Source organism: Hypanus sabinus, chromosome 12 (assembly GCF_030144855.1).
Source record: "Hypanus sabinus isolate sHypSab1 chromosome 12, sHypSab1.hap1, whole genome shotgun sequence".
Taxonomy (NCBI): domain Eukaryota; kingdom Metazoa; phylum Chordata; class Chondrichthyes; order Myliobatiformes; family Dasyatidae; genus Hypanus; species Hypanus sabinus.
In genome coordinates, this window is record NC_082717.1 from 72,074,773 (window position 1) to 72,363,130 (window position 288,358).

Below are 288,358 nucleotides of genomic sequence, written 5' to 3' on the forward strand. Positions count from 1 at the left end.
TGCTTTTACTTTGGCTCTGACTTCACTTGTCAGCCACGGTAGTGTCCTTCTTCCATTCAAAAATGTCTTCTTATTTGGAATATATCTGTCTTGCATTTCCCTCATTTTTCACAGAGACTCCAGCCATTGCTGCTCTGCTATCTTTCCTGCAAATATCCCTTTCCAATCAACTTCAGCCAGTTCCCCTCTCATGCCATTGTAATTTCTTTTATTTCACTGAAATACTGACACATTGGGTTTTATTTTTTCCTTCTCAGATTTCAATGTGAACTCGATCATATTGTGATCACTGTTTCCTTAGGGTTCCTTAACCTTAAGCTCTCTTATCACCTCCGGTTCATTGCACAACACCCAATCTAGCACAGCCGATCCCCTAGTGGGCTCAACAACAGGCTGTTCTAAAAAGCCATCCCTTAGACATTCTACAAATTCTCTCTCTTGAGGTCCAGTGCTGGCCTGGTTTTCCCAATCCATTTTCATGTTAAAATCCCCAACGATTATCATGACATTGCCTTTCTGACACGCTTTCCAGGCCTCACCTTTTTAAGTGCCTTTTAAATATAGTAATTGTATTGGATTCCACCTCCTACATTGATACCATTTTCCAGATATAAAACATATTTAGTATATTAAAAAAATTTAAATGTCACATCCACTTTAGAGCTCCTTTCTCTCAATCAACTCAGTGTCCTGTTTTTGATGCCCTGTACCATGGGGGAAAGATTTTGCCTATCTATGCTTCTCATAATCTAACATTCTTCTGTCACTGAGTTGCCCCTGAGTCTCCTTTGCTCCAGGGAAAACAAGTCTAGCCTATCTAATCTCTCTCCAAAATTGAAGTCCTCCAAGCTAACTATTGTCTTGTTGAATCTTCTCTGCACTCTCTCTTGTGCAACCATATCCTTCCTAACGTGATGACCAAAATTGGACAGAATACCTTAAATGCAGCCTAACCAGTATGTTGTCCCCATTCTTATTTTCCACAGTACACCATGACCCATGAAGGCAACCAAGGCCAAATGCCTTCAGCACTATCTTACAACTTTCAAGGAACTGTTGTCTTAGACTCACAGGTCTCTCTGTACAGCAGCATTCCTTAATGCCCTATTCGTTAATGTATAAGTCAACCCCCCACCCCAACTTGACTTCCCAAAGTAGGCCTTGAAGACATAACCTCTGACCTTGAGGGAGGAATGCTACCCATGGAACTAGGCTGACAGATTCATGCTGGCAGGTGAACAAATACAGAAACATTTAGATGTTTCTGGACAGATGGATGGCAACTCAATCCAAAGAAACTTTTAAGTTGAAAACCCACTATCTGACCAGGTTGATTTACCCAGTCTTGTTTACAGCACTATTACTTGGACTTGGCTAGTCACAGGAAACTAATTTGCTTAGTGCTCATGTGGTTCAGTAACTGTATTACCTTTTGACTGTATATTCCATTTAAATATTCATAAAGACCAATATAATAATCACCTGGGTTTAACACCAGAAGGATATTGTCTGGAAATGGGATCGCCAGTGCTCCAGGAATACATTTCTGGGAACTGCTACAAAATGCACGTGGGAGAAAAAATTCATTGTGCCATCGGGGAAAAGAAAATTACTTAAATTTTTTGTCTAGAAATACCATTATTTATTAGTTATAAAACCATCATTTACGTGGAAAAAATGTTTAACCGATTTGTCAAGCATGCTCTGTCAAAGAATGGAATTATTTTTCATTTTTTAATTGCCAATGGAATATAATGAGGATGGGTGTGTCAGGTGATCAGTTGCAAGGGTTGTGGGGATGTCGTAGTTTCGGAAGGGAGGTCATACGATTAAATCTGGAGTACATCCAACTTTCACTGGCAGCACTAACTGACTGGGATAACAAGCTGGTAATTTATAGTTGGCCTCATTATTCTTTTCACTCTTACCTTGGTAAGTTAATCATTTATTAGAATATTGTTAACCTGACATTGTGTGTCGTCCAAATGACCTGATATAAAATCAAACCAAAGGGAGTCTTAAATCTCAATAATCTTTTTAAGAATGGAACTGGTTATTTATTTGTGATTGAATAGCTTCATTTAATAAATTTCTATTTGCCTTGATTTAAAAAGTTTTGAATATTTGTCAATATTTAAAATGCTATGGGATAATCAGAGTCTATGGAAGTGTTTTAAAAGCAGAATATTAACCCACAAACTCCGAGCTTGACTGCTGCACAAGGCTACAAGCAACTCTAGATTTAAAAAAAACCTTACTCACCAGCTGGTCCCATACATCCTTCCTCCTCGCCATGAGGAAACATTCAGGCAAGAGATCAGCTAGTCTGTTTTTGCATGATGATTAATCACTGTCCAGACTGGTGGTATAGCAACAATGTAGTTGAAGGGCTGATTGGCAAACTCCTGTTCCCATTGCCTGATGGTCATTAGGACAAGATAGGGATTCCTCCTGAAAGTGGTGAAATGGACAGTATCGATTCATGGTCCTGCTAAAAGGAGCATTTGATGTTTAACTCACTGACAGCTATTTTCATTAATTTCCTTATGCCATGACTCTGTCGTCTGCCAAATTTTCCCTGCAACCTATTTGTCCTCAAACTCCCATCAACTTCCCCAAGACTTTACCATCTACATCCACACAAGGGGCAATTTATAGTGGCTAATTATCTACCAACACTTAGCAGGAAACTCCAGAACCCTGGGAGAAGTCCATGTGGTCACAAGGAGAAGAAACTCCACAGAGAGAGCACCTGAGGTCAGGATTGAACCAGGGTCACTGGAGTTGTGAGACAGCAGCTTTAGTCTTTATTCCCTATGGTGTGACTAAAACAGTTCAACGACATGAGCTTCACCAGCACAGAGAGATAAAAACCTTAAATTATCATTAAATTCAGAGCATCAAGTTAATCAACTCTGAAACAGTACTTCTGGTTTCATGCAACACACACAAAATGCTGGTGGAACGCTGAAGGCTATAGGGTCTCAGCCCGAAACATCAACAGTGCTTCTTCCTATAGATGCTGCTTGGCCTGCTGCATTCCACCAGCATTTTGTGTGTGTTGCTTGCATTTCAAGCATCTGCAGATTTCCTCGTGTTTGTGTTTTTAACTTCTGGTTTCATGGCTGAGCTCATCAGGATCATTAAAACCCTACAGACAGATGGATCCACAGCTAATTTGCAGAGCAATCTTTTGCATTCATATAGCACATTTAAAGTATCAAAACATCTAAACAAGAGCAATATTAATCAAAAGAGTTTTCAGATTGACTGACAGGAGAGCACAGGGAAATGGCCAAGTGCTCGGTCAGTTTTACAGGGCCCCTTGAAAGAGAGAAGGACAGAGAGCTTAGGGAGGTAATTCTAGAGGTTATGGCATAAGAAGCCAAAAATAGAGTCATATTAGTACAACAATTGAGCCAAGCAATACACAAGATAGACAAGAGTTATGTTGCAATAAAACATTGTTTAGGTATAATTCTAGATTTTGGACAGATCATGTTTAGTGATTACTTAAATCCTGGGCTCAGCATTGTCTTAAAATGATGCTCAGTTACACTGATGAAATGATTCAGAGCCTGATCTCTCCTCCATGTTTTGCTAAAGGGGCAGAAAGCTCAGGGAAGGATTGGAGGGTATGGCCAAGTGCAATAGGAATTGATGTGAAAGCTGAGGGGAGTAATGGATTGAAGGTATTATATATGAATGCACGAAATAAAGTGGATGAGCTGGTTGCTCAGTTGGAATTGGCAAGTATGATGTTGTAGGAGTAACAGAGACATGGCTGTAAGAGGACCAGCGCTGGGAAATGAATATTCAAGGATATACATCCTATCGCAAAGACAGACAGGTGGGCAGAGGAAGTGGGGTGGCTCTGTTGGTGAGGAATGAAATTCAGTTCCTTGTGAGGGGTGACATAGAATCAGGAGATGTAGAGTCAGTGTGGATAGAACTGAGAAATTGTAAGGACAAAAAGACCTTAATGGGAGTTATCTACAGACCCCCAAATAGAAGCCTGGATAGAGGGTGCAAGTTGAATCAAGAGTTAAAATTGGCATGTCATAAAGGTAATACTACAGTTGTAACGGGGGATTTCAACATGCAGGTAGACTGGGAAAATCATCTTGGTACTGGACACCAAGAAAGGGAGTTTGTGGAGTGCCTCTGAGATGGATTCTTAGAGCAGCTTGTACTGGAGCCTAGCAGGGAGAAGGCAATTCTGGATCTAGTGTTGCGTAATGAACCGGATTTGATAAGGGAACTCGAGGTAAAGGAGCCATTAGGAGGTAGTGACCATAATATGATAAGTTTTAATCTACAATTTGAGAGGGAGAAGGGAAAATTGGAAGTGTCAGTATTACAGTTGAACAAAGGGAGCTATGGAGCTATGAGGGAGGAACTAGCCAAAGTTGACTGGAAGGATACCCTAGCAGGGATGACAGCAGAACAACAATGGCAGGTATTTCTGGGAATAATACAGAAGGTGCAGGATCAGTTCATTCCAAAGAGGAATAAAGATTCTAAGGCGAGTAGGGTGCGACTGTGGCTGACAAGGGAAGTCAAGGACAGTATAAAAATAAAAGATAAGTATAACATAGCAAAGATTAGCAGGAAGCCAGAGGATTGGGAAACTTTTAAAGAGCAACAGAAGATTACTAAAAAGGCAAAACATGGAGAATAGATAAGGTACGAAGGTAAGCTAGCCAAGAATATAAAGGAGGATAGTAAAAGCTTCTTTAGGTATGTGAAAAGGAAAAAATTAGTTAAGACTAAAGTTGGGCCCTTGAAGACAGAAGTGGGTGAATTTATTATGGGGAACATAAATGGCAGAGAAGTTGAACAGGTACTTTGGATTTATCTTCACTAGGGAAGACACAGACAATCCCCCAGATGTAATAGTGGCCAGAGGACCTAGGGTAACGGAGGAACTGAAGGAAACTCACATTAGGCAGAAAATGGTGTTGGGTAGACTGATGGGACTGAAGGCTGATAAATCCCTAGGGCCTGATGGTCTGCATTCCAGGGTACTTAAGGAGATGGCTCTAGAAATTGTGAATGCATTGGTAATCATTTTCCAATGTTCTATAGATTTAGGATCAGTTCCTGAGAATTGGAGGGTAGCTAGTGCTATCCCACCTTTAAGAAAGGAGGGAGAGAGAAAACAGGGAACTATAGACCAGTTAGCCTGAAATCAGTAATGGGAAGATGCTGGAGTCAATTATAAAAGATGAAATAGCAGCACATTTGGATAGCAGTAACAGGATCGGTCCAAGTCAGCATGGATTTATGAAGGGGAAATCATCATTGACTAATCTTCTGGAATTTTTTCAGGATGTAACTATGAAAATGGACAAGGGAGAGCTAGTGGATGTAGTGTACCTGGACTTTCAGAAAGCTTTTGATAAGGTCCCACATAGGAGATTAGTGGGCAAAATTAGAGCACTTGGTATTGGGGGTAGGGTACAGACATGAATAAAAAATTGGTTGGCAGACAGGAAACAAAGAGTAGGGATTAACAGGTCCTTTTCAGAATGGCAGGCAGTGACTAGTGGGGTACCGCAAGGCTCGGTGCTGGGACCACAGCTATTTACAATATACATTAATGATTTAGATGAAGGGATTATAAGTAACGTTACAAATTTGCAGATGACATAAAGCTGGGTGGCAGTGTGAAATATGAGGAGGATGTTAGGAGAATGCAGAGTGACTTGGACAGGTCGGGTGAGTGAGCAGTTGCAGTTTAATGTGGATAAATGTGAGGTTATCCACCTTGGTGGCAAGAACAGAAAGGCAGACTACTATCTGAATGTTGTCAAGTTAGGGAAGGGGGAAGTACAAGAAGATTGAGGTGTCCTCATTCATCAGTCACTGAAAGTAAGCATGCAGGTACAGCAGGCAGTGAAGAATGGCGTGTTTGCCTTCATGACAAGGGGAATTGAATATAGGAGCAAAAAGGTCCTTCTGCAGCTGTACAGGGCCCTGGTGAGACTCCACCTGGAGTATTGTGTGCAGTTTTGGAATCCAAATTTGAGGAAGGACATTCTTGCTATTGAGGGAGTGCAGCGTAGGTTCACGAGGTTAATTCCTGGGATGGTGGGACTGTCATATGTTGAAAGATTGGAGTGACTGGGTTTGTACACACTGGAATTTAGAAGGATGAGAGGGGATCTGATTGAAACATAGAAGACTATTAAGGGATTGGACACACTGGAGGCAGGAATTATGTTCCTGATGTTGGGGGAGTCCAGAACCAGAGGCCACAGTTTAAGAATAAGGGGTAGGCCACTTAGAATGGAGTTGAGGAAAAACTTTTTCACCCAGAGAGTTGTGGATCTATGGAATGCTCTGCCTCAGAAGGCAGTGGAGGCCAATTCTCTAGATGCTTTCTAGAAAGGGTTAGATAGAGCTCTTAAAGATAGCAGAGTTTAATGTGGGTAATAGAGATATGGGGAGAAGGCAGGAACGGGGTACTGATTGTTGATGATCAGCCATGATCACAGTGAATGGTGGTGCTGACTCAAAGGGCTGAATGGCCTACTCCTGAACCTATTGTCTATTGTCTTCAGGGTGAACTAGGCAATGAGAATGTGATAACTTAGCTACTGACCCAACAATGGCAGCTTCTTTTGGGAAATTGGGGTTTACAAGTGAAATTCAACAGCCAGCATTGTGGATACCACTTGTTATCTAGTAACTTACGCTTGAAAGTACAGTGTGCCCATATTAGTAAAGGACATGATTGTGTCTTGTGATGGCCGCATGATTGAAAACCCTGCCACTGCTGTCTAGACCCACACACGCCAAGTCACTTAGGGAGGAGAAAGGCAAAGGGAGAAAGCCGAGAACAATAGCAAGACTAACACTACTTGTCAATGCCTCGAAATATGATTCTAAGTAAAAACACATACAGGAAAAGGAGTAGTTAGCTTCTCAAGCTATTTACTAGGTCATGGCTGATAAATACATCAACTCGATTATGTGCATTTCTTCCATATCCCTTACCTAACTGCTGACCCCACAATCACAACTTCTTATAGGAATCAAATCCAGGTTTCCACCACCATTTATGCTTCCTAATTCATCGCTGAATGGCTCAAGTTCCAATTTCACCATCACATCATCTTGTCCTGATTCTCTCTTTAGAGGAAATTGTTTCTTGGCATCCACTCTATTAAATCCCCCAAATTAATTTAAAGATTTTATATAGATCATCTCTGAAACATCTAAATTCAAATAAATTTGTTTATTTTAAGCATTTAAGAGCTGGTACCTTTCCGGGGAATCTACAACCCTTTTCTTTCCAAGACCATTGTATTTTTCCCTAAGGCGCAAGGCCTAAAATTGAACAAGCACAACCAGATGACAAGCATTTCCTTTGGACTTCTGTATTTCCAATCCCTTTGAAATAAATGTAATCTTTTCACATTGCTTTCTTTACACCTGCACACATGAACAGGGAAGTCTTCCTACAGAGAATTCTTGTTACTTCTTGGATTCAGACTGGACCTTCTTATGCTTCTTCACATCTGAACACGTTCCTTCCAATTCACTACCCTACCTACACCGTCTGCATTGCCTCTGAAAACTTGGAGATACCTGTTATTTCTCATGTACCTCAATGTACATGCTGACAAGCTAACATTCTCTAATGAACTTTAGGGGACCATATCCTGTTAGTCACACAATACACTTTTTTTTTCTCTCTCCTACCTTGCAACCCTTTATGACATTACCACTAGATCTACGCATCTTAATCTTTGCTGATAATCCTTCTGCAGAAAACAATTTCAAATGCCGTAATTTCATAGATAACACACACAAGGTTAGGTGAGTTTGTCTAACTATTCAGTTAAACAGATCCAATTGTCTGTCACAGATCTATGCCAGCTCCCTTTAGTTAGATGGTATTCACCTTTGTTCAATCTTCAATGATAGATTCAAGTAACATAACTGACATTATATTGGCACCCCTGCAATTATGTGATTTATCTCCCCACCCCTTATCAAGTATCTAGAATGGTTCTAGAAGAGTGACTTCAGCTATAAGTTGTGACTGGAGCTGGGGTTATTCCCTTTGGAGGACAGGAGATTGAAGCTTTTGATGACAGATTTAGATGGGTAAACAGAGACCCATTAGTAATTGGCTCAATGATGGAATGTCACAGATATAAAGTTTTGAAGATAAATTACAAAGGGAACATGAGCATAAAACTTATTTAAAGCAGGCACAAGAGACTACAGATGCTGGGATTGGTAGCAACAAATAATCTGTTGGAGGAACTCAGTGGAACAGGCATATCTTTGGAAGGAAAGGAATTGCCAATGTTTCGGGTCCTGATGCAGCACTTCAACACATTGATTATTTTCTTTCTTCCCGCATATGCTGCCCAGCATACTCAGTTCCTCCAGCAGATTAGTTAAAGCAGAAATTCACTGCTTGAAAGGTTTGGTGGAGGCAAAGTCAATAGGGTCTTTCAAAGGGGATTTGAAGGCTGCTTGAATGATAATAATTGCAGAGTTTACAGAAAACGAGCAGGGAAATAGGTCTGACAAGATTGTGCCATAAAGTGCTGGCAACAGGCTCCATCTGCCTCCTATGCCAAAACAATTCTATGATTCTAGACAAGACTGGAAAATTTCCAATCCAAAAGGCACAATTCATGAATCTGCAGAGTTTTGGAAAAATATGACTAATGCTTCAGTGATTTCCACATCAATTTATCTTAATAGCCTGGGATGGGGACCATCAGGTCCTGGAGAAGTATTTACTACATACAGAATATGATCATGTGTTCTTTAAACTTCTTTTAATATTTGTTTATTATCTAGTTAAACTACAGAACAAGAGGTTTTTTTCCCATAAACACAAGAAAAGGCAGAATCGCAGCTGGATTGAGATCCAGTTAGTTTTCACTCTGCAATTAAATGGAGCAGAAGAAGTCAACCTTACATCGTGATTATTTTAATTGGACCCATTAAGAAAAAAAAGAAGAGTCTAAACATACCAGTTAATAGCAGTAATTTTACGGAGACTGTTAAGAGAATTCATAGACAAGAGGCCAGTTAAGGGAATGCCAAGGGTTTTATTTGTTCCATACATTTGATATGACACATGCCAATCCTCATTTTATGTATTTATACACATATAAATTCTGACCTCGCAAAAGGGAAAACATTTTTGTACATTATGTATATTTTAAAACACAGTCGGCATTCATATATATACTATGCATTTATAATATATATACAAATCTTTAATCATAGCACTTCAAGGTACATGAAGGTATACATAAATCGGATTTACAAACCACTCTGCACCAGTCACTGTTAACAACCCACAGAGCCATCAACATTCTGAATCCATGCAGGGTTACTTTTGAGAGCTCTTAAAGTGCTGTTTCCTATATGTCAGTGCATGCAGATGAACAGAGATTGTTGTTTATCAGAAGGAGTAATCAGTTGTCATTTACGCTGAACATGTAATTGCAAGGCAAATCTTCGGTGTACGTGATGTAAATTCTTGCTGTGTAATCCTGAGTGGATTGAACATCAGAATTTACCCTCTCAGGAATCCCATCTTTCCCAATCATCCCACTTCAACTGAAAGCTGGAAGCAATTAGATGCCCACATATTGCTTTATAATCCTGACCTTTAAGGATAGATTCACAAAATAATTCAGTAGGAAAACTCTTCCTTGAAGAAGTATAGTTGGATTAAGTTTTTTTCAAAGGTACAAGCAATCCCTTCAAAACAGCACCGAGATGCCCTGGAAATGCAGGCTAATTCTGCAAAATAGTATTAATCCCAAATGGCTAATGAATCGTGAAGCGTGGAAGAGCTTGGCACAGCCAAGGAAGCCCTGTCATTGGAGCTGGTTAGAAATTACAAGTTAAAAGTGCATGCAGAAGTGCTTAGGGCAATCTTACCAGTCCTCATCATGTACAAACGTATTACCAATAAACCTAGTATATAATAACAGTAGAACAAACAGCTAATTGTCAAAATCCATGCCGGAAACTAGGGATGCAAATTACCTGACCCGTGAACAGAAGTTTTAAGTTAGCAACAAGCATTCAGGCAGATTCAGACTTTAGGCTTGGATTCTTAGAGAATTCAAGATGTGTGCCAAACCGTTGGTATATGTCACATTCATTCTTGTGATATCCTCTAGGATTGACTCAACAACACCACTTAAAAACCCACCTTCTTGAAATAGAAGCTGGAGGCAATCAGATGAATACAAGGCACTGAATATTAGCGTTGCACCATGCAGTTACAAACTCTCCCACAATAAGTTGGGACATATTTCTTCAAATCCTTAAAGTTTTATCCCTGCTCTTTGGCAGGAAGAGTCGCCATTGATGGATGCAGGGAACTTTGGATAATCAAGCTCTCAGACTATGCTGCCTTTAGGTAGACTGAAGCTGTTGTGATACCATAGTTTAGGTTAATATGCCTCCAGCTCATTGAACACCTTGGGCAGGCAGAATATAATCCTTTCTCTCAGTGCCCTTCCCAAGAACACCAATTCAATGTCCCAATTAGAATATGAAGGATAAAACTACAAAATTAAAAGTAACTGCAGAGACTGCACTCTTTGGACTTCAACTATGGAGAACTCTGCTTCGTCAGGAGAATAATGAGACGAGTGAGCATGCCAAGCAAGCATACATGGTCAAAACATACCACCTTGCTCACAATGCCACACAGCGAGAGGCACATTCAAAGTAAAAACTGGCTCTAAATTCAACTCAACAATTCCTTGGCTTTGTGAAAACAAAGGCATTCAAAAAAACTTCTTTTCCCTGTGAACTTATCCATGATAATTTCACGCCTGCAGGAGGAAATGACGTCTTTAAAAAGGGGATTTATAGTGTTTTATTATGGTTTAGCAACCTTAAAGAGAATATTTTCAGCAAACATTTTTTCCACACAAGAGAGTACTCCTTTGAGATCTGAAAATCCAATTTCTAAGCCCGCTCTTGTTTCATGTTACATCTATTAAATGAAGTTGCAGCTATTTCCCACCAACCTATGCATATCAACCCTCAATCTACAGTTTAAAATCCTGGACATTGCTCAGCTCCAGTCTAATTCAGTGATTAAGAGGAGAATAAATGAGATCAGATGTGCAGATATTAAGATATTAAATTAAAGTTGTAAGTATTGAATTATTTCAGCAAACTGAGCAGGGTAAGTAATGTTTATTTCTTGGAAAATATGCAGTGACTGGGATTATTAACATATGTCCTCCCATCTCCAAAGACACAGTTCTTTAAAGTACAGGTAGGCTGAGAAACAAGGGCTCATCAAAATGGGAAGTAGAGCAAAATCATCATGAAGCTCAAAGTCAGTCAATTGCACGACGAAGCCCTGCCTTTCAAATGACCAGAATACTGGCCTCAATTTGCTTGAAAAAAAAGTTCAGTCCTTTTCTTAATCCAATTGGTCAACTTGGTTCATGACCATTAGGAATTGGGAAGGGTATTATGAGGGTATATGAGGGTATTTTGTTTTAAATCTTATATTGTAGCAAATGTAGTACCTGGAAATTCCACAAGAAATTCAATGTTTTAAGGTACCAGCTCCCCACACTATCAACTCAAGGGCATTAGGGATGACCAATGAAATGCTGGTCTTGCCAGCAATAGCCATGTCTGATGTACAAATAATGGGGATTATATAAAACACATTAGATCTATTCCAAAGCTTTCAACAATGCATTATAACTTTGGCTACACAGACATTCTACAGATACAGGCATACTTTGACCCTGAGTTGCTAAAACATACTTGTTTTTGTCAGAACAATAGGCAAGGAAGATTCTTTTCTCCCTTGGGTGTCAGGATGTAATGCGTGATTGGAAGAAACCACCACACTTCTCTCAATGTTGCCACACACATACCTCAGTTCCCTAAGTGCTCCATATGTATTCACTGAGTTCTTTATGACGTAACAAATTCATGCACACTGAGTGTAATTATGGGCACACCATGCACGTGTTTCCTATTTTCCCCTGAATTCTGAGAAGCCCAACCTGCATTTACACACCGTCGTTCAAAACCTCAGGAAGCCTCAAAATACTTCCAGAAATGTCAGTTGTAATTTCAGAAGCACAACATTCAGTGTGTGGATGGGACACTCCCACAAAAGACAATGCAGTAATGACTTCATAATTTGTATTTTTGATCAATATGGCTTAGAGATGTACCTTGAAATACAGACGTAGGATCTTTTGTGCCCACCTGTGAGGGCAGATCATTTCAATTCGAGAGTTTATTCAGAAATCAGTCCCTTTGAGAATGCAGTGCCTCCTCAGGAATACAACAGAGTGTCAATTCGGTTATTTGCACTCCAGTCTTGGGGGGTGGGATTCAAACTTGGGATCTTTTGACTCAGAGGTGAAAGGGCCCCCCACCAAGTCACAGCTGACACTATAGGTAAGCTGCTTTAACATTTAAATGTCCATTTGGGAGAATGGTTTGTTCCTAGCCTGTGATGTAAAAGGACTGTTAAACAACAACCACTTAACATAATTTGCACTTCCAGGTGCTGATCAGTGGGAGTCACACCATTCAAACCCTGGGCTTTTTGTACCTGGAGAGCAATTTTTCCACTTGTTCAGCAAAAAATAAACAGTGAAAAGCAAAGAGTCAAGTCAGAGGTGACACAAGACTTCAGTATAAATACTACCAGTCTTCTTGGTTTGATAGGAAGGGTCCGTTAATTCTTATATGTCACTATAGTTAACAGGGCCATATGGTGCAGAAGCATGGTGTTAAAACATGTTCCTTAGAGATTTTAAAAGAATAGCAAATAATTGTTAATGAATCTGCAATTTCAATCATGCCTCTCCTAATTTAACACAAGCTTTTTAAAGTGCAATTGAAAAAGAGTGCAAGTTGGAGTCACTGTCACAGTGCAAGGTGACGTTGGCATTGATACTGGTGACAAAATACATTAGAGTTGAGGCTTTGCCATGAGAACAGATTCCATACTCTTTAAGACAATCAAATGGGCAATAATTAGGGCCACTCATTCAGTTAGTGTATTAGAGACACTGAGTCTTCTTTACAATGGAGTTAAGGCCTTTGACTATAGTTGAATTCAGTAAGGTCTTCTATATCTTTGTAAAAACGCAGCTACAAACCTTGATTTGAAAATTGGTGCTAGGAACTGAGCTACTATCTGGGGTTTAATAGTGAATTAAATTGATCATTTAAAAACAAAAAATAAGCAAACACTAGTTAAAAAAAGACAAACTGTAAATCTGCAGTAAAGAAAATGTACTTCACTTTAAAAAACCTCTCTGTCGTTATTGAACTCCTTCATTGCCGGCTGTATAGTGGTTGGTGCGTGTGTAGGGCCTAGTTGTTGTTGTGATACCTGGGCAACCCTGTGTTCTGGGTAATCCTGGAAATCAGAGGGGAATGCAATCATATTGCCACAATCATATTCCTGCTGGCTGGGTTTTTGAATCAGTGTCTGGACTAAAAGCACCGACTTTGGTTTTCCCTGAGAAGACAGGAGGGTCCTAAGTTCTTTGTCCAGCAAGGCCTTACCCGTAAAACGCTTCAGGTGGAAACAGTAGTCAGGAGGACAGCTAGGACCAGGGTGCAGTGTCCTCACCCCAACAGCTGGAAATGGACTGTGAAGGCATTGGAAATGTAGCAGGCACAAACCAAGATGGTAGTATTACAAAACTGTGACAATGAAGTTATTAAAATTAAAATGTCATAACCTTGAGTAGATAGCTGCAGCATTTATCCCTCTTTCTGCTCCCCTCAAAACATTTTTCATTATAAATATTAACAATCCTGTTGGCAGAAAGAATTTCACATTTTTAAAAATTACATAAACCACACTTTTGGAACACTAACATACCAAATAAGCACCTAAACATTCAAGGACAATATCTTAAAGGAGTCTCAAAAGCAGCTCCAGAAAAGGTTTACAAAAATTATAATTTCTGTATTTACATATATAATTTTCTTCATTAACATTTCAACAAAATTTTATATGATTAGATAATTCATCTTTGGCAACAACTCCCCCATCAACCTTGTCCCCACTCTACAGACTGAACTCGGATCAGCCTAAAGATCCTAGTGCATATGATTTGAAATCCAACATAAACCCCACCTGATATTGTCTTGAGTATAACATTTGGCTAACTTACGAATGAATATTTATTGCAATAATCACAGACAAAGATATACATTTTAAATGCTTGCTTGGAGTAACAGCAACTGTATATTTTTTTTTAATATATTTAAAAAAAACTCCAGAAAGGCAAAAAGGGTGATTGAAACGAAAACATCCGCAGAAAGAACAGCTGCAGGACGTCAAACGAGATTTTCAGAGATCTCACCAATGTGGTTGCCTGAACTCCTCCCCACCTTACCCGACCACCCAGGCCCTCTCCCCTCTTCCCCACGATCCCAACACCTTATACAAGAGGATAGTCCAATGTTTCACCATGCCCTTGCTTGGTACGCTCGAAAAGTTTATGATGCCAATGCTGACTCCTCATCTTCCCTTTTCTGCCCTCTAATCCGTGCTTGTTAAAGGGGAGATGTGCATGTTGTATCCCTTAGTGGGAACAAAGAGCTGTGTATCTGCAATTCACCACATAGCTCTCACTCTGTGCTCTGGAGTGGGGGCTTAGTCTTCCAGCTCAAAGTTGGACTCGTCATAGAGTTCAGGTCGAATGGAAGGTGTCCGTCTGGAGTATTTGAATTGCAGGTAGTTACCCATTTCATCAAGGACATCCAACACCTACAATACAGTGGAATTCATTTGTGATAATCATTCTGTTTTTAAGTAGCCTTTAAATAGTTAGCCCAGTAGCTGGCCATTAATAGTATACCTGTTAACAGCTGAACTTAATGAACAGTGAAACAACAGGTATGTAATAAACATTTCCTCCTGTAGAGTGGCTTGAAAGGTAACAGCACATTGAAAGGCCATTCAGCCCAACAGATCTATGCTGGTATTTACATGCCACACAAATTTCCTCCTCACCCTGTCAAGAGTACTTGTTTGTTTCTTTCTTGGTTTGTTCAGCTTTCTCTTCAAAGCAGCTCCTAATTTAAAAAAAACTCCTGCTGTGAAGTTTAACTTTCAGGATGAGAACTACAGCTGTAATCATCCCAGCAAGAGGTCCACTTCTATCTGTCAGCAAATCAGGTATCAAGGGGGTGCAGAGACCAGGTGACCAGGTCTACAATTAACTTTCACTCTTGTACCCAGGGAACATTATCCAGTTTAGCCTAGTGCACTGCAACAAGTGCTGTGCCCACAATTCCATCTACTACAGATAAACTGGATCAAAAGTCAAAGGTGAGATCCTCAGTAAAATGTGAAGCTCATCAAGTCTGGAAATTAGTCTTCACTAAAATCTAAGCATAATTTTAATAGTTTTACAACTGGATCTCATAATTAACCTTTACACTGTGCTCATAACACTGTAAAATGACCCAAGAAGCTTCACGGGATTATCATCAAACACAATTTGACAGCTACCCAGCCATGAGCACAGTCATACAGTGCATTAATAGACAATAGATAGTAGGTGCAGGAGTAGGCCATTCGGCCCTTCTAGCCAGCACCACCATTCACTGTGATCATGGTTGATCATACACAATCAGTACCCTGTACCTGCACTCTCCCCATATCCCTTGACCCCACTATCTATAAAAGCTCTATCTAACTCTCTCTTGAATGCATCCAGAGACTTGGCCTCCACTGCCTTCTGGGGCACAGCATTCCACATATCCACCACTCTCTGGGTGAAAAAGTTTTTCCGCATCTCTGTTCTAAATGGCCTACCCCTTATTCTTAGACTGTGGCCTCTAGTTCTGGACTCACCCATCAGCAGGAACATGCTTCCTGCCTCCAGTGTGTCCAATCCCTTAATAATCTTATATGTTTCAATCAGATCCCCCCTCATCCTTCTAAATTCCAGTGTATACAAGCCCAGTTGCTCCAATCTTTCAACATATGACAGTCCCGCCATTCCGGGAATTCCTATGCTGCACTTCCTCAATAGCAAGAATGTCCTTCCTCAAATTTGGAGGCCAAAACTGCTCATAATACTCCAGGTGGGGTCTCACCAGGGCCCTGTACAGCTGCAGAAGGACCTTACTCCTATACTCAATTCCTCTTGTTATAAAGGCCAGTATGCCATTAGCTTTCTTCACTCCTGCTGTACCTGTATGCTTGCTTTCATTGATGTACAAGAACACCTAGATCTCGTTGTACTTCCCCTTTTCCTGACTTGACTCCATTTAGATAGTAATCTGCCTTCCTGTTCTTGCCACCAAAGTGGATAACCTCACATTTATCCACATTAAACTGCATTTGCCATATATTTGCCCACTCACCCAACCTGTCCAAGTCACCCTGCATTCTCATAACATCCTCCTGACATTTCACACTGCCACTCAGCTTTGTGTCATCAGCAAATTTGCTAATGTTACTTTTAATCCCTTCATCTAAATCATTAATGTATATTGTAAACAGCTGCAGTCCCAGCACCGAACCTTGCGGTACCCCACTGGTCACAGCCTGCCATTCCGAAAAGGACCCGTTAATCGCTACCCATTGTTTCCTGTCAGCCAGCCAATTTTCAATCCATGTCAGTACTTTGCCCCCAATACCATGTGCCCTAATTTTGCCCACTAATCTCCTATGTGGGACTTTATCAAAAGCTTTCTGGAAGTCCAGGTACACTACATCCACTGGATCTCCCTCGTCCATTTTCATAGTTACATCCTTAAAAAACTCCAGAAGATTAGTCAAGCATGATTTTCCCTTCATAAATCCATGCTGACTCGGACTGATCCTTCTACTGCTATCCAAATGTGTCATAATTTCCTCTTTTATAATTGACTCCAGCATCTTTCTTGGACCTAACTGACGTTAGGCTAACTGATCTATAATTCCCTGTTTTCTCTCTCCCTCCTTTCTTGAAAAATGCAACAACATTAGCCACCCTCCAATCAGCAGGAACTGTTCCTGAATCTATAGAACATTGGAAAATGATTACTAATGTGTCCACGATTTCTAGTGCCATCTCTTTAAGTACCCTGGGATGTAGATCATCAGGTCCCGGGGACTTATCAGCTTTCAGACTCAACAGTCTATCCAACACCATTTCTTACCTAATATAAATTTCCTTCAGTTCATCCTTAACCCTAGTTCCTTTGGCCACTAATACATCTGGGAGATTGTTTGTGTCTTCCCTAGTGAACACAGATCCAAAGTACCTGTTCAACTCCTCTGCCATTTCCTTGTTCCCCATAATAAATTCACCCGTTTCTGTCTTCAATGCCCAATTTTGGTCTTAACTATTTGCTATTCACATACCTAAAGAAGCTTTTACTATCCTCCTTTATATTCTTGGCTAGCTTACCTTCATACCTCATTTTTTCTTGGCGTATTGCCTTTTTTGTTATCTTCTGTTGCTCTTTAAAAGCTTCCCAGTCCTCTGGTTTCCCACTCATCTTTGCTATGTTATACTTCTCTTTTATTTTTATACTGCCCTTTACTTCCCTCATCAGCCAAGGCTGCCCCTTACTCCCCTTAGGATCTTTCTTCCTCTTTGGAATGAACCGATCCTGCACCTTCTGCATTATTTCCAGAAATACCTGCCATTGTTGTTCCACTGTCTTCTCTGCTAGGGTATTGTTCCATTGAATTTTGGCCAGCTCCTCCCTCATAGCTCCACAGTTCCCTTTGTTCAACTGTAATACTGACACATCCGATTTTCCCTTCTCCTTCTCAAATTGTAGGTTAAAACATATCATATTATGGTCACTACCTCTTAATGGTTCCTTTACCTCCAGGTCCCTGATCAAATCCGGTTCATTGCACAACACTAAATCTAGAATTGCCTTCTCCCTGCTAGGCTCCAGTACAAGCTGTTCTAAGAATCCATCTCGGAGGCACTCCACAAACTCTCTTTCTTGGGGTCCAGTACCATTCTGATTCTCCCAGTCTACCTGCATATTGAAATCCCCCATGACAACTGTATCATTACCTTTGTGACATGCCAATTTTAACTCTTCATTCAACTTACACCCTACATCCAGATTGCTGTTTGGGGGTCTGTAGATAACTCCCGTTAGGGTCTTTCTACCCTTAGAATTTCTCAGTTCTATCCATACTGACTCTACATCCCCTGATTCTATGTTCCCCCTTGCAAGGGACTGAATCAATGGAATAGAAAGCTCAAGAAGAGATCATACAGAATGGCCAAGTGAAATAGGAATTGATATGAAAGGAGAGGGGCATAACGAATTAAAAGTATTATATATGAATGCAACACCCCACCCCCTCCTCCAGTCAGTCTGTCTTTTCGATAAGATGTATATCCTTGAATATTCATTTCCCAGGCAATGTCCACTTGAAGCCATGTCTCTGTTATTCCCACAACATCGTACTTGCCAATTTCCAACTGAGTCTCAAGCTCATCTACTTTATTCCTTATACTTCATGCATTCATATATAATACTTTTAATTCGTTACGCCCCTCTCCTTTCATATCAATTCCTATTTCACTTGGCCATTCTGTATGATCTCTTCTTGAGCTTTCTATTCCATTGATTCTGTTGTCCTTTTTAACTTTTCTTATTTTCACTTTTCCTTTAACTCCATCCTTATATTTCCAGTTCATCCCCTCCCCCCCATTACTTAGTTTAAACACATCCATGCTGCAGTGGCAAACCTGTCTGCCAGAATGCTGGTCCCCCGTCTATTAAGGTGCAACCCGTTCCTTTTGTACAATTCATCGCTACCCCAAAACAGATCCCAGTGGTCCAAGAATGTAAATCCTTGCTTCCTGCACCAGTTCCTCAGCCACACATTCAGATCCATTATCTCCCTGTTCCTGCCCTCTCCAGCACAAGGAACTAGAAGCAAACCAGAGATAACCACCCTGGAAGTCCTGCTTTTCAGCCTTCTTCTGAGTTCTTTGAAGTCCCGCTGCAGAATGTCCTTCCTCTTCTTCCCGATCTCATTTGTGTCAACATGCACTACCACTTCCGGCTGTTCACCTTCACCCTTGAGGATTCCCTGCAATCGGTCCATGATGTCCTGGATCCTAGCACCAGGGAGGCAACACACCATCCTTAAATCTCGCCTGTTGCCACAGAAATCCCTTTCCGTACCTCTTACTATGGAGTCCCCTACTACCACGGCTCTGCCTGATGTCTGACTCCTTGGCTCTGCTTCTGCACCAATTTTCGGCTCGCAGACCTGTCTGCCTCTCAGACTGGCAGTATCTTCTGTCCTGACAGCTTCCAAGAGGGTGAACCTGTTTACGAGAGGTACATCCCCTGGGGTCTCCTGTACTTCCAGCATCCTTTCCTTCCTCATCGTCACCCCCTTTCTCTCTTCCAGCATCCTCGGTGTAACGACCTCACTGTAGGTCCTGTCCAGGAAACTCTCGTTTTCGCGGATAAACCTGAGGTCATCCAGTTCTTTCTTCAGCGCTGCAACATGCTCCTTCAGAAGCTGAACCTGGACACACTTTCCACAGCTGTAGCAGCCAGGGGCACCATCAGTGTCCCTGACCTCCCGCATCATGCACGTAGCACACTGAATAAGCTTAGCAGTTATGTCTTCACCCTCTCCAATTGTGCCTGGTGTAGTCTCTTCCCTCAGCATCCTCGCCGAAGACGAGCTAAAGACTAGCACTTTTCACACCAGGCACTTCCCTCAACCAGGCCACTTCCTGTCAGGCCCTTCAGCCCATCGAGTCTGTACCGACCTTCAAACGTCCACTCACAGCTCACTATCCCATTTCTTCCCACATTCCCCCTCCAGATTTGATCTTTCTGCTGGGCTAATCGGCTGCAATTCACGTTAGTGGGAGAGAATCGGAGCTCCTCTGGTAAACCCCTGCAGCTACAGAGAGAATGTGCGACTGTCACACGAGCAGCACCTGAGATCAGGAACAAACCTGGATTGCTGAAGCTGTGAGGCCTCATTACTCAACACTGCTCCCCCTTGTGGCAGCCAATCACAAGGTTTGAGCAGCATCTTCAATGGGCAAAAAAACCATGAATCCCTGAGGTGGGGATGTATTGTCAGCCCAACTTTTAATGGAGCAAATAAATTTGGATATGATCAAGAAGCCATAATTGGAGAAACCCAGGGATATAACTGTGTGAAATACAACAGAAGACATGGTTATAATTTGCGTTTTGGCATTGTTTACAGGACAAACTAGGTATTTATAAAGGGATTGTAGATATGGCAGAATAGAGCAGATTATGTCACACAACATGTTCACTGCCATCGTCTCCCTTGGATGCGGATAGAAACGAGGAAAAATTGCGGATTTACACATACATACTAAATAATCCATAATATTTCAATTCCCTTCATTGAATTTCCCCTTGCTTCTATAAAAGCTGGTCATGAAATATTTAGATGTCATGCAGCATCTATGGAAATGAACAAACAGTCGACATTTCAGGTCAAAACCCCTCTTCAGGAATGGAGAAGAGGAGGGAAGATGCCAGAATAAAAAGGTGGGGGAGGGGAAGAAGAGTAGCTGGAAGGTGATAAGTGAAGCCAGGTGGGTGGGAAAGGTAAAGGGCAGGAGCAGAAATCTGACAGGAGAGGAGAGTGGACCATGGGAGAAAGGGAAGGAGGAGGGGCACCAGACGGAGGTGATAGGTGAGAAGAAGTGAGAGGCCAAAGTGGGGAATAGAAGAAGAGGGAAGTGGGAGGGAATTTTTTTTTTAACCAGGAGAAATCAATATTAGGCTAATTGGGGCAGCCGTTTAATTGGTCCAAAATGTACTAGTCCTGATGTGTCCCAATTAACTGGAATTCACTGTATTTTGAACGTATGTGTATGTGTGCATGTATAACTGAGGTCAAGTTGACAAAATGTGAGTGCCAGGGACAGAGAGCAGAGGTCTTGCATAACCTGCCCCATAATAGCATTATGTCTCTGCAGAACCTCTACCACCGGGTAGCACAGCAGTTAGTGTAATGCTATTACAGGGCTAGAGACACAGGGTTCAATTTCTGCTACTGCCTGTAAGGACTTTATATGTTCATCTCTGAGCAGTCCGGTTCCCCCAAAATCCCAAAGACGATCATTGTAGGTTAATTAGTCAAATGGGAGCAATTAGGCCTTGTAGGCTCACTGGGCCTGTTACCATGCTGTACCTCTAAATAAAAAGAAATAATTAACCAATAATAAGAATTATAGAAGAGTATACTACAGGCCCTTTGTCCCATGATGAGAGGAGGAAATGCAAAATACAAAAAGTTTCTGGAAATAAAGGTTTTCTTGGAAGGGAAAGAGTGTGAGAGAGTCGGGGAGATACTCACCGTGTCCAGCATCTCACGTGTGTGGGCAGCGGATAAACAAAAGCGAGCACGGGATTCGACGATGGGAGTGGCAGGGAACCCAACCACCACCACCCCAATGTTCTTCTGCAGCATTCTTCTGGCAAATGCACTGCAAATAAAGTTCCCCGTTACAACAAGTTATTTGATAAACCAGCAACAACAACAATATCAACTTGCATTTACACAGCACTTTTACACAAGGCATTGTACAGGAACCACGGGTGAATAAAGATTGCCACTGGTCCAAACTGGATTTACATTGTGCATTAAAATGGAGGGAGCAAAGATGTTCCCAGTGCAGGAAGCCCAAGGGAGGAATGAATGATCCTACCCTACTTTGCCAGGCATGTACAAGAGCAGGGGTACAACGGGGGAGTCATCGTTGCCATAGATGATGAAACCCAGCTCACGCAGGCGCTGCCTGAAGTATCGGGTGTTCACACCCAGCTGCCGCACTCGCTCGATACCTGTAGGAAAGGAAAAGTAGACGAGGGTGTCAAGATCTGTCAGTGACATGTACACCCTCACATTCTGTACGGTCAGACTGCCCTGCATTCATTTAAAGCACTGATGGAACATCCCACAACAATTGGTTGCACTGTAACACAGTATCACAGTGCACAGTGTGTACAACTGCACACAGTAAGTTCTTATAAACAGCAAAGGAGTAATGGTCAGATAATCTACTTTAGTGATGGGGGCTGAAGGGCAACTATTAGGCCCAGATTCAGGAGGTGACAACATGGCTTTTTCACATCCATTTTAGAGGACATAAAGACGGCAGCTCCTAAGGTGCAAGCCTCATGCAATGCTGCACAATAGCATCACCAAATCTCGCGTCTAAAACGTGAGATTTGAACTCTCAGCCTCCTGACTCAGGGTTGTGAGCGCCACCAGCTGACACACCTCAGGCACTGCAGTGGCTGAAGTTCCACTGGACACAAATGATGATCAAGAAAGAACAAGCCATGGCTGTAGATAGCACCAGAAAATGCCATTGGTTAAGGGAGGAAAGTAAGTGGGTATATTAATGTTGTACCATAATCTGAGGGGTTCACAACTGCCATGACTTGGCTCTTGGGATTTTGTTTTTTTTTAATTATCAAGGAACAGAATCTAACAAGTGTAAATAATGTTGAGAATAAACAGGGCCAGATATTTCTCAATGCTGATCTTGCAGGTAGTAGGAGCAAGCAAGAACTGCCCTTAAATACTGTGGCTACAAACGCAGGCCGGGAGCAGTGACTCAACTCCTGAGATCCCAGTCCCTTCATACCATCTATAACAACAGAAATACTCTCCACTAGTCTGGATGAGTGTCACTCCATGAACACCCAAGGAGAAGCAGCCAGATCTAGACTAAAGCAGCCTGCTGAACTGGCCCCATCTACCACCCTAATCATTCATTCCTCTCATCACTATATATCACTTCATTTATTGTCAAAGAACATGCATGTCAACATATACAACCATGAGATTCGCTTTCTTGCGAGCATTCACAGAAAAGTACAAGAAACACAATAGAATCAATGAAAGACAACTGATGCGCAAAAGACAACAAACTGCGCAAATACAAAACAAAATCAGTATGGCGAGAGAACACGAGATAAAGAAACCTTGAAAGTGAAGAGTGTCACACTTTTGCAAAGTGTGCTATCTATAAATTGGACTGGGACAACTTGTCCAGTCCAGATCATATAACATAGGAACAGAATTAGGCCATTCAGCCCATCAAGTCTGCTTCTTCATTCCATCATGGCTGATCCTGGATCCTACTCAACCCCATACACCTGCCTTTTTGCCACATCCTTTGATGCCCTGACTGATCAGGAAACCAACTTCTGCCTTAAATATACCGGCAATGTACTTTGACTGTAGTGCTTCTATGGCATCTTTGCCTTTAGCACTGCAGAAATAATGGAGTAGATTGGAAAGGTAATTTTGTTGTGTGGTATGAAACAAGAGAACCTGTACAGCACCACCCTGCAAACAGCCACGGCTAATCTAATTTTCTTACAATGCTGGTGGAGGGATCAATGCGTAGTGATTGATTTGTACTGATTTCTAATACACTTCTCTTCGCTGAAACAGTGACATGGGATGTAGAGTGTCCACCTGAAAGCAGAATGGGCCTCATTTTAATGTCCCATCTGAGTGACTTTCCTCTTTAGTGTCGTACCAGATCATCAGCCCAGACTTCAGTGCTGAAGTTCCTGGATATGGACTAGAACTTACAATCTTCTGGAAGTCCAAGTAACTGGACCACATCTGGTCACCATGGAGATACTGGGAGCAGAAGATACACCTTGAAGTTCTGAGAATTCTGTTTGCTCGTTAGCCGTTCAGACAAACAACTCTGATAAAAGTGCCTGAGCTGTGGAAGGAAAGTCCTGTAAAATTCGTGTGTGAGTAAACTTTAAAATAACATCGATTGCATCAGAGCCTTACCTATTGTGGATCCATCAAGTCCCATGAGACACCTTAGTGATCTGATAATTTGTTCTGCTATTGGAGGAGGCATTGAGGTAGCATAGACAGCACTGTGCGAGTACCCTCGCAAATAATCCACAAGTTCCTGCAAGAGAACCAAAGACTTTGCAGAAAGGTTTTGGTAAGTTTTGGTGGTTTTGGCTACCATTTGTTAACCAATCCTAACTGACCCAGAACTGAGGGGCAGATAGGGCTGTGCACATTACTGTGTAATGGGAGTTAAACAAAGGCTACGCTGACCGAAAATAACAATGCTTCCTTCCTTAAAGGACATTAGCAAACAATGTGAGTCTTTCATCACTAACTGCACTTTCACTGTCACTATAACTTGTTTTGTTCGCTTGTATCTACGTATGTTAAACCTGATTCGATTTGATTCCGTGTTACTTAATCAATTAGATTGATTTTTTTTTCCAGTTGGAATTTGAGTCTTTCTGGATCACTGGCCCAGGCCTCTAACATAGCCAATGTGTTATTCTCCCTCAGGTGTTAATTACTTAAATATTAACATTTCAGCGTCTTTAACCATCTTGACAGTGCTACAAAAATGAACACTTTCTATGTTATTCTCAAGTCAAACTTTCCTCCTTCAGCCAGTTGCTATTGCGAAATATTTTACTCATTCAAGGGCCTGTGCTGCGCCATGAACACCTCTGCTGAAGTGCACTGTGGCATCACAACAGTTCGATTGTACATACACCCTCACTAGGATAACTATTTGAAGAGAAAAACGCTTGCAGGACTGTAGTAAGAGGAGTTTTATTTGGATAATTCTTCTGAAGAATGGGTAGAGACAAGTTTGGCCAATTAGCCTTGTACATGGCTAATATGTTTTGGCATTTGACCAAGTGAATTTCCATGTCACCTCAGTTGGTCAGTAGAAGTTTGATATCAGGTAACTAAGTTTGAGTATCAAGTTAGTAAAATCTGTCTCATGTGCTCATGTACTTGCAATTTACCCATTCCATACAATCTCATAGCCAAAGTAATAGAAATTAGGAACTCAGAGCAATAAAAAATAACAATCTACCCCATGAACAATTTCAGCCTTTCCTCTCAAATTACAGAATAAAGATCAAAATATTTGTCAATTCTCAAATAACTCGCAATACACAGAGCAGTGGAGAAATTCAGCAGGCCAGGCAGCATCCATGGAAAAGAGTATACAGTCGACATTTTGGGCCGAGACCCTGCATTAGTCCTGATGAAGGGTTTCAGCCTGAAACACCTGAAACTCTTTTCCATAGATGCTGCCTGGCCTGCTGAGTTCCTCCAGCATTTTGTGTGTGTTGCTTGGATTTCCAGAATCTGCAGATTTTCTCTTGTTTGTGAGAGGAACTCAGCAGGTCAGGCAGCATCTATGGAGGGAAATGGACGTCAATTTTTCAGGTCGAGACATTTCCTCAGGACTGGAAGGAAAGAAGGAAGTTAGCCAGCATAAAAAAGGTGGGAAAATGGGTGGAGCAAGAGCTAGTGGGTGGATGCACAAAGCTCTGGAGGAACTCAATAACTGTTTATTTTTGCCCATCTTTCTTGCCTACAAGTATTGACGCCTAAAGAAGCTGAATGGTTAACTCCTGCTCCAAATTCCTATGGTCCTATTTCTTGTGAGTGTGGAAAAACTGACTGTCACAAGAGGGCAGTCAGATCCAGGATAAGAACAGAATAGTTATCCAGGATCTCGCTGGCTCCTTGACGACTGCCTGTTGTCATTCCTAATGGGTCCTACTCTTTTCCCAGTTATTCATTTTTCCAAATATACTTACGAAACACCTTCTAATTTACCTTAATCATATCTGTCAGATATTTTGTGACCCCTCTTTGCCTTCCTGATTTCTAAACATCTCTCTATATTCTTTATATTCTATGGGCCTTTCCTATCTTAAGTTTCCTACATGTGCCATATGATTCCTTTCTTCTCTCTAACCAATCCTCATCATTTAGGGTTTCCTACGCCTGTTAACCTTGGCTTTTGTCCTTCCAGGAACACATTGGCTCAAGATTATTTCTCTTTTGTACACTTCCCACTGTACAGATGTAGACTTTGCTGAAAGTAGATGATTCCTGTTTACCTTTGCCTTACTTTAAGGAAACTGGCTTTCCTCAATTTAAAACATTTATTCTTGGTCTATCCTTCTCTTTTTCCAAATATAAAGGTTATGTCTACTATCTCCATAACATTCCACTGCAGACACACTTTCCACTTGACTACCTTCCCTGAAGCATGTTCCTATAACGCTCCTTCTCTTTCTATGACTCTACAGCATGTAAATAGGTCCTTTGGCGCAACTGCTCCATGCCAACCAAGATGCCCCATCCAAGCTATAATTCCATTTACTAGTGTTGGGCCCGTAACCTTCTAAACCTTTCCAATCCATGCAGCTGTCCTAATGTTTTTTTTAATTGTTACACCAGCCTCAATTGTTTGTTCTGCAGCTTAAACCACAAACATTCCAACTTCTGTGTAGAAAAAATTGTCCCTCAAGTTCCTCTTAAATGTTACCCCTCTCACAAATCTGTAGCCTCTTGTTCTTGATTGCCATACCCTGGGAAAAAGACAAAGTTCATTCACCCTATCAATGCCCTTGTGATTTTATACAACTAAAAGATCACTTCTCAGTCACCTACACTTCAAGGAATAAAATCACAGCCCGTCTTACCTCTCCCTATAAATAAATCCATCAAATATTGCTAGAAATCGTTTCTGGTTTAATGACAGAAAACAGGCCATTATTGGTAATTCAACAGATATACAAAAACTCTCCTGGACTCTGATCAGATTATACGACCCCCTTGCCACTTGCAGTAACTTACAGTGGCCAGTTAACCTATCAATCCACATGTCTGTGGCAAGTAACTGGAGAATCTGGAGGAACCGCACCTTGCCTCAGAGAAAATGTGCAGACTGCCTACAGACAACACCCAAGGTCAGGATTGAACCCGTTTCTCTGGTGCTGAAAGCTGCTGGCTTTGCCAGCTGCGCTACAGTGCTGTTTAAAACATTCATGCCTGTGTGTTAAAGTTTTGCTGCAGACTGTTTAATTCTGTCACTGTGTTCAGTAAACAAGTACACTGTCAGACTTACAGATGAAAATGTTCTCCTGGCTCAGTGCCGATGGCTCTCAGCATCAAAGGCTGAGCTGGAAATCTTAGTGAGACTAGGCCAAGGGAATAGCTGAATTAGTACCAAAAGAGGAGGCCTTTCACTGGACCTTTCCCCAATGTCTGAATTAACTTGATCTTTTGACCTTTCCCTGAAAACTTAAGCTGATAGCTTAGGTAGGAGAACCTAAGACTAAGGGCAAAGTATCATGACAAGACTTAAAGTCTGAGATGAGGAGAATTCTCCCTTTCAGAGACATAAGAAACGTTGACTGTTTATTCTTCTCCAAAGATGTGCTGCCTGACTGCCTGAGTTCTTCCAGCACTTTGTGTGCGTACCTCTCTTTCATTGAGATTTGTAAGTCTGGAATTCTGTGTCCCAGAAGACAGGGGATATCAAGCCATGAAGAATGTCACATTTGGACACAAAAGAGATCAGAGGAAATGTGTCCCCTTCAATACTGATTTACTCGAAGAGCTAATCAATTAGCCCCTCTCCTCTACCACTCCCTCACTGTGCTCCCCACCACCCTCATTATGGCAATGTCTTCTTCCCCCTCAGGAGTATTACTGAACCTTGATCCACCACTCCTGAGAGGCATTCCAAATTCTCACCGTTTGTGACATTGCATCCCTCAAACTCCCTCTGGTTCAGTTAGAAGTCACCTTACATCCCTATCCTCACCATCAATGTTTCAGGAACTGTAACCGTTCTATGGTTTATCTTATTATTTTGAACTCCTACATACATCTTCTCTATAAATGTAAGTTAGTTATTAACAAAGGCAAAGGGATAATTCTGAAGAAATCTCTGAGAGTGATGAAAATGGGAAACTTGCTACAAGGAATAAATAGTAGGGGGCAATAATCAGGATCTAAGACCGTAAAATCATAAGACATAGGGTCAAGATTAGGCCACTTGGCCGCAAGTTTGCTCTACCATTCCATCATGGCTGATCTATTATCCCTCTCAAGTCCATTCTCCTGCCTTCTCCACATAACCTTTTACGCCCTGACAAATCAAGAACCCATCAACCTCTGCTTTAAAAATACCCAATGACTCGGCATCAAAAGCCACCTGTGTCAATGAGTTTCACAGAAAGCTGGATAAAGCACAAGGGAGGAAAAAATAAAAAAGGATTAGTTCCTCTGTGTGCATCTGGGACCTTGCTAACAACAGCTGCAGAAGAGATTTAACAGAGCAGTGTCATGGATGTGGGGCATCACTGACGTAAAGATACTGAACATGTTGTTTGGGCAGAGATGTGGAGAGTTAACTGACATGTTCAAAATAGTGAGGGGCTTGTGATATTGCAAACATGAATAAATTATTTCCATTGGCAGAATGGTTAGTACTGTACACAGTCAACACAGGTTTAAAGTGGCAGACAATGAACAGGACATATGAGGAAATATTTGATTTTGAAACAGAGAGAGCTGTGATTTGAAATGCACTGTAGATTTAAAATAAATATTCACAAGGGAATTAGATGAATAAACTGTTCTACCTAAAGGCATTCAGGAGCATTATCCCATGAACTGTGTTTTCCTACAATGTTGCAAGGAAGGTGTGCTGTTGCCAATTTGTGAACAACAGGATCCTAAAAATGAGAATACAATAATAACCAGCTAATAATTTACTGGAGTGATTTTGGTTTTGGAGATAAGTTTCAGCCAGGGCTAGCGTATGACTCCAATGATGGAGAGTATATTTTGGGAAGGTGCAATCGTGTTCTGTAATCATTCTCTAGCCAGCTTCTCCACCAACTCCACAATCCTCTTAAAAGGTTCAATGAGGTGCTTCTTAGTCAATGATTAATTCAAGCAACACTTCTACAATTGATGAGCAAATGTCAGATATTACTCCTGAGGACAAGGAAGAATAAGAGAGACCGAGAGAGAAACAGAGATGGGGAGATGAACACATAAACTGGACTTTAAGACCTTACCTTCTTGCCAGCAATGTATCCACCAGATGCACCAAAGCTTTTGGTAAAGGTGCCCATCAGTACATCAATATCTCTGGGATCAACTCCAAAGTACTCAACCACACCACGGCCTGTGGGTCCCACTGCTCCTATACTGTGCGCCTCGTCCAAGTACAAGTAGGCTTTATATTTTTTCTTCAAGGCTACAACCTCTGGCAAACGCACCATCGAACCCTCCATGCTGGAATAACAAGAATAACATGCGCCAAGTCAAGGAAGTACATTGTAATTGATTATTGAAATGTTCCCTGCTGCAACGTGAAGGAGAACACACTCAGAATATGGATCTTAGGCCTGATACATCTGAATGCAGTTTTCATAATGGGTTGTTTTAAGGCTACAACTGAGTGAACATGGAGGAGGAGGAATGGGCCATTCAGACCCTCAGAGCTGCCAGGTTATTCAATATCATTGGTTGATTTTCATCAGTGTCACTTTCATGTACTAATCTCAAATTGCTTAATATCAAAAAGATCTATCAATTTCTATCTTGCCTATTATTCAGTGCCTGAGGCTTCACAGTCCTCAAATTATGAACAGTTACGGTAAAAACTGAAAATGAAGGAACACTCAGATTAGGCGGCATCTGTGGAAGGGGAAGAGCATTAATATTCCATGTTAGACGTATTTTGTCGGAGCAACAGACTCTACTGTTGGTAGTGACTTGTTTGAGGTCATGGGGTGGGTGAAAAAATATGTACAAGTAGTAGTACTCCCAGCAACAAAAAAAAAACTTGCATTTCCAAGGAGCTTTACACTATCACCAAACATCCAAGAGATAAACCCGGTCTAACTCCCGCTGTGAGGTTCGAGGGTTTGTAGCCAATTATGTTCAAGAGGATCCCACAAAATCTGCACCAACATGTTTCAATCTGCCTCAGGTTCTTTGCTTAAAAGCTTAATTCTCAGCCAGGATATCAGGGTGAACTACCACCCACTTCTTTGTAGTAAGTCATGGGATATTTTTCTCCATTCGTGATATTTCATTGAAGTGCTTGGATCATGTCCTTGTTTCTCCAACGAGGGTCTCAAACTCACAACATTCGAACTGTAAACACGGTGCTCTGCTAACATATGCCATTACCTAGGTCACACTTGTCCCTCCTCCTGACCTGAGGGTCACTGTACAGCTCAGGTCATCAGTCCACAGAAAGAGTTTTAAAAAAATACTTAGGAGATCTGGTAATTTTAAATAAATCAATGGACTTCTACTTCATATTACCAGCATTTTCTGTTTATCCTTCAGAGAAAGTTGAGAGCTTAAATGCACTTTCAAAGATATGAACAGATAGAAACTGACAGAATGAATGGAGAGAGAAAAAAAAGGTAGGTAACAGAAAAATGAATGGGGAAATGGCTGTATTCATTCAGTTATTTTAATTAAAGATGAGGTGTCCTTTTTAAATATATTGCAGCCATAATAGTGATCACAACAGGATTAGAAACCCAAAGGCTTGATCTGAAAGGCATCTGTTAGTCAGCTGTTCAAAGGAGGAAAGAGAGAGATGGACGGAGGGTAAGAAGGAGTTTAGTACGCAGGTATGCTGATAGCATGGCAGCTAAAATCAGGGGTGCACAAGAGGTGAGACATGGACCAATGAGTATGTTTTGTAGTAATTCAAGACTGCAGGTTATGGAGAGCAAAGAGACTAATTGAAAACAAGTCCCATGCCCTACCTGTAAATTCCTTCCACTAGAATTAGGATTTTCTTCCAGGGCCTCCGCGTTCGGGGCTGCCCACTGATCACTGCATCTCGTAGCAGCTTCTCCAGGCTCTGCATATCTGTGGAACACACACACAAACTCAAAAAATGCCATGCATAAGTAGTTCTGGTGAGTTTCCAACTATATAAAAAAGGAAAAATTGCATCCAAAGGAAAAAATGCATTTTCATTACACTTTATTGTAGAATAACAAACAGGAATTGGAATTTGATATTAGTTTCCATATGGAGATTGGTTGATATACTTAGCGTATTACTATTTTCCCTCCAGTCTAATCCTGACACATACATGGGGACAACCAAAACAGAGGACTAGAAAGGAGATGTTAAGGAGGAGGACAGAGAACTTGAGAGGCAGAGCAGTTTAGGAAGAAATTTACCAGAGTTTAGAGTCTTAGCAACAGAAGTCACAGCACAAGTTACATTTGGGAACAATCACAAGGTCAAAATGGGAAGGGTGCAGGAATCTTATAGAGATGTATGGTGTGGAAAGATTACACACCATTTTAAAATGAATTTAAATTTTAGATTTTAAATTGAAGATTGTAATTTTAAAACTAGGAGGTCCCTAAACCAAGGAGTGAGGTTGAATCATAGAGTGGATGGTAAGAGCTGGGTCAAGGGTAGTGGAGTTTTGGAAGAGAGGGGAATCATGGATGGAGATCAGGGTTCTAGCAGTAATGAGCTGAGGTGGGGGCTGAACCTGATCATATTCCAGAGGTGGGAGTTAAGTTGTTTACCTCATCTGTGCTTAGTTCACTTGCCAAAGAGAGAGAGAAGGGAGATGGTGCTAATGGCCAAATTCATGTGCAAGTATTGACAAGAGGGTCAGTGCCCAAAATGCTCAGGTCTATATTAAATCATGATGACAGAGCTTCAGAAATTGATTAAAACAATTGAAGCTGGGCTTTGGGAAATTTGAGAAAAAGCACTTCTAGTATGTCACTTCCTCAGTACTGTACTGCAGTGCCAGCCTAGATTATGTACCCATTTGTCAGGATGCATCTTGAACACAAATTTCTAACTTAGAAACAAGTTCAGTACTTTGAACGCACACTACTAATCTTGCTGCTCACATACAAGCTATGCTGTAGAAACTACATACAAACTCGACTTGCTAAGCAAACTTGAAAACTGCCTTATAAAATAAAGATTATACATCTTAATTACTTACATCTCTATCAACTGAAATTTTAACCAGTTTTAAAAGGTAAGGAAATCTACATTGTGATATTAGCTCAAAATTGGAAGCAGTCATCTCATGTATATTCAAGATAAATCACGAGTGTTGGGGGTGGGGGAAGAGTCTTCATCCTCTGAGAAACCTGGGACCCACCAACTCATCTCTACTTGATTCAGGGAGCATGGTTGCATCATACTCCTAACCCTAGAGACACAGATACTCCCTGCCTATAGAGTGCCAACACCCAACAAGGTCAAGGACCATCATCCAAAAACAAACCCATTACCCCACATGATCTCACTTACTTCCAGCAACAGCAAGAAGGACCCTTCACAACACTAGAGAAGGGAAGAAGCCAGAGCTTTTCACCTAGTAGTAAGATTGGTGGCTGGGTTTGGTGGGGGTAGGGGGGACATAGCCAAAGATAAATGTTTCATTATTTCTAGCAAAGTCATGCACCCAACCTCAGCCACAGGGAAAGAAAAAGAGATGATCTATGACAGAGTGGAAGGCAGTCAATGACAAAAGCAGTGATGATACAAGGGAAAGTCATGTCAATGGAACATGTGAATAAATAAGGATGGGATAGAGGAGGTTTAACTGGGAATACCGATATCATTACACACAGCCAACATCCAAGAAAATGAGGGCTGTGTTTTGTAATAAGCCATCTTGGACAATAAAGTGATGTTCAAATTGTTACTTTACACCCTTCCAATGTAGGTCAAGGACCCAGATTTCATACTGGGAAGGGATGGAGAATCAAGCACTCAAGTAATGTACCAGTTTGTAGAGTCTGTGAATGTTGAGACACTGAGCTGGAAATCAAAGTTCAAACTAAATTTATTATCAAAGTGCATATATGTCACCATATATTTCCATACACGTCACCTGAGATTCATTTTCTTGTGGGCATACTCAATAAATCCATAATAGTAACCATAATAGAATCAATGAAAGAATGCACCAACTTGGGTGTTAACCAGTGTACAAAAGACAACAAACTGAAAATACAAAAATTAAGAAATGATGATAATAGTAATAATAATAAATAAATAAATAAATAAATAAATAGGTAATTGATAAATATCAAGTCTTTGAAAGAGAGTTCACAGATTGTTTAAACATTTCAGTGATGGGACAAGTGAAGTTATCCCCTTTGGTTCAAGAGTCTGATGGTTTAGAGGTAATAATTTTTCCTGAAGCGAATGGAGTGAGTCCTGAGGCTTCTGTACCCTCTTCCTGACGGCAGTAGTGAGAACAGAGCATAGGTGGTGGGCGTCCCTTATGATTAATGCTGCTTTCCTGCAACAATGCTCTGTGGATATGTGCTCAACGTGGGGAGGGCTTTACCCGTGATGGCAATATCCACTTCTCTTTCTCAAACCCCAATTTCCATTAATATTTATATTTTACTCGACCTGTTGCTGGTTCGATTCTTGAGCTGGAAACTTCTCTGAAGCAACTCCAGAGCCAGTCCTGGTGCAGTTGTTCCATTTGGCCTATACCATGTTCCAGGTTCCCAATTATATTACCGTAATCATCTTTCTCAGCGAAGTCTTAAGGGCAGAGTCTTAAGGAACAATGTAAATAAGGTGCTCCCTGGGGTTGATGGAGTGTAGTCTGACAATCTCCTGTTGGAAGGTGCGTGACACAGGGAAGCCATGCAAGTAACTGATATCCAAGCATCACACACAAAAAATGCTGGAGGAACTCAGCAGGCTGGGCAGCATCTATGGAAAAGAGTAAACAGTCAACGTTTTGGGCTGAGACCCTTCCTCAGGACTGGACTTGTGGCACTGCTTTGAATGCAGGCACAGAAGGAACAGGATTAAGAATCTTACAGGGCAGCAAGAAGGCATTCGGCCTTCGTGACTCCTGGCACCGTCTTCTTTATGATGGGATTTATCCAAAATCAGCTAATTAAGCCAAACTGAAATTATAAAAGTATCTGGGAAAAATAGCAGTAACCATAATGTTCTGCATGGTTGCAAACCCTTATTTTAAAAGATTAAGCAATTTTTTTCTTTGCAGTGGGCCATCAGACTTCCTCACATGGTGGTGAAAGCGTAACTGAATATTTTCAAGTTGAGTTAGAAAGTTTTGCGATAAGATTTCTGTGGGCAGACTGGAATGCGGTGTTGAATGTAAATCGGGTTACAACCCGTTTTACAAAATGGAAGGACAGCTCTAAGGAGCGTAAAGAGTTGTAGAATCAGAGCACTACAGCACAACAGGCCCATCTGGCCTGTGCTGAACTGCTATTCTGCCTAGTTCCATTGACCCACACCTGGACCATATCCCTCCACATCCCTCACATACATGTACTTATCCAAATTTCTGCTAAATGTTGGAAATTGAACCCTCATCCACCAATTCTGCTGGCAGCCTGTTCCACACTCCCTTCGGGTCCCCATTAAATATTTCACCTCTCACCCTTAAACTTTCACCTCTAGCTTTAGCCTTTTCCAACCTCGGTGGAAAAAAAAGCCTACTTGCATGAACCCTGTGCTCCAGGGAATAAAACCCTAACCTATCCAAACTTTCCCGACAACTCAGGTCTTCATACTTGACCACGTCTTTGTAAATTTTCTTTGTACCCTTTCATTTTTATGGAAAACTTTCCTGTAGGTCGGTGACCAGAACCTGGTGACAATAATTCAGGATGCCATGAACTTGTGAAAGGAATTTAACCATACTAGTGAAAACTGAGGGGTTTTGTTTTCCCTCTCTCGGAACGAGCAAACAAAGTCTTTCACAACAGTACTTTGGAAAAATAGGACGGGGGAAAATTCAATAGTAAACAGGACGGCTGGAAATTGTAATCTCAATAGGCACTCTGGGTAGTAGTGCAATAAATTCAATGTTACAATTAATGACCTTTCATCTGAACCAGAAATTGTTAGAGATGTAACAAATTGTGATCAAGTACAGAGGGGAGGGAACAGGTGGGGACTGAAAAGGAGCCGTGGTTGAGTGGGAGGGTAAGCACAAAAGACCATAAGACATTGGAACAGAATTAATCAATTCGGCTTATTGAGTCTGCTCTGCCATGTGATCATAGCTGATCAATTATCCCCCTCAAACCCCATCCACCTGCCCCCTCTCCGTAACCTTTAACCTCCTTAGTAATGAAGAAACTGTCAAGCTCTGCTTTAAATATACCCAGTGACTTGGCCCCCCAGCCATCGGTGGCAATGAATTCTGTAGATTGGAAACTCCTCCCTGTCTCTGTTCCAAAGCGAATGCTTTTGATCAGGTTGAAGTTGAGATCGGCTAAATGCGAGGAAGGTGGAAGAACCGCATGTCGAAAACAGGGTACCTTCGAGATAAGTAAACTAAACGAGCTGGAAATGGATGCCGGAGGACCAGAATCTGCTCCTGAAAATGAACAGGAGCCACGTCCTCAGTGTGAAACCGCTGGAACCTGATGGTGGGTCTGAAAGGATCTCTGGCTGCAGCCACTTGTCAGCAGGAGGCAGACTCTGCCTTCTCTTCACACTGAAATCTCTTCAGTTAGACATAGACATGACTAAACACATTTGCACTTAGTCCACATTTGAAGAAAATCTGATTCGACTGTTTTCTCCCCCCCCCCCCCCAAAGAAGGACTGGAAGAGTGGATTATATACACCAGCTTTCTTCCCCTCCACCACACAGTCAGAAAACAGATCCTCACCCTGTGTGACTTAAGGATTCCTATGCTCCGTGAGCCAGTATGGCTCAGCTGGTAACACTCTTGTCCCTTTGCTCCTCATTTAGGTTACACTTTTAGCATCTCCAAAATCCACAACCTCTGCCAAGTTGCAGAAGGGAAACAGGCACAAGAGACCAGCACTGGCAGGTTCCTCTCAGAAATGCACTGCTGACTTGCAGGCAAGACAGTGATACTTAATTGCTCCTGGGCTCACACCCTAGAACACGCAGCCCAACAGTACTGTGGGAATAGCTTTACCAAAAGGACTGACATAGTTCACAATAATGGCTCACCACCATCTTCCTAGGATCTTCACCAGAAGGACTGAAGTAATTAGGTAATTATTACCCTGTAGCCATCAGACTCCTTAGGATGCTCTTCATTAACTACAGCTCTGCATTCCCTCAATGAGTACCAAGACCTAGGCATCAACAGCTTCTTGTGTAACTGGATCCTTGCTTTCCTCACTTGCAGGCCCTGGTCAGTTTGGATTGGCAGCATCATTTCCTCCACAGTCACCATCAGCACAGTTGCACCACAAGGCTATGTGCTTAGCCCCCAGCCCCGCTCTACTCGCTTTATTCTTATGACTGTGAGGCTAAACATAGCTTCCACTGTCACTGGCCAAATCAATGATGGTGACAAATGAGCATACAGGAGGGAGACCGAAAATTGGGCTGAGTGGTGTCACAACAACAGCCTCTCACTCAATGCCAGCAAAACCAAAGAGCCGATTGTTGACCTCAGGATGAGGAAACAGAAGTCCACGAGACAATTCTCATCGGGGGATCACAGGTGAAGAAAGTTAGCAACTTTAAATTCCTTGGTGCTATCTACTGTGATTGCCCATCAGAAAATTAATCTCAGGATTGTGTATGGTGACATATATGTACTTCGATAATAAGAACATAAGAAATAGGAACAGGAGTAGGCTACCTGGTCTGTCGAGCCTGCTCTACCATCAATAAGATCATGGCTGATCTAACCATGGTTCATCTCCACCTACTTGCCTTCTCCACACAACCCTTTGGCCTTCACAAGAGTAACTGGGGATATGCAATAGATGCTGACCTAGCTAGTGGCATACAAATCTCAGAAATGAATAAGAATCCTTCTCTCACTTTCTACTTCGTACATTTATCTCTGGTTTCCAGTTAGATCGATAGCATCTAACTGCTTCTGCAGAAAGGGCTGTATTTGTAATCTACATAATTTCCAAGGACCACTCGCAAGACAGAAGCATTTTACTAACTGCACAGAATCAAATATTAATATTCTGAGCCATGTTTTACTGGCACCCTTGCAGTTCCACTAACAGTCTTCTTGTTGCTTTGCTCTCCAAGCTATGGATCTCCTTTCCACCTTCATCTCCACACTTGTTTCTGAATCTGCATACAGACTTGGATTGGGGCTCAGGCCCTTAAAATCAGACTGGCCCGGTATGATTCCTGACCAAAAGCCCAGGGTAAAGAAATATATCCAAAATTCTCCAAAGGACTTATTAAAGTCTAAAGTTCATGGCAAGGCTCAGCATGGATGAAGAAATGCCGTTTCCTTCTTAATCCAGAAAACAGCTTTTCACTTTGGGTATATTTGAGGCTACAATCTTTTGGAACTAAGGAAATAAGGCATTCTGGGATAAGGTTAGAAAAGTGGAATTGTGCTAGTTCATCTATCGTCTTATTGTACAGTCGAGCTGTCTCAACAGGCCCCAACCCCTTTTCTGCTCCTTTCATATCACCAAGCCTGGAAGAGCAGGATGAGCCTAGATTCAGACACCTCTTCTGTGTTGTTCTTCAACACAGCAGGTGGTGTCCTTGGTTGCAGAAAGGGACTCGTTCCACACCCACAGATTACTGCCAGGTCAACAAAACACTCCTTTTCTCCTCTAGGGTATCTGAATTCCAAATACAGTGAGATCTATAAATGTCTCACCCTATTCATTAAATAGCTTACTGTTGCAATCACCTAACCATCCCACTTACAACTAGTTCTGCTGCATTCCTATTTGCTATAATGACTGAACTTGGCAACCTTTCTTGGCCATGTGATATTTTGCATACTATTGCTCACAATTTCAAAGGGAATCTCAGAATTTGTATATGGTGACATGTACGTACTTTGATAATAAATTTACTTTGAACTTTGAAAGCAAGAGTTCTTCCAGTTGTGGGGTTGGGCAAGATTGTACATTAGGAAGGACAGTGTCACTAGATATTAAGCTAGTATAGATTGCAAGTTTGAGAGTGGTGCACGAATAGGACCTGGTCTGAGAAAGAACATAAGAATTTCTGTTTTAGAGAAGTTGAAAGAGAGAGAAAGACAGAGCACTGGAATAACAGAACTTAGAATTTCAAAGAGCCTGTTATTGGAAAAAGTACTGTACAATGAGGTGGAAACCTTGTACTTAGCCACACAGTTATAAGTATACAGTGAGTAAAGCAGGGGTTTAAGCACCTGTGCTAATGAAGATGTTGTTGTCGATCCGAATGGACTGGGGCCTGCAAGTGAGAAAACTGATGATCCAATTGCTTGGGGCCAAGGTCTTGAAGCTTATTGATTAGTTTTGAGGGGATGATGGTATTGTATACTGAGCTATAGTTGATAAAGAGCATCCTGATGTATGCATCTTTGCTGTCCAGATGTTCCAGGGTTGAGTAAAGAGCCAATGAGATGGCATCTGCTGTGGACCTGTTGCTCGAGTAGGAGCGGATCCAAGTCGCTTTCAGGCAGGAGTTGATATGTTTCATCACCGGTGTCTCAAAATATTTCATCGCCGTGGATGTTAGTGCCAACTGGATGATAGTCATTGAGGCAGGTTATCACACTCTTCTTAGGCACTGGTATAATTGAAGCCTGTTTGAAGCAGGTGGGTACCTCAGACTGCCGAGCAGAGAGGTTAAAGATCTCAGTGAACTCTTCAGCCAGATGATTAGCACAGGATTTTAGTACTTCGCCAGTTACCCTGTACCGGCTGGATGCTTTTCATGATTTCCTCCAATTCGGGCATTTATCGAGCACATTCTTTCATGTGTTTCAATGAAGGACTTCACAATGACTCACAGATGTGTTTCTGAACTTGCACGTATTCAGGCCCTGACAGAGTAACAACAATTTGTCAACTGAAGTTGGGGTGATCTTGGCTCTGGACATGAACATTGAATGGTTTACTGTAGACTAACTACACACCAACAGGGAGCCAGTTGGGAAATGGTGTGCAGTACCAACTTCCCCTCCATGGACTCTGTCTACAACTCACACTGCCTCAGTAAAGTAGCATAATCAAAGATTCCACCCACCTAGGACATTCTCTCGTCTCCATCCATTGGGCAGACGATAAATGTCTGAAAGTATATACTCACTGATTCAAGGACAACTTGTATTCTGCTATTATAAGACTACTGAATGATTCCCTGGTATGCTCAGATGGACTCTTGACCTCACAATTTACAATGTTGTGACCTTGCGCTTTATTGTCTACCACACTGCACTTTCTCTGTGGCCGTTACACTTTATTCTGCATTCTGTTACTGTTTTACTTTGTACTACCTTATGGCATGGTTACGGTGTGCAGACAGAATGGAAGACAAGCTTTTCACTGGCAATAATAAACAAAATCCAATTTTAATGAATGTGAAGAGGATTGGTTTGATGGCATATTCTGGCTTGGTTCTAGTCCTCACTGCAACTGGACCGACCACCACTTCTGTGTGCAAGTGTTGATTGTTACACAAGTAAAACATGGTGTATAAAGATTACAGATGCAGCATTACTGCGTGGCACAGAAATTGTACTGTGGTGGAGAGGAGGGCTCTACAACAGGTAGTTAAAGCTGCCCAACGTACCACTGACTCCAGCCTACCTACCCTCAAGGACGTATGTACAGAAAGGTGTTGGAAAAGTGCCAGCAATATCACGAAGGATCCTACCTACCCTGCTCATGGGCTGTTTGTCCCATCAGAAAGGAGGCTATGCAGCATCCACACTATTGGACCACCAGACTCAAAAATAGTTATTACCCCAAAACTGTCCAACTGATCAACACCTCCACCCATTACCCCACCCCACATTTCATATGCCCCGGTTCTACACATAAGAGTTTCTGTTGCCAAGAGTCACTTTGTCAATTTATCAGTCACCTTTTGTTCAGATCCTCCTGCACTGAGAAACTTTATACAGACTATGTGCAGCATATAAACTAATCTAAAGTATATGTGGCCATACTCAACAGTAACTTGTACATTGTGCGCACACACACACACACACAAAAGGTTCAAAGGTACAATTTAATCTCAGAGAAATGTATACAATATACATCCTGAAATGTGAAAAGTCACAAATTAAAAAAACCAATGGTGGTCACACAGGCCACTAGGTTTTTACACTGACACGAGGAGCAACAAGAAACTACATGTGTGTTTTCAGACCGGTCCTAGCTTAGAGGATTTCAGGTATTCTGGATAATCAGTAGATAAGAAAATACAACACGAAAGCTGCGAAAATTAATAAAATAATTCCCAAAATTCCTGAAATAATAATCTAACAAAGTTCATGTAATTTATCAATGTAATTCGAGAGAAATAAATAAAATGTTTTAAAATATATTAAAATGACAATAAAGGGAGGATGAGGCAACCTTGGGTGACAAGGGAAGTCAGAGAAGCATAAAAGCAAAAATGAGGACGTATAATATAAATTAGTGGGAAGTAGAGGATTGGGGAGCTTTTAAAAACCAATGAGAGGCAACTGAAACAAAAACGAGAGTAAAGATAAAATATGAAGGTAAGCTAGCCAAAACTATCAAAGAGAATACCAAATGTTTTTTTCAGATGTACAGTATAAAGAGTAGAAGAGAGACAAGAGTGCATATTAGACCACTGGTAAATGGCGTCGAAGAGTTAGTCATGGCGGACAAAGAAATGGCAGGCAAACTTAAGAAGTAATTGTGTCAGTCTTCACTGTGAAGACACTAGTAGTAAGCTAGAAATTCCAGTGTGTCAGGCGACAGAAGTGAATGCAGTTGCTACGACTGAGAAAGGTGCTCATGAAGTTGAAAGGTCTGAAGGTAGATAGATCACCTGGACCAGGACTACACCTCAGGCTTCTGGAAAAAGGTATCTGAAGAAATTGTGAAGGCATTAGTAATGATATTTCAATAACTACTAAATTCTGGAATGGTTCCAAAGGACTGGAAAATTGCAAATGCCACTCCACTCTTTAAGATGGGAGAGAGGCAGACTAAAGGAAATTATAGGCTAGTTAGCCTGACATCGGAAGACATTGGAGTTCATTGTTAAACATGAAGTTTCAGGGTAAATGAAGGTGCATGATAAAGTAGGCCAAAAGCGCATGGCTGTAGTGACAGAAGGAATAAAGGTGTAGACCAGGGGTTGGCAACCTTTTTGCCTCTGTGAGCCGGATCGCTTATTAATGAGAAGATGGTGGGCAAGATAAATGCCATAAAAAACTTGAAATATGGGAATTATCCATTTAAATACTGTTCACCTAGTTATGTACTGCCTCACATTAATGAATAACGCATGCTAGAAAATCATTTGTGCTTAAGGTTGCATACCCCTGGTGTAGACCATTTTCTAAATGGGGAAAAAAATTCAAAAATCAGAGGTGCAAAGGACCTGGGAGTCCTTGTGCATGTTGGAAGGCAAATGCAATGTTCGCATTCATTTCAAGAGGACTAGAATGTAAGAACAAAGATGTGATGCTGATACTTTATCAGTTCAAAGTACATTAAACAATCTTGAGATTCATTTCTTAACAGGTAGTCACGAAACAAAGAAACCTAAAATCAACCCCCATATATATGAATAAAGACAGTCTAAAACCCAATGTACAGAGAATAAAATAACCTATAAACAAGACCATCCAACACCCAATGTGCAATGAAAAAAACATCATGCAAACCCTAACCGTAAGCAAATAGTGTTTCTGAACTGAAGTATGTAAGAGTGCCATAGTTCAGCGTAGAGCCAAGCAAACATTGTGGAGCAGCAATCTTAATTGCCCCATAGCTCGCCTCAGGCCTGACACCTAGACCTTTCTGACACCTTTAACTTTTTGATCTGGCCCGAAGCTTAATTCTCCATCTGAACATTAGATGTTGCTGATTCAAGTAGCGATCTGAATAGACCTATACGTCGCCTCAGGCCTCAACAGCCTGACCTTTTCAATCTGGCCCAGTGCTTAAATCTCCAACTGAACAAAAGGTTCTGCCGCTTGGACACACTGAACTTTGCTGCTTTGATTTGGCCTGAAAATCTCCATTCGCATGTTGTGCTTAGTCGCATCTGGGGCCTGTACCTCGCGGCTTCTGTTCGGCCTGCGCCCACTGACAGGCCTGCCACTTCGCCTTGCCTTGGTTCTGCAACATTGAATTGCCTCCAAGTCCAAAGAGAAGTTACAAACTAATACTTGCAATGATCGCTTGCCAGAAAAAGTGTGGTTAACAAAGCATTTAGATGCTTTTTTTGTTTCATTATCCACTAGTGAGAAGTTGCAGTGGTTCACCTGCACCATTTTTAACCAGCAGTTTAAGGCATTAGTCAGATCACCCTTGGGGTATTGTGAGCAGTTTTGGGCCCCTTATCTAAGAAAAGATGTGCTGGCACTAGACAGCATCCAGAGATTCATGAGATTGATTCTGGTAATGAAAGGGTTAACATACGTGGAGCATTTGATGGCTTTGGCCTTTACTCACTGGAGTTTAGAAAAAGGAGGGAGGGATCTCATTGAAGCATTTCAAATATTGAAAGGTCTAGATAGAGTGGATTTGGAGAGGATGTTTTCTATAGTGGGCGAGTCTAGGACCAGAGGGCACAGCCTCAGAATGGAAAGATGTCCATTTGGAATGGAGATAAGAAGGAATTTCTTTAGCCAGGGGGTGGTGAATCTGTGGAATTCATGGCTGTGGACTGCTGTAAAGGCTAAGTCCCTGAATGTATTTGAAGCAGAGCTTGATAGATTCTTGGTCAGGACTTCAAAGGTTATAGGGAGAAGGCAGAAGAATGGGGTTGAGAGGGGCAATAAATCAGCCATGAGCAGAGTCGATGGTCTGAGTGACCTAATTCTGCTCCTATGTCTTCTGGACAATGCATCTAATATGTAGTTCAAGCAAGTCATACGGCCTAATTACAAAATAATCCCCTGATAATCCAGAGAATTTGCTGCTGGGCAGATAGCTTAATACCCCAATACACATTTAATTCACTCTTTTTAATATTTATTATGTAGCATTATAATCAGCGTTCCAGTGAAGTAGGTAAGTTCAGAGAGAGTGCAGAAACCTGGACCCCTGTAAATGGAAAAGGGAGTGGGAATCTGGGCCTCAGTGAGCTATATGCCAAACCATTTGGACTTCAGAATAGTTGTGATCACCGGAGTTTGACTGTATTCTGTTCTGTTCACTCTGTACTCTGCTATGTTAATTTTCCACCTGATTCCCTGTTTCCATCTTATTCACATCAGCTTTTCAGCATTGTTCCATTTTCCTTTGCACACTCACCTCACTTCTTTACTAAAGCATCTACACTCGTGTGTTTCACACTACTTCTTACAGATACCAGTTCTACAATATAGACAGTTTCTGTGTAAATACATATTTCATTTCTGGGGCTATTCTTTGTTATCTTGTAGTTTTGACTGCTGGTTTCTGAAGGCAAAAGCACTCTCTATAGATTTATTCTGTCTAACCCATTCTAAAATTGCAGCCAGTTGCATTCCTTCTCTGCATTGCCTTCTTCTAGCAAAGAACTAGAATTTCTAAAGCGACTTAAGCGAAGTTCTTAAGCGACTAGAAATGCTTTGTTGATTACTAGGTTCAACACTTAACATGAACCAGTGTATTAGCTGAAGTGGCCCTTGTAAGCACACACAAGGGAAGTTCCTGGTTCAATCCCATTTCTGTGCCAAGTCAGTTATCATTAGCCAAGATACTAACAGGAATATCCATTGGATACCAATTGTCCAGAGATCCATGTTACATCTTTCTCTAATTTCGCAGCACCCTCCCCTTCTGCCCTCCCCAGGCTCATCAATAAAACAAAAATCAATTAATGTACGATCAGTGAATGGACAGCTGATGGTCAAGAATAGGCTGAAGAGCCTGTTTCTGATCTCTCTCTCTCTCTCACTCATACAATATATATTATTTTACCTTATTCCACCCACCTCCTGCTGCATTAATCCTATTCACACTAAACTGCTGGCTATTCAATCTTCACAAGACAGCAACATTTTTAAAGTACTGTTGCCTCTCCTTCATAAATTATTTTCTTCAGCCACCTGAACCAGTCTCTTTGTCTGTGGCGTAACACCAATTTTTGCTCCATAGCACTCCTGTGAAATGACTTGAAACTTTCCACTGCATTAAAAGCATGCTATCAATTCCAGTTATTGTTGTTCTTGATTGATGGCAGAGTTACTGAGCCCGATCATCACACCTGAGTAACTTACTGCTGCTCCTAAACAGAGTTCATGACATTGTATATACAGTACTAGTGTAACTACATGGCAACGTTTCAGAGTTACGTATGGGTGAGGACATTCAACCCACTGCTCAAACATTTCCAACACAAGTATAATGGCTGCAACTTGCCATCCCTGGTCCAACACCTGACATATCCTGACAGCCCCCCCAGCTAGCAATTCCCTGACTGAGCATCGACAGTTACATGACGAGCTCTCACAAGCAATGATAAATCCAGTACTGTATGAAAACTTCATCAAAAAATGAGTTTTTCAACTATTCAGGCAACACTTGCTTCCTCAATTTGCTTTATTATTAAGGAATGAGAAAATGAGAAGACCCACAGGGTTAAACAAACAAGTTTAGTTTAATTGATTGGTTCTAGGAAACTGAACATCTAACGGCATTGCCAAACAGATTTGGGAATTTGAACTTTATTTTAGTTGTCAAAAGTTAACTACACACAACCTTCAAAACTGTCTAAGTGTCTGATCTACATGTATTGCCAATATGAAACTAACCCTCTCTTTGTCTCGTGTTATGAAGGAAAGAGGAATGCAGTAGAAGCCTCCTGTTCTGTTTTCTTCAAAAAACAAGGATGTGACTATTTTTAAGTTGCCTATCATGTAAACTAAGGACTTGTAGTTTGAATTTTCCACTGCCTTTCCTCCAGAGTTGGAGATCCTGACAGGGTCAGATCCTCAGGTTTGCCTTCTGTCACTCATTGGGTCAAGTGCACCAAAAACATTGCACAGCCTGGAGTGCGAGAGTGGAGATTCCAGCTCCCAGCACTGCAGTGCAGCACCTTTTAGAACTGAGAGGGTGATTGGCAATCTTGGTGTTTAACCTAGATCTCTGCTTAGCTGCCTATCTCCTGAAACAGACATGGAACACAGACTGGCACGGAACAGTTGGCTTCTTCCCATGTTCCTACTCCCAAACAACTCCGTAAGTTTGGAATAGGCACAGTTCAAGTTTCCTCAATGGAATATGGAAATAAACAAAAAAGTTGAGTTTTTAATTTTCAAGCTCCAACATACAATAGAAACAGGTCTTTTCTGGATGTGCACTGGGGGAAGAGTAAGGCATGAAAGAAGCAACAAACTGGGTTTGACGATAAGTGGAAAGTTCTGAAGAAGTATCATTGCTATGAAATTTTAATTGTGCTTCTCAGTTCGCAGATTTTGTTTGATCTATTGAATATTTCCAGCGTTTTTTGTTTATACTTTGAGGAAATAAATTGTAAAGTGGTGATATACTGTCTATCAACAATATTCTGTTCATAAGTTTTATCTATAAGTTACATGAAGTGACTAAGGATATAATGACCAAAATCTGTTACAAATCTATTTCCAGGCTTGACAAATAAGAGAAAAAAAATCAATTGTTTTGAAAACAATCTATTCTGCTGAAAACAAGATGGGAGGAGTCAGTTTGTGGAGATATAATTAAATAAAATCTTTGAGCAACATGTCCACATTTGGTTAATGTGGAGCTGTGGACACACCAGGTCATTTTAAAATGCACACATTGTGAAAGTTTATGTAACCTCTGTTAATGACAATGGAAGCAAACAAGACCTCCCAGAGTGCATATCTTCAATAATATTGATTGGCACCTCCTCAGTGCAAAAGGTTTAGATGGTACAGAACGTGCTGTCGGGGTGCTGGAAATGGCAGATAAATCAGGGACATTTAAGAGACTCTTAGATAGACACATGTTGAAAGAAAAATGGAGGGCTATGTGGGATGATCGTGCAGTAGATTAAAGGCTCAGCACAAACATCGTGGCCCAAAGGGCCTGTACTGCGTTGCACTGCTGTATGTTTTATAAAATGGAAGGATATGGACATAGTGTAGGTTGAAGGGGTTAGTTTAGCTGGACATCTGATTACTAATATAGTTAATTCAGTACAACATTGGATGACCATGGCTTAACTTCCAATTAGCTGATCTCTGCCCACTGGAATTTGCTGGATAGTTATATAACCAAGGAAGCATCCATTGGCATGCAGTTCACAAAACTTCAGAAGTAAATTTATTGTCAAAGTACATATATGTCACCACATACAACCGGGAAATTCATTTTCTTGTGGGCATACTCAATAAATCTTCAGGCAGATGGGGCTCAGAAGCTCAGCTAGCAGAAGGAAAGCTCGTTGTGGCTATACCCACTCATGGGGAAGGCTTTGGGAGTAAACCCTGAGGGAAATATCTGGAGCTGGAGTCCCTAAGGCAGACTTACGTTGAGTTCAATGTTGATCTGAGATTCAAAATTAATTTATTTTCAAAAAATGTATAAATTATACAAGCTTGAGATTTGATTGCTCACAGGTAGCCACAAAGCAAGAAACCAAAATAACCCAATTAAAGAGAAAAAGCAATAAAAATAAAAGTAAAAAACCAGCACTCGATGAGCAAGAGAAAGAAAAAAAATGCAGATAATTGAAGCAAACAACAACAGCATTTCAAACCATGATTGAGTCTTCAGATCTGAACCCTGTAGCAGCCCAGAGTAGGCCCAGAGCCTCGCTTGTGGACACGGAGCACAGCAGCTGGGACAGTCTTCATAGCCTCAGCACAATGGAGATGACCATTCCGGGGAACAAGCAAAATCAGCTCTCGTCCTGACCAACATCCCGTCTTTTTAGTCTATCTGGCCTGGAGTTCAAATTGACCAAACAACAGACCAGTGAAAGGCTCCAGTGCCCTGAAGAGAGGAGTGAAGATCATGGACAGTGAGCAAAATTGGCTCTTGCCTCCAGTTTGGGCCAGTGTTTAAACTGTCTAAACAGTGTATCGTACCTCACACTAGGACCTGGGCACCACTGTGGCAAAAGGCTCCTCACACTATGACCAAGGCACCACTGCTGTGAAAGGCTCTAGGCCTAGACCATGCCATTTAGTAACTTGCTCCTGGCCTAAATTTTGCCACCCAGCCTGAAGCTGCTCTCAAGCTCTTCAGATCATCTCGGCGCCAGAGTGCTCCAATACCTGGGTCAGTTGAATGAGCACTGCATCGTCTCTGCTTGGGCCCCAGCATCTCCTTTCAATGCACAGAGTGATTCAACCTTGTTCCCAAGCCAGCTGTACTCAGAACTCCAACTGAAACAATTCTGCAACACACCATCCTGGCTCACCCCTAAACTCACCTCGCCATTGCTCAACTCTTGACTCTTTGCAGTGATAATTGAACACAATTTACCACAGAAAAGGTATTTTTAGTGATGTTTTAGTCGGATTTCTTATTTTCTTGATTACCAGAAACCGTTGCACGTGTGGTAGCACCACTTTAACTGGAAGTTCTTGGGAACATTGGATGGCAACTCCTGCAATGCTGCTAGTGCCAAACTGTATAGGTCTCTGCCATTCCTTTCAGTTTATCAGATGTGTGGAGAAAGGGAGCTTGCTACATAGGCAACAGCTTGCTCTCCATACAAGCTTGCCCAGGCTTGCATACCTTGACAGCTAGGACACAACATCTATTTTCGACCCTGACTGACAGAGGTCTCATCATCTCATCACTCAATAAATCTACAGAATAATAACCATAACAGAATCAATGAAAGACTGCCTAAATAGGGTGTTCAACCAGACTGCTGAAGACAACAAACTGTGCAAGAGCAAAAAGGAGAAATAATAATAAATAAATAAATGATAAATATCAAGAAAATGAGATGAAAAGTCTTTGAAAGTGAGTCCAATGGATGTGGGAACATTTCAGTGATGGGGTGAGTGAAACTGAGTGAAATTATCCTCTTTGACTCGGGGTAGTAACTGTTCCTGAAGCTGGTGGTGCAAGTCCTGAGGCATCTGTACCTTTTTCCTGATGGCAGCAGCAAGAGAGCAAATCCTTGGTAGTGGGGACCCCTGATGATGGATTCTGCTTTCCTTCGTTAGTGTTTCATGTAGATGTGCTCAATGGTTGTGTGGGCTTTACCCATGATGGACTGGGTCACATACAGTACTTTTTGTTGGATTTTCTGTTCAAGAGCGTTGGTATTTCCATAACAGGCTGTGATACAGCCAGTCAATATACTCCCCATTACACATCTATAGAAGTTTGTCAAAGTTTTAGACGTCATGCTGAATCTCTGCAAATTCTTAAGGAAGTAGAGGTGCTGCCGTGCTTCTTTGTAATTGCACTTGTGTGCTGGGCCTAGGACACCAAGGAATTAAAGATTGCTAACCCACTCCACCTTTGAGCCTCCGATGATGACCACCATAAATCCTTTTGGGGGTCAAACAATGTGAAAAGCTGTTATGTCATCAGAAATCTCATGGGCAGCAACTCGTGACAGACAGTGGTCTGAACTGGCTGACAATTCAGGCTGTGTGAGTTACCTTCTTGATGAAGCAAGTAACTGCACCTGCCCTGACTTGTCCTTCTGGTTAAAGAATGCCAAGCTTCTTGGGAAGCTTAAAGTCTGTGGTTTCATCACTTGGCTCAGTCACCAGGTTGTGTGTGCAAACAGCCAAGAGGAGTGGCATTTAAGGTTTTGGGTTTCCTAAGCATGTCTACCTTTAGGGAAGCATACGGGTAAGGCAACAATGCATTATGAGAACTCACTCAGTTACAACTGCTGTTACAGCAAAGCAGTCACACAATAAACCGTATGCCGTGGACTCAGTCAGACTGGATTAGACAGAGGAGATTGACTGGTGAAGAGGAGGTGTACAGGAATGGTACAGTGGACAAAGACAGAGTTATATGGAGAGCCTTGCAGCAGAGAAGAAATAAGACAGGTATACTCAAGTTATAAGTTTTGATAAAATTGAACACAACTTTAAAGTGGTAGAAGGCAAAGTAACCACAACACAGAGTTCTAAGGGAAGTAACATACTGGGTTTTTCAATGCAGTGTTATGTTATGCAACTGGGAACAGGTAGACAAACAATTTTTATAAGTGCTTGATCTATACAACAGTAGTCTAAAAGTAACTGTACCCTTAAGTGTGATTTCTTCTCACACATAATACTCAAAGTAACTAAAGCTCTAAAAAAATCAAATGTAGTTAGCCCATCAATTCTGACTTGGGAGTAGTGTGCATAATGACTTTATGACTTTAAGATGCAAGAGACTGAGCAGCAGAATTACTCACTGTTGTGTTTGAATACTCGGATAGTGGACCCTGACAAACGAGCGCCAAGAATCAATGAAGTATGGTTTAGCTCATCGCTTAGAATAAGGCAACCCTGTAAAAGAAAGATATTAAATATGAGGAAATTACACTTGACACACCATCCCACTAAACCATGCCAAGAGCAAATTTTAAAAAAAGCATCAATTTAGAATTTGAAAGAGATCCACTCCCTGGAACTTTTCTTATTATGCATGCTTTTGCAGAATTAGTAATGTATACTAATTCTTTGAATGCTTCTGAACGACAAATTCAAAACAGAGTTGACCTTTGAAGCTAAATAAACTTAATTCCCCTTGGTTTCTCTGCATGTAATCTGTGAAATTTTGTAAACTTGGATCTCTTGGGACTTAATGCAGCTGATATGAGAGCCAATATGCTGCCTTTGAGTGTCAATTCTAATGTGGTTCAGGCGGAAAGGATGTAAGTCTCCTTTCTTTGTATTAGATAAATACATGCAAGCACACAATGAGACAAAGTTAATGGTCAGTTTTAGAACAAATGAATTAAGGCATGCTTAGTGATATCCCTTGAGAGAGATAGGATATGGCCTGTAACCGTTCCACTGAATTATGGTACAGAGTAAGGCTATTCATCCCACTCTGCTTGTGTTGGCTCTATGTCATAATTAATCATTCAGTTCCAGGACATCAGAAGACAAGTTTTACTCCAGCAATCTGAGCTGACTGAAATGCAGATTCACTTGGCGACAAACCCATCAATTCTGTCATTCAAATCATTGACATATAACTGGAAATATAATGTTGGAAAATGCATGGTCACACACTTGGGTAGTAGAAATAAATGTGCAGACTATTTTCTAAACGGGAGGACTTGAGAGTCCTTGTGCAGAACACCCTCAAGTTAACTTGCAGGTTGAGTCGGTGGTGAGGAAGGCAAATGCCATGTTATCATTCATTTCAAGGGGTCTAGAATACAAGAGCAAGGATGTGATGCTGAGGCTTTATAAGGCACTGGTGAGGCCTCACCTTGAGTATCGTGAAAAGTCTTGGGCCCCTCATCTTAGAAAAGATGTGCTAGCATTGGAGAGGGTCCAGAGGAGGTTCACAAGGATGATTCCAGGAATGAAAGGTTTATCATACGATCAATGTTTGAAGGCTCTGGCTCTGTACTCACTGGAATTCAGAAGGATGAGGGGGATCTCATTGAAACCTTTCAAATGTTGAAAGGCCTAGATAGAGTAAATGTGGAAAGGATGTTCCCCATGGTGGGTGACTCGACGTCAAGAGGGCACAGCCTCAGAATAGAGGGGGCACCCTTTCAAAACAGATGTGAAGAAATTTATTTTGCCAAAGGGCGGCGAATTTGTGGAATTTGTTGCCTCATGCAGCTGTGGAGGCCAGGTTGTTGGGTGTATTTAAGGCAGAGATTGATAGGTTCTTGATTGGACATGGCATCAAAGGTTACAGGGAGAAGGCTCGGATCTGGGGTTTAGGAGGAGATAAAAAAAAAGGAGCAGCCATGATTGAGTGGCAGAGCAGACTTGACTGGCCAGATGGTCTAATTCTGTTCCTATGTTTTACGGTCTTATGGAAAAGAAATGGTCCAAACACTGAATGCTGTGGAACACTACTAGTGGCAGCCAACTAGAATCTATTCACACTCTTTGCCTCCTGCAGTATGCCAATCTTCTACCCATGCTAGTATCTTTCCTGTAATGCCATGGGCTCTTATCTTGTTAAGCAGCCTCATCTGCGGTACCTTGTCAGTGGCCTTCTGAAAATCCACAACATCCACCAGGCAAAGCTAGAGGATTAAAATGGGTTCAATAGTCATGCCCCACAGAGTTTGATGAAATTTTGAGCTCAATAATTTCAGTCATTTGCAAGACCGAACCCATACAGAAGATAATCTGAATCTGTTGGATTAGTTTTCCACTGTCCATCTGGGAGCTCATATTACGGAATTTTACATTGTTTTTCTACTTGCTGTAGATTGGAAGTGAATCTCTCTCATACCTCTAATAACGTACAGGTGTCCCCTGCTTTACGCCACTTCCCTTTTACAAAAGACCTACATTAGTAACCTGTTTTCGCATTATAAAGAGGGTTTTCGCTTTTACGAAAATTTTTCCCATATAAATTAATGGTTCTTCGCTTTATGCCATTTCGGCTTAATAAAGGTTTCATAGGGACGCTCAGCTTTTGTAAAGGGGTGGACACCTGAATCTGTGATCTAGCATTTCATTTGCACAAATGGATTTGCCCCATCCTGCAGCTGATTAAAGAAGCAGTTTAATGACCATCTGGCAGATGTAGTATCTTTACATTCCTGCCCTTCACTGCCAGAGCAAATAACCCATGTTAATACAGAAAAGGAGTAATATACATAATATATACATTATATACACTCAGGGGCCACTTTATTGGGTACATCTGCTCATTAATGCAAATATCTAATCAGCCAATCATGCAGCAGCAACTCAAAGCATAAAAGCAGGCAAATATGGTCAAGAGCTGTCGTTCAGATCACACTTCAAAATAAGGATGAAATGTGATGTAAGTGACTTTGATCGTGGAATGATAGGTGGTTTGAGCATGGCAGAAAATGCTGAGATTTTTTAAGCACAACAATCTTTAGAGCTTACAGAAAATGGTGCAAAAAGCAAAAAAAAAATCCAGTGAGCAGCAGTTCTGTGGGCAGAAACACCTTGTTAATGAGAGGTCAGAGGAGAATGGCCAGACTGGTTCAAGCTGACAGGACGGTGACAGTAACTCCAATAACTATACATTACAACAGTGGTGTGCAGAAAAGCATCTCTGAATGCACAACCTGTTGAACCTTTGAAGTGGATGAGCTACAGGTGTAGAAAACTTTGAACATACACTCAGTGCCATGTTATTAAGTATAGGAAGTACCCTATACAGTGGCCACTGAGTGTATGTAATAATAAAAAGCACACAAACCAACTGGTAAATGTAACTGTGGATTAGCTGAAAGAACTCAAACTCGAGTCAGGATCTTGTGGTATGAACTTTTGAAAGACATGAGCACTAAAATTTTGGCTGATAGTTCAGTGCTGTACCGAAATGTGATACTGTCCCTATCTCTTTGGTGAGATACTTTATCATAGCTCTCTAAGATTGGTGTAAAAGATCACAGGGTGCTACCCAATGCCAATGTTTATTCTTCCCACAATACCATTAAAATAAAAATTTTTGGTTATCGTCACAGTCAATTGTGCAAGCTTGCTGTGTGCCAGCTAGCTACTGCATTTCCTGTAAATAACTTCCCTACAATTGTGGTTAAATTGGCTGTAAAGCATTTTGGGCTGTATCTAAGTTGGTATAAAACCAGCAGGTGTCACTTTCATATCTTTTGAATGAGAATGTGTTTTGCATTTCTGGAGTCAGTTTGTTAGCAAAAGTGTTGACATAGGTGTTGTTTCAGTGTGTGGACTTAAAATCCTCATAGATACAACTTCCACATTAGACTTATAGTTTTACTGAAAGGTAGTTGATCCATTATATGTACCAAAACTCACCTTGCCAACCAGGGCTGGAATATTCATTGAATTAGTGGCAAACCCCATCCCGAAGGTCATCACTGCCTCTACTCCCAAAAACTGAGTGACTAGTTCCTCAAGCTGAACATGCTTGTCAAGGTTACCTGAAAAACCAAACCACAGAGAACCAATTAAAAAATGATATATACATCATAACGTACCTCATTCTGCTGGCCTGGTGCCTCTCTGCCCAGTATTATAGGCCCTCCCTTCATCCATTGGACTCAGCCTGCCCCCATGACTGGCTGGAGTGAACACGGACATCTGACTTTATTGCTCTTTGCAAGAGTCCAGTGGCATGTTCTGGAGGCTGCCTCAGCTTCAGGGTGCACTGTAGCCATCCCAGCTCTCAAAGTGAACCTAACAGCAGACATGATGTTCCCTCTGATTGTAAGTGTTTACACATTGCTGGTAAATAGGAACCTGAATGAACTATTTTAAAAAGTCAAAAGCATTTACAAGGTAAAATATAACAGCTGAAAGCACAAAATTGCTTAAAGTAACATTAAACTAAATACATTTCGAAAAACTAGGTTATATTAAAAAAAAAGTTGAACAGTATTGAATAGCAGTGTAAACTTAACTAGTTAAATTGCCAAATTCTTCTCTTATATTTTATGGTATTATCTTCCCCTTTAGCTCCTACAGTGTTGCCTTGTGATTCCGATTGGAGTCAGTGAGATCTCAGATAGTGCAGGAGATTCTGACCTACTGGAGCACAATCTGGGCAGCAATTCCTCGGTGCAGGTCTGGGACATCTCCATAGGACTAAGCCCAAACTCTGGACTCCATGGAGACACAGTTTTCCACATTTCAACACATATGATCCAGGTGTTTTGATGTGGGAACAAACCAAGATTAAACGTCTGGCCCATTTTTCCGAGGTTAGCAGACTTGCATGGAGGTAAACCTGTGCAGGAAGGAGGCCTAATTGCAGAAATCAAGATTCCAATACAAGTAGAATTTAAACTACTTGTGGATAATGAATAAATTCTTCTTGGGCTTCCAGCCAGGTACGGGTATCAATTATAACTGACATTTTGGTGACAAACTCTGCCACCTTCTTCCTATGGCTATTGTGAATGCAGTGTTCTGCTACCACTGATTTCTCTGGGTAACCCAAATGGATACACCTTCTGTGCTCCTTGACTTAGGTTTCCATTGTGTGTCCCTTCTGGTCAATACATGCTGCTCCGCATTCACAGGGAATCCTGTTACCGACAGCCCATCTGAGTCCCATAAGCTGTGACCCGCTTAAACTGTGATTTGAGCTTCCCTTCTGTAGCCATTCTGTAGCCACATCATGTGTAATCGTCTTATTTCCTCAGGGAGACTTTCCGAGTCCAAAACAGTTTTCACACAGTTAATCAAAGTTGAAAGAACCGCTCTACAATGGGAGGTGTGATGGTTGTCGTTATTGTTGAGGTATATGTCTCTACGAGTTTCCGATAGATGCCATGCCCAAGGCTACTGTCTGGTTACCATCATACTAGAATGTCCAAGAACGCGAGGCATCTCCATCATAAATTGAATGTTTGGATATAAACTGTTCAGACGGTCTTGGAACTGTTGGGAGTGCCTGGAGTTCATGAGGCCACAGTAAGGTGTTATCTATGTAAAGTATCTGAAGAAGTATTTGGGGCAAAAGGCCAAACTAGTTTCATGAAGGAACACCACGAGGAAATACAACAAACTATCCGAACAAAATGCAGGACCCAGAAAAGACTGTCATCAATTAAATTGGGCAAAGTATCGACGATGCGACTAGTTCGGTCCTCACGAAGGATCTCCAGAGCTATACCTTATCGGGACTACACTGGTGGAGTAGAGCAAGCAATTCAAAAACTACCACCGGATACCGCAGAGGAGATAAGGATAGAGGTCTGCATGGCCCTCAAAAGGGCCATTTTGCTGAAACTGAACATCACAAAAGGAGAGCAACTGGCTCTCCAGCCACTAAAGCGAAACCCAGTCATCATGAGTTTCCCAGCAGACAAAGGAAATGCAATGGTCCTGATGTCCTTGGAGGAATACCTTAGGAAAGTCCAGATCCCACCTGGAGTTCTACAGCAGAGTTCCATGGATTCGACTGCAAGGAAGATCTCCACTTTACCAAAGAAATCCGGACCACCAGCAGACATACACAAGGCACTTCTGCCTCAGGCGCAGAAACACCAAGACTTTATGGGCTCCCTCAAATACACAAGAAGGGTGTGCCCCCTGAGGCCTATCTTCAGCAGGATAGATTCTCTGACTTACTACCACACTAAGCATTTAATGATCATGTTGTTTCTGTTTATTGGGAGCTGTGAGCATCGCATCATGAATTTGATCGACTTTGTTAAAATGATCACCACCAACATCCAGCTGAACCCAGAGGAGGTAACAGTCAGTTTCGATGTGATGTGCCTGTTCACGAGGGTTCCTGTTAAGGACAGATTGGTCCTTCTGCAGTCAAGGTTTGATAAGGGCTCCATTGATCTTTTTGAACATACTCTATGAGGGAGCTACCATGAACAAATGGATGGAGAGACCATGGGATTGCCCTTGTCACCAGCTATTGCTAATCTCTATGTGGAGGACTGTTGAGGAGGGGGCACGGTGTTCATTACCTTACACCCCAAATGCTTCTCCAGGTATGTCGATGATAACTTTCGTAGTGTGGAATTATGGACTCCAGGCACTCCAACAGTTTCACAACTTCGACAGCACAAAACTACTGTGCTTTAACAAAGGTGAAGGTCTTGCTCTAAGTAAGAACTGGAATTCGATTATAAACAAGGCGGGAGAGTGGAAGCTTGATTGTTTGAGGACTAACCAATCAGGAGGGACGGACTGCAGGGGTATAAACACGACTGGACTAGACATGCACAGGCATCATCCCTGATGAAGAGGGCAGAGTTTGTCATAGAAACGTCGGTTATAAACAATATCTGCACCTGTCTGGAAGCCTGAGAAGAGTTTTTTTTTTGTCATTTACACCTGGAAAACACTAGATCCTTTCTACCTGAGGATAATTAAGAGTAGGGAGATATGAGCATTTTTTGATATGAGCAATTCTGAACTTATTACAATAAGAATGAATTATTTTTCCAATGACAAAATTAGTTTTTGAAGTGTTCTCACATTGGATATAAAACTGGAAAATGATGCCGAAAAGGCTGATGGAAGCAGATTAACTTTCAAAATTCACTTGCTAAGGATTTTACAGGATATTGGAAAAAGAACAGCGACTCTGGAATTAATTGAGTGGCAAATTCTGAGAGACACCTCAGGACCAATGAGTCAAATAACTTCTTTCTGAACTATATCATTTCAAAAAGGATCCAATATCATTTGAAATTAGAGACGATAATCAGGAAAAGGATGGCAAAGTGAATGTGTGTGAAGTTTCAGGTGTCAGATGCAGCAGCCTCGTACCCAGTGCTGAGTATCGCGTACAGAGGTAATGGTGATTATTCAGCTCTTGAACATTTAGATCATGGCAAGTCAATACTTTAACCCCATCCACGCAACTTTTCTATATTCATAAAACCTGGACAAAACAAAATTGATTTTAGATCTGAAACTTTCAAATCATACACAATGGTAGATTTTGGGGGAGAATTCCAGATTTTCTCATTGCTTACTCAATGTAATGAAGGGCTTCCTGATAGAAGCCAAATTCAGAATCAGATTTATTATCACAGGCAAATGACATGTAACACTGCAAGGGATTACCGCAGCTGCTCCCTTGACTGGACGGCTAGCTATTTCCCATGATTGCTAGCAGACAGGCCTGAAGAGAATTCTGTCAGCACCTTTGTGAGGGTGACCAATCAGGGCACACTAATTTTCATCTCAGATGTTCATAAGGTCCTGCAGACTCATTGAAAGCATTAGTTGATCAAGTACCCTGATATTGGAGCTGACATTACTTTTGGTCAGATATTTATTGGTGTCTACATCACGATCCAGCATCCCAGTCTAGATCTTCTGATCTGCAAAAGCAAAGTGTATTTGTGTCCATACAGCCTTTTCTTCCCACCCCGCCGTTCTTAACTCAACCTCTTATGACCATGTTGTTGTATGCCCCTATCTTCTCCAGTTAGAATGGGAAAGGTAAAACCACCATCTTTAGCCAATCTCATCTTGCGCAAACTCCACTCCCCACCATCTGCCCCACAGGCTGTCTTGAACTATTTGTAACCACAAGATCTTCTATGACTCTACAGCTTTGCCCAGTCCTCCTCCTCAAACACTCAGCGTGATTCCTATACTTCAGGACCATCTGAAGGCTGCATTTCATCTCAACAAGAGCTACTCATATTTCATTTTAGCTTTTAATGTCCTGAGTATGCTTTAGTTCAGCAGCCCCTCCTCAGAAGTTTTTCATCTAGCTTTGAAATTCGTCCAGTCTTGACATTTTCCTCATTGTCACCTCTTCCAGCCTTTCAACCCTCTAAAATATGTCCCTTGGATAACAAACTCCTATCTTTACCTGATTCAAATTTGCCCACAGCTGTTGTCTTCAGCTGCCAAGGCCTCAACCTTAGATTTCTCTTCTACACCTCTTAAAATGCTGCAGAAAATTTATTTCTTCAACTAAATTTTTGGTCACATCTCTGAATAACTTTGTTACACTGACCAATCTTTAAAATGTTCATGAACCACTTTGTATTATTTTATTGTATAAATGCAAACAGTTGTTTATGTGACATTATACAGACCTCTGCAAGTCCCCTGTAGAATAAAGGCATTGGAATGTCAGGTGCAGCTCAGGTGAGTCTGTTTTAATTGTACAGCTGTCATGTTCAGACTTGTTAAAGATTTTAAAAAAGAATACAGACCATTTCTATTTAATGTCCCAAAGTTTATTTTTATAACCCACTAAATAAGTTCAAAATGTGGTTGCCATTGCAAAGGAAAAGTTTTGAATGCAATTGAGTATGCAATCTTTTTCTCAATTGGTATGTTAAAATTGTTTAATGCTGTGACACCATTCATCACAACATTGGGTAGTGAGCCAAGATCTGTGGGAACTAAGATTCATTGTATCCAAAATGCATTGAAAGCAAGACAATTTTGAGCTCATTTTCACTGCATTCCACCTGGAAAGAGTTAAGTTTGAATTTACTGCCTTATACTGTTGATATCCTCAATGGGCAGAGACAAAGAGTAACTTGATCAGCATTTGATATCACAAGGTTCAAGAACAAACAGGCCATTCATATCAGAGATCTGTCATATATTTCTATCAGTCTAACCTCAATTTCCTCTCTCTGTAAGCATCAAATGTCCTTTCATTTAAAAAAAAAGAATGATCTATTTCCTTCGCTCTTGCAACCTTTGCATTGATAACAACAGTATCGTGTTCTGCTACGGAGAAATATCACAAAGATTGCTCAAAGTATTTTAGAACTGGCTAACATCCTACCAGGAAATGGGTCAATCCATTGAATTTAAAGTACAAGTAGTCTGTGTTTTTTTTCTTCAAGTGCACGCCTGATTAGAGGTTCAATCAGAGTTTCGAACAATGCTCTTTTATTTTCCTTTGTTTATGATCTATTGCCAAGAGATTCCAAAAATATATCTTGGATACAGTGTTGCAAGTCAGCAGTCATTTTAAACTCGGGGGAGATGAACACAAATCAAAGTTCAAAGTAAATTTATTATCAAAATACACATTTATCACCATATCCAACCCTGAGATTCATCTACTGCAGGCACTCAAAGTAAATACAAGAAAATGACATCTCAGGGCAGAATAATTCTATCCACACCGTCTATAAACCAGTATTTCATTCACTCCTTTTTGAAACAAAAATGGAAAAAAAAAAGCTGGAATTCTAGGACTTATATCGTTGATAAAAGATTGAGAGGAGGCAAGAGGAGCCAACTTGCGAGTAGTCATGGTCTGGAACTGTAATAAAAAAAAAGAGCTGCAGAGATGGTCTAGGATCAGGGATTTTACCTTTTGCCAACAACTCTGTATGAATGTGGGACAGAAGAGCTAGCATGTACACAATGTCCTGAATGGCCTCATATTGTGCTGGGAGTTACTATAATTTATCTAGTCACTTGGTGTCCAAAACTTCATAGAATTGTTATACCAAGTATATCACCTACCTCACTGGGCATATGCTTTGTTGAGAAATTCACCTCACCCTTTCTCGAGCTTCCTTCTGAGTCTAGAAAATTATTCTCACACATGAAATTTGCTATGTTTGCACTTGCAAGTCATTTCTAAAGTGATCAGCTCAATAGCCATCTATGAAGACCAGATCCCTTGTGCTTTCCTAACAGTAATCCAATGTGTTCCATCATTTGTAAAGGTTTATATATGTGTACCAAGTTTCTTCACAGCCTTTAGAACTGTGACAATTGCCTCCCCTAGCTCCTTACCCCAGTGCATACATGCACACTTCTTTATTAAATGTCATCCGCTGCCTGTTTGCCCAACATAATCTTGAAGTATACTCCTTACTGTTAGCCACACCCAAAGTATGCAAATTTTGAAACTTTATCCATATCTAGACTATTAATATCCAGCAAAGATGCAACAGCTCAGGGCATGGATCAGCAAATGGAATCATGATATTGTAGCCAGTAATAAGTCTTTGTTGCAGGAGGGCTGGGACTGGCAGCGTTACTAGCCAGGGAAAATATCACGACAGAGCTCAGTCAGGTTAGACTGGAGAACTCGTCTAGTGAGGCTTTATGGGTGGAACTGAGTAATAAGAAAGGCATAACCACGCTAATGAGATTATATTAAGAAACATAACGTAGTTACAGTATGTGACTAACTCTTCACTTACTGACTGGTACTCACATTCTGTAAGGGGACTAGTTGAGATAAGAGTTGGTCATACCTGTTCATGGAAATTTCTTTAATTAGTACATAGAAGTCCCAATGAGAGAATGTGATACTTGATCTCTAACTAGGGAATGAGACAGGGCAGGTGACAGTAGTTTGTATAGGGGAACACTTAGAATCTAGTGATCATAATACCGTTAGTTTCATGCAAAAAGGCAAATCTGGTCCTTAGGTTGAGATTCTAACTTTGAGGAAGTCCAATTCAGGCAAGTGTGCATTGGAACAGGCTGTTTTCTGGCAAAGGTGCACTTAGTAGGTGGGAGGCCTTCAAAAGTAAAATTTTGAGTGCACAAAGCCTCTATGTGTCCGTCAGAATAAAAGGCAAGGATAACAGGTTTAGGGAATCTTGGTTTTCAAGAGATATTGATGCTCTGGTTAAGGAAAAAAGTGCGTAGGAGGTAAGAACAAATAAAGTATTTTTGAGGTGTATAAGAAATGCAAGAAAACACTTAAGAAAGAAATCAGGAAGGCTAAAAGAGGCATAACATTGTTTTTGTAGACAAGGTGAAGGAGAATACCAAGGGCTTCTACGGATACGTTCAGAGCAAAATGATTGCAAGGGACAAAATTGGTTCTCTGGAAGATCAGAATGGTAATCTATGTTTGGAGCCAAAAGGTGGGGAAAATCATAAATGGACTCCTTAGCATGTGCTTACTCAGGTTACAGACGCAAAGCTTATAGAAGTGAGGCAAAGCAGCAGTGAGGTCAGGGATCCTACACAGATTATAGACATGATGTTTGCTGTTTTGAGGTAAATTAGGGTGGATAAATCCCCAGGGCCTGACATGTGTTTCCTTTGACCCTGGGGGAGATAACTGCAGAAATTGCAGAGGTTTGAGCAAAGATATTTAAATCATCCTTAGTGACAGGTAGTTAGTAAGGTACCAGAAGACTGCAGCATAGCTAATGTTGTCCTGCTGATTAAGAAAAGCTTTAAGAATAAACCAGGAAAAGATAGGCTGGTGAGCCTGAGATCAGTAGTGGGAAAGTTATTGGAAGGTATTCAAAGGATGTATAAAATTCTAAAGGGATTGGACAGGCTAGATGCAGGAAGATTGTTTCCAATGCTGGGGAAGTCCAGAACTCCTGCACCTATTTTCTATGTTTCTAAGGGGCCAGATATATGAATGAATGAATGAATTAATGAAATTAATTTATTTTGGTCAGTACAAACATAACAAAAACATATCTCAGTACTTAGATAGACAGGGACTGATTAGGCTTTGTCTGACCAATCTTGCAGAGTTTTTCGAGGAAGATACAAGGAAAGTTGAAGGGAAGGGAGTGAACGTTGTCTACGTGGACTTCAGCAAAGCATTTGACAAGGTCCCGCATGGGAGGTTGGTTGCTTGGCATTCAGGATGAGGCAGTAAATTGGATTAGACATTGGCTTTGTGGGAGAAGCCAGAGAGTTATAGATGGTTGCCTCTCTGATTGGAAGCCTGTTTCTAGTGAAGTGCTGCAGGAATCGATGTTGGGTCTGTTGTTGTTTATCATCTATCTCAACAATCTGGATAATATTGTGGTTATCTGGATCAGCAAATCTGTGGACGACACCAAGATTGGGGTGGGGGTTGTAGTATACAGCAAGGAAGACCATCAAAGCTTGCAGTGGGATATGGACCAGCTGGAAAAATGGGCTGAAAAATGGCAGATAGAATTTAATGCAGACAAGTGTAAGGTGCTGCACTGTGGGGTCTTACACAGTGAGTGGTAGGGTGCTGAGGAGAGTGGTAGAGCAGAGGGATCTGTGAATGCAGGTACATAATTCATTGAAAGCGGCATCACAGGTTGATAGGGTTGTAAAGAGAGGTTCTGGCACATTTACCTTCATAGATCAAAGTATGGAGTAGAGGAGTTCGGATGTTATGTTGAAATTGCGTAAGATGTTGGAGAGGCCTGACTTAGAGTACGGTGGGCAGTCTTGGTCACCTATCTACGGGAACGATGTAAATAGGATTAAAAGAGGACAGAGAAAATTTACAATGATGTTGCTGGTACTGGAGAACCTGAGTTATAAGGAAAAACTGAACAGATTAAAACTTCTTCCCCTAGAATGTAGAAGACTGAGGGGTGATTTGATAGTGGTATACAACATTATGAGGGGTGTAGATGCGGTAAATCCAAGCAGGTTTTCTTCCACTGAGTTTGGATAAAACGACAACTAGAGCTCATAGTTTAAGATGAAACGTTTAAGGGGAACATGAGGCGATGCTTCTTCACTCAGAGGGTGGAGAGAATGTGGAACAAGCTGCCAATCCAAGAGGTGGATGAGATTTTAATTTCAATGTTTAAGAGAAGTTTGGATAGATACATGGATGGGTGGGCTATGGAGGGCTGTAGTCCAGGTTCAGGTTAATGGGACAAGACAGTTTAAATGGTTCAACAGACTAGATGGGCTGAAGGATCTGTTTCTACGACTAATTCCAGCTTTGACCTCCAGCCTGAAAAACGAGATTTCTACAACTCCACTTTTCGGTATTTGGTGTAACTTGATGTAGTGGTTTAGCCTTTAGAAATTGAGGGGAACTAATGGCAGCACTTAGGACATCATGAGATTGCAGAAAATACATTGCATTATCTGAAAAACACTCACTACCACAGATCAGTCAGGCTGTGGTTTGCATGAACGGTCATGAGAGCCCTGTAGGGAAGGAATGAGAGTGGTGAGAAACGTCCACACTGCTATATCTTTCAAAACGTGATAGTCATGTTGGCCACACCACACACTACACTCCTGATGTTCAAAGGTTTATTTATTGTCAAAGTGTAAAACCCTGTGGTTCTTCTTCTTCTCCAGAAACCAAGAAAAAAAAGAATGGCAAGACGATCGCCAACCCCCAAAAGTCCTCCCCCAAAACGAAATGCAACAAGAACTTCGGTCCCCAGATCCCCCTCTCCCTGCACGAAAAGCTATAAGAATATTAACTATATGACTGAAAAAGTCCATTGTCCATAGTCATATCCAAAACACAGAAAAATCTTGCAACATCCTCCAGGAACAGCGACAGGCCACACAGGCTCCCCTCTTCATCAGCAGAGTGATCCCACCAGCGATCAGAAGGCAGGCAGCCAAACGCTAACCTCCACATTCACTTCGACTTTTCAATCTCTCTCGTTGCTTTAATGGAGTCGAACATTAGCTGGCGCATGATGCCTTCTGGAATCCTCTCAGAGGCAGCAAAGCACCGGATTACCCAAATGATCTCCAAACCGCAAATCACAGGCTCCAACAATTCCAGAAACACATTCAAAATGGACAAAAAAAGACATAAAAGACATACAAGAACTGATCGTGGTTTATCCAGAAGATGTCTACCATGGGAACCTTGTACGCTGGCACCTTCTTGACCAGAATAGATGGATTGAGATTGCAGAGTATCCCTTTAGTAAATACGCCTTTGCCAAGAAGGGATTTGATGGAGACATTAATTGAGATTCATCATAATCAATACATAAGAGAACTCCGTTCACTTGGCCCATTCCTTGTGACAAAAAAAATGAGGTGAATATAAATCGTGGTGCAAACAGCAGGCCAGGCAGCATCTATAGGAGAAGCACTGTTGACGTTTCGGGCCGAGACCCTTCATCAGGACTTTGAGCTTCTCCTATAGATGTTGCCCGGCCTGCTGTGTTCCACCAGCATTTTGTGTGTGTTGTTTGAATTTCCAGCATCTGCAGATTTCCTCGTGTTTGCTGAATATAAATCGTGGCTGGCAGACCTTCAATCCAGTGGAAAATGGTCTCGGGAGCAAGTTGTTACCCATGACCAAGTGAAGCTCACATTTGAGTTGGGATATCATGTTGCAATGTAGAAACTCACATTTTCAAGGTCCAGGACTACGTGCTAAGGGATGTGCTGAAGCTGTGCGCAGCGTCTCAATGGGAATAAATAATATCTGCCAAAACACTCATTTTAAATAACGAGAAATAACATGAAGTTACAAAGCACTTGATTGAAGCATTCTGCAGTTGATTCCTTTATGAGTAAAGCATATTTTAACACATTTCCAAAGTATAAGTTGAAGGCTACAGACAGTCAAACCTCCCAGTTTCAATTCTCTGAATAAGATGACAGTATCTAACTGTTTATTTGAAACAAATGAATGTATTGCACAGAGTGCTTTATGGTACTGGATTAGCCCAGACTTGCAGGAAATGTACAGCATGTCTCTGGCTGGCAGCATGTCAGAATCATTGCAGAAGGCCACCTTCATCCTCATTTATAAGAGGAGGAAGTGGGAGAAATCAGAAATTATCGGCTCATCTCACTGCTTCATGTTGATGACAAAATTCTGTGATTCTCACAGGCCCGGTCTGGCAAAATAGTCTCTGACAGCTTCGCAGTACTCAGGGATACAGTTGCCTAAATATAGCTCAGTGCAGTGGACTCTAGTGGAGTTAGCTTTGACCAGTCCAACAGAAGACCTTTAACAAACTATGAAGCAGATAAACAATGGACATACCATCCAAAGTGGGGTTTGGAATGCGATACAGCAACTGGATATCACTGCCCTATCCCAAACATCAATAGCAAAGTCTTAACTATTAGATAGGAAATGAAGAATTTTCTGATCAAATTTTGAAGTCAGGTGAGGTTGCCTTCTCTCCCAGTGTGCTGATAGAATTGTACATCACAGAAACAGGCTGTATCAGCCCACGTCATCCATGCCTATCCACCTGCCCTTATTTTCTTACATTAAGCCTGTGTCCCTCTGCTCCTTCCCTAAGTACTTATCCAAAGAGCTTTTAAATATTGTAATAATTTCTGCTTCCATTACTTCGTCTGGCAGCTCATTCCAAATAGTCATCACCCTCTGTATAGAAATTCTTACTCCTCATAACCTTAAAAATTCTCCCCTATCTTTAAACCTGTGCCCTCTAGTTTTAGACTTCCCTGTCCTGGGCAAAAGAATCTGACTATTGATCCTATGAATGCTCCTCATAACTTTGTAAACCTCTTTCAGTATCCCTCAGTTTGTCTTCTTCCAGTGAAAATTAACCCAGCCTACCCAACTTCTCTGAAAGTGGTGACACAGGTGGATAGGATATTGTGAGGTATGCCTGCCTTCCTAGGTCAAAGCATCGAGTATAAGAGTTGTGATATCATGTTGCAATGTAGAAAACACTATATCACACATATATCGTGCATATTTCTGGTCACCTAACTACAGAAAGGATGAAGTAGCAATAGAGTACAGAAGAAATAAATCAGGATGTTCAGATTTATTTATCACATGTACATCAAAACATACAGTAAAATCCAGCCTTTGTGTTAACAACCAAAACACCCCAGGATGTGCTGGGGGCAGCTGGCAAATGGCGCCTCTCATTCCAGTGCAATGAACATAGCATGGCCACAACGTTCAACAACACAGGCAGCGACAACAACAGAACAGGAGCAGCAAAACAAGCTTCTTTCCCACCCTCCCACACACAGGCCTCCAACCCCAGGATAGGCCTCTTCAGGGCCTCCAATACTTGGCCTCAGACGCTCTGTGGTTGAAATCAATAGTTCAAGGTGCTTGTGTCAGTGCATGGAGGCAGGAAACCACACTGTCAACTTACAGTCAAGGCACGTATGTGAAAAATACATAAATTTCTACAGACGTACTACAAACACAAGTAAATGGAACGATACTTGCATTGTGGATGATGACAAAGGAACATACTGTGGCGACCCATTTCCTGGCACATCCGAACCGGCTCACAATTAGCCAGCGTTCCGGCTAAGGGAGATAGCCTACGGGGGTTTGTGAGTACGTGTCTTTTGGAGCATCTGCGCCCACGGGGGGCAGGTTGAGGGAGGCTTAAAAGCAAGGCTGTGTAGTTCGAATAAAGTTATCTTTGACTGCAGTTTACCGACTCCGTGTTGTTATTTTAGCGCTGCGTGTAGCACACCGCTACAATACAATGGATTCTGGTTAATTGGGCTATTGGTTAATCGGACAGCCACTTATTTGGGACAACCCGTAAAGAACAAAAACGACTTGAGAAAATAGCTGGGATGCCCTTAATTTATTTGGGACACTATGTTGCTTAATTGGGGCAAAGTTTCTTACTGGTGTCAGTCACATGCACTTGTATGATCGTTAGACACTAACACCATGCTTAGAGCAAACAGTTTTTAAATAGCGTTAGTTACATGTTCAAAAAGCAGTGATTTTTGTCACTGATAGTTGGCGAGAAATAAGCAGTAAGACAATTCAGAACTGTCTTGCTCACTGCAGTTTCAAGCATTCAGACTTGAAGATGTCAGAAGCAACCGAGAGTAAAAATGAAGTGATTTCACTACTTCAACAAGTTTGGAAGTTGAAAGCATCAACAATCACATTGAATGTTGCAATGAAAATGAAGATTTGGAAGATGCACTTGTTGAAAGCATTGTATGAAGACAGTCCATCATCTGCACTAGGTGCCTGTGCTGATTTTGTTCATTTAGTCATTCAAAAAAAACATGGCAACATGCACTGGATTAATTCCTCCATTGATAACTATTACAAATACAGTTTTATAGTACTATATTAGTAGAGTCCTAATTTGTTCTGTATTGATTTAAATAAATAATTTGTTATTCAGTTAAATGGTAGTTTGCTTTTTTAACGATAAGTTGAGTACCCATTATCCAAAATTCCGAAGTCTGAAAACCTCCAAAATCAAAATTGATTTTTGCATGCTGACCTGATGCCACAAATGGAAAATTCCACAAGGTGCTGGGAAGGTTCCTAGGCAGTTTACAGATATGTATACTCTACAGACAGTTCTGAGAAATGACCTCACATGTAATGAACAGAAGTTAATGAAAAATAGAAAAAAACACTGCATAAAGTGAAAAATAACAACATCAATTGTGTATTGAGAATGGATTCATCAGCGGAGTGCCACATATGCCACTTGACAGTCTGCTGATCATGAAACAAGCAAAGATCTATCAGGAAGAACTGAAAATTGAAGATAATTGTTTCATGCACAAAACTATTAAAAAGATGATATAAAACTACACCCCTCCCATCGTAGTTGCTGTGGAATGGGCAGTTGTTTGAAATCAACGGTGGATACAAATCCAATAGCAACACTGGAACCCGATAATAGATGCAGTCGGGGGCGGCCATTTAACTCCGACTCTGTGGAGGACCCAGCTCCATCAGGTCAGACTGTGCTCTGACTGCGGACTGTTCATTTTGTGAGCTACACACCAGCTGTACTTAAGCTGTATAAGTAAATAGATACTGTGTTTAGACTTGGGTCCTATCCCCAAGGTAACTTATTATATACATGCAAATATTCCAAAATCTGAAAAAATCCAAAATCCTTCTGGCCCCCAAGTGTCTTGGATAAGGTATGCTCAATCTGTATTCCCATCTGTATTCTATTGACCATGATTGTTCTTGACAAATTTTTCTTCAGAAGCAGTTTGTCATTGCCTTCTTCTGGGCAGTGTCTTTACAAGACAGGTGACCCCAGCCATTATCAATGCTCAGGAATTGTCCGTCTTGCACCAGTGGTCAGATAACCAGGACATGATATGCATCAGCAGCTCATAAAACCGTCCACCACCAGCTCCCATGGTTTCATGTGATTCTGATCAGTGGGGGCTAAGCAGGTGCGCTACATCTTACCCAAAAGTGACCTGTAGGTTAGCAGAGGGAAGGGGCGCCTTACGCCTCCTTTGGTAAAGATGTATCCCCACCCCGCCAACCAACAAGTTTGTATATAGTGTACATAATTTGATAATAAATTGACTTTGAACTTAGTAAATGAGGTAATCACAGCATATTTGCACACAGTCAAGCAATGATGACCAGATTAGCTGTTCAAGTGAAGAGAATGCAAAAAAATAAAACTGCAGATGCTAGAACCTGGTACATCCCATACATGGTGGGAAAGTAAGAAGTGAAAAAGGACAAGTTGTCTTATCTCCTTTGGTTACAAAGGAAGGTTGCCATGAGTGTGTGTTGGGGGAGATGACAGAGTAGACCAGAATGTTATAGGGAGTACAGAGTATTGGGAAAATATTTTTGGCATAGATGTTACATTGACGGTGACAGAAATTACAAACCAGAATCCGAATATGGTATGGTGGAAAGCATGTAAAAAGTGAGTCTCAATTGCCTTATTTTTCTCCACCCTAACACAAAAATTCCTATTGCTTTCCCCATTCCTTTTCTGTAATTAAAGTTGTTGCTTCGATGAAGCTCAATATAAACTTGAGTAACAGCATCTAATTTGGCACTATATAGTCCTCAAGAGTTAATATTTCTCAGTTTGGACTCTTGTCAGTAACAGGGATTTTTTTTTCTACTTTTGTTTAAAAGATATTCCAAGTGCACATTTATTATCCAGCCCTGATTACCCTTTGATAAGAAGCAGATTCAGGTTTAATATCACTGGTATATGTCGCAAAATTTGTTGTCTTTGCAGCAGCAGTACAATTCAATACATAATAGAGAAAGAAAACTGAATTACAGTAAATATATTTAACATGTATACACCAAATATCTCTATATACTATATATACATATAAATACTTAAATTAAATTAGTGCAAAAATAAATATAAAAAAACAAGTAATGAGGTTGTGTTCACGGGTTCAATGTCCATTCAGAAATCAGATGACAGAGTGGAAGAAGCTGTTCCTGAATCATTGAGTGTGTGCCTTCAGGCTTCTGTACCTCCTTCCTGATAGTAGCAATGATAAATAGGGCATGCCCAGGATAATGGGAATCTGCCTTTTTGAGGCATTGCTCCTTGAAGGTGTCCTAGATACTACAAAGGATAGTGCTCATGATGGAGCAGACAACTCTCTGTAGCTATTTTCGATCTTCTGCAGTGTTCCCCCCCCCCCAGTGATGGTGATGCAGTGAGACAGTGATGCAGCTAGTTAGAATGTTCTCCGTGGTACACCTGTAGGAATTTAGAAGTGTCTTTGGTGACATACCAAATCTCCTCAAACTCTGAATGAAATAAGAGTGACACGCAAAATTTGGGCATCCCTGGCCAAAATCTCTATTACTGTGAATAGTTAAGTGAGTAGAAGATAATAGACAATAGACAATAAGTGCAGGAGTAGGCCATTTGACCCTTCGAGCCAGAACCGCCATTCAATGTGATCATGGCTGATCATCCAAAGTCAGTACCCTGTTCCTGCCTTCTCCCCATATCTCTTGACTCCGCAATCTTTAAGAGCTCTATTTAACCCTTTCTTGAAAGCATCCAGAGAATTGGCCTCCACTGCCTTCTGAGGCAGAGCATTCCATAGATCCACAACTCTCTGGGGGAAAAAGTTTTTCCTCAACTCTGTTCTAAATGGTCTACCCCTTATTCTTAAACTGTGGCCTCTGGTTCTGGATTCCCCCAACATTGGGAACATGTTTCCTGCCTCTAGCATGTCCAATCCCTTAATAATCTTATATGTTTCAATCAGATCTTCTCTCATCCTTCTAAATTCCAGTGTATACAAGCCCAGTCGCTCCAATCATTCAACATATGACAGTCCTGCCATCCCGGGAATCAACCTCGTGAACCTACACTGTACTTCCTCAATAGCAAGAACGTCCTACCTGAAATTTGGAGACCAAAACTGAACACAATACTCCAGGTGTGGTCTCACCAGGGCCCTGTACAACTGCAGAAGAACCTCTTTGCTTCTATACTCAATTCCCCTTATTATGAAGGCCAACATGCCATCAGCTTTCTTCACTGCCTGCTGTACCTGCATGCTTACTTTCAGTGACTGATGAACAAGGACACCTAGATCTCGTTTTACTTCCCCATTTCCTAACTTGACACCATTCAGATAGTAATCTGCATTCCTGTTCTTGCCACCAAAGTGAATAACCTCACATTTATCCACATTAAACTGCATCTGCCATGCATCTGCCCACTCACCCAACCTGTCCAAGTCACCCTGCATTCTCCTAACATCCTTCTCATATTTCACACTACCACCCAGCTTTGTGTCATCTGCAAATTTACTAACGTTACTTTTAATCCCTTCATCTAAATCATTAATGTATATTGTAAATAGCTGCGGTCCCAGTACCGAGCCTTGCGGTACCCCACTAGTCACAGCCTGCCATTCTGAAAAGGACCCGATAATTCCTACACTTTGCTTCCTGTCTGCCAACCAATTTTTTATTCATGTCTGTACCCTACCCCCAATACCATGTGCTCTAATTTTGCCCACTAATCTCCTATGTGGGACCTTATCAAATGCTTTCTGAAAGTCCAGGTACACTACATCCTCTGGCTCCCCCTTGTCCATTTTCATAGTTACATCCTCAAAAAATTCCCGAAGATTAGTCAAGCATGATTTCCCCTTCGTATATCCATGCTGACTCGGACCGATCCTGTTACTGCTATCCAAATGTGGCATTATTTCATCTTTTATAATTGACTCCAGTATCTTCCCATCACTGATGTCAGGCTATAATTCCCTGTTTTCTCTCTCCCTCCTATCTTAAAAAGTGGGATAACATTAGCTATCCTCCAATCCTCAGGAACTGATCCTGAATCTATAGAACATTGGAAAACGATTACCAATGCATCCATGATTTCTAGAGCCACCTCCTTAAGTACCCTGGGATGCAGACAATCAGGCCCTGGGGATTTATCAGCCTTCAGTCCCATCAGTTTACCCAACACCATTTTCTGCGTAATGTGAATTTCCTTCAGTTTTTCTGTTACCTTAGGTCCTCTGGCCACTATTACATCTGGGAGATTGTCTGTGTCCTCCCTAGTGAAGACAGATCCAAAGTACCTGTTCAACTCATCTGCTATTTCCTTGTTCCCCATAATAAATTCACCTGTTTCTGCCTTCAAGAGCCCAGCTTTAGTCTTAACTAATTTTTTCCTCTTCACATACCTAAAGAACCTTTTACTATCCTCCTTTACGTTCTTGGATAGCTTACTGTCGTACCTCATTTTTCTCCCTGTATTTTTCTTTTTAGTAATCTTCTGTTGCTCTTTAAAAGTTTTCCAATCCTCTGGCTTCCTACTCATCTTTGCTATGTTATACTTCTCTTTTATTTTTATACTGTCGTTGACTTACCTTGTCAGCCACGGTCGCCCCCTACTTCCCTTAGAATCTATCTTCCTCTTTGGAATGAACTGATCCTGCCCTTCTGTATTATTCCCAGAAATACCTGCTATTGTTGTTCCGCTGTCATCCCTGCTAGGGTATCCTTCCAATCAACTTTGGCTAACTCCTCCCTCATGGCTCCATAGTCCCCTTTGTTCAACTGTAATACTGACACTTCCAATTTTCCCTTCTCCCTCTTAAATTGTAGATTAAAACTTAACATATTACGGTCACTACCTCCTAATGGCTCCTTTACTTCAAGTTCCCTTATCAAATCCGGTTCATTACACAATACTAGATCCAGAATTCACTTCTCCCCGGTAGGCTCCAGTACAAGCTGCTCTAAGAATCCATCTTGGAGGCATTCCGCAAACTCTCTTTCTTGGGGTCCAGTACCAAACTGATTTTCCCAGTCTACCTGCATGTTGAAATCCCTCATTACAACCGTAATATTACCTTTGCGACATGCTAATTTTAGCTCTTGATTCAACTTGCAACCTATATCCAGGCTACTATTTGATGAACTGATCTCCAAAAGTCATAAAATTAAAGATGAAACATTCTTTTCAACATTTTAGCAAAATTAGTGTATTATTTTTGTTCTGTACAATTTTAGAGTGAAAAAAAGGAAAGGAGAACCATGCAAAAGTTTAAACACCCCAAGAGATTTGAGCTCTCAGCTAACTTTTACCAAGGTCTCAGACCTTAATCAGTTTGTTAGGGCTATGGCTTGTTCACAGTCATCGTTAGGAACGGCCAGATGATGCAAATTTCAAAGCTTTTTAAATACCCTGACTCCTCAAACCTTGTCCCAACAATCAGCAGCCATGGGCTCCTCTAAGCAGCTGCCTAACACTCTGAAAATTAAAATAAATGATGCCCACAAAGCAGAAGGCTATAAGAAGACAGCAAAGTGTTTTCAGGTAGCTGTTTCCTCAGTTCATAATTTAATTAAGAAATGGCAGTTAACAGGAACAGTGGAGGTCAAGCTGAGGTCTGGAAGACCAAGAAAACTTTCCGAGAGAACTGCTCGCAGGATTGCTAGAAAGGCAAATCAAAACCCCTGTTTGACTGCAAAAGACCTTCAGGAAGATTTAGCAGAATCTGGAGAGATGGTGCACTGTTCTACTGTGCAGTGACGCCTGCACAAATATGAACTTCCATGGACAAGTCATCAGAAGAAAACCTTTTCTGTGTCCTCACCAGAAAATTCAGTGTCAGAAGTTTGCAAAGGAACATCTAAACAAGCCAGATGCATTTTAGAAATAAATCCTGTGAACTGATGAAGTTAAAATAGAACTTTTTGGCCGCAATGAGCAAAGGTATGTATGGAGAAAAAAGGGTACAGAATTTCATGAAAAGAACTCCTCTTCACTATTAAGCACAGGGGTGGATCGATCATGCTTTGGGCTTGTGTTGCAGTCAGTGGCACGGGGAACATTTCACTTGTAGAGGGAAGAATGAATTAAATTAAATACTGGAAGCAAACATCACACCGTCTATAAAAAAGCTGAAGTTGAAAAGAAGATGGCTTCTACAACAGGATAATGATCCTAAACACACCTCAAAATCCACAATGAACTACCTCAAGAGGCGCAAGCTGAAGGCTTTGCCCTGGCCCTCAAGGTCCCCCTGATCCAAACATTATCAAAAATCTGTGGATAGACCTCAAAAGAGCACTGCATGCAAGACAGCCCAAGAATCTCACAGAACTGGAAGCCTTTTGCAAAGAAGAATGGGTGAAAATCCCCCAAACATGAATTGAAAGACTCTTAGCTGGCTACAGAAAGCATTTACAAGCTGTGATACTTACCAAAGGGGATGTTACTAAGTACTGACCATGCAGGGTTCCCAAACTTTTGCTTCGGGCCCTTTTCCTTTTTTGTTATTTTGAAATTGTAAAAGGTGGAAATAAAAAAGTAATCTTGCTTAAAATATTAAAGAAATCTTTAACTTTATGCCTTTTGGAAATCAGGTCATCTTTAACTTGCTTAGCTATTCACAGTAACAGAAATTTTGACCAGGGGTGCCCAAATTTTGCATGCCTCTGTATAGCTGCCATTGTGCCTTCTATGAAGCTGCATCGATATATTGGGCCCAGGGTAGATCCTCAGATATGGAACTTGAAATTGCTCACTCTCTCCACTTCTGATCCCTCTATGAAGACTGGTGTGTATTCCCTCGTCTTACCCTTTCGGAAGTCTACAGTCTTTGGTCTTACTGACATTAAGAGCAAGGCTGTTGCTGTGACACCCCTCAACTAGCTGATATATCCCACTCCTGTATGCTTTCCTCTCACTGTCTGTAATTCTACCAACAATAGTTGTATCATCAGCAAATTTCACTTGAGATGTGCCTAGTCACACAGTCATGGGTGTAGAGAGTAGAGCAGTGGGATAAGCACATATCCCTGAGATGCACCAGTGTTGATTGTCAGCAAGATGGAGACGTTATTTCTGATCCACACAGATTGTGGTCTTCCGGTTAGGAAGTAGAGGATCCAGTTGCGGAGGGAGGTACAAAGGCATGTGTTTTGGAGCTTTTTGATTAGAACCGTAGGAATTTATTGTGTTAAATGCTAAGCTGTAGTCAATAAACACCATCCTGAATAGGTATTAGTGTTTTCCAGGTGACCCAAGGCTGTGTGAAGAGCCAATGAGATTGCATCTGCTGTAGACCTATTGTGGAGATGGGCAAAGTGCAGTGGGTCCAGTCCTTGCCGAGACGGGAATTAATTTTAGCCAGAATCAATCTCTCAAAGCACTTCATCACCATAGATGTAAATGCTACTGGATGATAGTTGTTGAGGCAGCTCACCCTGCTCTTCTTGGGCACTGGTATAATTGATGCCCTTTCGAAGCAGGTGAGACCTTCCGATTACAGCAATGAGATATAGAAGAAGTCTTTCAACACTCCTGCCAGTTGGTTGGCACAGGTTTTCAGAGACCCACCAGAACCTGTCACCTTCCGAGGGTTCACCATCTTGAAAGAGAATCTGACATTAGCCTCTGAGACAGATCACAGGGTCACTGGGTGCTGCAGGGCTCCTCATAGCTGGAGTTTTATTTTCCTTTACAAAGCGTGCATAAAAGGCACTGATCTCATCTGGGAGTGAAGCATCACTGCCATTTGTGATGTTAGGTTGTGCTTTGTAGGAAGTAATGGCCCACAATCCCTGAGTTTGCAGGTCATTACTTCCAGATAGGCCATCAGCAAGCCCGGCATTTGAGCCCTTGAGCCCTTTGGGGCTTCATCCAGGGACCTCATTTGTCATCACCGACGAGTTCCGAGTCAATGCAAAGATCGAAGCCCAAAGGCCAATTGAGTTACAGAAGTTGAGTCCTCAGGTCCGGAATCTGGGTCTGTAAATCTCTGGGAAGTCACTGTTCAACATCTGCAGATCCATGAGTCCACTGGAGGCCATAGAAGACAGCCTGTCCTGGAGTCAGAGCAGGGGTTCCCAACTTTTTTATGCCATTAAGCAAGGGATCTATGGACCGCTTGGTCACAAGACTGTGTGTGGCTAGGTGGGAGGTAGGAGGAGGAATGAGGCTTGTTCTCCTGCTGTTGCCTGGTTTTGTTGTGTTCTGTGTTCCATTGAGCACTTTGGGCGGTTATATCAGTGCCACAATGTGCGGGACACTTCCGGCCTACCCACAGCACATCCTTGGGTGTGTTGGTTGTTCACACAAATAACCCATTTCACTGTATGTTTCAATGTACACTGATAAATAAATCAAAGTCTGAATCGGATTTTGGAGTGCAGGTGGGAATCAACTGCCTTGCTGTAGGTCAAAGAACTAAGGTCTGCAGATTCTCTTCTCGAAAGACATTAAGAAGTCAGACATTTTTGAACAACAACTTGCTTAGATTGACCAAGTTTCTTTGTCATCTTTATCTAAAATAAAACAATGGTAACGTATCAGTTACAGCTTGGGGCATCCTGGAGTTTGGAGTTCATTTCTGGCACCGTTCTATAAGGACTCCTGTGTGTCCTCCCCGTGGAATGTGTGGGTTTCTCAGGGTCCTCCTGTTTTCTCCCACAGTCCAAAGACATGCCAGGTAGGTTAATTGGTCACTGTAAATTGTCCTGTGATTAGGTTAGGGTTAATTGAGTTTGTTGGGGATTGTTGGGGTAGCATGGCACGAAGGGCCAGTAGGGCCTATTCTGCACTATATTGCTAAACAAATAGAAACAAATAAACTTCTACAGACACCTGATTTACTGATGTATATCCTCCCTAAATCTGTGTAATTTCATGGATTAGCAATGGTAAGAAACCCTCATACAGTTATGGACTTGCAGAGTAAAAATCATTAGAAGGCCCAAACTGATGAAGCATTACAGCATTGAATTACTCCTTTCAGGATTTTTGATTTGGTGTCAAGTCATTCTCACTTTCAATCTGCATTTACATTGAAATTTCAGTGAGGGTATGAAGCAAAACTAATTTCCACCAGTTCCTGATATTTCTCTTCATCTGCAGGAAAATTCTCACAATGCACTGCAAACTTGTGAGTTTGAGGGAAACACATCCAGTGAATGTGAGATATAAGTCTTCACAATCGTGTAGCTTCCATTAAATGTGCTAACCAGACAGCCTCTAAATCATAACCAGGCAATCGCAAAGTTCAGATAAAACCAGTTTTCTAGCTTCAGCCTTAAAAAGAACTGCTGGTAATTGACAATGCAAGATCAGAGAGGGTTTATTCTGACACCTTGGCACCAACAGTATGGACATCAACCACAGCAACTTGTGTCTGTACAATTACAGTTAAATATTGAAACATATCTCACAAGTATCATCAACTCACAGCCAATACTGAACCAACAATCATAACCTCAAATGAATCCATAACCTTCTTAGCCCTAACCACCTGTAATATACTTTGTAAACAATAATTTGTCTTTAGGATTGTAAATTACTCCCAGATTTTAAATCTATTTCAAGCAATTTTAAAGCTTCATCTAGCTAGCTGAAGGCATAGCAAACAACAGGGATGGTTAAAATGAAGGACTTCCTACTTATCCTTGTAAGCGGAACAAGTACCGACTCACAGGTGAAGTATCATCTCACCTGGAAGGACTGTCTGCGGCCCTTACACTTCCTCCCTCACCACCATTCAGGGCCGCAGACAGTCCTTCCAGGTGAGGCGATATTTCACCTGTGAGTCGGCTGGTGTGGTATACTGCATCCGGTGCTCCCGGTATGGCCTTTTATATATTGGTGAGACCCGACGCAGGCTGGGAGACCATTTCACTGAACACCTATACTCTGTCCGCCAGAGGAAGCAGGATCTCCCAGTGGCCACACATTTTAATTCCACATCCCATTCCCATTCTGATATGTCTATCCATGGCCTCCTCTACTGTCAAGATGAAGCCACACTCAGGTTGGAGGAACAACACCTTATACACCGGCTGAGTAGCCTCCAACCTGATGGCATGAACACTGACTTCTCTAACTTACATTAATGCCCCCCCTCCCCTTCTTACCCCATCCCTGATATAATTTGGTTTTTCCCCCCTCCTCTTTTTTTTCCTCCCTCTGCCCATCACTCTGCCTGTTTTCCATCTCCCTCTGGTGCTCCCCTCCCCCTTTCTTTCTCCCGAGGCCTCCCGTCCCATGATCCTTTCCCTTCTCCAGCTCTGTATCTCTTTTGCCAATCACCCTTCTAGCTCTTAGCTTCACCCCACCCCCTTCGGTCTTCTCCTATCATTTCGCATTTCCCCTCCCCCTCCTATTTTCAAATCTCTTACTTTCCTTTCAGTTAATCCTGACGAAGCATCTTGGCCCAAAACGTCGACAGTGCTTCTCCCTATAGATGCTGCCTGGCCTGCTGCATTCCACCAGCATTTTGTGTGTGTTGCTTGAACTTCCTTTGAAACATCTTTGGTTGGTTTACTACATTAAAGGCACTTCTTAAGAAATCAAGTTGAAAAGGGGCTAAAAAGTATTAACTGGCATGTGGGGTGTTGGGGGAATGTTGTAGAGGAATGTGAAAACAGTGTTGAAAATGTTAAAATTGAAGTGTTGGGTGTCAATGCAGGTTAGCAAGCACAGGGTGCTAGTTGAGTGAGTGAAATTGATCATGTGGATTGAAATATAAAAAGCATTACAAATGCAATTAGTCAGCCAAATGACATTGATACATAGTATGTTTTTGCCTATTTCCACAAAAGCTACCAAGCGCTTGGAACATCTATTTATATAACACCTTTACTGCAGCAGAAGTGTCCCAAGGCACTGCCCTGATTTATTATCAAGTGGATTACTGATGGCAAGTCACATAAGGAAATTTATGTCAATGCCCAAAGTCAATGTAGTAGGCTTTAACTGGCACATGAAAAAGGCTGAAAGAGAGGTGTTGAAACAGACTTCAGGATTTCAGACCCTCATAGTATGGTAACTAATGGTGTAGCAAAAGATGAAGAGACCTTATCCGGAAGACACTAATTATATAGCCTTGCAAATTATTTATTTTCCAGCTCCCTTCTGAATGTGACAATTGAATCTAATCCCACTCCTATCCCCAGCAGTGCACTTTTAGGCCCTAATGATACTCTGGGCAAAGAATTGTTTCATATATTAGTGTTGGTTCTTTGCTAATCAGTTTTGTGGTATGCTCCTTAGTCCTTGATCCCTCTACCTATGGGAAAACAATTTCTTCCCATCTTTTCTCTCTGTATCCTTCATTACTTTAAGCCACTCTATTAGATCTCCTGCTAACAACTCATATTCCAAGGAGACTAACACAAGCTCTTCTGTCCATCAACACAACTAATTTCCCTCATCCCTGCAATTTGTTCTGCATCTCTCCACAGCCTTCGCACCTTTCATAGAATTGTAACTCCCAGAGCCATGCGTAATGCACTTGTGGTGGCTGGATCAATAACTTATCAAGCTTCAACCTGACTGCTTTGCTTTGGCACTCGGGATGACTATTTGTAAAACTCAGGATCCCATTCTTCCTTGTTTAATCACCTCTCAACCTGCTCTTACACTTTGAACAAACCATATGGATATACACCCAGAGATTTGTTCGTACCATTTTCAGTATCTTTCACTATATTGTCTCTCTTTTCTCCTCTCACAAAGTTCACATTTCTTCACATCACTAAGTGCTACTGAATGGTTCACCTTCATATGCCACCTACCCACCAGCCAGTCTAGATCTCCTATTATCTTCCCTATAGTTCGCCATGTCTCCAAGTCTTGCATTGCCTGCAAATTTGAAAACAGAACCCTGCAGCCAAGTCTAGGTCAGTAACATGTATTTAGAAATGTTAATTCCTACCTTAGAGAGCTCCATTAGACACTTCCCTCCGGGTTGGACCTCATTTAAAATTTAAACAAATTCATTCATTCAAAACACAATAGTAATTACTCAAGTGACACCAATGGAATATAGTGCAGGGAGAATGGAAAAATAGTGCTTGGAAATGAACAACCAGTTCAAATCCCACAAAGAGGGGAAAGCAAAATGCTCCTATTTCCAATCCCTTCATATATTTTCAGTGTTAAGAGTGAAGAGTTAATTGATTGGCCTATTAAGCTCCAAAATCAAATAGATTTTGAGTTGCAGAAATTAGAGTTAAGATCCCACATACCTTCAACAAATAAAACCATCTGAACGTGTGCAACAGATCTCAAAACTGATTCAGTCTCCATGTGCTGAAAGACTTCCTTCTGTGTCACATCTAATACATGAGGGGTGATTGATAAGTTCGTGGCCTAAGGTAGGTGTCAATTTTAGAAAACCTAGCACATTTATTTTTCAACGTAGTCCCTTCTTACATTTACACACTTAGTCCAGCGGTCGTGGAGCATACAGAAAGTTTAAAGTTAATAACTCATCCGCTTCTACCTTGGGCCACAAATTTATCAATCACCCCGATGAATTATTATCTTCAAACTTTCTGCATAATCACTCAGAGTAGAACTGCATGTGCATGTAATCAGAGCTGTATAACTTATCTCCTTCTACCCCAGGCCACAAACTTATCTGGAGGTCCAAGATCCGTTGCTCCATGATTGCTGGACTAAGTGTGTAAATGTAGCAGGGGACTATGTTGAAAAATAAATGAGCTAGGTTTTCTAAAATTGACTCCTTCTATCTTAGGCCAAGAACTTATCAATCACCCCTCATAAATAACAAGTAATAAATAACATTCTCCCTCCTTGGCCCATTCCACCATTCAATAAGATCATGGATAAATTGTACTGTGCACATCCCTGACCAAAAATCAGTCAAAATATGTGCCATGATTGAAATGGCCTCTGGATTAAACAATAGAAAAGATCTTTGCATTTCTTAAAATTCTAAGTGGCAAACACCTTATCCTGAATGCCTACAAATTTCATTAGTTTTCAGGAGCTTGATTTGTGCAATGGCAATTACTTCATGTCTCTCTATACAAGACATGACAGTAAGAAACTGCAGGGAATTGTAAATACAGCCCATTCCATCAAGCAAACCAGCCTCCCCTCTGATTATTCTGTTTACACTACCTACTGCCTCCGGAAAACAGCAAACGCAATCAAAGACCCTTCCAGTTATTTTTTCATTTCTCACCTTTCAAGACAAAAGATACAAAAGCCTGAGATTATGCACCACCAGATGAGGGCAGATTCTGTACCACTGATATCAGACTCTTGAATACACTTGCTATATACTAAAAGATGAAATGTTTATATCCCAATCTACCTTGTACTTCATTTGCCTACCTGCACTGCCCTTGCTCTAACTGCTACACCATATTCTGCATTGCTGTCTTTTTATTACCTTGATGAGAATATGTACAGTATGATCTGTCCGGATAACGTGCAAAACAAAAGCTTTTCACTGTATCTCATTCCAATTTACTGTGTATATCCCCTTTACATTTGTTCTTCTGAATTGCAAAACTTCACCCTGCTCTGGATTACATTCCACCTCCTGTTCTCTGCCCAGATTTCAAACTGATCTCTACCCTGCATCCTCTGACAACTTTCTTCACTGTCCACAACTCCACCAATTATCGTTTCATCTTCCAACTTACATCTACATTAGAGGCATTAGGTCTGATCTTGCTGAACATCGCTGGTCTTCTATGCCTAAATTACTGAGTTCCCTTTCAAATCAAGTTGAAGATCTTACAGCACTTCTTTAGAAAGGAAAAAAAAAGAATTGTTGTCCTGGTCAATTATCTATTCCTCAACTAAAATTCCTAATGCATTTTATTGAACTGTGGTCAGGTCACTGTAGAAGCTTCCTGTGTCAAATTGGTTGCTATTTTTCCAGATTCTATAGACAGCACATTCCTTAAATATTTCCTCACATGAAAAGCTTCAGAGAACTGCAAGGTCCTCTTTCATTTATGGTGTAACGACACATTTTACAGAAGTGACCCCAGCTGGGAAGAAAATATTGCAAATATCTGATGGGTAGTTGTGAATAAACTGCATTGCTCATTAGCCTTCTGCACTAATATCACCATAAGAAGGAAATGTGAAAAGTAATTGGCGACAGGTGTCACACCCATTTTTTTCCAACATGCAATCAACTATCAACCATTTATTGGAGGCTTGTTATCTTGCTGGTAAACAGAGACGTGGTAAATGTTTGCTCACCCACTTGCTGACTGTTAACATACCCATTTCCTGACTTGTACTGCACACTCCTGCTCCATACGTCATTGTAACCTCTGCCACAGAGTTCAAGGATTCCCCTTTGTTTTCAGCGAAACCCAGGTAGTTATATGAGCCCATGTTTATCACATCCTTAATCACTCGTCCTGTGTATCTGCACAAAATCAATGTTTGATATTAATGTATTGCAACAGGGTTTATTGCATGCCAAAAAAATAACTTAAATGCTTCACCCCACTTGTGCAAAGAATCAATGACCTTTGTAGGAATTTGTCACTGTGGGTTAATGCACCACAGGTTATCAGCCCTCAGCAACAGCAGCTGCTGGCTTAAACACCCACTCAAGCATGAACAGAAAAGCTTCGAGTGCTTTGACTGACAGGTGGATCACATTCTCATCCCAGACTGAGTCATGGGCCCTATTTCAGAATAATCTACTAGCCAAACTGTCCATTCTTCCACGGGTAAGAAATCAATCAAGAATCAAAAGCCTCCTGCTGTAAATTTTGGTAGGACACCTCATTCCCCTCCAACTCCCAAGGTTCCCCAAAATGGTTGTAGTTCCACCATTTCCTCCCGGCCCTGGAATATCCAAAGGGTGACCCACCTGCAGCTGCACTTTGGATTGCAGCTTTCTATCAAGAATTGACCCTGGTCTGGAAGGGAATGATGAACTAGTTGAGGATCTGCTTGTGTCCCTGAGCAAGTGTATCGCCAGAGGTACAAGGTAGAGGAAGATGAGTGGAAAGAGGTCTGTGTGAACAATAAACACAGATGTATTGGGTCAAATGGTCAATTTCTCTTTTGGAAATTCTCGGGACTTTCATGTGACACTGAAGCACACAGACCCCAAAGCCTCTGGTTACATTTATAATACTGAGTTACCAAATTGCAGATGGGGACTGTAAGATAGGGTAGAAAATTAGCTACAGTTACACAAATTTATCCACGGACACCTGCTGGGAGCACACGTGGGGCTATGGCTCAGCAGCCTAGTTGGTGGGCAGCAAGAGTACCCTAGTGGGAGGAGATCATGGTCAGAAGACCTAGCCAACAGTTTCTGCCAGTTGAGGAGGAGGAAGAGAAGGGAGCATTTTTGCCTGTTGCTGGAAACCTGATGCAGATCCAGACAAAATGGATATAGACCATACCAAAATAGAAGTATGTTTAAAGGCTCTACCTTTGATCTAGATTCAGACCAACCCACTGCATTTCCTCAGTATCTAATGGGTTGTTGTTTCTTGCAGAACATCAGAGTTCCCTTTCACATTCTTTACCTACTCCACCATTTTCTTTTCCCTCCATGTTCACTCTTTGCTTCTGCTGCATACCTCACTGTTTAGTTCATGAGAACCTAACAGAACTAGGCCAATTGTCCCCACTAACCTATATTGGAGTCTATACTCCATGTCACTCTCTATCCAATTTAACAATTACAGTATGGAATATTGATAGATGGTCAATTTTATTTTAAAGTTTCTTTCATTCATGATTGCCTTTTTGATACCGCTGTCAAAACCAAGTTGACCTATCCTTATTTACTTCATTCTTTTCATGCAAATTAAGGCCAAGCACGTCCTATCAATTTTTAAGGCATGGACATATTTGTGAGGAGAAGTGTTAATTCTAGTATGTGTAAAAATCAGTTTGAGTGCTGCTGATGGAAGGCCTCGATCTAAAGGAGACTTGTTTGGGCTTAGCTCTAGGGTGGACATTTCAATCAACTCTTCTAGATGTTCCATTACCTGTTCTTCAAAATAAAGGCTATGATATATTTTTTTATTCACCCAAAAGAGCAGACAGCACCTTGGTTTTGTAGTTTCATCTCAAAAGGTTAATTTCCAGCTGTGTAGTCATTCAAAGTGAAGGTGTCGGTGTAGACTTTGTTCATGCAGGCCTGGAAATGGATTTCAAATTGACCTCTAAAGTTGTGTACAATTCGTTATTTATTAATTTTTTAAAAATCTGAATTCTACTACTAAAACTATGGGACTAGGCAGTTTAAATGGTTCGGCACAGACTAGATGGGCCAAAGGGCCTGTTTCTGTGCTATACTTTTCAATGAGTTTATGATCAGCATTCATGTCCATTCCTCAACTATTCTTGAGAAGGTGATGGTAGGTCACCTTTCTGAGTTACTGCGGTTTTTCCCATGAAGGTACTCCCACAATGATGCCCAGCAAGGAGTTCCAGGAATTCAGTTTAGCAATAATAAAAGTACAGTCTCACTGGAGTGCAAATTTACATTGTACCTGAAAGACCAGTTGTAATCATCGCTGACTCTCTCCACCAAGTCAAATGTAGGACCAGGCACACTGCAGATTGGACGGTTCCAGTTGTCACGCACTCTCATGTACAGATTTCTTTTGTAGAAATGTTCAAAGTCTTGATAAAGCGGCACAAAATCCTACATCATGAAACATCAACCAATAAATGCTGTGACAATGAAGTACATTAAACAAATAAAACATCCCAAGTAAATTCAAACTCACAATTTGACATGCAGTCAACATAGATAAAACCCAACTACTTTCATTTAACTATAGCCCACCAACAGAAATTGGAAGCAGATATCCTTGGGCATGGCAAACAGAGTCTGTCAAATATTTGGGCATCATTATGCCAAAAGATTTGGCAAAATTATCAGATTGCAATTATCAGCATATATATATATAAAAAATTAAGGAAGATATAACAAGATGGAACCTAATTCCTTTTCTTGGTCTCAGTTCAAGGACTGAATCTACTAAAATGAATATACTGCCCAGACTACTATATCTCTTTCAGACTCTACCAGTAGAGATCAACCAAAATCAATTTAATGAATGGAACAAGATGCTATCAAGATATATATGGCAAGGTAAAAGGCTTAGAGTTCATCTCAAAACTTTGCAATTAGCCAAGGAAAAGAGGGGATGGGGCCAACCTTCTCTTAGATATTATTATTTTGCAGCACAGTTGAGAGCTGTGTTATGCTGGTGTAACCCATCATATGACGCTCAATGGAAAAACATTGAGACGAGAATACTTTTCATCCCCATACAGGCAATTTTGGCTGATAACAATCTACGAAGTTACATAAATACTACTGATAACCCGTGGGTGAAATTGACTCTTAAAATATGGAAAACAATTATAAAAGAATATAAACTCGAGAGACATTGCAATTCTTAAATGGTGTGTGTATGACTCAGATTTTACGGCGAATAAACTGGATGCTAGATTTAAGGACTGGATAGCTAAAAGAATAACAGTTATTTGCAATATAATGAAAGAAGGAACACTGTTCAGTTTTGAAATGCTCGGAGAGGAACACTTCTTAGAAAAACAAGACTTTTATCAGTATTTACAGATGCGACAGTATGTTAATAGGACGTTTAAAAATGTAACCAAGGCAAGTACATGTCTGATACAGCTTTTTAGAAAAGCAAATAATTCAGACAATGGTAGTAGAATCATTTCAAGTGTGTATAAGGATTTGTCAAATCTTAAAACACATCCGACTTCATACATTAAAACAAAATGGGAGAAGGAAAGAGGGATAATAATATCTGAGGGAGAATGGACGATAATATGGAGGTATCAATGGAAGTGTACCAGTTCACAGAAATGGAGGGAGTTCACGTGGAAAAACTTGATATTTTATTACACCCTCTCAGAAATCCTGTTACGATAGTAACATCCCTGTTTGCTGGAGAGGTCGTGGAAATCAAAATGCAAACCATTATCATATTTTCTGGGAATGCCCCGTTATCAAAGACTATTGGAGTGGAATACATAATGCCTTACAAGACATCTTGAATTGTGAAATACCTTTAGAGAGTAAGACCATATATTTTGGGTATATATCTCAAGGATGGTTGAAAAGAGATAAATATTTAATGAATATACTGCTGGTGGCTGTTAAGAAGGCCCTTACTAGGAAATGGTTATCACAGGAGAGCCCAACTGTAAATACATGGATGGAAATTACAATAGACATTTACAAAATGGAGAAGATAACAGCAACTGTTAATCACAAGTTGGAACAATTTGATTCATACTGGGGAAAAATGGTTTAACTACATAACACTCATAGGCCTGATTTTATTCTCACAAGTCAGTGAATATGTTGTAAAAAAAGAGCACTCCCTACTTTGTACATAGTTTTCTTATTTCGATTGTTCTTTCTCTCCTCTCCTTTCTATGAGTGTATACCTCAGATAATTATTATGTGGAGATTTGTGACAAATATGATTATATGAAATATATGTGCAGTATCTGAAATACATCTTACAGAAATGTTTGTTTGATGATAAACTTCAATAAAAAATAAATAACAAGAAAACCCAATTTGACACACAGTCATACATGGAGATATTGGGGGCAGGTTTGTTATAGACAGAGGATTCAAGATAGATCTTAAGAAGTGTAAAGAGAGAAAAGGCAAGAACTTTAGGGAGGGAATGCCAGGCATTAAGAAGGCGATCAACATCAATCAATCAATGATGATGCGATTACAGGGGGGAATGAGCAAAAAAAAAGTCAGAGTTAGAGGACACAGAAATTTTGGTAGGTTTAGCACTTACAGTTTACACAGCTGGGAAGATGATGCAAAAATCAGTGCACTAAAATTCCCTAAGGAGCTGTACTCTAAATCAAGAGCAAAAACTATCAAACAGCTCAGTACCTTCCAATGCCTTTACAGTCAAATATAACTAAAGAAGCAAAAGCAAAGGAAAATTTAAACTTAATATTGGCAAGTGACTGCCTTTTAAACTTCTACTGTACTTAATATAGGGGGTAAATCTCATCCCAACAATGATATATTACCACAATTATTATTAAAAAGCTGAATAATAATTTACGACTCCCCAACTTTAAGCTGTGGAACATGTGGGACTCCACTCTGTCCCACCACAAAGAGTGATATTCACTCCTCTACTTTGTTGGGTTTAATCTTCAGGTGGAAGACTCTATATTTGGGGAGCATGTGCATTAATGTTTTGGAAGCTACAGCACTGGGGATTAGGAAAGCAGTCAATAATGCTTACAGGCTTTATAAACCGTGGCACTGAGCTCAGAATGAGACAGTTGTGAGAAAACTGAATGAAATATGTGTCTACTTCAGCCATGAAAGCATTCACTTCTGGGCCCCATTCTTCACAAATGGTACAAGGACTTGAGATGTCATATAAGTGATTTACTAGATTACTTAGAGATGCTATAGGCATAGACTGGAGAAATTAAGGTTCATCCTTTTACAGCCCAACTCTTTAAAGATGCTATCGCAAAGGCTGAAGATAAAAATTAAGTCAAGCTGCTTTCAATTGTCAAGAGAAAAGTAACAGGAGACATAGATTTAAGGTTTGGCAAGAGAAACAGATAAGATATGAGAAGGCTTTACATGCCACACACACTTAAAGTTTGGAACAGAACGTTTATTAGACTGATGAATCCAGATTCCTCAGTAGTTTTCAAAAAGGAATTAGATAAACATTTGAAAGCATCACATCATAAGGTGCTGGCAGAGGAAGGAATGAATGTGTAAGGTAGAAGGTGGGATGTCAACCTAATTAGTTGTTTTGTCCTGGATGGCATCAAGTTTTTTTGAGAGTTTTTGGAGTCACACACATTCAGGCAAGTGGTGAGTGTGCTATGATGCTGTAGACTTCTGTCTTAGTGGCAGTATAATTTGGAGCGTCAGGAGGTAAGCCATTTGCTGCAGTACCCCAAGGCTCTGACCTTGTAGAAATTTCCGTGACGGGACACAGTTAAGTTTTTGATGAACTGGTGACTCACCTCTTTGATGGTGAGGTAATTAGCAATCGTAATCTCATTGAACGCACTCTGGATTGAAACAGCACTTTGTAGAAATAGAAAAATCTACTAATGCTGACTCTAGTTCTTTTGTATTCACTCTAAGAGATACTAAGAAATTTTAAATTGTACCTGCTTATGGAAATTAATCTCTCCTTTGAAATGCATAGCCCTGTTGTATTGTTCCGTGGGAAACCCATGTTTTTAAATTCCTTGCCAAATGGAAGAAACTTAATGTGAAATTTCTGGTCCACTTTACCCTCACACAGCCTAGTATCAACCCTGCTAGATGGGGGAGATTGTTGTGCACAGATTGACTGCCATGATATATTGTACCTTAATTGACTATAAGGGCACTGGTCAGAACCTACATCTTTATTTAATGAGATTAAATACTGTACAAGAATCAGAAGGTTGCTACCCATAAAAAAAATACTCACTCCCTCACAGCAACTAATTAATCAGGGTGCCTTTTATTGCTTTTCCCTTCCAGAACATCACAGTTTCCTTGGTGGTAGGCATTGTGGCTGACATCAGGTACAAATTTGTCAATGCCAATCTGAACTTATTGCTTCATGGTCCATACTGAAGAACTTACTTTCAAAAAAAATTTGCAAGCATTGACATAAATAGAGACCTACTGTAGTGAACCAAATCACCCGTTACCAGCTTACACTTGGTTTCATCTTGTTCTTTACTGTCTGAGTCTGCTGGGCTCCAATTTAACATAACACCCTCCCAAACTCCCTTTATGCCAGTCCCTCTCTCCGCGACAACATGCACAGAATGTACAGCCAGAAACAGGCCATTCAGCCCCATGAGTCCATCCACCTGATTATTTCTTTCCCCAAGTTATTGCATCTAACACTGTCAATTTATCTCTCGGCTTACTCATAAGTTTAACTCACTTCCCTTCAACTACACTCTGTGGTAGCAACTGTCACAAAGGGCAATGCATTCCCACATCAAAGCCAATTCTAAAAAGCCAATGTGTCTTTTAAAAACAGCATAACATCTTTTCTTCTTTTATATGAATTGAAGGCAGATCACAGGCACGACTACTCCCTATCCCAGGATCCTCTGATATCAGGTTGCAACATTAGTAGCTGTACTCTCTTTAAACAGACATTCAAAGCAAAGATCATCAGAAACTTGTGCTACATTACACAATATGGCCATCACATACAGATGCCTGAGATGAGAAACAGTGGAAATCAGCCAGCTTCTCAGTATATGCTAGCCAAAATATATGCTTGAAATCATGTAAACCAGGGCTTGAAGTTCACTACCTTCTGTTGCTGCCTCAGGCTATTTGTCACTAAATGCTCACACCTGGCAAAATGCTTTTCTGAAGCACTGCCATTATTGTACCGCAAGAATTTTGTAATGTGGCTTGCACAACCAAGGAATGTCAGGTAATATGTCACATGGTGGTGAGGAATCATTAACAGATGGGACAATGAAAGTAAATTCACTGCTCTTCAAATTAATACTGTTCTTGTCTACCTGAGAGGCAGCTGAAACATTCCACAGGACCATGGACTATGTAACTAGCATCACTTAATACATTCGTATTTTTCATATTCTATGATTTGAGTTTTTAATAGTACTCTGGGGAAAAAGTGTGCTTGGTTAGTGTTAATTTGAGCAGCCGTGTATCTCCTCCTGGGCTTTAATTAAAATATGCAAGGATCCTTTGTGAGCTGGGGACATGATCTATAATGTGCTATCAGGCACGGAGCCCAATCAGTCACAGATCTGCAGACTCTTCTCTGTTACAAGCCAAAAGACTGAGCAGAAAACTCTTCACTGATGTTCAAGTGCAGTGTCGTGCTGTCTGAGTTGTCATCTTGCAGATGAAATTTTAAATTGAGTTAAGAAGTCCTATGGATCTTTCTAAAGAAGAATACTGATGTTGTCCTCTGTATTTTGGACAAATACTTATCCTCAACCAACAACATTAATACAGATTATTAGTCACCAATCACTTCGTGTGAGACCCTGCTTTGTGCAAATTGGCTGAGGTCATTCCTACTAAGTGACCAACCTTCACGGTGATTTTTTTTTAACAGCAGTAGGTGTTTCCACAGCTATGTGCAAAGCTCTTTTCACCCGCAGCAGCAATTGGGTCAAAATCGCTTCAGACTGGGACGTGGTCAACACACCAAACTTCTCCAATGCCCTGCTCAGAACCACTTTGGCTGCTGCATGTCCAATCACTGCCACCTCTCAGGCTATCTGCTTAACCGGAGAATGGCATACAGGGGGTTGGTGTGCAATCCAGCTACAGGTAGAATTTTATTACCCTGCCCTCACAATGATTGCTTGCTTCCACTCTTGCAGCAGAAAACAGGCTCCACAATCTCATGATGCTCCCTCATTCACCTGCCAGCTTGGAAGCTTGACTATTGCATTAAGCAATTTTATTTATTGGATGTAAATTAATTCTGCTCTCCTTCATTCCACATTAGGGGCCTTAATAGCGGCACCTCCCTAATCCAATAATTCCTTCCAGCGCTGAACATCCTCCCTCTGTCACATCACTTCTCTTTGAGTTTGGTTCTCCTAAATACAAGGTGCTGACGCTTTAATTCCATTTAAAGCTATGTTAAGATAATTATGGAAGTACATTTCCTTTTATCAAATTACTTCAGAATTACTAAAGTGCTGTCAATGTGAAAGTTAGAATTGAGAAGTTTCACAATATCTATGGCTCCTTGAACACTTTCATGACCGTAGCACTTTCACAACAGCCGTGTCCCTTTAAGAATGTCATTATAATACTGCTTCTCTGAAACAGCTGTAGGTCCTTTATAACATTTTTACATTGATCATGCCCCCTATACAATGAAAGTGACCCATATACAGCCTCATGATGATAGTAGACAGTACATTAGCACCAGATGAAGAGTTTATAATGCACAGTGCTTCATTATCGGCCCATTAATTGCATACAACATTGCTGGTGTGCAACTCAATTTTACTTTCTAGTTGACTGAGAGGCAAGCACGGGGCCAAACTCAAGGGTGTTGCTCATTAATGCCTGTTTAGTAGCTGGGAGACTATCAGTCGACCTTCTCTCTAGTCCTTGCAATGAAGTTCTTGGGGTTAGGATTGGTTCACCTGTCAAGTCTGATGTTAACCCATTGACTTCTCCAAAACCGATTAGCATCAAGTTTTGTTTAACTGTCATCCATTTACTTGCAGACCCATACTAGCTTCAAGTCATTGTTTTGATTTTGAAATGTTCATCCTGGTATTTCAAACCTTTATCCCTTACTAATAACTGAAATCTCCTCAAGCACTACAACCCTGCAAAGGTACCCGTGGTTTGTCCTTTCTGGCCCTTTGATCATCACACATAACTCCTTCACAACTGACCACTGTGTCTTCAACTGCCAGGTCAGCTCTGGAGATGCTGATGATAATAATATTAATAAGAAGAATACATACTTTATTGATCCTGAGTGGGAAATTCTTTCGTTACAGCAGCAACATTTAACTTAGTAGTGTGCAGACTTAATTAATAATAAAGTACAGAATAATAATATACACATCAAAAATTAAACAATGTGCAGTAACTTGCAAAAGGTCCCTTTCTGGATTTCTCCTCTTCTCTTCCCTCCTGTCAAGATGTTTTTCAAAACCTGTCTCCGACCTATCTTCAAGTTATGTCCTTAAAGCCCCCATAAGATGGTCAGCAAGTAAATTTTGTTTAATAATGCTCTTTAAAGTGTTTTGAGATGTTTTACAATTTGAAAGCTTATAATAGTTAATGCAAGCTGTTCTCACTGGAGAGAAATGTGGAGGTAATACCATTTCCAAGCACTGAAATTTTACAAGAAGCTATTCAACCTACTGTGTATGTACTGGTTGAAATACAGCTACCCACAAAATCTTGGTTTCCGGCACTCGATCCAGAGAGCTGCAGGTCACAGTTCTTCATATACACATCCAAGTACTGTTTGAATGTGATGGGGGTTTCTGCATCTGCCACCATTTCAGCAAGTGAGTTCCAGACCCCTATTCACCTACAGGTGAATTTTATTGTCCTCGTCTCCTCCAATGTTCCTACGATTTCTTGCGGGTAGGTTTACTAGAGCTGTTAGGAGAGATTTAAACTATAGTCACCCCTCCTTATCCACGGGGGATTAGTTCCAGGACCCCCCGAAGATACCAAAAAACATGGACTTTTGTCCCTTATTTAACCTGTCTCAGTGCAGGTGGACTTTAGGACCTGGGGGAGCTCAGGACCCGCCGCCCGCAGCTGCTGCTGACTCCGCAGTGCTTCTGTTGACGCAAAACAATCACAGTTGAAAATAATGATAAGAATAAAGTGATCGCAAAGAGGTGAAACGCCATTTGTCATTGGAAAATCGTTCGGCTACAGTCGGTCAATGATCAGAACAATCTTAAAGGATAAAGTGAGAATAATGGAGCATGTGAAAGGTCCTGCCCTGTTGAAAGCTACAATTATTACTAAGCAACACAGTAGTTTAATTATTGGAATACATACGTTTCTTAAGTGTTATATGCATAGAAAGGTAAAATATATACTATATACTAAGACAAATGTTTGATTAACTGATGCTAAATAATACCGGATGTACCTGTTCCGACTTATGTACAAATCTGAGTTAAAGACAGACTCAGGAACAGAACTCGTTCATAACCCGGGGACTGCCTGTAATCATCTCTAGATTACTTATAATACCTAATACAATGTAAATGCTATGTAAATAGTTGCTATACTGTATTATGTAGGGAATAATGACAAGGAAAAAAAGTCTGTACATGCTCAAACAACGAGTGCTGGAGAGAGAACTGCCGGGTTTTCCGATCCATGGTCGGTTGAATCCACGCTTGCGGAACCTACAGATAAGGAGGGCCGACTGTAATAAGGCAGGGGGGGATGGGAACCAGTATGATAGAGCTGAGGATGAGCCAGCCAGTTTACAAATAGGTGATGGGTGTAACATGAATGTAAGATAGGACAAGCCAATGATTGGGTACAAATACAAGCAGAGCAAAGAATTTGATTGTACCACAGAGGCAAAATTCAAAAGGGTGAATAATGTAGGACAGAAGGGGCTCTATTTAAATGCACATTGCATTCGGAATAAAATGGACAAACTCATGATGCAATTAGGGATTGGTCAGTATGACGTTGTGAGCATCGCTGAGTAGTGGCTAAAAGGCCATAGTTGGGAACTTAACATCCAAGCATATACTTTGTACCTGTGTTGCCCTTAAGGCATGTGTTTAGTTTATTACATTTTCGCTTTAGTAATTCGTTTGTAATTGTTTTCTAGTTAAAGTTACGCCTGTTGAAAGTAAATTCATTAGCTGTGAGGTATCGCAGCATGCGATGATGTCACACCCGGTTTTGCTACGTCTTGTGGGAAAATACCGGTTTGGAGAAACGGGAAGGTGGGGCTTGTGTGTGCAGGATCTGCACAAGAAAAGTTTCATTCTATGCATTCAGGAACATCATAGAAGCAACGCCGTAAGTTCATAAGATAATCGATATGTTGAAGTAAAATGTTAACGTTGATTCTGTTAAAAGTAATGACAGTTGATAAAGTTATTTTCTTGTCCTATTGAAAGTGTTACCGGATAGTTTGTGTTAAAGTATTTAAAGCAGTTGATGGCGTAGGTAGATTCTGACTGTATGTTGTACTTTAATGTGATATAGTTTCTTGTAGCTTTACTTTAACAAGTATTTATGATGTAAATGTGATGCCAAGGAAACAAATACTGTATATATTTTGTATTGTTTTATCAACAGTTTTCACCATACATTAATGTGGAAGAGTGAACAGTAAACAGTTAATCTTACTGGGATCCTGCTTCATTGACTATGGTATAACTCGGAGTTTAGTTCAGAGTTCTTACACCTGAATGAGAAAACTACAGTATCAAAAGGACCGACAGGAAAGCACAGGTGGTAATGTTGATAAGAGATAGAATTACATCTTTAGAAAGAGGTGACACAGGGTCAGAGAATGTTGAATCTTTGTGGGTAGAGCTAAAAAACTGCAAGGGTAAAAAAACTTATGGGATTCATATATAGGCCTTCAAATGGTAGCCAAGATGTGGGGTTGAAATTGCAAAGGGAGCTGGAAAAGGCATGTAATAAGGGTACTGACACAATTGTAATGGGGGATTTCAATATGCAAGGGGAATTGGGAAAACTAGGTTGGTATTGGATTGCAAGCCGTGCTTACGAGATGGCTTTTTGGAGCAGCTTGTGCTTGAGCCTACTTGGGGAAACATTATCTTAGACTGGGTGTTGTGTAATAACCCAGATCTTATTAGGGAGCTTAATGTAAAGGAACCCTGGGAGGCAGAGATCATAATATGATTGAATTCACCCTGCAATTTGAGAGGGAGAAACGTAACCCACACGTATCAGTATCGCAATGGAATAAAGGGAATTACAGAGGCATGAGAGAGGAGCTTGCCCAGGTAGATTGGAGGAGGAGACTGGTGGGGATGAAGGCAGAATAGAGATGGCTGAAGTTTCTGGGAATCGTTCACAAGGCGCAGGACAGATATGTCCCACAAAAGTAGTTCTCAAATGGCAGGGCTAGGCAACCATGGCTGACAAGGGAAATTACGGTCTGCATAAAAGCCAAGGAAAGGGCATATAAGGTAGCAAAAGTGAGTGGAAAGTTGGATGATTGGGAAGCTTTTAAAACCCAACAAAAGGCAACTAAAAAGTTATAAAAAGGGGGTGGAGTTTCAAGATGGCGACGTAAGCATCTGCCTTTTAGGCGCTCTTCACTTTTTCAACTATAATCACCCTTTAATTAAATCTTTTCGAACCTAATCATATGAGTTGATGATTAACTCTTTTTCTTAAAACAATATTTGATTTAATCTTGTCAAACTTAAAATGGCTACAAGCAAGAAATTGTCTAAGGATCCTCTATCCATCGACGCTATTTCTCATCTTCTGGACGCTAAACTTGCAACTCTGGAAAGCAGGCTAGAAAGTAAATTGGAAAGTAAACTGGCAAGTTTGGAAAATAAGCTTACCACGAAAATATCTGAACTCGAAGGATTTGTTAGATCGCTTGATACTAAGCTTCAATCGCAGGCATCAGAAATTCAGCGGCATGAAGATAAGATCACGACTCTTGAAAAATTAATTTGCGAAAAAGTACGTACAATTGAAGCGCTGGAGAAGAAGGTACACTCGACTGTTAAAACATTAGATCAGTATAAGTTTAAAATTACTGATCTTGAAAATCGATCTCGCAGACAAAATTTGCGAATTATCGGGTTCCCCGAAAAAGTTGAGTCCGGTGATTTAACTGAATTTTTCTCTAAATTATTGTGGGAAATTTTCGGTGCTGAAGGTTTGCAAACTAAACCTGTTATTGACCGCGCTCACAGAGTTGCGAGGTTTTCGGCTGCGAGTGGCAAACCACGAGCTGTGATTGTTCGCCTTCATTATCTTCGGGAGAAAGAGCTTTTAATTCGATTAGCTCGTAAAAAAAGGTATGATTTCTCACAACAGCAACACATTTTGAATTGTTGAGGATTATTCATTCGAAGTAATGAGAGCGAGAATCGCTTTTAAACCAGTGATGGCAGAGATTCATTCAATTGGACTTAAACAAGCTTTAAGATTTCCAGCGAATCTTAGAATTACGTTGAACGACAACAGTCAGCAATTTTTTAATACTCCGGAAGAAGCGAAGAAATTCGTTGAAGAATATCGATCTTCTAGTGCGTTGAACTATGTGTTATGCTGAAAATTTTTTGGAGAGAAGATGCCATTTCATTTTAAGTTTTAACCTATGAAGCTGGGTTATAACTTCTTATCCCGATCTACGGGTCTGGTTTCTTTTTTTTTTACTATCACCATCGTTTATAGATGCTCTTTTAACTTTTTATAATATCTCTTTTTTTTATTATTCTTTTTTCTGTTTCGGATATACACGTTTATATTTTGTAATAAGGATTTACTTTTTTTAAGATGTCGTTTCTTCTTCCCATAAGACTTTACTTTCTGTAAACATTTATCTGTTTGCCTGCACTTGGAAATGGGACGAATGTTTTGGATTTTTTTGGTCTTTTTTTATTATATATTGTAGTGTCTATTAAATCTTGTTTTTAATCCTATTTTGATAACTTTTTTTTCTATTAAATTTTTTTAATAGATCGTTGAACTTACATTTATATTTTGTAATATGGCTTTTTCAAAATGTCGTTTCTTCTTCCCATAAGCCTTTGCTTTTGAAACGTCAGTTTTCTTGTATTTGAACATGGAATTTTTTTAAAGGTATATTACACTTTCAAATTTTAATGCTTATACCTTTTTTTTATTAATGATCGTTTGTTTTATTATATTATTTTTTTTTCATTCTGATTGATATACATTTTCTCTTTGCAACCCTATATTTAAATCTGGGTGTTATATAGTTTTCTTTTAATCTTTTTATGGAGCTGCCATCTTGAAATGGGGTTAATATTAGTGTTAGTTTATGCGCCTGCCGCTTGGCTTTCTTTCGAGGGGTGGGGGGAGGGGGTAGGGATCTTTTTTCACGCTTTTGCTTTTTATTTTTTTGCTTTTAGTTTATGGGCCGACTTTAAATTATTAATATTGTTGAAGTGTCATGTTCTCCGGTTGCTCCTGTACCATTTTTCCTTCTTCCTGAATTATGGGTTATGTGTTTTTTTCAACCTTTCATGGTATATACAATTAATATTAGCATGATGGATAAGTCTATTAATTTTATTTCTTGGAATACTAATGGTTTAAATCATCCGATTAAACGTAAAAAAATATTTAAAGTATTCCATAGACTAAATGCTAATATTATCTTTGTACAGGAGACCCATATTAGGAGGGAGGATAATCAATATTTTTTTAGGTTCTGGAAGGATCAACAATTTCATTCAAATTGTACTGCTAAAATTAGGGGTGCGTCTATTTTTATAAACCCCTCAATCTCGTTTATACATCATGACATTATATCTGATCCACAGGGCAGATTTTTGTTGATTACTGGTTCACTTTTTAACCGAAAAGTGGCTTTAGTTAATATTTACGCTCCAAATTTTGACTGCCCTGAATTTTTTAAACGTTTATTTACTACCCTTCCTAATCTAAATGAATATATGTTGATAATGGGTGGAGATTTCAATTGTTGTTTGAATCCTTTGATGGATAGATCTAAACCTATTCGAACTCTTCCGAATAGATCAGCTTTACTTATTAACTCTTTTATGATCGATTCGGGAATTACTGAAATATGGCGGTTTTTGAACCCTAAAGATAAAGAATTTTCGTTTTTTTCACATGTATATCATAGTTATTCTAGAATTGATTATTTTCTTATTGATCATCGTTTATTAGCAGATGTTATTGACTGTAAATATGATTCTATTGCTATTTCGGATCATGCACCTTTGAAGTTATCTATCAAGATTTCGGACTCTTTCATTAATACTAGATCTTGGAGACTCAACGCTACTCTGTTTCAAGATCCAGAATTTATTACCTTCATAAAACAGCAAACTGACTTATTTTTTTCAACAAACTATACTGAAGAGATTGACAGAGGAATACTTCGGGACTCTTTTAAGGCTTTTATTCGTGGACAAATTATCTCATATTCTGCTGGTAAAAGAAAACAAAGATATTTAGATATAGCTTTATTGGTGGATAAAATTAAAGAAATTGATAAGATTTATTCCGTTACTCCTACCAAGGAACTTTATAAGAAGACAGTTGAACTGCAAATGGAACATAGCTTACTGTTATCTTCTTCAATTGAGAATCAATTAATTAGGACCAGGGCTCAATTTTATATCCATAGTGATCGAACTGGTAAATTGTTAGCTAATCAATTAAAAGCTATTTCGACTAAGCAACAAATTATTAAAATTTGTAAACAAGATGGTAGTCTGACTATGGATCATAAAGAAATTAATAATACCTTCCAAGATTTTTATAAATCTTTATATCAATCAGAATTTGATGGTGATCTGTCTATGATGGATAATTTTTTTTAACAATTTGAATATTCCCAAATTGACAGATGAAGATCGAAGTTTATTTGATGCTCCTATTTCTATGGCTGAGGTAGGAGAGGCTATTTCATCGATGAATTCAGGGAAAGCTCCTGGCCCTGATGGTTATATTATAGAATTTTTAAAAACTTTTTCTTCTTTGCTTTCCCCTTGGTTATGTGAAATCTTTAATGATGCATTTATTAAGAGACTACCCCAGTCCTTTTATGAAGCTACTATCTCTTTAATTCTTAAAAAAGATAAAGATCCTACTTTATGTGCATCTTATCGCCCTATATCGTTATTAAATGTACTCTAAGATTCTTACAAAAATTTTAGCTATTAGGTTAGAAAAGGTACTATCACAGATTATTTCAGGAGATCAAACTGGTTTCATTAGGAACCGATACTCCTTTTTTAATGTCAGAAAATTAATTAATATAATTTACACTTCCTCACCCACAACCCCAGAATGTGTTATTTCATTAGATGCTGAAAAAGCTTTTGATAGAGTTGAATGGACATACTTATTTAATGCCTTGAAGAATTTTAATTTTAGTTCTAATTTTATATCATGGATTAAATTAATATATTATAAACCTGTTGCTTCTGTTCTTACGAATAATTATAGATCCTCTTTTTTTCAATTATCTCGTGGTACGAGACAAGGTTGTCCCTTAAGTCCTTTATTATTTAATATTGCATTAGAACCTTTAGCCATTGCTATTCGTGAATCCCCTAATATTTCTGGTATTACCCGTAATGAGAAATTATACAAGTTATCGCTCTATGCTGATGACTTGTTGTTATATATTTCTGATCCTGATAATTCTATTCCCGCTATTCTATCCTTGTTGGCTCAATTTGGTAGTTTTTCTGGTTACAAATTAAATTTGGATAAGAGTGAACTTTTCCCTTTAAATGCACAAACTTTACAGAATGACAGGATACCATTTAAAATTGTTACTGATAATTTTATTTATTTAGGTATAAAAATTACCAAGAAATATAAAGATTTATTCAGATTGAATTTTTTACCTATGCTTCATCAAATTCAACAACTTACTACTAGATGGTCTCCTTTATCCTTATCATTGGTTGGTCGGATCAATGCTGTTAAAATGATGATTTTACTGAAATTTTTATATTTATTTCAAGCCTTACCAATTTTTATTCCTAAGTCTTTTTTTGATAGCATTGATTCAAAAATTTCCTCATTTGTGTGGCAAAATAAAAACCCCAGATTAAGTAAAAGACAGTTACAGAAATCTAAAAAAGATGGTGGTTTAGCTTTACCCAATTTTAAATTTTGCTATTGGGCGAATAATATTCGGAATTTATTATACTGGAAATTAGATTTAGATTTACCATTGTGCCCACAGTGGGTGAATTTAGAATGTAATGCTACACAAGGATATTCTTTATTTTCTGTTCTTGGCTCTTCTCTCCCTGTTGACTTAGCTAAACTTAATAAACAGATATCTAACCCTATTATCAAACATACATTACGAATTTGGTTTCAATTTCATAAATTTTTTACTCTAAAAAACTTTGTTCTTGATAGCCCTATCTTACATAATTTTTTCTTTAAACCCTCTTTAACAGATCAAGCTTTTAGTATATGGAAAAGGAAAGGTATAATATGTTTTCGCGATCTTTTTTCTGAAGGTAGTTTGATGTCTTTTGATCAACTTTCTAACAAATTTAAATTATCTAAATCTAATTTTTTTAGATACTTACAAATTAGAAACTTTTTATATAAAGTTTTACCATCCTTCCCTAATTCAACTTTGATAGATTTTTCAGATATGATTTTTACTTTAAATCCCTGTCAGAAGAGATTAGTGGCTCTTATTTATAATATGATTATGAAGATACAACCAGAGATATGAGGTAGAATTAAACAGGAATGGGAAAAAGAACTTCAATACAATATTTCAACGGAAAAATGGGAAAATTTTTTACAAATGGTTAATTCGTCTTCTATATGTGCTAAACATGCTTTAATACAATTTAAGGTTGTACATAGAGCTCATATGTCTAAAGATAAGCTTGCTCGGTTTTATTCTCATGTTAATCCTCAATGTGACAGATGTCATTTAGATGTGGCTTCATTGACCCACATGTTTTGGTCATGTCCTACTTTACATAATTATTGGAAGGACATATTTGCTACTATTTCCTCAATTTGGAATATTGATTTACAACCTCATTTTATCACTGCAATTTTTAGTATTCCAAATGAAGATGATAGTCGATTCTCTCCTCCAATTAGACGAATGATTGCCTTTGTAACATTAATGGCCAGGAGATCTATATTACAAAATTGGAAAGAAGTAAATCCTCCTACCACATTTCAATGGTTTTCTCAAACTATTTCTTGTTTAAGTTTAGAAAAAATTAGAAGTACTATTTTTGATTCATCAATTAAATTTGAAGAAACTTGGGGACCGTTCATTTGACACTTTCACATGAATTAATTTGACTTCTTCCAGACCTTTACTCTTATTATTCTTGTTCTGGTATGGTGTTCCGGAGTTTTTTGACACTATCATATACTTATAAACTATTATTATTGCCCATGTTAGTTTAGGTTTAGTTTTTTTTTATTATTTCTTTAAATATACATTTTTTCTTACATTTTACATTTTTTTCTTTTTCTTTTGATGATTATTTTTAATCTTTTCATGTATAATCAATATAGATTAGATTGATATTGAATGATCCTTTTTCGCTGATAGTTTAATAAGATATTGTTATCTTGTTATCAACTCAATTTCAAATCTATTGTATTCATAACATATGTAATATAATATGATGTTTTTTTAAAAAAAATTAATAAAAAGATTGAAAAAGAAAGAAAAGTTATAAAAAGGGAAAAGATGGAAACATGAAGGCAAATTAGCCAATAATATAAAGCAGGAAACAAAGATTTTTTTCAGTTATATAAAGAGTAAAGGGAGGTGAGAGTTGATATTCGATCACTGGAAAATGATTCTGGTGAGGTAGTAATGGGGGAGGGGGGGAAGAACAAAGAAATGGCAGATGAACATATGGGTAGTTTGCATCTGTCTTCTCTATGGAGGACACCAGCAGTGTGCCAGAGGTCCGTGAATGCCATTGCTATGACAAAGGAAAAGGTGCTAGGCAAACTCAAATGGTTCAAGGTGGATAAGTCACCTGGATCAGAAGGACTACACCCTAGAGTCTGGAGAGAGGGTATTGAAGAGATAATGGATGCATTGGTCATGACCTTTCAAGAATCACTTGATTCTGTCATGGTCCTGGAGGACTGTTAGATTGCAAGTGTCACTGCACACTTTAAGGGAGAAAGACAAAGGAAAGGAGATTACAGGCCAGTTAGCCTGACCTCAGTGGTTTGGAAAGTGTTGGAGTCTACCATTAAGGATGAAATTTTAGGGTACTTGGAGACCAATGATAAAATAAGTCAAAGTCAGCCTGGTTTCTGTGAAGGGAAATCTTGTTTGACAAATCTGCTACAGTTCTTCGAGGCAGTAACAAGCAGAATGGACAAGGAGAGGCATTAGATGTCATCTCTTTGGATTTTCAGAAGGAATTTGATAAGGTGCCATACATGAGGCTGCTTAATAAGTTAAAATCTTATGGTGTTACAGGAAAGATACTGGCATGGATAGAGGAGTGGTTGACAAGCAGGAGGCATTGAGTGGGAATAAAAGGGGCCTTTTCTGGTTGGCTGCCATTGACTAGTGGTGTACCTCAGGGGTCAGTATTGGGAACACTATTTTCACATTGTTTGTCAATGATTTGGATAATAGAATTGATGGCTTTGTGGCAAAGTTAGCGGATGATACAAAGATAGGTAGAGGGGTAGGTAGTGCTGAGGAAGCAACGCAATTGCAGCAGGACTTAAGACAAATTGGAAGAATAGACAAAAAAGTGGAAGATGGAATAATGTTGGGAAATGTAAGATAATTCATTTTGGTAAAAGGAACAACAGTGTGGATTATTATCGAAATGGGGAAAAGGCTCAAACATCAGAGGCACTTAGGAGTCCTTGTTCAAGGCAATAAGTGTAAGGGCACATTATCTGAATGCCCGTAATATTCGTACAAGGTCAGTGAACTTGTGGCACAAATTAGTATAAAGGGGTATGATACAGTGGCCATTACAGAAATGCAGTTGCTGTGTGGAGAGGACTGGGAATTAAATATCCAAGGATATCAAGTAATACGTAAGGATAGACAGGAAGGTAAGGGAGGTGGGGTAGTGCTTCTAATTAAGAATGAGATCAGGGCGATAGTAAGAGATGATATAAGATCTAAGGAGCAGAATGTTGAATCCATCTGGATAGAGATTAGGAATAGTAAAGGAAAAAAAAAATCACTGCTGGAAGTTGTCTATCGGCCACCAAATAATAACATTACATTGGCACAGGCAATAAACAGAGAAATATCTGGGAGGCGGGGCGAAGTTAAGATGAGGCTAAACTACAACTCCTTTGCTTACATCTTTGGAAGCAGCTCTATTTTTTTTAGTATCTTTATTTTTCCCTTTCAGGATTCTTTTGAAGACCCTGACCTGGAGTTAAATTCTGACTTTGGTTCATTTTGGGAATGGGACCCACTCACGGGGTTTCAGGACTGACCATTGTTCGGCACACCAAGGGTTCAGTGTCACGGCAGTAAACCTGTGTGTCATCAGGGGAGTCGGAAAATCTACTGCTGTGGGCCCGAAATCTCAGGATCTTTGGAATTTTCAGGCACAGAGCTTGAAAAAAGTGACGTAACAGACTTTTAAGATCGTAAACCAGCGATGGTTGTTATGTTTTTCCGCTCGCTGAGAAAATGGAGACACCTTTCTCCCTTATTAGGGCGAGAGAGAATCTGTGGTATGTCAAATGCCGAGTGAAACGCAAAGTCTTTGGGGTAACTGCAAGTCTGTGTCTTTGCACAAGCTTGAGTGCTTTGTGGTGGTGCTGATGCTTGCGTTTTTTTTGCTGGGGGGGGAGAGGGATTGTTGCTCGCTGCTGCTTATGCATGGGGAGGGAGGGAAGCTGGGGGGGGTCTTGTGGTTCTTATTTTTAACTGTTGATCATTCTTTGGGGCACTTCTCTGTTTTTGTGGATGTTTGTGAAGAAAAAGCATTTCAGTATGTATATTGTATAATTTCTCTGACATTAAATTGGACCTTTGAATATCTGAGGCATGTAAAATGAAACAGCAGTTATCATGGGGGACTTTAACTTGCACATAGATTGGGTGAATCAAGTTGGTTGAGGCAGTCTTGAGGAGGACTCCATAGAATGCACACATGGTAGCTTTCATGAACAGCATGTTATTGAACCTACAAGGGAAAATGCCATCTTGGATCTGGTCCTGTGCAATGAGACAAGTAAAATTTACAATCTTGTAGTTAGGGATCCTCTTGGAAAGAGTGATCACAGTATGATTGAGTTTCTCATACATGAAGGAAAAACCAGTGTATTATGCCTAAACAAGGGAGACTCAATGGGATGAGGGAGCAGTTGGACAGGGTAGCCTGGTAACACAGGTGGGATGGTTGAAGAACAGTGGAAAACTTTCAAAGAGATTTTTCACTGTGCTCAACAAAAATATTTTCCAGTTAAAACCAAGGATGGTAAGGGTGGGGAGAGCCAGGCTTGGATAACTAGGGAAATAAAAGAGGGCATCAAATTAACAGCTTGTACATACAGTCACCAAGAGTAGTGGGAAACTGGAGGGTTGGGAAAACTTTAAAAAGCAACAAACAATCACTAAGCAAGCAATAAAGGGAAGATAGATTATGGAACTAGGATAAAATATAAAAACAGATAGTAAAAGTTTTTGTAATTATATTAAATGGAAAAGAGTGGAAGTGAACCGAGGTCCCTTGGAGGAAGAGAATTGAAATTGATGAGAAAATAGCCAAGGATTTGAACGACTATTTTCTGTTGGTCTTCACAGTGGAGGACATGTCTAACATGCTGAAGAGAGATGTTACGGATGTGATGGGAGGTGAGGACCTCGATACAATAGCTATCAATGAAGAGGAAGTGCTGAGCAGACTTGTGGGCTCAAACACAGACAAGAGCCTGGGCCTGATGGAATGCATCCCAGGGTACTGAAAGAAATGGCAGAGGTTATAGTAGAGACTTTGGTGATAATTTACCAAAATTCTCTGGACTCTGGGCAGGTCCCGGCAGATTGGAAGAAGGTGAATGTCACATCACTGTTCAAAAAAGGATATAGACAAAAGGCAGGTAATTAGAGGCCAACACGAGGAAATATGCAGATGCTGGAAATTCAAGCAACACACACAAAATGCTGGTAGAACGCAGCAGGCCAGGCAGCATCTATAGGGAGAAGCACTGTCGATGTTTCGGGCCGAGACCCTTCATCAGGACCAAGGGTCAGGACCTTCGTCTTGACATGTTGACAGTGCTTCTCCTTATAGATGCTGCCTGGCCTGCTGTGTTCCACCAGCGCTTTGCGTGTGTAATTACAGGCCAGTTAGTTTAACATCTGTAGTTAAGAAAATGCTTGAAGCTATCATTAAAGATATAGCAAGGCAACTGGAAAGAAATGGATCAATCATGCAGACGCAGCATGGATTCAGCAAAGGCAGGTCCTGCTTGACAAACTTACTGGAGTTCTTGGAGAGAGGGGACAGATGGACATTATTTACTTGGGTTTTCAGAAGGCGTTCAATAAGTTGCCACATAAAAGACTTATCCATCAGATACGGACGCACAAAGTTGGGGGTGATGAATCAGCATGGAAAGAGGATTGGTTAACCAAGAGAGAGAGTTGGGGTGTTTCTCTGGTTGGCAATCGGTGGTGAGTAGTGTGCCGCAGGGGTTGGTGCTGGACCAGCAAATGTTCATGATATACATTAATGATCTGGAAGAGGGGACCGAGTATAGTGCATCTTAAGTTTGCTGATGACACTAAATTGAGTGGATAAGCAAATTGTGTAAGGAATACAGGATCTGCAGAGAGATATAAATAGGTTAAGTAAGTGGGCAAGGGTCTGGCAGTTGGTGTTCAATGTTGGTAAATGCGAGGTCAACCACATTGGAAGATAGAAAATCAGATTATTATTTGATAATAATAGATTGCAGCATGCTGCTGTGCAGAAGGACTTGGGAATGCTCATGCATGAATCGCAAAAGGTTGGTTTGCAGGTGTAGCAGGCTAATAAGAAGGCAAATGGAATGTTGGCCTTCATTGCTAAAAGGATTGAACTTAAGAGCAGGGAGGTTATGCTGCAAATGTACAAAGTACTGGTGAGGCCACATCTGGAGTACTGTGTGCAGTTCTGGTCTCTTTACTTGAGGAAAGATATACTGGCTTTGGAGGCGGTACAAAGGTTGATTCCTGAGACGAGGGGTTTAGACTACGAGGAGAGATTGAGTCACCTAGAACTGTACTCACAGGAATTCAGAAGAATGAGAGGAGATCTTATAGAAACATACAGTGGCATGCAAAATTTGGGCACCCCTGGTCAAATTTTCTGTTACTGTGAATAGCTGAGCAAGTAAAAGATGACCTGATTTCCAAAAGGCATAAAGTTAAAAGTAACACATTTCTTTAATATTTTAAGCAAGATTACTTCTTTATTTCCATCTTTTATAGTTTCAAAATAACGAAAAAGGAAAAGGGCCCAAATCAAAAGTTTGGGCACCCTGCATGGTCAGTACTTAGTAACACCCCCTTTGGCAAGTATCACAGCTTGTAAATGCTTTCTGTAGCCAGCTAAGAGTCTTTCAATTCTTGTTTGGAGGATACTTGCCCATTCTTCCTTGCAAAAGGTTTCTAGATTCTTGGGCCGTCTTGCATGCACTGCTCTTTTGAGGTCTGTCCACAGATTTTTGATGTTGTTTAGGTCGGGGGACTGTGAGGGCCATGGCAAAACCTTCAGCTTGCGCCTCTTGACGTAGTCCATTGTGGATTTTGAGGTGTGCTTAGGATCGTTATCTTGTTGTAGAAGCCATCCTCTTTTCATCTTCAGCTTTTTACAGATGGTGTGATGTTTGCTTCCAGAATTTGCTGGTATTTAATTGAATTCATTCTTCCCTCTACCAGTAAACATTCCCCGTGCCACTGGCTGCAACACAAGCCCAAAGCATGATCGATCCACCCCCGTGCTTAACAGTTGGAGAGGTGTTCTTTTCATGAAATTCTGCAGCATTTTTTCTCCAAACATACCTTTGCTCATTGCAACCAAAAAGTTCTATTTTAACTTCATCAGTCCACATGACTTGTTTCCAAAATGCATCAGGCTTGTTTAGATGTTCCTTTGCAAACTTCTGATTCTGAATTTTGTGTTGAGGATGCAGGAAAGGTTTTCTTCCGATGACTCTTCCATGAAGGTCATATTTGAGTAGGTGTCGCTGCACAATAGAACAGTGCACCACCACTCCAGATTCTGCTAAATCTTCCTGAAGGTCGTTTGCACTCAAAAGAGGGTTTTGAGTTGTCTTTCTAACAATCCTACAAACAGTTCTCTTGGAAGGTTTCCTTGGTCTTCCAGACCTCAACTTGACCTCCACTGTTCCTGTTAACTGCCATTTCTTAATTACATTATGAACTGAGGAAACAGCTACCTGAAAACACTTTGCAATCTTCTTATAGCCTTCTCCTGCCTTGTGAACAACAATTATTTTAATTTAAGCAGCTAGGCAGCTGCTTAGAGGAGCCCATGGCTGCTGATTGTTGGGACAAGGTTTGAGGACTCAGGGTATTTATAAAGCTTTGAAATTTGGATCACCTGGCCTTTCCTAATGATGAACGTGAACAAGCCATAGCCCTAAGCTAACTAAGATCTGAGACCCTGGTAAAAGTTATCTGAGAGCTCAAATCTCTTGGGGTGCCCAAACTTTTGCATAGTGCTCCTTTCCTTTTTTTCCACTCTAAAATTGTACAAAAATAATACACTAATCTTGTTTAAAATGTTGAAAAGAATGTTTCATCTTTAACTTTATTACTTTTGGAGATCAGTTCATCTTCTACTCACTTAACTATTCCCAGTAACAGAAATTTTGACGAGTGGTGGCCAAACATTTGCATGCCACTGTATAAAATTATGAAAGTGATAGATAAGATAGAGGCAGGAAAGTTGCTTCCATTGATAGGTGAGACTAGAACTAGAGGACATAGCCTCAAGGTTTAGGGAGTAAATTTAGGACAGATATGAGGAGGAACTAGTTTTTCCAAAGAGTGGTGAATCTGCAGAATTCTCTGCCCAAAGAAGCAGTGGAGGCTACCTCAGTAAATACATTTAAGACAAGGTTGAATAGATTTTTACATAGTAGGGTAATTAAGAGTTATGGGGAAAATGCAAGGAGGTGGAGATGAGTCCATGGTCAGATCAGCCAGATTGCCTACTCCTGCTCCTATTTCTTATGTTCTTACGTTAAGCCTCTCAGAAGGTTAATTTACAGGTTGAGTCTGTGGTAAAGAAGGCGAATGCAATGTTGGCATTTATTTCAAGGGGAATAGAATATAAAAGCAAGGAGATAATGCTGAGCCTTTAGAAGATACTAGTCAGGCCACACTCGGAGCTTTGCTAACAGTTTAGAACCCCTTATCTCAGAAAGAATGTAGTATCAATGGAGAGGGTCCAGAGGAGGTTCACCAGGATGACTCTGTGCATGAAGGGGTTAACATACGAGGAGCATTTGGCAGCTTTAAGCCTGTACTCAATAGAACTTAAAACACTGCATGGGGATCTCACTGAAACATACCAAATGTTGAAAGGACTAGATAGGGTGGATGTGGAGAGGATATTTTCTGTGGTGTAGTGATGCAGCTGCTCAGAATGCTCTCAATACAACCCCTGTAGAATGTGATGAGGATGGGGGGTGGGAGATGGACTTTCCTCAGCCTTCGCAGAAAGTAGAGACACTGCTGGGCTTTCTTTGCTATGGAGCTGGTGTTGAGGGACCAGGTGAGATTCTCCGTCAGGTGAACACCAAGAAATTTGGTGCTCTTTACGATCTCTACCGAGGAGCCATCGATGTTCAGCGGGGAGTGGTCGCTCCGTGCCCTCCTGAAGTCAACAACCATCTCTTTTGTTTCGTTCACATTAAGAGATAGGTTGTTGGCTCTGCACTGGTCTGTTAGCCGCTGCACCTCCTCTCTGTAAGTTGACTCATCGTTCTTGCTGATGAGACCCACTGCAGTCGTGTCATCTGTGAACTTGATGACATGGTTCGAGCTGTGTGTTGCAGCACAGTTGTGGGTCAGCAGAGTGAACAGCAGTGGACTGAGCACTCAGCCCTGGGGGGCCCCCATGCTCAGTGTGATGGTGTTAGAGATGCTGCTCCTGATCCAGACTGACTGAGGTCTCCCAGTCAGGAAGTCTAGGATCCAGTTGCAGAGGGAGGTGTTCAGGCCCAGTAGGCTCAGCTTTCTAATCAGTTTCTGAGGGATGAATACTGATCTAAAGTCTATAAACAGCATCCGAACGTATGTGTCTTTTTTGTCCAGGTGGGTTAGGGCCAGGTGGAGGGTGATGGCAATGGCGACATCTGTTGAGCGGTTGGGACAGTACGCAAACTGCAGGGGGTCCAGTCAGGGGGGCAGCAGGGTCTTGATATGCCTCATGACGAGCCTCTCGAAACACTTCATGATGATGGATGTGAGTGCAATGGGATGGTAGTCATTGAGGCAGGACACCGAAGACTTCTTCAGCATGGGGATGATGGTGGCGGCCTTGAAGCACGTTGGAACGGTGGCGTTGCTCAGGGAGATGTTGAAGATGTCAGTGAGAACATCTGCTAGCTGGTCTGCACATCCTCTGATCACTCTACCAGGAATGTTGCCTGGTCAAGCAGCCTTCTGTGGGTTAACCCTGCACAGGGTTCTTCTCATGTCAGCCACGGTGAGACACAGCACTTGGTCATTTGTAGGAGGTATAACTTTGAATTTATTGTTCCTGCAACTATTGCAAGCTGTCCAGGCCCTGAGGCAGCAAAGCAGCCCCAAACCATGATGCTCTTTCCACCATGCTTCATAGCTATTATATGGTTTTGGTGTTGGTGTGCAGTGCCCTTTTCCCTGCAAACATAGCAGTGTGCATTTCTGCCAAAAAGTTCAACTTTTGTCTCGTCTTGTCTGTCTAGAGAATATTGTTCTAGAAGTGTTGTGGAACCTCCAGGTGGGTCTTTGCAAACTTGAGACGTGTAGCATTTTTTTTTGTTTTTTGGAGGGCAGTGGTTTCCTCCATGAACACCATTCTAGTTCAGTGTTTTTTCTTATAATGGTCACATGAACAAAGATTTCAGTAAATTATGGAGTTCTCTGCAGGTCTTTTGCTGTTACCCTTGGATTCTTTTTCACTTCCTTCAGCCTTGCACATTGTGCTCTTGGTGTGATCTTTGCAGGATGCTCACTTACATGGAGAGTAGCAACAGCGCCTTTTGGAGACCATTTCTCTTACTGTGGATTGATGAACACTCAGGTCTTTAGAAATGCTTTTTGTCACCTTTTCCAGCTTCATGCATCTCTACAATTCTTCTTCTAAGGTCCTCTGAAAATTGTTTTGATTGAAGCACAGTGCACATAAGCAGATCTTTCTTGAGGAGAGCAGGCTCTGTCAATAACCTGATTTTCTGTGTCTTTTTTATAGGGCAGTGCATCTCTACAACCCATACCTCCCATCTCATCTCATTGATTGGAACAGCCAACTCCAAATAGCTTTTGTAGAAGGCATTAACCCAGAGGTTCACATACTTTTTTTGAATCTGGACTGTAATTATTTAAATGGTGTACTCAGTAATGACAAGAAGTAGTAAAATCATTTGTGTGTTACTAGTTTAGGCAGATTGTGTTTGTCTATTATTGTGAATAAGATGAAGATCAGACCACAATTTACAAGTAATTAATGTAGAAAACCAGGAATTGAATTGACTATTTCTTACATCCTTCACAAACATGAGTAAAAATCTTTACGTTATGTCTCCATCTAAATGTGCAATAATAGTAATTTATAATAAATAGAATACACTCAAATCAGCGTGATTTAATCAGTCTGATGGCCAGGTGGAAGAAGCTGTCCCGGAGCCTGTTGGTTCTGGCTTTTATGCTGCAGTACCACTTCCTGGATGGTAGCAGCTGGAATAGATTGTGGTTGGGGTGACTCAGGTCCCCAATGATCTTTCGGGCCCTTTTCTCACACCTGTCTTTGTAAATGTCCTGAATCATGGGAAGTTCACAACTATAGAGGCGCTGGGCTGTCTGCAACACTCTCTACAGAATTCTGCAATTAAGGAAGGTACAGTTCACATATCAGGCAGTGATGCAGCTAGTCAGGATGCTCTCAATTGTGTCCCTGTAGAAAGTTCTCAGGACTTGGGAGCCCCTACCAAACTTCCTGAATCGTCTGAGGTGAAATAGGTGCTGTTGTGATTTTTTCACCACACAGCTGGTGTATACTGACCACATGAGGTCCTCAGTGATGTGGATGCTGAGGAACTTAAAGCTGTTTACCTTCTCAACCCTAGATCCATTGATATCAATAGGGGTTAGCCCATCTCCATTCCTCCTGTAGTCCACAACCAGCTCTTTTGTTTTTGCAACATTGAGGGAGAGGTTGTTTTCTTGACACCACTGTGTCAGAGAGATGACTTCTTCCCTGTAGGCCACTTCGTTATTGTTTGAGATTAGGCTAATCAATGTAGTGTTGTCAGCAAATTTAATTAGCAGATTAGAGCTGTGGGTGGCGACACAGTCATGGGTATACAGGGAGTAAAGGAGGGGACTTAGTACACAGACCTGAGGGGCTCCTGTGTTGAGAGTCAGAGGAGTGGAGGTGGGAGAGCCAATTCTTCCCACCTGCCGGCGATCTGACAGGAAGTCCAGGATCCAGCTGCATAAGGCAAGGTCAAAGCCAAAGCCAGGGTCTCTGAGCTTCCTGTCGAGCCTGGATGGAATTATGGTGTTGAATGCTAAACTGCAGTCCAAGAACAGCATTCTCACGTAAGCATCCTTCTTCTCCAAATGTGTAAGGATGGTATGTACAGCAGTGTCTATTGTGTTGTTTGGCGATCGATTGTGTTGATAGGCGAATTGTAAGGGGTCCAGTTCAGGCAGCTGCAGATGTCGTCCTTGACCAGCCTCTCATAACATTTGCTTATTATTGAGGTGAGTGCGACAGGATGCCAGTCGTTCAGGCATGTTACCTTGGTCTTTTTTGGTACAGGAACATTGGTGGATAATTTGAAGCAGAAGGGCACTCTACACTAGGAGAGGGACAGATTAAAAATGCCTGTAAACACAACTGCCAGTTGTGCTGTGCACATCCTGAATACGTAACCTGGGTTGCCGTCCGGTCCCGCAGTCTTGCGACTGTCCACTCTTTGGAAACATCTGGGTACCTCAGCCTCAGAGATGACCAGGTTGTAGTGGTGGCTTTCCTCAGAAGCTCAGAGTTACTGACATCGAACTGAGAGTAAAAGCAATTGAGCTCATCTGGGAGAGAGGCCACGATGTTGGCAGCACCTCTACATTTGGCTTTGAAGTCTGCGATGGTATGCAACCCTCGCCACAAGTCACGTGTGCTATTCGTTGTGAATCTTGACTCAATCTTGTCCCTGCATTGTTGTTTCGCAGCCTTGACAGCTTTGTGCGGATCATAGCTGCTTTTCTTGAGCTCCTGCTGACTGCCGGCAGCTTAAGCTCTTAGCACGGTAAGTGCTGCTTGCACAGAACTATTGATCCAGGGTTTCTGGTTTGGGAAGACCCTGAATTATTTTGGGGACATCATCATCAATGCACTTCCAGATGAAGCACGTGACTCCATCCGTGAAATCGGAGACATCCCTATCATGGAAGACATTCCAGTTAACGTCATCAAAGCAATCCTGTAGCATGGAGACCAACTGGTCAGACCAACAGTGGACAGTTTAACTATGGTTGCCTCTTGTTTCAGCTTCTGCCTAGACTACAGGTAACTGCAAAGGGTTCACAAACTTTTTCTTACAACTGTATACTTCAGCCAGGTTTTCTTTACCCTCCTCTGTTCAAAAGAATCCTGGTTTGTCCAATCTTATCCTTACAGCAACAGTTTTCCAGTCTCGGCAACGTTCTGATTAACCTTCTCCAGTGCAATCATATTTTTGCTAAATGGTGACCAGAACTGTATCAGTACTCAAACCATTGCCGATCTGATCTTGAGAACAGTTCCAGTGCAATCTGTCTACTCTTATATTCTTTATCTTGGTTAATAAAGGAAAGCATCTCTATGCCTTTCCAACTATTCCAATTGACTGATCTTTGGAACTTTAAGGATCAGTAGACAGACTCCAAACTCTGTCTATTTCTTCATATTGCTCGATCTCCTCCCTACTTATTGTACTTCCCTTTCCTGGTTGTAAATCTCCAAGTGTAGTACCTTGAACTTCTCTGGATTAAATGCTTTTTGCTACTTCTCTGCCTAAATGACCATACCATCAATATCTTCCTTGTCATCCAGTTTTATTCTTGTCTACCACAGCCTGTTTGGTTTCATTTGCCAATTTAAGTCATAGAACACGAGGAAAGCTTTCCCTCTGCACTACCTATTTGAGTCCCTAAGGACCATCAAATCCCATGTAATTCTCTCTAAATTACCCTTTCCTTCATGAATTCTTCCATTCACCCACAAACTAGGGGTATTTTACAGTGATCAATTGACTTGCCTGTTGGAATGTGCAAGGTAACCCGAGGACCTGTAAAGAATCTGCACAGGAGGAATGCAGGAAGCATCAGAAGTCAGTTATGAACTCTGTTCACTGGAGCTGTGGGGCAGTAGCTCCATTAGCTACACCACCTGCCATCCTGAGTTACTTACATTTCAGTCCAAGTCATTAACATGTACCTCACAGAAAGGAAACTGGTGTAGACCCCCGCTAGTAACAGCTTTCTAATCACAAATCAACAGGTGACTATTACCCTTTGCTTCCTCCTACTGAGCCAATTTTCAAATCTAATAGGCCAGGGGTCATCAACCTTTTTTGCACCGCAGACCAGTTTAATATTGACAATATTCTTGCAGACCGGCCAACGGGGGTGGGGTTGTTAATCACGACCAGAATATAAGGTCAACTATAAATCACTTTTTTTTCGTTTCTAAAAGGGTTTATCTAACGAATTTAATATTAAACACACAGTGCATATTTTCCTCGCATGAACATATAAAGTCATTGCAACACACCAATATCGCTGCATCAGTGGGAGCCTGCAACAAGACTCCCTTCGAGGGGTGATGGGAGACAGCGATACTCGAAGGGGGTTCCTTATGTCCATACTATTCTGCAATTAAGTTTTCGTGGTTCTCAGCACTTGCTTCTGTTCCGTTTGCTCACGTTTTTTCCACTCAAAAAACGCAACAGTCTTTAAGTGCAGGGTGCTTGGACTTAAGGTGCCGAAGCAGTTTTGAGGGCTTCATTGCCTCACTAGACAGCCTCCGGGCCCGAACTCCAGCCCACCGCCTACTGCCAGACGCCTCAGCCAGGTGCGGCTGGTCGTGGGTGGGGTGAGAGGACAAGGTAAGGGCAGGAGGACCCCATGCCGGGGCCACAGTAGTCGCAGTCCAGAGAGAGCGAGGAGGTGCACGACAGGGTGTGTGCCCATCCCCCTCGTAGGTAGGTAGGATCTATCGGCTGACAAAAATTTGGCTTGAGGGATGACATTCAGTAGATCACAGCGAGGTAGCTGCTTTGCTAATTACGAAACCCTGAGCCTGAATTAAGTCGTCTGCGAATATTTTAGCACTGGGTACTCCACAAACATTCAGTGCGCTAAAAAGGCTTGGCGGTGGCACCCATCTGTCCATGCTGCAGGCCGGTAGCAATGGCACTTCTCGCCAGCCGAGCAAAACGGCCAGTTACCCGAGGCCAACCAGTGATCCTTGGCGCGAGGGTATCATTGTGTTTAGGAGACTGATCACCTTACGTGTGTTCAAGTTCAACAGTGAGCCTGACAAGGAACGTGTAAAGGTGCAGCTGGCTCATATCATTTCATATCGCCAAATCATTTTGTTTCCTTGTGGCCTGGTAGCATATGTTTTGCGGTCCGGTGGTTGGGTTCCACTGTAATAGCTTCCCTCTCCCGTGTATGTTTTGACTAATGTATCACGTAAAACATTGATAAAAGCCTTGCTAACATTCATCAAATGGCATCATCAACTCTCAGAAAATTCCATCCTCAGACAGAGCCTGATTGCCATCAGCTAGAAGGTACAAGAGTCTCAGGACTCACAGCAGCAAGTTCAGGAACAGTTACCACCCCACAACCATCAGGCTCTTGAACAAAGGCGAAAACTACACTCACTTACCCGTCAATTGAGATGTTCCCACAACCAACGATCTCACTTAAAGGACCCTTTATCTTGTTATCTCATGTTCTCATTATTTATTACTATTTATTTATATTTGCACTTGCTCAGTTTGGTATCATTCTTGCTGACCAAGAAGGAGGAGGATTTCTGTAGGTTCCTCCCTAGCTTCTGAACCTGCTTATCCATTTTCAGTGACAGGCACCGCCGTAATATTTCCAATCACAAACGAGAAAATCTGCAGATGTTGGAAATCCAAGCAACAGACACAAAATGCTGGAGGAACTCAACATGCCAGGCAGCACCAAGGAAAAAACGTACAGTCAATGTATTCGGCAGGACCTGAAGGGTCTCAGACTGAAATGTCAACTGTACTTTTCTCCCCCCATAGATGCTGCCTGGCCTGCTGAATTCCTCCAACATTTTGTGTGTGTTAGCTTAATATTTCCTCTTTTACTATATTTATCCAATATTTCATACTAGTCTGCCATAATTACAGTACCTGCAACCTCAGCTCTTTTAGGTACACTGTCTCAAGAAATATATTGCAAGCCTTACCTACATTGTCTACTTCCATATGCAGTTTGTAATTTTCCTCCATTATATGATTCTGCTCTATGTAGACAGAGAACATTTTATTTGCCAAACTGTGAAGTAGTGGGCTGAATTAAAACTCCCCCTCCCCTTTTCTTCTATTCCCCATTCTGCCGTTTTACCTTTTCTCACTAGGACATTCTCCCTGGGTCCCACCCTCCTTCCCTTTCTCCTATGGTCCACTCTCCTCTCCAATCGCATTCCTTCTTCCCTAGCCCCTGACCTTTCTTACCACCTGGCTTCACCTATCACCTTCCTCTCCCCCACCTTTTATATTCTGGCATCTTCCCTGTTCCTTCTCAGTGCTGAAGAAGGGTCTTGGACCAAAACGTCAACTGTCTATTCATTTCCATAGATGCTGCCTGACCTGCTGAGTTCCTCCAGCATTTGGCGTGTGTTGCTTTGGATTTCCAGCATCTGCAGACTTTTCTCATGTTAATGAATTAAATGTCCACTGTGCCAACATAATTCCACTCCCCCTCAACACCTAATTGTGCACAACAGAGAAGGCATGGGATAAATTGAGCTGCAGGAAATTGATGCACGACGCAAGTCAAAGGACTGAGGCTGTGTGAATGAAATGGATGGACACTAAGGTCATAGTGGAAGAAGACGTAATACATAATGCTGAAATATTTAAAGAAAGGCTTTCATTTCAATGAAAGGCAGGAGGCTGAGGACATAGATAGACAGCTAGTATCTTTTCCCAGGGATGAAATTTCTCATACTGGAGGGCATGCATTTAAGGTCAGGAGAAGGGATCGACTTCAAAGCAGATGCGTGGGGCAAGTCTGCTTTTACACAAAGTGGCGACTGCTTGGAATGCTGTGCCAGGCAGGGCTGATGGCAAAGGCAAACATGACAAGAGGTTCCTATATCGATACATAAATATGCATAAAATGGAGGGATATAGACCATGTGTAGGCAGAAGAGATTAGTGTAATTGGGATTCATTAATTAGTTTTGCATGGCATTGGCTGAAGGGCCTGATCCTGTGCTATACTTTCCTAATATCACCCTTCACAATGTCAGTGTAAGTCAGAGTACATTAGACTCAATGAACTACTTCCTAGAGCGTGGCCACTTCTGTAGGAAATGCAGCAGCCAGTTTGAACACAAGCAGCTAGTGAACAGCTCGAAGTACATCACCAAAGCATGCATTCAAATTACTGCGCTTGTAGGCATTTACAGGGAAAACAAAATACCATAGAATTTTATTTTAAAAAACGCATATGAACAAAGACAGAAACAAATGTGCAAAAGACAAACTGTGTAAGTAAAAATGATACTGAGAACTTGAGTTAGAGAGTCCTTGAAAGTGATACTTTAGGTCACAGGAACAGTTCAGAGTAGCGGTAAATGAAGTTATTTATTTACAGTTCAGCAGCCTGGTAGTTGTAGGGTAATATGCCTTGCCTCCACCAAGGAACATCAGGCCATTGTCTCCCACACCATCAACAATCTCACTGACCCTGGAGATCTTTCACCCACTGCCACAAATCTCATGGTTGCCTTACCCCATTTCTACCTCCTACCCAACATCCACAAACCTGACTGTCCGGGTAAGGCCCATAGTTTCTGCCTGCTCCTATCTCACTGACCATGCATCCACATAACTCAACTCCATCTTGTGCCCCTTGGTTAGTCCCTTCTGCTCTGCATTCATGACACTTCACATGCTCTCAATCACTTTACGTTCCCCAGACTACATCGCCTCATTTTCACAATGTTCATCCAGTCCCTATACACTTCTGTGCCCCATAGAAACATAGAAAATAGGTGGAGTAGGCCATTCGGCCCTTCAAGCCTGCACCGTCATTCAGTATGATCATGGCTGATCATCCAACTCAGAACCCTGTACCTGCTTTCTCTCCATACCCCCTGATCCCTTTAGCCATAAGGGCCATATCTAACTTCCTCTTAAATATAGTCAATGAACCGGCCTCAACTGTTTCCTGTGGCAGAGAATTCCACAGATTCACCACTCTCTGTGTGAAGAATTTTTTCCTCATCTTGGTCCTAAAAGGCTTCCCCTTTATCTTTAAACTGTGACCCCTCGTTCTGGACTTCCCCAACATCGGAAACAATCTTCCTGCATCTAGCCTGTCCAATCCCTTTAGAATTTTATACGTTTCAATAAGATCCCCCCTCAATCTTCAAAATTCCAGTGAGTGTAAGCCTAGTCGATCCAGTCTTCCTTCATATGAAAGTCCTGTCATCCCAGGAATCAATCTGGTGAACCTTCTTTGTACTCCCTCTATGGCAAGAATGTCTTTCCTCAGATTAGGGGACCAAAACTGCACACAATATTCTAGGTGCGGTCTCACCAAGGCCTTGTACAACTGCCGTAGAACCTCCCTGCTCCTGTAATCAAATCCTTTTGTTATGAATGCCAACATACCATTTGCCTTTTTCACCACCTGCTGTACCTACATGCTCACCTTCAATGACTGGTGTACAATGACACCCAGGTCTCGTTGCATCTCCCCTTTTCCTAATCGGCCACCGTTCAGATAATAATCTGTTTTCCTGTTCTTGCAACCAAAGTGGAAAACCTCACATTTATCCATATTAAATTGTATCTGCCATGAATTTGCCCACTCACCTAACCTATCCAAGTCACCCTGCATCCTCTTAGCATCCTCCTCACAGCTAACACCACCGCCCAGCTTCGTGTCATTTGCAAACTTGGAGATGCTGCATTTAATTCCCTCGTCTAAATCATTAATATATATTGTAAACAACTGGGATCCCAGCACTGAGCTTTGCAGTACCCCATTAGTCATGCCTGCCATTCTGAAAAGGTCCCATTTACTCCCACTCTTGGCTTCCTGTCTGCCAACCAATTCTCTATCCACATCAATACCATACCCCCAATACCGTGTGCTTTAAGTTTGCACACTAATCTCCTGTGTGGGACCTTGTCAAAAGCCTTTTGAAAAACTAAATATACCACATCCACTGGCTCTCCCCTATCCACTCTACTAGACTAGTTACATCTTCAAAAAATTCTATAAGATTCGTCAGACATGATTTTCCTTTCACAAATCCATGCTGACTTTGCCCAATGATTTCACCTCTTTCCAAATGTGCTGTTATCACATCTTTGATAACCGACTCTAGCATTTTCCCCACCACCGATGTCAGACTAACCAGTTTATAATTCCCTGGTTTCTCTCTCCCTCCTTTTTTAAAAAAAGTGGGGTTACATTAGCCACCTCCAATCCTCAGGAACTAATCCAGAATCTAAGGAGTTTTGAAAAATTATCACTAATGCATCCACTATTTCTTGGGCTACTTCCTTAAGCACTCTGGGATGCAAAACATCTGGCCCTGGGGATTTATCTCCTTTAATCCCTTCAATTTGCCTAACACCACTTCCCTACTAACATGTATTTCCCTCAGTTTCTCCATCTCACTAGACCCTCGGTCCCTTACTATTTCTGGAAGATTATTTATGTCCTCCTTAGTGAAGACAGAACCAAAGTAGTTATTCAATTGGTCTGCCATGTCTTGTTCCCTATGATCAATTCACTTGTTTCTGACTGTAAAGGACCTACATTTGTCTTGACCAATCTTTTTCTTTTCACAAATCTTTAAAAACTTTTACAGTCAGTTTTTATGTTCCCTGCCAGCTTTCTCTCATAATCTTTTTCCCTTTCCTAATTAAGCCCTTTGTCCTCCTCTGCTGGTCTCTGAATTTCTCCCAGTCCTCAGGTGTGCCGCTTTTTTTTTTGCTAATTTATGTGTTTCTTCTTTGGACTTGATACTATCCCTAATTTCCCTTGTCAGCCACAGGTGCACTACCTTCCCTGGTTTATTCTTTTGCCAAACTGGGATGAACAATTGTTGTAGCTCATCCATGCGATCTTTAAATGCTTGCCATTGCATATCCACCGTCAACCCTTTAAGTATCATTTGCCAGTCTATCTTAGCTAATTCACGTCTCATACCTTCAAAATTACCCTTAAGTTCAGAATCTGTTTCTGAATTAACTATGTCACTCTCCATCTTAATGAAGAATTCCACCATATTATGGTCACTCTTACCCAAGGAGCCTCGCACGACAAGATTGCTAACTAACCCTTCCTCATTGCTCAATACCCAATCTAGAATGGCCTGCTCTCTAGTTGGTTCCTCGACATGTTGGTTCAGAAAACCATCCTGCACACATTCCAAGAAATCCTCTTCCTCAGCACCCTTACCAATTTGGTTCACCCAATCTATATGTAGATTGAAGTCACCCATTATAACTACTGTTCCTTTATTGCACGCATTTCTAATTTCCTGTTTAATGCCATCCCCAACCTCACTACTACTGTTAGGTGGCCTGTACACAACTCCCACCAGCGTTTTCTGCCCCTGAGTGTTATGCAAATCTACCCATATCGATTCCACATCCTCCAGGCTAATGTCCTTCCTTCCTATTGCGTTAATCTCCTCTCTAACCAGCAATGCTACCCCACCTCCTTTTCTTTCCTGTCTATCCCTCCTGAATATTGAATATCCCTGGATGTTGAGCTCCCATCCTTGGTCACCCTGGAGCCATGTCTCTGTGATCCCAACTATATCATATTAATTACTATCTGCACATTCAATTCATCCACCTTGTTACGAATGCTCTTCGCAATGACACACAAAGCCTTCAGGCTTGTTTTTACAACACTCTTAGCCCTTATACAATTATGTTGAAAAGTGGCTTTTTTTGCTTTTTGCCCTGGATTTGCCTGCCTGCCACTTTTACTTTTCACCTTACTACTTTTTGCTTCTACCCTCATTTTACATCCCTCTGTCTCTCTGCACTTGTTCCCATCCCCCTGCCACATTAGTTTAAAGCCTCCTGAACAGCAGTAGCAAACGCTCCCCCGAGGATATTGGTTCCAGTCCAGCCCAGGTGCAGACTGTCCTGTTTATACCGGTCCCACCTCCCCCAGAACTGGTTCCAATGTCCCAGAAATTTGAATCCCTCCCCCTTGCATCATTTTTCAAGCCACGTATTCATCCGAAATATCCTCCTATTTCTACTCTGACTAGCACGTGGCACTGGTAGTAATCCAGATATTATTACCTTTGTGGTCCTACTTTTTAGTTTATCTCCTAACTCCCTAAATTCACCTTGTAGGACCTCATCCCATTTTTTACCTATACCGTTGCACCACGACCACTGGCTGTTCACCCTCCCATTCCAGAATATCCTGCAGCCGCTCAGAGACATCCTTGACCCTTGCACCAGGGAGGCAACATACCATCCTGGAGTCTCGTTTGCGGCCACAGAAACGCCTATCTATTCCCCATACAATCGAATCCCCTATCACTATAGCTTCTCCCACTCCTTTTCCTTCCCTCCTGTGCCGCAGAGCCACCCATGGTGAAATGAACTCGGCTGTTGCTGCCTTCCCCTGATGAGACATCTCCCCCAACAGTATCCAAAACAGTATCACACACAAAATGCTGGTGGAACACAGCAGGCTAGGCACCATCTATAGGGAGAAGCGCTGTCAACGTTTCGGTCCGAGACCCTTTGTCAGGACTAACCGAAAGGAAAGATAGTAAGAGATTTGAACTGTTTGATCCAAAACAGTATATCTGTTTAGGAGGGAGATGACCCCAGGGGCCTCCTGCACTACCAGCCAACTGCTATGCTGTCTAGTGACCACCCCTTCCCTTTCTGCCTGTGTAGCCTTTACCTGCGGTGTGGCCAACTCACTGAATGTGCTATTCACAACTTTCTCAGCATCGCAGATGCTCCAGTATGAATCCAATCGCAGCTCCAGACATTCAATGCGGTCTGCCAGAAGCTGCAGTTGGACACACTTCCTGCATATATAGTCTTCAGGAACACTGGAAGTATCCCTGATTTCCCACACGCTTCAGGATGAACAAACCATGGCGCCGATCTCGGCTACCATGACCTACCCAATACTTGCCCCAACTTTTGAAACTTTCTCCTTTGAAAGGAACTTACCCGGCCTTACCTCACTTGGAGTGAAGCTCGTCCTCCGCCTCTTCTCATCAAAGCCTCTCCAGTCAAAGCCTCAAATCTCCACTCCTTCACTGGCCCACCAACTCACTGGTCACTTTCCACAGGCTGCTCCACTTGAGCTACCCCTCTATTTATTTATTTGTTTGAGTTTTTCAAACTGCTTGGTGACTTGACCTTGATTGCCCAATCAGCTACTTTCTGCTGAGTCTGAGCTAATCAAATCTTGATTGTCTAATCAACAGCTTTCTGCTGAGCTATTCAAATCTTGATTGACTTGACTGCACATCCGGAAGATCTTCAAGCAAAAAGTCTTTCTGACCAACATACATAACCAGTTCCGCTTCACCACTACCCTTTTCCATCTGGTGGATCTGGTTCTCATACTCACCAATTTCTCTTTCAACTCCTCTCACTTTCTCCAAAACCAAGATGTCGTCATGGGCCCCAGCTATGTCTGCCTTTGCAATGGCTGTGTGGATGATCCAAGCCTAAACATGTAACACTCTCCAACTCTTCTGATATAACATTGACAACTGTATCGGTGTTGCTTCTTGCATCCATGCCTCCAACTTCCATCATATCCTCAAATTTATTTGGTCCATCTCTCTCACCTCTCTGCTCTTTTTCAATGTGTCTGCCTCCATCTCTGGAGAGGCTAGTGATTAATAATCTTTCATAAACCTACTGAAACTCACAGCTATTTTGACTTGGCCTTTTCTCACAATGTCACTTGTAGCAATGGTATTCCCTTTTCTCAGTTTCTCTGTTCTCATAATGAGGCTTTCTATTCTAGAACATCTGACACATTCCTCTTCTCAAAGAATGAGATTTCCCTTCCACCACCATTAATACTGTGTGCACCCCATCTTCCAGCTGCCTTAACAGGGATAAAATTCCCCTTGTCCTTACCTACCAACCCACTTTCCTCCATGTCTAGCACATTATTCTCCTTAACTTCTGCCGTCTACAACAGAATCCTAAAACTTAATCACATCTTCCTACTCACTCCCCCCTCCACTTTCTGCTTTCCACTCCCTTATCCACTCATCCCTCCCTATTGATCTTCCCCCTGGCGCTTATCACTGCAAGTGTGACAAATGCTACACTTGCCCTCACATCTTCTCTCTCATCACTATTTGGGGCCCCAAACAGTTCTTCTGGGTGAGGCGATTCCAGAGTCTGTTAGGCTCATAAGACTATAAGACATAGGAGCAGAATTTGGCCATCTGGCCCATCGAGTGTGCTCTGCCATTCAATCATGGCTGATCCTTTTTTTCTCTCCTCCTCAACCCAGTTCCTGGCCTTCTCCTGTAACATTTCATGCCATGTCCAATCAAGAACCTATCAATCTCTGCCTTAAATACACCCAAAATCCTGGCCTCCACAGTTGCACGAGACAAAAAATTCCACAAATTCAACACCCTTTGGTTTTGAGGTTCTGACCACTTGTCCTAGACTCTCCCACCATGAGAAACATCCTTTCCACATCTACTCTGTCTAGGCCTTACAACATTTGAAAGGTTTCAATGAGATCCCCCATCATCCTTCTGAATTCGTGAGTACAGACCTAGTGCCATCAAACGTTCCTCATGTGATAACCCTTTTGTTCCTGGAATCATCCTTGTGAAACTCCTCTGGACCCTCTCCAATGCCAGCACATCATTTCTAAAATGAGGGGCCCAAAACTGTTCACAATACTCAAAGTGAGGCCACACCAGTGTCTTATAAAGCCACAGCATCACATCTTTGCTCTTGTATTCTAGACCTCTTGAAATTAATGCTAGCATGGTATTTGTCTTCCTCATCACTGACTTAACCTGCAAGTTAATCTCCAGGGTGTTCTGCACAGGGACTCCCCAGTCTCTTTGCATCTCAGATTTTTGGGTTTCCTCCCCATTTAAAACATAGTCCACACATTTATTTCTACTACCAAAGTGCATGACCATGCATTTTCCAACATTTGCCACTTCTTGCCCATTCTCCCTATTTGTCTAAGTCCTTCTGCATCCTACCTGTTTCCTCGACACTACCTGCCCCTCCACCAATCTTTATGTCATCTGCAAGCTTGGCAACAAAGCCATCTATTCCATCATCTAAATAGTTTATATACAGCATAAAAAGAAGGGGTCCCAATACCGACCCCTGTGGAATACCACTAGTCACTGTCAGCCAACCAGAATAGGATCTTTTTATTCCCACTCGCTGCCTGCTACCAATCAGCCAATGCACTAACCATGTCAGTAACTTTCCTGTAATACCATGGGCTCTTATCCTGGTAAGCAGCCTCATGTGTGCCACCTTGTCAAAGGCTTTCTGAAAGTCCAAATATACAACATCCACTGCATCCCCTTTATCTATCCTACTTGTAATCTCCTCAAAGAATTCCAACAGGTTCGTCTGGCAGGATTTTCCCTGAAGGAAACCATGCTGACTTAGTACTATCTTGAACTTGTACTATCACCAAATACTCTATCACCTCATCCTTAACAATTGACTCTAACCTTTTCCTAACCACTGAGGTCGGGCTAACTGGTCTATAATTTCCTTTTTTCCTCCTTTCTTGTGGAGAGACATTTGCAATTTTCCAGTCTTCTGGCACCATGCCACAGTCCAATGATTTTTGAAAGATCATTTCTAATGCCTCCGCAATCTCTAACGCTACCTCCTTCAAAACCCTAGGGTGCAGTTCAACTGGTCCGGGTGACTTACGTAACTTTAGGTCTTTCAGCTTTTTTGAGCACCTTCTCTCTTGTAATAGTAATGGCACCCACTTCTCTTACTTCACACTCTACATCAGGCATACTGCTAGTATCTGTAGTGTTAATGTGACTCGGACACCGCAGTATTAAACACACACGTTTATTCACCAGACTTTCATTTTACAAAACCTCGCGTTCTGACATCATACGCACTCTGATCTACGAATACTCACATAATACATTACAGTATCTTCCACAGTGAAGATTGTTGCAAAATACTCACTTAGTTCATTAGCCATTTCCTTGTCCCCTGTTATTATTTCTCCTGCCTCAGTTTCTAGTGGTCCTATATCCACTCTTGTTTCTCTTTTATTTTTACATACTTGAAAAAAAATGTACTATTCACTTTGATATTAGTTGCTAGCTTGCTTTCATATTTCATCTTTTCCATTCTAATGATTTTTTAGTTGCTCTCTGTTGCAGAGCGCATGCAGAGTGTTGGCCTGGTATCTCATCTGACAGATGATAGCTCCAACTGCACAAAACTGTCCCAGTTCAAATGGGTCAATCTCACTTTTTCTTTTTTTCTTTTTTTTTAACTAGTTTTTTTAATACATTTTCTACATCGCTACAAATAAAAAAAACCCAAATCGAAATGAAGAGCATTAATACAGTGCAAAAATAAACATACAATAATATAATACAAAAGAAGATAATTGAGAAAGCACCCAAATTGAAGATATGTAAAATTAGTATCCTCCCCAAGCCCCGCAACAAAAAAAAACTCCAGACCAACCACAACACAATACAGAGAGTATAAATCAGGACATTCAAACCCCCAAAACTGTAAGTACACTTAGCAACAGAAGATGTTGATGCTTACTACCAAAAAAAAAGAGCTGAAAGCAAGGGACCGAAAAAAAAACCTTAGTTAAGAGGAAGGTTATGAAAGTACTCAATAAAAGGTCCCCAGACCTTATGGAACTTTGTATCCGAATTAAGAACTGAATAATGAATTTTTTCAAGGTCTAAGCAGGACATAATATCATTAAGCCATTGAGCATGCGTGGTCGGGGCAACATCTCTCCATCTAAGGAGGATTAAACGTCTAGCCAGGAGAGAAGCAAAAGATAATATTTGACACTTAGTCAAACTCAAACGTATATCTGTCTCACCCAAAAAACCAAACAAAGCAATTAAAAGGTTAGGTTCTAAGTGGTGATTCAGAATATAGGATAAAGTTATGAAGACATCTTTCCAAAATTTCTCTAAGCTAGGACAGGACCAGTACATATGAATAAGAGAGGCCTCGCCCCTTTCGCATTTATCACAAAGAGGACTAATATTAGGGTAAAATCGAGGTAATTTAGATTTAGACATATGGGCTCTATGAACAATCTTAAACTGTAAAAGGCAATGGCCAGCACAAAGAGAGGTTGAATTAACCGATTTGAGAATCGAGTCCCAAGTCTCATCAGATAAAGAGATATTTAAATCATGCTCCCAAGCCATTCTAATTTTATCCACAGGGGCACGCCGTAAGAATGCTAATTTATCATGAATAAATGATATTAAACCTTTACCCAGTGGATTAATAGAAAGAAAGAAATCCATAACATTTTTCTCAGGCATTTCAGGGAAGTTAGAAATTAAAGGATTAATAAAGTGTCTAATTTGGAGATATCTAAAAAAATGGGCATTAGGCAAATTGAACAGCAGAGAGCTGTTGGAAAGATGCGAAGCGATTATCAATAAAAAGATCTTCAAAATGTCTAATGCCCTTCCTATACCAATCATGGAATGCTGAATCATACGTAGTAGGTAAAAAAAAAGGTGATTATGTACGACAGGGCTGGAAAAGGAAAAACCATGGAAACCATAAAATTTCCTAAACTGAGCCCATATACGCAAAGTGTGTCTAACAAGAGGATTAACAATTAATCTGGACAAGCTACTAGGGAGTACAGAGCCAAGAAGTGCAGAGATAGATAAATCTTTAGTGGAACTCAACTCCTTTGCCACCCAATTAGGGCACTCGGGTTGGCCATGGAAAAAAGACCAAAAGGTAGCACAACGTATATTGGCTGCCCAGTAATATAAACGAAAGTTAAGTAAAGCCATGCCACCCTATTTTTTAGATTTTTGGAAATAAACTTTATTAATTCTAGAGTGCTTATTCTTCCACAGATATGACAAAATAATAGAGTCTAAGGAATCAAAAAAAGATTTAGGAATAAAAATTGGGATTGATTGAAATAAATATAAAAGTTTAGGGAGAACATACATTTTAACAACATTAATACGACCTACCAAAGACATAGATAGAGGCGACCATTGTAACAGACTCTGTTTTATAGTATATGAAAGATTGGCAAAATTTTCACGAAAGAGATCTTTAACCTTCCTTGTGACTGTAATCCCAAGATAAGTAAATTGATTATGAACTACTTTAAAAGGGAGATCATGAAATGTTAATTCTCGTGCTTCTTTATTAATTGGGAAAAGTTCGCTCTTATGTAAATTAAGTTTATAGCCAGAGAACTGGCTAAACTGATCAAGAAGTGAAAACATTGGAGGTAAGGATGTAGATGGATTTGAAAGAAAAAGTAATAAGTCATCAGCATAAAGAGAAACTGTATGCTCAACACCCCCTCTCCAAATCCCGGTCAATTCAGGACAATTTCGAAATGCTATCGCCAAAGGTTCTATAGCCAAATCAAAGAGAAAGGGACTTAAAGGGCATCCCTGACGGGTGCCACATTTGAGGTTAAATAACTGGGATTTCTGAAAATTAGTCAAAACAGAGGCAGTAGGACACAAATACAGCAATTTGATCCAAGAGATAAAACTTTGACTGAAGTCAAATTTTTCTAAAACTGCAAAAAGGTAGTTCTACTCTATACAATCAAATGCTTTCTCCGCATCGAGGGAAATAATACATTCAGGAATCCCAGTTGGAGGTGAATATAAAATGTTAAATAAACGCCGAATGTTAAAAAAATGAAGACGGTTTTTAATAAAACCAGTTTGATCATCAGAAATAAGAGGGAATAACAGTTTCTAATCTATAAGCCAAAGCTTTGGCCAAGATTTTAACATCAACATTAAGCAAAGAAATCGGCCTATACGAGGAACACTCTGTTGGGTCTTTACCCTTTTTTAGTAAAAGAATAATAGATGCCTCATTAAAAGAGGGTGGCAATTTACCGTAATTAAACGAGTCAGACAATACTGAGAATAACTGAGGAGAAAGAAGTGAAGAGAATGATTTATAAAATTCTACGGGGAGCCCATCAGATCCAGGAGATTTCTCTGAAGACAATGCAGAAATTGCAAAAAATATTTCTTCTGATGATATAGGCGCGTTAAGTTTGGCTTTAAAATCAGATGAAAGCGAAGGAATATTCAGATTATTTAAAAAATGATCAACAGAGATATTGTCATTCAAAGATTCAGAGGAATAAAGTCTAGAATAGAAAATTTTAAATGCGTCATTGATTTCTAAGTGATCCGATGTAAAGTCTCCATTCTCCTTCCGGATCTTTGTGATATGTTGTTTGGCTTTGGAATGCCTCAGCTAATTGGCTAGAAATTTACCAGATTTGTCACCATGAATATAGAAGCGACTCTTACTTTCAAGAAGTTGGCGTTCGACAGGTTGAGTAGCCAGAAGATTAAATTTAGTTTGAAGTTCTACACGCTTCTTGCATAATTCAGCATTCTTAGTTTGAGCATACAGTTGATCCAATTCTTTAATCTGATTAATGAGGTCTAATCGATCTGCTCAGGATTTTCTATTAAGATTTGCTGTATAGGAGGTTATTTAACCCCTCAAATATGCTTTCATGGCATCCCAGACAATCTGGGATGACATCTCAGATGACGTATTGGTGTTAAAATAAAAGGTTATCTGATCTTTAATAAATTTTAGAAAATCATCATCCAATAGTAAAGTCGAGTCAAAATGCCAGTGTTTATTCCTCTGAGGGAGACCAGGAAAATTTAAAGACAAAGTAATTGGGGCATGGTCAGAAATCAGTATACTCTGATAATCACAAGAATAGACAAATGGAATAAGCTGATTATCCAGTAAAAAGTAGTCAATTCTAGTAAAGGTATGGTGAACATATGGAAAAAATAGTCTCTCTCAGTAGGATGAAGGAAACGCCATATATCGGAGATACCATAATTAGAGAGAAAAGAGTGAACAGCTAAGGCAGATTTAGTAGGTAGTCTAGTAACAGAGGACGATCGATCCAAATTAGGATCTAACCAACAATTGAAATCGCCACCCAGTATAAGAGAGTATGAGTTTAAATCTGGTAATGAGGAGAAAAAAAACGTTCAAAAAAATTAACATCATCAAAATTGGGAGCATACAGCTTTGCTAGTACAACTTTAGTATTATATAATTTACCAGAAACAATAATAAAACGGCCATTTGTATCAGACATCTTATTAAGGAGTTCAAAAGGAATATTTGAATTAATAAGGATGGAGACCCCCCCCAGCTTTGGCAGCAAAGGATGAATGAAAATGCTGACCCGCCCACTTTGACAGAAGCCGAGAATTATCAAATCTATGAATGAGTTTCTTGAAGGAAAGCAATGTCAGCTTTGAGTTGTTTAATATGCGAGAAGACCTTCCTTCTTTTAACAGGATGATTCAATCCCTTTACATTCCAGCTCACATATTTAAGTGAATTAACCATTATCAATTGTTAGTGCATATAAGGTAGCAGGCATATAAAAAAATCAAGCAGTACAATAACAGTCTGGGAGCAAAAATGTAAACACAGATCAGTAGAATCAAAACAGAGACATGTCCTGAATAACAAAGGAAAACAAAAGAAACAGTGAGTAGTGTTGGAACTGGAGAACCCACCCCCCCCGCAACCCAAAATTAGACGGCTACCTAAAAAAGCAGCTAGCTCTACCAAAAAAATTAACCCAAGTATGACTTCCAGTTCTGTGTCGTTAACAAAAGTTCCGTATAAATAATATAGCAAATAACAACTAATTTATGTACTAGAAAACAGAATTACAAATAGGAACAACTTCAACAGAAGTATAAAACTTAATACAAAGAAAATCAGAAGGAAACTAAAACTAACTTGCCCGCGAAAAATTATAGAAGATTAAAAGAAAAAAAAAGGAGGGAGAAAAGGGGGAAATTATAAAATTCAAAGAGAGTCCTTACCAACCATTTACAGAAAAAAAAGCAAAACTTAAACTATGAATCAACCAACAGGGAGGCCTTCAATAAAAACTCCAAACCTCCAAAACAAGTTAAAGACAATTGTAGTTCTCTATAGATAAGGTTATACAAAAATAAAATAGATTACACAGGTAAAATCTAAAAGTTCGCAGGGAAACATTAAACTTAAATTATCTATTTAGAAAAAACGCACCAAGTCCAGGGAGAGATTGACTACAGCCCTTAGAATTTCAATAGATAATGACTGAATTATTCAAGTAAAGTCTGAGTTCGGGAAAAATAGTTTTACTCCGGGAAGTATTTATCAACCATTTTAGAAGGTCAGGCCGGTTCTGAAGAAGACGAGGTGGCTGGAAGACTTCCAACAAACGCTTCAGCCTCCTTCACTGATTTAAACCACTTAAATCTCCAGTAGTAAGCGTAATTCGAAGATCGGCTGGATTTCATAGAGAGTGTCTGAATCCACGATCAAAAAGCACTTTCATTACACCTTTAATCTCAGCACGCATCTTCAGAACCTGGGGGGGTAAAATCCTCCACAAAAGGAATGACTGTATTTTGAAAAGCAAAAGTACCTCTGCGGCGTGCCTCCATCATCAAACGGTTTCTCACCTGGTATTGATGAAAGCATAAAATAATCGGCCGTGGGCAGGAATCCAGAATTGCTCGAGGAACATAGATCCTGTGTGCCCTTTCAAGCTCAGGTGGAGTTGGAAGGAATTCTTTCCCGAAGATATCACAGAGAAACTTAGAAAAAAATTCAACTGGGAGAGCCCTTTTCGGTGGCCTCTGGCAAACCAAGAATTCGTAGATTGCAATGTCTGCTCCGATTTTCAAGATCCACCATTTTGGAAAAAAGTTTACTGTTCTTCTCCTCTAGGCTGGAGCAGAGAGTTTCAAGATATTGAACACAGCGTTTTAAATCTTCAGAAGTTACATCAATGTGAGATAAATGTTCAGCATGTTCATCCACTCTAGCATTAATCTGATCCAATTTGACATTCAGCTAGTTGAAAGAAGTTCTAAATTCAGTTCTAAAATCCATTAAAGTATCTTGTCGATGTTATTCCAGAAGTGAGAATGTCAGCCGACAAAGCCGTAGAAGTTTCCTTTTTCCCAGTTTTAGTACTTTTGGTAGCCATTATAAGATAGATGTGTTTGCAGGCAGGTAAAAGAGAACTAATAAGATACCTAACTAAGGTTTAAGAAGGGAGACATATAGTGCAAAGGTAAGAAGAATAACAGAGCAAAAGTTCGGAACAGCTAAACAATCGCCATCTTACCGGAAGTCACTTTTTCTGCTCAAGTTCTCTGGAGCAGGAACTAAACCCTTAACCTTCTGGCTTGGAGGCAAGGGTGCTACCAACAGGGCCAGATCTAAGGCTTCAACAAAGTAGCACAAATACTGAGAAATGAGCTATTGGGAGCAAGTTGGACTCTTGACCTCACAATCTACCTCATCATGATTTTGCATGTTATTACATACCTGCACTGCACCTTCTCTGTAGTTGTTAGACTTTATTCTTCATTTTGTTATTATTTGACCATGTTCTTCTCGAATGCACCATGTAATGTTTTATTTATTCAGATACAGCACAGAATAGGCCCTTTACCCTTTCGAACCATGCCACCCAGCAATCCCCCAATTTTTAATCCTAGCCTAATCATGGGGCAATTTACAATGTCCAATTCACCTGCCAACCAGTACATCTTTGGAATGTTGGATGGAACAGGAGCACCCAGAGGAAACCCATGCGGTCACAGGAAGAGCGTACAAACTCCGTAGCAAGACAAGTTTTTCACTGTATCTTAGTAAAAGTAACAATAATAAACCAACTCCAATAAACGTCAGCTGTGTTTTTCTAAAAAGAAACCTTTACTTTGTTATTGTTCCCTAAAGCATCTTTGCTCCATGTATCAGAATCCCTTTTGTGACAGCATCAGTCATCAAATGTATTAAAGAGAAAAAGGAATTCATTACACTGCTCACAGGGAACACCAATCAAGAGAAAGGAGCTACTTTGGTAACTTCTAACTGCTCCTAATTTGGCAAATGGTACAACATTAGATCATTCAAGAAGCCTTTTTCTGAAGCAAGATCTGCCAATCCAAAGGATTTAGCTTCTGGGAAAACCTCTCAATCCAAGCTATAAAAACCAAAGGAATATTAAATTAGTAATCTTGCTCCAGCTCCTTGGATTTGACATATTAGCTCAGTGTATCTTCAATTTAGCAAGAATTGCATCAAACGTTTAGAAAGAAGAACTCATTATCTCACAACATGATTGAGCCAAGAAGCAAATACTTTTAATATGAAGCCAAATATACACAAGGACGAGAAAGCTATTGAGGGATGGAAGGTGGTGGATAAGAAGCATAAACTGTAGCAAAGACTAGTCGGTTTGAATGGTCTTATTTCTGCAACAGACATTCAGAAAGAAATACAGCAAGCAAAGAGGTCGTCCAGCCCACTGAATCCATGTCAGCCTACATAAATGAATCCTACATTAATACTTTTATTCTCCTCACATTCCTATCAACTCTCCCTAGACTCTACCACTTATCTACACATAAAGAGCAATTTATAGTGGCTAAATAACCTGCACGTCATTTGAATATGCAAGATCTCTGGAAAAATCCACATAGTCACAGGGAGAAAGAACAAACTCCAATCGGACAACACCAGAGGTACTTTGATCCCATTATTACACAAAAAGGCCTGCAATAATCTCCACCCACCTTATTACAAAACAATTAGGCATTTGAATGAGGAAAGAGCATGAGGAAATGAAAGAATAAAACTACAGCATCAGTAAAGCAACTTAAATCACTGGGGCATGTTGAACCACAGCAATAAATAGTTAAATTCAGCAGAATGCTCTGCCCTAGAACAGGACTATCCTACCTTTTGCTCTTTTCTCTCCTGTGCTGCGTGACATTTCTCAAGGCCCCAGGAACGCAGGAAGTCTCTCAAATATCCAAACAAGGTCACAATTCCATAGCCCATGTAGGTGAGGACAGGAACATATATTGGAGGCTGCTCAAAGGATTCCGTGAAGGCTTTCTTGCGGTGATCCATCGTGGATTTGCCATTGCGTTGCTGTAAAACAAGAAGTTAGATGTTAGAGACATACAGTCTTTCAGCTCAACTGGTCCCTGCTGACCAAGATATTCACCTAAGCTAGTCCCATTTGCCTGTGTTTGGCCCTTATCCCTCTAAACTTTTCCTATCCATATACTGTATCTGTCCTAATGTCTTTAATGTTGCATTGCACTCTCTTCATTTGTGGTGTCTTCCTGTAATGAAGCACAAGCTTCATCAACCTCTTCAACACAGCCACAGAAAGTAATGTCTCACTAAGTAACTAACTGGCCCTCTCATTACTGGCACAAGTTGTTCTGCAGATCTTGAGTGACATACACAAAATGCAGGAGGAACTCAGCAAGTCAACAAGTATCTACAGAGGGGAATAAATCTTTTACAGAGTATCAAAGCAAGGATGTAACACTGAGGCTTTATAATACATTGTTCAGATCACATTTAGAATATTGAGTGCAGTTTTAGACCCCAAAGGATGAGCTGGAATCCAAAGCAGGTTTCCAAGAATGATTTCAAGAATGAAAGGGTTAACATGGCTCTGGGTCAGTACTTGTTGGAGTTTAGAAGAATGGGGGGGGGGGGAATCTCATTGAAACCTATGGAATATTTAAAGTCCGAGATAGAGAAAACAAGGAGAAAATGTTTTCAGTAATGGGAGAGTCCAGTGAGGGGCATGACTCATAATAGAAGGAGGTCCCTTTAGAACAGAGGTAAGGAGGAACTTTGTTAGCTAGAGAGTGGTAAATCTGTGGAGACTCAATCATTGGGTATCTTTAAAGTTGAGGTTGCTAGGTTCCTGATTAGTGAGGGCATCAAAGGTTATGGGGAGAAGGCAAAAGAATGGGGTTCAGAAGGAAAGAATATCAGCATAATCAAATGGACCACAGGACCATTCAAATGGTCTGAATGGTCTAATTCTGCTGCTATGTCTTATGGTCTTAAATAGTTGTTGTTTTGGGCTGGAACCCTTGATCAGATCAAATGTTGACATTTTATACCCCTCCCGAGATCCTATGTCAGATTATTAATTGAATTTGTTTCCCAGGTGCTCAATCCAGCAACAGTTGTTACTCATTAATAACCAATAGAAAGTTAGGGCTTTGTCAGGAGATCAATGTCCATGCTTTGTTCAAACATGGACAAAGCGCCCAGAGGTGGGCTAGCAGGAACTGCCCTCGACATTAAGGCAGCACATCGAGCCCAGTAAAAATGAAGAAAATGACCGTTACGTGGTGAGCACTCCGTCACTTTAAGGGTAGCTTCGCAGGAGGACTGTAGCAGTTCAAGGTGGCTCCTAAATCATCTCCAAACACCAGTGGCTCAAGTTTGCTGTGGATTCAATGTGAAAAAGGGTGGGATTCAGGAACCTGCCCATTAGTTTTTTTGTTCTTTTCCAATATAATTAAGTCACTTGGGTCCTCTATATTGCACTCAGCCGAGTTGCTAGGATGCTGCAACAACATCAGAAACAATTTGTTTCACTGTGTTTCCTTTCTGTGGACTGGGCAACCGCTGACCGAGATACTCCGTACTTGGATAGATCACGGCAATCTACTTGAGTCAGTCTTGCCCTAGGAATTGCTATTCTCAATACAGCCATTGCTGCTTGCAACTACACTTCAAATTTCTCAATTATCTTTCATCTGTTTTCCACACTACTTTCAGATCATAGAATACTGCACAGATGGCACAGCCAATGCATCCACTGTGCCATTACTAATATTTATTAACGCTTGTACCTGCTTTATCATAACATACTCTCCAGGCTTGGCCGTGCTGCAGCTTTCCTTCTTGACAACATAAATTTTTCTTTATGGTGAATATTTGTAATGGGACAATATACTGCTCAATGTTTTAAGCTGATTTTCAGACACTCAGCAGATTGCATGCACCAGCACAAATTGAAATTCTGTGCCCATCCAAAAGTAAGTGGTAGCAATATGAGAAATGCATGCCATCTTGGAGAAGGAGACTAAAGGGAAAGATGAAGCCCTTTTAGATCTCATTGACATTAACCAATTTATTATGTGTTAGGGACTTATCCCTTATTATGTGTTAAGCGGGCTTCGGGCAGATAAGGCTCACCAGCCATGGTTGGCAGCTCATCTAGAAGGAAAACACTGATCTTGAACCTCCGCTGCCTTGCGGCTATAAACCCGGAAGGAAAAATCTGGAGCTGGAGTCCCAAAGGCAGTCCTAAGGTTAGTTTAATGGTGCCTGGCAATCCTGTGACACTGCTGGTACCAAACTGTATTGGTCTCTGCCAGTCCTTTGGGTTCATTAGATGTGTGGAGAGGGGTAGCTTGCTACGTGGACAACAGTTTGCTCTCCATAACATACTGGCCAGGCCTGTGTAGCTAGTCAGCTAGGGCACAATATCTATAGTCGACCCTGAATGACAGGGGCCTCACTTATGAGACTTATTAAGAAAGAAAAAATTTGATAGGTTATTTAAATCATGAAGACTTTAGAAGGGGTAAAATGAGAGAAAGTTCATCAAGAGGCTGAGGGCACAGGAAATAGTGGAAACTGAATTATTACTTTCAAAAGATAATTTGCTAAATAGGAGAAAAATAAACTGCAGGAGAAACAGGCAAAGATCTGGTGACTAAGGTTAACTGGACAGTCCTCCAAGAGAGCTGGCAGGATTCAAACTGGTCAAGTGGTCCAATTCTGGGCTGCACGTTTTCACCTCTCTGATTTCCTTACAATAAAATGTAAAGTAATGGCAACATGTCTGGAGGAGAGGGTCGGGCCTGTGCTTAGCTCAGTGCTCACAGGATTTACTTATCTTTGTGCTGAACTGAGGCTGTGGCCTGCAGCTAACAGGCTTCTGGACTGGCTTCATAGCCATGAACTCACTTTTGTGAACTTCAGCTCTGAATGTTATTTGCACGATTTGGGTTTTTTTTGGGTGTATGTTGGCCTTTTTTTAAAATGCTTTCTATTTGGGTTCTACTGTGCCTACATAATTTGTGCCTACCTGTAAGGAGACGGATCTTAAGGTTGTATATAGTATACATATTTTGTTGATAAATGTCCTATGAACTTCATACATATAGCAAATTGCTTTGTTGCAGGATTCTAGGAATAACAGTGCATATCTAGGAATAACAGTGCATAGTTCCCTGAAGGTGGAGTCTCATGTAGATAGGGTGGTGAAGAAGGCTTTTGGAACGCTGGCCTTTATATATCAAAGCATTGAGTACAGAAGTTGGAATGTAATGTTAAAATTGTACAAGGCATTGGTAAGGCCAAATTTAGAATATTGTGTGCAGTTCTGGTCACCGAATTATAGGAAAGATATCAATAAATTAGAGAGAGCGCAGAGACGATTTACTAGGATGTTACCTGGGTTTCAGCACTTAAGTTACAGAGAAAGGTTGAACAAGTTAGGTCTCTATTCATTGGAGCGTAGAAGGTTGAGGGGGGATTTGATCGAGGTATTTAACATTTTGAGGGGGATAGATAGAGTTGACGTGAATAGGCTGTTTCCATTGAGAGTAGGGGAGATTCAAACAAGAGGACATGATGAGAGTTAGGGGGCAGAAGTTTAAGGGAAACACGAGGGAGTATTTCTTTACTCAGAGAGTGATAGCTGTGTGGAATGAGCTTCCTGTAGAAGTAGTAGAGGCCAGTTCAGTTGTGTCATTTAAGGTAAAATTGGATAGGTATATGGACAGGAAAGGAGTGGAGGGTTATGGGCTGAGTGCGGGTAGGTGGGACTAGGTGAGATTAAGAGTTCAGCACGGACTAGGAGGGCCGAGATGGCCTGTTTTCGTGCTGTGATTGTTATATGTTATATGGTTATATTATCAAACAAAAATTGGTCCTCAACTATTTGGATATATGGGGCTGATTATCGATAACGTTTGAAAGTGTATTTTAAGAGAGTAAACAGATAGAGATGCAGAAGGGTTGAGGTTGAGAATACTGGAGCTGGGGTTGGGTGGCAACTTAACACAGTTACCAATGATGGCTAATTAAATTTCAGGATAAGGTGGTGTCCAGAATTGGAGGAGATCCTACAGGATTTTGGAGCTGAAGATTACACAGAGGGCCAAGATGGTGCAGGGACATGAAAACAAGGATGACAAATTTAAAATCACAGTGCTGCTTAATCATGAATTGGTGTGGATTAGTTGTAAAGGGCAAATGTGGCTTGGTACAAGTTAGGATCCTGGCAGCAGAATTATTGATGACCAAGTTTAATAATAGTCATTCATGGGATCTGAATGTTGCAGGCTAAGTCAACATTTATTTCCCATCCATGGTGCCTAAGCTGAGCCTGGAGTGACACAGACAGAGCAAGGACATCAGTACACAAGTGGGTTCTAGTAGACTCAAGGCACAGTTACTAGCAGCCACTTAATTCCATGTTTAGGTATGGCAAAATGCCCATAACCCACTATTCCATAGTTTTGAAATCCCAGTGGTTCACCATCTGACTCAGAGGCCTTGCAGTTGAAGCAAACTGTAATAAAGATGCTCTAAAGTATAAGCCAAGTAACCTTTGAAGGAAAGAGGAATAGAATACCTTGGTATGGTTCAAGAAAGATGGGTGAGAGGATGCTCATAAATATAGACTTAAACTTCTATTAAATTGCCCACTGCTCCACTGTAATTTCTTTTAAATTATGTTTGGAGGAACTTATGAACACTTGTATCAAGAAATTAAAGACAGATTAAGTATAGCCTAAGGTCATGACATAAGGCCATAGATTTAGGAGAAGAATTAGGCTATTTGGCCCATTGAGTCTGCTCCATTATTTTTATCATGACTGATCTAATTTTCCTCTCAGCCCCAATCTCCTGCCTTCACCCCTATTGCTTCATATCCTGAGCAATCAAGAAACTATCAACCTCTGCCTTAAGTACACATAAAGACTTGGCCTCTGCAGATGAACCTGGCAAAGAATTTCACAGATTCACTATGCTGTGGCAAAAGCAATTCCTCCTCATCTCCATTCTAAAAGGATGCCCCCTCTATTCTGAGGCGGTGTCCTCTGGTCGTAGACTCTACCACCATTCTCTCCACATCCAATCAAAACCTTTCACCATTCCATAGGTTTAGATGAGGTCACCCCTCATTTTTCTGAATTCTAGTCAATACAGGGCCAGAGCCATCAAACGCTCTTCAAATGACAAGCTATTCTATCTTGGAATCATTTTTGTGAACCTCCTTTGAAGCCTCTCAAGTCTCAGAATGTCTTTTCTCAGATAAGGGGCCCAAAACTGCTCACAGTACTCCAAGTGAGGCCTCACCAGTGCTTTATGAAGTATCAACATTTTATATTCTAGTCCTCTTGAAATGAACGAAAATATCACGTTCGCCTTCCTCACCAAAGACTCAACCTGCAAATTAACCTTTAGGGAATCCTGCACAAGGACTCCCAAGTCCCTCTGTGCCTAAGTTTTTTGTATTTTTTCTCCATTTAGAAAATAGTCAACCCTTTTGTTTCTTCTATCAAAGTGCATGACCATTAAATCTTCCCGAAAGTTATTCATTCCCCATTTCCTTGTTCCCAATTACTACCTCTTCAGCATCGCCTTCCAGTGGTCCGAGATCCACTCTTGCCTCTCTTTTACACTTTATGTATCTGATGAAACTTTTGGTATCCTCTTTAATATTAATGGATCACTTACTTTCATATTCCATCTTAATCTTCTTAATGACTTTGTTAATTGCCATCTGTTTGTTTTTAAAAGCTTCCCAATCCTCTAATTTCCCATTAATTTCTGGTCAATGATATGCCCTCTCTTTGGCTTCTATGCTGGCTTTGATGTATCCTGTTAGCACGGTTGTGTCATATTTTCTTTAGAATACTTCTTCCTCTTTCGGATATGCAGTGGCATGCAAGTTTGGGCACCCCGGTCAAAATTTCTGTTACCGTGAATAGTTGAGTAGAAGATGAACTGGTCTCCATAAGTCATAAAGATGAAACATTCTTTTCAACATTTTAAGCAAGAGGAGTGTATTATTTTTGTTTTGTACAAATTTAGAATGAGAAAAGGAAAGGAGCACCATGCAGAAATTTGGGCATCCTAAGAGATTTGAGCTCTAAGATAACGTTTACCAAGGTCTCAGACATTATTTAGCTTGTTAGGGCTATGGCTTGTTCACATTCATTGTTAAGAAAGGCCAGGTGATTTCAAATTTCAAAGCTTTATAAATACCCTGATACTCAAACTTTGTCCCAACAATCATCAGCCATGGGCTCCTCTAAGTAGCTGCCTAGCACTCTGAAAATTAAAATAAATGATACCCACAAAGCAGGAGAAGGCATTAAGATAGCAAAGTGGTTTCAGGTAGCCATTTCCTCAGTTCACAATGTAATTAAGAAATGGCAGATAACAAGAACGCTGGAGGTCAAGTTGAGGTCTGGAAGACTAAGAAAACTTTCGGAAAGAACTGCTCGTAGGATTGCTAGAAAGGCAAATCAAACCCCCATTTGACTGCAAAAGACCTTCAGGAAGATTTAGCAGACTCTGGAGTGGTGGTGCACTGTCCTATTGTGCAGCGACACCTGCACAAATATGACCTTCATGGAAGAGTCATCAGAAGAAAACCTTTCCTGCATCCTCAACACAAAATTCAGCATCAGAAGTTTGCAAAGGAACATCTATACAAGCCTGATGCATTTGGAAACAAGTCCTGTGGACTGATGAAGTTAAAATAGACCTTTTTGGCCACAATGAGCAAAGGTATGTTTGGAGAAAAAAGGGTGCTGAATTCCAACTGTTAAGCACAGGGGTGGATTGATCATGCTTGTGGCTTGTGTTGCAGCCACTGGCACTGGGAACATTTCACTGGTAGAGGGAGTAATGAATTCAAATACATACCAGCAAATTGTGGAAGCAAACATCACATCGTCTGTAAAAAAGCTGAAGATGAAAAGAGGATGGCTTCTACAACAGGATAATGATCCTAAACACACCTCAAAATCCACAATGGACTACCTCAAGAGGCGCAAGCTGAAGGTTTTGCCACGGCCCTCACAGTCTCCCGACCCAAACATCATCAAAAATCTGTGGATAGACTTCAATAGAGCATTGCATGCAAGACGGCCCAAGAATCTTACAGAACTAGAAGCCTTTTGCAAGGAAGAATGGGCAAAAATCCCCCAAACAAAAATTGAAAGACTCTTAGCTGGCTACAGAAAGCGTTTACAAGCTGTAATACTTGCCAAAGGGGGTGTTACTAAGAACTGACTAAGCAGGGTGCCCAAACCTTTGCTTCAGGCCCTTTTCCTTTTTTTGTTATTTTGAAACTGTAAAAGATGGAAATAAAAAAGTAATCTTGCTTAAAATATTAAAGTAAAGTGTCATCTTTAATTTTATGCCTTTTGGAAATCAGGTCATCTTTTACTCACTTAGCTATTTATAGTAACAGAGATTTTGACCAGGGGTGCCAAGACCTTTGCATGTCACTGTATCATACATATCCTGTGGCTTCTGAATTGCTTCCAGATACTTCAGCCATTAACTGTTCTGCTGTCAACCCTACCAGTGTCCTTTTCCAATTAAGTCTGTCCAACTCCTCTTTCATGCCCCTGTAATTCCCTTTACTCTACAGTAATACTGATAATCTGAGTTTAGCTTCACCTTCTCAAATTTCAGGGTGAATCACTCATATTATGATCCCTAATCAATTCAGGTTCATTGCACAACACTCAATCCAGAATAGCTGATTCCCTAGAGGGCTCAACCACGAGCTACTCTAAAAAGCCGTCTTGTCGACATTCTAGAAATTCCTCCTCTTGGAATCCAGCACCAACCTGATTTTCCCAATTTACCTGCATATTGAAATTCCCCATGACTATTGTACCATTGCTCTTTTGGCACGTATTTTGTATCTCCTGTTGTAATTTGTAAACCACATCCTTACTACTATTTGGGGGTCTGCATACAACTGATGATAAGTGTTGAAAATCTCTGGCTTTAATCTTTACTAAAGCTTTCCATGTAAATTGTCCCCAAGGGAAACCCAAACTGAAAAATCTTAACTGCGGGGTTGAGAACAAGGAGTTTAAAAGAGACAAAATTGTACATGATGATTGAACTCATCCACAATTAAACAGCTATATTCACTGCACAAAACTGAGCACAATCCTAAAATACTATAGGCACCATGTCAGCAGAAACGTCCTTCAGGTTAGATGTTAGACCAACTGTTTACACCCCACACCTACAATTCACTCACTGCTCTCTCAAGTAGATGTCAAAGGACCTGAGGCAATAGTTTTTAAGAAGGATATTGCAATATTCTGACTAATAATTAACCGCATCACAGAATGCTTCATCTATTCATTGATGCACATGAGAACTTGATGTATGCCTTGTTTCCTACAACAGGCTAGAAATACCAGCAGATAATGCTGGAGTTACTCAGCAGTTCAGGCAGTGTCTGGTAGAGTGAGAAAATATCATTTCAGGTCAATGACCTTTGGTCATGAAAGGTCCATCTAATGAAGTCTTTATTTCTCTGAAACCCTAAAACAGAGCAAAAGTGGATTCCTAGGAAAGTGCTTCCAGATAAAGTATCATTGTCCACAGCTACTTATTATCCTGCTCTTCAATCATTACTTTTGGTTTAACCAAGAAAATGGGTCACAGACTTTCCCCAAAAGCACAAATTTCAAGAATCAAGAATGACTGCTCTTGATGCTAAGGCAATACTTAACCCAGTATGGTGTCTGGGAGCCTTTGTGACATTGAAATTATTTTTTTTTTAAATCATGGGGAACCAAGGCAGGTCTTGCATCTCGTGCATAAGTAGATAGTTGTTGGAGACAAACTGTCTTGGCTCCAAGCTATTGGTTCAGGACTTCCTCAAAATAGAGCTCTGCCAAAGCCAGCTTGGTTCATCTAAACTAGTGACTTGAGTAGCCAAAATTGGTGCAAGCCCAGCATTGGACATTTCAGAATAGAGTTATCCCTGTTCCCATGTCCTTCAATCAGCCATGTTGTTTTTAAATTTCCAACATCAGGATGGTAATGCAGTGGTTTTACTTAACCTGAGGCATTCAGGCAAACATAGTGGTGACAAACTGAGAGTGATGTCAATGAAAAGTATAAACATGATTAGATTAACTTCATAAAGATTAGCTTTATTTGTCACATGTACATTGAAACAGCAAATCATACGGTGTATCAACACCAAAAGTCAGAGGATTGGGCTGGGTCAGTCTGCAAGTATTGCCATGCTTCTGGTGCCAACATATCATGCCCACAATACACTATCTCTATCCGTGCACCTCTGCGACATGGGAGGAAACCTATGTGGTCATAAGGAGAACATACAAGCTCCTTACAGATGACGGAGCAAATCAGACCCCGATCGCTGATCGCTGGCTCTGTAATGCAATTGTGCTAACTGCTACGCGACTGTGCTGCCCTCTACACTACCATGTTTGCTTGGTTTTGCTAGTTAATTGCTTGTTAATATATTATGAATTTTAGCAACAGAGTTCATTGCAGTAAATTTCAACTTGCTTGGTAGGAAACTTACAGGATTATGAATCACAAGTTTTACATTCTGCCCAGTACTAGCCTCCACCCAGGTCAACAGAATAAAAAAATGATCTCATCAGTTTCCCTGCAGCTGAACCAGACTGTGCTCCCCTTCATTTTTCTGATAATTCCACATTCCTGAAGTGTTTTTTTTAAAAAGTATCTCTCGCAACACAAATGTTCTGCCTTCTAAAAAGAGGGTGAAATACTTTTTTAAAAATCACTAACAAAATTGTACTTCTTATAATACACAATTAACTAATTGCTTTCTCTTTCCATCTACTTGGATTCTTTCTGAAGACTGAACCTCTTCTCCAGTTTGCCATCCACCTCCTTGTCTTGCCTCCAGCATCCACTTCCTCCCCTCCCATGATCCGCAGCATGTAACACCATTTAAAATACAGCTGCTTAACTTCTGCCGTCGTCGGGGTAACGAGGAATGAGTCATGCTCTTCACTGGGGCTACAAGATAATGTCAGTGGCTGGGTATTCTATGGCATATCTCACTCCCTTACAAAACCAGATTCCATTCCATCATATACCGTACAAGGCACCATTCGAGAGTGGGTTATGATACTCACCATTTGGCTGGATGAGCACAGCTCTGACAACTCTGAAGTTTGAAAACCTCCGGGATAACATAGCTCACTTGATTGTACACAGCCACTCTAAAAAAAATACTATTCTCTTGACCACTAGCACTGGAATTACTTGCCAGACTTTTCAAGCCAACATTTTCCAAACCTGTGACCTGTAGCAGCATGAAGGACAAGAGCAGCAAAAGCTTGAGAATGGAAATAGATTGGCCATCCTCCTTCAGTTCTGGATTCCAATGTTAGAGCTCCTTCCCCAGCACCACCACATTTTTAAGATCCTGGAGAGAAATTTCATATTTTCAGGGATGAGATTCTATAAATTTATTGCCAAATGTGCCTCCAAGTTAAATGTTGGAACTGCTAATTGCTCCAGTAAATTAATCCTTGGTGTGAGTTTTATATGTGGTGCAGATTTATCAACCTCTTGTCAGCAAACCTCCATTGCTCTGAGGTGATTAGTTTGGGTGGAACAAATCTTCCACCAGTTCAAGTGATTAGCAATTTTTAGTGCTTATCCACCTTGCTACAAGTTGATGGTTTGGTTTGTGCATGCGCTATGAATTCACCAATACTTTTTCCAGTGGAACCTGGGATGTTGGCATTTTGTGACAATTTACTTCAAAACAAAATTAAAAACCTTCAGCAGAACAATTATTTTGGGAAAAATTAGCTGTTCTGTGTCGTTTCAAGAGATGAATATCCCAAAACAAGCCTTGCTCAGTAATTTAACATTTGTGTAAACGCAAGTATTCTAAGATTTGCTTTTGTATCTGTGTATCGTAGAAATGAGGATACTGAAATATTGATTTTTGAAGCCATGTTTCACTGAATTAGAGTTGCTGGTCTGGGATTTTTCAAACCCAGATATTTCCCACACACTCAACGTTTCATTAACAGTTTCTTCTCCTCCACCATCGGATGTCTGAATGAATAATGAACTCATGCACACCACTTCAGAGTTTTTACTCTCTTTTTACACTAGTTACTTGATTTATTTTTATGTACTGTACTTATTGTAAATTATAGCTTTTTAATATGTTTTGCCATATACTACTGTTGCAAAACCTCAAATTTCATGACATATATCCATGATGCTATACATGACTGAAATACGTTACTGACCTTTATGAAATACATATTGGAAAGACAGTTTTATAGAACTGTCCTATTGATGACAAAGTAACAAAAATTAGTGTACCATCTTTGAACCTTGTTGAAAGTCTTATTATCACTGAATTCATCCTGTATTTCAAGCATAAACTCTGCCTGAGATGTATCAGACTATTCAGTTTTGTGTCCTGTTGCACTCTTACTTACTTAATGCCCATTATGCTACTGGTGTTTTAGACCGTAATAACGGTACTCCATCTGTCTGTCCTTGGTCATCTTCTCTATTGTGCCTCAGGTGTGGTTCATGGTTCTCATGTCTGTCTCTATGGCATGGCACCGATTTGCTTCTGGTCTCCCGTGTTTCCTCTGCCCTTCAGGGGTCCAATGATGTGCTGACTTAATGATGGAGTTGGTCTCTCTTCTCATCATGTGCTCAATCCATCTATAACATTTCCTCACGTTGATTGTGGCCACGTCCTCTTGATGACACTGAAGAAGTAGGGCATGGTTGGAGATCCTTCTTGGCCAGAAAATACGGAGCATCTTCCAGAGGTTCATGGTGTGGAATGATATCAGCTTGGCAAGGTCATGCACCAGCATTCTGACCCATACAAGATTGTGGACAGAATGCAGCTCTGGTACAGCGCATTACTGAATAGACTACCTCTAGAGAAAGAGTCTGATTTATAAGAGACAACAGAGGACCTCGACCTCAACACAGATCCCCCAAAGAAAGAAGAGCTTGTTGCTGCAATCAAATTGTTAAAGGACAGCAAAGCTGAACCAAAAGTTTCAGCGGCCATCCTACAACAGAGATAAGTACCCAAAGATTGGACAAAGGGAGTTATTGTTAGGATCCCCCCCCCCACCAAATAAAATGCTAAGTGATTGCAACAACTTGTGTGGCATCACACTTCTGTGTCGGGGTCCATCAAGATTCTCGCCAAAGTCATTGCCCATTGGATTAAAGATGATGTTGATATGTGCTTGAGGAAGGAGCAAGCTGGCTTCAGGAAGAAAAGAGGCTCTGTTAACCCAATCTTCACACTGCATTAACAGCATACAGCAGGGCACAGAGTGGCAAAAACAACAGTAGGTAAATTTCAAATACGAGGAAATCTGCTGATGCTGAAAATTCAAGCAACACACACAAAATGCTGGTGGAAAGCAGCAGGCCAGGCAGCAACTATAAGGAGAAACGCTGTCGACGTTTGAGACCCTTCATCAGGACCAACTGAAAGGAAAGATAGTAAGAGATTTGAAAGTAGGAGGGGGAGGGGAAAATGCGAAATGATAGGAGAAGACCGGAGGGGGTGGGGTGAAGCTGAGAGCCAGAAAGGTGATTGGCAAAAGGGATACAGAGCTAGAGAAGGGAAAGGATCATGGGATGAGAGGCCTAGGGAGAAAGGAAGGGTGAGGGGAGCACCAGAGGGAGATGGAGAACAGGCAGAGTGATGGGCAGAGAGAGAAAGAAAAAAAAGGTAGGTAAATTTAGTAGACTTTGAAAAGGCTTTAGATAGCATTCACAGAGACAGCCTCTGACGAATTCTCAGATAAAACAGGACCTCTTCCAAAACTGTCCAGCTTATCCACAGTTTTTATGATAATTTCACCTGTACAGTTGAGGATTGCAATTCGATCTTTGATGTCAAGGCAAGGGTGTATAACATCAGTGATATTATTTAACCTGGTGACTGACTGGGTTACGAGGCAAACAACAAAAGATAAGTAGAGAACCATTAGGTGGATACTTTATTCTCTACTTTAGAAGACCCTGACTTTGTGGATGACCTCACATTACTATCACATACATGCCAGCACATGCAAGAGAAAACTCAGTGCCTGAGTACCTTCGGTGAACAAGCTGAACTCCAAGTCAGGCAGAGAAAAACTGAGACCATGACCCTCAATGAAGAATCTCCTCCCAACAAAGCATCTGGCATCGACTTATAGAAATAAGTCAAAGTCACCATGGTTTCTGTGAAGGGAAATCTGGCTTGACAAATCTGTTACAGTTCTTTGAGGCAGTAACAAGCAGGGTGGACAAAGGAGAGAAGTAGATGTCATTTACTTTGATTTTCAGAAGGAATTTGATAAGGTGCCATGAAGCTGCTTAACAAGATAAAATCCTATGGCATTACAGGAAAGATACTGGCATAGATAGAGCAATGGCTGACTGGCAGGAGGCAGCGACTGGGAATAAAGGGGGCCTTTTCTGGTTGGCTGCCGGTGATTAGTGGTGTTCCTCAGGGGCTCAGTATTGGGACGGCTTATTTTCACATCGTTTGTCAGTGATTTAGATAATGGAATTGATGGCTTTGTGGCAAAGTTTGTGGATCATATGAAGATAGGTGGAAGGGTAGGTAGTGATGAGGAAGCAATGCGATTGCTGCAGGACTTAGAAAGATTGGGAGAATGGACAAAAAAGTGGCAGACGGAATACAGTGTTGGAAAATGTATAATACATTTTGGTAAAAGAAACAATAGTGCAGACTAAATGGACAGAAAATTCAAACATTAGAGGTGCAGAGGGACAGGAGTCCTTGTGCAAGACTCCATGAAGGTCAACTTACAGGTGAATTCTGGGGTCAAGGCAAAGGCTACGTTGGCATTTATTTCAAGGGGAACAGAATATAAAAGCAAGGAGACATTGCTGAGGCTTTATAAGACACTAGTCACGCTGTGAGAAACCTCGCTCTTGGTAGAGCAGGATGAAATTCGGGACTCACACACAGCCCATTATTTTCTCAACACACGCAAGTGTGAAAGTTAATGGAGGCACACGTGAATTTCCAACTTTTTGTTTGCAGATCTGAGCAAGCCTTGTTAAATTACACAAATTTCCTCCAAGGTCGAAGTCGAGCTTATTGTTATATACACAGGTCTGATTCCTGTTCCCGATGATAATTGCAAAAAGATGGCATAGCCTGGATACCTTCAGATTCCGGAAAATGTTTGTACTGATCTTACAAGCAGAACTCGTGCACTTTGTAGTAGGGAAACACAAATATTATGGCTGGTCAGAGCTGTGCAACCACCAAACTATAATAATGTTGGGAGCATAGTGCCTTGGGGAGTTCTGCCATGCAGATAAATGAAACTGGGTTTATCAACAACATCTTGCCTTGTACAGTACCTTCTGAAAAGTCAAGCATTCCAAGCTGCTTCACAATCTCACACTGAATCGCGAAGGAGAGGCAAGCAAAATCTTAATCCAAGTTGTGTTGATGATGAAGGATGAAAGGTGAAGTCAGCATGGGTTTTCTAAACAGAGATATTGCCTGAGAAATCTGTTAAAATTCAACGAGGAGGTAAAAAGCTACCTCCAAACAAAGGAGACAATGTGTGTTTTCTGAAGGCCTGATAAAGAAGCCACTCAAGGCTGATAAATAAAATAAGAACCCATAGTGTAGGGACAAGATAGAAGATTGGCTGGCTGGCAGAAGGCAGAGAGCAAGGATAAAAAGGGCCACCTCTCAGGATGGCTGCCAGGGGCAAATGGAGTTCCACAGAGGCCAGTTTCAGGAGCGCGCTTTCACTTTGCACATCAGTGATCTGGGTGAAGGAATCTACATTCTTACGGTGTGATTTCAGGCTGACTGGGCAATCTGGCACTTTGCTGTCTCTGACAGGGTTCCACGAGACAGTAACCAAAGCCTGCAGCATGGAGGCCAGGGAGATAGGAGACAGGCCCACGACAGACTCCATCACTCGCTGATCTCAGCGGCGAAGTAGACTGAAACCATGGAGGGCGACCGAGTGTTCAGCGCCATCTACCAGCCACTGGCTCGCTGCTGTCGGAGAAGGTGTCTGTGTGTGGCGGTCTCTCGGTCGCTGCCCCCAAGGGAAGATCCTTGCATTTGAGTGATCTCTCCCTCTCCCTTGATGCTGTTGGCAGATGGTGCCGTAGCAAGGTTTAATTAACACGGATTGTAGATCTGGACTCGGGTTTATGATGTGGTCTAGTTCTGACCACTCTGTTTTGTTACTACTCTTAGGTGATATTTGAATCGGGGTGGTCTGCAGATAATGAACACTATGCTGAACTGCACTGAAATATGCCTGTTGATTATGAGTTTTATATTCTGTATTTTCGCTCTTTTTTTGGTTGCAGTTTGTGTTTTTTTTGGCGGGGGGGGGGGGTTTAAAGTTTCTACTTTGTTTTGTGGCTGCCTGCAGGGAAGACAAATTTCAGGGTATATACTTTGCTAATGAATGTACTTTGAACTGACAGCACTGTTGCCAAGTTTGCAAATGATAGCAGACAGGTGGAGGGACAGGTAGTGTTGTGAAGGCAGAGAGTCTACAGTGAGCAAATGGGAAACGTGGAATTATGTACTTTGGTAGGAAGAATAAAGATGTAGACTATTTTCTAAATGGGGAGGAAATACAGAAATCACAGGTGAAAGGGGACGCTGGAATCCTAGTTTAGGATTCTCTTAAGATTAACCTGCAGGCTGAGTTGCTAGTAAGAAAGGCAATTGTGATGTCAACATTCATTTCAAGAGGACTAAAATATGGGTGCCACAGTAATGTAGCAGTTAGTGCGACTCTATTACAGCTGGGGGATTCCAGAGTTAATTCTGTAGGAGTCTCTGTATGTTCTTCCCAATGAATGCTTGACTTTCCTCCCACAGTCCAAAGATGTACCAGGTGGGTTAATTGGTTATTGTAAATTGTCCCCTGATTAGGTTAGGGGAGTAATTCCCAATGAGGGTGGTAATGTGTCCTATGGGGGAATTAGGGGAAATAGAAGTCATCGGGGGGGGGGGGGGGCATTGAAGACTCTTAGGGGAAGTGGTAGGCAGCACCCTAGCTTAAGCCCTGAGACCCAACTGTTAGTAGAGCAGGCACTTCCAAAATAAAAGGATGAAGCACTGGAACACAGGAAGAACCAGAGCTCTTCAGGGGGTGAGCACTCGTCGTCACAATGTATCTGAAACTTGGCAATCTCATCTGACCTTGCCAGCCAAAAGATATTATTAGGGATGCATAAATTAGCAACCAGAGTGCTCAACAGTTCCCCCTGACTTGAGACAGAGAAAGTTTTCGTTGTTGTGATAATTTTCATCTTCACCTCACCATTCCTTTGCATGCCGCTACCATCATTCCATCCGTGCCAACTCGCTGCTGCTGTCGACATCCAACGGTCATTCCAGTTTGTGTTAATTTGTTATTTTAATTTAGCCACATAAATGATGGATAAATACCTATGACACGATCTCTGAGTCTGAAGGCAGTGAAGCCTTGAATTCTAATCCTGCTAAGAAACAGAAACTACAGAAAGTGCGTCAATACAATGTTACATAGCTGGAGTTTGGTCTTATTCCATTCCCGCCAGATCAGTGATGTCCCGTATGTCTTCTTTTTAAACTGTATTGTCTAATGAAGCTATGAAACCATGAAGTTTGCAGAAACACTTCCGTAAAAGACACCCTGAAGAAGCTACTTATGGTATTACTCAGTTCCAGAAGATAAAAGAAGCATTTGAAAAGCACTGCACACTCCAGTCATTTGCCAAGAAAGCTAAAAATGACCTTGATAGTAGTCTTATTGCTTCTTATAACGTTTCTGAAATGATAGCAAAGTGTGGAAAATCTCATACAATTGCTGAAAGCTTAATTATGCCTGCTGTATCAGAAATGCTCACCACTGTTCTCAAAATGGAGACCAGCATTTTAAAACCAATTCCTCTGAATAATAACTGTGCTCAAAGTATTGATGAAATGAGTGAAGACATCCAGTATGAACTATGCACAGAGCTACAACAAACAGAATTTGGGATATAATTGGTTGAGTCAACTGCGAGACAATAAGGCATTGCTAATGGCATACGTACAGTTTATCAAGAATGGAGAAGTTTGTGAAGAGATTCTTTTTGGTAAAAAGTTAAAGACAAGTATCAACAGAGAATCAATCTATGACAAATGCAAAATGTATATCGAGGATAAACGTATTCTGATTAAGATCATGATTTCTTGTGCAACAGATGGAGCACCATACATGACACGTCATCATACTGGTTTAGTGGAATTTATGAAAAAAGAACTTCCAAATCTTTTTGCAATCCTTTGTTTAACTTATTATCAACATCTCACAGCCAACAAGCTTAGCCAGAGATATTTTTCAAGCATGACTCTTTTAATATCTGCTATCAACAAAATTAAAGCTCACCCATTAAATAGCAGAATATTTCACCAGTTATGCCAAGATAATGATGAAGAGTTTGAATGCTTGCAGAAGTGTGTTGGCTGTCAAAAGGCTGCTGCTTAAAACCTCTCTTTGATCTTTTTGACACTGTGGCTGAATTTTTGCTCAAAGTTGACAAGAGCTTGTGAAACAAAATTGAACTTCTAGATTCAAGATTCAAAAACTTTATTGTCATTCTAACCGTACCTCAGCTCTGCAGGGCAGAATGAGACAGCATTTCCCAGGAGCAGCGCAATAACATAACAGATGCAACACTAAATAAATAAACATAACAATAAATAGTAAATAATAAATAGTAAAACACGACAGCCACATGTCAGTTAAAAACAAGTCATAAGTGTCCAAAACAGAGTCAGGTAGAGCAGCTATTTAGCAGTGTGGGAGGAAGCTGTTTAGTAGCCTTGTGGTTTTAGTTTTGATGCTCCTGTAACATTTACCTGATGACAGAAGAACAAACAGTTCATGGAGAGGGTGTGAGGGGTCTTTAATGATGTACCATTTTCTGGAGGCATTGACTCTGAAAGAGGTCTTGGACAGAAGGTAGGGAGACCCCAATAACCTTCTCTGCTCCCCTAACCATCCTCTGCAAGGCTTTTTTGTCGGCAGCACTACGTGGAGATGTGGCATACCAAGTAGATCTGTATGACAAAATTAACATTCTGAATATGAAATTGCAGGGTGAGATTTTCAAGTTAATCCAGGCAAAAAGTGCAGAGCCCACTTTTATCAGGAAATTGGAACTATATAAGGAAAACATTGGGAGAAGAATGTTCTCACAGATCTCATGCATGGAAAAAATGGCACTCTCTTTCACAGACGGTGAATTGCAAGAGTATTGCTTACACCTGCAGTAACTGAAGAAGGATTTTCAGAATCGATTCAAGGATATAACGATCTGGAAATTCCTGACTGGGTAATTAACCCATTTCTTTGCAAGATGGAGGAATAGGAAGAGACCTTGCAAGAAGAAATTATCGAAATTCAGAATGATGAAGAAGCAAAAATGCTTTTCACAAACATTGGCTTTTGTGGTATGTGGCTACAGTGTCATACAAAGTTTCCTGGTCTTTGGAGAAAAGCCAAACTGCTCTTCATTGCATTTCCATCTTCCTACTTTGTTGAAAGAGGCTTCAGTGCAGTGAACCACATACTCACAAAAAACAGAAACCGCTTGGACATTGTTACTTGTGGGGACCTAAGGCTTTTGCTGTCACAACTTGAACCAGATATTTCAATTCTTGCTAAGAACCATCAAGCTCAAGGATCACATTGATATCAAAGCTGCTTTGCAGCACACAGGTGCTGTGTAAGCTAGGTTTAAAGACAAATAAAATTTTAAAGCAGAATTATCTTTCTCATGTTAGCATATGGTAGATATGTTTTCACACTATGGGACAACGGGAAAGTATATTGTGCCTGGCCAGTACAAAGGTGCTTATGGGGGCATGGGGCTCAAAAGAAGTTCGGAGGCACTGGGTTAGGAGTTAATCGGGTTTGTTAGGGATTATTAACAAAATACTCAACAGTGAGTGAATGAGTGTGAGTGTGTGTGTGTGTATATATATATATAAATAGTTTCAATATGTGATCAAATAAATTGTGTTCTTTCATAATCAAATGTCCTGTATACATACAGCCTTGGAGGTTGACCCGGGGGGGGGGGGGGGGTGTTGGATATGGGGTTACAGGGGGGTGGGGGTAGTGGTGCTACCTACTTGAAATGAGTTTTTGCAGGATGGGATGTCTGTCTTCAATTGGTAACGGGGTTGAGATGGGAGAACGGGAGCCAGAAAAAAATAATCAGCCATGACTGAATGTCAGTGCAGACTTGATGGCTAGAATAGCCTCATTCTGATGGTATTATGGATATGAAGAGGAATTAAGCAGCCACAGGCACAGTCATAAACTTCCTAATGATTAGAGCCAGGATTGATAAAAGGTTGGAGGGTTGATGGGGGAGGTGGTCATAGACATAGCAAAATGGGTGAGACAACATGTTAACCTGAGAAAAAGGATTAGGTTTTTGAAACTGACAATATCAGAGAAGTAAATATAAGTTAGTGAGCAAAAAAAAAGCTCATGGGTGAAACTGGGTGCAAGTTCTCTTGCAGAAGTGACCAAAATCAGAAAAAATACACGTACCTGCCAGTGCCTACAAGGTTTAGAGTAGCTCTGGAATGCTCAATAGAGGGAGGACAAAGTGCTGGGATGTGCAGAGATGAGGTGGTGGTGACGGTTGAATAAAGCCAGGACCAGCATAGCTAAAAGGGGCCTGGAATCCCACAGAGAGCAGCTGGGGCAAGGATTGCAGCACAGTGGTTCGTGCGATGCTGCTGCAGCTCAGGGCATTGGAGTTCGTACGTCCTCCGCTTGGAGCTTGTAGGTTTCCTCCCACAGTCCAAAGATGTACGTAGGTTAATTGGTCATTGCAAACTGTCCTGTGATTAGACTAGGATTAAATTGGAGGGAAGCTGGCAGTGTGACTCAAGGGACCCGAGGAGCCCATTCTGCACTGTATCTCTAAATAAAAAAAGAAGTAAATGGGATTTATCAAGGGGAACTCCTGCAACTCAAGGATGGCAAGGATGACGGAAAGATAGGGCAGGTAAAGACAGATGACATGTCACATTGACAGAGGATAAAATTATCTGGTGAGATTTGATGCATTCGGCAAGTTACTGCAGCTGAAACAGATCGCTAGAAACCAAGCATGGATGCAAAGCAATCATATTTTGTAAAACAGACACTACATCCATCATCAAAATCAAAACAAAAAAATCTTCCCCAAAATGTATTATTCAGCCTTGTTACTACGTGACACACTGCTCGGTCTCTAGCAGATGACTACTCACACCCCTCTCTGCATTTTTTTTCTATTTAGTTACTTCGATCAAGATCAATTTCCAGCAACAGTAACCTGGGATAATTCCTTCCTTCCCTTAATTCTTTGGGGCATTGCTGATCTAAAACCCAAAAATCTACTGCACCTACCCTTTTGCTTCCATTTGGAAATCAGCCCCAAGACTTGGAACTAAAGCCATACCACGGGGGGGGGGGGGGGGGCACTAAGTGGAGGTCAACTGTAGAGTCCAAACAACTGGCTTGGAGATAGTTACCCTGTGTTCTCACCAGCTCAAACAGTATCTAAGGCAGGCAATGTCACAGGCCGTGGAACTTGAATGGGAAAATTCTACAGCGAATTGGACAAGGGGAGAGAGAAGGGACAAAAATACAACTTAGCAAATTTAAATCAGTAACAAGCATAAGGAAAGGCAAAACTATAGATTCCATGGGACTGCTTCACCATTCAATAAAATCAATGGAGCTCTGTTACCTCATCTACACTTCATCACCTAATCTCCAGATATCTTAATTCTGTTTGTGTCCCTGACATATCAATGCAGTATGGGAAGCAAGCTCAATCTCTCAAGCTAGTGAAGAAACTTTCTGAGAAGGTGAACAAGCTGACTCCACCCTCTGGATGGCTGCCAGGAGACTAAAAGAAAGGTCTCTTTGATAGGGCAAAGAAAATGCTATTCATCCCACTGCCTCTGTGTTCAGCCTTTGTTGGTCAGATTAAAAGGCCTCAACCTGAACTGTCCCTCCACAGATGCTGTCAGGCCCACTGTTTTATCAGCACACGCAAGCTTAGTGAGCATGGAAACAAGGGAAAATGCATCTTAAATCAGCACAATAAACCTAGCCCCAGCAAGCATTCCAACAATTCCAATGAAAAGAAATGGCTGCTAGAAGGCTAGATAAACCTTTTTGCTTGTTAGTTTCAATATATTTACAATAATAAATTTATTATGTTTAACATAAACATAATACAGTATATAGACTATTCTCTTTCTTGTTTCCAAATATCTTCAGAACCTCAGCTCTTTCCATGTCTCCAACTACTTCTAGTCCCCAAAACACTTAAGTATCTACTTCCCTCCAATTCTGGCCTTTTGCACATCTGCATGATCAATTGTTATCATTGGTGGCTATGTCTTCAGTGACTGAGCCCCTAAACTTCTCCAGGGCTCTCCTGAAAGCTCAATTCTCTGATTTGGCTTTTGACTGTAATATTTTACTCATATAATGACAACCATGTTAACATTCCCTTGAATGTTTAATGTTGAAAGTCATGAAAATACAACTTTTGATGATGTGGGGAACAGCAGAGCACTCTGCTTCTTAGAGAGCATTTTCTCCCACAAATATACAACCACTAGGAACAGATTAAATTGTTTTTCATTCTCATTTGCTACTCCACTGAAGTTGGAGATTTTTTTCTACAAGTTATTAATGACAATAATGATTAATGTCCATTGCCACAATTACGAATCTACTCATCCAGAATACAAGTTACTTGGTCACATCACTGACTAGTTAATTTTTTTGTTTGATGTAAAAATAATGAATTTTTAAACTTAGGGATATTAGTTTCCAATTTTTAATCGTTAAAAAAATTGAATCTTAAAGTTTCCCTACATTTCAAAAGTCACAAGTAAATGAAGTTTATTTGCAGAGCAGGTGATAAAGTATTGATGTCAAACTAGGATTCTGTATTTAGGTACTTTTCCTCCACACTTCACGAACTTCTGAAGCACTTAATTTTGAAACACATGTTTGAGGTAGGTGTTGACTGCAATCTATCACAATTTGCTGCAAGGTAATTGATGGTTTCCTCTCATTGCAACTCACAAGGTTGGCTATTTTGTTCATTTTCACTGCTCCACATTGGACAAGCAATTCATGTGGCTAGTTTAAGCTGTGGTTGTCACCAGCTATTTGTACTTCGCAAAATAACACCAAAAGATTATGTTTTCTTTGCCCCTCCGCAAAATTTCTGTAGATAACATAAGAAACTGTATAATGAATGTTTTGAGGGGTCATTTTATTTGGCAGAAAAATTGGGTTGTTATATTTCTCTTACCAGCATACTCAAATATAATGTTGTCAACTTCCTTCAATGACCTTATTGAAGAAAATAAATTATTTTCCTTTTTGAAAAATGCTTGCTACGATGGTGCAGAAGCTCTCAAAAATTTTCCTCGAAACAAATCCTTATTATATCCTCAGCTTACGGTATTTACACTTCTCTGGTTCTTCTAGATCTCGCATCTTCATTGCACACTAACATTTCCTAATTCTTTTGCGCATAGTTATCAATGGCAGATAGTCCCTACAAACCTTCTTGATGCGCATCTCATCAGAAATATGCTTAGTAGCACAAATTATTAACACGAAGTATCAGTACCAGGTACTGTTTTCTAAGCTGTGCACAACTGCTTTCAAACACAATGGTACAGCGTTACTGGGAAGCAAAGCAGATTAGTGTAGTGAGGGGCAGGAAAAGTTAGGAGGATGATTAGGGATATAGAGATAGATGCAAGGTGTAGAATTGCAAATAAAGAGTATTAACTTGCAGTTTAATCACTAGATCACACATACAAGTTTAATCACTCAAGAGGCAATTGATGGAAATTCAGCAGGGCCAATGCGACAGGAAGTTGATGGAAATTAGTGGCTCCACGGCCTTTTACTTCGAGGACGACAAGAAGTCAAAAAAGGACTAAATCTGGGAACCAAGGTGTATTATTCATCAAAGTAGCATGTTAGATATGGATAAAAACAGAATGGAGCACAAAAGCTGGAAGGCATTATTCCGTGTATATATTGAGTCTTAGTATGTTGCTAAAATAGACGATTGATCATGTTTTTGAATGTATCGATACTGCAGAACATATTTTATGCAAGCAACATAAATGCGTAAATATACCTTTGTGTGGATGCTATTTTACAAAATAAAAGTTCATAATTACATGTTCAAATAATTTTTATAGCATGGAAGGCTGGCATTAAACCCTTTGAATCTATACTGGCTCCATGTAAAAGCACTTCAACAAGTCCTACTCACTCCACCTCAGTCTGAAAATTCATTCATCTCAGATAATTATATAGGTCCCTTTTCAATGCTACACTTGAATCTTTACCTGGCAGTACATTCCAGACTCCAACCTCTCAATTATTTTTCCTGATGCTTAAATGCTCACACGACTTCAAAATTAAATGTTTAAAACTGTTTCACTTCCTGAAACAAGGTCCCGCTGCTAGACAACATATGGGTCAAAGATTACTTCATCACTTTTAACTTCCTCTTCAAGTGATTCTATCTGAATAAATACAGAACAAATTAATCACAACTTTAATCTGAAAGAAGGGAAACTTTTACAAAGTGTTGTCAGCCAGAGATAAACCACTGATCTATATTTAAATAAGTGTACTACTGTGATTGATGCTAAACGATTAAATGAAACGTAGTTTCGTTTCGGGGTGTGGGGTGGGGGGAGGTTATTTAATAACATTCTGATTAACATAGAATGTAGAACACAGCATGGGCTCTTTGGCCCATGATATTCTGCCAACCTACTCCACAATCAATCTAACCTTTCCCTTCTACACAGTCCATAAACCCTCCATTTTTCTTATATCCACGTGCCTATCTGAGAATCTATTAAATAATATCCCTTTCGATTCTGCCTCGACCACCAATCCAGGCAGTGTGTTCCAGGTACGCACCGCTCTGTGTAAAAAAAATTAACACCTCCTGTAAACTTCCCTCCACTTGTCTTAAACGCACGTCCTTTGGTATTGGCCATTACCGCCTGGGGAAAAGGCGCTGGCTGTCCAATCTAACTATGCCTCTCATAATCTTATGCACCTTTATCCAGCCACCTCTCGTTCTCCTTCGCTCCAAGGAGAAAAGCCCCAGCTCCTCAGCCTTTACGATGGACCAGGACCAAATCAACGGCTGCGCTCAAGTAAATGTAGAATAATTATGACAAACATGTGTTTAACTAGAGATTAAATGAAATCTGAGGCGATCAGTTAAGCGACTGCGAACAGCAAATCAATCAATGACTGCAATTACTTAACTGCAAAGCTGGACGTTTAACTAAAAGGGTAATTCGGACATGAGGAAAGGTGCATCGACGGTGAAGAAATCGATGACTGCAGCTAGTTAAAGTGCGCGAGTGAAGAGATGGAGGCGTCCCACTGGAAGGCAGAAGTGAAGCAGAGCAGGGAGGGAGGGAGGAAGGCGCTGAAGCCCCGCGTGAGGAGGGCGGGCGGGCGGCTGTGGCGAGGCGCCCTGATTCGTACCTACCTGCAGACTCCGAGTACAGCCGTTCCTCAGCACGCTGCCGTTTTTCTCCGAGCCGCCGCCCAGGTCCCGGTGCAGGACGTGTCCGTTGGAGAAAGCCGAGCTCGACATTGCTCCTCTCCACAGGCTGAGAGGAGGGAGCTCCGGGAGGACGGTGCGGCGGCGGCGGCGGCGGCTCAGGCTGGGGCACCGGGCCGGCTCCGGTGGGGCGGTCCAGCCGAACGCAGTGGCTCCCCCTCCCGGGCAGCCTTCACTGAGAGGCGGATCCGCGCCCGGCCCGGACTCCCCTTACCGGGAAGGGAACCACTCCTCCTGCCGGGAAAGGAGCCAATCCCACCCCCAAACACTTGGCCAAGAGCCTACCCCTGCTGGGACCTGCGCCATTCCTGCCTGGAGAGGAATCAACCAACCTCTGCTGGAACAAGAGCCACTCGTGCTGCCGGAATAAATGAGAACACCTGCTGGGGCAAGCATTATTCCTGTCTGGAACTGAGCCAGTTCTTGCCGGGACAAGAATCACTGCTGCTGCCGGAGCAGGTAATAACCTCCGCTGGAAATGTAGCCATCTCCTGTTCAACAAGACCATAAGACATAGGAGCAGTTCAATGGGTTCATTCAGCCTATCCGGTCTGCTCTACCATCCCATCATGGCTGATTTATTTTCCCTCTCAACCCCAATCTTAGACTTTCTCCCCAAAACCTTTGAGGCCCTGACTAATCAATAACCTGTCAACCTCCACATTTAAATATACCCAATGACTTGGCCACCACAGATTCACTGCCCTTCTGGCTAAAGAAAAAGTTAATATCTGCAGCACACACAAAATCCTCTAGCATTTTGTGTGTGTTGCTCAGATTTCCAGCATCTGCTGATTCTCTCTTGTTTGCCCTGCTGATCTTTGTTCTAAATGGACAATCCTCTATTCTGAGGCTGGATATCTCTGGTACTAGTCACCCCACTATAGGAAACATCCCCAGCCACAGCTATTTAGGGTTTTCAATTTTCAAAAGGTTTCAGTGAAGTTGTTGAGTAATGTAATTGGGAATAATGTATATAATTCACAACCACTGACATTGAGTTAGGGTTTTTGCTTGAAGAGGCTGGTCTGACCTGATGAGGTTGTCACATAAAGATTTTTATTGTGATTTTGTGTTTAGGTTTTGGAGTTCAATAAAATATGTTACAGGTTTCCTTAAACATAAAAAGCCTCACTTCGTTTTATTTGCAAAATCCTACATTGGTGACCCCAGTGCTCTAGGACGATTCCAGAGTTATTGAACACATTGGCCAACGTAGTTGTTTTAAACTGCTGGAGTTTTGGGAACAAAATGCCATCGCTTGGTTTGTACGAGCTGAGGCTCAGATCATTCTACGACAAATCACTGCCGATAACACCAAATTCTACTCCATGGAAGCATCACTCAGCAACTCCACAGCAATGAGAGTGGTGAGTCTGCTTGTATACCTGGCTAAACACGACAAACACTGATTGTTGCAAGCTCTTACAGACTTTTGGACTATCAGAATCTGAGTACGCCAAGCAGTTGCTCTCCTTGCCTGACCTCGCTGATGCTAGGCCTTCGGAGCTAATGGATCACGTGCTGTTTCTCTTGGGAAATCACCATCCTTGTTTTATTTTTAAAGAACTCTTCATGCAGTAAACGTCTAATCAAATTCGCATAGCCCTCACTAATGTACCCGTAAAGGACTATAGGGAGTTTGCTAAAATGGCTGTTGGGCTACCCCTAGCTAGGTAGTGATGCTCCATGCCTCTTTTTTAACCTAAATAAGCCAGGTCAGCAAGACCCCCAACGTGAGACTGTGAAACAAATGACTTTGGGTCTGTGTTTATACCATACTTATTTTGGTATGAACGCTAGGAGATGCCGACTACCTTGCTGCTTTGACAGTGCCAGTGCATCGGGACATCAGATATCTGTGAACAGCTTGGGTTCCAGCAGCCAGGGTTGTCTATCCATTACGGACACCTTAAGTGACACAGGTGCTCTCGTGAGTGTGCTACCAGCATTGCCTATTGATGAGAAGGCAAAAGTGATGAAACTTTGCTGGAGGCTGTCAATGGCAGCAGGATCCAGACTAACGGGACAGCATGGGTGACACTCTGCTTCAGTAAGCGATGTTACACATGGGACTTCATCCTGGCCAAAGTGGCTAGACCTCAGCTCAGTGCATATTTCATGATTGCCCAAGGACTGTTAGTCGATCTTAAGAATTGTTGGCTGGATGTCAAGGACTTTAGGCGACTACCCTGCTCCCCCAGTAAGTTCCCCATAACAACCCTGTCAAGTACATTCACCGCCACATATGAGTTTCCTCGACAGCTGGGTGAATTCCTAGACCTCACCAAGCCCACGTTTTCCACTACAGCCTCAAAGCATGGAGTTGGGCACCACATTCACACAACTGGCCCACCAGTCCATGTCCATGTATGTAGACTGGACCCAGAAAGGCAGGCAACTGCGAAGGCTGAGTTTGCCAACGTAGAAAGATTTGGCTTTGTACGCTGGTCAAATTGTCCCTGGGCTTCGCCCCTGCGTATGATCCCAGAGTCCTATGGCAGTTGCTGCCCATGTGGTGATTACCAATGCCCTAACAAGGCTATGACCCCCAATTGTTACCCGGTCCCACACCTCTAAAGCTTTTTGGCTCTCAAGGTCAGAAAGTCGATTTTTTTTTCTCAAAGTCGATCTAGTTAGGGGCTACCATCGGGTGCCTGTGTGTTTGGAGGACATTTCCACAACAGCTATGATAACCCTGTTGGCTTTTCTGAGTTTCTGCGCATGCCATTTGGACTGAAAATTGCAGCACAGACTTTCCAACAACTAATGGACTCTATATTAAAAGACTTAGAGTTTCTTTTTGTTTACCTGGATGACATACTTGTTGCTAGTGCACCCAAATCTGAACCCGTATCTCATCTCTGCACACTTCTTGAGCACTTAAGCCAACACAGGTTGATTATTAACCCTGCTAAATGCCAGTCTGGGTTTTCAACCATTGACTTTATCAGCAATCACATCTCTGCAGAAGATGCAAAACCCCTCCCATCAAAAGTAGCTGCTATTATAGATTCCCCACTGCCCCACACGACAAAAAAACTACAGGAGATTTTAGACATGGTAAATTTTTATCACCATTTCATTCTGCGAGCTGCTGAACTTGGGCTCCCTTTGCACAGAGCTCTTAAAGGCAATATCCCTAACCAAGTGCTTGACTAGTCAGTGGACATGACCAGGGCATTTGATGATACCAAATGAGCTCTTTCTAATGTGACCCTACTGGCGCACCCACTCCCCAACGTACCAATAGCCATTACTACTGATGCCTCAGACTGTGCTCTGCACAAACAGTTGGTCGGAGGTTTGTGGTAGCTGCTCATCACCTTCAGCTGGGAGATCCGTCCCCAGGAAAGTAAGTACAGTATGTTTAACCATGAGCTTCTTGGTCTCCATCTGGTTGTCTGCCTTTTCATTTTCTTTTAGAGGGTCACCATTTCTTAGAGTTTATTGACCTACATTCCACCTTGTTTGTTTATGTCTGCCATGACGCACACCAACATCCCCTTAGGCCCTCTTATGATGGCCTGTTCCACATTTTGGAATGGGAGAAAGCTTCATAGGTAAGAGGGGTAAAACACAACGTATTTCAGTAGATAGCCTTAAGCCAGTCCACCAAGATTTGGAGTATTCTGCTTTTATGTCCCTGGCATCACAACATGACCACAAGTGTGTCAACTCACCTCTGGACGAGACAGAGGCACTTGAAGTTCCTTCACTCATGGAACACAGACCCTGAGCTGGGCAGCTTGTCTGAGCTCCATACAGGCTTGCAATGCCGGTTTTAGAGCATTCTGGAGGCGTAGGGGTGGGCCAGGGTAGCGAATTGTAACTGGAAGAAATATACGTTATTCACAACCATTGATAGTTGGAATTTCGCTTTAAGTGGCTGGTCTGACATGATGACATTGTTGCGTGAAGATTTTTAGTGCGCTTTTGTGTCTTGGAGTTCAATAAAATATGTTACAGGTTTCATAAGAACAAGAAATAGGAACAAGAGTAGGCCATCTGGCTCATTGAGACCTGCTCTGCCATTCAATAAGATCATGGCTGATCTGACCACGAAGTCATCTCCACCTACCTGCCTTTTTCCCATAACCCTTAATTCCCCTACTGTGCAAAAATCAATCTATTATCATTAGACATAAAATCACTCACTTAGATTTATTCGTGAAAACCTACAAGACCACCCTTTATTCTTCTAAACTGCAGTGAGCACAGGCCCAGAACCATCAAATGCCCCTCAGACATTAACCTTTTCATTCCCAGAATAATTCTCGTGAACCTCCTCTGGAACCTCTCCAATGTCAGCACTTTTTTTTTCTTAAATAAGAAGCCCTAAGTTGCTCTTAATTCTCCAAGTGCAGTCTGTCCAATGCCTTACAAAGCCTCAGCACCTTTTATATCCCAGTCCTCTTGAAATGAACACTAACATCACATTTGCCTTCCTCACCACCTACTCAACCTGCAAATTAACCTTTAGAGAATCTTGCACAAGAATGCCCAAGTCCCTTTATATGTCTGATTTTTGAATTTTTTCTCTCTTCTCACCAGGCCAACCCCCTGCTGGGACAGATGGTAATCTCTGCTGGGAATTATATTAAACTATACTGGGTCAGGTATCACTCCTGCTGAGACAGGACTATGTCCTCCTGCAGGTAAAAGAAACAACTCCTACTGAATCCAGCTCCTGCTGGATAATTCTTTTCCCTGTTGAAAAAGAGCCAAACTCATCTGGGGAACAACTGGGGAAAGGAAACATTATATTTGCTGGGAAAATAACTACTTACCCTGTAATATAAGGGGTGGTCCTGCAAAGTCAATTATTCCCCATCCACGTCCCTCCAGCAAACACATACAATAAACACAAAACATATTAGCAAAGACACAGCTAAGAGAGTAATTGCACCCCTTTGATGAAAGGGCCCCAAACCTGTAATGACAGAAACCTCACATCTGACTGTAAAAGCAAGCTTCCTGCTCAGAGTCATCACTCTCAATCATACTGGGGCAACAAAGATGCCTCTTCTGGGAAAAGGACCAAGCCCTTCCCTAGTATGTCACAACAATGGTGTTCAAATACCACATGCAATGGTGCTCAATCCATCGTTCGGCGATAAGGACCAAACCTAGCACTGCTCTCCTTGGACAGGAACCGTTCCTTATGCGACCCCTTCATCATCCTTCATTGGTTGTCAACCCCTCTGAATGCTAGGTCGATGGCCACTACTTTTGGTAGGACAGAAGCCAATATTTCTGATTGGGTCTTAAGCCACGCTGAATACTTGGGCACTACTTATCTTCTCTGCTGGTTAAGTATTCACTCTCCAAATGAAGTACTGATGACTACTCAGCTGATCAGGAACCATAGCTCCAACTTGGAGTGAAACCACTCTCCTGTTCAGGCAGAACTATACTTCCAGTGTCTTTTATGTGACCATCTTTTGGATTGAGGGAATGGGGTCAGGTGGTGGTAGGTAGTGGAGAAGAAGCTCTATCAGGTTCCATACTGATGCTGTCAAACAAGCGATTAAGACTATAAAACCATATGATATATGAGCACTTGTCCCATTGAGTGTTCTGCACCATGGATCATGGCTGATCCAATTTTTCTCTCAGTCCCAATCTCCTGCCTTCTCCCCATGTCCCTTCAAGCTCTGACCAATCAAGAATCTATCAACCCTTGCCTTAAATATACATAAAGGCTTGACCTCCACTATTGCCTGTGGCAAAAAATTCCACAGATTCACCACTCTTTGGCTAAAGAAATTCATCATCTCCATTCTAAAAGGATGCCCCTCTATTCTGAGGCTCTGTTCTCTGGTCATAGACTCTCCCACCATAGAAACCATCCTCTCCACATCCACTCTAACAAGGCCTTTCAGCATTCAGTAGGTTTCAATAAGGTCAGCACTTATTCTTCTGAATTCCGGTGAAGGCCCAAAGCCATCAAACACTCTTAAATTAGTGATGCTGAGCTGCCGTCCTGGTGTACAATGATGCTTTTTGAAGATGTGATAGTCTGAGAGGCTCCATTCCCCATTGTCTTCTATTTCAGCAGCACCTTTAGGAGAAAGGTAATGGAGCCACTGGGAGGCAGAGAAAACCCCACATCAACACAGGCTGGAGGTCTGAATTCAGCCTGTGTTCTAATTATATACATTATGCTCAAATGTCGTCAAGGTAGAATGCCTTTTGGTGCTCCTCTATATATCTGGAAGTTGCATCCGTCTAACTCATTTGCTAGCCTTCTTGCCTCTGAGTACTTTTAGTGGAAAACCAATTGCCAAGGGAATGCTGAACAATTGGAAGATGTATTTTTTGGATGAGATGTTAAGCTGACAGCTCAGGAGATTCAGTATTCTTTCAAGCTCCCTAAAACTTATTATCTTTGCATCTTATTCTAGAGCAGGGTTTCCCAACGTTGGGTCCGTGGACCCCTTGGTTAATGTTAAGGCTTCATGGCACAAAGAAGGTTGGGAGCTCCTGTTCTAGAGGGACATTGTTGGCTCTGAATGTCTTGCACTCAAGTGTGTTTTTCACCTCTATCAGCTGCTCTCTACTCACCTGTCCCAGGTCCTGTCTAATGCTATCAAAGTCAACCTTTTCCCAGCTTAGGGCCCCAAAGTGAAGATCAACTTCATCTGGTTTCCTTGACTACCTTGAAGCTTACTGAACATAATTGAAGTTGCAGAGAAAGGGGCAGGGTGGAGAAAACAAAAAGAATGCCTGTGACATGGTAATGACCAAGGAGTGAATGAGGGTGGAGAGGTGATATCTCTGAAAGAGATGTAAATATAGGAGATAAATGAGGGTGAAACGAAGAACAACAATGTTGGAACTATGAGTCACAAAACATTGCAGGTGCTGAAAATCTGAAATAAAAGAGAATACTTGAAATACACAACAGGCTGGGCAGCATTTGTGGAGAGACAAAAAGTAAGTTAACATTACAGGTTCATCTTTCATTATTATTGATCGATAAAGTGTTTGGTTGAAAGCTCAGATGTTCCCTGGCTTTCACTGGAACAGTAAAAAGACCGAAGACAGTAGGGTTGACATGGGACTATAATGTATGTTCAGGTTGAAGACACAAAGTACTGCAGATGTTGGAACTTGGATGATCATTTGCTCTTTGCTGCCATCAGGAAGGAGGTACAGCAGCCTTAGGTCCCCCACCAACAGATTCAGGAACAGTTATTACCATTCAACCAAAAGGCTCCTGAATCAGCACGGATAACTTCACTCATCTCAGCTCTGAACTGATTCCACAACCTATGGACTCACTTTCAAAGTCTCTATCTCTCATGTTCTCAGTACTATCTATCTATCTATCTATCTATCTATCTATCTATTTATTTATCTATCTATCTATTTATTTATCTATTTATCTATCTATCTATCTATTTATTTATTTTTATTTATTATTTGCACAGTTTATCTTCTTTTGCACATTGGTTGTTTATCAGTCTTGATTCTATTCTATTTTTCTGTTCTATTGTGAATGTCTGCAAGAAAGTGAAAATGTCGTGTATGGTGACATAGATATACTTTGATAATAAATTTACTTTGAACTTTGGATTCAGTGGTTTCAGCAGCATGTGTGGGAGGAAGTTAACATTTCAGTTCAACCTCTGTATCACTTCGGTTAGGGAAGCTCAGGGTGACTTACAGAGTCTTTTACAAAACATTCATCCTAGGCTACATTTAGTTACTCCTGTGGAGAGGATGGTGGAACTTACTTTTCGGGGAAGGCCAGCTAGCCTATCAGCCATATCCACCGTTCAGTGAGATTGTATCTGATCACAAACTAACGTCTTCCATATCTCTCAATTCTTCTTGCTTACAAAATTCCCTTGAATTTGCATTTAAAATTAGCAAATTTTCAGTGGTTCTTTTTGTGAGGTTCTTCAATTTCTAGAGGTTCCTCAAAGGAGTAAATGACAGGCTGCACTTAGTGAAGCCGGCAGTTTTGATAAATCTGCAATGCACTTGATACCACATCCACTTCACTCAATCAAACCTTGCATATTCTGAGAACTGTGAGGCAGCGACTCTAGTAACTGCACCACTATGCTGACTTTTTTCTGTTTTTTCTTTCTTCCTTTCTTTGTTTTTCTTCTTTTCCTTTTATAGGTGAATGGTTTAGAATATTGAATGCTTCCATAGAGACAATAGATGCAAGGGACCTAAAATCCCAGAAATATTCAGCAGGCTGCACACCATCTAAAAAGAGAAACAGAGTTAATGATTCGGCCAAAGACCCTCTCAGAATTGGAAAAGATGCAACACCTGTGTCAGGAAGTGTATGGTCATTCACTCTAGTAGAAGAAGTAAAAGCATACACTATTTTCTAAATGTTGAGACAATTTTGAAGTCTGAGGTGCAAAGGGACTTGTGAATCCTTGTGCAGGATTCCCTAAACGTTAATTTGAGGGTTAAATTGGCGGCAAGGAAGGCAAATACAACGTTAGAATTCACTTTGAGAGGACTAGAATATAAAAAAAAGGATGTAATGTTGAGGCTTTATTAGTCACTGGTGAGGCCTCACTATTGTGAACAGTTTTGGGCCCCTTAAGTAAGAAAGAATGTGCTGATATTGGAGAGATTGAAAGGAGGTTCACAAAAATGACTCTGAGATTGAAAGGCTTATCATATGAGGAGTGTTAAATGGATCTGGGCCTGGACTCACTGGAATTCAAAAGAGTGAGGGATGTTTCCTGTGTTGGGGATGTTTAAGACCAAAGAATACATCTTCAGAGTATAGGGACATCCACTTAGAATGGAATAGAGGAGGAATTTCTTTAGCCAGAGAGTGGTGAATCTGTGGAATTCGTTGCCACAGGTGTCTGTGAAGGGCAAGTCATTGGGTATATTAAAGGCAGAGTTTGTTAGATTCTTGATTAGTCAGGGCATGAAGGGATACAGGGAGATGGCAGGAGACTGGGGCTGAGTGAAATGGATCAGCCATGATGAAACGGTGGAGCAGACTTGGTAGGCCAAATGGCCTAATTCTGCTCCTATATCTTATGGTCGAGCACCTGTCCTTTCACCTGTTCTCACCCATCATCCAACGATACAGTCAGTCTTTCCAGTTCACTTGCACTTCTAATTTGGTGTATTACGTTCAGAGTTCACAATGTGGCCTCTTGTACATTGAAGAAACCAAGCCTGGGCTTCTTGTGACTGTCACGTTAATTAATCATCTCACTTCCAGTGTGGCCTATTTATAATGAAGCCCTATGCAAATCTAAGGAACAAAACATCTGGCAACATTTCAGACTTCTGGCCTTAATTTTTAATTCTCTTGTTTTTAGGAACTTGCTTTCTCCATCTGTGATACTAGCTCAGCGTTTTGCTCTCCATTAGTTTACTCAGGGTATGGCCCACAGCCTGCTGTTAGTTACATGTCACACTAGCAAAGGAATGTAATCACGGCCTAACTGCTCCCATTAACCCCTTTGTCCTGCCTCACCCTTCATAGATACTGTCCTCATTCTATCCACCTTTCCTCCACCCCTCTGCAACTTAGAACTAATCTGTTCCCTGTCCCATTTGTGATGAAGGATCTTCAACCTGAAATGTTGATCTCACTTCTCTCTTGCCAGATGCTGCCTTCCCTGCTGAAGGTTTCCAACAGTTGCTGTTTTTATTTTGTTCCAGTTCTGCATTTTTCCCCCGCATTTTTACTCTTGCACCAGTGATCCCTTGCTGTTCATCTCCTCAACTGCTGGAGGCGTGCTGCTTTTCTCTCTCGGCTCACTTTAAACATTTTCTGTCACACTGCAAAATAAGGACATAATTTGGTCATAACACAAATAGTTCCTTAAGGAAAGGAGCAAATGAGAAATAACACTGACAGCAGCTTAAATGCTAAATCAGCTAGGGGGGAAGTGTGTTAGTTTATATTGGTGAGAACTGCCTTTCAGATAATCTTTCAAAACAATGTCCACTTCTGGACATGAAAAGAAAACAATATGAAATATCAAAGATCAAGTTCAGCCATCTTCAGCTCTGTAAGATCTCATTCTTTGAACAGTTTCAAGGTGTGATCTCTTACCCAGAATAAGAGTGCATCGCTAAGGGCTTGCCTTTATCTCCAATTTGCCTCGAGAATAGGTAAAACGGCATGCTGAGAGCAGGAATAACTATGCAAAAATTTCTTCAGTGCACTCTGCTGGCCTGGATGCAAGAAAATGTTATTGGTTGTCCAAGAATTTGAGTTTTTGTTTACCTTCAGCTGTATCTAAGAACAACTCTTACCTATCTATGATAAGTTACATGGAGTAATACAATATTTGCAATGCCATCGTTGCTCATAGGAATTACCTCAGAAACATCTGTATCGATGATGTAATCTTAGCATGCTCACTGCAATTATTGCAGTCCCACCTGCTTTTCATAAGGATTGTTAGGGATGGGTGATAAGTTCCAGGGGTACCAGCAATGCCCACAGTAGTCTGAAAAAAAAAACCCAAAATGAATCAGCAATTATCCTTAGTTACACACAATAGCAAATTCCAAGTACTGATAATGCCTCCATTGGGAATGTACCCATTAGAGAGCAGGAAGCTGTGGAATTCTTAAGAACGTATGGCATATTAAAAGGCAATTAATGTGTCTGGTTGTCAAGGAGCCAATCACAACCACAGAGAGTTGCATCAGCAGGAGTTCTGTGGTTTTCGTGATGGGTACGCACATTGCTGCTGGTACAAGTGCAGCTGGGAGGTCTGTTTGTCTGGTCTGCCGGTCATGGACAATGAACGATTAAGCAAGTCACTTTACAGTAAGGTAGAAGGAAGCTATGATCGTCACTCCAATTGATGGATGTAGCTATAACAGCAAAAGAAATTTAATTAGAAAGAAAATGAAGTCTAGCATTCATATGGCCTCAGGAGATCCCAAAGCACTTCAGTCAATGAAGTAATTTTTGAAGTCTAGCCACTGTTGTAATACAAGAAAGATGATAGGCAGTCCAGACAGAGGAACCCTCACAAACACTGTACTAGAACAAACCAATCATTTTCTTTACAGTGACTGATGAGTAAATGTGTATTTTGAAGGAAAAATAACTAACAGGACACCTTCCTGTTAATAACAAGTAACAGATGTGTCCAGCTGTGAGGTTTATTACCTCGTTTGAAAGTAAGGGCTGCTCAGTTGACAGTCGGGAATCATCATATCAGGCAATGAGGCACCACATTGCAAGTGGCAGTGGGAAGATGGAGCACAGCAATATTAAACAATTGAAGTGTGTTTACTGTAGTAAAGTAAGAAACATGACAACCAGTTTTTATTTATACACAGCAGGTGTCCCCTGTGACATTCAGTGATGAATGAATATTGGCCAGATTCATTTCCATTTTCAGATTCAGCTTTATTTATCACACGTACATGGAAACATACAGTGAAAGGTGTTGTTTGCATTAACAACCAACACACTCAAGACTGTGTTGGGGTCAGCCAGGGCAGTATGGATAACACCACTTGTGTTCCACACTTTGGAGTCCATTTATGAGGTGTGAAGGAAGCTCAGTCTAACATCTCAGCAGTGAAGAAGCCTCTCCATTAGCACTAAACTGCGCTGGAATATTGACCTAACTTTTATTTTTAAGTCCCTGGAATTGGACCTGAACACACGATCTTATGAGGCAAGTAAACTAGCCCAAATAATGTCTCTAAACCTTTGAATCAACTGCCCTTCTGTGTCCATTCTAGTCTTTGAAGCATTGTGAGGGGTTTTGTCAAGGTCTGACAAGTTGTGCATAAATGCTAACCTTGTCCATGCGCTTAAATTTTCTTGTATTTGGACAATACGGCACGATTGCCAATTTTGCTCATTCATTGAATCCTTCTGTCACTTTATCAACTGTTGGTTCCACGGTTTCAAAGTCTGAGCTGACTATTCCACCTCAACAAAGGAGAGGTCAAGGTGCAGAATGCAGCATGTTGCCTCACTGGCTATCATTCTGTGTATCTAAGCAGCTAACTTGAGTCAATTTCCTTTAATAATCCCTGAGTTTGATGTACTGAAAGATAAGTTAATGTATGAAGAAATAGAAAATCAGCAATTTTGGGGTTGAGAACCTCCAGGGTTCGCAAGGTGAAATCGAACTGCAGTGAGGAGGAGAGGAAGATAAATATGTTAATGAGCTTTCCTGGTGAACACCCATAGTAACATACAATTAATGTTAAAATTATATTTTAAATTTGTTCTCATAAGAAATATAATTGCTTGCAATGTCAAATGGTTCAGTAGCCAATTGGCACACTGCAAAACAGATCAGACAATGAAAATAGGAGGGGAAAGTCAGGAGCAGAGTTGGGGAGAAACCATATACGGTGAATGCAGTTAGGTGACAATGTAAACTGGCTTCAACTAAACGTTATTCAGTTTTTCCGAATTGTCATAACAACTTATTTTATTGCAAAGGGGACGCAGTGGCACTGCTGATAAGGTTGCTGCCGCACAACACCAGCATCCTGGGCTCAATCCTGACCCCTGCTGCTGACATTGTGATTGTGAGTCTCTGCCGGGTGCTCTGGTTCTCACCCGCATCCCAAAGTTGTGCTGATGGTTAATTGGCTGCTGTAAGTAGGCCCTGGTATAGATGCGTGACAGGGGAGTTGATGAGCGTGTGCAACGAAAGATTACAGAGAAAATCAGTGGCGAAATTGGACTGATGGGAATGCTGTAAAACCAGGCTGAGACATGACAAGCTGAATGAGTGTCTCTTTAATAAAATAGTGATGTTATAGTTAAACTTCTTTTTAAAAATAAGTGATGCTTCCTTCTATGTCTCATTTGGGGATTGCCTTTGTTGTAATGAGACATTACAGGGTGGATCACAGCAGAAGAAAAGCAAGGCTTTTCAATGAACATGTTGTGATTGTGTTGCCTTTATGGCAGTTATTTATAATATTTTAGTTTATAATATTTTATAATATTTTTGCTTAGTAATTCATTTGTTAGCATTCTAGTTAAAGTTAGGATTGTTTAAAGTTGTCTGTGAGATATCGCGGCATGCGATGACGTCACATCCGGTTTCGCCGTGTCCTGTGGGAAAATACCGGTTTGGAGAAACGGGAAGGTGGGGGGAAGATACATGTGCGAGCACGAGCAGCGCCAGCAAAGTTTTCTCTCTACGCACTAGGAACATACTGAAAGCAACGCTTTTTCACTGTAGTGTTCTCGCTCAGGTGTAACGGAACGCCGAGCTAAACACCGAGTTAAACCTTTGTCAATAACGACAGGATCACAGTAAGATTAACCATTTACTGTTCACTCTTCCACATTGACGTATGGTGAAAACTGTTGATAAAACAATACAAGATTTGTACAGTATTTGTTTTCTTCTTGATATTACATTTACATCATAAATATTTGCAAGGTAAAACTACAAAAACTACATTACATTAAAGTGCAGCATACAGTTAGAATCTACCTATGCCATTGACTGTTTTAAATACACTTCAACTCAAACTATCCGCAACTCTTTAACTAACAGGTCCAAGCTCTGGCAAATCGGTTCTGGTCTCGTTGGAGACAGGAATATCTACCTCTGTTGCAACACAGACAAAAGTGGACAGAACCCTGCAGGAGTCTTCAAGTTGGAGATTTAGTCCTGCTCAGGCACAAGCAAATCACCCGCAACGGCTGGCCAATGGCCAGAATCACTGCTACATTCCCTAGCAAGGATGAAAACTACTGACCAAGGTGATGTGAAAATATACCAAAGGGCGGTTACAGAAGTCATTCTACTTCTAACTAAGGACTGATTAGAGACTAAAGTTTTGTATTATGTTCATTGTGACCTTATGAAGGTCAAGCGGGGAGTGTGTTGCCTTTATGGCAGTTATTTAGTTTATAATATTTTGGCTTAGTAATTCGTTTGTTAGCATTCTAGTTAAAGTTAGGATTGTTTAAAGTTGTCTGTGAGATATCGTGGCATGCGATGACGTCACATCCAGTTTCGCCGCGTCCTGTGGGAAAATACCAGTTTGGAGAAACAGGAAGGTGGGGGGAAGATACATGTGCGAGCGCAAGCAGCGCCAGCAAAGTTTTCTCTCTACGCACCAGGAACATTGTGAAAGCAATGCTGTAAGTCATGAGATAATCGATATGTTGAATTAAAATGTTAACGCCGATCCTGTTAAAAGTAACGACGGTCGATAAGGTTTATGTTTTTGTTAGTTAAAGAGTTGCGGATAGCTTGAGTTGAAGTGTATTTAAAGCAGTCAATGGCGTAGGTAGATTCTGACTGTATGCTGCACTTTAATGTAATGTAATTGTTGTAGTTTTACCTTGCAAGTATTTATGATGTAAATGTAATATCAAGAAGGAAACAAATGCTGTACAAATCTTGTATTGTTTTATCAACAGTTTTCACCATACGCCAATGTGGAAGAGTGAACAGTAAATGGTTAATCTTACTGTGATGCTGTCGTTATTGACAAAGGTTTAACTCGGTGTTTAGCTCGGCGTTCCGTTACACCCGAGCGAGAACACTACAGTGATATTAGGATAGGTGACCACACGCTTGATAAAAGTGGAAGATTTTAAGAGGCACCTTGAAGGAAGAGTTAGAAGTAGAGACATTTATAGAGAGAGTTTCAGGTTTTAGAGTCTTTGTACTTGGAGGTGCACCCATGAGTATTGAGGTTAAAGAAATTGGGAAAGCACAAGTGGCTAGAGCTCGAGGAATGCAGTATTCTCTGAACCGCTAAAGACTGATAGGAAAAAATTGGACTTATATTCATGGTTCTGGCTGGATGAGGTACTGGTCTCTTTTCAGTACCCATCACCTCAATGTTCAGATTCAGATTCAGTTTATTGTCATTTAGAAACCACAAATGTAATGCAGTTTAAAAATGAGACAATGTTCCTCCAGAATGATATCACAAAAGCATATGACAAAACAGACTACACCAGAAAATCCACATAACGTTTGGCAATCCCCAATCCAGAGTCCGGAGAGGCTGCTGCGTATTAATATCGTGCTACTGTATTAGCGCGTTCCCCAGAAAGGAGCTCCAAAGCCACCAGACAAAACAAGACCAAAAACTAAAGCTACAAGACCTGCACAAAACCACATAGTTGCAACATTAGTTACAACAGTGCAAACAATAGCATAGCTGATATAAAAAAAAACCATGGGCACAATAAAAATAGTCCAAAGATGTTAAAGGACTATAAGTTCAAAAGAAATCACCACACAGTTTCCACAAGTCCCCAGGGTCCCGACAGACTTGCCATCCCAGAGGTTTTCCTCCTTCTCCCCACCTTCTTTATAGGGCACCTGCCCCCTCCTTCTTTAGTTCTGACAAAGGGTTTCAACCTGAAACGTTGACTGCTTCTTTCAACGGATGCTGCCCGACCTGCTGAGTTCATCCAGCTTTTTTGTATGTCTTGATTTGACCACAGCATCTGCAGTACACTTTGTGTTAACTTTACTGAACTCATTTGACAAACTCTATCCCATTTTGTACTTTTACAATTTAGATGTCCCAGACAAGATGTGGGAAGTTAAAATCACCTTTTGTTAGAACAACCTTATGTTGAGTCCAGTTGAAGGGTTTTGGTCTGAAACATCGACAGTACTCTTTTCCTAGACACTGCCTGGCCTGCTGTGTTCCTCCAGCATTTTGTGTGTGTTGCTTGCATTTCCAGCGTCTGCAGATTTTCTCTTGCTAATGTTTCTTGAAATGGTCTGAAATCTCTCTGCATAGCTGTTCCTCTAAATCCCCATGACTGTTGGATGGTTTGTTATATACATGGTCATAACTTTCTTATTACTCACTTCCACCTATAACATATAACAGCTCACTAGACGAGTTCTTCAATCTGCCCTGACTAAACTCTGCCATGAGATTCTCCCTGACTGGTAATGTCACCCCTCCTCTTTCAGTCCCTCCCGCTCTGTCACCCCTAAAAAATGGAACCCTGGAATACTGAGCTGCCAGTCCTGCCCCTCCTACTGCCAAGTCTCTCTAATGGCTACAGTATCAGAATTCCAGGTGTTGATCCATGCCCTGAGCTCATCTGTCTTTCCTATGATACGTCTTGCACTGAAATATATGCAGTTCAGGACGTTAGTTGCACTGTGCTTGACCTCTTATTTCCAAATTTGTCTGAGGTCTGAACAACATCTGTCTCCACAGCCTCACCACTATTTGTTCTGGCACTCTGGCTCCCATCCTCCTGCAACTCTAGTTTAAACCCCTTTGTTCAGCACTAGCAAACCTTCCCACTTGGATACTAGTCCCCTTGCAATTCAGGTGCAGATCATTTCTTCTGTCCAAGTTCCACCTTCCCCAGAAGAGAGCCCAATGATCCAAAAACTTTATGCCCTCCCTCCTATACCAACACTTTAGCCACGTATTACACTATATAATCTTCCTATTTCTGACCACACTAGTACACGACACAGGTAGCTACCCTGAGATCACAGCGCTGAAGATCCTGCCATTTAACTTAGGATCTAACCTCCTGGACTCAGCTCATCACCTTTCCTACCTATGCCATTGGTACCTACATGGACCACAACCTTTGGCTGTTCACCCTCCTACTTAAGAATGCTGAGTACTCAATCCAAGATGTCCCAGATCCTGGCACCCAGGTGGCAATGTACCATCCAGGAATCTTGTTCTCATTTACAGTACCTCCTTTTTGTTCCCCTAACTAGTGAACCCCATATCACCACAGCTCGCTTCTCCTCCCCGCTTCCCTTTTGAATCACTGAGCCAGACACCTGAACTTTCCTCTGTTAGGTCATCCACCCCAATGATATACAAATTAATACAACTGCTATAGAAGGGGATGGCTACAGAGGTACTCTGCACTGGCTATTTAACCCCCTTCCCCTTTCTGACTGTAACCCAGTATCTTGTGTCCCGCACCTTGGGTGTAACTGCCTCTATATACATCCTATCTACTACCACTGCGCCTCCCAAACGATCTGGAATTCACCTAGTTCCAGCACCAACTCCTCAACTCAGAGTGTTAGAAGAAGCTGCAGCTGGATGCACTTCTTGCAGGTGTAATCATCTGGAGGTCTCCCTGCCTTCCCACAGTCCACAAGAGAAGCATTCAACTCTTCTGTCAGCATCCCAACCATTCTAAGTAAATATAAAGAAGGAAAAACAATTAGTTGTAGGGGGTGGGGGGCTCTACCTACTGCTTTTTTTTTGCCTTCTCTGACTGAACCCTCATCTCACTGAAGCCTCAAAGTGCTAAAGCCTAAAAATCTCCACTCTAACTCTGACCACTCAAATGATGGTTGCCCCACATGTCCCTGACTTGCTTTGATTTGTTCTTGCCAATCAATTACGAATACTGACTGGTCGCTGTCCAAAGCACCAAACTGCCACAAGTTGCTGCCTTTCCTATTCAATTGGAGAACCTGAGTGATCAACGTCTTCCAATCGTCGACTAGCCGCTGCTCAGAAGGGTTTCTGAATGAATATTGTTTGAGCAGTCTCCCATTCATTCTGTAACTTAGCTCCATTGCTGTGCAAAGTGTATTGGGTATAGATCACAATATTACAATGGGATCCATACAGATCATTCCAGAACATCAGAACATTCAGATCGTACAAAGAAACAGAATACAGAATATAGTGTTACAGTTACAATTAAGTGCAGTGCATGTAAATAATGTGCAGGGTAAGCGTAGAATGAGGAAGTAATTTTAAGGCAGATGAACATTTTGCACAATCTCTCTCAAAGGCCTTTGTGAAGCCATTAGAAGACAATGGCCTGCACTTTCCTTCAACCATTCCCACGGTGAGAATCATGCTCATAGTTGGCATTTACACATGGCATTCCAGCATGTTTAAATGTAAACATATGATGCTGGAAACACTTGGCAGGTCAGGCAACACCCGTATGGAGGGGAAAAGAGCCTTTGTTTTAATCTGGAGCTTTCATAAAGAGTTTGAAAGTGTTTATATTGTATAATGGGTTCAAATAAGTGCAGAACAGGGAGAGTAAAACATTGAAAAGAAGAACCCTGATGGGGTAGAAAGCAGGAGAGGATAAATGCTGAAAACAGTTGAAGGTGCAATGTAAAAAGGGATTGTAAGGCAAAACTACATTGGGTGGGTCAAGAAGAATTGAAAATAGTAACAGCAGCTTTCCTTCTGCTGAATCTACTCCCTCGTAGTTACTGGTCTGATTGTAAACAATCTGTTGGCAAATGATTAAACCTCCAAAACTCCCTCTGAAGTACTAAAAAAAACTACCTCTAAAATGCGACAATCTAAAAATAACATTCCAGCAAGTACTAGATAACATTGAACAAATAAGGCAGTATTAATTACAGTGAAAACCATCTGCCAGCCATGATGACTCTGATTCCATCTTCACAGTCACTGCCTGATCAGCAGGGTGTTTTCAGTTCTGGTTCTATTAACTGCCTCTTGTATTTATAGGTTGTCTTTCTGAACTCAAGACTTTACTCTGCAGATCTTAATCTTTGATTTGGACTACTTAGAAAGATAAAAGGGCCTTTTCTCTTTCACATTTATTTGATAAAGCATATTCATTCAAAATGCCATTCCATATTTATGATTGTAGGTGGAATGTTGAACACGCTTATGCAACTATCCCACTGGCTTTCCTCATAGCTTCTCTCCACACTGTTATATCAACACAGGGAAAAGAAAAAAAAGAGAGGCTTATATTTTAATAACGCCTTTCAGATTAGGACATTCCAAATCTCTTTGAAGCCAATGAAGTCATTTTGAAGGTTATTTTCTCTTGTACCATTGGAAGTTTTGGACGTAGTCTGCACTGCGATATGAGTGGGTGATTAAGACAGAGTTGATGAAAGAGCGTCTGGTGATGATCATGTCTAGTTGGTGCCAGTGTTTAGACTGTGGATGTTGCCATGAGACCTTGTACTGCGACTTCATCTGAAAGTAGGAGTTAGTTACACACAGGCCGTGATATGAGCAGAACTCCAGGAGACGTTGTTTATTTTGCCAATTGCAAAGTGGCCAAGACAAGACGGCCAGGAGTTGTTATCGGCTTCCACTCTGGTGTTGAAGTCACCAAGGAGAACGAGGTGCTCATCGCTGGGAATATTCTTGACAACAGCTTCTAATTTGTCATAGAACACGTCTTTTGCCTCAGAGGTGGAGTTCAAGGTAGGGGCATACACACTGACGAGAGATACTGGGCCACGACTGGTGTGTAGGTGGAGAGTCATAAGTCATTCTGATCCTTTTTCTGGTGGCTCCACCATTTGCAACAAGGAGTTCCTAATGGCAGAACCCACTCCATGCTTGTGGGGCTTGTCTTGTTCTTTCCCTGCCAGAAAAATGTGTAGTCCTTTTCCTTCAGTGTACCTGAATCTGCCAAATGTGTTTCTTCTAGAGCAGCTATATCTACCTTGAGCCTTAGTAGATCATTGTTAATGATTGCTGTTTCTCGTGCATCTTCGATATCCTTGAGGTTTAGGTCAAGTCCAGCCATCATTGTGTGGACATTCTAACATCCCAACTTGAGGGGTGTTGTCAATAGAGATGAAACAGTCAGAAAGGGTTGACTGGTTTGCTGACTCAGTAAAGGGTGCTATGACTACCTCCTCACAAGGAGATACTGCAAAAGAACAATGGACATACCTTTGCAACACCAGCCACGAATCAGCACTCGCTATCTTTGGAAGAAAGACCACAAAGAGCAGTGACTGGTTTGAGGCAAAGTCCAACATCATGACTCCTGTCATTGAAGCCAAGTGTGCAGCTCTCACAGAGTACAAGTGCTCACCATCCGACCAAACACTCCAGGCACTTCGAGCCGCTAGAAGCAAAGTGCAACAGACTGCAAGGCAGTGCGCAAATGAGTACTGGCTCCAGCTCAGTGAGAACATTCAACATCAGCTGAGACAGGCAACATCAGATCGATGTATGATGGTATCAAGAACCTTGGCCTATTGCAGAGCAAGACAGCACCCCTGAAGTCATCCAGCAGTGAAATAATCACTGATAAAAGCAAGCAGATGGAACGCTGGGTAGAACACTGCTCTGAGCTCTGCTCAAGGGAAAACGTTGTTGTTAGTTAAGACATTGATGCCATCGATTGTCTCTCAGTTGTGGATGAACTTGACTCCGAACCAACCATTGAGGACCTCAGCAAGGCAATTGACAGTCTGGCCCCAGAGAAAGCTGCTGGCAATGATGGGATTCCTCCAGACCTGCTCAAACATTGCAAGAGCTCACTCCTCCAACCTTAACATGAGGTCCTCCGTCAGTGCTGGAAGGAATGAGCTGTACCACAGGATATGTACGACTCCAAAATCGTCACTTTGTACTGTTACGAAATCCCGTAACTGGATCACTTACCAGCAAAGATAGAGAGGTCAGTTGAAGTCTGATGGTACTATTTTTAAAAGTCTTTATTTATGAAGGGGCACAAAAATAAGATTAATACAAACATTCAGATAATATACGTCGTCACTACTCAATCTAAAAGCTCGGGTCTAATAATAACCATCAATAAGAAACAGCTCGATTGTTTGTCTAGGGGAAAATTTATTGTCCGATGGAAATATAAAAGTCACTCAGTTCCGGCAGGCTTCAGCCTTTTGGGGGACCGCTGGGCTTTCACTTGTTGGAGAGAGAGGGAGATTGGTGAAAAAAGGAACTTGCCCGTGTCTTTTATGAAGCGAATCCGTTGAATCAGGGGAGCGGGCTTCCCCGTTGTTAGCTAAAAGCTGGTTTCCGTGGTTCCAGTCACCAATTCCAGCAACGGAATCGAACGCACGTGACTTCCTTCAAATGACTTCCCGCTACTACGGGATCGTTAGCGTTTCTTCTGGTGCGTCTGAAGGGGGTATTCCCCCAGACTCTCCTTTATGCTTCCTCACGGGGTCTGTCATGTCAATCAGGTTGGGATGATGCAATCTCTCTCTCAACCAGCCCACTTTGCCTGAGGGCTTGCACGTAGCATAGTCCCCAATCCACAAACGTGGTCTCCAGGAGACAATGGTCAATGTCGCATTATTTTGCATTGCGGTGGAACGAGGTATTCGGCACGTCTCTCTCTCCCATTTCCTGGGTCTTCTGAATGGACTTGTGGTGAACTATGTGCCTGTCGGGACACGCCCCTGCTGACTGCTCCTGTGTCTCCTCCCACAGGCCCCTGTATAAAGAAGACCTGCGGCCTGAAGATCGGCCTCAGTCTCCAGGACCTTGTATGATAGACACTCACTCCTGGTTCCTTCTTCCAGTCAATAAAAGCCGATATCTCGCCTACGTCTCAGTGTGAGTTATTGATGGTGCATCAATTTTATTGACTGGAAGTTTTAAAACATGGAACCCGTTTTGCGTCCGGACTGGTTGGATTTGGACCCTCAAGACCCTGACGCAGCTCTCGCTTTTGAACACTGGCTTGCATGCTTCCAATCGTACTTGGCGGAGCTTCGTGCGACTGAACCCGCCGTTATGCACAGAATCCTACTCTCGAGGGTCTCCTCCAAAGTTTACTCCTTTATCCGGGACCTGCCGACCTACGAAGGGGCACTGGACGCCCTCAAACGACAGTACCTGCGGCCGGTGAACACCGTCTACGCAAGACATCGCTTAGCTACCCGGCAACAGCGGCCTGGCGAATCGTGCGCTGAGTTTCTCCGAGCACTACAGACACTCGTCCGAGCTTGTGACTGCAAGACGCTCACGGCAGAACAGCATGCGGAGCTGCTGGTGCGAGACGCCTTTGTGACGGGACTGAGGTCAGTGTACATGCGCCAGCGGCTGCTGGAGAACTCGGATCTTATCTTAAGCTCGGCGATAGAGAAGGCCAACGCTCTAGAAGCTGCGCGGCATAACGCCGACGCTGTCCAGTTGCGCGATTCCCCGCCGGTTTCGTGGACGCCTCAGACCCCGCCACCGCCGGCTCCCGGGAGCGAATTCGCCAACGCCGCCGCCAGTCGCGATTCCACGAGCTCCCCGACCCAGACCACGGCTGTGGCCCGTAAGAAACTCGTGCTTTGTTATTTCTGTGGCCAAAAGAAACATCCTCGACAACGCTGTCCAGCGCGAGAAGCGACCTGCTCCAGCTGTGGAAAGCGGGGCCACTTCGCCAAGGTCTGTAAGTCTCAACCTCGAGCGGAGTGCAGCGCTGCGGGTGAAACGTGGGGGCCGCCATCTTGCATGCCGGGATGTGGGCGGCCATCTTTGTCGACGTCAGCACGCCCCGCCCCCGATCCTCGGATGCTGACCGGGTACCCCGGATGTGAGCGGCCATCTTTGTCGGCGTCAGCATGCCCCGCCCCCGACCCTCCGATGCTGACCGGGTACCCCGACGATCCAACTCTGGCCACTGTGACTCTCGACCAAAGCGCCCCACACCAGCTTGCAAGATCCATGATGGACATCCAGGTGGAGGGGCACTGGACTGGATGCCTGTTTGACACGGGCAGCACTGGGAGTTTTATTCACCCGGACACAGTGCAACGCTGCGGACTTGCAACGCGGCCGGTCAGTCGGAGGTTCCATTTGGCCTCTGGGTCGCAGTCCGCAGACATCCGGGCGGGTTGTGTAGCGACTTTGGTGGTGCAAGGCACAGAATATCGGGACTTTGAACTGCTGGTCATGCCTAATCTGTGTGCACCTGTGCTATTGGGGCTGGACTTCCAGAGCCATCTCGAAAGTGTGACTATGGTATACGACGGGCCCCTCCCACCACTCACTGTCAAGAATCCTCAGTTTTGTGGGACTTCTTCACATACCCCGCTACTGACTACACACACACACGGACACACACATCCCATCCAGAACCAGGCCAACAGCTGCGCTACCGACACTTGCAGCCTCTCCACTCTCAAGATCCCTCCCCCACCGCTGTTCGCCAACCTGACCCCCGACTGTAAACCTGTGGCAACCAAAAGCAGGAGGTACAGCGCGGGGGACCGGGCCTTCATTCAGTCGGAGGTGCAGCGGCTGCTCAGGGAGGGGATCATTGAGCCGAGCACAAGCCCTTGGAGGGCCCAGGTGCTTGTTGTTCGGACTGGGCAGAAAAATAGGATGGTGGTGGACTATAGTCAAACCATCAATAGGTTTACGCAGCTTGACGCATACCCCCTACCCCACATCGCGGATATGGTCAACCAGATTGCTCAGTATAAGGTGTACTCGACAATAGATCTGAAATCCGCTTATCACCAGCTCCCCATCTGCCCAGAGGACCGCCCCTACACCGCCTTCGAGGCGGGCGGCCGGCTCTATCACTTCCTGCGCGTCCCTTTCGGTGTCACGAATGGTGTCTCTGTCTTCCAGAGGGAAATGGACCGGATGGTGGACCAGTACCAACTGCAGGCCACATTTCCCTATCTGGATAACATCACCATCTGTGGTCATGACAGGCCAGATCACGACGCCAACCTTCAACGGTTTCTCCAAGTGGCCGCAGCTCTGAACCTTACTTATAACAGGGACAAGTGTGTTTTTGGTACTACCCGCCTTGCTATACTTGGGTATGTCGTGGAAAACGGGGTTATTGGGCCTGATCCCGAACGTATGCGCCCCCTGTTAGAGCTCCCTCTTCCCACCACTCTCAAGGCCCTCAGACGGTGCCTGGGGTTTTTTTCCTATTACGCCCAATGGGTCCCCCATTACGCAGACAAGGCTCGCCCCCTGGTCAAGTCTACCTCATTTCCCCTCTCTGCTGAGGCCTGCGCGGCCTTCAACTGCATTAAAGCGGACATTGCCAAAGCTACGATGCATGCAGTGGACGAGACCGCTCCCTTCCAAGTGGAGTGTGATGCCTCCGATTTCGCTCTGGCTGCTACCCTTAATCAGGAAGGCAGACCAGTAGCATTCTTTTCTCGCACCCTCCAAGGCTCTGAAATTCGGCACTCCGCGGTGGAGAAAGAAGCCCAGGCCATAGTGGAGGCTGTTAGGCACTGGAGGGACTATCTTGCTGGCAAAAGATTCACCGTGCTGACCGACCAGCGCTCGGTTGCGTTCCTGTTCAGCAACCAACAGCGGGGCAAGATCAAAAATGATAAGATTTTGCGGTGGAGGATAGAACTCTCCACCTACACCTATGATATCCTGTACCGGCCTGGCAGACTCAATGAGCCCCCTGATGCCCTATCCCGGGGAACATGTGCTAGCACACAGCTCGACCAGCTGTACGCCCTTCATGCACAACTTTGCCATCCGGGGGTCACCCGATTTTACCATTTTGTGAAAGCTCGGAACCTGCCGTACTCCCTGGAGGACATCAGGACGATGACCAGGGACTGCCAAATTTGTGCCGAGTGCAAACCGCACTTCTACTGTCCTGACACGGCACAACTTGTCAAGGCCACCCGCCCTTTTGAACGCCTGAGTGTTGACTTTAAGGGCCCCCTTCCCTCCACTGACCGCAATGTCTATTTTCTCAGTGTTATTGACGAGTTCTCACGGTTCCCCTTTGCCATCCCCTGCCCCGACACCACTGCCACGTCTGTCATAAAAGCCCTGCGCCAGCTCTTCACTCTGTTCGGGTATCCCTGCTATATCCACAGTGATAGAGGGTCCTCCTTTATGAGTGAGGAGCTGCGCCAGTACTTGCTAGCTAGGGGCATTGCTACCAGTCGGACCACAAGTTATAATCCCCGGGGTAATGGCCAGGTGGAGCGGGAGAATGCCACAGTGTGGAAGGCCACACTTTTAGCCCTTAAGTCCAAAGGGTTGCCGGTCTCTCGATGGCAGGAGGTCCTCCCTGAGGCACTGCACTCTATCCGCTCTCTGTTATGTACGTCCACCAATGCCACCCCTCACGAACGCCTATTCTCTTTTCCCAGGAAGTCTGTCACTGGGACCACCCTACCAGTTTGGCTGACGTCCCCGGGGCCAGTGCTGCTCCGGAAACATGTGAGGAGCAATAAATACTCCCCGCTGGTGGAGAGGGTTCACCTTCTCCATGCGAACCCCCAGTATGCTTACGTGGTCTTACCTGATGGGCGGGAGGACACGGTCTCCATCCGCGACCTGGCACCCGCAGGTGCAGCAGACCACTACCCTGAAGGCTCTCCGGTAACTGTGAACCCTGCACCAGAGGTGACACCGTACTCACCAGGCCCTACACAGACTCCTCACGACACTTGTATACCGGGCGTTTCGTATGCATTTATACCCGGCGCCTCGCACATGCATGAGGGATCACCGGCGCCTAGTGGGCAAGAACATGCGCAACCCCCGTCCCCTGTGCAATCGCCAATGTTGCCGGCACCTATGCGGTCACAGCCGGTGCTACGTAGATCGCAGCGACAGATTCGACCGCCTGATCGGCTTGACTTGTAAGAACCTTCGCTACATGAGGACTTTTTCAAACGAAGGGGGGGTGAATGTGGTGAACTATGTGCCTGTCGGGACACGCCCCTGCTGACTGCTCCTGTGGCTCCTCCCACAGGCCCCTGTATAAAGGAGACCTGCGGCCTGAAGATCGGCCTCAGTCTCCAGGACCTTGTATGATAGACACTCACTCCTGGTTCCTTCTTCCAGTCAATAAAAGCCGATATCTCGCCTACGTCTCAGTGTGAGTTATTGATGGTGCATCAGGACTCAAAAGTGATCTTGCGATTCTCACAAAGGAGGGGGCTACCCCACACCCTTCGGCCCCTCAGAGCTGTGGTACATTCATAACAGTACAAGTATAAGGGCGATAGGAGTGACTGTAACATCTACAGGTGTATCTCCCTCCTGAGTATTGTCAGCAAAGTCTTTGCTCGTGTAGCTCTGGTACGTCTACAAACTCTGGCAGAACGGGTCTACCCTGAGTCCCAATGTGGTTTTCGTGCAAGGAGGTCAACTGTGAACATAATTTTCTCACTCTGTCAACTCCAGGAGAAGTGCAGGGAACAACAGAAACCCCCTTTATGTTGCTTTCATTGACTTGACCAAGGCATTCAACCTTGTCAGCAGGGATGGGTTCTTTCAGATTCTCCTCAAGATCAGCTGTCCCCCGAAACTCTGAAGTATCATCAAGTCATTCCATGACGACATGAGGGTTACTGTTCAGTATGATGACAGCTCATCAGAACCTTTTGCTATTCGTAGTGGAGTCAAACAAGGATGCGTGTTGGCCCCAATGTTATTCAGCATCTTCTCTCTGCTATTGAAGCACGTGTTTGGGACGTTGACAGAAGGCACCCACATGCACAACAGGTCTGATGGGCAGCTGTTTATTAACAGCCTGCGTGCCTGAGAGCAAGAACAAAGGTGCAAAAGATCCTATTATGAGACATGCTCTTTGCTGATGATGCTGCTATAACCTCGCACACCAAACAGCAACTACAAACTCTCATGGACTGCTTCTCTAAGGCGTGCATGGACTTCAGGCTTGCCATCAGCCTAAAGAAAACAAATGTCCTTGCCCAGAATGTAGTAGGGATACCAATCATTACTATCAACAATTACGATCTAGAAGTGGTCCACAAGTTCACACACTTGGGGTTGACCGTTAGCGACACTCTCTCCCTCAATGCTGAAATCAATAGGCGTATCTGCAAATCAACATCAATCCTTGCTCAACTCTCCTTGTGGGTCTGGGTGAATCCGAAACTCACTTGTTTCACCAAGACTACCATGTACATTGCATGCGTTATCAGCATCCTCCTGTATGGTAGTGAGACTTGGACCATCTACTCCAAACAGGAGAGGAAACTCAGTAGTTTTCACCTGCACAGCCTTCGCCGCCAGAGGTTGTAGACATGCCAGAGCTACACGAGCAAAGACTTTGTTGACAATACTCAGGAGGGAGGTACACCTGTAGATGTTGCAGTCGCTCCTATAGCCCTTGTTCTTGTACAAAGTGACGATTTTGGAGTCGTACATATCCTGTGGTACAGCTCCTTCCTTCCAGCACTGACAGAGGACCTCGTGTAAAGGTTGGAGAAGTGAACTCTTGCAATGTTTGATCAGGGCTGGAGGAATCCCATCACTGTCAGGAGCTTCCCCTGGGATGGAAGGATGGTATACTGCCAAAGAACATCCTCTACGGAGAACTAGCAACAGGCAAGAGGAACATTGGAAGACCTCAGCTTTGCTTCAAGGACCTCTGCAAGCGCGACATGAAAGCCTTAAAAATCAACACAGAGTGCTGGGAGGATACAGCAGATGACCACAACAAATGGCGAGGTACTCTTCAGCAACACCTAGAGCAAGGCGAAAGAGTGATCCTGAGTCCGTTTGAGGAGCGGAGAGCTAAACGGAGAGCACAGTGGACAGCAGACAACAATTCCACGATGCCCTACACATGCAGCAACTGTGGCAGAGCCTATCATTCCAGGATCGGCCTCAATAGATACAATTGATGCTGCTCAACAAACCGGTGACTACCAGAGGCACAGTACCCATGGTAGACCATGACCAATGGAGGCACACAATGCTGGAAGTAGAGCAGGCAATTAGTGCATTGCAAGTTTGCACAAACACCGATTGCTGATGACTGGATAAACTGATTTTTAAAAATCTAGAAATGTTACCTATCAAAAGTTAATCTTTAAAAAATCTTGCAACAATATTTGCTGCGGGTCTAAAGATATCGTTTGTATTTTGAAGTAGTCTCTGTAAACTATATGAAAAAAATCAAACAAAAAGCTGGGTCATGTAACATGATGTGCAGCATGCTAAAACAAAGAAAATAGTTATATTTACCAGCTTACTGTTATCAGATATGGAAAACGAGATTACATCTGAAACTGTGAAGCATCCACTAGATGGTGACATATTATTTCCCAGCTTCAGAAAATCTGCTAGCAGCTGCAGAATCATTTATGAGTAAACAGCTTATCTAGCAACTCTCTGAAATCTGTGAGGGAGAGTATCCCGTAAAATAAAGTCATTGAAATCGAGTAATGATGCCATTGTGGCTTGTATGAATTTCTCACTCTGATGTTGCCTGCACTTGCTAAAACTAGGGTGCGTCCACGAATCTCGTGTTGCTCCAGTTTGTTTTCCTGTAGTGGAAGTTACTCTCCACCTACGTCCATATAGAGTCTAATGTGAATCATGAGACAGGAATGAATGAAGCTATGAAGATTATATCTCCAGCCTGAGCTCAAACTGAGATTGTTGATTTCCCTGTTTGACTGAGGATTAGACAAAATCAATAAAGTATACTTGTAGTTAAAATAATTCTCCAGGCATGAAGATTTTCCACTTGAGTAACTGGGATGGGAAAGGGGGAAGGTGAATTAAGGTGGCATTGGCAAAAGCTGTGACAAAGAAAAAAGAAAGAACCGAATGCGAATCTACAGTTTTATGCTGAGGCAATATTATATTCTAAAAGGTTATTTATGGTGACAATGCCTATTCCATTAAAGACTTATGGTCAAGATGGCACCAGCGAATAACGATTCCCTGGGCGAAATCTTCCAGACAGCCAATCTCCTCAATTATTTCACTTTCTCTATGTCTTCTATTTGTTCTTTTTGTCTCGACTGTGTTACAGTAAAGCTAATAGGACTTGATGTTTCAATCCCTATAAGTTGGCACTCTTTTTCTTTCTTTTTCAATCTTTTTTTAAATTTTCAAAGACAGATAATAGTGGTCATAATAGTACAAAGGAAGTGGGAGTACGTTGTTGGCAATTGACACATGTGAGTAGAAAGTATATGTAACACCAATATAATTGACCTCCCAAACTTTAAGTTGCATTCTCAATGTTGGCAGTGGGCTTGAAGTGGTGACAAGGAGGGTAGGTACCTCATTGAGGTTATCAGGTGGGCACCCTCCTTCTTTGACATTTCTTTGATATGCCCACGATGTCTGCAGAGGGCTCAACAGTGCTACCCGGCATCCCAGGTACATCTTCCCTCAGTTCCATATCCTCCTGTCTTCATTTTTCAGCCCAGTTGTTGTCTTTCCTTTTAATCCAAATCCAATCACTGCTTTCTTCTGCTGCATTTGACAAGGACTTGATTGCTTGTTGGAGTGAATAACCCCTCACCCCCATCTTCTTCAATAGACTGGTCAGAGATGTAGCCATGAATCCCCTGCATCCCACTTCTACAGGGAAAATCTTGGTCTTCCAGCTGTTCTGAGCAGCTTCAGTTGCCAGTTCAGAGTACTTGGTCTTTTCGCTCTCATAAGCTTCTTCTACACCATCTTCCCATGGTACTGTCAGTTCCACAACATATGCCAGCTTGACTGTTGTGGACCACAGGACCATGTCTGGCTGGAGTGTTGTAGCCGCAATGTCTGGGGGAAACACAAACTTTTTTTCCCAAGTCCACGTCCATTTTCCAATCCCAAGCAACCTGCAGAATGCTTACCTCTTTTGGTGTTATATGGCACTCTGTAGGTTGTCTTTCTGGTACAAATCGTGTGATGTGAACATTTCTTGCTGATGATTGTGGGAAAAAATTTGCGGTGATTTGTCTCTGATTGATGCCAGCTGTCTGAGAACTTGGTTATGCCGCTAAGTATACTGCCCCTGGCTGAGGCTCGTGGTGCATCCTGTTAAAATGAGCCTTAGTGATCCAGGTGCTTGACAAAGAGCAAGCAGGGTCTTCTCCCCACCACTGGGTCAGGTTTTGAGGTGTGGGTAGGAGGTCATAAGTGGCTCTGATGACAGAACTTAACCAAGATCCGTCCATCTCCCAGATGTCACGCCAGCTGAGTTTCCTCTTTTCCAGGCTCTCCCAATTAATCCATTGGCCCTGCTTGGATATGGCCCTGGCGTGTCATTCTGCCTCCTCCTGTCTTCTCACCTCCTCCACCACAAGCCGTCTCTTCTGCACTGATGTTGCCTTGTGCCATTGAGGAGCATTTGGGACGAGCCCGAGCCCGAGCCCAAGTCTCCCATGTTGGACTTGGCCAACCACATTCCTGAAGTGAAGAGCAGACCTGGCACTCTGAACGGCTTTGGATGGGGTCCACTTCCTCCCCGTTGCCACAAAGGGGGGCCACTGTTCGAATAACAGTATCTTCAGATTCAGTGACCAACCTTGCTTTGGTGCATTTGAATTCTTCCAATAGGACTTAAACATTGTGGAAGTCCAAGCCACTGTTTCACATGTGTGCTGATCACTCTTGCCAGCTTTTCCACCTTGTTGATGGGGATTTCATACACTGTTAAAGGCCACATGAGTCTTGGAAGTATGCCGAACTGGAAGCACCAAAGCTTGAGTTTTCCTGGCAGCCAGGTCTTGCTGATGTGAGCTATGTACATGATGGTATCCTTTTTGAGTTGTTTAAACTGCTTGGCGTCCTTGAGCTTAGCATCATACCATCGGCCCAAGCTCTTCACTGGCACTTCTGACACAGTTGGGACAGGTGTTCTGTTAATATGAAATCTTTGATCCCTGACCTTTGACAATGGAGATGCTTCTGCACTTGCTGGGCTTGATTTTCATCCTTGCCCATGTGATGTTTTGATGAAGCTTTTCCAGAAGTCTCCTGCTGCAGGGGACAGTTGTCGTCAGTTTCCTGGAAGTAGTGTTTTACCGGATTTGTTGTTGTTGCAGACACCTGAAAGAATTCAAAAGCAGTCCACAGGAAGGAATAAGGAACTGATCCATAGGTATTGGCCAGGTTGAGGAACAAGACATGCAGATCCTTTCCTTCTTTCTTAGTCATCTGGATTTGATGCCATATGATGCTGGTATGTTCAAGGCATCCCGAGAAGCCTGCTATGCCAGCATTTTGGATTGGCGTATCAATGAAATGGTTTTGTTTCAGATACCTTGTAAGTCTTTGCTGGAGCCTGTGACATGCAGTTCAGAATTTTATTGAACAATCTAGTGCTATGCTGTGGACTGAGAACACGAACAGCCTTGTGCAAAAGGCCAGAGACCAGGTCCAAAAGGACACCGAGAACACAAGCTGACAAATAGAAATGTCCAGAGATGGGGCTTGGGGTCATGAACAACTCCTCTTTGAAGCCTCAAGGAAGATTGAAGCATTGAGGGGAATGCTGAGCAGGTCAGCAGTCACTCTCCAAGGAGGCGGTTGCTAGCTAAGCCGGCAGCGTTTGGACCCAGCGTGGCGGTTGCTCTTCAGGGAAGGACTGAGTTCATGTGACTGGTCTCCTTGAATGCTGATGGAAGGATATTTTTGATATTATGTGACATGTGATTATTGGACTGTACTTTATATTGTTCTTCAGTTTTTGGTGTTTTCTTTCTATGTTACCAATTGGCAGATGGGCGATGTATCAATTTTTGTGAGAGGGAGGAGTTGGGGATTTGGTGTCTGATATTCTCGTTCGTGTTTTTTTATGTGGGCAATCTGTTTTTTTGGGTGTGAGAGAGGGGTTTGGGGGTTTTCAACGATATTGCAAGGGAGGAGGTCGGGAATTTGATATTATTGTTGCTTTTTTGTGAGGGAGGGGGCTAGAGATTTGATGTTATCATTGCTTTCTGTGTGGGGGGTGTTAGGGATTTGATGTTATCATCACTATTTTTTGCAAGGAAGGGCATTGGGGGACTGATATTTTCAGCACTGTTTTTTGTGAGGGAGGGGTTTGGGGGCTTTGAGGTTTTTGATGTTCCAGCTGCCATTTTCCATGGGGGAAAACTGTTAGCTTTTTTTTTTGTGCAAGGGAGTGGGTTATGGGGCTTGTGAGTTTTGTTTCTTTTTCTTTTTCGTTCTGGGGAGTGGGGTTGATATCTTCTCTTTCAGCAAATCCCTGTGGTGTTTCTGTATTTCATGGCTATCAGGAAAAGACAAATGTCAGAGTTGTACATGCATACTTTAACAATAAAATGAACCTTTGAATCTTTTGAACCATTCAGATAAGTGATTGAGTAATTCCCATATCAATCAAGCCCAGTGACTAGACAAATCAATTTGACTGAGATCAGTTTTATGCACATACAGAATATCACATATGATTATCCTTTACTCCCTGCAATCTCTTGAGAAGCCTTCTTTGTTTATTGGGGACATTGCTGTCGTTGTGTCATCGAGCTTGCTTCCTAATCTCCTTAAACTTTGAGTTATTTGAAAATTTAAAAAAAACTACTGATGGTCGGAAATCTGCAAAGGAAACAACAAATACTGGGAATGCATTAGGCATTCCTAATGTGCCTAAGGAGGAGGAAGGAGGCAGTTTCTGTGGAAGGAGGAACAGTTAAAGAATTCATTAAAATTGGGAAAGAGAGAAAATAAATTAGTTTTCAAGTGCAGAAAAAGAATGGGAAGGATGGATAGGACAAGGATAATATCTGTGATGGATGTGTCAGGTCAAAGGGGTTAATGGGAGCAATAAGCTAATGATTATACTTTATTTTTTCATTTGTTGTTTTTTTGTTCAGTGTTACATGTTGCGAACAGCAGGGCTGTGGGACATGCCCAGGGCATACTGATGGAGAGTTAAAAGCTGAGCCAATATCACAGATATTCCCCCAAGCTATCAGACTCCTCAATACTCAGAGCCTGGCCTGACACCTTGCCTATTGTCCTGTTTATCATTTATTGTAATGCCTGCACTGTTTTTGTGCACTTTACGCAGTCCTGTGTAGGTCTGTAGTCTAGTGTAGTTTTCTCTGTGTTTTTTTACATAGTTCAGTCTAGTTTTTGTACTGTGTCATGTAACACCATGGTTCTGAAAAACGTTGCCTCATTTTTACTATGTACTGTACCCGCAGTTATGGTCGAAATGACAATAAAAGTGACTTGACTTGACTTGACTTGAGATGAATGACCTAGGGCAGAAAAGGTTAGTTCTTATAGAGTTGAAGAAAGTTAGTTACCTAATATCAGAGAATTGAAAAATGAGTCTAGAAGGCCACAGGGTACCCACAGGTGTTCTTCCTCAGGCTTGCAAACAGATAGTTCAGAGCGACAGTGGGAAGATAAATTAATGTGGCAGGCAACAGGAAGCTCAGGGTGTTACCAATGGACTGAACACAGATATTCCTCAAAGTGATCATCAATTCTCATTTGGTTTCTCCAATGAACAAGAGACAACATTGTGAACACTGAGTATAGGACATCAGATTGGAAGAAATGCATTGAACTGGAGAGGATCCTTGTATCCCTTGTTGAGGAGAGAGCAAGTATTACATCTTTCCCAGTTCTAATGAAGGATCATTAACCTAGTTCTCTTCCAAAGATGCTGGCTGATTTGCTGAATATTTCTAGGTTTTGTTTTTTTTGTTTTTGTTTCTGAGTAAATGTACTTTGAATCTTTGAATTGATTTTGTTTGTATGCGATAGACTGCTTGAATGAACCCAGTCATATGTTTTGTTCACTCGAGTTCTTTTCTGACAAACTGTTGTCAATATATTTGCAAAAAAAAAACTATCTTTTTGGTGTTGTCCTTTTTAAAGACCACATTTTCCCAAAAAAAGGTGTAACATTTGGGCCTTGTTATGATACTTGGAGTGTGGTTGGTGCTAAATGATATATCATAATACATAGGATGTAGTTTAATAGCCTTGAATCGGTTATGGATAGATTTTCTCTATAAATAAATTGATGACATTATGCACACTGGTTTGACTGTTCCTCCCCAGCGTCCCTCATTGGACCAAAGCTACATTTGGGAAGCTGTGAAATGAAATTGCTGGAAAGACACAACAGACCAGTCAGTATCTGTGGGATAGGAGGCAGAGAATCTAAACCTTAGTCCTTGGCTGATTTTCCCTGAGTTTTGAGGATGATTTTCTCCCACTGCAGCTCCTTGGCTTCTGAGGTGAACCCTCAAGTCAAATCAAGTTTATTGTCATTTAACTATATACTGTACATGTATCTAACTATATAATGTATCGTTGTTGTGGCTATCCTCGAGGTCAAGGATGATGGTCTTAGTTCCGTTGATCTATCACAGAGTGAAAATGCCTGTGCGTGTATTTGTTTAACATGTACTTTTTGTTGCACTCCAAGAAGCACATGATACTTCACAAATCAACCAACTGATTTCAGTGGCATGGAAACCATGACGATTGGAGCTGATGGGTATGTTGCAGCCTTCATCCGCCCTCACAGCCATTGAGTTCCAGGTAACTTTGTCCGCCTGAGGTCTTGGTTGGATTGTTCTTTGTCAGGGACCACACCCTCGACCTTACCGCCATGGGTGACCCTACCAGGAGCATAGCTCCAAACAGCATTGCTCTCAGGATCTCAGGACCACACAAGCTTCTCCACCACGACAAGGTGACAACCCATGGAGGAGATATGATGTATATAGAAATGAGACAACATTTCTCCAAGCCAGGGTATAAAACACAGTGGTACATATAACACACAATAACTTATGCAGATAAGGATAAAATCTATAAATGAATCACACATAAATAACAAACTGAACTGCATTAATATTAAATATTGTAAGGTACAGAACAGCTGTTCTCAGACTCCTTTACAAGGATATCTGGTCCAAAGCTCGACTGCTCCCATATCAGATGGAGATGCTACTTGTCAAGCCACTCTCAATGGTGCTCCTGTAAAACACAGTTAAGATGGGTGGTGGAAGCCTTGCTTGCCTCACCCTTCCTAGGAAATGGAGGCACTGCCTTGCTTTCTTGATCAGGGAAGTGATATTAAGGGACTAGGTGAGGTAATCTGTGATGTGAACTCCCAGGAGCTTGGTGTACTTAACTCTGTCTACTGAGGAGCCATGTATTCGCAGAGGAGGATGGTTCATCTGCACCTTCCTGAAGTCCACAATGATTTCCATTGTCTTCCCCACATTCTGGCTTAGGTCGTTCTTCTCACACCAATCCACCAGCCGCTCCACTTCCTCTCTGTACTCCGCTTTGTCATCATTCTTGATAAGGCCAAGCACTGTTGAGTCATCTGCAAACTTGATAACGCGGTTTGAGCTGGATCCTGCAACACCGTCAGTCAGCAGTGGGAACAGCAGTGGGCTGAGCACACAGCCTTGGAGAGCACCAGTGCTCTGTGTAATGAGAATTTGCTGCCCGGACTTTACTATACAGAATCCACAGTCAGGGCAAGCGGGTGGGTTAAATGGGTTCTTGAACAGTCCGACCACTTCCTGTGCTGACCCTCGTGTGTTCCCATAAGAGTGTGGCAAGGTTCTGAGTGCCCTCCCAAAAGCTGCTCAGCCAGTTTGTGCAGTCTAGGCCTGGCAGCCCCATCAGCTGTTGAAAACGCTACAGTCTAGAAATCATAGTTCACTCTTTTTTGGCGTGATAAACTATTGTGTGCGGGTTCTAACATCTATTAGGTGACCTGCAGAAAGACTGAGACGTTGGCAATCAAAAGGTTAATAATTGGATGGTGTAGTTTTCATGCTAATTTGTGTGTGAAAGGTTTACTTGCACATTTCCAGACTGCAGCTCCTGCACCATGGCCACTACGAAACAGGGAAAGCTGGCCAGTTATGGAATGTGTCCCCAGGACAGTCATGGAAGACCTGCATGGTCTACCTTGGAATTGAAGGAAAATGGAGAGGGACACTATGTTCATCCGCACAGACCAGTTTCTCCATGGTCATTTGCACAGATTAAGTCATGTTTCATGAGTTGCTCCATGCCTCTATAAGTTTCACTGAGCTGGCGTGATGTTCAGTGAATTGTGTAAATTATGGGACTCCCATCAATGATTGTAGAAATACATTACTGAATAAAATGACACAGCATCTGTCTTGCTTCGGGGCTACCGGTAAGCAAAGCAATCTCAAGATTGTATGATTTACGCATTCTTTGATAATATATATGCTTTGAATCTTTGAACAGAACAGAAGCCTTTAAGTCACAATTCTTTGCAGATTATGGTTGCAATTGAACGTCCAATTGATACTAGGTGAAATAGGTGCTGGGTACCCAAGTACTTTAATTAGATATATGTTAGGCAAACATTAGAGGTGCTAAGACACATTTTAACCAAAAATACTTGGGTCATTTATCCATTGGCTGTCCTTTCAACCTCCTGTAGTGCTGTGGTAACACTAAAATAGCAACAAATACATCCAACAACACACACAAAATGCTGGTGGAACACAGCAAGCCAGGCAGCATCGACAGGGAGAAGCGCTGTCGACGTTTCGGGCTGAGACCCTGTAGGATTGAGTCAGTGATAGTCATGTCAGAGATTGAGGTGATCTTCAACAGCTTCTTACCGGTGGATGTTGACTATCTTACTGTCTTCAATAAGCTCTCCTTCATTCCTTGCTGTTCGTGAGGTGGGTCCTCAGGTGTTTTGGATGTAAATGGTTTTCACAATGCTGAAAAATCCAGTTATGTCATGATACTTGCTGAGCATCTTGTGCTCTTTCCAATAATCATGTGTTTTTAGAGCATAGGTATTTTTGTTGAACCTCAGCTCTCTGTAGACATGTTTGCATCCCCATGAGTTATGGTGATATATCCGCTTGTGTATTTCCTTCAGCTTTTTTTTTCAAACCCGTGTCAGTTCAGTGGTTGGGAAAATGATAGTGACTTCATAAGAGCTAATCATGGTGGATCTCAGGTCGGTACAGGTGCTGAGTACTCGGCAGCCCCTGTTGGGTTAGATTTGTCACGTTGTATGTAAAGTGTTGATCACATAGAGCATCCCCTGTGAGGTCCGAGTCCTTCAATGTTGATCTTCCTACAGGATTTTGTTATCATAGCAAGGCCATTTAGGGGCTGGATTGATAGAGATGGGGCTTTGGGTAAATTACTGCAGCTGTGAATCAGTAGCCTGGAGTGGCAGCTGCAGACTTGAATTCATGTTAATAATCTGGATTATTATTTTTTTAAAAGCCAGCAATTGGTGACCACAAAATTGCTGGATTGTAAAAAACCCGTTTTACTCATGAATGTCCTTCAGTAGCGGAAATCTTAACTGTTCGGAACTCTAGGTGACTCCGGACCCAACAATATGGTTGCAAGAACAGTTAGAAATGGCCAACAATTACTGGCCTTGCCGGCAATGCTCAGATCCTGAAATATAAATTTAAACAAATTACTGACAGAACAGAGCAGGCTGTGCACAGTCCACCAGTTGTTGGTTCCTGTCATTGATGTGAGTGATATGAATGATGAAATCCAACAGATGCAGGCTGCTGGTTCAGGGGTGTTGCTGTAAGTGTTTGACTTGACTCTGATGAAATGGGGTGGCGGTTATGACAAGATCTTGTTATAAGCATGACGTTAGAATGATTCCTCACATTAGATTTTCTTTCCCTGCAAACTGAACATGTTCAGTGCATTGCGAGCATTGAATCATCAAGAAGGCTCTGTCTCACATTAGAAATTTGATCAGGGACTGCACAAGTTTCGAATACCGATTCCTCTTTGATCTCACTGGTTGCTTTCTGGGTTGGGGAGAAGGCAATGCTCACTCTTCTCCAGACTGTGATGGATCAACCGTGTAATTTCAATGCATTCTGTATCAATCCCAAGTGCTTTTTCTTCTTTGTTCTGTCTGTTGTCATGACTGGGTATGGAAAACATTTATTAACCATTGCATATCGGGGTGTTTCCAAAAGAAAGTAAAATTTTAACAAATGTTTGAGTCATGCTCATGCAAAACCAGCTTTTGTTCAGTGTTGTTAAGGTTTTGTTAAGGTTGAATCATCAAATGAATGATTAATTGACCTGTGAGCAAAAGATATTGTCTACAGTTTACAAAACCTTCAAGTGTGAAAGTTTCTTGGTCAATTGGGATTAGTCCATGGTTGCTAAGAATTCAAGAGGAGTGTATGTAAGTCATTTTGAAATGATTGTGCATAATTTGTTGCATAACTGGCAAGGATTATATGCAAACTCATTGCCATTTTTACTGTAACCTAATAGAGAGAAAATTATGCTATGCTTTCAGCGCTAAATTTAATATTGCTTGGTGGTGAAATTTGATATGTTTCAGCATTTACTCTCTCCATTAGGGGTGCCTTTGACTTGTAATACACCAAGGGCACAGGCGATATTCTAAGCAGTTGTGCATATTCTGACAGACAGTGGGTCTCTTGGGTAGAGGCATTAAGTGTAGCAAATAGGACCAGTCATTCACAATAAGAAGTCTAAACAAATGCAATTATGTTGTCATGTGCTATATTCATTTTGTTATATGGTCTTCCTGTTAGCTGTCAAAATAATGTTTTTTCTATCAATAAACAAACACATTAAAAGAGAATATTTTACTATGCCATTGGTGTGATGCTGTTGAGATTTAGAAATTTAGTGGATCAAAATTAACAAAATTATATGACATCCACAATCTGGGAATTCAAAGTGGGCATAAATTTAAAAGGGGAGACAAGCCATTTCCAGGGAGACTAGAAAATTGGTCTTTACCCTTTGTGTGGTAGAAGAGCGGCACTCATTGCTACAAAAAGAAATAGATAATGGGCTGCGGTATGTGCAGCTGGTAGCTGTAGTAAACATATCAGAGTGTTGCAGATTTCTGTAAAATGTGCCGGAAATCAAATAGTGGAACTCAGATCTCCCACTCTTTTCCTGGATGCCAAATCAGAGTGCCGGTTCCTGACTTTACTGAGCTGAAGAACTGGCTGCACAACTTGGATGACCCTTCCAGTTTACACCAGCCAGTACGCTGTGTGGCTATATTCATTCACATGGAAATGTCAACCTTCATTAAAAAGATTAGAAGCTATGTGCTTTCATTTTACTTCCTTCTCTTAGATATTGAAAAAAAAATGTATGTAAGGCAAAAGTGTTTTTTAAATTCATTTTTATATTATTCTATTTTTAATGATCACTTCTAATTTTAAATGTACTTCAACCAGTTCTACATTCACGCAATAAATGGTAGGAGCATAAACAGTATTGTGGAATGGAGGGCCCTTGGTGTGAAAGTGTTTAAATATTTGTTTAGCCTTTTTTATCGTAAATGAAACACTCTATTTGATAGAGGTTTGCAAAATTATGAGGGGCATAGATAGGGCAAACAGTAGTAAGTCTCCCATATTGTATTTTAATATAATAATCAACTTTCTCATATTAACTGAAATGTCTTTCATTGATTCTATTATGGATTTACTAAGTATGCCTGCAAGAAAATTAACTCTAAGGTTGTACATGATGACATATATATATACTTTGGTGATAAATTTACTTTGAACTTTTGAACTTTTATATTAATGTTAAATTTGAAGAACCAAACTTGTTAATTTTTAGTTAAGGTTGGTGACCCCATTCACTTGATTGGATAGGCCACGTCTAACTGGGCTGAGGGCTAGACGCAAAGTGAATCTATGCACTCCTCAGTTCAGTTTGTAATGGGATGACACCTGACTAGATGGTTAGTCCCGGGGTAAACCTGAGGTCAGATGGTGCACACTATAACCCTGCTGTTTCCATTCTTTCTTCACACTGAGAGAATAAACAGCATGGAAGCATGTCATTCAGGCCAAGGAATCTATTTCGGCATTAATATTTCACATCAGGTTCATCCCAATTTGAAATTGACAAGGTGGAACGTTGAGGGCTCAGTGAACACCAACATTTTAATTATAAATTTCTTCCTTTACAAAAGGGTTCCATGTCATGGCCATAAGGATAATGGAAACATGAGAAGCTGAAAGAATAATTTTTAAAATGAAAACATTTTAAAATGGAAGTATTTAGGGCCTGGAAAGCACTATCATGGATAGCAGCAGAGGCAGATTCAATTGTAACATCCAGAAGAGGGCTGAATAAATATCCGAAAGGGAAGAAGGCGAGGAAGAGGGCAGAAGTGGATTAGTCTTATAACACTGGTGTTGATGGGCTGAATGGCCTTTTTTACATACTGTAATCATTCTCTGATTGTGGGAGAAGTTATATTTCTCCCCAACTAAAACAGTCATTCTTTTTTTTTTGCAGTAGGAAAGATAGAAATTTGCATTATGCTTCCCAAGGTTTGTAAAATTTAAATTTAAGTTGAATTATCTGGCATGTGTAAAGGATTTGTTTCAGTATTGCTGGTGGAAGGCCTCAGTCTGAAGTGAACTTTTTTGAGCCCAACACCAGAATAGGCAACAAGAGCAGCTTTCTGGATATCTCAGTGCCAGTTTTTCTTCAAAGTAACAGCTGTGGGATCTTAAACAAGAGAAAATCTGCAGTTGCGAGAAATCTGAGCAACACACACAAAATGCTGGTCTGTGCTTTTTTCCATAAATGCTGCCTGGCCTGTTAAGTTGCTCCAGCATTTTGTGTGTGTTGTAGCTGTGGGGTCTTTTACATTCACCTGAGGGTGAGGACAGGAAGTCAACCTTGAAGTCCTTTCTCAAAACGTGACCTCCATCAGCACATTACTCGTTCGATGCTGCAGCCTAGACCATGTGTATCCATAACTGGAAACAGATTTGGAACTATAGTCAACACTGACAGAGCATACTGTATTAGGCACAGAGCTGCAAGGATCCCTACAGCTGTGAGAAGAGTTATACCTTCATAGCTGTTAAACTAGCCAATTTGATCTATCACTTAAAGGGTGAAAGTCTGAATCCTTCATGCCGCTCCGAGCATCGGGTTGTGAAAATCATTAGCTAGCTCTATGAGGTCAATGTTAGGCATATCTTTTATAGAAATGTTCAAAATACCTTTAAAGTAGAACTCAATCCTTTTGTCCATTTCTCTTCCTGGCTTGTGTTAGATAGGGAAGTGGGGTGGATGATGGTGGCAAGAGTGGGAGATGGGCTGTTAGAGGTGAAGCAGCCAGGGTTTCCCTTATTGATCTTTATTCAGTGGCCACTGGTGAAGTGCGCAGATCGGCTCATAATCATTTGATGAACATGGGATCCGTTTGTAATCACCAAAGCTCCTATTCATTATGATCCTTCATTAAAACAATAGGTTGTTGGCATTTATTATTGCAAATAATAACTCATTAACTACATCACATCAACTGTCCTCTATAGCTCGTTAATGAACAGTAAATCAAGAAAACAGGGTAGAAATGTATCCTCTGCGGTGTGCTGTACCAGATGTAGTGACAGATGTGCATTGAATTTGAATTCTGAAAGTCCGCTCAATATAGGAACATTTGTACCCTGACAGTTTAGAACTATAGGCTTTATACTTAAACATTTTACTTCATAAATGCTTCCTGGAATAAATTAAAAGGTTAATCCCATCTGGATTTTTGATTAGACTTTTCTCTTGTTTTTTGCCCACAATGAGCTTTGATCTCTTTTAGCAGTGCTCCTAACTGATACGAACCTGAAGCTCAAAACTTTTATTACTTTGGCCATAAACCAGTAATCTCTTTCATGACAGGTCACTGACGTTTATGGGTTGGGCCCAAGGAACCTTTTGGGATGCACAGTAGATAAAAATTTCCTTTGTATCGATTAGTACTACATCTTGTGTTGATGACAAGGCTGGTCTGTAATGGGGGTAATGTGACCCATTTCCAAATAGTAATATTCATTAAGTTTATTTTAACTGAGCACATGGGTGATGGAGGCACTTCAAGCTGAAACATCTACGTTCTTACTCTTTCCAGATTTCCATTAACTGCAGTTTAGCAATTTACTCATGGGTGAGTTGGTGTGCTGATCTCAGGCTTGTTAACAAACCAACCTAAAATTACCTCTGCATCTACTTGGTCCAGTACCTGAAGCTCCAGCATGTTAGATTATGGGTTTATGGACATTCTGCCAGCCAAATTGCTGGAGTCCATCCTTGAAACAAGTCTTAAGGAATTTTTTCATTGCCATTAAAGGCCTCAGACTTGTTTATCAGCTCTTGGATGGCAGGGTTGAGGATAAGCAGCTTATGTGGAAACCTCAAATGATTATTTAAAAGCTGCAGGCAAAGAGAGGTTTGATTACTGAAAAATTGTATCAAACACAGCAACCCCAAAATACTGCTGATTGGCCTCTTCATACCGGATTAGATCTTTCCAATTTTCCCTCTCTTTCCTGCTTGGTTATTATTCTCCCTTTCTCCTTTCTGTGGGTTACCTACAAATTGCTCCACCACCCACTCCCCTTGGACGACACCTGGCAGCTCTGACAGCAGGCAAAAAGGAACCGGTGAGCTGCCTCTGGACAACTGATTGGCTTACTCAGCTACTGGGCACAATACCAGGCATGATGTGCCACCAAGTCACCAAATTCCAAACCCTACGTTTTCCAATAGCCTCAGCTGTCCCTATCTCTGTAACCTCCTCCAGCCTCAGAACCACTGGGACTACAGTTCTGGTTGGCTAATTGTCCTTAAAATTAATCACTGTTCTGTAGGTTTCAGGACTTTCAATCTAAGGTCCAGAATTTATTTTCATCTTTTCCCTAGGCCATTCAAGATAGTCCTTAAAATCTCTTTGGTCACTTGTTACTTGTCACCTCTCACTCAACGTCAGCAAGACCAAGGAACTGATTGTAGACTTAAGGAGAGGGAAACCAGAGGTTTATGAGCCAGTCCTCATTGGAGGAGCAGAGGTGGAAAGGATTAGTAACTTTAAATTCGTGGTTGTTACTATTTCAGAGGATCTGTCTTGGACACAGCACACAAGTGCAATTGCAAAGAAAGCGCGGCAGCACCTCTACTTCCTTAGGAATCTGCAGAGACCTGACATGACATCTAAAACTTTGACAAACTTCAATAGATATGTAGTGAAGATTGTATTAACTGGCTGCATCATGGCCTGGTATGGAAACGCCAATGCCTTTGAACGGAAAACCCTGCATAAGGTGATGGATTGGGTCCAGTACATCATGAGTAAAGCCTCCAAACCTTTGAGCACACCTACATGAAACACTGTCGTAGGAAAGCAACACCATCATCAGCGTTCCCTACCACCCAGGCCATGCCCTTTTCTTGCTGCTTCCATCAGATAGAAAATACAACAGACTCAGGACTCAAACCACCAGGCATAAGAATAGTAACTACCTCACAACTATCAGGCTCTTGATCAAAAGGAGATGATTACACTCACTAGTCCATCCATTGAGATGTTCCCACAACCAATGATCTCACTTTAAGGATTATTTATGTTGTTATCTCATGTTCCTGATATTTATTTTTATTTATTTACATTTGCATTTTACACAGATAGTTGTCTTATGCACTCTGGTTGATCTTTCATTGATCCTGTTATAGCTACTATTCTATAGATTTGTTGAGTCTGCCTCCAGGAAAATGAATATTGGGGTTGTATGTGGTGACATATATGTACTTTGATAATAACATTTACTTTGAATTTTGAATATGTATAAAACTTATTTCAATGCAATTTATATGTTTGCTGATGCTGGAAATCTGAGCAATACATACAAAATGCTGGAGGAACTCAGCAGGCCACTGATCTCCCTCCTGGCACTTATCCTTGCAAGCAGAACGTGCCACACTTGCCCCTACATCTCCTCCGTCGCCACCACTCAGGGCCCTAAACAGTCCTTCCAGGTGAGGCAACACTTCACCTGTGAGTCTGCTGGGGTCACTTACTGTGTCAGGTGCTCCTGTTGTGGCTTCCTGTATATCGGTGAGACCTGACGTAGATTGGGAGACCATTTCACTGAGCAGCTACACTCCTTCCGCCAGAACAAGCAAGATTTCCCAATGGCCACCCATTTTAATTCCACTTCCCATTCCCATTCCGATATGTCTATCCATGGCCTCTTTCACTGTCGTGATGAGGCCACAGTTAAGTTGGAGGAACACCACCTTATATTCCGTTTGGGTAGCCTCCAACCTGATGGCATTAATATTGATTTCTCAAACTTACGGTAATGCCCCCTTCACCATTTCCCATTCCCTTATCCCTCCCTCACCTTATCTACTTACCCACCCATCGCCTCTCTCTAGTGCTCCTCCCCCCTTTCCTTTCTTCCATGGCCTTCTGTGTCTTTCACCAACTTCCCAGCTCCTAACTTCATCCCTCCCCCTCCAGGTTTCACCTACCACCATGCGTATCTCTCTCCCCTTGCCCCACCTTTCAAATCTATTCCTCAGCTTTTTTTCTCTCCAGTCTTGCCGAAGAGTTTTGGCCCGAAACGTCTACTGTACTTTTTTCCATATATGCTGCCTGGCCGGCTGAGTTCCTCCAGCGTTTTGTATGTTGATATGTTTTGTTACATAAAAGCTGCCATATTAATACTCATTGCTGTTAAGCTCAGAGGCCTACAAATATTCGTCTTAGATTTGCCATTACTTTCCTTTCAGGTTTACTCTGTTGATATCTTCCAGGTGTCCTGAGGAACCGTTTGGCATCATGGAGAAAATGAAGAACATGTAATGAGTAATTCCGAGTGACTTCACAGAGTGAACTGAAATGTATCTGACACAATCAATGAAAGGAATGTGATATCCCTGCAGGGTAAGGAGTACTTTGCCTGAATATGACAAGCAGAGAAAAGCCTTTCACCACAAGCACGGAGCTGTGATATTTGCAGCAAATAGGGAGCAATAAATGAACTGGCTTTCCAAACACCATACTTTTTAGAAGGGAGAGTGACTTGTACAATACATTTCTTTTTGATTTAAAATACATGATGTAATCAGTGACTGTGTTTACCCGTGGTAAGTGTGTCCAATTTTTACGGTGACGTGTTTTGACAGGATTCCCAGAATATTGAAGTGGATGGTGCCACACTTTGAAAGTTTGTTTAATGACATGTAAGCTAAGTTGTTGTGAAAATATGCATTGAATTCAAATTTGGCAGACTTGTATTTCTTCTAACAACCAGGCAATCAACTTTGATGGATGACTTTGAACACAAAGAAAGCAAAGCAGTCAAGTTAAATCCTGATGCAGGGTTCCAATCAGAGTCTTTCTTTCTTTTTCAATCTTTTTATTGAATTTCATATATAAAAAAAACATAACATAATAATGAATAGGTTATAAGTGCAATAGACTTGAAATTAAATTAATAATAAGATAACAATATCCTATTAAAATATCAACAGAAAAAATAGTACATTAATCAATCAAGCCTATAATAATTATATATAAAAAAATAAGAATAATCATCAAAAGAAAAAAAAAATTTAAAAATACAAGAAAAAATATATATTGGGAAAAAAAAACACTAAACTAAACTAACATGGGCAATAATAACAGTTTATATATATATGATAGTGTCAAAAACTCCGGAACTCCATACCAGAACAAGAATAAACAGAGAGAAGGTCTGGAAGAAGCCAAATTAATTCATATAAAAATGTCGAATAAACAGTCCCCAAGTTTCTTCAAATTTAATTGATGAGTCAAAAATAGTGCTTCCAAGCTCAGATAAGAAATAGTTTGAGAGAACCACTGAAACGTGGTAGGAGGATTTACTTCTTTCCAATTTTGTAATATAGACCTTCTGGCCATTAATGTTACAAAAGCAATCATTCGTCTAATTGAAGGGGAAAACTGATTACCATCCTCATTTGGTATACCAAAAATTGCAGTAATAAAATGAGGTTGTAAATTGATATTCCAAATTGAGGAAATGGTAGCAAATATGTCCTTCCAATAGTTATATAAGGTGGGACATGACCAAAACATGTGGGTCAATGAAGCCACATCTGAATGACATCTGTCACATTGAGGGTTAATATGAGAATAGTATCGAGCAAGCTTATCTTTAGACATATGAGCTCTATGTACAATTTTAAATTGTATTAAAGCATGTTTAGCACATATAGAAGAAGAATTAACCATTTGTAAAATTTTTTCCCATTTTTCTGTTGATATATTATATTGAAGTTCTTTTTCACATTCTTGTTTAATTCTACCTGATATTTCTGGTTGTATCTTCATAATCATATTATAAATAAAAGCCACTAATCCCTTCTGACAAGGATTAAGTTACGAATATTATTCGCCCAATAGTAAAATCTAAAGTTAGGTAAAGCTAAACCACCATCTTTTTTAGATTTTTGTAATTGCCTTTTATCTTTCATTTAACCTGGGGGGTTCCAATCAGAGTCATCGATCATTTCTTTGCCTCCACAGATGTTGCTTGAACTGCTGGGTACTTCCAGCATTTTGCTTATTGATCCAGATTCCACTGTCTCTTTTAGTCAAATTAAAATGTAAATGGATGTTAGACCATTAGACATAGGAGCAGAATCAAGCCATTCAGCCCATCGAGTCTGCTCTGCTATCCCATCATGGCTCATTTATTATCCCTCTCAACCCCATTCTCCTGCCTTCCCTTCGTAACCTTTGACACCTTGACTCATCATGAAATTATCGTCCCCCGCTTTAAGTATACTCAATAACTTGGCTTCCACAACCGTCTGCGGCAATAAATTCCATAGAATCACTACCTTTCCTCTCATCTCTGTTCTAAATGGATGTCCCTCTATTCTGAGGCTGTGCCCTCTGGTCCTGGACCAACATCCCCCCCCCCCACCCCACAATTGTAAACATACTCTTTACATCCACTCACTCTAGGCCTCTCAATATTTGATAGGTTTCAAAGTGATTCCCTCTCATTCTTCTAACTTCCAGCGAGGACAGGTCTAGAACCATCAAATGCTGCTCATACATTAACCTTTTATTCCCAGAATCATTCTCATGAGCCTCCTCTGGACTCCCTTCAATGTCAGCACATCTTTTCTTAGATAAGGGGCTCAAACAGCTCACAATGTACCAAGTGTGCTCTGACCAATACCTTACACAGCCTCAGCATTACATCCTTGCTTGTATATTCAAGTCATGTCAATGAGTGAATGGATAGGAAAAGGTCTTTACTGAGACTAAAATAGTGGAACAGTTTTAGCTACTTGACTAATGTGAAGTTTCAAAGGTTTCAAAGCTACATTTAATGTCAGAGAAATGTATACAATATACATCCTGAAGTTCTTTTTCTTTGCAACCATCCAGAAAAACAGAGGAGAATAAACAACAGTTAAATGTTAGAATCCCAAAGTCCCCCCAACTGACCCCTCCCATGCATAAGCAGCAGCAAGCAATGACCCCTCCTCCACCACCAGTGAAATTGCATCAGCACACCCCACCGAGCACTCAAGTGTGCAGCAAACCATCAATAAAGACACAGACACAGTACCCCAAAGACTACTCCTTCAGCCAGTAATTCAACACACTACAGGCTCTCTCTCTCCCTAATAAGGGAAAAAGGGGTGTCCCTGTTTCACAGAGAGAGGGGAGACATAACAAACAACTCACTGATTTACAATGTTAAAAGTCTGTGGTGTCGCTTCTTCCGAGCTTTGTGCTCAAAGAACTTGGGTCTCTGGGCACACAGCCAGCTGGCTGCTTTCGATCTTCCATCTCCCACCACACACCAATTCCCTGCAGAGACCCTGGAACTCTGAAGGTGCGCTAGTCTTCATTTCTATTAGGGAGCAGGGGAGGTTTGTTATTTGCCAATTGATTCCAGGGTTTCTTATGTTGCAGAATGGCTGGACCCCCAGAGTACTTCATTGATCTGTAATGTGTTTTAGGATGTTTGAGGTGGTGAGAGATTGCTATAGAAATGGAAAACTTCCTTTGTCCCTTTTCATAATCTTCAAGGAGCTTCACAGAGCAACAGTTAAGTGTAACTTGACGTTGAACACATAAAGTTCTGTAGCAAGCATGTGTTAACAAACTTGTGAAAGAGCTAGGGTTCAAAGGGCATCTTAAAGGAGCAAAGTAGGGAGATTGACACCCATACTGCTGAAGGAATGTATACTATAAAATCAAGGAAATGCGTGAGGCCGGAGTTAAAATAAAGCTGAGAATTGTAAAATTGGAAGGACTGATGCAGTGAGAAGCTGGTGAGGTGAGTACAGGTTAACATGTAATTGCATATTTTGGATGCCAGTATGCAGATGGGAGGCGATTTTTGTACCTGAGGCAAAGCCCTGGTGAGTAGGTGGCACTCCATGGTGGATTGGATGGGCTCAATAAGATTAGGCCACAGATGGTATACTGAGTGGAAAAGTCAGTAAAACTTGCTTGCGCTCTTCAGTCTGCAGATCTACTGGGAGTAGGCATTTACCTATGAAGTATACAGAGACATGGGGTGTATGAGGTGTCCAGGGAGGAGAAGCACCTCTGGTGAAGGGGCTTGTCATGCCCTTTCTGGGGCAGCTCATTCACCTTTCATTCCCACTGGACAAAGATCTCACCTGTGCCTCCAATTAGCAGTTTGCATGTGACAGCAGCCATACCCCAGTGCACCGCTGTGAAAGGCATCCTAAACCAGGTGTGGATAGCTGGCGGTCTCATACCCCGGTGAGACAGGAACATGCCTGTTCTAGCATGCAAAGTCAACTCCGGCAGACTAGGTGGATGAGATCTGCAGTGAGATCCAACGGGTAGGAAGGGGGTACTGCAACGTTCTGTGGAGAGTGAAGGGCATGGCAAGGCGCAGATGGCATCGTGGCCATCCACTGCCACCGAGGAAGACCCCAGTTTGTGACGCTTGTTCGTACCACTGGAACTGGGCTTCTGAGACCAAGAGAGTGGAAATGGCCCAGTGCAATGGCTTTTCCACTTTAAAAACTCTCCCGCACAGGCTTCCTGTCATCATTGGACATGATGGACGACCACTACACAAACACACCTTCCAAGAAGCATAGTTCAAGTGCACCAACAGACGAGAAGCTGGCTAAATAATTGCTAGGTTTGTAGCCTGTCTGCAACCAGGTTACAATGCCTTATTGACCAATTGATCATTCATTGAACATATTGGTAATAATCAATACTCTCCAAATTGGCTGCCAATATAACCGTAGGTTTAATGAGGCTGATATGAAAAATACATAAATCATCAAGTAACTAGCAGCAGTGAAGAGATGCACATGAATCACAAATCTGTGCAATAGTTTGTTGTCCCACCTCTAATCTTGCAAATGTTTTGAGTGCTGAATAGATTTATAATATCCAAATTAACTTGTTAAGTCAATTTAATGCTGGTGGTCAACAGCAAAAGGAGCTTCGTAGAGATGAAATATATGGTTCTAAAATGCTGGGCAAAGTCTCCAATGCAGAAGGGAACAACTGAAACAGTAGTGTTTTCTCACATGGTAAGTAGCTGGAATTCAATATTTTAGGTATTTTTCTTCTGTTATTTTTTCATTAGATACAATATTTATTTCCTCTTTTTCTTTCCTGGACCTGACTAAATCACTCTCAATCAGTTCTTTTTTTTTCAATTCTAGTACATTATTGGATAAGGTGATATACTTGATGTCCTGTTGCCTTCAGCTGACACTTCCAATGATGGACGTGGCAAAAACTTTCCAAGCTGCCGATTGTAGGAAAATGTCTAAGGAATAATAAGCACCTTCTTCTCAGAGAGTGGTAAATCTCTGAAACTCTCCAGCTCGGTGGATGCAAGATCATGGGGAGTGTTCATACGGGAAGGAACAAGATCTTCCAAAGATTGGGGAATTGAAGGCAATGTGTTACTGGCACAAAGAAGGAGGTGATGTCTGGGGCACATGATCACCTTGAATGGCACGACAGGCACAAGGGGCTGAGAGGCCTACTCACATTCCTATATTCATGCAACAATCCCCTTGAGCTACACTACGCAATTCATTAAGATCCTGGCTCATCTACTCTGCTCCATCTTCCTATCCAGTCCCCCTACTTTTCTTAGTATTCAAAAGTACACATTCCTCTGCTTAAGCATTGGTCAATTTCATCTCTTGTGGGCTTGGTCACTATTTTTGGATGGTAATGTGAGAGAACCTATGTGCATAAACACCACAAAATGGACCCTGTGTGCTTTGCAAATGGAGTAGATTCACATTTTGCAATATCAGCAAACCCAATACGTTTGCATCAAAAAGCCAACCATATTAGAATAATTATGCATGGAACTCCCTTGGAAGCATTTCTTACTTAAAACTGGATGATAATAATTAGAAACCAACATAGAGGGAAGTGACTATTAAAATGAGTTCCTCCTACCAGCTGTAAAAATAGTTGCCGTTGACACAGTTGCTATTTTCAGCATGTGTTCCTTTGTTATTAACGGATAGTTTCACTTTGTAATTTAGTTGTCACATTGGGATTGTTACGTTCCAACCTACTACCTATTAATTTCAGTATTGTAATTCAATCTTTTACATTGGAGTCTTTATTGCTATACATTTTATTGTAACAGCCCATCATTTAGCCCTGTTATCCAGAGCTCTGCAGTTATCGAACAATGAAGCACCTCTTGACAAGACACCTGAAGTTTATTTGCGCCTCAATTAACTCCATAAAAATCCCTGGTTTGTGAATAACCCCAAGGACTGAGCTATGGAATTGAACTCTGCTCTTGTTTTACATCTTTGATTTATTACTTCACAGTCCATTACTTCTTATTTTCTTTAAGTATATTTCTACTTGCCAGTCTGCACCAACTTCTCTGTATGAGATGACTCTTTGATGGGGTGCATTTCTGTAGATGGTCAAGGTTCATGTGGAACCTTCACCAAGTTAGCATTACAAGAACAAGCTTACATGTTTGTAGAATATTTCACATCTCTTTCATAATATCCCAAAGCAATTTCTAGTCTGTGAAATACATTTCAAGGCATTGTCACTGCTGCAAAATAAGAAGTATCACGATCAATTTGAGCATGGCATGCTCCCACAAACAGTAATGCATTAATGACCCGATCGTTTTTTTTTTGAAATTACGATGCAAGAACACCATTGTTCAATGTTGCCATCTAACAGAGATGAAATCTTCACAGCTGTCCATTGATGTGTTGTTTGAATGGGAGCCTTGCTACAGCCATTTCTACCTTGGTAATCAATGACAGATTTTATTCTGTGTGCTGGTGACAATGAGTGTAAGATTGATTGTCTTCTGAAAGCTTTAATACTCATTCTCTCTATCATGATCTTTGATTGGAATATTTATTATTTAGAGATACTGTACTCTTTCCAGCCCAGTGAGCCCTCACCATCCAACTGCACCCGTGTGACCAATTAATCTGCTAACCAGTGGGAGGAAACCTGAGCACCCGGAGGAAACCCAGGCAGTCATAGTGAGTATATATGAACTCTTTACAGACGGCAGAATTGAACCCAGGTTGCTGTAATGTCATTCTGCAAACTGTGACACTATGTGCAACCAAACATTTTGATTAGCAGGTGACCATTGTGCCATTCCAGTGTCTGGAAATGAGCATCTGCATCAATCAGAACTTTTGCCTTATCCCCTGACATTCTATGCTGTCACCATTAACTGTTCCTCCCAACAGGTTCAGCCTGGGAACTGCTGCTGAGCAGAGTGTTATCTGAAGCAGCTACTCAGTCGCACTGACAGCACCAGTAGGTTGGGGATTTATAAATGCCACAGTGAGGGAACTAATTCCTATGTGAAAATTTTCACAAGCTGAATTTGATCATCTCAGATGTTTAAGCTTGGCGTGCAGGAGAAGCTTTATTGATCTCCAAAGATGTTTAAAATAAAACACTCCATAACTGCTTCAGTAAATGCAACTCAAAAAATATGGAAGCCTCATGCTTGTATCATTAAATTGACACTCTCTCTTTAATGCTCATTCCATTTCCATCATCCTTAATCATAATTATTCTCAGTGTATGAAGGTTTTCTCTCATATTTCCTTTATACCTTGGTCCAAATTCTTAAATCTGCATTCTTTGGACCTTGAACCATCCTCTGATATCAATAGTTTTCCTCCAATTTTTACAACGAAATCAATCATGACCTTACAGCTTCAATCAAATTTTGGCAATCAAATTTGTAGCTCACTGAAAGTGGCCATGCAAGCAGCTAAGATGGTAAAGGAGTCATAAGACACGCTTGTCTTTATTGGTCTGAGCATTGAGAGTACGAGCAAGGAGGTAATGTTGCAGCTGTATTAAACTTTGGTTAGGCCACACTGGAGTATTATGCACAATTCTGGTTCCCCATTGGAGAAAGGATATGTGAAGAGTACATAACAGGTTCACCAGGATACACCCTGGATTAGATGGTAAGAGCTATAAGGAGAGGTTGTACAAACTTGGGTTGGTTTCTCCAGAGTGCCAGAGACTGAGGGAAGGTAGAAGTTCATAAGCTCATGAAAGGCATTGATAGAGTAGGAATTTGAAATCTTTTTTTTTCCCCTGAGGATGTGCATTTAAGGTGAGGGGGGAATGTTTAAAGGTGTTGTGCAGTGCAATTTTTTATTTATGTAGGAAGCAGCAGGTGCCTGGAATGGGCTATAAGAGGTAGTGATGGAAGTAGATACAAATAGTGGTGCTTAAGAGGATGTTAAATAGACACATGGATATGCAGAATGACGTGGACCTTTTGCAGGTAGAAGGGATCTGCATTGTGGGCTGAATGGCCTGTTTCCGTGGAACAATAGTTTATAAATTTCCTCTCAGACTTACAAATCTCCCAGCTATTCCAGTCTAACATTGTATGCAAAAGTTTACAACATTATCAAGCTGATGAACAGCTATAAAGGTTTTGGACTTTGCAGCCAGTTGGTTTCTTCATGCCACCTCAGCTTGTACCACCTGGCAATAATGAAAGCCAGAGCCATGATTTAGGTCTCCTGAGTTTATTTGAGCTGAAGTTGAATGGTGGTGAACTAATTATTCAAGTGCTCCAGTCGTTACATTGGTTGCTGGGACTTACACCAGCAAACTCAGCATGGATGGGTCCACAAGGGTTGCCGTGGAACTGAGTAACATTTCCATGCTGGAATATCTTGCCTTCAGGCTCTTTGCAAAGCCACGTGAGAATTGGATTTTTCCTCACATCATATGTAGTTTTTCACACAGTGTGGTGAATACTCCGAGCATCCCTGTTAGCATCAGCCTTCCTCTGTAGATTGACCTTTCATTCTCCTTAGTTAAGTTCTCCAAAGGACAACTAGTGTGTATACTCATCCCCTGTTTTGTTGTGTTATAGTCTGTTCATTTCCTTTAGCTAGGCTGTAGCCCACTTGGGTCCGATAACTTACCATGTATAGATCCGGCCTCTATGTCTTGCTCTGCAGCTTGTGAATACCAGGATTTTGAGTTGTACATTTCTCACTTCACATTTAACATAAAAACATAGGAAATACACCAAGAGTACAAAAGCTATTCATTATTCAATCAGGCCATGGATAATCCTTTAACTGACACACTTCCCTATTTGAACCTCATATTCTCCAAATGCCTTAATATCCAAAATGCCCACTGTGATCGCACTCCTGATTATACTCAAGGACAGAGCAATCTTCCACAGTGGAAAATTCCAGAGATTCATAATTCTCTAAGGAAAAAATTCTTTTCACTTCAATCCTAAATTGCTAGCCCCTTTTCTTAAAACAAAGATTAAGTTTTAGATTCTCAAGCCAAAGGAGATATCCTGTCAAGTTCTACTCTGTCAAAGCTCACTCAGAAATCGCTCATTGAGATCATCTCTGGATTGGCCAGTTTTACGAGGGGTGATTGATAAGTTTTTGGCCTAAGGTAGAAGGAATCAATTTTAGAGAACCGAGCACATTTATTTTTCAACATAGTCCCCTCCTACATTTACACATTTAGTCCAGCGGTCGTGGAGCATACGGATCTTGGACCTCCAGAAAGTGTCCACAGATGGGTGATTGATAAGTTCATGGCCTAAGGTACAAGGAGATGAGTTATACAGCTCTCGTTACATGCACATGCAGTTCAACTCTTTGAGTGATTATGCAGAAAGTTTGAAGTTAATAGCTCATCAGGGGTAATTAATAGGTTCATGGCCGAAGGTAGAGGGAGATGAGTTATTAACTTCAAACTTTCTGCATAATCACTCAAAGAGTTGACCTTCATGTGCATGTAAGGAGAGCTGTATAACTCATCTCCTTCTACCTTAGGCCATGAACTTATCAATCACCCCTTGTACTTATTTTCAACTCCTGGGCAGCTCCCTGATCATATAAGCCAATCTAGTAAACCTACATTGCACTAGTTTTAAGATAGGGATATCTTTCTTTCGGTGTGGGGAATAAAATCACACGGAAATGCTCCAGATGCTCTCATTGAGACCTATTACCTTCAAGACTTCTTTTCCCTTAGAATATAATCCCCATGTAGAAAAGGGCAACACATCATTTGTCTTCGTTTTAGTTGAATATTAACTTTCCGAATTTCATACATCACCATTTTCTTCTACACATCATTTTCTAGTTTCCTAACGATTAAAATATTTCACCGATCAAAATAGATAACCTTATATTTTGCAGCATTATGGTCTGTCTGTGAATTATTTATTACTGTTGCTCCCTTCCACATCCCAGTTAGAAGAGTGTGACCATTAATAAGAGAGCTTTTTGTGCTGGCAAATATTAATGACTGCTCTTTTGTTGTTTTGTTGCCAAAGTTCCCAGTGCCACGGTGGATGCATAATTAGACTCAGGAGATTAATTTAACACCAACAATCAGTTCTACTTTGTTGCCGCAGCAGTTATTCAGATATCACCTTTGCCTGGCCTGTCCCGGTTTATAGAAGCACTTTACTCCCTCTGGAATTGGTTCACAAATACAATGCTCAAAGTACACCATAGCTCAACAATAAATCCTTAATGCACAACAGAAAGTAACAACTTACAACAGAAAAGATGTGCCTTGTGGATTATAAACCAATAGAAGTCGTTCACCAATTCATACTATATGCTTCATAAAAACAACATCTGAACCTCGTTCTGATTATACTCTACCTGTTGCAATAGTAATTACTGATGAAATTTGTCACTGGAAAAGTAATCCATGTGACTAACAGCATTTTAATAACATGATAATTGTTAATGATTGTCAGTCAAGTGATCTTGGCCAAGAGAGTCAACAACTAAAGTTTTAAAATCTCATTCATTCAGGTTGTGAATTGTTTTAGAATTTGATTTTGTAAATAAACATCTCTCTCTCTCTCTCTCTCTCTCTCTATATATATATATATATATATATGTATATATATGTGTGTGTATGTATGTATATATACACACACACACACACACACACACACACACACACACACACACACACACACACACACACACACACACACACACACATACTCACGTATATATGTTTTTAATAATGAATTCACCCACTTACCCATTTTAACTCACCCCACCTTTTGGTCCTTGTTTATTTCTTAGTATTTATATCTTATTGGTGTGGGAACACATCAGATTGGTCCTTTTATTTCCAAGGCCATAGATGGTCCATTGTCCTCTACAATACAGACTCATTTTCCACAAATTTGTGACCATAAATAAATTAACACATTTTGAAACCCTTCTCTATCAAACTCATACCTCTATACTAAATCCATTTCTTGTACCTTCACACAACCACTTTCATTTCTAATGTTCCACTTAAGTTTTCCACTTCAATTGTGATTCATCCATTTCTTTCTTCCCATTACATTTGTACTCTCCTTGATCAATTCATCCAAAATATACTGGCGATCACAGTAGCTGCCTCTCCCACTGTCTGTTTTCTAGCACTTTACCAATTCTGCAGAAAGACATGCTGTTTCCCTCAAAGAACTATTCACAACACTAACTCACTTCCTTTTACTTACCAGCCGATTTCCTCCTTAGTTCCTTTGTGTTGCTATCTATTTCACCTTTGCTGCCTCTCACTGGATGTTCCATAGACGTGTAGCTGGAATTTATGAACACTACATTCATTTTTCTTCATATTAATGAATTCTATAAATCATCAGACAAATGCAATCTGACTTCTTATTCTCCTCAGGGACCTCTTGAATTTTATACTTCCCAGACCAGCTTTTGGAGAGTTATATATTTAAAACAAAAGGACCCTCATCTCTTTCCAATCTGGAATAAAATATAGGTTTGAATTCTGTCAAAAAATTCCTGAAGAATGGATATGAAAACTGCATTTTTCATATTGGAAGCAGCAAAATGTTCAAAGGTTTTCAAGTGTAGGACTGGTGTAAAAGGGGTGGTTGATGGTTGCCTTGAGTTCGATGGGCTGAAGAACCAATTTGACTTAATAACTCTATGCTTCTAAAAGTTGTCTGTCAAACAAACATGAACAACAGACAGCCTATAGACCTCTTACATCTGAATTGAATGGCATGAATTATTGATCTGAATTAAATATTTTAAATTGAAGTTCCAATTTAAGTATAATTGCCAAAAATAATTCCAAAATCCTTATCCTGAGGAATCCGTCTCAGTAAATCTGGTTGTGCCTGTTTTCCAGCTTACAAAAAGAGCTACCAGTAACCACTTTTAACCCCTTGTGCACTTTATCCAGCATGGTGCGATCTAATAAACAAAAATTATAATTGACTATATATTTTGGGGTAAAGGTTACTTTTTTAAAAAAATCAATGAATTTAATTTCATAGCATAGGGTTTAATATCCAAGTCAAAATCAAAGTAAAAGCTATTATCAAAGTTTGTCTGTATAACCATATACATTCATTTTCTTGCAGGCATTTACAGGAAATTAAAGAAGTACGATAGAATTTATGAAAAATATACATAAATAATGTACAAATAAAGACAAATTATATAATATGAAATAAATAATGCTGAGAACATGATTTGTAGAATCTTTGAAATTGAATGTAGGTTGTGGAATTACTGTAGTTCAGAGTTGTACTGAGTGAAGTTATCCTTGCCAGTTTGGGAACTTGATGATTGCAGGGTAATAACTGTAGGGTCCAGTTTTGCTTGTGTTGAGTACATGGCAAAATGAACATGTTTCAACTGTGCAAACGCGAGGAACTCTGCAGATGCTGGAAATTCAAACAACAACACACACAAAATGCTGGTGGAACACAGCAGGCCAGGCAGCATCTATAGGGAGAAGTGCTGTCAATGTTTCGGGCTGAGACCCTTTGTCAGGACTAACCAAAAGGAAAGATAGTAAGAGATTTTGATGTTTCAACTGTATTTCTTTGTGTACATTCTTGAATATTGAACTCACTTGGATAAATGGGTTAAATATTTACACAAGACATTCAAAGATCATATTTTGTGCTTACATTTGCAGTTATTTTAAACCTGCACTATGAAGGAATCAACAGTAAATCTAACAAAAAATGGCATGGTTGGTGATCCGAGGTATTGATTATCCTGAGATTCTTTTGACTTGGATGGAAATTGAGGTTGGAACTCAATCCTTTAGATGGTAAGTTGAACCGTGTTATCATTCTCTTTTCTCTGGAGGCACACGTGCTTTAATTATGACGCTGTTATAGGCAATAATAAACCAGATAAGAGATATTATACTGTTGACTTCATATGCATTTTAAACATGTTCACTTACAGCAGAGAAATGGTCAACAAAGCCATGAGTATTTAATCAGAGAGTCAAAATCACATAGATGGAATTCTGAAGTAAAAATTGAAAATGCTGAGACAGTCAGAAACCTTGGCCAGCACTGCAAAGGGAGAAATAGCATTAACGCCTCAGGTCAATGATCTCCTATTAGAACTGTGAAATAAACACAGACATTTCTGAAAACGGACAACAGGAGTGTTGGATGGGGCAGTTTGAGGCAGATGGTCACATGATCCTACCTCCAGAAATATCTTCAACCAGTGTTGGCAAGCATTCGAAGTTCAAAGTCCAAAGTAGTATTTACATTTCACCACATACAACCCTGAGATTTTTTTTCTGCGGCCACATTCAGCATATCTATCAAACAGTAACTGTAAGCAGGATCAATGGACAACAAACTGTGCAAATGCAAATATAAATAAATAGCAATAAATAACCAGCATGAAATAACAAGGTAAGAGCCCTTAAAGTGAGACCATCAGTTGTGGTTACACCAGAAGCAGAATGAGTGTAGTTATCCACTTTTTGTTCAAGACCCTGATGGTTGAGGGGTAGTAACTGTTCTTGAACCTGGTGGTGCAAGTCCTGAGGCACCTGTACCTTCTACCTGATGGCAGCAGCGAGAAAAGAGCATGGCCTGGGTGGTGACGATCTTTGACGATAGATGCTGATTTTCTATGGTAATGTTTTTATGGATGATAGATATGCTCAGTGGGGGGAGTTTTCCCATGATGTACTGGGCTGAATCCACTACCTTTTGTAGGATTTTCTGCTCAACGGCGCTGGTGTTTGCGTCCCAGGCCGTAATGCAGCCAGTCAGGACACTTTCCACCGCACCTCTACAGAAGTTTGCCAAGGATTTTGATGACATGCCGAACCTCTGCAGACTCCTGAAGAAGTAGAGATTCTGTTGTCCTTTCTTTGCAATACATTTATACGATGGGTCCAGGACAAGTCCTCTGAGATGGTGATACCCAGGAATTTAAAGTTGCTGACCCTCTCCACCTCTGATTACTGGTTCATGAACCTCTGGTTTCCCCCTCCTGAGCATGCACTTGTATCTTAAGAAACCCATACTGTGTTTAGGTGGGGCCATGGCTCGGAGTTAAAATAGTTTAGGATTCACATTTTTTAATCTTGGAGCCAAAGGCAGGTAATTCACAATGTGAAAATATTTTACTTTGTCAGATTTAAATTAGAGATACAGATTGATAGATTCAACATTGAAACATGTCCTTCAGCCCATTGATCATCGACTATCCCTTTAAACAAGTGCAGTATTAGCCCCATTTTTTTTTATTCCTACATTCCCCTCCTCTCCACCCCAGAGTCTTCCACACACCCACTTGCAATGGGGCAATTTACAGTGACCAATGAACCTACCAACCAGCATGCTCATGGTGTGCTGGAGGAAATCCACAGAGTCATCAAAGGTTGATCTGGCAAACCTTGAGCAGCCAGCACCCGAGGTCTGCGTCTCTGACATTGTGATGTCGTGGCTGTAATGGTGCAGGTTTTTGGAGTAATTGAATTAATTTGAAATGAATGATCTAATGTAATAAAATGATAAGGGCCACAATGCATTGTTGATTCCGTTCAGGAAGATTTTCACAGTTATTAAAAATAAGTCTTAAAGAAAACACATAAACTTTTGGTGGCTATGTTAAATTGCACTATATTTATAATGACAATAAATATGAATTCAAAACTGTCGAATGTAATCCAAGCTTACAGGCAGTCCCCGGGTTATGACTGGATTCCCTTCCTGAGAACTGGTTGTAACTTCAATTGTTCATGAGTCAGAATTGAACTGAAGCAGCTGTGATGGGACAGTAAGCAGGCGCATGAAGATTGGCCTCCTGGCAGCCTCACTGACGCAGACAGTGAGCGAGTGAGCCTGCTTAGCGATCCCAGTGCTGCTCAGATCGACCCAGACCCCAATTATCTGGGGCGGGCATGTGGAGGTAAGACGAGAAGGCATTTGGAAGTACCTCATTCCCACCTGGCAAAAGATTCCTGCAGACCCCAGCAGCCTGCAAGTCCATCCTGATGCTTGTGTGTAGGTATAGGGTGTCCGTAACCTGGCGAGGGTCTATATATTATTCTGGGCTTTCCTTTACCTGTCCGTCGCTGATTTGTCCAGTCACGTCACTGATCAGGGTACTCTTCTTCAGCCTCTGCAGAAGATCAACATTTTGAAGGGAGCATTCTTAAAACAAAATGAATGGTTGACAGTATAACATATATTGCAAACAACAACACACACAAAATGCTGGTGGAACACAACAGGCCAGGCAGCATCTATAGGGAGAAGCGCTGTCGACGTTTCGGGCCGAGACCCTTCGTCAGGACTAACCGAAAGGAAAGATAGTAAGAGATTTGAAAGAAATGGGGGGAGGGGGGGAAATGCGAAATGATAGGAGAAGACCGGAGGGGGTGGGATGAAGCTAAGAGCTGGAAAGGTGATTGGTGAAAGTGATACAGAGCTGGAGAAGGGAAAGGATCATGGGACAGGAGGCCTCAGGAGAAAGAAGTGGGGGGGAGAGCACCAGAGGGAGATGGAGAACAGGCAAACAACTAAATATGTCAGGGATGGGGTAAGAAGGGGAGGAGGGGCATTAACGGAAGTTAGAGAAGTCAATGTTCATGCCATCAGGTTGGAGGCTACTCAGCCGGTATATAAGGTATTGCTCCTCCAACCTGAGTTTGGATTCATTTTGGCAATAGAGGCGGCCATGGATAGACATATCAGAATATATTGCAAACAATGTGTTGGATCCATGTAAAATGAAAAGCATATATAAGCATATAAAGATATAAGCATGTTCTCAGGGTTTATTTTTCAACTACTTATTATTAATCAAAATTGAACAATTCAAGTTTTACCTGTGGTTTAGTGATCATCACAAACTTGACCACTAGAGCCCCCTGCTGGATATCTTATGAAGTGCTGAATACAAAAGTTTGAAACCAGAATAGACAAGAAAACCAAAGAAGAAGTGGTAAATAGTTTGTAAGGAAATAAGGAAATGTAGAAGCAGTTTTAAGGAAACTCTTGCCATTACTGCTGTCATCCTCACTTTCATCTCAGTAAGTAAAATCATGAGCTCTGTATGTGAATGCAACCTAGTAGAGGCCTGGACCACAAAAGGAACACGTATTTTGTTATGTTACATGCGGTAAAGTTGTAAAACATATTATAGTGAAGGATCTGCCACAGAGTAGGAACAGAATAACGAGGAAGAACTTTCCTTCCAGGACATCACAAAATACTTTACAGCCATTGACATAAAACCCAGGACCTCAATCCTATTTACGAGCCAATGCAGGCAAAATTCCAGACCCCAATGCATGAAGTTTGCCACGCAACCAATGAGCAATGACATTCCCCTTATCACAAATGAGTTTTCGAAATGATGAGCAATCAGTTGATTGCCAATTACAGAAAGGCCAAACATTTGGAGAACACACCACATTTGACAGCACACCGACGATGTCTCCTCGTATAGTGATAAAATGTTTGCAAGTAAATTGCCAAGGTCAGAGAACAACTCAGCCCAACCATCAACCACCCGAGCTGCACATTTGATGAATTATTTCCAATTGGAAGTACATCAACCAGTTTCTACAGAGAAGCTGGCATTGACCAGATAATCTGTTTTTTGTTTGATAAGCATTTTTATTGATTTATTCTCAGGATGTAGACATCACTGCCAAGACATACTTCCCTCCCTTGGGAGAACAGCTTGGTTTCTTATAGCATTTTAAGTTTCACAATTGCTAGAGTTTGAAATCTCGCTCTGCTTACGTCGAATTTGAACCCACGACCTCAAAAAATAGCTTAGGCCTCATTTAATTCCAGTAACTTAGCCATTATTGCACAGCACTCACAACACTATGTGCTTAAATAGCACTAATGATACCATAAAACTCCCCTGAGTCCTTCACAGGAATATTATCGGATTATGGAGATAGAAAATGTATTCCCCAATGACTGGTAGTTATAGGGGCAGTGCTTAAAGGAGGTTTAGTACAAATTTTGATGTGGGCAGATATGACATTGTGTAATACAACAGTTGCATGCTTTGGTTACCAATGTCTGGAGCCAGGCCAAGGTGAAAGGAGAACAGATGAAAGGGATGAAATCAGTGAGTTTGGGAAATGCCTCTGATTTTCTGTGATGGCAAATTCACGTAACTGTGAGTGGTGTAATTATTTCAATGTTGACTCTTTCTGTAGCTTCACCATTTGATTACATTTTCAATTGAATGGGATGGTGATAAAATTAAATATTGTGATAATCTGTAGCTTGTGAATAGTAGAAAGGCTGCAGGTATCAGCCATAACAGAGACTTGAACAAAATGAGCTAGGTCAACATGGTTTTTTGCATTGGTGGATGTCCTGAGGCACTATCCTAAGTGCTGACTTTTGGATATTAATTTTAGGTGTCACAAGCATTTTCAGGTTGAAATCAGATTCTTGTTTTCAAATAGATTTGAGCATAGTGGTGCGTTTGGAGATTATATGTCGCGTAATGTAAAAAATTTATCCCTCAATCATTATCACCAAAACCTCCCCCACAGATTGTCCTAAGCCTGGCTGCCAAAGGAGAAGGGTGGGCATTAGGCTAGGAAGCCACAGAAACCCTAACAGGAGCTCCAAAGACCTCATCCCTGGGAGAGGTAGGATCTTTGCCTAGAAGATGTATGAAGTTGTGTGGTGAAAGCTGCAAGACCGTGAAAGCAGCAAAGCCAATCAATCTTCTATCAGCCAGGACCACCACTGTTAGAGCATGAAATGTGAAGCCCATGTATGAAAGTTGAAAGGCAACACGAGTGGTGGTCGAAGTGAAAAATAACAATCTTAGCCTGTTCGGCATCAGTGAGACAAATAGGCTCAGTCTGGCCAGAGGTGGCTGGTGACAGAGAAACTGCTGCTTTGTTGAGGGCATGAGGAAGATGATGTCCCGCACACACGAGGAGTGGCATTCATGCCATCAAAAGTAGCACAGAAGCCATTGACAGGATGGGAAGCCCATGGTTCCTGCATCATCTCTGCACCCTTTAGAACAAAGAAGAAGATGAACATCATATAGCGTTATGCATCGACTAATGACAGTGATGAAGAAACCAAGGACAATTTCTACAACAGACTCCATAATATCCTAGAAGTGTACTCTGAGAGAGATATTAACATTCTCATGGGAGACTTCAATGCAAAGATACAATCGGATGACACTGGCTACAAAGCTGTAATGGGAACACATGGACTTGGTACAATGAGCGAGAGTGGAGAGTGCTTTCCTGACAAGTACACATTGAATAACATGGTCATCGGAGGCAGCATCTGCCCCCACAAAAAAAAATGACAAGAATACCTGGGTGTCTGCTGACCACATAAAAAAGAACGAAGTAGACCTCATTTGTATATTCAAGAAATTCTTATCACTTCAAGATGTCAAAGGAAAGGAACAGGAGTTCCTTCTGATCACCATCTCTTGGTTGCGATGCTGAAACTCAAAATGAAGAATTGGATGGAATGGGCATCAATGAGGCAAAGATACAACGTCAACCTTTTAAGACACATGCAGACCCAAGAAACATTCAAATTGGTCCCCAGCAACAATTTCCAAGTGCTACAAGAACTGCACGAGGAAGAGGAACTACACAATGGAAGGATAAGGAGATGCCAGTCTTGACGTTATGAGGTACTAGGTGCCAAAAAGAACCAGCTGAAAGAATGGGTCGCAGCTAAAATGTTACACAAGATTGAGGTGAAGCGGCAGAAGAAAGCAGTCATGAATAATAGCAGGACTAGAGTGGGAAAGGCAAAAGCACAGGAAGAGCGTGTTGAGGCTCACAGGATGGTTAGGAACATTACAGCAGACAAGCACAGTTACATAGATGGCCTGGCAGAAGAAGCAGAAGAAGCAGTGGTGTGTGGCAACATGACAGATGTGTACAACACCACCAAGAAACTGTCTGACAAGTACAGGAAACCTGAGAGGCCAGACAAGAACAAAGATGGAAAGGCCATAGTGGGAACAGAGAAGCAGCTGAACTGGTAGGTTGAACATCTGAAGATCTGATGAACAGCACCTATAAACCTTCCTGACATCCTTTTAGCTAATACTGGCATGACCATAAACAATGACAGGCCTACCTGAGAGGAGATGAGGAAAGGAATCAAGATGCTAAAGAATGGTAAAGTAGCTGGTCCGGATGACATTCATGAAGAAGTTCGAAAGGGAGACCTGGACACTACAGTAGAGATGCTATACCCTCTCCTTCAGAAGAAGAGTAAGTACCAACAGACTTGAAAGAGGCCTAAGAAGGGAGACTTTCGCAACTGCTCCAACTACAAAGATGTCACACTCTTGTCAGTCCCAGGAAAAGTATTCTACAGGATGATACGAGAGAGGATAAAAGATGCTGTAAATACTAAGCTAAAAACAGATCACGTACTGACCATATAGCCACACTACGCATCTTAGTCGAGTGGAATTCATCTCAGTACATCAACTTCGTTGATTTTGAAAAAGTTTTCAGCAGTGTAGACAGGGAGACCCTGTAGAGAATCCTGCAGCAATGTGGAGTTCCAAGCAAGATGGTCAGACAGATTAAGAATCATAGGAGGGAATGCCCTGCAGAATCAACCATGGTACACATCTCATCTCACTCTCCTGTTCCTGCTGGTCATAGAATGGATCATAAAGACAGCACAGAAAAGGAGGAGAATCCAGTGGACTCTTTGCAAACAGCTGGATAACCTGGAGTTTAATGTTCGAAGTAAATTCGTTATCAAAGTACAGGTAGGTTGCCATATACATAAAACCCTGACATTCACTTTCTTGTGGGCATTCACAGTAAATACAGGAAACACAATAGAATCAACGAAAGGCCACACCTAACAGGATGGATAAACAACCAATATACAAAAGACAAGAAACTGTGCAAATACAAAAAAAAACAACTACTGCTAACAATAAATAAATAAATTAGTAACAAATACCAAGAACATGAGATGAAGAGTCTTTGAAAGTGAGTCCATTGGTTGTTGGAACAGTTCAGTAATGGGGTGAGTGAAGTTATTCCCTCTGGTTCAAGAAACTGACGGCTGAGGGTAATAACTGTTCCTGAACCAGGCAGAGTGGGTCCTGAGGCCATGTGTGAGAACATGGCCTGGCTGGCAGAGGTTCTTGATGGCTGTAGCTTTCCTGTGACAGTCCTCTGTAGATGTGCTCAATGGTCAGAAGGGTTTTATTATTATATTTAGCATTGGAACCTACATAAACTTTTTAGAAAGTAGAGGCATTGCCGTGCTTACTGTGTAATGGCATTTACGTGCTGGACCCCAGGACAGATCCTGTGAAATGATAACACCGAGGAACATAAAATTGCTGACCCTCTCCACCTCTGATCCCCTGATGAGGACTGGCTCATGGACCCCCGTTTCCTCCTCTTGAAGTCAATAATCAGCTCCTTGCTGGTTATTTACTGATGATCACACTCAGTGATTCAGGAACAACTTCTTCCCCTCTGCCATACAATTTCCTAAATGGACATTAAACCCATGATCACAACCCCATTTTAAAAAATATATTATTTCTATTTTGCACTATTTTAAATCTAACTATTTTATATATATATATATATATACACACACACTTACTGGAATCGATTTACTTACTTATCTTTCTATGTTATCATGTATTGCATGTACTGCTGCTGCTAAGTTAACAAATTTCACAACACATACCGGTGATTATAAACCTGATCCTGACTCTGATGTAGCTCTCCTGTCCCATACCTACAAGAAGATGCAGGGAAAAAACACAAGACCCGGCAACCAAATTGGCGCAAGCTGGCCTTAGCATCCATCAAGGGAAAACTAAAGTCCTCAAGATCAACTCAGACTGTGTTGTCCCAGTCACTCTTGAGGGAAGTCCACTTGTGCAGGTAGACGCCTTCACCTACCCAGGTAATGTCAGTGACAGGAGGGTGGCACTGCTGTGGATGTCAAGGGAAGGATCGGCAAAACTAGAGCAGCCTTGCTCCACTGAAGAGCATCTGGTGCTCCAAAGAGCTGTCACAGTGCACTAAAATCTGGCTGTTCAACTCCACCTTGAGTGAAGTCAGTTCTTCTGCACAGGGCAGAGACCTGGAGGACAACAAAGACTGTCATCAGGAAAGTACAGACCTTTATTAATGGCTGTCTGAGAAAAATCTTCCGGATCTGCTGGCCGGATGTCATCAGCAACGCTGACCTATGGCAGAGAACACACCAGCTACCAGCAGAAGAAGCATTAAGGAAAATAAGATGAAGATGGATAGGAGACATGCTGCAGAGGCAAGTTTCAACATCACCAGGTAAATGATAACATGGAATCCCCAGGGAAAGTAGAAGAGAGGCCAACCAAAGAGCACCTGGTGACATGACCTTGAAGCTAACACCAAGAAGATGGACTACTCCTGGGGACAACTTGAAAGCGTGTCCCAGGACGGAGGACTCTGGTGAGTTGCTGTTGGTGGCCTATGTTGTGGTGGGGGTGATGGACTTATCTAACTAATGATCAATACCACCAAAACACCATGGTGATGTGGGAGCTTGCTGTGTGTTATGGCATATTCTGGAGTTAGGGTAGAGAACAAATATTAATTTCAGCAACCAATCTTTAGACCTGAACACCTGAACGTGGATTGTAGATTAAATTTAAAGTGCAGCTCTGGACAATAGTTTCTTGGAGCTGTGGACACCAGTTGAGTGAAAACTAGACTATGCTGATTAACATTCACTTTGGGTGTCTGGAGTGTGGGTGTGAAGAAGGAGATGTGAAAATTTTATGTAATTCAAAGGAAGCATTGTAACTATAGAATTGTCCTGCCTCTACCTTTGAACTTTAGCATATAAGATGTCATGTAACTTTGGGTCGGAAGGCCTCTTCCTCCAGGGAGTGTCTCATTTTGTTGAACAACGCACTTCTGTATCCACTAGGTTCACTGCCAGTCTGGTGACTTTGTTCATGTTACAACATTGGGGGCGAAGGTGGATGAGGATGTATGGACGTAACTAACTAATAGGCAATATCACCAAAACACAGGTCATTATCATTTGGTGATGTGGGAGCTTTCTGTGTATAGGTCATTTGGTGCCTTTTCTACATTGCAGAGTGAATAAACTCATGAAAGAAAGGCTTTGTTGGCTATAAAAGCTTTGAGATGCCTTGATGTTGTGGAAGGCACTTACGTAAATCTTAATTTCAAGTACCTTACCATCATACGATAGGATGTAATTGTTTGTGGTATGAAGTTCCTGGCTGATGGGCTGTCCATTCGACTTGCCATTTAAACTAGTGTGTAGCAGTGAAGACCATAGCCATCGTTCTTTCATATAATAGAAAGGACAGGTTAAAGCCAGCGTTACATGGTTTAATTTGTGAGAGTTGAAGAATGCAGCTGCTTTCAGTAGAACCAGGGGCAATGGAAGCTGAATGGGAAATATGTCATGCGCTCAAGGGAGAGAGCGCAGCAGAACTCATCGAGAGGCTCATTTAGACTTAATGATCTTGGTGATGGGAAGTGAGTGTGATGACATTATGACATATGCCAATGGTGGGAGTTATGCTGGGAAGGAGGGCGACCTGTTGAGTTAAATTGCCCTGAGACTTGCAATGTCACCTTGGTTTGCTGCAGTGTGCTGGCGCCCTCAGTCAGAGGAAGTGCAGGTCAGGCTAAAGACAATGAATGATCTGACCCCAGCTGGGGACATTGGTACCGTTTTATTAAGTACTGCTTGAAGTGGTACAGTGGTTTGACAGATGACTCTTAACATGTGGCTTCATTATGTGAGTAAGTTCTTATCAAATTCCTCTGGCAATTCCTATTCTGGCTACAAAATGAGCAGGGATTTGATTTTCCACATTACTTATTTAGGGCAATGAGTTGTTTTCTTTTAACCTCACACAGAAGGCAGCAGATTACTAATGAAAATATATTCTGTACACTCGTGTGACTTTAATCTAACTCATGCAGAAAATGAGCTAAACAGAATAGTAAGTGGTTCCAACCTCTGACAGGTTTTATAACAGGCTGAAGGATCTATACTATTTGATTTTCCTTATTAAGTAAACCAGAAAATGCTTTGAAGTAGGCGTCTTACAACAGACTCTAATGCATACACTGGAAATCAATGGCAACGAAAATTGGGGGAAATGTGAAATGGGCCGCTGGCTTGTTAGCTTTCATTTTACGCTACTGTACAAGGTCAAGATTGATCACCTTGACTTTAAAGCATGGCAATTAACCCTGATTAGTTGCATTCCTGTGGATCTGTTAAGGTAAGTATGAAGTCATTCTAAGGAGCACCGGGTTTATTCACTGCACATTGTGCACTTGTTTTAGCTTCAGCCTCATTTTCTTAAGAACTCTGCAGTCCAGTAATGGTTAACTTCCCTCTTGTGGTTCTGATGACGACAACTTGCACTCTTGGGGCTGTCTGGTCCCATGCAAGGATGCCCCTTGTGCCTTTAGGGGCCTCCATGTACATATCCTGATATTTTAAAAGGGGCAAGGTTGTATGGGTGATGATGAGGATGACGTCGACTCAGGCCTGAGAGGCCAGTGTCGGGCATTTTTACGCCTTACAAGGTGCGGAACGAAAGACTGTGTGGCACGCCAGTCCTCACACAGACATTTCGCAGTATTTTCCTTTATTTTACCAGGTCGAGTTGTCAGCTCAACACTCAACCCAGCACGGATGGAAAGCGTACTCGAGAACAGCCCAACTGGATTCGAACTCGGGAATCTCCATTCCAGAGTCCGGCGCTGATGTCACTGCGCCAGCAGCCGGCCAATGAGTCCTGCTCATGAAACAGCTGGAAATAATGTTGACCCCCACCTAAGCCACCGCAATCCAGATTTTCCAAAACTGTTACGCGTATATCGTGCCATCGGACATTCTGAAATATCTACAAGCTATGTAAACAAAGTGAAATGACCAAAGTGCTTGGGAATATTTGAATGAATTAAATGAACTAAATAAGCACACATGAACTTAATCACCTGCCATTGAAACCAGTGGAACTGAAGTTCCTATGTGGATTGGAGCGGTTTGCTTAGTGTAGGTCCTGGATTGTTATGGTCAGGTCCGAAGTCCACGTCCCGGTTCATGATCCGGTCCATGGACCCCGGAGTTCGGGTCCTTTGACAGCCCCTTGTTTTGCATTGAACTCAAATAGTCACACCTGAGGATCATCTTGGCTTGTTTGGGCTCAAGAAGGTGCACCTGATGGTATCGGTTGGCGGTGTATATAAGGGACTCTGGGACTGAGTATAGTTGGGGGGGGGGGGGTCATCCTGACTTGGAATACCCACAGTTAGAGATGAGTTCTGCTAGTGAGTCTGGAAGTCACACTGGACAGAGCTCCCTTCCTATCCCTTGCCTCTGTCGGGTAAGCCAGGGAGGACTGCCGTTGCCTGGTGGGGGACTCTGCCCTTCCGATCCCTCGCCTCCTACTGGTTGTGCCCTGCAACCTGCCCAGGCCCCTTGTGTCCTACCTGGGAGGTCCAGGCCCTGCCCAGGAGTTCTGCAGTCCACCCAGGGGGCTATCCTCCCAGCATTCCTAGTCCCTAAAAGTCATCCTTTAGCCTAGCCTGTTGACCACTCTGAACTCCGGGATCCTCTCTGAACTCCAGGATCACCTTGAACACCACGTCCCTCACGCACGCCATGGTCTCCACATTTTGTTCTATCTTTTAGCTGTTCCCGTCCTGCCCCTTGTACTTCAGTGCCTGCGTCCTGCATTTGGGTCCCGTCTCATGTCCACTTATGACCTGGATAGTCTTTGCAACTTCATGCTCCCAAGCTGGATTATGCTGGAGGATAATACTAAAGTGCAGTCCTGTAAAATACTATGGGCACCTGGCTGCAGCTTCAGGACTATGGTGTTTGTGTCTAAAGCTGTAGTTGGCTGCATAGGCAAGTGCTATTGTTTACATTGTTAACTGCCAGCAAAGTTCAGGCCACTGATATAAATGCTGAGCCCTGGACTAATTTTGGAACTGAACTGCAACAGATTGCTGTTTCCAGGGAGTTTTTGTTCAACGATTTCAGGTTGAACCCCAGTCTCTGTACTCCCGCACACTAGTGTTGGTATAAAGCGGTGGCGATGTAGCCCTGGTCAAAGTCATGAAAGTCATAATCATGTTAGTTAGTTCTCTCCTCCTTGAGGGCTAATATTGATTCACCATGGCTATTTATATTAATGAAGAAAACCGTGAAAAAGGTACAATCCTGTCTATCTAAAGCGAGTTCAGTACATGATTGCTCTTTCCCTACCCACACGACTCTCAAATTTACACTGCAAATTTATCAGATTTCTAGAATCACTCTAGACTGGACGGACCCACAATGGTACTCGACAGGAATTTCTTCGAGCTTATCTGCGGAAACAGCTTAATTTCTGCCTTTATTGTCTTCCTTTTTCTTTTTCAAGGTGGATGGGCTTGTGTCAAAGACCCTGACCTAGAGTTACATTCACATTTTGGTTCTCTGTGGCAGTGGGACCTGTTCCCAGGGCTCACTGAGTGGCAGCTTCCTGATATCCCAAGGACGCGACCTAGAAGACAAGTGTGCCTTCGGGGTTCGGAGGCCTTGCGGCCCTGTGGGTAAGCCGATTCTAAGCCGGTGTTGCTGACTGAAGCGTGGTGAGAGAAAATGGAACATTGGGAACAGATCAGCTGTCGGGGGTTCTGCACTGGGCGAATCACATGCGCTCTTGCTGGTGGAGAAGAGCTTATTGCTGATTCTTGAGTTGGAGATCTCAGAAAAAGAGATTCACCCGACTTTAACACTGCAAATCAGTGAGTTGTTGGTCTTTGTTGGTCTCACCTCTTGCTGTGAAAGGGTGACACATCTCTGTTCCTTTATTGGGGGGGGGAGGGAGAGGGGGAGAGAGAGCGAGACAGAGACAGAGACAGAGAGAGAGAGAGACACTGTGGCATGTCAAATTGCTGGGTGAACGATTAGTTTTTGTTGTACTACAGAACATGGTCTTCCTTGTGGGCTTGGCTATTGCTTGTTTGGTGGGTGAAGGGTGCTGACGCATTTTTTGCTGAAGTAAATGGGGGGGAGGGTCATTCCTTTGTTGCTGTTTGCCTATGGCAAGGAAGGTAAGGGAGCTTTGGGGTTCTAACATTTTTTTAAGTGTTTTTACACTTATTTTTTGGGGCACTCTTATGTTTTTCTGGATGTCTGCAAAGAACAAGAATTTCAGGTTGCATATTGTATACACTCTCTGATATTAAAGTGGAACTATTGAACTATTGACTAACACAAGAACATGAAGAGGAACCATGGCTATTTATATTAGTGCATTGGACCTTGAAAAAGGTACGATCATGTTAATCCAAAGTTAGTTCAATATTTGGCTGCTCTTTTTCTCCCTGCACAAATCTCTAGAAATTTACCAGATTTCCAGAATCTCTCCAGACTAACACGAGAACACGAGGAGGACTTTCTTCACTCAGGGCATGGTGAGAGTGTGGAATGAGCTGCCAGCATAAGTGGTGGATTCAATTTGAACATTTAAGAGAAGTTTGGATAAGTACATGGATGGGAGGGGAATGGAGGACTAGGGTCCAGGTGCAGGTTGATATGACTAGGCAGAATAATAGTTTGGCATGTACCAGATGGGCCAAAGGGGCTGTTTCTGTGCTATAGTGCTCTGTAACTCTGCGACTTAGCCTCTTGTTTGCCCCATGTATTCACTATCATGCTAAGCCTTCTCTTCTAACCCAAATCTCTCAGCATTGCTCTGATTTTTTTGAAGCATTCTATGTCATTTTCCTGTCACAGGTGTCAGATCCTGGAGTCCATGAGGTTTCATGAAGCATTGATTAAGATGGTGTGGAATTTAAGTATGCGAAGAAATAAATTTGGTATAAGAAACTAATAACAGTTAGGATGTCAATGAAAGTATTGGATTATTACAAAATTCATACGGCTCACTGTTGGTGCAAGCAATCTGCATTCCTTACCCACTCTGCTTTGTTGTGACTCCAGGCCATAAATCTGGTTGTTTCTTAAATGCCTTCTTTGTTCAGGGCAATTAAGATTGACAATAGATATTGGCATTACCCGTGCTTTCCAGAGTCCATGGACAGATGAATAAACTTAATGCTTCCTTCTCTAAGCTTTGCCATTTCTTCCTTCTCCTTCAAATAACCTGCCATACACTCCTCTCTCTCTCTAATCATACTTTAGGGAAGGTTAAGAGGACAGGATAGACTTTCTTCAGTGCCCTACCATATTAACAGGTTTCATTGACAAGCAAGACTTGCTGATAGAAAGCATGGATGTACCACTGGGGGCAAAGAGTTAAGCAGACAAATGTTTTGTTTCTTTCTGTTGACAGAAAATGCCAATATTTGCTGGCCACTGTTCAAAGTAGTTAATTCAGTGGGGAACTTCATACAATGGCTGCTCCTGAATGATAACAGCGCGATAATGTTAGTAAGCAATGAGATAAGAACTAAGTAAATTTTGGAAAAGCTCTGACATTAAGAATTTACATCTGTAAAAGTCTTTGAGAACATCGACGCTGTTCTCAAAAACACGCTAAAGTCAGACAATCTAGATTAAGGTGTAGAAGAAGCTGTCAAAATGCTTTACTTTTTTTCACATCTCCCAGCTGAAAGGCCAGTAAAATCCCACAATAAATTGAATGCTTGTGTGAAATAAATGATACAATCTAAGCCTTAACTGAATTGGATATCTGGCAGAGTCAGGAGATGTCCCAAGGTGAATTATTGGAGTAAATCCAGGACTTGACAATGATTTCATCTCTAAGACTGGCTTATTGCTTCAGTTCTGTCAAGCAACTAGTAAATATTTCCTGACAAAGGATTTGTTGTTTCTTTATCAAGGGAAAAAATAAATTTGTTTCAGAATAAAATGGATACCCATGGATTTCTGTATTTGAAGTTGGTGTAACAACAATGGGTTGAATGATGTCCTTCAGAGTAATCAGAATTAAGTGCTTCATTCCATGAGTGAGTTTAGATTACAGGCAACTCCTTCGTTATGCTGGCATTGCTAGAAACCAGATCGTATTGTAATTTTCCGTAACACAAAGCCGCATCATCTGTGCATGTGTCAAGAAATGCAAGTTGAAAAAAGATTTGGGTTGATTTATTTATTTTTTTTCATGTACAGTAAATACCATGAGAATGAATGTTATTCTGTATCTCAGATTTTTGGGTAGTGACTTGTGAATTCTGCCAGGGCCATGTAACCTGAACTGCTGCAATGTGCTGCTCACAATGGGAATATTAAGAAGTTATTGTAACTGTAATTTGTAATTCTGTACTTCCAGAGCTGATGAATTAGTCATTTTTTTGCATTCCTATAAATAGGATTTTAATACTAGCTAAATACCGGCTTGCACTAAATATTGGCATATTTTAATTGCATTTGAAATTGGAATCTTGTCACAGATTAACGACAGACAAGACCATAAGACCATAAGACATAGGTGTAGAATTAGGTCACTTGGCCTATCGAGTCTGCTCTGCCACTTCATCATGGCTGATTTGTCATCCCTCTCAACCTCACTCTTCTGCCTTCAAAAAGCCATGCGTGGCATTGAATTCCACAGATTCACCACCCTCTAGCTAAAGAAATTTCTCCTCATCTCTATCTAAACATATGTCCTTGTATTCTGAGGCTGTGCCCTCTGGTCCTGGACTCCCCGACTATAGGAAACATACACTCCACCTCCACTCCATCTAGGCCTTTCAATATTCGATAGGTTTCAGAGAGATTCCCCACCATTCTTCTAAACTCCAGGGAATACAGATACAGCAAAGTTCTACCAATTCACTTTCAAGGACTCTTCATCGCATTTTCTTGATACTTATTGCTTATTTATTTGTATTTATTATTATTATTTCCTTTTCTCTCTTTCTTTTCATATTTGTACAGTATGTCATCTTTTGCACATTGGTGGTTTGTCCGTGTTGTTGGGTGCAGTATTTCATTGATTCTATTCTGTCTCTTGTATGTACTATGACTGACCGCAAGAAAATGAATCTCAGGTTGTACATGATAACAAATTTACTTTGAACTTAGCGATTGGTTTCCAAGTTTGATACCTTGATTTGAAAAATCATTTATAGGTGGGTGAATGAGTTGCCAGACACAGGTACAATTACAAAGACATTTAAATTGTTATGTCTATAGGAAAGGTTTAGAGGGACATGGGCCAAATGGAAATGTAGAGAACTTGTCGACAGATGAGTTGGACTGAAGGGCCATTTTTCCATGTTGGCTCTGACTCTATGACTATAAGTTGACACAAAAGCAATAATGGGATTCTGTGGCATAATGAAATGTATCTTAGCTTCTGAGTTTGAAGATCATGGGTTCAAAGTTCATTTCAAGCACTTGGGTTTGGTCATCTAGCAGGCATTGAGAAGGTGCTGGGGATTAGTGGGGTCAGTTGCTTCAACTTATTCCCCACATGGACAAGTCAAGTCAATTTTAACATTTCTTTGAACAAGGGTGTAAAGCACTTAACACACATAACACACAATAACTTTTAAAGGTAAGGATAAGATCTACAAGAGTCATACATAAATAACAAACTAAAGTGCATTATTATTAAACATTGTAAGGTTTGGAACAGATTAACTAACGAGTGACACTTTGAATACGATGTGGCCGGGAATTCAGAAGCCTGATGGTTCGAGGGAAGAAACTGTTTCTTATCCTGACCATTCTTGTTTTTATACATCATCGTCTCCTGCCTGATAGTGGAAAATCAAAGAGGATGCTGGATGGATGGGTGGAATCCTTAATAATAATAAGGACATGGCGTATGCTGCACTCCTGATAATTGTCCCTGATGGATGGTAGGGAGACCCCTATAATCCACTCAGTTGTTCTTGCAGTCTTTGTAGGGACTTCAGGTCCGATGCTTGACTGCTCCCATGTCAGATGGAGATGCAACCTGGCAGGATGCTCTCAAAGGTGCTCTAGTAAAACACAGTTGAGATGGGGGTGGTGGGAACTTTGCTTGCCTCAATCTTCTTAGGAAGTGAGGGTGCTTTTGTACCTTATTGTTCAGGGAGGTGATATAAAAGGACCAGAAACACAAGATTCTGCCTAGACCTCACTGGAGACCTCATTTGTGGTTTCTCATCTCCCAAGGCTCTTGTCATTGACTTAAGAGACTTTTGCTAAAGAGTTCCAGGACTTGGGTGAACAAGGAATGGTGATATTTTTCTAAGGCAGGATGGCTGCAGGCTACAGAATACATTACAAGGAACCCATGTATCATAGCTCCTCTACCCACTGGGAGGTAAGGCTTAGGATGTTGACACAAAAACAACCCCATCATCATCATTTTCTTCCCTTGCTATTTTTCAGAGTCTGCCTAATGGGTCTGAGATTATAACCTCTTCCAGCCAGACTCTTATTACATCTAACTCTCCCCTGCCCTGCACATTGCTCCACTCTCCTGATGTCCATCTTGTGGTGAATGTGAGAGCCGTCTCCCTTTTTGCCCTGCAGCCAATAACTCTTTCACAGCAGGCATGGTGTATGTTGCTGCTATAGAAAGTGTATCTTTTTCAAAATGCTGAAATTGCAAATGTCAGAAATTAAGTTTAATTGAATCTAGAAACTTCAGGAACTGTACCATTTCCATCTTAATATATTTTGACTCCTATACCATTATTTCAAAAGTTTTTTTATTTTACTAACATTATAATATAAAAATATTGCTTTGCATGGGCATCATTGAAAAGAATGAAGATTTAATGCACCAAACAAACTTAATGTAATCCATTATCTTGCCCTATTTCCATTGACATACTAAAACACTTTGCAGCTTCTTTTTTATTTCAGATACCTAACATCTTCAGTGTTGTGCTTCAAGTTTACTTGATTACCCTTAAAATATTTCAAGATGACCTAAGGTTGAGAAAAACTTAACATAGATATCTTTCTTTGTACTAATGTTTTAACATTTCTTATCACTCTTGAAAAGCACTACAAAGATGCTTTTTTAATTTTTAACTCTTAGCATAGAACTGAATCCTGAAACACAAGCAGACCCTTCTTAAATCAAATAACTGCATCTTTTCTTTGGGTTTAATGAAGTTATCCATAAACATGCCAATTGGAGTTGTTTGAAGATTCATCAGAACAGATCCTATTATATTCTAAATCACTCCTAATTGTATTTTCAAAATTAAATCTTGGACACGTCTCAGTAATTCGAACAGAAATTTTATGTATTCACATCCCTTCCAAAATTACAACCAATGCACATGTATTTCAACCATATTGAAATACATTTGAACACTTTACACCATAGTAGAAAAAACGTTTCAGAAGCACTCTGTTGGCTCTAAAATGCGTTGATACTTCCCAGAGTTATGAAGTGGCTTTCTTTTAAAACTATAAGATTGTGATAGCTCACAACCCCTATTATCGCTGGGTACCGTACACTGACAGGTATTGCAGGCAGTGCATGTGGTGGATGACCTTTGATTGGTTTGGCAATTCATTGGTTGCATAATTCTCTTTTTGAAATATTGCCCAGACCTTTACTGTTGTCCTCTGTCAATTTCTTCTTTCAGTATTTGTGTGTGACTGGCTACAAGTGTGCTGAGGACAGACTCCCAAGTCTTTATCTGCTTCTGCCTCAAACATGCCCTGTCAGGTGTCTGGTCAGACCCCAGTCTTTGAAGAGAAAGTAACAGCCAACAGTTTGAATGTAATCTGCAAGGGGTATACTCCCTCCCCCACCACAAATATGAAAATAATATATTTAGTTTCAAGTTATGTACCTTTCTTTGCATTTTGCACCACAACTTTACGACTTGTGCACATCTCACTGAAAAACGGTTGACTTAGCTTCCTGTGCTGACATGGGCAATTGTAATTCAGTACAGTCATTTTATTCCCCGGCAAGCTACTGAGAAAATGCAAGGTCAAGTGTTAAAGCATTCTGATTTCTGAGAATAGTCCTGGGTTGAGAGACTGCTCAGTGTTAAGAATATTGGGCCAGGAACCAAGGCCCAATGCTCTCCTTGCCAGTTTCAGGGACACTCTGTCAGTCTTCTCAAGACGTACAAAAACGCTGGATGAACTCAGCAGGTCAGGCAGCATCCGTTGAAAGAAGCAGTCAATGTTTCAGGTCGAGACCCTTTGTCAGGACTCACGAAGGTGCTGTGTTTGCATAGAGTGACTCAATTTGCAGCTGAGATGTCTTTCCAAGCACTGTCAACTCTCTATATGTTTACCCAGCTGTTGTGGTGGGTGAATTCATGGAAGAGGTCAACACAATACCTCATCCATGGTCTGTGACTACAAACTCGTGAAGCCTGGTCACCCCACCATTTAGACAAAACTTATTCCTCTTTCCCAGCAGCAGACATTGGAATAAGTTTCAGATATGGTACACTCTGCAGGCATTGCTATCTCTCTGATGCTGGGGGAGTTCAGTGGGTCACACTGCCTGACATTCTGAGTTCCTCTGGAGTTTTGTTGTTTCTTCAGATCCCAGTATCTGCAGGCTCATGTGCCTCTGCTTTCAAATACATTTCTAGATCTTCATCTCAGCTTTTTGGAAGACATAAGGCTGGGAAGCTACCCTCCAGCCCTGACCTTGGAATTTAGGCTGAATAAACAGGGCTGTTTCACTCTGACCAGACTCTGATAAATTTACTATGCATCTGTAATTATTGTGAAGTGAGTTGCTTGATGGGAACATCCTGCGATCTGTTTTCAGCAAAGGTAATCAAATATTCATATCAGTCAGCGAGGATTCATATGAATCTCACCAGGGTTTCTGAGACAGTTCAGTTCATGCATTCATTCCCTTTGGTGTCTATTTTGCACAGCAAAAAGGGTAAACCTTCACTCCCAGCAGCTTCTGACATAGCCAGTAACTCAGAAACAGGCCCTTCTGCCTACCAAACATCCCCTTGGATTAATCCTAATTCTCAATATAAATCCTCCCAGATTTCAACCACTCACTTACGCACTGTGAGCAATTGATCATGGCCAATTAGGCATTTAAGCAGTACATCCTTGAGATGCAGAAGAAAACCCCAGCACTGGGAAGAATCCCCATTTGGCTACAGGAAGTACATGCAAACTCCACACAGATAACACTGGAGGTCAGAACTGAACCCAAGTTACTGGAGCTCTGAAGCAGCAGCTCTACCAATTGCCTAGCACCAAGGAGCATCGTCCTCACACTCTACCTGTAGCACTGGCTGAGGTTTCTGATGCTGCAGAGACCAGGGTCTGAATGACCAGCTCTGCACTCTTATATACAGTGTATATCAATTGAAATGATGGACAATTCACTAAGGTTTTCTTGTTATGTATTCTAAGTCCAAAACATAAATCTAATTGCAAGAAAAAGATGGGAGCCCAAAAGATGCGAGTCTTAGTTTACTCTTAACTTTGGAAGGTATCACATGGCATATGCATATAACCATAATGAATCATATAAACAATAAAGAATGCTTAATCAAACAATATATTTGCATTATTACTCAAAACATTACTAAAATATTAAATACACAACATTTCTGCCTGGTATGTACACGTGAATTTGAAGTCTGAGTAGGCTAATCAGCCCCCCAAGGCTGCTCTGCATTCAACATTGTAGTTGATCTGAAGTAATTTGACATGCAATGAATGGTGAGTGTGTTTGTGTGTGTGTGTGTGTGAGAGAGAGAGAGAGAGAGAGAGAGAGAGAGAGAGAGAGAGAGAGAGAAAGAGAGAGAGAGATGCCCATTTACAATGGATCCCTGTAAAACACTTTACAGTAAATGAAAAGCTTCTTAATAACATAGCCAATATTCTATTATATGGAATGCAGCAATGACTAAATAATCCTTTCCCTCTTGATAGATAAGTATTGAGCATGATACTAGGAAGAAGGTTTCTGCTTTTCTTCAAAATATTACAAAGTGATCTTTTATTTCTACCGGAGATAGACAAAACCTTGGCTTAATTTTTAAGTAAAAGAAACACCAGTGGCATATATTTAAACTGCTAATTCATAACACTCAGCTGAAATGTATCCTAAGCAGAGGATCCCAGGAGAAAGATGAACCTCCCATGGGTACCAAAGGAGGTCAAGGAAAATATTAAATCAAAGAAAACATCATGTAAAGCCACAAGGGCTAGCTGAAGACTGCGAATTTTATTAGAATCAGCAGCGAAGTGCTAAAAACTTAACAAGGAGGGAGAAAAATGTTAATAAGAGAAAACTGCCAAGAGAGAAAACAAATCAAAGATTTTTATGGATAGACAAAAGGAAGAGGAGAAGCCAGGGTAAGTGTGGGGACCCCAAGAGAGTGGAATGACCCTCAATTATTCATGATTTATAGTGAATGATCTGGAGGAGGGGCCAGAATAAAAGGTAGGCAAGTTTTCCAAAGACATATAAATAGTTGGGCGTGCCTGTTCCAAGGAGGATATCGGGACTTTGCCATTAGATATAAATAGATTGAATGAGTTGATGAGAATAGATTTTACCGAGGTTGAATATGAGATTTTACATTTCAGATGGAGGAATCTTAAGGCAGATTGTAATCTACATGTAGAGAGATTGCAGATGAGTGAAGTATAGGTGCTCTTGTGCACAAATTACAATTTGGCAGGGAGGTGCAGTATACGATGAGGAAGTCAAATAGCACAATGGTCGTCATTGCAAGGGAAGTTAAAATAGTATCATATTGTTGCATTTGGTGAGGCCACACTTGAAGGACTGTGGATAGTTCTGGTCTTCTTATTTATGAAATGATATGCTGGCAAATTAGACAGTCCTAAATAGAGTCAATCACCTAATTCCTGGAATGTCCTGTCGTGAGCAGCTAAAATATATTGAATCCGTATTCTTTGGCGTTCAGATGAATGAGGGATGATCTTGTTGAAACATGTAAGATCCTTACACATGGAAGGGCAGATGTTGAGATGCTTTCATTACTGGCATAAGCTTGAATAAGGCAATTAGCGAATGGCTTTTATAGAGTTTGGTGAATCTTTGGAATTCTCTACCCAGTGGGTATTCGAGGCTGGGTGCTTAAAAAGGAAGAAGGCATATTTTTGAAATATTCAGGATTTTCTCTGTTCTTTTTCAATCTTATTGATATCTTTCTTATAGGTGCTATAGGTGGCCAGAACTGCACAAAATACTCCAAATTTGGACTCAACTTCAACATAACACCCCAATTCCTGTACTCAATATTCTGATTGAAAGGCAATGTGCCAAATACTTTCTAATACTTTATCTACCTATGGACCCACTTTCAAGGAATTATGGACCTGTATTCCCAGATCCCTTGGTTTTACTGCACACCTCATGCCCTCCCGTTTACTGTGTTTGTCCTACCCTAGTTTGTCCTTCCAAATTGCAAAAGCTCACACTGTCTGCATTAAATTCCATTTGCCATTCTTCAGTGCATTTCTCCAGCTAGTCCAGATCCCACTGCAAGCTTTGTTAGCCTTCCTCACTGTCCATTGTGCCCCTAACCTTGATGTAATCTGCAAATTTGCTGATCCAGTTTACCACATTATCATATAAATCATTAATATAGATGACAAACAACAAAAAAGGTTTTTAGAGCCAGCACAGATAAGCAGAAAATCCCAAACTAAAATTATCTACTTAGAACTACAAAACTATGTTTACTAGGACAACTCAGAACAAGCAGTAAGATGCTTATCTAGTTCCCCTTAATAGTAAGTATACAACTTTAGATCCTGTTGAGGGGGATGACCTACCATGAGGAGCCACAGTGACTGTGTTTCTTTCATTGAGTCTGGCACCTTGGCTCAGAAGAACAGAGAGGTGAGGATGGCTGCAATATCGATAGGAGATTCCATTGTCAGAGGAACAGAGACGAGATTCTGTGGGCGCGATAGAGACACTTGGTTGGTATCTTGCCTCCTAGTTCATATTGACACCAATGACATGGGTAGATAAGGTGATGAGGTCCTGAAGAGAGATTTGATGCAGAAAAAAAGGACCTTGAGGGGAGTAATCTCTGTATTGCTGACTGTGCTACATGCCAGTGTGAGTAAGAATAGGATGATTTGGCAGATGAATGCAGAGCTGAAGAACTAATGCAGAGACAAGGTTCAGATTTATGGATCATTGGGATCTCTTCTGAGGAAGATATGACCTATACAAAAAGGATAGGTTACACCTGAAACCAAGGGAGTCCAATATCCTTGCAGGCAAATTTGCTAGAGTTGTTTGAGAGGGTTTAAACTAAGTTGTCAGGGGGATAGGAACCAGAGAGAAAGTGCTGAGGATGAAGTAGTTGGTTTACAAACAAAGGCAAAGTGTAGTGAGATTCTGAACAAGGAAATGTTGACAATAGGGCAAAATTGCAGTCAATTGGATGATTTGCAATGTATAAGTGGACAAAAATCACAAAAGGTGAATACTGGACTGAAGGTTTTATATTTGACTGCGCGCTGCATATGGAATAAGATGGATGAGCTTGTAGCACTGTAACAGATTGATGTTGTGGGCATCACTGAATTGTGGCTGAAAGGAAATTAACATCCAAGCTTAACATCCAAGGATACACATTGTATCAAAAGGATAGGTGGGTAGGTAGAGAGGGTGTTGTTGCTCTGTTGGTAAAAACTGAAAGAAATGACATAGGGTTATTCTGGGTAGAGCTAAGAAACTGCAAGGGTAAGAAGGCCCTGATGAGAGTTGTATACAGACCCCAAACACTAGTAATGTGGTCTACAAATTATAATGGGAAATAGAAAATTCATGCCAAAAGGGCAATGTTACAATTGTCATGGGGGATTTCAATATACAGGTAGATTGGGAAAATCAGGTTGTTGCTGGATCCCAAGAAGGTGAACTTATAGAATGCCTACCAGATGGCCTTTTACAACAGCTTGTGGTTGAGCCCAGTAGAAACTCAGCTGTTCTGTGTTGGGTGTTGTACAATGAACTGGTATTGAATAGAGAGCTAGACCAAGAACCCTTAGGAACAAGAGATTGTGTGTGTGCCCTTAACTCCTGTTGTGTAGTCATTGGGGCACCATCAGCTTGACAAGATTTTTGCACCAATCTTTTTCGTGATTACTCATCTTGGGCATCTGAAACCTGGCAGAGCCCATCCCTTTCCAGGTTTTTGGAGACAGCTAGAGTTGAACTCGGGAGTCTTTGCTCTGAAGTCTGGCGCTGATGCCACTACGCCACCAGCTGGCCAAGTGATCATAATATGATTGAATTCACCCTGAAATCTGAGAAGGAGAAGCTAAAGTCAGATGCATCACTATTACGGTGGAGTAAAGGGAATTATAGAGGCATGAGAGAGGAATTGGTCAAAATTTGTTGGAAAAGAACAGCGGCAAGAATGAAATCAATTAGGAAGGCACAGGATATATACATTCCGAAGAGGAAGAAGTATTCTAACGGCAAGATTGGTGGAGGGGCAGGTAGTTTTGAGGAAGTAGAGAGGCTACAGAAGGACACAGACAGACTAGGAGAATGGGCAAAGAAGTGGCAGATGGAATACAGTCTTGGGAAGTGTTGGTCACGCACTTAGAAGAAATAAAAGAGTTGACTATTTTCTAAAGGGAGAGAATATTCAAAAATCTAAGTTGCAAAGAGACTTGGGAGTCCTTGTGCAGTATTCCCTAAATGTCAATATGGAAGTTGAGTTTGTGGTGAGGAAGGCAAATGCAATGTTAGCACTAATTTCAAGAGGACTAGAATATAAAAGGGATCTGGAGCTGCAGCTTAATGACCTACAGCTTAATAGGGAAAGTGAGCAGGAGATAGATAGGAGCTTACAGGGAGTTAGTCACACCAAGGCTGCAGGAGTTAGACAAGTGGGGGACTGTCAGGGAAGGGAAGGGAAGAGCTCAGATAATAGAGAGCACCACTGTGGCCATCCCCCTCAATAATTGTTATCTGGTTTTGGATGCTGTTGAGGGGGGTGACATGACAGAGGATGACCACAACGATCAGGTCTCTGGCACTGAGCCTGGTTCCGTGGTGCAGAAGGGAGAGAAGAAGATGAGGAATGTTGTAGTCATAGGGGATTCCATTATGAGGGGAACAGACAGGAGGTTCTATCAGCCTGATAGAGATACCCACATGGTGTGTTGCCCCCCAAGTGCCAGGGTACAAGATGTCTCAGATCAGGTGCAGAGTATTCTGAAGAGAGAGGGTGAACAGCCAGAAGTCTTGGTACACGTTGGTATCAATGACATTGGTAGAAAAAGGGAGGAGGTCCTGAAGAGAGAATTCAGGGAGTTGGGTTGGAAGCTGAAAAGCAGGACTTCCAGTGTAGTAATCTCAGGATTGCTGCCTGTCCCATGTGCTAACGAGCACAAGAATAGCTTGATCAAGCATATGCGTGGCTGAGAGACTGGTGTAGAGGGCAGGGCTTCAGGTTCCTGGATCATTGGGACCTCTTCTGGTGGAGGTACAACCTGTACAAAAAGGTCGGGTTACACCTGAACCCAAAGGGGTCCAATATCCTAGCAGGCAGGATTAATAGAGCTGTTAGGGAGGGTTTAACTTTAAACTAATTTGGCAGGGGATGGGAACTGGAGTACCTGGAGGCACATGATAAGATAGTCCAAAGCCAGCAGATTTTCCTGAAAAGAAAATCCTGCCTGATTAATCTATTGCAATTTTTTGAGGAAATTACAGGCAGGGTAGACAAAGGAGATGTAGTAGATGTGATGTACTTGGATGTTCAGAAAGCCTTTGACAAGGTGCCACACGTGAGGCTGCTTAGCAAGCACAGAGCCCATGGAATTACAGGGAAGTTACTAGCATGAGTAGAGTACTGGCTGGTCGGCAGTAAACAGAGAGTGGGAATAAAGGGATCCTATTCTGGCCGGCTGCCAGTTACCAATGGAGTTCCACTGGGGTTGGTGTTGGGACCGCTACTTTTTACAATGTATGTCAATGATTTGGACTATGGTATTAATGGATTTTTGGCTAAATTTGCTGATGATACAAAGATAGGTGGAAGAGCGGGTAGCGTTGAGGAAAAAGAGAGCCTGCGGAGAGGTTTAGGTAGTTTAGGGGAATGGGCAAAGAAGTGGTAAATAAAATAGAATGTTGGAAAGTATATGGTCATGCCCTTTGGTGGGAGAAATAAATGGGCAGACTATTATTTAGATGGGGAGAGAATTCAAAATGCAGAGATGCAAAGGGTCTTGGGAGTCTTTCTGCAAGACTCCCTAAAGGTTAACCTCCAGGTTGTATTGGTGGTGCAGAACGTGAATAGAATGTTGGCACTCATTTCTAGAGGAATAGAATATAAGAGGCTCTATAAGGCACTTGTGAGACCATACTTGGAGTATTGTGTGCAGTTTTGGGCTCCTTATCTTAGAAATGATATGTTGACATTGGAGAGAGTTCAGAGAAGATTCACGAGAATGATTTCAGGAATGAAAAGGAATGAGGAACATCTGGCAGCTCTTGGGCTGTATTCTCTGGAGTTCAGGAGAATGAGGGGGATCTTATTGAAACATTCTGAATGTTAAAAGACCTGAACAGATTAGATATGGAAAAGTTATTTTCCATGGTAGGGGAGTTTAGAACAAGAAGGCACAACTTTAGGATTGAAGAATGTCCATTTCGAACTGAGATGCAGATAAATTACTTTAGTCAAAGGCTGGCAGATCTGTGGAAGTTGTTGCCATGAACAGCTGTGGAGGCCAAGTTATAGGGTGCATTTAAGGCAGAGATAAATAGGTTCTTGATTAGCCAGGGCATCAAAGGGTATGGGGAAAAGGCAGGGGAATGGGGATGGCTGGAAGAATTGGATCAGCCCATGATTAAATGGTGTAGTGGACTCAATGAGCCGAATGGCCTACATCTGCTCCTATATCTTATGCTCTTATAAAAGCAAGGATGTAATGGTGAGACTTTATAAAAAAAAACACTGATGAGGCTTCATTTGGAGTATTGTGAGCAGCTTTGGGCCCCTCAGAAAGGATGTGCTGAAGCTGAAGAGAGCTCAAAGGAGGTTCATGAAAATGATTCCAGGGTTGAGTGGCTTGTCATATGAAAAGTATTTGATGATTCTGGACCTGTATTCACCAGAATTCAGAAGAATTGGGGGTGACTTAATTGAAACCTATCGAATGTTGAAAGGCTTCAGTAGAGTGGATGTGGTGATGATAATTCCTATGGTGGGAGAGCCTTGGACCAGAGGACACAGTTTCAGAATAGAGGGGAGTCCGTTTAGAATGGTGATAAGGAGGAATTTCTTTAGCCAGAGTTTGATGAATCTGTGGAATTTGTTGCCACAGCTGGCTGTGGAGGCCAAATCTTTACATATATTTAAGACAGAAGTTCATAGGTACTTGATTGGTCAGGGCACGAAGGGATATGGGGAGAAGGCAGGAGGCTGGGACTGAGAGGAAAAATGGATCAGCCAAGATGAAGTGGCAGAGGATTCTCAATAGGCCAAAGGCCTAATTCTGTTCCTACATCTATGGTCTTATGATATCCTGAAGTTGCCTCCAGCTGATTTAATGACAATCACCCCCACCTAACTTTGTTGGCTGAACTTAATTCTTCTGATTCCTCCCTTCTGATTGAAATTCTGGCACTCTCTGTTCCTCTCCACCATGAAATCTCTTGCTCATTGTTGAGTAACCTTTGACCCTGTGCATAGGGCCTAATGGATTCTTACAGTGGAAGATCCAAACAGAAAGGAACATTTTTTTAAATGGATTTTTTGATGTAAGGGACAATTTCTCCAACGGGGAAGAAATAAGATAATGAAAACCATTGAGCAAAAATGAGAATCCATTTAATCTTGATTTTTTTTAATCAAGTTATGATTATGAATATAGCAAAAGTGATTGTAGTGAAAATTTACCTGTGTGGAACTAATTTCACCAGACTTGTTATTCATAATTGTTTTAAACTGAAATTTAGACAATGCAATCAATCTGTTATCTTTTCCTTGGTCATTATCTGATGTTATTCTGACGCCAGCATGTTACCTGACTGAAGAGGGTAATGTTGATGCAGCAAATAGAAACCCCTTTATTGTTGAACTACTTACTTTACTTAACAATGCAAAGGAAATATTTTCTGTGTCATTAGTTGTTGATATATTAATTCTGTTGGATTGTTTTGTAACTTGAGCCATTGTATAGATATGCATTATTTAAAAATGTCACATGTTCTTTAAATATTATTTAAAGTTCATGGACTGGTAATGCAGTTACAAAATGTGTAGAGCTCCACCATAAATTCATTAATTTGAAACCATTCCAAAGAGAACTCAGATTCCCTGCTCCATTTCATTTCATACTTTACTCTCTCACTCTATGAAATGAAAAAAATTCCATTTGCTCCCCTGTGACCTCTCTTTCTTAATCCTTCAAAGGTTTTTGAAAGTCGAGAGACTAGAATTATATGTAACAGTTAGGCAGCTCAATGCTACACTGTATAAACTACTCGGATAATTGCCAACTTTTACACTCAACCAGTTTTGGCCTCTGTTTCCCTTTTTACACTGTATTAAGATATGCTATTGGAAGCAATTATGCTGTAGCACTCACATCTTTGGTGATGAAGAGCTTTAAGAGGTTGGTTATGGCTAAAATCAGCTCCTGCCTCAACAAGGACTGGACCCATGCAATTTGCCTAACACCATGATAGGTCTACAGCAGATGCGATCTCATTGGCTCTCCACGTGGCCTTGGATCACTTGGACAATACTAATACTTATGTCAGGCTGCTGTTCATTAACTACAACTCAGTGTTTAACAGAACCATTCCTACATTTCTGCTCAAAAAGCTGGGCTTCTATATCTCATTCTGCAACTGGATCTTCGTTAGAAAACCACAGTCTGTGTAGATCAGGAATAACGTCTCCACCTCACTGATAATCAACACTGGCACACCTCAAAGATGTGTGCTTAGCCCTATTGTTCTACCTTCTCTACGTCCATGACTGTGTGGCTAGGCACAGCTCAAATGGCATCAATAAATTTGCTGACAACATAACGATTGTTGGCAGAATTTCAGATGGTGATGAGAAGGCAAGGTAGATCAGCTGCTCGAATGGTTTTGCAGCAACAACTTTGTGCTCAATGTCAGTAAGACCAAAGCATTTATTGGGGACTTCATAAAAGGTAAGATGAGGGAACACACACCAGTCCTCATTGAGAGATCAGAAGTGGAGAGAGTGAGCAATTTCAAGTTTCTGGGAGTCAACATCTCTGAGGATCTATCCTGGCCCAACATATTGATGTGGTAACAAAGAAGTTATGACAGTGGCTATATTTCATCCGAAGTTTGAATAAATTTCTACAGATGTACTGTGGAAAGCATTCTAACTGCCTGTATCACCGTCTGGTATGTGTAGGCTTCTGTGCAGGGTTGAAATTAGCTGCAGAAAGTTATAAACTCAGTCAGCTCCATCATGGGCACTGGTCTCCTCAACATCCAGGACATCTTCAAGGCATGATGCCTCGAAAAGGCAGCATCCATCATTAGGGATCCCCATCACCCAGGACATGCCCTCTTCTCATTGCAAACATCAGGGAGCCTGAAGGAACACACCCAACCATTCAGAAATAGCTTCTTCCCCTCTGCCATCAGATTTCTGAATGGACATTGAACTCCTGAACACTACCTCACTACTTTTTTTCTCTCTTTTTGCACTATTTATTTAATTTACCTATATAGGTCACACACACCATAATTATAAGCAAATGTTTTTAGAGGCTGGTTAAAGACTACATCTGCAGCATGCTTTCCCCCACACTGGACCCCCTACAATTTTCCAACTGACAGAACTGGTCTACTGATTATAACAAAGCCACAACATTACACACCGTCCTCACTCACCTGGAGAAAAGGGATTCAAACATTAGAATGCTGTTCCTGGACTACAGTTCAGCATTCAATACCATAATTCCCTCCTGACTTGACAAGAAGCTCAGAGACCTTGGCCTGCACCCCGCCTTGTTCAGCTAAATCCAAGACCTCCTATTGGATTGCCAACAGGTGGTAAGGACGGGATCCCTCACCTCTGCCCCTCTGACCCTCAACACAGGTGCCCCCCCAGTGTTGTGTTCTGAGTCCCCTTCTCCACTCCCTTTACACCCATGACCCTACTGTCACACACAGCTTCAATCTGCTGATCAAATTCGCAGATGACACAACATTGATTGGCCTTATTTCTAGTGGTGATGACACAGCCTACAGAGGAGAGGTTGACACCTTGACACAGTGGTGCCAGGATAACAACCTCTCCCTCAATGTCCAAAAAAACAAAAGAGCTAATTGTGGATTACAGGAGGAACGGAGACAGGCAGGCCCCAATCATCATTAATGGGTCTACAGATGAGAGTGTGAGTAGTTTCAAGTTCCTCGGTATACACGTCACCGATGATTTCACCTGGACAGTACACACCGGCTTTGTGGCAAAAAAAGCACAGTAGCGTCTCTTCCACCTCAGGTGATTGAAGAAGTTCGGTATGAGCCCCCAGATCCTCAGACCTTCTACAAGGGCATAACTGAGAGCATCCTGACAGGCTGAATCACAAACCTAGATCGCCGGGCACTGCAGAGAGTGGTATGGACAGCCCAGCACATCTGTGGATGTGAACTTCCCTCCAATGAGGACAGTTACAGCAGAAGGTGCTGAAAGAAGGTCTGGAAGATCAATGGGGGTCCAGTCACCCCAACCATAAACTGTTTCAGCTGCTTCTGTCTGGCAAACAGTACCGCAGCATTAAAGCCAGAACCAACAAGCTACAGGACAGCTTCTTTCTACAAGCCATTAGATTTATAAATTCACATGTCTGTACATTGCGATGGAGTCATAATGCAAAGATTTTAACTCACTCACATTGTGGGATGGATGTAAGATTTAAATAAATTCTAAAAAATGTATTGCAATGATTGCTGCTGCATAACAACAGATTTCATGATACTAGTTTCTGATTTCAAGCAATTTATCAAACGGAACAAAAATTGGAAGGAAATCTGAAAATGTTGATTTTATTGAAAAATGATAAAAGCTGCATGGAAACACTTATGCAACAAGACTCTGGGATCTGGAAATCCCTGTCTGATAGAATGGTGGGTGCAGATAATATAGAGGTAATTTTTATATAATGAATGTTTATCCCCCATTTCCCCCTCCCCATTCTGGAATTAATAATAACATAATATTATGTTCTGAACTCTAAAACATTAAATTAATTGAAAGGAAAAGACAGGAGTCTGAAATGTGAGTCTAACTTTGCATTTATATTCAGCGAGGCATGCACATAACATATTATCTGTAATGAATTACTTAAATAAATAAAGAATATGTAATCAACAAATATTTACAATATTACTCAAATATTAAATATAAAACATCCTCACTGTTTACCTATAAGGTTCAATATAAAATGCATCTCAATTTATATTCATACCTGCATTAACAAGCAGGTTACAGGTGTACCTGATAATGTGGCCTTTGAGCATTTAGGAAGTTTGTATCTCAATTATCTAGTTGTAACTCCAAAAGATAAAACCAACTGAAAGCAAATAAAACACAGAGCTGGGACTACGTGCTTCAAGTGAGGTGCATATGTATTATGTGGCGTGTGTTGACATATGCCTTTCATGTACTTTTATGTACAATGAGAAATGAATTATGTAAACAAATGCTCCTCACTGTTTAGCTATAAACCAACCCAATACAGAATACATCTATATATATACACACACACACACACACACATACGCACAGGGTATTATATAATACAACTACTATACAGACATCCTCAGCATAGTAAGTTTTAATATGTCCCATTCAAACCTAAAGATTTAATTGCTGTAGAGGCTTTCTTCCTCTTGTGGGATAATGTCATTCCTGACAAGAGAGATCACACTGCCCGGCAGGTGAGATTTGCGGCTGTGAAAACAATCGCAGGTTCTGGGACTCCTGCTCCCTGATGGCTGTAGGAGTTGACTCTGAGACTGCAGTGGTTCTGACAGCTCTGGACTACTTACTTCTTCTTTTCTCGGTTTTTCCTCGCTGGATCTACTCTCCTTTTCGTCTTCTGGTCTTTCTTTTTCTCGCCTTCCTTTTCTCGTCTTCTACTTGTGAGTATCTTTGAATTCATTAATTTCTCGAGAAATTATTTCTTGTTTATCCTCCAAATCCTCCATTTCCATATGCCATCCTCCTTTTTCTTTTTCAGGGTCGAGTGTTGTTCCAGTCAAGATGATGTCTGTGCATAATGCTCCTTTGGTCGACATATTCCGGATAGATTATGGAAGCAAATATTTTAATTCTTTTATGTCTATAAATATATTTTATTTATTGGAGGCGGAGACAGTGTGCACAAACCTCGCAATGGTAGTCCTTAGGATGGGGCATGAGCTGATGTTTGACTCCATTTCAGTGATTAAAGAGATTGAAATATTGAGGTGATTTCTGTGTATGTGCTGGTTTGTTGAACTGGCTTGTTTGTGTGCGTGTGTGTGTGGGTAGAAGGGACAATTTGGAGGTAAATGAGCCTGTTCCATTTCGTTCATTTTTTGTGTGGGAGGAGGGATTTGGAGGTTGATGAATGTGCTGTTTTTTCTTTTCTTTCTTGGCTTCATGTCTACCCAGAGAATAGGAATGTCAGAGTTATGTACTTTGAGCCTTTTCGAAACTTTGGTTGTTGTATTTCACTGTTACAAATGCCATTCCTACAGGAATGATCTTCCCTCCAGTATAAGTTCTTAATTGGGTATCTGCAGATTTCAGTTCAGTTGTTAGGACACTGGAGCAGGGGTCCAATTACAGACCCAGTACTGTGCACACAGTGATATTAATTGAGTGACAAGTCCCAAGGTGCAAACAAAGTCAGCAACAAAGTTCAGGCAGAGATCAAAACAGCCAGAGAAATCAAAAAACCAGAATTGGGAAACAGGTAGAGCCAATATTCAGATAGAGTACAGATACAAAAGCTGGAAAGGCTCAGGAAAATTCATTGGCACAATCTAGCAACAAACAGATGAAATCACGGGACTGAAATACACTGAGCAATAAACAGAGAAGCAGATGATAGGTGGAGCACAACGAGGCACAGGTGGCAGCAATACAGGTACTGTTGAGAAACAGATGAGAGACAGAGTACTCAGTAATACAGGGGTAGGAGTAGAGCAGGAGTGGGGATAGGAGCACATGGCAATACAAAACCACAGGCTGACAGCTAGGGGGAAACACATAAAAGGACGGAGTTCAACTGGAGGTACTGACATCATTAGGGTTGAAATGTCATTCAAACTAATTTTGTGGAATGAATGAAACAGTCGAGCCAGCGTGCAATTCCATTTTAATTCATTTGTTACTTACTTCTGGTGCAGGCCATATTGCTTGTCTATTGTTAGTTTTCAGATTATAAATCTCAAGGCCACGGTGTTCCGTGGCGCTCTTATCAATATCAGATTTTTATCAAGAGCAAGCTGATTAGTTTTCTTTTTGAAAGTGAACCATGATTTTTTAAAAATCTTTTTCTCTTCGCTGTGCCGTCCATTTATTTTTGTCTGACTGACATACTCTTTGTATGTGTCCTACTTTATTGTATTCTATACACATTTCACCTTTAAAACTGCATTGGTCTATGAGCCTCTGCCACGTCGGTAACACACTTTCCTCTGCCAGACCCATTTCTGTTTGGACGTTGCGATTTTGTTCACACTCAGTTTCTTTTTGTTTGTAATTTATTTTTTATTGAAGTTCATCATCAAACAAACATTTCCACAAGATGTATTTCAGATACTGTACATATATCATATAGTCATATTTGCCATAAATCTCCACTTAATATTTATCTGAGGTATGCACTTATAGAAAAGAGAGGAAAGAAAGAACAAACAAAAGGAGAAAACTATGTACAAGTAGGGAGTGATTTTTTTTACAACATACTCATTGATTTGTGAGAATAAAATCAGGCCTATGAGGAGTTAAGTAGTTAAACCATTTTTCCCAGTATGAATCAAATTGTTCCAACTTATGAACTACAGCTCTGTTATCTTCTGCATTTTGTAAATGCCCATTGTAATTTCCATCCATGCATTTAAGTGTTTCTCTTTAAGCATTTCAAAACTGAACAGTATTCCTTCTTTCATTATATTGCAAGGAACTGTAATTCCTTTAGCTGTCCAGTCCTTAAATCTAGCATCCAGTTTATTCGGCGTAAAATCCGAGTTATGTGCATACCATTTAACAATTGCAATATCTCCCTCTAGTTTATATTCTTTTATAATAGCTTTCCATATTTTAAGAGACCATTTCACCCATGGGTTATCAATAGTATTTATGTACCTTTGTAGGTTGTTAGCAGCCAAAATTGCCTGTATGGGGATGGGAAGTATTCGCTCCTCAATGTTGCACCAACATATCACAGCTCTCAACTGTGCTGCAAAATAATAATCTCTGAGAGAAGGTAGGCTCCATCCCCCCTTTTCCTTGGCTAATTGCAAAGTTTTGAGATGAACTCTAGGCCTTTTACCTTGCCAAATATATCTTGATGACATTTTGTTCCATTCATTGAATTGATTTTGATTCATCTCTATTGGTAGGGTCTGAAAGAGATAATAGTCTGGGCAGTATATTCATTTTAATAGGTTCAAACCTTGAACTGAGACTAAAAAAAGGAAGTAGGTTCCATCTTCTTGTATCTTCCTTAATTTTTTTTATGTATAGGTTGATAATTGCATTCTGATAATTTTGCCAAATCTTTTGGCATAATGATGCCCAAATATTTGAAAAACCATGCCCAGGGATATCTACTTTCAATTTCTCTTTGTGGGCTATAGTTATATGAAAGTAATTGGGTCTTATCTGTGTTGATCTTGTATCCTGATAATTGACCATATTGTTCAAAGGATTGCATCAATTTAGGTAAAGAGTATGTTGGTTGCTCTAGATAGATCAAAATGTCATCTGCGTAACAGGCCAATTTATGCTCCGTCCCTTTAATAGTAATTCCCCTGATATCATCATTTTGTCTGAGGTATTGAGCTAATGGTTCCAGATATAACGCGAAGAGTAGTGGTGACCATGCACAACCTTGTCTCGTGCCCCTTTCTAGGGTAAAACTATTTGATAAATATCCATTGATTTTAATCCTAGCAGTAGGGTTGTCATATAGTGTATGTATAGTTTTAATAATTGTGTCATGGAAACTAAATCTATGTAAAACTCTGTAAAGAAAATTCCAATTAACCGAATCAAATGCCTTTTCAGTGACAACGCTTATCACTATTGCTTCAATTTAATTTTTTTGTGTATGATCCATAATGTGAAGTGTCCTTCATATATTGTCTTGCGTTTGGCGTTGTCATATAAAACCTGTCTGATCATTACGTATCAGTATGGTAGAAACTCTAATCATTTGTCCATGATGGAGGTAAATAATCTATAATCTACATTAAGAACAGATATTGGTCTAAATGACCCGCATTCCATTTTATGTTTGCCTTCTTCCGGTATAGCTGAGATAATCACTTACTTCCAGCTGGGTGGCATTTGTGCTTTTTTTAGATCCCAGTTCAGTGTGGGGAGTAAGACAAGAATTAACTCATTTTAAAAATTTTTATACCACTCTGCCATATATCCACCTGATCCTGATGACTTGCTTAATTTAAACCTACTAATTGCAGCTTTTAGTTCAACTTCAGTTATGTCAGCAGTCATCGTTCTATTTTGTTCTTCACTTAATGTGGGCAACTCTAGAGAATTCAGGAAGGTGTCAATTTTTTTATGCTTCCCCCTGGAACTTTGGAATATAGAGTTTGGTAAAACACTTCAAAAGCTTTTTGAATTTCACATAGCTTATTTTTTTTTAATCATTTTTGTTCTTGGATCACTAATTCCATGAATTGTACTTTCTGCTATTTTTTTCAGTTTACCGGTATTTACATAGACTTAGATCCACTTTCATAGTGTCTCTGTTGCAGAAACATTAATTTTTTCTTGATTTCTTGTGTAGCCCAACTATCAATTTCTTCCTAATTTTTAAAATTTCCTCTAAGGTATCCTGTGCCAAATTCAATTTGTGTTTTTTTTCTAGTTCCTTCAGCCTATTTAGTAATTCCTCTAATGTTTTATTCCTTATTTTTTTTCTTATATTAAGTTATTGCTAAATTTTCCCTCTTAAAACAGCCTCCAGAGTATCCCATAGAATGGGAGGTGAAATCTCTCCATTATCATTGAATTCTAAGTAAAGACCAATTTCCTTTTTAATTTGTTCCTTAAAGTGGCACACTCAGTTTCATTGATTACAAATCAACTGTGCCTGCTGTTTCCATTGACACAGTGCCTGACTGTAGTAGCGAGAAGAAAGTATGTCCTGGATGGAGGGAGGTCTTTGATGATGGATTCTGCTCTCTTGTGACTGTGCTCTGTGGCAATGTGCTCAATAGAGGGAAGGGATCTGCCTTTGGACTAGATCGTATCCACCGCTTTCTTTTCCATTCCTGGGCATTGGTGTTTTCATACTAGGCCTTGATGCAACCAGTTAGGATACTCTCCATTGTGCACGTATAGAAGTTTCTCAAAGTTTTCAGTGACATGCCGATTCTATTCCTACTTCTAAGAAAGTAGAGGCACTGTTATGCCTTCTTTCTGATGACACTTAAATGCTGGTCCCAGGACAGATCCTTGGATGTGTTAATGTCACGGAAGTTAAAGCTACTGAAGCTTTCCACTTCTGATTCTCCAATGAAGACTGGCTCATGGATTTCAAGCTGCTTCCTCTGCAGTTGGTAATCAGCTTTTTGGTTTTGCTGATGCTCAAAGAAGGGTTGTTGTTGTGGCACCGCTCAACCAGATTTTCAGTCTATCTCCTATATGCTGATTCACCTATGATTCAGCCAATGACAGTAGTGTTGTCATCTCACATAAATATGGCATTGAAGCTGTACTTAACCAAACAATCGGAAGTATAAAGTCAGCAAGATGAGTAAGTGTTGCCCTTACCAGTGATGACCACATCCCAAATAATAAAAAAAAACTGATGGTGTTGTACCATAGGATGTGCTGTCTTTTGAATGTGACAATAAATTGAGGACTTGACAGCCAGCTTGATAAGATGTAAAGTGGTAAATTGGTTTATTTTTGTCACAGAAACAGAGGTACGGTGAAAACCTTTGCTTTGTATGTCATCCATACAGATCACTTCATTTCTACAGTGCATTGAGTGTGTACAAGGAAAAGCAATACCAGAAAGCAGAATAAAGTATTGCAGTTACAGGGGAAGTGTAATGCAGGTAGACAATAATATACAAGGCAATAACAAGGTAGATTGTAGGGTCAAGAGTCCATCTCATTGTACAAGATTTGGGGAGTTTCTTCCAGTAACCTTGCAATTTTCATCCTCAGCAAAAATACAAGAGCATATTATCTCAGTATCTCATTGCTTTTGATTAGTTCTAGCTGTGTTGTAATTGGCTGCTGCGTTCAGTATGTTACAACAATGATCCTCATACCTCCAGAGCACTTTCTTTGATGGCTGTAGTATGCCTTGGGATGACTAGGAAATTTTATGGAATTGCAAGTATCTTTTTCCTTGCATTGTCAGTCGTCTGTGTTGTAGATATATGGATTTTACTAGGATAAATATTATAAAGGTATAACTCTTTTAACTTTAAGAAGCTCAGCCTTCACCCTGCCTTGTGCAGCTGGATCCTGGACTTCCTGTCAGATCACCGTCAAGTGGTAAGAGTGGACTCCCTTACCTCTACCCCTCTGACCCTCAACACAGGTGCTCCTCAGGGCTGTGTATTAAGACTCGTCCTTTACTGTCTGTATACCCATGACTGTGTTGCCACCCACAGCTCCAATCCGCTAATTAAATTTGCTGACAACACTACACCAATTGGCCTAATCTCAAATAATAATGAGGCAGCCTACAGAGAAGTCATCACCCTGACACAGTGGTGTCAGAAAACAAGCTCTACATCAACATAGCAAAAACAAAGGAGCTGGTTGTGCAATACAGGAGGAATGGAGACAGGCTAACCCCTATTGACATCAGTAGATCTGTGGCTGAGGGGGTGGACAGCTTTAAGTTCCTCAACATAAACATCACCATGATCTCTCGTGGTCTGTGCATACTGGCTGTGTGGTGAAAAAGGGACAACAGTGCCTCTTTCACCTCAGATGGTTGAAGAAGTTTGGTGTGGGCCCCCAAATTCTAAGTACTTTCTATAGAGTCACAACTGAGAGCATCTTGACTGGCTGCATCACTGCCTAATATGGGAACTGTATTTCCCTCAATCGCAGGACTCTGCAGAGAGGGGTGCGGACAGCCCAGCACATCCGTAGATGTGAACTCCCCACTATTCAGGACATCTACAAAGACAGGTGTGTAAAAAGGGCCCGTAGGATCATTGGGGACCCGAGTCACCCCAAACACAATCTATTCCAGCTGCTACTATTGGAGTGTAAAAGTTGCATTGTTTGCTGTGTAACCAAAACTATGTAGTCAGCTTTGAACTTGCTATTTGCTATGTATGTATCCAATTTTGTAGGAGAATGAAATCTTAAGAATGTAGAAGACAATGGTGTGTTAATGAGAGGTAGCTAAGAGATGTAGATTAGAACAGGATTAAGTCAATGGATAGAAACAATAGTGGCGGATGTACTTGTGATATGCAACTGTAGACCGATTGGATATGCTAATGCAACTAAACCAGGAGATTACTATAAAAATTACTACGTACAAGGATCGGTGGGCAATCAGCGACTAGCTCAATGACTGTCTCAGCTTTGATTTGCAAATTAAAGTTTAATACTTCTTGAAGAATCTTCTGCGTTTCCTGGTCGTTTGTGGGGCACAAGAAACCACGACAAAATTGGCGACCGCGGCAGGACCGGAAAGAGACCCGCGGAAAGGTAACGGCAGATTGGGGACACTTCCCGGTCCTCTAGGGACCCCCACAAGGCTAATAGAATTAAGGGTGCACCCAAACAAAAGGTAAGCGCTTTCTGCGACAACTTGGACTAAGAATTCTGTTGGTTTTGGGAAGTGTGGAACCACTGCCGAAGGGTCTCTCCGGTCCAAAGAATCTGGCAGAATTGGGGGTTAACAGGAGGCTCAGAGGATTGATCAAGAACACTGCAGTGAGGGTAAGTACAAATAAGTTAATAAGAAGTTAAGTTAAGAAAAATTCCATGTGATGTTGGTAAGTCCCTGCGGATACCGCTTCATATAAAATGAAGGTCTGAACGGTCAGGGAAAGGGAAAATAGAGAAAATCCTCGTGGATACCGCCTTAAGAGATAAGGGTCTGAATAGATGAGGTGCAAAGAGAAAGTTCTGTGGATACTGCTCTAAATAGAGGTCTGTACGGGCAGAACAGAATAGGAAACAAGGACAGTCCAATATATAGTTTAAAGCGCTGGTAGATAGACGATAGACTAGGCATAGAATTAGAGTAAATAATATTATCCAGTAAACGAACTGTGAATCTCTGAAATACCTTAAAAAGAGAGAACAACATGATAGGTAAAGGAATGGCAGTAGAGATTCTGAGCAAAAAATTCCCGGTAAATAAATATGAGATCACAAAAACTTCAGAAAAATGGGAAAAGAGAACCAAAAACCTGGTCACAAAATGGCCAAGAGAAGGAACGTTTGATGTAAGCTTGTGCGAAGAAATGGAGGCACTAATTAAAAATTACAAACCAAAAGATAAATCTAAGAAAAGAGGGCAAAAAAGAGAACGAGGAATGTAAGTGGTAAAACACTTCAGAACGGAGGGAGAAAGGCTGAGGAGGACAGGTAGAATATTGATTACAAGCGAGGAAGACACTAAGGTGATGGAGAAACAGCCTGTTGGAGAGAGAGGAAGGTACAGTGAGAAGCTGGCTTCAGCTCCGTACCCGGATGTGAAAGAAACAGAAAAGCCCCCTCCCTATAATGAGGAAGGAACCCCTAAGCAGTGCCCCCGCTGACGGGGACAGTAAACATGCAGGGAGTATTACAAGTTTGGGATAATGAGGAGGAAAAAGACAATACGAGAAGGAAAAAGCGGCAATATGGAAGGAGATACAGGCAGAAAGGATAAAGGTGGAACAGGCAAAGAGAGAAATGAAAGAAGAGATTGAATGGATGAAATACTTGAGAGAGGAAAAGGAGTATGAGGAGTATCGGTTATACCAAAGGAATAAACAGACTAGAAAAGAAAGTGGCTCATCAGGGCAGGAAGAGATGAGGCATTCAAGAGGAAGTGGAAAAAAGATAGGAGATGAGAGTCTTGGAGAAACACGGGAGAGAGGGGAATCAAGCACGAGTGAGGATCATGAGGAGTCCCTGCCACAGGTGTACAGACATGGACAGGAAGAAGGAGAAGGTGGCTCATTGGAGGAGCAAGAGTTAAGTGGAGAGAGAGAGGATGCGAGAATTTGTGGGGAAGAGGTAGGAGGCAGAAGCCTAGAAGAGCAGAAGGAGGCGGTAGGGAAGCGACTTGCGGAAGTAGTGAGAGAGCTAGATAAGTTACTGAGAGGGGATTGCCAGAGGAGATGCAAAAAATACTCCGGGGCCAACCAAGTATTGAATCAAGACAGAAAGGAAGGACTCCACAGGGAGACCAAGGGAAGAAGAGGACCCCGGAGACATTTGCGTGGGAGGCAGTAAAGACATACCCTGAGACAGATGGGGAGTCAGGCGAGGAGGAGAGCCAAGGCAGGTGGGAAGAAGGAGGGAGAATGATGCCGTTGTTAGTTAAAGGATCAGGACAAGTGTAGTATATCCCTTGGGGATCCCAGAACCCAGAAGGGCTGAAAAACACTCTGCCCAATTTACATGAAGGAGCATGGAAATGGGTTAGAGCCTTTGAAGAAGAAACGGCGAGACGATTACTGGCTATGGGAGATTTGAAGGCACTATTGATAAGGTTGATGGGAACCTCCAAATTTAACGAACTAATGGAAATGGCTAGCATAGTAAACTTGAACGACCCGAGAACTGATGGAGACGGGTTTGACAGAATGAGGCAGAGGGTATGGCAGGCCCTCAGGAAGCTTTATCCACCCAAAGCCTTAAAGGGGGATCCACTGGGAGACACTGAAAACCCAGCAGCCTACGTGGAAAACCAGTTGAAAAGGTGGAGACTGGAGACTGAACAAGAGGTGGAAAATAGCTTATTTATCACCACACTGTTCCGACATAGCATTTTGGATGCAATGCCTCCACAAGTAAAATCCAAACTGGAGGAAGTGGTTGGGCTGACGTCAATGACCCCACAAGAATTTAGAGACCACGTAGTCCATGCAGTTGAGAAATACCGAAAAGACAAATGAAGGTTGGCTGAGCAGCAGGAAGAGGCGCAAAGAAAGTTAATGCAAATGCAGCTCGAAGAACTCAAAAAGAAGGAAAAAGAGAAAAGCAAAAAGATGCTGCCAGCAACCACTGGTCCGAGTACAGCCATCGAACTGGATGAAGCACCGCTATATGGAGGAACCGATCGTACTGTAAGACAAGGGCCGGAAAACCCCATGCCAATTGTGGTGAACTATGTGCCTGTCGGGACACGCCCCTGCTGACTGCTCCTGTGGCTCCTCCCACAGGCCCCTGTATAAAGGAGATCTGCGGCCTGATGCTCGGCCTCAGTCTCCAAGACATTGTATGATAGACACTCACTCCTGGTTCCTTCTTCCAGTCAATAAAAGCCGATATCTCGCCTACGTCTCAGTGTGAGTTATTGATGGTGCATCACCAATAATCAACGTCTTTGGAGGAGCATTCCCACAAATGCCCTAACAGGAACAGACTAAATTCAAACAGCCCAGACAGGACTGGAAGTCCCAAGGAGGGGGACAGAGGAGCTATGGGCAGAGGGGACCAGTGAGGAAACAGGGGAAAGAGGGGTAGAGAGATGGAGCTGGGGATGTAATCAGCCAGGTCACATGAGAAGAGATTGTCCGTTTACACCATGGCCTGTCACACACCAGCAGGAACCGATAAGAAGGGAACTAAAGTTTAGCCAAGGACCAGCCCCCACAGGCCCAAGCGGACCTGTGAACCCCTATGCGAGGTATTAGGGGTGCCCTGAGAACTCGAGTGGGAAGGGACGTTAACCAATGATAACAAGGGAGGCAGATGAGGAACCCATTGTTCAGGCTATGTTAGAAGGGCAACTGACACCAATGATGATAGATATTGGAGCCACATTCACTTGTGTACAGCCACAGTATGTCCTTCACTTTCCCATGTCAGGAAAGTTTATTAAGACGGTAGGGTTCTCGGGGAAAACACAGGTGACACAGTGCACGACTCCAGTGCAGTTGAGAATGGGAAATAAAGGAATTGTTTTGCCGGTGCTAGTATTTAAAGGAACTCTGATTAATTTGTTAGGTAGAGATGCCTTATTGAAACTGGAATTAAAATTAGAATGCACCAGAAATGGGCTGAGTGTGGAAAGAGCAGGGGCTCAATTGATAGTGCGAGAAGACAAGAAGGCTAATGTCTTTTGGATAGGAGACATCGCAGATCAGATATCGGAAACCTGGGAAAAATGGAAAAAGGGCTTGCTGGCTATATTACCCAGGGCTGTAATGCCCAAATCTGAGCTACATTGTACAGTGATTTTTGACAAGACTCAGAACAGGGAGTTAGAGGAGAGATGGCACCTGGAGGCATGTACCCAACAGCACCTGGAAGTGGAGGCTGTGATAATTGGAAAGTGAGGGGCAGATTTACAAGTTAAGTGGAACACCTTTTTAGAAAAATGGTACAGGATACCGGAGACTGTGCCCCATGTAACGTTGTTGGTAAACAAGGGATATCAGTCTAAAGACTTAGGACCCTTAGTTAAGAGTGCTGAAACCGTAACAGTGTGGAGGAAAATCACGCCAGAAGTGTGGATATCAGAAGACAACAATTGCATTAAAATAATGGTAAGTGTCGATATGGTAGGGACAGTGAGAGAGGTCGAAATAACTCCCCAACCACATATGCCATTGCTGGGAAAGGAAAGAGGCCAGCAGAAAGATAAAAGGTTAGATGAGTTGCCGTCTATTCTGTGGTCACAGCATATAGGGAAAATAAAAACAGCTAGTCCGGTGGAAATAAGGCTGAAAAAAGGAGCAATTCCACCCAGGAGACCACAATACCCTCTAAGACCGGAAGCAGAAGAGGGAATAGCATCGACAGTGCAGGGGTTGCTTGAAATAGGAGTGCTTAAAAGAACAGTCCATGCAATACCCCATTGCTGCTGGTCTTAAAAGCAGATAAATCTAAGTGGAGATTGGTGCATGATTTGCCAGCGGTAAACAATGTGGTAGAGGACTGGCCAGCGGTAGTCCCCAACCCACACATGCTTTTGACTAATGTTCCACCAGAAGCAAGTTACTCTTCAGAGATTGATTTGTGTTCGGCTTTCTTCAGCATTCCTCTGGCCGACCAGTGTCAGTATCTGTTTGCATTTACTTACAGAGGTGCTCAGTATATCTATACCAGAATGCCGCAAGGGTTTAAACATTCACCACATGTTTTTAATCAGGTGTTGAAGGCAGACCTAGAGGACATACCATTGGAAAGTACATTGTTACAGTATGTGGATGACCTGTTGATTTACTTCCACAGTAAGGAACAGTGTGAGTAGAACCCTATAACTCCGTTAGAGAAGATGGCACATGGAGGACATAAAGTGTCCAAAAAGAAACTGCAATTTTGCACGCAGCAAGTGGAATACTTAGGCAGGGTAATATCCAAGGGAGTGAAGGCGATAGCACCAGATCAGATTGAGGCAATAACTAAGGCCCCAAAACCCCAGACTGTAGGACAGATGATGACGTTTTTGGGAATGGCAGGATACAGCTCAGATTGGATAGGAGAATATGCTGAGATTGTGGCACCTTTGAGAAAGATAATGAAAGAAGCAGGACATACAAATTTGAAGAACGGCTTACAGTGGAATGAAGAGGCGGAGATAGCTTTCAATACTATTAAGCAGGAATTGCAGTCAGCCCCAGCATTAGCTTTGCCTGACTACGAGAAGGTTTTTCATTTGTATGTATCCAACCGATAGGAGAGTTATGTCACAGCGGTTCTAACACAAGAGACAGGCACAGGAAAAGCAAAGCAGCCCATAGCATACTACAGTATGAGACTAGATGAGGTGGCTCAGGGGTATCCACCCTGTTATCAGGGATTGGCGGCACTGTACTATGCATATGAAAAGGCATCATCTGTAACCCTGTGACTCTGTACACACATCACAAAGTAGCAGAATTGCTGGAAAGAGGGAAATTTGTGCTGACGCCAGCCAGGATAGCAGCGTATCAGATGCTATTGACATTTCCAGACATAACTATACAGAGATGCTCTACCAGTAATATAGCCGATTTTGGCCCTTTGGGCTATGAAGGAGGAACCCCATGATTGTGTAGGGAAGACGATGGCATTTGCCAAATTGAGAGCAGATTTACAGTCAGAACCACTAAGAGGATGCAGATAAAAAGGTTCTGTTCGTAGATGGCTCTTGTTATAGGGATTATGATGGAAATCATGCAGGGTTCTCAGTAGTGCAGCAGGATCAGTCGAGCTATAAGATTATTAGGATGGAGTCCTGTCCCCAACCGTGTTCAGCCCAACTAGCAGAAATCAAAGCCCTGACAGCTGCGGGTGAAATGATGGAAGGTGAGAAAGTAGACATCTATACTGATTCGGCATATGCCCATGGAGTATGCCATTTGTTCGAAGCAGTGTGGAAACAGAGAGGTTTTAAAAAAAGCAGTGGAGATCCCATACAACATTGTCAGAAAATTCTAGACTTAATAAAAGCCATAATGAAACCTAGAGCATTGGCTATAGTAAAATGCCAGGCACATAAAAAGGGAAATGATGTAATAACAAAGGGAAATCAAGCTGCGGACGAGGCAGCCAGAAAAGCATCTGGATGTACATCAGCTGTCATTGCCCCCCAGGTAAGCCTAGCTCCAGAACCTGTGGTAGTGGACCTAATTGAAATACAAGGTAAGGCAACTTTGGCAGAACAGACAATGTGGAGACGAAGGGGGGCCAAGCAGAACCCGGAAGGCTTGTGGAGCATGGAAAACGGTTTGTTGGTAGCGCCCACCCCTCTACTGACGATTCTGATTGCAAGGGGGGAAGCGATAAAATAAAGAAGGATGGTTTTTGTTCACCTTATTTACAGGCTTCAGTGGACTTTTTCTTGTCCCAGTGCGAGGTATGCGCACAGAATGCAGGGTTCGGACATCAGTTATTTGACTGGTTAGAAAGTAGACTCGGAGGAAGGGGAGCATGGCTGACTAAAATGGCAATAACTGTCAGTATTGTATTGTTGCGCTGTGCGCTTGTGCTGTGCTGTTTTCTTCCTTGTCTCAAGTCTCTTGTAGTGCGTGCTGCAACCAAGCAATTTCTGATGCTCATGGCAATTACTGAAGCAAGCTTAGTGGAAAAAGAAACACCAAAAATGTATCATTACAGCCTACAACACTTGCAGGATGAACAAGAGCAAAATGACAATGTGGGAGTAGATTGTAAGGGCTTCTGAGTCTTTTTCCCTGTCTCAGGTACAGAGGGACAGGTTTTTGGCTCAGCGGCCCAGGGTAACAGGGAGAGAATGCTTTGGGGTCTTGGCGCAGAAAATTATAGTTTAACCCGAGATTTGGGAATAAGTGCTTGAGTTTATTGGGGCTTTTGTGTGCGGACTCTTAGTCTTTCTCTGTGTGAGACCCTATGGGTCTCAAAGGAGGGATATATTGGAGTATAAAAGTTGCATTGTTTGCTGTGTAGCCAAAATTATGTAGTCAGCTTTGAACTTGCTATTTGCTATGTATGTATCCAACTTTGTAGGAGAATGAAATCTTAAGAATGTAGAAGACAATGGTGTGTTAACGAGAGGTAGCTAAGAGATGTTTTGCTTTGAACTTGCTATTTGCTATGCATGTATCCAATTTTGTAGGGGAATGAAATCTTAAGAATGTAGAAGACAATGGTGTGTTAATGAGAGGTAGCTAAAAGATGTAGATTAGAAACTACAATAGGTAGTTAGGGATTAAGTCAATAGGTAGAAACAATAGTGGCGGATGTACTTGTGATACGCAACTGTAGACCGATTGGATATGCGAATGCAACTAAACAGGAGATTGCTATAAAAAATACTATGTACAAGGATCGGTGGGCAATCAGTGACTAGCTCAATGACTGTCTCAGCTTTGATTTGCAAATTAAAGTTTAATACTTCTTGAAGAATCTTCTGTGTCTCCTGGTCGTTTGTGGGGCATGGGAAACCACGACACTACCATCCAGGAAAAGATACAGCAGCATAAAAGCCCGGACCAACAGGCTACAGGACAGCTTCTTCCACCAGGCCATCAGGCTGATTAACTCATGATGACACAACTGTATTTCTATGTTATTTTTACTGTCCTGTTGTACATACTATTTATTATAGAATCATAGAACCATTGAACACTACAGCACAGTACAGGCCCTTCAGCCCTCCATGTTGTGCCGACCCATATAATCCTTAAAAAAGTACTAAACCTACACTACCCCATAACCCTCCATTTTTCTTTCATCCATGTGCCTTTCCAAGAAGCTCTTAAATACCCCTAATGTTTTAGATTCCACCACCATCCCTGGCAAGTCATTACAGGCACTCACAACCCTCTGTGTAAAAAAACTTACCCCTGATGTCTCCCTAAACTTCCCTCCCTTAATTTTGCACATATGCCCTCTGGTGTTTGCTATTGGTGCCCTGGTAAACAGGTACTGACTATCTATGCTATCTATGCCTCTCATAATCTTGTAGACCTCTGTCAAGTCCCCTCTCATTCTTCTACGCTCCAAAGAGAAAAGTCTGCTAACCTTGCTTGATATGACTTGTTCTCCAAACCAGACAACATCCTGGTAAATCTCCTCTGCACTCTTTCCATAGCTTCAACATCCTTCCTATAATGAGGTGACAATACTCTAAGTGCGGTCTCACCAGAGATTTGTAGAGTTGCAACAGGATCTCTACTCTTGAACTCAATCCCCCTGTTAATGAAGCCTAGCATCCCATAGGCCTCCTTAATTACCCTATCAACCTGCGCAGCGACCTTGAGGGATGTATGGATTTGAACCCCAAGGTCCCTTTGTTCATCCACACTCTTAAGTAACTGACCATTAATCCTATACTCAGTCTTCTGGTTTGTCCTTCCAAAACGCATCACCTCACACTTGTCTGGATTGAACTCCATCTGCCATTTTTCTGCCCAACTCTGCAGCCTGTCTATATCCTCTTGTAACCTTTGACAATCTACAGCTTCATCCACAACTCCTCCAATCTTTGTGTCATCCGCAAACTTACTCACCCATCCTTCCGCCTCTACATCCAGGTCATTTATAAAAATCACAAATAGCAGGGGTCCCAGGACAGATCCCTGCGGCACTCCACTAGTCACCGACCTCCAGGTAGAATTCTTTCCTTCCACAACTACCCTCTGCTTTCTTCCTTTAAGCCGATTTTTTTTTATCCAAACAGCCAAGGTTCCACTTATCCCATGCCTCATGACTTTCTGGATGAGTCTCTCATGATGGACCTTGTCAAATGCTTTGCTAAAGTCCATGTAGACCACATCCATTGCCCTATCCTCATCAGTTTCTTTTGTTACCTCTTCAAAAAACTCAATCAGGCTCGTGAGGCACGATCTTCCCTTCACAAAGCCATGTTGACTATCCATGAGTAGACTGTACTTCTCCAAACGCTCATAGATCCTATCCTTAAGAATCCTTTCCAGTAGTTTGCAGACCACCAACATAAGACTCACCGGTCTATAGTTCCCAGGTTCCTATTACCTTTTTTAAACAAGGGAACTACATTTGCCATTCTCCAGTCCTCCGGCACTTCGCCTGCAGCCAAAGAGGATTCAAAGATCATAGCTAACGCTCCTGTGATCTCTTCTCAATTCCCACAACAACCTGGGGTGTATCATATCCGGCCCTGGGGATCTATCAATCTTAATATTTTTAAGAAGATCCAGCACTTCTTCTTCCTTAATCTCCACATTGTCCAGCACACAGGCCCATTCTACTTCGACCTTATCCTGATCAAGATCCTTTTCATTTGTGAATACTGAAGAAAAGTATTCATTTAGGACCTCCCCAACCTCCTCCACTTCCAGGCACAAGTTGCCCTCTTTATCCTTTAGCAGTCACACCTTCATTCTTGTCATCCTCCTATTCTTCACATATGCATAGAACGCCTTGGGGTTCTTCTTAATCATACATGCCAAGGCCTTCTCATACCCACTTCGAGCTCTCCTAAGTCCTTTCCTTAACTCCTTCCTGGCTACCCTATATTTCTCATGAGCCCCTCCTATTTCCTGCTTCTTATATCTAACATATGCTTCCTTTTTCCTCTTGACGAGTTGCCTCACATGTTTCGTCAGCCATGGTTCCCTTTTCCTACCATTTTTTCCTTGCTTCAATGGGACAAACCTATCCTGAACCCAGCACAAATGGTCCCTAAATTTCTCCCACTTTACTTCTGTGCTTTCCCCTTTGAACATCTGTTTCCAATTTACTCTCGCTAGTTCCTGCCTCATCCCTTCAAAGTTAGTCCTTCCCCAGTTAAGCACTTTACCATTTTGCCTGATGTTATCCCTTTCCATAGCTATGCTGAAGCTAAGGAAGTTGCGGTCACTCTCACCAAAATGCTCCCCCACCAAGAGGTCTGTCACCTGACCAGGTTCATTACCCAAAAACTAGATCCAGTATAGCCTCTCCTCCCGTTGGCCAGTCCACATACTGTATCAGGAATCCTTCTTGAACACAACTGACAAATTCAGCCCCATCTATCTCCCTTGAACTCAGGAAGTGCCAGTCAATATGAGGGAAGTTGAAATCACCCATAACTACTACCCTGTATTTCCTGCTCCATTCTAAAATCTGCCTGCTTATCTGCTCCTCGGTGTCCTGAGGGCTATTTGGGGGCCTATAGACTTCTCCCAGCACAGTGATTGATCCCTTCCTATTTCTGACTTCCACCCAGACTGACTCCGTGGACACTCCTTCTGCAGCATCCTCCCTTTCTATAGCCGTGATACTATCCCTGACCAGCAATGCCACTCCCCTCCCTTTTCTACCTCCCATCCTATTCCTTTTAAAACACCTGAACCCCGGGACCTGAATCATCCAATCCTGCCCTTCCTCCAATCAAGTTGCAGTAATGGCCGCAACATCATTGTTCCATGTACTAATCCATGCTCTAAGTTCATCCTCCTTGTTCCTAATACTCCTAGCATTGAAATAGACACATTTCAAGCCCTTTAACTGGCTACAAATATGTTCTGTCCCCTGCCTGTCCTTCCTTATCAACTCAGAACTCTTAGCATCATGCCCTTGTCCTTCTACCTTAATCTCTGCACTCACATTCTGATTCCCAGCCCCCTGTCAAGCTAGTTTAAACCCTCCCCATCAATTCTATCAAACCTGCCCGCCAGGATATTGGTCCCCCCGGGATTCATGCAAACTATCCTTTTTGTACAGGTCACACTTGCCCCAAAAGAGGTCCCAATGATCCAGAAATCTGAATCCCTGCCCCCTGCTCCAATCCCTCAGCCACGCATTTATCCTCCACCTCATCCTATTCCTGTTCTCACTGTTGCATGGCACAGGCAGTAATCCCAAGATTACTACCTTTGAGGTTCTGCTTTTCAACTTCTTTCCTAACCCCCTGTAGTCTTCTTTCTGGACCCCTTCCCTTTTCCTATCTATGTCATTGGTACCAATATGTACCACTACCTCTGGCTGTTCTCCCTCCCACTGCAGGATGACTTGGATGTGATCAGAAACATCCCGGACCCTGGCACCTGGGAGGCAAAATACCATCCGATTTTCTTTCCTGCATCCACAGAATCGCCTGTCTGAACCCCTAACTTTCGAGTCCCCTATTACTACTGCCTTCCTCTTCTTTTCCCTACCCTTCTGAGCCACAGGGCCGGACTCTGTGCCAGAGGCACAGCCACTGTCGCTTCCCCCAGGTAGGCTGTCCACCCCAACAGTACTCAAACAGGAGTACTTATTGTCAAGGGGTACAGCCACAGGGGTACTCTCTAGTACCTGACTCTTCCCCTTTCCTCTCCTGACTGTGACCCATTTTTCTGTCCCCCGTGGCCCCGGAGTGACCACCTATCTGTAACTCCTCTCTATCACCTCCTCACTCTCCCTAACCAGATGAAGATCATCGAGCTGCATCTCCAATTCCCTAACACGGTCCCTTAGGAGTTGCATCTCGCTGCACCAGGTGCAGATGTGGCCGTCCGGGACACCGGGAGACTCCAGGACCTCCCACATCTGTCACCGACCACAGAAAACTGGCCTCACGCACATACTACCTCCTTTTGCAATCAACAACTGCCTCACCTCGTCCCATTACCGCTGAAGCCAGTGGAGCCAAAGCTCTTTCACTCTGCTGCCCGCTGGATATGGCGGCCTTCTTTTTAAACTGTTCGCGCTCAACTGGCTGACATCACGCACCTGCGCAGTCTGGCCTCTCTCTTCCCCCGAGAACTCAAAATATCTTCCCGCTGGAAATCCTTAGGTGCTCTCCCGCTGCCTTCTTGTTCCGAATCAAAAAAAAATCATAAATATATTATAAATGACTATAATTTGCACATTGCACATTTAGACGGAGACGTAACTTAAACATTTTTACTCATGTATATTAAGTCAATTCAATTCGCAAAATTAGATATTTTTGTTCATCCAAAATTTGCTTAAGATATATTAATTTTAGGAATTGATAAATTTCTACTGAATGCAATTTAGTGGTAATAACAATAATAAGCAATTCAAGGTTTAATTATTCCTTCAACAAAATCTTAATTCTTTCAATAAACTGAGAACACCCTTTATATTTCCTCTACATTTCTGCCTGCCCTTCTACTATTCCAACCATAAACCCATTGACTGGCACATCCCAGAAACAAATGGGACTGGTCAGTTTCCACATGAGTGTTTTGAAACCAGCCTTAAAGCACAGAGAATATAAATTCTGCACAATTGAAATTTGTTGCATGTACAGGAATTTTATCAGTAAAACGTATGGTGTCCAGGCAGGTCTTCAGAGATACTTATTTGTGTTTTATTAATTGAAGCTAAAACTTTCATTTTCTAATTAATTTATACCAACTGCTACCAGGAGACAAGTTGATGCGAAGAAGCTATCAAAATGTCCAGCAGCTTCGTGCTTGTAATAAGTGTTTTTCTATTGCCTTTGTGATTTCACTTATATAGATGTCTGGCAGCTGATGTTCCTGTAATAGTCCTGGACATTAAAGTCATTGAAAAGGAATGCTACTCTTGTCTCAGCTTTCTTCACTGCGAGGCAGATTTCATCAGCTCTGGGTCTCTTTTGCTATCTGTGCTGTTATCTAGTTTCTGTGCAGTTGTAAAATATTGGAAAATCTCTCTGTCTGATATGTCCCAGAGAATTAAGAGAGATCGTATATTGCTTAGTTTACGCTTACAGTCAGCAGAAGTCTGAGTTACCACCCTCGCAGCTAATGACAGAAAAGCACACTTTAAACCTGCCCTTCATTGGTTTGGCTCTTTACCTCCTGCTTCAGTTTCACTATAAGGCTTTGTGAAAACAAATATATCTATCCATCAACATTAATGTGAAAATCAAACACTCTGGGATGTTGGAAATGTGTAATGAAAACAGAAAGTGCGAGAGATATTAGGCAGGTCAAGCAGCACGTATAGAGGAAATGAAATGGAGTTAACGGAATTTCAGACTATTTGTCAGAACTGAGCAAAGTGATGAACAACAGCTATTTTGTAACTTGATTGTATTTGAAGGCTTGGGAGGGTTTTTTTTCTACAATAGATATTTTAACAATCCTGTAAGTTTGGGCATAAAACACAGGATTCTTAAGCTCATGTGGATATGCTCACAAGTAATAACCTTCTGCTTCAGTGAAAAGAGCGATACCAGATGAGCCACAAGAAGAAGGAGGAAGCTCACTCCTGGGACATTGCTGGTTTTCTGTAAGAACATAATAATAGTAGGCTCTTTGGCCCCATGTGCATTATCCAAAATTCAGTAAGACCATGACTGGTCTTTTATTTCAGCATAATTTTCCTCTATTAAGCTACATTTCTATATTACTTTAATATCCAAAAAGTGATCTGTCTCCATCTGAATGAAGAAAATTTCTTCTCACCACTATCATAGATGTTTGAAAATTTACTTTGAGGCTGTGCCATCTGTTTCTAGACAATCCTGTCAAGGAAAATGTCATCACAGGTCCTCTGAGAATTTTGTTGGTTCCAATGAGATCACCTATTCTCATTCTTAAATTCCAGAGAATATGTTTAATATCTCTTCATACAACAAACTCTAGGAATCAATCTGGTAACGTTTGATGAATTCTCAATTTTGCAAGACTATCCTTTCATAGATAGTGTAATCAGATCTGTACACAATATTCTTGATGTAGTTTCACAGGGATACTATATAGTTCCATTAAAACATCTCCACCCTTGTGCTCCAATCCTTTTGCAATAAACCAACATATTGTTTTTTATTCTTAATTGATGTATCTGTATGTTAGGTTCTAGTAATTTAATTTAAAAGATAACCAGATTCCTCTGAATGCCAATACTTTTCAATTTCTCATGCTTACAATATATTCTGCACTTTCACTTTACCTATTAAAATACTTCATTTCATTATAGTCTACCACTCCTGCCATCATCCATTCCTCAGCCTGACCACATCTCCCCAATGCAATCTGCCAGAGGAACTTAATGAGTCAAGCAGCATCAGTGGAGGAACTGATGCAGGGTTTTGACCCAAAATGTCGACAATTCCTGTCACCCCACAGACGGTGCTAGAACTGTTGAATTCCGCCAGCAGGTTGTTTCTTGCTCCAGATTCAAACATCTGCAGTCTCATGTATCTGCACATTTCCCTGAAGCCTCTCTGTATCTTAAGTGATCTCTATTAGCTCTCACAACACCTCACCTCCTTGTTACACATGTGCCCTTGTCCTTGCCTCACAGAGGTGCCTTTCTCATCAAAGTCGACACTCCCCAGGCAGTACGCACACTGGGAATTGCTGACAAGGCTATGCTTTAGCAGAACCCATGGATTTCTATTCTTAGGAATCTAATCTGTGTGTCAACAGACAGCAGTCTTACCAGTTTTAATCGGTTACCTCATCAACAGAAGACTGGCAGACTAATTTCCTATCACTTTTTATTATCTGTTTACCACTGCAGATAAAAAAATACAAGGTTCAGAGCATCTAATATTAAAATATTAATATATTTAAAATTACATATTCTCCCCACACCCTTCCACAATAGAGCCACTACCTCTGCAGACACTTTAGTCCGTGGGTATTGCGCACCCTAGCTAAGCCTAGCATAGATCCAAGATGCTTTGTTACATTACTAAATGCATCAAATCATAACTAAGTGACCATCATCCATCAATGGCATACTGTATGCATGATGGGTGATGAGTAAATGAGACTTGCTCTTTGAAGGTTAATCTCTGAAAAATACATTTCAAGGATGCACGGTCAGAGTTTTAATTTCGCTGGATGTTGATGTAAACTTCTTTCAGAGCTCCTGTGAAGTACCTTAGGATGTTTCACTATCTTAAAGGATGATATAAATTCATGGTTTTGTGCTTGATATACCTCATGTAATGGCTCCAGTCACCGCCATATGTTTTGGTAACAGTTGTAGCATCAGAGGCTGAAACCTCTAAAATCCCATGTTTCTTTAACAGATAGCATGAAACTTTGGCCAAAATCACGAAAATAACTTTTCTTCTTCTGGTCAGTTTAATATATTGACTTTCTTGTTAATTCTGAAATGGCTGCAATTTTTTAGCAGGTGAAACTGGACACAAGATTACATTTTTCAAGGGATTACTTCAGTTTTGAAGTATCCAGGATACCATCCAGGAGCGGTGCCTTAGGAGGGTGGTTTCCATCATTATGAATCCCCAACACCCAGGACATGCCCTCGTCACACTGTTACCGTTAGGAAGGAGGTACAGAAGCCTGAAGGCTCACACTCAGCAATTCAGGATCAGCTTCTTCCCCTCTGCCATCTGACTTCTAAATGGACATTGAACCCGTGAACACTACCTCACTACTTTTTGTTTTATTTCTGATTTTTTGCACTACTTATTTTAGCTCAACTACCTAATAAACGTATACAGTACATACTTATTGTAATTCAATTTTTCCCTTTATATTTATCATGTATCACATTGTACTGCTGTCATAAAGTTAACATATTTCACAACATACTCTGGTGATATTAAACCTCCTTCTGATTCTGAATAAAACATAAATTATACACAATTTTCACAAGAAAGAACACAATTAGAACAATAAAAAAACAGAGTTCATTTTAGTCAAAGTAGTTATAGTGTTGCTGACCTGTAGCAATTAAGGTTTTACTGGTTGGTTGAAGAACTGAATGGTTGAAGGGAAATAGACTAATTGTTAGTGCCATGTGCAAATGTGACATTCAATATCCATTAGCTTTATTTTGAAGGAGAGCAGAAAACTTAACCCACAGCATCTGGCTAATATTACAAACATTATGAAGTGATAGGGTAATTTAGTCTACATGACAATTGTGACTACATTTTGAAAGAACTTCTCTGGCTTCAAAAGCTTAGTGACATCCATTTACTGTGAAAGAAGTACAAGCATTTCTTGCTTTCCTTGTGATATATTTGGCCTTTGAGCATTCTCTGTCTCTCAGTAGCCGCGACGTGCTATGCGGAGACTGTGGAGCTGCAGGTTATTGCCACCCACCCTCTCAGCTGGCCGTAGGCCTTGGAATCAATAAACTCAAGAGAGTGATTTTGACCTTTTGAAAACTAATTTGAACTACACGAAGCTGGCTTGTTGATGTTAAATGATTTGTTATTTATTAAGAAGTCTTGATGCCACAGTTCTGAGGAGTAGTCCTAGCAGGTTCAATTCATTCTATTATAGATGGGTGTAAAATCTTGCCCACGTACTTTTGCTGCAGGGTTTCAGACTAAAAACCTAAAATGTCATTTTTTGAATTTGGTGTTGTTACTATTAATCTTTCTTTCACCAAGAGCAGGATTTTTGAAGGGAAAAAGACACAACGCCTCTGATTGTCAATGCAGTCGTATCTAAAGCCGTGGTGTCTGAACTTGGGAAATAAGATAAATGCTTTGTTTCTGAGCTCTGACATGAATGTTGGTTTTATAGATCCAGACTTCAGCTCATGTGGTGGTGCAGCCACAGCACTTGCTACCTTCTTTACAATCTGCAATAAATGTTGACGGAAACTGAACAGGAAACAATTAAAGGAACACAGTACTGTGTGGCACTTACTTCCATCAGCAGTTTGCCCTGTGAAGGTTTCACTGTTCACTTTTTAAAAAATTGTGAAGGCCCCTGAATGGAAGGAGAATGTTGGTCTGTGCCTTTTTGTAGGTCATCTTTTTGATGGTGTGCTCATGAAAGCAGAGTCAACCTGGGAGAAGAAAGGGAACAACAGTGGTGATATACACGGGTGAAAGAAAAGAAGAGGTATGAAGAAAGGCAGTGAGCTAGGATACACAATTATGGAAACATCTAGGGACGGTGATTTACTAATGCAATATATTCAAGCTACGATAAGGTTTGTTCATAGATGGTAATGGAATGCAGGGTTAGAAAACCTTGTGATTGAAATTCATCTTTAGTTACTTAGTAATGTAGCAGTTAGCATAATGCTACTACAGTGCCAGTGACCTAGGTTCAATTCCCACTGCTGTCTGTAAGGAGTCTGTTCATTCTCCCTGTGTCCACGTGGGTTTCCTTTGTTAGTGCTGGTGGAAATTGCTCAAACCTCCAACCTCCTGGGTATTGGCCTGTCCATATTGTCGGATGCTGAGATGCTCAAGCTAAAACTGAACAACAGTTCCTCTTGTTGCACCAGAGGAGACTGTGAAAATGAGTTGTGGAACAGTGAAGGAAATTGAGAGTCTGTGCAAAATATCCTCAAAAAAGGCACACAAAGTGGTCTATTGAGTGTGGGGATGCAAAAACAAGTAAGAGATGGATCAGTTGAACTGGAATCCAAAGTAGTGACTTTATTAACCACAAGTTAAGAGTTAAATTTTCCAGTGGAAAACACTTGGGTGGTATTTGTTTTACCATGAAGAATTAAAGAGCATCCTAACTGGCAACAGGTCTACTACCAACAACTGATGCAGCTCATGGAAATGACGCCTCAAGCACCAATGACTCCAGTTCAATCCTCACCTCTCATCCTATTTGTGTGTACTTTGCACATTTTCTTCTTGAAACTGTGAGCTTCTGCTGGGTGCTCCCATTTACTTCCATGTTCCCAAAAACATGTGATCTAGTGGGTTAATTGGCTACTCTAAATTGCCCTTATTATGTGGATGGGTAGTAGAACCTGATGAGAGCTAATGGAAATGTGGGGAGATTAAAAATGAAGTTAATGCAGGATGAGTGTGAATGGGTACTTGATGGCCGGTATTGACTTGGAGTTCTGAGGGTCATTTCCATGTTTTATGACTCAATGGCTTAGTGTTAAAAGGATTCAATAAAATAGATATAGAACATAGAATAGTACAGCACATTACAAGCCCTTCGGCCCACAATGTTGTGCCGACCCTCAAACCCTGCCTCCCATATCACCCTCCACCTTAAATTCCTCCATATACCTGTCTAGTAGTCTCTTAAACTTCACTAGTGTATCTGCCTCCACCACTGACTCAGGCAGTGCATTCCATGCACCAACCACTCTGAGTGAAAAACCTTCCTCTAATATCCCCTATGAACTTCCCTCCCTTTACCTTAAAGCCATGTCCTCTTGTACTGAGCAGTGGTGCCCTGGGGAAGAGGCGCTGGCTGTCCACTCTGTCTATTCCTCTTAATATCTTGTACACCTCTATCATGTCTCCTCTCATCCTCTTTCTCTCCAAAGAATAAAGCCCTAGCTCCCTTAATCTCTGATCATAATCCATACTCTCTAAACCAGGCAGCATCCTGGTAAATCTCCTCTGTACCCTTTCCAATGCTTCCACATCCTTCCTATAGTGAGTCGACCAGAACAGGACACAGTACTCCAAGTGTGGTCTAACTAGAGTTTTATAGAGCTGCATCATTACATCGCCTTTCTTAAACTCTATCCCTCGACTTATGAAAGCTAACACCCCATAAGCTTTCTTAACTACTCTATCTCCTGTGAGGCAACTTTCAGGGATCTGTGGACATGTACCCCCAGATCCCTCTGCTCCTCCACACTACCAAGTATCCTGCCATTTACTTTGTACTCTGCCTTGGAGTTTGTCCTTCCAAAGTGTACCACCTCACACTTCTCCGGGTTGAACTCCATCTGCCACTTCTCGGCCCACATCTGCATCCTATCAATGTCTCTCTGCAATCTTCGACAATCCTCTACACTATCTACAACACCACCAACCTTTGTGTCATCTGCAAACTTGCCAACCCACCCCTCTACCCCCACATCCAGGTTGTTAATAAAAATCACAAAAAGTAGAGGTCCCAGAACAGATCCTTTTGGGACTCCACTAGTCACAACCCTCCAATCTGAAAGTACTCCCTCCACCACGACCCTCTGCCTTGTGCCAGCAAGCCAATTCTGAATCCACCTGGCCAAACTTCCATGGATCCCATGCCTTCTGACTTTCTGAATAAGCCTTCTGTAGGGAACCTTGTCAAATACCTTACTAAAATCCATGCAGATCACATCCACTGCACTACCCTCATCTATATGCCTGGTCACATCCTCAAGGAACTCTATCAGGCTTGTTAGGCATGATCTGCCCTTCACAAAGCCATGCTGACTGTCCCTGATCAGACCATGATTCTCTAAATGCCCATAGATCCTATCTCTAAGAATCTTTTCCAACAGCTTTCCCACCACAGACATAAGGCTCACTGGCCTATAATTACCTGGACTATCCCTACTACCTTTTTTGAACAAGGGGACAACACTCGCTTCTATCCAATCCTCCGGTACCATTCCCATGGACAACGAGGACACAAAGATCCTAGCCAGAGGTTCAGCAATCTCTTCCCTTGCCTCGTGGAGCAGCCTGGGGAATAGTCCGTCAGGCCCCGGGGACTTATCTGTCCTAATGTATTTTAACAACTCCAACACCTCCTCTCCCTTAATATCAACATGCTCCAGAACATCAACCTCACTCATATTGTTCTAACCATCAACAAGTTCCCTCTCAGTGGTGAATACCGAAGTGAAGTATTCATTGAGGACCTCGCTCACTTCCACAGTCTCCAGGCACATCTTCCCACTTTTATCTCTAATCGGTCCTACCTTCACTCCTGTCATCCTTTTGTTCTTCACATAATTGAAGAATGCCTTGGGGTTTTCCTTTACCCTACTCGCCAAGGCCTTCTCATGCCCCCTTCTTGCTCTTCTCAGCCTCTTCTTAAGCTCCTTTCTTGCTACCCTATATTCCTCAATAGACCCATCTGATCCTTGCTTCCTAAACCTCATGTATTCTGCCTTCTTCCACCTGACTAGATTTTACACTTCACTTGTCACCCATGGTTCCTTCACCCTACCATTCTTTATCTTCCTCACCAGGACAAATTTATCCCTAACATCCTGCAAGAGATCCTTAAACATCGACCACATGTCCATAGTACATTTCCCTGCAAAAACATCATCCCAATTCACACCTGCAAGTTCTAGGCTTATAGCCTCATAATTTGCGCTTCCCCAATTAAAAATTTTCCTGTCCTTTCTGATTCTATCCTTTTCCATGATAATACTAAAGGTCAGGGAGTGGCGATCACTGTCCCCCAGATGCTCACCCACTGACAGATCTGTGACCTGACCCGGTTCGTTACCTAATACTAGATCTAGTATGGCATTCCCCCAGTCGGCCTGTCAACATACTGTGACAGGAATCCATCCTGGACACACTTAACAAACTCTGCCCCATCTAAACCCTTGGAACTAATCAGGTGCCAATCAATATTTGGAAAGTTAAAGTCACTCATGATAACAACCCTGTTATTTTTGCACCTTTCCAAAATGTGCCTCCCAATCTGCTCCTCGGTATCTCTTTTGCTACCAGGGGGCCTATAGAATACCCCCAATAGAGAAACTGCTCCCTTCCTGTTCCTGACTTTCACCCATACTGACTCAAAAGAGGATCCTGCTACATTACCCACCCTTTCTGCAGCTGTAATAGTATCCCTGATCAGTAATGCCACCCTCATCCCCTTTTCCCCCTCTCTATCCCTTTTAAAGCACTGAAATGAAGAAGCAATGAAGAAATATGAAGAAACAATTTCTTCTAGTGTGTGAATCTATCAAAGACTTAAAGTTGGAGGTATGTTATTTATGAATGAAATTAGAAAGTACCCACAGAATGAGTAGAGAATGTCCGAAACTCCCCCTCCTGAAAAAAATGATGTCATATGAGATTTTTGAGGGATTGTTGAAAGAAAGCTAGTGGACTCAGAAATGGGGAATTAACTAACAGAAGGGCAGAACATACACGAGAAGCCAAGTGGTTTATCCTAGCTCCCATGGTGTTGTTTGGAACCTATCAGACCGCTCTGCAATTAGCTAGAAGGAAAGTTTAGTTCATTCAACGTAAAGTATAGCATGTGATGCATGGAATTATGACACTTGAAACAGAACCCAAAGCCAGAGCTGAGTATTGTCGTGGATAGTTAATAAATCAAATACTGCTACATTTCCACAGGGCTGTTCTTAAAGTGTGCAGGATTTGAAAAAATGCAGCTAATTTAGAGTCTGGGTACTTGGCAGCAATGTCTTTTGAAAAGGAAATCATTCAATCATTTAATTTAATTTTCAGAAGGCAGATTTCTAAAAATCATAAAAATTCTTGGCAGCAAGCTGACTGATTCATTTTCTGATAAAACTGATGTCGCTCATTCATTTCTAAGCACAAGGTGGCTGGATAGAACCATTTGCTTTTTAACTCTAATAATGAGAAAGTTGCATTCATCACAGAGGGCCAAGATTAATTTATATCCATTTTATAATTTGGCATTGAATTTGGGGGTATTTCCTGGGATATATCTATAATAGAGTAAATAAGGAGAAATTGTTTTTGTTGGCAGATAGGTCAGTAGCTAAAAATACAGAATTATAATTGGCAAAGAATCCAGATGTGTAAAACGGAGAAATTTTCATGGAGGGAGTTTTTTAAAATTTGAAATGCGTGATCTGAAAGATATTAAAGTAGTCAATAGTAACTTCATAATGGCAATGATCTTTTCAAGCGTAGAGCTGAGAGAGGCATTTGTTACCCATATCTGATCCTAATCCATATGTTTATATGTACATAGTAGGATTTGCATTCCTCTGACATATTGTAATGTCCCAAGGTACTTTACAGCCAAAGAAATACTATTGAGAATTTGTAATACAGGAAACGCAGCAACCGCTTTTCACACGATCTTACAAACTGCATGATTGTGATTAGCAGATAATCTGTTTTAATCTTGGTTGAAATGTGAATGTTCTGTGGGTTGTTGGTTTGAAGTATCCTGATATTCATCAAAATGATGCCACATCCACCCCAGAGGTATGGCATTATGCATTGTCAGTGTTGTGGGATATTCTTTTAACGGGATTAGCTTTACTTCACACACTTGCATCTAAATTTATATTGAAATATATCATTGGTGTTAAAAAACAAATCAGCGAGGATGGTGCTGAGCAGTTGGCAACTACTGGCATAATTTTGATGCCATCATACCGTGCCCATGACTCACTAAACCTAACTTGGATCATAAATCTTTGCAATGTGGGAGATGATATGCTTCATTAAGTAAAGTGCCTATTTTGGAAGACTCTCATTAATTAAGTTCATCACTTATTTGAAGATAATCCCAAATGAATAAGACACTTTCCAAATGTTACCAGTATACTTCAAAACAATAATGTGACCTCTGAAGACTTTGGAACACGCTACAGATCTATGTCCAATGTCAAACGATTCTCTCCTTCCTTAATAGTAGATGGCTTGATATTTCTTTCTCGATAGGATTTCATCAGCATAACCAAGTAGCCTATTAGACTGTCAATCCCCAGCCATGGCTGTAACACTGCTATTGATTTTTCCTCAGAATCTAAAACCATCTCATTACGTACATTGAACTGCTTGAAGAGCTCCTTCTGTCTTTACAGAGATCTCTTTTCGATTAAATACATTATACCTCGGGGAGAGTTTCACTGTCATATATCAGCAATGGACTGCATTGCATATTCAGCTTCCAATTAACACTCCTGACTTTGGCCAGTGTGATTACAACCATAAGAACAGATCTGAGTGAGAAGGCAGATTTGCTCTGCACAAAATAAAGAGGACCCCTATATAACAAAAAACTGAATGTATGAAAGTGTGGCATGTGGCCAAGTGGTTAAGGTGTTGGACTAGCGATCTGAAGGTCATGAGTTCGAGCTGTAGCCGAGGCAGTGTGCTGCGTCCTTGAGCAAAGCACTTAACCACACATTGCTCCAGTCCACCCAGTTGAAAATGGGCACCGGCAAAATGCTGGGGGTTAACCTCGTGATAGACTGGCGTCCTGGGGGTGAGACTCATACTCTCAGTCACTTCACGCTACAGAAACTGGCATAAGCTTTACTGAATGTAATGCTGAGAATTTCCCCTTCTAGGCCTATCTGCCCTTTTATTCAACATAGAAACATAGAAAACTTGTAGCACAATACAGGCCCTTCGGCCCACAAAGCTGTACTGAACATGTCCTTACCTTAGAATGATCTAGGCTTACCCATGGTCCCCTATTTTTCTAAGCTCCATGTACCTATCCAGGAGTCTCTTTACAGACCGTATAATTTCTGCCACCACCACTGCCGCTGGCAGCCCATACCACGCAATCACCATTCTCTGTCATCATATTTGACTTACCAAAATGAACCACCTCACACTTATCTGGGTTGAACGCCATCTGCCACTCCTCAGCCCAGTTTTGCATCCTATCAATGTCCCGCAGTAACCTCTGACAACTCTCCACACTAGCCCTCCACTTCCTCATCCATGTCATTTATACAAAGAGTAGGGGTCCCGGAACAGATCCCTGAGGCACAGTACTGGTCATGCAGAATATGACCTGTCTACAACCACTCTTTGCCTACTGTGGGCAAACAAGTTCTGGATCCACAAAGCAGTGTCCCCTTGGATCCCACGCCTCCTTACTTTCTCAGTAAGCCTTGCATGGGGTACCTTACCAGATGTCTTGCTGAAATCCATATACACTACATCTATGGCTCTACCTTCATCAATGTGTTTTGTCACATCCTCAAAAAATTCAATTAGGCTCATCAGGAATGATCTGCCTTTGACAAAACCATGCTGACTATTTCTAATCATATTATGCCTCTCCAAATGTTCATAAATCCTGCCGCTCAGTATCTTCCCCATCAACTCTCCAACCACTGAAGTAAGACTCACTGGTCTATAATTTCCTGGGCTATCTCTCCTCCCTTTCTTCAATAAGGGAACAATATCCTGTCCGCCAAGGGCTTCTCATGGCCCCTTCTGGCTCTCCTAATTTCATTCTTAAGCTCCTTCCTGCTAGCCTTATAATCTTCTAGATCTCTATCATTTTTTCTAGTTTCTAGATCTCTAGTTTTTTGAACCTATCGTAAGCTTTTCTTCTGGACTAGATTTTCAACAGCCTTTGTACACCATCGTTCCTGTATGCTACCATCCTTTCTCTGTCTCATTGGAACGTACCTATGCAGATAGGTACATATGTATCCATGCAAATATTCCCTGAACATTTGCCATATTTCTTCTGTACATTTCCCTGAGAACATCTGTTTCCAATTTAAGCTTCCGAATTCCTGCCTGAAAGCCTCATATTTCCCCTTACTCCAATTAAACATTTCCCTAACTTGTCTGTTCCTATCTCTCTCCAATGCTATGGTAAAGGAGATAGAATTGTGATCACTATCTCCAAAATGCTCTCCCTCTGAGAGATCTGACACCTGATCAGGTTCACTTCCCAATACCAGATCAAGTACAGCCTCTCCTCTTGTCGACTTATCTAAATATTGTGTCAGGAAACCTTCCTGAATGCACCTAACAAATTCTACCCTATCTAAACCCCTCACTCAAGGGAGATGCTAATCAATAATTGGGAAATTAAAATCTCCCACAACAACAACTCTATTATTATTACATTATTACACCTTTGCAGAATCTGTCTCCCTATCTGCTCCTCGATGTCCCTGTTTCTACTGGATGGTCTATAAAAACACCTAGTAGAGTTATTGGCCCCTTCCTATTCCTAACTTCCACCTACAGAGACTCCGTAGACAATCCCTTCATGACTTGCTCCTTTTCTGCAGCTGTGACACTATCCCTGATCAACAATGCCATGCCCCTACCTCTTTTGCACCTCTCCCTGTCCTTTCTGAAACATCTAAAGCCTGGCACTTGGCTTAGCCATTCCTGCCCCTGCACCATCCAAGTCTCTGTAATGGCCACAACATCATAGCTCCAAGTGCTGATCCACGCTCTAAGTTCATCCACTTTATTCATAATACTTCTCACATTAAAACAGACACATTTCAAACCATTAGTCTGAGTGCGTCCCTTCTTTTATCACCTGCTTATCCTCCCTCTCCTCCGTCTGTTCAGTTGGATTCCCACCCCCACCCCCCAGCAATTCCAATTTAAACTCTCCCCAGAAGCCTTAGCAAACCTGCCTGCCAGGTTATTGGTCCCCCTGGGATTCAAGTGCAAATTATCCTTTTGGTACAGGTCACACTTGCCCCAAAAAAGGTCCCAATGATCCAGAAATCTGAATCCTTGCCCCCTGCTCCAATCCCTCAGCCATGTATTTGTCCTCCACCTCATTCTATTTCTATACTCACTATCACATGGCACAGGCAGTAATCCCGAGATTACTACCTTTGAGGTCCTGCTTCTCAACTTCCTTCCTAACTCCCTGTTTTCATGACCTCCTCACTTTTCCTATCTATGTACCACGACCTCTGGCTGTTCTCTTTCCCACTTCAGGATATCGTGGACGCAATCAGAAACATCCCAGACCCTGGCACCTGAGAGGCAAACTACCATCCATGTTTCTTTCCTGGGTCCACAGAATCACTTGTCTGACCCCCCCTAACTACAGAGTCCCCTATAACTGCTGCCATCCTCTTCCTTTCCCTACCCTTCTGAGCCACAGGGCCAGACTCTGTGCCAGAGGTGCAACCATTTTTCCTTCTCCCAGATAGGCCATCTCCTCCAACAGTACTCAAACAGGAACACTTATTTTTAAGGGGAACAGCCACAGGGGTGCCCTCTAGCCTCCTGCCCTTCCCTCTCCTGACTGTTACCCACTTATCTGTCTCCCAATGTCCCAGAGTGACTACCTGCCTATAGCTCCTCTCTATCACCTCCTCACTCTCCCTGACCAGACGAAGGCCATCGAGCTGCATCTCCAGTTCCCTAATGTGGTCCTTAAGGAGCTGCAGCTCAATGCACCTGGCGCAGATGTGGCTGTCAACTGCAGATAGTAATTGAGAAGAACTGAAATCCTGTTCCCTAACTGATTACACTCATTAAAGCTGGCATAGAAAAAGCAAATCCTTGAAGAAATCACAATTCAGTTATTCTTTCAAGGAAAGAACGTAGGGTTATACGCAACTTTCATATTGCCCCAAAGTAAAATCTCAAAATAAAGATCTCCAGAGACAAGGACGTGATTGTCAAGTGGGAAAGTTGGTCACTCCTCACAGTTCGGCATGGACTAGATGGGATGAAGGGCCTATTTTCCTGCTGTAGTGCTCTTTGACCCTACCATTCTTTTATGGAAAGCTAACTTTCCTGGGACAACAACATGATGACAGACTGATTAAATTGCTGCCTTCTTTCGAAATTATTCATGGTTAATTTACATTCACTTAAGAACAACATCTCCAGAAGTACAGCAGTTCCTCAATTAAAGACAGGATAAAAGTTAACGAGACATTGGAAAACATGAACTACTTCCCATAGTCTGAAACCATCTCTCAGCACAGGCAGAAATCAATGATAAAAGAGAACTGCAGGAAGAGCAAGGACAGGCTGTCCAGCAACTGGCCCGATTGGTTCACTGTCCCCTTCACCATCAGGTCTGACTACCTGAAGTTGTTGGGCATCTTGTCCCAAAGTGTGTAACAGAAATAGGCTTGAGCAGACAGAGTTCAGTGAAAACTGGGACTGTAGGAGTGGTTCTCCCTCTAAATTACAGGCAAGAACCTGGTACAAGGTGCTCTCTGCTTTGCTGTGTTTGGTGCAGGTGCAACCCTCTGCCATCACGACAGGCAGCGGAGCCATCTTCCATTTCATCTGGAGCATATCTGATGGGACATGGTGCACAAGCCTCCCATTGCGGGGGAAAAGCATACTCAACTTTGGCCTTGTGCTGATGGTCATCATTCTGTGTAACTGCATCAATATACATGGAAACAAAGCATGCGAACACCATGTCTCACAAAATGCTGAGGATCTTCTCACCTCCAGTGTGGCAAAGGATGTGGCTGGCCTTGTTTCCACACAGTGCTCCATTAACCCTCTATCTGTCCTTTGTGGAAAAGTTCTTTCACAAAAGCACCTTTAACCACAAGCTGATCTGGCAGTGAATGTTCTGTAGGCCCTGCAGAAGAAGCACACTAGTTAAGATCAAACAGAAGCCAGAGGAGAATTCAAGAAAGGAATTAGGAAAGCCAGGAGGGGCCACCTTGGCAAGTAGGATTAAAGAAAATCCCAAGGCACTCTATACATACATGTAATGCCCTGATTCACTTCCTTACTGTTATGCTGTAGCTATTTCACTTAGCAGCTCTGTTCTGCTTTCAGTCTGTTTGGGTTATTGTTGAAGATGAGGGATGACGTGGAATGTGTGCCATCCAATTAGCAGGATGTTTTCTTGGTGAGGGACAATAAGGTTGTTCTTAGGGTTTTGCTTGTCGGGAGATGAAGAGAGAAGAAGCTGGGGAGAACCGGTTGTACCGTACGATCTGGTGGGAGACCCATTTTTTTCAAGATGGATTGCGAGTGACGTTGGGAAGGTGGTGTGTGTGTTCACGTTGACTGAGGGCCCAGCATGTGAGTGACAGAGAAGTTCAAGACGAGCTCCAACTTGTGCATATTTGACTGTTTAGTTAGAATGAGCCATTTTCTTTTTATTGTTCTTTACTAACCCTTTATTTAAGTTAAGATTCATAAGTATAATTTCTTTAATTGTGTTTAGTATACTGCCTGTTGTTTTCTGGCACTAATTTGTAACAGGGTAGCAAATTACACACCATCCATGCAAACTGGATTTGCTCGGAGTTACGTTACAGTACATAGAACCTCCTTGTACCCAAAACCCCAAGATCAGCCATAGTGTCAGAATGAGGCCGGACGAAGTGGCCTCCAGCAAGCAAGGAGGATGAGTGGCATCAGTTCGACGATGATGTGGACAAGATACAGGATGCTTCAGGAGGGGATGCCAACAGAAGGCTTAGGTTCACGTCAGCTTGGCACAAAGGAGAAGCGTCAGGCAAGCGCACCCTATACAATGAATTGGAGGGTCAACAAGATAAGCCAGTGGAGGTCACTTAAGCAGCAGTTCAACGAGGAGAAAGAAGTACTGCAGGGGCTTTGGCACATCGTGAGGATGAAGCTCCTCACCCTACACAGGGCAAAATGGTATAGATGGTGCAGGAGGGGGAAGTTCAGAAAGAGGGCTGTCTTCATTGTTGACACATTTAGCTTTACTTAGAAATTTCTTGGACAAAAGCGGGGTGGACACCTATCTTGCCCAATAGAGGAGATTGATCAGCATCTCTGGGACACTTAAGCAGATGCAACCAGGGAGCAAGACCTGAGGGCATGCAGGGACCAGATAAGTCCACCAGCATCTACCGCTGAGTTTGACACCTGGGAGCCCAGCTTGATAGAGGTCCAAGAAATAGAAAGGACATCTAGAACAAGCTCAGCACCTGGACAAAGTGGAGTACCATACAAGGTAAACAAGTGGAGCTCAAACTTCTGTACAGACTGTGGAGGATCCTCAGGGTGAATTGGAGGAGGGGGAGAGTGGCCCACCAATGGAAATTCGCAGACAAGTGTCTGACGTCCCAAGGAGGAGAACTCGAAGAACATCAAGCAGTTTCAGTTCATCTCACTGCTTAGCGTTGAGGGGAAGATATTTTTCAGTGCTGTTGCCAATGCCTAATGGAGTACCTCTTGATTGACACCTCAATGCAGAAGGGCGGGATAGCAAGGGTTCCAGGGTGTTTAGAGCATGCAGGCATGATCACTCCATTGATCAGGGAAACACAGGAATACAAGGGAGATTTCTCCATGCTCTGGCTGGATCTCACAAATGTGTACAGGTCCACACCGTATAGGCTGGTTGAAGTTGCCCTCGAGCGCACTACGTCTTGATCAGGACCGGGGAACTCATTCTTGCCTACTATAGTAATATCTGTCTAATAGTCACCTCTGATTGGCATTGCCTTGAGAAGGGGATCATAACAGGCCATACAGTGTCCGTGATCGTCTTCTTGGCGATGGACATGTTGGCCAAGTCAGCAGAGGTAACGTTGTCCAGGTGTGATGTCCATCAACCTCCTAGACGAGCATTCATGGATGGACTGACTGTAGCAACATCAACACCAGGATGCAGATGGATCCTCCAGGGTCTGGAGTAGCTCACCTCTTGGGCAAGGATGAACTTCAATCCTAAGAAATCCAGATTGTTAGTACTTAAGAGAGGAAAGCTGGCTGACAAATTCTGCTTTAACCTGAGAGGTGCCCAAATTCCAAGCCTATCAAAGAAACTGGAGAATTGCCTTGGCAAGGTGTTTAACAACTCACTGAAGGACACAGAATCCATCAAAGCAAATGGAGAAGAGCTGCAACAACGGTTGCTTGCTGCGAACGAGTCAGGGCTGCCAGGCAAACCAGCATGAGGCCTCTGCTAGTCTATGATGTCAACAGTTGAGACCTTTGAGAGAAAACGCAGCCAGCACCTATGAAGGAGGCTGGGTCTAACTAGGAGCCGAGGCAGCATCGCCTTGTACGGGCAGGAAGACAGACCAGAACTCCCCATCAGCAGTGTGAGTGAGGTGTTCATGGTCACCCGTGCAAGAGAACTGCTGCAATACGGAGGGTCCAGCAACCCAAAGCCTCACATGCTGGCACAGAGGTGATGACGGGCAGGAGGTGGAAGGCACAGGATGCAGTTCAACAAACTGAAGTGCGGCTGCTCCATAGTGCGCTGGTGGGTTCAGTGGCATCGGGGCAGGGTGGGCTTGAGTTGTTTTCCCAACACTCTGCTACCATAAGGTGCAGGGAAGAGTGAGGTGCTAGTTAACAGGAGGTGCAAGCTGCAGTGGGGAGCTACGTACCAGCAAGATTGCTGGCATGCAGCAACAAGGCGAGTGGACAAGATGGGACCAGATAACGGAGCTCAACATCTCATGGGGCAAAATTTGGTGAGCTAAACCCCTCAGCATCAAGTTCCTGAAGCAGATGGTCTAAGACATCTTGCCAAGCCCAGTGAACATCTACAGCTGGGGCAAGGCCGAAACACCAGCATGCTCCCTGTGTCGAGGGAAGGGGACACTAGAGCCCCAAAGAGTCCTTCCAGGTGAGGCAACACTTCACTTGTGAGTCTGTTGGGGTCATCTATTGCATCCGGTGCTCCCGGTGCAGCCTCCTCTACATCGGTGAGACCCGACGCAAATTGGGGGATCGCTTCGTCAAGCACCTCCGCTCCATCCGTCATAACAAACGGGATCTCCCAGTTGCTACCCACTTCAACTCTGCTTCACATTCCCATTCGGATATGTCCATACATGGCCTCCTCTACTGCAATGATGAGGCCAAACTCAGGTTGGAGGAGCAACATCTCATACACCGTTTGGGTAGTCTCCAGCCCCTTGGTATGAACATCGAATTCTCCAACTTCCGGTAATTCCCTCCCTCTCCCTTCCCCCATCCCACTTTCACTCTGCCTCCTCTTCCAGCTGCCTATCACCTCTCTCATGATTCTGTCTTCTTCTACTACCCATAGTGCTTTCCCCTTACATTCCTTCTTCACCTTTCCTGCCTATCCCCTCCCTGCTTCCCCTCCCCCACCCCTTGATCTTTCCTCTGATTGGTTTTTCACCCTCCCCCCACCTTCTTTATAGGGTTCCTGCTCCCTCCTTCTTTAGTCCTGACGAAGGGTCTCGGCCCGAAACGTTGAATGCTTATTTCTACGGATGCTGCCCGACCTTCTGAGTTCCTCCAGCTTGTTTGTACGAGCACATTCTCAGCCGCTGCCCAAAAGCCCTGAGGGAGGGGCGTTATCATTGGCACTATGACCAGGTGATGAAGACACCTTGTGCACAGCAGTCACCCAGGCCAAATGCCATCACCCAGCAAAGCAAGCAACTGCTTTTATCAAGGCAGGGGAGAAGTCTCAATTGCAATTCAAGAAGCACGCTGGCCTCCTAGGAACTGCAAAGGACTGGCAACTGAGAGTCAACCGAGGGAAACAACTCAGATTCCCTGAGCAATCTCCTTGACCATGCTTAGGCCAGACATAGTGCTGCTGTCAGGGTCATCTGGACAGGTGGTCATGTTGGAGCTGACTGTTGCCCGGGAAGACTGGATGGAGGAGGCCCATGAAAGGAAAAAGACAAAAGCGCCAAGACTTGGTGAAGGAGTGTTGCAGCAAGGAATGGCAAGCACAATGTATGCCCGTAGAGGTGGGCAGTTCAATTCCTTTGCTGGATTGGCATCTCAGGAGCTTAGAAGAGGAGAGCCATCAGGAACACCATAGAGGCAGCAGAGCGAGCCTCAGGATGGCTGTGGATTAGGAGGTGTGATCCATGGTAGAGTGCTACCTTGAGACAGGCTAGGGCAGGGGTGGGCAAACTTTTTGACTTGTGGGCCACAAAGGGTTCTAAAATTTGACAGGGGGGCCGGACCAGGAGCAGATGGACGGAGTGTTTTGGTAATACACCTCATAAGAGAAAATAAAATATCATGGGATATGTAGAAAACATGTGCTTTAATTTCAATTGAAAATGAACAAATGCATTACAACAAAATATCTGTCTTTGAAGTCCTATGGTATTTAGCTATTTATTGAAATGACTTTTAAAACACAGAATTAAATGAATAAAATACAGCTTTTTTAATAGTAACAGTTATTATTTTGAAGCACTGAAAATTCTGTTATCCTTCAAGATATTATCACCATCACTCTCCTCCTGACTGTCTTTATTTCAAAAACGGTAGGAGATGCAGGTCTACTTGTCCTGCTCCTTCTTATTCAATTGTCCCCTGTGCCAAAACTCTACAACGACCAGCACAAGGACAGAACAGTGACAGCGTGCCAGTATGCGTAGCGCGTTATTTGATCTGGAGCGCATTTTTTATTTTGAGAACGTACGTGCACCTGCGCACTACTCATGTCCATCACTTAACAGAAATGACATGTAACATGTAAGGCTTATTGAAAAAAATATTTTCAAATGCATTTTTTACATAACACAACGAAGAAACTTATTTTTAATTTCAGTGGGAACAGTGTTGTTGGTCTCCCTTTTTAGCCAGTGCATCAAAGTCTTGATTTAGTTTTGTTGTGGCGATTCTCAGGATGGATCTGAGGTGTTGGTCAGTTAACTTGGATCTGTGGCTGGCTTTGTTGATGTTCATGACTCTGAACGCCTGTTCACACAAATAGGTCAAGCCGAACAAAGAGTAAAGCGCAAATGTGGAGTAATACGCTGCACCTCAACAAAGGTCAATGTATATAGAGTGCGTCATCTATTGGGAAAACGCCAGAATTGCGGGGAAAAACGTTAACAAGGTTTATTAATATAATTTCATCAAGTTCTGTGGGCCAGATTAAAAAGCTTAATGGGCCGCATATGGCCCGCGGGCCGTAGTTTGCCCATGCCTGGGCTAGGGCCTGATCAAACCCGGCCACGAGGGTGTCTGATGTTGAAAGAGCTGAAATGTCCTGTGACCTCAATTTGCATCACTAATGATGTGTCTGTGTGCTTTATTCTAACAGCGTAACATCCCAACTCCTGTACTCAATACTTTGATTATGAAGGCCAACATGCCAAAAGCTTTCTTTATGACTCTATTAACCTGTGACCCAACTTTCCATGAATTATAGACCTGTATTCCCAGATCTCTTTGTTCTACCACACTCCTCAGTTCACCGTGTGAGATTTACACTGGTTGGTTTCAGAGGTTTCAAAGATACACTTACTGTCAGAGAAATGTATACAATATACATCCTGAAATGCTTTTCCTTCGCAATCATACACTAAAAGCAGAGATCGCCCTTCATGGTTACAGCTGGAGGAAAATTCAGTAATGGGGTTTACGATAGCTTCTTTATTAGGAGCTCCTCTTCCGTTTTCGATCTCCAGAATAGGTGGACAAGCTCTTAACCCTACTGTTAAACATACTTAAAAATTTGGTTTCAATTTCGTAGAATTTTTGAATTAAATGATTTTCTACTTTCTAGTAATATTTTTTCTAATTTCTTTTTTAAACCATCAACTTTGGATAAGGTTTTTTTAACATGGAAAATTAAAGGAATAAAAACTTTTTTAGATTTGTTTTTACAAGACTGTTTAATGTCTTTTTCACAGTTAATGGATAAATATGATATTGTAGCGGCGTGCTACAAGCAGCGCTAAAATTACGACACGGAGTCGGTAGCTGCAGTCGAAGGAAAAACTTTATTCGAAAACTTCAGCCTCACTTTTAAGCCTCTGTAAACCGGCCCCCCATGGCGAAGAGGCTCCAAAGCTCTGTGCTCGCAAACCCCCGTAGGCTATCTAATTGTGAGTCGGTTCGGATACGCTAGGAAATGAGGCGCTACATAACCCCCCCCCAGAACCGGCGATACACCCCCCAATGTCCACAGCCTGGGCCAGAACCTGCTTGGGAGGTCGGCCTCTGCGCCGAGGCGCCGGAAACTCGGCCGGTTGCGCCAGGTCCACATGGGCCGGCTTGAGGCGGTCCACCGTGAAAACCTCCTCCTTCCCCCCAACGTCCAGCACGAACGTGGACCCGTTGTTCCGGAGCACCGTAAACGGCCCCTCGTATGGCCGCTGGAGCGGTGGCCGATGCCCGCCCCTTCGTACAAACACAAACTTACAGTTCCGTAGGTCTTTGGGTACGCAGGTCGGGTGCCGCCCATGCTGCGAAGTGGGTATGGGGGCCAGGCTACCGAGCTTCTCGCGAAGTCTGCCCAGGACTGCAGCGGGTTCTTCCTCTTGCCCCCTCGGGGCTGGTAGGAACTCCCCGGGGACGGCCAGGGGCGCGCCGTATACCAACTCGGCCGACGAGGCGTGCAGGTCGTCCTTGGGCGCTGTGCGGATGCCGAGAAGGACCCAGGGAAGCTCGTCCGCCCAGTTGGCTCCCCGCAGGCGGGCCATGAGGGCCGACTTCAGGTGACGGTGGAAACGCTCCACTAGCCCGTTCGACTGTGGGTGGTAGGCAGTGGTGTGGTGCAGCTGAGTCCCCAAAAGGCTGGCCATAGCTGACCACAGGCTGGAGGTGAACTGGGCGCCTCTGTCGGAGGTAATGTGGGCTGGTACACCAAAGCGGGATATCCAGGTGGCGAGCAGGGCTCGGGCGCAAGATTCGGAGGTGGTGTCGGTGAGCGGGACCGCCTCTGGCCATCTTGTGAACCGGTCCACGATAGTCAGGAGGTAACGCGCTCCGCGCGACACTGGCAGGGGGCCCACGATATCCACATGAATGTGGTCGAAACGCCGGTGGGCGGGATGGAACTGCTGCGGTGGGGCTTTGGTGTGCCGCTGAACCTTGGCCGTCTGGCAGTGCATGCACGTTCTGGCCCATTCACTGACCTGTTTGCGGAGACCGTGCCAAACGAACCTGCTGGAAACCAGCCGGACAGTTGTCCGGATGGAGGGATGCGCCAAGTTATGAATGGAGTCGAAAACACGTCGCCGCCAGGCTGCGGGGACGACCGGACGGGGCCGGCCGGTGGCGACGTCACAGAGTAGGGTCCTCTCACCTGGGCCCACGGGGAAGTCCTGGAGCTGCAAACCAGAGACCGCAGTCCTGTAACTCGGAATCTCCTCATCTACCTGCTGTGCCTCTGCCAGTGCCTCAAAGTCTACCCCTTGGGAAAGGGCATGAACGGTAGGGCGAGAGAGCGCATCCGCCACGACATTGTCCTTACCCGAGACGTGCCGGACATCCGTTGTGTATTCAGAGATGTAGGACAGGTGGCGTTGCTGGCGGGATGACCAGGGGTCGGATGCTTTCGTAAACGCAAAGGTAAGCGGTTTGTGGTCCGTGAACGCGGTGAAGGGCCGACCTTCTAGGAAGTACCTGAAATGCCGGATTGCCAGGTAGAGCGCCAACAGTTCCCGGTCAAAAGCACTGTACTTGAGCTCGGGTGGCCGCAGGTGTTTGCTGAAAAACGCCAGGGGTTGCCAGCGACCTGCGATGAGCTGCTCCAGCACCCCACCGACTGCCGTGTTTGATGCGTCCACTGTGAGGGCGGTAGGGGTGTCCATTCTGGGATGTACTAGCATTGCGGCGTCAGCCAAAGCTTCCTTCGTTTGAACGAAAGCGGCGGCGGACTCCTCGTCCCAGGTAATGTTCTTGCTCGGACCCGACATCAGGGCGAACAGGGGGCGCATGATCCGGGCAGCTGAAGGGAGGAAGCGGCGGTAGAAATTGACCATACCTACGAATTCCTGAAGGCCTTTGATCGTGGTGGGTCGGGGGAAGTGGCGGACCGCATCTACCTTAGCGGGCAGAGGGGTTGCCCCGTCTTTAGTAATCCTGTGGCCCAGGAAGTCAATGGTATCAAGTCCGAACTGGCATTTGGCAGGGTTGATTGTAAGACCGTACTCACTCAGTCGGGCGCAGAGTTGACGGAGGTGGGACAGATGCTCCTGATGACTGCCGCTGGCTATGAGGATGTCATCCAAATAGATGAACGCGAAGTCCAGGTCCCGTCCCACCGCGTCCATTAACCGCTGGAACGTCTGTGCGGCATTCTTCAGGCCGAACGGCATGCGGAGGAACTCGAAGAGGCCAAACGGGGTGATGAGAGCTGTTTTGGGGACGTCGTCAGGATGCATCGGGATTTGATGGTACCCTCGGACAAGGTCGACCTTGGAGAAGATCCGGGCGCCGTGCAGGTTTGCCGCAAAGTCCTGAATGTGCGGCACAGGGTAGCGGTCCGGTGTGGTAGCCTCGTTCAGCCTGCGGTAGTCGCCGCACGGTCTCCAGCCCCCCGTCGCTTTGGGCACCATGTGCAGGGGGGAAGCCCAGGGGCTGTCGGACCGCCGGATGATCCCCAATTCCTCCATTCTCTGGAACTCCTCCTTCGCCAGTCGGAGCTTGTCCGGGGGAAGCCGCCGAGCACGGGCATGGAGGGGTGGTCCCTGTGTCGGGATGTGGTGCTGTACGCCGTGCCTGGGCATGGCTGCTGTGAACTGCGGTGCCAGAACCGATGGGAACTCCGTCAGGACCCTGGTGAAATCGTTGTCGGACAGTGTGATGGAGCCGAGGTGAGGGGCTGGCAACTGGGCCGCGCCCAGGGAGAACGTCTGAAAGGTCTCGGCGTGTACCAGTCTCTTCCTGGGCAGGTCAACCAGCAGGCTGTGAGCTCGCAAAAAAATCCGCACCCAGAAGCGGTTGGGCTACGGCGGCCAGTGTGAAGTCCCACGTGAACTGGCTGGGGCCGAACAGTAGCTGCACCTGACGGGTGCCATAGGTCCTTACTGTGCTGCCATTCACGGCCCTCAGGGGGGGACCCGGTGCCCTGCTGCGGGTGTCGTAACTCGTCGGAGGTAAAACGCTGATCTCAGCCCCAGTATCGACCAAAAACCGGCGTCCCGACCTTCTATCCCACACATACAGGAGGCTATCCCGATGGCCAGCCGCCGTAGCCATCAGCGGCGGCTGGCCCAGGCGTTTCCCGGGAACTTGCAGGGCGGGCGGCAACGGCGGGCTTCTGCGCCCCACCGCTGGTGGTAGAAGCACCAGTGGTCATTGGGCCGGGGGTTAGTGGGCTCTGCGGCCGGGCCTGGACTGGTTTGCTGCCGGGAGCGTGGCTGGGAGATCTGTGCGATGGACGCCCCACTCACCTTTTTGGCGTTCCACAGCAAGTCCGCCCGGGCTGCCACCTTCCGGGAGTCACTGAAATCCGCGTCGGACAGCAGCAGGCGTATGTCCTCGGGCAGCTGCTCCAGGAATGCCTGCTCAAACATGAGGCCTGTGTGTCCCTCGGCCAGAGACAACATCTCGTTCATTAAAGCCGATGGAGGTCTGTCGCCCAAGCCATCCAGGTGCAGTAAACGGGCAGCCCGCTCGCGCCGTGAGAGTCCGAAAGTCCTGAGGAGCAGGGCTTTGAATTCCGTGTACTTGCCGTCTGCCGGGGGCGACTGTACGAACTCCGCGACCTGGGCAGCTGTGTCCTGGTCGAGGGAGCCCACCACGTAGCAGTAGCGGGTGTCTTCTGAGGTGATCCGGCGAACGTGGAATTGGGCTTCGGCTTGCTGGAACCATAGGTCCGGGCGCTGTGTCCAGAAACCCGGCAGTTTCAACGAAACCGCATGAACAGAGGCGGCGTCGGTCATTTCTGGTCCAAAAATCGTTTGGACCGTCGGGGTCACCAATTGTAGCGGCGTGCTACAAGCAGCGCTAAAATTACGACACGGAGTCGGTAGCTGCAGTCGAAGGAAAAACTTTATTCGAAAACTTCAGCCTCACTTTTAAGCCTCTGTCAACCGGCCCCCCATGGCGAAGAGGCTCCAAAGCTCTGTGCTCGCAAACCCCCGTAGGCTATCTAATTGTGAGTCGGTTCGGATACGCTAGGAAATGAGGCGCTACATAACCCCCCCCCAGAACCGGCGATACACCCCCCAATGTCCACAGCCTGGGCCAGAACCTGCTTGGGAGGTCGGCCTCTGCGCCGAGGCGCCGGAAACTCAGCCGGTTGCGCCAGGTCCACATGGGCCGGCTTGAGGCGGTCCACCGTGAAAACCTCCTCCTTCCCCCCAACGTCCAGCACGAACGTGGACCCGTTGTTCCGGAGCACCGTAAACGGCCCCTCGTGTGGCCGCTGCAGCGGTGGCCGATGCCCGCCCCTTCGCACAAACACAAACTTACAGTTCCGTAGGTCTTTGGGTACGCAGGTCGGGTGCCGCCCATGCTGTGAAGTGGGTATGGGGGCCAGGCTACCGAGCTTCTCGCGAAGTCTGCCCAGGACTGCAGCGGGTTCTTCCTCTTGCCCCCTCGGGGCTGGTAGGAACACCCCGGGGACGGCCAGGGGCGCGCCGTATACCAACTCGGCCGACGAGGCATGCAGGTCGTCCTTGGGCGCTGTGCGGATGCCGAGAAGGACCCAGGGAAGCTCGTCCGCCCAGTTGGCTCCTCGCAGGCGGGCCATGAGGGCCGACTTCAGGTGACGGTGGAAACGCTCCACTAGCCCGTTCGACTGTGGGTGGTAGGCAGTGGTGTGGTGCAGCTGAGTCCCCAAAAGGCTGGCCATAGCTGACCACAGGCTGGAGGTGAACTGGGCGCCTCTGTCGGAG

General features: G+C 42.0%; 1 protein-coding gene and 1 long non-coding RNA gene across 4 annotated transcripts; one reads left to right on the forward strand and one right to left on the reverse strand.

Moving 5' to 3' along the window:
* Positions 1 to 9,059: 9,059 nt before the first annotated feature.
* Positions 9,060 to 155,765, reverse strand: sptlc3 (serine palmitoyltransferase, long chain base subunit 3). Its single transcript, XM_059986208.1, has 12 exons — positions 154,579 to 155,765; positions 129,799 to 129,993; positions 82,529 to 82,683; positions 80,282 to 80,430; positions 52,687 to 52,811; positions 49,143 to 49,236; positions 30,634 to 30,739; positions 28,918 to 29,137; positions 23,825 to 23,951; positions 21,708 to 21,843; positions 21,356 to 21,485; positions 9,060 to 14,779 (listed from the first exon to the last, which is right to left on the reverse strand). The coding sequence occupies exons 1-12, from the start codon at positions 154,684 to 154,686 to the stop codon at positions 14,666 to 14,668; spliced, it is 1,659 nt and encodes a 552-aa protein (XP_059842191.1). The 5' UTR covers positions 154,687 to 155,765; the 3' UTR covers positions 9,060 to 14,665.
* Positions 155,766 to 192,109: 36,344 nt separating this feature from the next.
* Positions 192,110 to 244,174, forward strand: LOC132403007 (uncharacterized). 3 transcript variants are annotated; one of them, XR_009515152.1, is made up of 5 exons: positions 192,110 to 192,247; positions 198,676 to 198,805; positions 205,323 to 205,422; positions 211,397 to 211,534; positions 243,942 to 244,174. It is a non-coding gene; the product is annotated as an uncharacterized LOC132403007 (long non-coding RNA). The 3 variants fall into 3 exon arrangements; XR_009515151.1 differs by lacking the exon at positions 243,942 to 244,174 and adding an exon at positions 222,409 to 224,164; XR_009515153.1 differs by lacking the exon at positions 243,942 to 244,174 and adding an exon at positions 212,451 to 212,637.
* The last annotated feature ends 44,184 nt before the right edge of the window (positions 244,175 to 288,358 follow it).

Bases quoted from the DNA above. Each gene is read 5' to 3' on its own strand.
- sptlc3 (XM_059986208.1), bottom strand. From the start codon at position 154,686: ATGTCGAGCTCGGCTTTCTCCAACGGACACGTCCTGCACCGGGACCTG. The intron at 23,952-28,917 runs GTAAGGTCTTAA...GTTCTCTTGCAG, and splicing joins GATACATTGCTGGCAAGAAG to GAACTTGTGGATTATTTGCG. The intron at 21,486-21,707 runs GTAGGATCATTC...CTTTATTTGCAG, and splicing joins TACATGCCTGGCAAAGTAGG to TGCATTTGCCAGAAGAATGC.